At 32.8% G+C, this 249,052-nt stretch overlaps 1 protein-coding gene across 3 annotated transcripts; it reads right to left on the reverse strand.

Moving 5' to 3' along the window:
• Positions 1-5,665: 5,665 nt before the first annotated feature.
• Positions 5,666-239,644, reverse strand: LOC145249603 (DCC-interacting protein 13-alpha-like). Of its 3 annotated transcripts, none has more exons than XM_080111313.1 (21): positions 239,109-239,644; positions 195,179-195,277; positions 180,666-180,725; positions 174,078-174,149; positions 160,223-160,310; positions 158,724-158,765; positions 156,998-157,110; positions 148,919-149,262; positions 146,997-147,081; positions 143,010-143,119; positions 141,354-141,396; positions 140,104-140,190; positions 41,634-41,713; positions 33,934-34,095; positions 32,821-32,945; positions 21,491-21,599; positions 18,457-18,543; positions 16,919-17,006; positions 13,481-13,531; positions 10,922-10,957; positions 5,666-6,115 (listed from the first exon to the last, which is right to left on the reverse strand). In XM_080111313.1, the coding sequence occupies exons 1-21, from the start codon at positions 239,160-239,162 to the stop codon at positions 5,891-5,893; spliced, it is 2,160 nt and encodes a 719-aa protein (XP_079967439.1). In that variant the 5' UTR covers positions 239,163-239,644; the 3' UTR covers positions 5,666-5,890. The 3 variants fall into 3 exon arrangements, with proteins under 3 accessions (XP_079967439.1, XP_079967438.1, XP_079967437.1); XM_080111312.1 differs by having other exon boundaries at positions 5,666-6,118; XM_080111311.1 differs by lacking the exons at positions 5,666-6,115; positions 10,922-10,957; positions 13,481-13,531; ... (4 more) ...; positions 33,934-34,095; positions 41,634-41,713 and adding exons at positions 62,755-65,598; positions 69,780-69,825.
• Positions 239,645-249,052: the final 9,408 nt, after the last annotated feature.

A 249,052-nucleotide genomic window follows, 5' to 3' on the forward strand; every position in this document is an offset into this window, starting at 1 on the left:
GTGTGTGTGTGTGTATATATATATATATGTGTGTTTTTTTTATTTTATTACCATTTTATCTGTTTAGTTACACATGTTTCTGCTACTGAATCATATTAACGATCTAGTAACTACGTCAGACTTGAACAGAAGTGATTATTATCTGGTAATAACCACTTCTGTCCAAGTCTGACGAAGTTACTAGATCGTTAATACGATTCAATAACCGAAACATGTGTAACTAAGCAGATAAAACGGTAATAAAATAAAAAATATATATTTGCTCTGCAATAGTATTGAGCACCTTCTGTAAGTTTTCACTATTTACCAGTTCTGGTATATATATATATATATATATATATATATATATATAGTCTTTGAAGTTTTTAACCTTTAAATCTATACCAAAAAAATATTTTTTATCATTCGTTAGAAAACCATCTAGTCAGTAAGTCATTTAATCACCTGCAATCACTGCATCAACTCGCTCTCGAATTTACTATAATACAAATAATTTATTTTTCAAGGGATCATCAGTTGTTTACCATGAAACACTGTTTCGGGGATATATATATATATACACACACACTGAAATGTACTGAATTTAATTCCAAATTTTCATTTATATATATATATATATATATATATATATATATATGCATATATATACGTATATGTTATATTCATAGGAGTTAATCCCGTGCATCCTTACTGTTTTTATATAATAGTGTTCAATAACAAGTAGACCTATAGATTTATTTAGTATTATTTTTATTTATACAAACAATTTGGCCACACATTTGCAATTATGTTTCAACTAAAGCTAAAAATCAGCTTAGCTTCTTCAAGCTAAGTTCTTATTATGAAGGCAAAGACGTGAGGTTCTTTTCATTTTGATGACACTTGATATAATTTCTCAAATAATTCTGATGTTATGCCATCGCAAAGTTGTCAGATGAAAATAGACATTAAAAAAATATTATTGTCGCTAAAATCTTAAAATGTATTGTCTGCATATTATGCTAATTTTAAAGTTGATTTGTACAAAAATAAAGATGCAACATAAAATCAGATCTTGCAAAAAAAAAAAAAAAAAAATTGATCTGTTCAAACAAAAACAGCAGTTCGACATTTTACCAGCAGTAATTAGGTTTGGGGTTTTTTTTTTGATTTTCACATTTTCTTTGAAAAAAAAAAAAAAAAAAAAAATCTGAACAATCTCCAAAAATGAAAATTTTCATAAATCAGTAAAATTTTCCAGAATCGAACAAATAACAGGTTGGTGCAAAAAGTTCTGTTATTACTTAAAAATATCACCATGATTAATTTATAACTCTTTCAGATTATTAAAACATTGTTCATATTTTTGTGAAATAGTCTCACTCATGTTGATCTGAAAATAACCTTCTGCAAGGTCAACAAAACGGGAGTCATCTTCCATCATGATAATGCTGCTCCTTACATAGTACTACCGACCAAAAATCTCCTCGGAGAATTTGGTTCAGAAATCTTGCCTCATTTTGCATATTCTCTTGACCTAGCTGCCTTGATTCATCGCTTAGTTCGAGGATTACAAAACGATTTAAATGGCCTTAGGTTAACATTCACTGGAAAAGATTTAACGAATTAAATTCATACTTCACATCAAAACAGACTTTTACAAATGATGCATTTATAAATTCGTTGACAGATGGAATAAAGTTATCGAGAACAAAGGTCGTTATTGTTACGAATAAAGATTTTCAAAAACACAGTTTTTCATTTGGAAGATGAAATTTGAAATAAGCAAAATCTTTTGCACCAACCTGATATTTTTTTCAAAAAATACAATTGATTTCTGTTTTATAATATATTAACTATTTTCTCTTTTTTAAAATTATTTAATGCTGAAAATTAAAACCCATTATCTACTATTCCTCAAATACAAGTTGCTATTTGACTCATAGCTGGAGACTGATGTCCATAGTTTCCGTATCATGTAACAATTTGTTGTGGTATTATTCCTATCAAGACACATAAATCAATAAGATCAATAATATGATCATGAATATATAATACTCTTCCAATGAGTATATCATATAATTGTAAGTACTTTGTAATTTGTACAACAAATCGTGTAGTAGAAACTACACTGGCAAGCAACATTGTATTACTGTAATAAACCCTTATGTGGTTTTTGTCCAGAATTCTCTCTACATAACAAAACAAAAATCTATGTTGTACGTACCTGTGACAAAACAAAAATCTATGGTGTACGTACCTGTGACAAAACAAAAATATCATATTCCAAAAATGATGTAAAATTATCAAGTAGTTTTATTTTTAAACTAAAAATTAAAATTTTATAAATATTCAGTGTGTCTCGACTGCCATTTTGAGAAAAATTTCAAAAAACAAAGGGACATAACTCAACAATAATAGTTACTAAATTTATGCTGTAATGCCTAAGAATTCCCATTAACCGCTTAAGAATGTGTTTCTTTGTAAAAATAAACCTACTCGGTCAATTTACATAATTTTCGGAATATGATATTTCCCTTTAGCTATAGTTATGTACAAACATACAGGTTTTCCTTTAGTTTTGGCTTTTAATATAGCGAAAACTCTGAAAAAAAAAATGTTATTCTCCTGTTCAATATGTTTATTATGCTTTTTCTAAGATATAACATAACGTAAGTGGATACAGTAGATCCAATTAGATTTGGAAAATCAACTTAAACAATTTATAGTCTGCTCCAGCATTGATTATCATCCCCACCCCCAAGAAAAACACAATATGATAGATATTTCAGCCATATTAATTTTGTAAATAGTGTTTTTTTTTATTTTTCTGCCTAAAATAATTTTTAAGAAACTGTGTCCATAAATTGACTACCACTGTTTGTGGAATTAAAATATATGAAATATATATACATTTTTTTCTTGAAGATCTTCTTTCGACCATGATTCAGTAATGCGTATCAGAATATTATCGACATAAAACTATCAAACATGAGAATGAAATAATGAAACCATTACAAATGTTACATATTAGGAATTCTACTTTAGTAGCGATTAAGTTACTTAGTGTGAATTTTGACAAGGGTCACATGTAGTGCATGTCAGGATGACCTTACTCTGCAAACAGAATTGATCCCAGAGATGGGTGATATAGATTTGAGACAGTGGGCAGAGATCAAACACCATAGACAAAACAGGAGTCGAATGGTGACGAATGATGTCACATGTTTTGAGCAAGAAAACTAAGGTATTCAGACCAGTCTGTTTTGGAAAGCCATGCAAATGAGACATGGCCAATAATGTAGAATAATCTATGGCGAATATTACTTTGATATCTGTCCGTCTGTGTCACTCATTTCTTAAGTTAAATAGTTAAGTTTAAAAAGTAAATAATTATTAATATTAGTCTCTCTCTCACTCCTACATTCTCTCCAAATAAAACCTTGAAGAAAACTCACTGAACGGCTCCTTGTGTCTTTCCTGCATAAAAGATTTTATCTTAGTTAAACAAATGAGACAACCAATGGCCACTCATGAAACAGTGATGATGATGAAGGGAACAAAATGACTTTATTGTTATTATTGTTGTTGTTGCTGTTATTTTTTTGTCATTGCTATTGTTATTTTATTATTGCAGTTATTATTGTTGTTATTGTTTTTGTTATTATTATTATTGCAAGTTTGTTTGAAAACAATGGGCAAATTTTTGACTCCCATTTAAAAAGTTTCTCTATGTTCCTAAAACTTCCATAAACAAAGTTTCTTTCCAAGATCTACCCATCCATGGAACATAATACAATGGAGTTGCTTTCCAGCGGCTTACAAAATGGTTGTTTTCAAGTACAATGTGAACAAATTCTTATTAAGCTGTCTTCTTAAATAATAAACTTCTGCCCAGTTTCACTATCCATCCGACAAGCTAGTTAATCCCTATCCTTGAGTGGTCTTTGGCCCTTGATAAGTACTGACCCATTGGTGCATAAAACGTTGAATTAAGTTGTTTTGTTACATTTTCATGTACATCATCATCATCATCATCAGTTTAACGTTTGTTTTATGACATGAAAAGAAATTGATTTTCAAACTAATTTATCTTTTTTTTTTACTTGGAAGTCACCACTTATCAAGGCCTGAAGGCCACTCAAGGATATTTTTTACTGATCCTTCTTTTTATCAAGTCCATTCATTATCACTTTCTCCCTTCTTTTCCTTGGACTTCCCCGGTGAACTGACCCTTCTACCTCAACTGTTCTACATCTATTGACCCAATATACCTTATACTGTACAGATTTCTCTTCTAATAAATGAAGGTCTCTCTGATTCTCGATTTTAAACCTAGGTAGCAATGCATCTAACAAATCGATATTTGATTCTGATTAGCAATTTCTACCTTTTAATCTTTGCAGCACATTCTTTACACTAAAAAGTGTAGTTACTTTTTAAAAATACTTATGCTTGTTTGAAAGTTTGTTAGACTGTGAGAATTTTCTGTTTATGATCTAAAAAGTATTAGCCACTACTGTTTATGATCTAAAAAGTATTAGCCACTACTGTTTATGATCTAAAAAGTATTAGCCACTACTGTTTATGATCTAAAAAGTATTAGCCACTACTGTTTATGATCTAAAAAGTATTAGCCACTACTGTTTATGATCTAAAAAGTATTAGCCACTTAGAAGATTCTACCTATGTTAGATGTCTGATAAACAATGACAAAACTTAAAAAAAGTAGACTCCCAACTGCTTTTATTTAATAGACATTAACCCATTTATTTCTTCAAATTAAATTGATATTTCAACAGAAGGTACATTTCTCTTTCTAACAATTTTTTACCCAGTTTTAAATGCAGCAGGTGGTCGTTTATTAATATGAATCAAATTCAATAGAGTATTTATAATTTGTACATACATTTGTTTTTGTATTTTATGTTGCTGTGTGGAATTGAAATCAGCTTGTAGTTGAATAATATATACATCTAATATATAAAGAAATGTTAGTTTGATTCTCGACTTTAAACCTAAATAGCAATGCATCTGACAAATCGATATTTGATTCTGACTAGCGATTTCTCCCTTTTTTTATCCTTGCAGCATCTTCTTGGAACTAAAAATGTTATTCGCTATAGATCCTTTACCAAAATACTTATTACAGGTGTGAAGATTGTTAGAATGGAGGCAAATTACTCACTAGGATGCAGTGGATGTATTAAACACAAAATTCTCATAGTTTGAAAGCTGTGAGTTCAACTCCTATTAATGTGCAAAAGAGGCATACAAAAAGTGATTATTTACATTTGTCTCCATTGTAATGGTGTTCCTAGCTAGAATAAGACAAAAAAGTTCAATAAATTCGTTTATTAATAAATGTTTGTTTGTGAAATTATTTTCAATGCATGCTACTAATATATTCTCATCATAGTTTCTTTATCTGTCGATAATATTCTGACAATATTCCTTTGATTTCATGTCAACCAACAAATCTTCTCAGCAGATAATTTTACTAGATAAATTTTCAAGTTAAATTCAAAGTTTATTAAAAAAATAAATTTCTATATTGAAATGCAACACATCAAGCGAAATGTGTGTCTCTTGACTCTTCTTTGACGAATCTAAAAAAACAATTTGTAAAAAAAAATTAATTCATTAAATTTTAACACTTAGAAAATAATTAGAAATTCTTTATAAGTTTTGTCTGTGAAAAACTTTTGTATAACTTGTTAATTTTATTTACTATGCACCAATAAAATCCCATTAAACATCTTCTTAAATTAAAAAAAAACATTAAACATGCCCTTAAATTTAAAGAGTCATACTGTATGTTGTCAAAAACACGCACGCACCCACATGCACACACTAAAACAAATTTGAAACAACACGACTTCATTGATTTTTACATTCAAATTGTTTTGCGTCATGCTTCAGAATCTCTCATTTTTGATGGTGGTGTTGATGCCACTGCTGATGCTGCTGCCACAGCACCATCAAAAACATCTGATTCAGACTCTGTGGATGACACGTGGACATCCGTGAGTATCAGATATTTGCCGTCAGGAGTGATGCTTGGAGGACTATCTGCTAGGTGGGAATCTTTTGCTGCATCCTTGTCCTCTAGTTTCGAAATGTTGTGCAACAACAACTGCTAAAAAAGCAAAAACAGAAAAAAAAATTTTATTTTTGCAAACGGAAAAAAAAAAATGCATCAATGCAGTTTGTGGAAGCTGCACGATTAATTAAAGAAAATTGTGTTTCTGTTCTACAAGTACTTTAATGGAATGTGTTCTGATGAACACTTGTGCCTCCTTGATGTACATACTCCCGACTAACTCAACAAGCAACAAAATCCCACCTCTTCAATGTTGAGGTCCCTAGATGCTCTAATAGTTTCTTCGCATGGACTGCTAAACTTTGGAATTCTCTCTGTTTTTTGAACAATGAGCAAACATATCACAGATCAACCTCCGACATAGTCCCTTGTAGATATGGTCCAAATTAGTAGCCTATCATGTCCAAGTGGCGATATGACTTGCTTAGGATGAAAAAGAGTTTTTAAAAAAAAAAGAAGAAAAAATAAAGAGTTTGACAATCATAAAATAGATAATAATGAGATGAGTGTGTGTGTTAATGTGCCTTCCTATCTGCATGATCACTACTGAACAGAATATAACAGGTGATAATGAAGGGCAGGAGAAATGATGGGAACAAGATGTATTAAACACAAAAATCTTATAATCTGAAGAATCGGAGTATACTTTTTTATATTTTCTTATCTTTTTGTTTTAACTGGGGATGGGGTATTCTACTGGATGTCATACATTCACCCACTATCTCATACATTTCAACCAAGATCTTTTAAGATTCTAACCATCCCTTTAAGTGCAATTATATCTCTCTTGCACTTGGTTCACTGAGTATATTTGCCAGGTAATTTTTGAAATTCTTTTTCATGAGTTCAGTTGCTTCTATAATAACTGAAATGATGGAGATCTTCTTGAGATTCCAGTTTCTTTTCATGCCGTACATAAGACCTTGGTATTTCGTTATCTTTACCTTCTCACCTCTGTTTAACATTATTGCGAACACTAACTTTTACAAAGGTTGCTTCTTTCTTTTCTTGTCCCATATCACTGTCAGGTTTTATGGCTTTGTTTTCTAGGTATGTAGCTGTAGGAATTGCATAGTCATATCCGACGGTGTATAACTTATTTCCAACTGTTTTTTCCGGTAAACATGTTACTGCTGCATTCGATATTCAACTTTTACAGATCGTCCAGTGGAGATAGTTACACACACCATTATTTCTCATCGTATAGTAGCTGTCCTCCAGCAGAATCTTATGACTGGATATCAGATGGCTCACACTCTCTACTTCTGTGTGGCAGAACCTGCACTTGTTGTCATTACTAAAACCACTCATCTTCTTTATAGACTTGGTCATCAAACCTGGATATTGTATACAAAGATAAAAAAAGTTCTGATGGTGTTAAAGAGAGGGCACTTTTGAAACAGTTAAGTCCCTATTTACTTGCTTCTCCAAAAGGGCAAAGTGGCTGGAACAGAGCATCCTAAAACCATCTTACTAACTAAAAGCAGGAGTATGTGCTGCATGTGGCAATGTCTTTGAGAGTAGAGTTAGACACAAGGTCAGTTATTAATGTGAGGAAAATCGAGGTCATCAAAAAGCAACAATCTGGATTGGAACAAAAATTTAAATTCTCCCAGTCTGGAAAGATTTCTCCACTGCTTTAGCACAGAAAAAAATGAAATGTAGTGAAAGAACAGATACTATATGTTGTTCCTAGTTTAAAGGAAGTTGTCAGTTGGTGAATGGCAATGGTGTCTTGCAGACATTCATGTAGAGCAGTGATGCCTAATATCTGACGTAGACTTCATAATAGAGACAATTTGATTGGGGGGGGGGCAATATTTTAGTATTTTCTTATTATGGTCCTGAATTCTTGAGATGAGTATTGATAATTCAATCAATTCATGTTATTTGGATTATTCAGACTACAGTTCTCATCTTAGGTGTTATTTTCCTAACATTTCATCAGATGTACTCTCCGACCTTCTTCAGATGTATCTTGTCGAATTCTGGAATCTTTCTGTCAAACTCTGAAATCTGCATAGATTTTGGAACAGAACCCTTTACTTAATCTACAAGTTTAGCATTTTGCTTTAGTTTTGTTAGCCATGACTTGGTAGAAGTGCTAAGCAATTCACAATTGTATTTTTTGAATCTCACCCACACTCAGGATTGAACCTATAACCTCCAGAAGAATGTAGCTTACAACTGAGTTTTACTAAGTACTTTATCCATTACACCATGAGTCCTTGCATCTGTGGCATGGTGAAGAAGGTTAGGTTACATCGACATTGTGAAAACAACAGTCAAGATAAGAACAGCAATCAAAATAAAGTTTCTCTCTTTATAATCTATGAACTGTTTTACTATCCTATTATTATCATTATTATTTTGTACTCACTAGGAGTTCTCACGCAGGTCATCATCAATGTTAATAACTGGTGGGGTTCCCTGGAGCCTGAGTAACAATGTCATTACAAATTTCTAGTATTTTCCTCCTCTTTTGAAAACCATTGCAAGTGACCTTACCTAATCACAAAAGCTACTTTTCATTGATGTTTTGCTGGCAATGACCATTGATTGTCTCTGAGACTTGGGTGGCAATAAGCACCACCAAGATCTAAGTATTCTCTACACTCTTTCAGTGGAGATCTATTTAGTGCTCAACTTCCTCAGTTTTCCCATCCTCCTTGACTCTTCATGACTATTTTATGTGGTATCTGCCGAAGCTGATGTTATTACTTAATTTTATTTATTTTTTTTGATGACGGCAGTTTATGAAATTTCCTACAGTTCTGATTTCTTTGTGTTCATGTGGTGTTGTTCTTTCTACATATTTTTTTTCTATTCCACGTCACTGATTAGCATTTGCAGTTTATGTGAGTTGGTCTGCACATTCGATGATGCATTGATGTCGATGGCCCCCAAAGTCATATGGTAGGCCACTTAAGATATGGAGGAGATCAGGTGATGATGATCTGATCCTGGCAGGTGGCACAAGTGAAATGGCAACTGACAGAAAAAGTTGGAAATCATTCTCGATAACTCTAACCTCAAGCATGAGACAAGAACGACAAAAAATAAAAAAATGAATAAATAATAATAATAATAATAATAAAAGATTTTCCTTAAGATTTCAGATGTTTTCATCATTGTTGTCCCTTGTATGGTCTCAGTCTTCCCTTTGATTCCAATTTCTCGCAGTCTTTTTTCAAGGTTTTTCTCAACTATTCATGGTTATTATTATCATCATTAGTACCCTCCACCAAAAATAAAAAATAATTGTAGTATAAGCATCGACTGGCACCACACCTAATAATCAAGAATGATCAAGGAGGATGGAAAGACCAAGGAGAGAAAGCATTAATCAGATCTTCCCTTGATGAGCGTGAAGAGGATCAGGCCCCAAATTCTAGTGAAGATCAATGGTTAATCTCAGCGAGAAATCAATGGAAAGAGGCTGTTGTGATAATACAAATTAATTTGCAAAGGTTATCAAAAAAGGTGGAAAATACTGGAAATCTGTAAGGACTTGTTACTCAGACTCCAAGGAACACCACTGGTTCTTGTCAGTGAGCAAACTCTGTGTGAGAACTCCTACTGAGTACAAATAATATTAATAATTATTATTATCTTAATACCATTATATGATTTTTATTTTTTACAAAATATTTTTACTTATTGCGGCAACAATTACCACATGTTCAACACTTTGTACCCCGGGTAATTGTCCTATGAATATGCCCCTACATATACATAGTATGTGGCATACAATGCTCTAAGTGCAACAGCTTTACATATATAGTACTGTGAGACCCTTGCACATGAAAATAAAAGAGCACTTAATATATATATATATATATATATATATATATATATATATATATATATACTGGTTGGTTGCATCCCAACGAATAAAAGAAATAATCAGTCCCATTCATAATTTTTGTTTACTTTTTTTTCTTTTGGCAATTTATGCATATTTCACAAATTTGTCTTTAGTTCATTTGGATGCTCTATATATATTTTTTTAAATACCAAAAAAGCAGATACAGTATTCCAAAACAAAATAAAAAGAAAGTGCTTTAAAAAGATGAGAGGAACAACAAGTCAAAAGCACAAGAAGTCACTTTAAAGATAATAATCAGAGAAAAATTCGCCCCTCTTCAAAAACACATGTGAAAACACATTGGATGCTTGTCAAGCTTAGAATTGACCATCAGATATATATATATATATATATATATATATATATATATATATATATATATATATATATATATATATATATATATATATATAGAGAGAGAGAGAGAGAGAGAGAGAGAGAGAGAGAGAGAGAAAGAGAGAGAGAGAGAGAGAAAGAGAGAGAGAGGGGGCAGAAAAGGGGAAAAGATCTACTGTCAAAGAATCCAAACCATGTAACTTTTGGTCAAAATGGAATAAGGATTCTAGGCATAAGGTTTACAAGCATTATATGTTGATTTTAATTTTTTAAGTTGACATAAAAGTGATGCAAAACTGTTTTGTTACATGAATTTGTTTTACCTGTTCTGGGACGGGTATTCTTTTTGTTCAGATTACGATACAAAACATCATGGCTGAAATATTGAGTTACCTCCCCCTATTTATGTAAATTTCACTCTCTCTTACTCATTACCCTCTTTTCATTGCCACTTTGTGTATCATTAACGCAACAAAGAAATACACACATAATTAAGGTTCAACAATATTCATATATTTTAACAAAAAAATATTTCTTTCATTAAAAATTTAAAAAGAGAATGACAATTATCACCTATTTAGGATGGCTCAAATATTTGTCAGAATAATTTTATTAGAAAAAAAAAGTCAACTTACATTTTCTCGCATTTTTTTCATTTCCATATTTCGCTTCTGTATATAAAAAAAGGAAAAACAAAATGTAATTATTTTATAAAATAAACTAAGTTTACAGCATTTCCGAGGAGACTTTTTTACTGAATGCCCAAAAGCTTTATACTTTAATAGCTTCTTTCCTCAAACTGCTAGCCGTTGGAATTTCCTCCTTGTTCTTTGTTTCCCTGACTATACAAACATGCAAAAATTTGAATGTTATGTGAACAAACATCTCACTGCACAACTCCTATTTAGGATGTCTCTGTGGAAATGGCCCAAATTTAGAGTAGCCCCTTATGTCTCAGTGGTAATGTGGTTTGTTCAGGATTTAATTTTTTTTTTTTAAATCTATTTTCTCTGACAGAGAGTTAATACTAATGAGATTGTTTGGTCACATGATGACCAATTAAACTGTGCAGTGTAGTAATTAATACCGGATCTTTTTAAGATTCCATCCTGAGGCTTTTAAGGTCAGGAGAACAGACAGAGATTTCAGACAGCCATGAATTGATATATATATATAACCCAAATGAGGGTGAAACTCAAGTCTTGGACTTCTGGCTTGTTGGCTGTCATGGCTCTTGTGAGCTGCGACGTTGTTTGGCTGTGGAAATAAATAAATATATATATATATATATATATATATATATATATATATATATATATATATATATATACACACACATACACTTTCGCCTGCCATCTATTGACTAGACACCCTAAACATGAATATCTTTACTTGAAGATATACAGTTCCCCAAACAAGAAAGAACTATCAGTGATCGACATGCACATTTTATTTAGTTCTTTTAAACAAAAGACCAAATTCACAGTGTTAAAATTAAGGACCCTACGTCAACGGCAATTAAGTTAGCTAGTTTGAATTTTGACAAGGGTCACACTGAGTACATGATAATAATCCAGATCTTCAAAATAGAATCATTCTCAGAGGTAAGTGACGTAAAGCTTAGGCAAGTGGTAGCAAGTCAAATGATGTAGATAAAGCATAAGTATTAGGAGGTGACGAATGACGTCATGTTTTTCGAGCAAGAGAAAGCAAAGGTTTTCTAATGAGTCTGTCTGTGAAAGCTAATTGTGAAACATCGAATAATGAGAGTCCGCGATAGGGTTGCATGAGGCAGTTGGCCAATAATCTAGAAAATTTTGTAATCTAAGCAAAATATTACGTCGATGTGTCACTCATTTCAGTTAGGTTTAAAAAGTAAATAATTAGCTAAGAGAACATTAGTCTCTCTCTCGCCACTAAGTCAATTCTCTCTAAAATAAAACCTTGAAGAAGACTCTGAGCAAATATCTTCTTGCATTACTTTCTGCATAAAAATGAAGCTTATTGTATAGCAACCACTAGATGAAACTGCAATGATGAAGCAAAGTGGTATCAGTCATGCATGTATAAACACTCCAAGATATGTATAAAGACATTGGTTTTATTATTGAAAATGTTACAACAGATCTAACTTCTGGCCATGTATGCCCAACTGTCTATGTAATATAAATTTAATAGATTTATATAAGTTTTTTGTTTATTGCTGTGATCCTGTAAAGGTCTGAAAGACAACTTGGTAATTAGTGCAAACACTGAACAGAAAAGCAAATATAACAAAGGAAGAGTATGGGTATACATCAGTCCATATGCCACGAGTACAAAACTCAAGAATTCCTGTGTGTTCATTCTGAGAGACATATTCTTCCGGTTTTTATAATACCTAGCCTGAGTGCCCGGCATTGCCTGGGTGTTTGGAGGTGTGTGTTGAGCAAAAAAAAAAAATGATAGTAGGCAGGCAGGCTCGAACCTGTACCACGAAAGGAGGAAAAGAACGTAAAAAAAAAAAAAAAAAAAAGTGACGTTTTTGCTGTTGCACCCATATCCAAACCGGAATACATACATACATACATTTAAACAGACAGGTTAGATTTATACTATAGATGGAAAAGTTCATTATTATCTGTAGGATGGACACACCACAAAATTTATAGAAAAAACCTGGTTTTTCCTTTTTTCTTTAAAATCTTTTTCTTATAAATTATTATAGGGGATGGTTTTGTAATTCACATTAAATTTCGCTCTTATAAAGTGATCTGATCTAAAGACCTCCAATTCAAAAAATGAAAGTGTTGCAATAATTTTGGTATAACAGTACTGGGTATGATCATAAAGACTTGGATGATTATATTTATAGCAAGGAGTGATAAAAATGAACCAATCAGAATGACTGTATAAAATCTCTTTGAATTTTTCAGTCAGAGATTTTCATCTTGACATGAGAGAAGTATTACTGTTGAACCTAACGGGATTAATACTACCATTCTTTATCTGGAATTCTTTACAATTCAAAGCTTTTCTTGCTGGATTGATACTCCTAATTTTTGCTTATGACATTTACATTTAATACTGGATAACTTTTATTTTCTCTATGATAAACTTATTTCTTTTACCATCCATTTTTGGATTATTTTTCTATTACAAGAATGGCTTTACACACAAGAGAAAGAAACAGCAACAAATATGCTTTTACTGACCATCAGATCTTGAAATGCTGTGTCTCTGGCCGTTCCTATAGTTTGACAAATCTGAAAAAAAAAAAAAGAACAAAAAAGGTCAATTTTTTGTGAAACCACATTTTTTTTTTTTTTTATCATTTAATGTTATTGTGTGAAATATTAAAGGGAGAGGGTAACTGAGAGATACTATAAAAAAGTGAGGGTTGAGGACATGCACAGCATGGAGAGAAACAATATCAGAATGATACAATGGATGTATAAAGCTTAGATCTGATGACTTCAGAGGAAGATTAAATTTGGACAGTATAGGGAGATGTGTGACATAGAAGAGACTTTAATCATATGGACATGTTGAAAAATTGGATTAGCGTTTTTTGGTTAGTAGATGTAGAACAGTTGAGGTAGCAAATCCAGTTTATAGGAAGCCAAGGAAAACATTGGAGGTAGTAATAAGGATGGACTTGAATAAACAGGTATAAATAAAGATTTGGCCAGAGATAGGTTACTTTGGAAGTCAATTTCTAAAATCTGTCTAATACATGCCAGAATGTAAAATGGACATAAAACCAAAGATGATGATCAAAGAAATTTGAAGCCAAAGAAAAAGATCTGTTTTGATTGACATTAAGCAATATATGCAGTTTTATTTGACATCCATCTTTATCGCCATCTTTATTATTTTTAGAATTAGTTTCCTATATATAAAGTAACTAGCAGGCTCCCTAGCATTGCCCAGCCATTAGACATGCTTAAATATGATATTTTAATTCATGTATATAAATTCACTTGTCATTCCTTTTTTAAAAGCTGGAATCACCTGATTGTCAAAGGCAAGATTCAAGCAAGGCACAAGGTTCACAGAGGTTTATAATTATATAGAAGTAAACAGTGCATGTATGTATCACAGTCGACCATAATGACAAGATCTGTGTATGTATATCCTTTTAGCTGGACGTTATATCATTACCACACATGACAATGGGATAAGAAGTTGAGAAGGGATGAAAAATTTCTATTGTAGAAGAAATTTAAAAAAAAAGGAATGGAGAGGTATTACTCGCAAAAGTTTGATAGTCTGAAAGTTGTGAGTTCAATCCCTATACAATCCATGTATTAATAAGAAAAATCTCTTGTTTTTATTATAATCAAATATCAAATCTCTATCTCTACTTATATATAAAAGGCATTTTGTGTGTGCGTCTGTATGTCGGTGTGTGCAGGATTTCATTCACTATGGACTCTGAAAAGGCTGAGCTGATAATTTTGAAATTTCACACAAATGTACTTTATGTGTCTGAGTGTTCTTAGATAGGTTTTGTATCGGAATGCCTTAGATAAGTATAAAAATCCATGATTGAAAAAATCTGATTAAAGAAAGAACAGTCATATTTTGACCAAAGTAAACACCCTTATACAGCCTAACATCACAAGTGCATTTGAGAAGTTTTATCACCACACAAGCAGAAGGACTCATGGGAAGAAGGAATCAACAGTAGGTTCTTTGATAAGAGAGAGGTGCATTTGAAATGAATGTTTCTGTTAAGAGCACAACTAACCCATAATACTTGACGTTTGCATTTTAAATTTCTATTGAAGCCATTATATAAGCATAATTATATGAAATCAACAAAAGGTTCTCTACATTACAATAGAGACAACAATGTATTGTGGACTAAGTCACTGCAGAGAGGCATGTGGAGCTTCCCCCCTAGTGCATGCATGTTCAAGATGTATCGTTTATTTTCTTCCTTCGCTAAAAGAATAACATTTATATCCGATTAAATTAAATACCAGTATGGTTTTAGACTATATACAAAAGACGCTATCATCATCAAGGGACTATGTCTAAAATATTCATTAACAGTAAAAATGGCATCTTTATTTTATTCCATTCAAATAATTCAATAAAAATGATATTATGGTGTTCAGGATTAAGAATTTTTGCTATCCCAGGGCAATATCGGGGTGCAAGCTTGTAGTTGATACTATTTGATTTAAAACAAAATGATAACTTGCTTGTGTTATGTTGATTAATTGGACGGTTATTTTCATCTCGGGTGTTATTAGCACAACGTTTCGGTCGCTGCAACCTGTGGCCTTCTTCAGGTGTTGAAAACATGCTTTTTTGAACACCCGAAGAAGGTCGCAGGTTGCAGCGACCGAAACATTGTGCTAATAACACCCAGGATGAGAATAATAGTTTGCTTAATCAACATAACGCCAGCATTCACATCTCATCTAAAAAATTCAGTATTGTATTAAAATGATAACTTTACAATTTGTTTATTCTTGTTTTAGATTGTTTTTTTAGAAGGGGATTTGGTTCATCCCCTCTCATTAAATTAATTATAAGATTTTGTTAGGACTTTGGTACAAAATTTAACAGAAAGATTCCAGAGTTTGACAAGACACACCTGAAGGTTAAGGGTTATATCGACTGAAACATTGTAAGAATAACATTCAAGATGAGAACAGCAGTCGGAATAATTCAAATAATCCAAATGTTTATTCCTGTTTATGATTCGTCTTTTTCCTCCTCATTCTTTGATTTGCTTCTGATAGTAACATCTTTTCAATGAAAGAAGAAACCTGTTGCCATGTGATAATATTGATATCCCTTCAACTTTATGTGTTAGAAAGTAAAACAAATAAATAAAAACTATTAAAAAACAAAAGTTATCAGCAGAACAAAAATGTAGAAAATAAGGTTAACAAGACAACAACAGGGAGGAAGTTGTTCACCAAGAAACACAAAAGCAATTGAAAATATGATGGTTAATCAAAGTGTGGCAGACAAAAGACCGGACATAGAGGTCAATATATTTAAAGTTAGTTTACAGTCAGTTTTAGAGTGGGAGTGAGTTTTGTGATAGTTTTACAAGAGTTTATGGACAGTCTTGAGTTTGAGACAATGAACAGCAAGTTGTGGCTCAGAGCAGATCCAGATGAACTGACGCTAATCGATGACAAAGTGGCTTCAACAGACAATTAAATTGTGGACGTTAGCATGTAAAGAGTCGTTTTTCGTGATCACACATGCATCCAGTGGACGTTAGCATGTAAAGAGTCGTTTTTCGTGATCACACATGCATCCAGCGGACGTTAGCATGTCGAGGGTTGTTTTTTGTGATGGTATCACACATGTATCCAGAGTCCAACTGATATATACAGAATAAGTTGGAGTTTGTGTTTTCTGTATTTTCTCTTGCATTGTTTTTTTTTTTTTTATTTATGAACCATTGCATGCTTCCTCAGCAGCCGCCAATGCTAGAGATAATGACATGATCAGAAGAGAAAATGAAAGAGGAAGAAATAAAACATGGAACACAATGTTAGGGTTGGTAATTGCTGTCGAAAGAAAGAGCATCTTTCATTTTCATTTTGCACAAAATATGTGACATTTCATTTCTTTTCACGCATTCATTTAAATCACATGAACGATGAATGGAGACTTACTTCAGATGCAGGAGTATCGGATTCAAAGACGTGGCAAGTATATGAAGAGGAACCTTCTTCTCTGTTAACTGTTATGAATCCAAGAAGTCTGAAAATAAAATTCATACATATAAACAATGGCAAAAAAAGATGAAATTGAGACGAATTTTCCAATCTTGAGAGATCATGTTCCTACGCTGTGTGTGTGTGTGTGTGTGAATGTAGATATGTGTAGAAAGGGTATGTCCCTAACCTGTGTGTGTGAATGTATAGATGTGTATAGAAAAGGCATTACAACAAACAACAACTAAAAACAACTGCACTAGTGATAAGTAGTAAAAACATTGAAAATAATTTGAAAAAATATTTAATTATTTACAAAGATTGATATTTCATTAAGAAAAACAAAATTCAGAATAAGCATGCGAGAGGAAAGAGACAGGAAATCATTATTTGATAAAACAAGTCACTTAACCCCCTTACTCCATCATGAATCATTAGCCTTAACTGCAAGATTAACATTTCCAATTTTCAGAGAGAACCGTCATAAAAAGAAAAGACAAAATAAGGGGAACAGAGAAAAAACAAGAAAAGAGAAAAAAAAAAAGGATGAAGCAAGAGAGGAAGAAAGCGAGAAAAAAATTAAAACTCAGACAAATAGAGATGAAAAAGTAAGGAGGAAAGGCTATAATGATTTGGCAGAAATCCATTTTTATTATCTTAAAAAAAAAAAAATGTGTTCAAAACATGGAACACTCATATCCATAAGAGACAATTTAATTTTATTTTTGATTAAAAAAAAAAAAAAAAAAATGGAATTCCATAAAAAACCAAAGAATTCACATCTCTGAAACAATAAGAAACCAACTTGCAAAGTTAATTGTACAAACAGCTTGCTATGCAAGTGCTGTCAGATGATTGCTCCACATACCAGACACGAATAGATTCTTTGAATCATCAAGAAAGAATGCTTTGGGGTCTCTCCCTTGACGGCTGCTTTGCACACTGCCTCTTCCCCCGCTTCACTGAAAATGAGGCTTTACTTACTGAATTGACTGCTTGATGACATGTTAGCATTGATAACATGAACTGCTAAAACTTTTTGTAGTTCGTATCCAAAACAAGTAAATTGTACTGACACAATTTATATTCGGTGTTAACTATATATATTATTGTTCTAGCTATTTATCCCTTTAAGCCAGAACCAGCGACTCACCTTTTCAACCATTGCTTGAATTTCTTACATCATAGCATTCTTCTGGTACAAACTTAGACCGATTGTTGTGAACAATTTCCTCAACCCCTCGCTAATGAATCCATGACACTCAACCTCTACTAACAACACATCAGCCTCAGTGCAATTCTTGGTGACGATGCATTTTTCTGCTCTTCGCAACAAATTAGTTCATACACAATGTTTGCATTTACGATGGAAATATTACATAAGCACAGTGTTGCAGATCGAAAGTTTCATAATTCAAGAAGTCACCTGTAAACAACAAAAAATAAAGGAAAAAAAATGACCAATTAATTCGATTTGGTCAACAACCATCACTTACCGGTCATTCTCTTTATGGCCACACCAATAAGACAGATTGTTGAGAGGAAAAGTTGTGCGAATATTGTTAGTGGCTGAATCAACCAACCTAGAAAATATAAAAGAGTAAAAATAGCAGTTAGAGTTAAATGTTAGTTAAATAGTATTGGACTCAATAAAATACAATATAATAATATCTACAGTTTTTTTTTTCAATAAATGAGATTTTTTTTATTAAAAAAAAAAGTTTACATGATAAAAATATTACATACTAGCAGGACCTGTAGAAATTCCATGGAATGAGAAATATATTTAATCAACAAATATGTTTTGATAAAGTTGATGTTTTTTTGGATGGCACAAAAGATTTTTTATTTTTGACAGATAAGCTAATAACACGCAGCAAATATGAGTTTATTAAAATTTCTATGAAAATAGTGCCCATTGTATTTTAAATATAGAACTGACCCAAATGAGATAAATTAATAAGTATTAATAAATACTCATAAAGTAATATTGTGCTACATAGTTCAATACAAATAATAACATCACATTGTAAGAACAATCTTTAATTTACTACTTCAGTTCAGCATTTCTTGGCAGATAATGCTTTTTAGTCCAGTTTCTTTCGAATGTTCCCTATTTTTTGCATAACGTTTCACTGACTTCGTTCTTCCAATGATATTCAAAAATGAGGCCACTGTGGCACAATGACGTATCCCCTTTTGAGGGAGCCCCTTTTAAGGGAGCTAAGGGCTTCTATATTAATGAACCTTGTGTCTAACTTGGCCGCACTTATGTGGAGGCAAACACACCTACACACACACATTTCAGTGCGGACACATTTTTCTTAAAGGTTAAAACAGTCGGCACTCGAAGATTGGCATACGTTTATGAATTCAGTGCATAATAAAAGTTAAAACTATGTTGACATTATAATTTAAAAAACAAATCATTGCGTGAAACGCATCATTCTCTCTCGCTCTCTCTTTCTCTATTTCTCTCATTCATTCCATTTCTCTCTCTTTCAGTGAAGAAAGAGAGAATTGAAATATGATTATGTTGTAAAAACAGTTGAGGCTTGCACGCTATATGCGATGGGTCGACTAAATATGCTCCTGATTGTTAAATCTTAAATAAATTATATATATTTTTATAAAAAATGCATTTGTTCGTTATTTTTGTACAAGTGTTCGATTTCAGCATACCACTAATGCTGTCGACAAAAAGCTGTCTGTAACAACACAATCGACACACAAGAAACGATGATGGGAACATACCAGACAGTTATAGCTGACGACATATCGACCCATTTTCATTGAGGTTTCCAACATGTGTCTATCGTTAGATATCGTTGAATATCGTTTATTCCCCGGGGAGCTGGTTGCCTTCCCAAGACGTTCCTCAACCAAGTAACCCTCCCGGGGAGCTGATAGTACCATACCACATCAAAGGGAGATCACTTTCATATTCTTGTCCAGGGCTGCCAGATTGACCTTTTTAAAGCCAAATTTTGTGAATTTGGTCTTTTTTGAAGCAGCTTGGCCATCAAAAATTGTATTTGGCCTTTTTCAAAGTGTAACATAACTAAGGAAGGAACAAGCAGAATCTACATATCTATAAAAGTGAAATTGTGTCTGTGTGTCTACATTTCTCTACCAAACTACGCTGTCAATTTTCAGTCTACAGACTCGAGATTTGACATAAGGGGTATTGAGATTTGTGAAAATCTTTTAATCGGTTTTTGGCCAGAAATTTGGCTGTCAAGGGGTCAAAGATCAACAATGTGACCTTTGAAAACTCTACCAAACTCTTCTGCCAATTTGGAGTCTAAACATTTGAGATTTTAGATGTAGGTTACTTGGACATGGATCAAACTTTTTAATTTTATTTAAGCCCAAAACAATAAATGTTAAGAAGTCAAAATTGGGGTCAAAGTTAAAAAAATTTGACCTCTGCAGTCTCTACCAAATTACTCAACCAATTTTTAGACGAAACAATTGAAATTTTACATAAAATGTATTCAGACATAGAGCAAGCTTTTTAATCGGTTTTTGGCTGAAAATTTGGCTGCCAAGGGGTCAAAGTGCGGTCTCTAGCAAACTATTCAGCCAACTTTGGGTCTAACACATTTAAAATTTTACATAAAGGAGATTCAGACATGCTGCAAACTTTTTTTTTGGTGGTGGTGGTGGGGGGGGCGAAAATTTGGCTGCCAAGAGGTCAAAGTTAAAAGAGTTGACCTTTGCAGACTCTACCAAACTCCTCCACCAATTTTGGGTCTAAACACTTGAAATTTTAGATGTAAGTTACCTAGACATGAATCAAACTTTTTAATATATATATATATATATATATATATATATATATATATATGCACATAAAGTTATGAACAGTACATAGGGCCCGAGTAAAGCCGGGCTGAACTGCCAGTATTATATAAATGTACGGAAAATATAAGTTGTATGTATATATATATATATATATACACATGGATCAATTAAATTAGATGCTGCAAAACAAGCAAATATGAAAATAACACTGGTTGTTTTAGCTTCCAGTTATTCACATATGCACATTGAAATAGACATATAATACTCAAAACGTTTTTTATTAAAACTCTTCTACTTTGTTTTTCAGTATTTATTTTTTTTAAAAGTATTTATTTAAAAAAAGTATTTATTTTTAAAAAAGTATTTATTTTTAAACAATGGGGCATCTTAACAAAATAAATAAAAACATTGCAGAGATTTTTTTTCTATATATATATATATATATATAAATGTATAAACAAACAAAACAGCACATATTTTGCCATTTTTTTTTTTTTTAATGAAAACTATTCTTTTGTGTATTGTTTATTTAGCAATATTTCATTTCACTTTACGCAGGTGACATTTTTGTTTGCTTTCATCACCAGATTTATATCCAGTTTATGCTATTCACACTGTGATTAGCAGAGTAATTAATACAACTGATATCCAACACTTTTGTTTATCCACTCAAATCAATCAAAAAAGAAACACAACCTGATGTAGATGGATTCTGATATTCACCTGACTGACAAATTAGACACAATCATTTCTGATTGGGTCATCTTCAAAACATTATGAATCGCTCGAGCTGCCATGATGTGGCGCATCGTTTTCGTCACCAGAGCTTCCCCTAAAAGAAAAAAGAAAAGAAAAAAATAGAAAATAACAAATCTTGAAATCAAAGAACCTAAAATATTAAAGAATAATAGTAAGAGAATCAAGGACAATGTAATAGTTAATTATAAATTATATCAACTCCCCATATTTCCTCCTATAAGACAGAACAAGCTAGGTAACATACAAGTATCCGTGCATGAGGTCGCCAAGCTAATCAAGAACCTTGATTCCAGTAAAGCAACTGGCCCTGATGGCATCCCAATTATAGTGTTAAAAAAGCTTCAACCAGAACTTGCTGCCATACTTACGAAATTATTTAAGCGCTGCCTTAAGGAGAAGTGCTTTCCGACTCCCTGGAAGACCTCATCAGTTTTCCCTGTATTTAAGAATTCAGGTGATAAGTCATCTCCCTCTCAGTAAAGACCAATAAGTCTACTGTGTGTTATGAGTAAGTTGCTGGAATCCATATTAAATAGAGAAATAGTCAACCACCTCAGCAGGAACAACCTTCTTAGTGACACACAATATGGTTTCCGCTCTGCAAGATCTACCGCAGATGTGCTGACGGTTATATCTCACAGGATTAGTGAATCTCTTGACAAAGGCTTCCTTTCTAGAGCAATTGCTCTTGACATATCAAAGGCCTTCGACAAGGTATGGCATAAGGGTCTACTTCACAAGATTTCCAGCCACGGTATAACTGGAAATGTTTTCTCAATCATTAAATCATTTCTCTCCGATAGGCTCATAAGAGTAGTGGTGTTATATAGGGCTTTAATTGAGAGAGTCTTAGGAAGAGATAAAGTAAGAGTCTTATTATAGAGAGGGATGTTGTAAGACTCAGAGAGAGATGTTCTAAGAGAGTTTAGAGAGAGATAGATGTTTGTTGTAAGAGACTGTTCGTTTTATGAAGATTCATATTTATATTAAAACGTTCATTCCTTGTTGTGTAGAATGGAAGAGAAGAAAGCTCTTGGAGTGAAGGGATAGTGTTCAGACAGTTCGAACATGATGATGTTGAGACGTGTATGTAAAGACATATAACACAAATATATAATACAATTGGACTTTACCTTTCTGTAAGAATCACAATACAAGACGAGCTTTACAAAAAACACTTGATGGTTTATTTCGTCACGACCGGCCGTTCCATCACCAAGAATTCAAAGTCTCACATTTTTCCTTGAAGTGACGTCTCGCTTCCTAGACCTGACTCCCTCCGAGTTTCTTCACTGACTGACTAACTTTAAAGTTTTTTCTCTATTCCTAGAACTTTCTATTTTCCGTGACGTCATGACGTGTTCTGGACATACGTGTCCAAAACTTTTCCTATTTCTCAGTAACCTATTTATCCAGTATGTTAAAAACATTATCTTATAAGCTGCATTCTTTCAATTTAAAATTTCATAACAAACTTGATAGTTAACATTCTTTCCTTGAAATATTTATCTATATTCTAAACAAATGTTTGTTTTACATTTTTAAATTCTCACACGTAATCTATTTCTACACCTCAGCAGGAACAACCTTCTTAGTGATGAGGTTCGAATTCCGCCTATGCCATTTCATTTTCATTTTAAAGTAAATTCTCCATTTTTATACTTACATGAAAAGGGGACAGCCCTTATCATGTAGCAGTGGTAGTTGGACAAAAATCGGAGGCCTGCAATATAAATGCTGGAGTCCCTCAGGGGTTAATCCTGGGCCCAACTCTTTTCCTGATCTACATCAATGACCTCCCTAAACACATACTTAAATCATTCGTTGACATCTATGCTGATGACACGACCATCTACGGCAACACATCAAAGGCTGTAAATGACAAAGTTCTCTCTGATTCTCTCTCCTCTAATCTTGAGCGCGTGGTGCAGTGGGGGAAGATGTGGCTGGTTACCTTTAATGCATCCAAAACCAAACTCCTATCCTTACATCATCAACGCTCTGATCCCCATCTGGCATCAATTGTGATGAATGGCTCTCGTCTGGGTGAGGCCCCGTGTTTTGACAAGCTTCTGGGTTTGACCTTTACTCCTGATCTGAAATGGAACACGTACATCAAGTCTGTTGCCAAGGTCGCTGGAAAGATGGTGGGATCCTTCTACCGCTCCAAAAGATATCTCACTACTGATGCAATTCTCTATCTATATAAAAGCCAAGTACATCCAAGGATGGAATACTGGTGTCCATATCTGGGCAGGAGCTGCTAAAAACAGTCTATCCTGCCTTGACAGAGTACAAAATAGACTTTGTGGCTTAGTGGGGGATGCCCTTTTCTCTACTCTGCAACCTCTCTCCCACAGAAGAGACGTTGCGAGCCTATCCTTGTTTTATCGTTATTTCCATGGCAGGTGCTCGTCTGAACTCCAATCTCTGGTCCCCCCTCGCCAATCTTTCACAAAAAACACCCGTTTAGCTGAATCCACTGTGAAAACCTAATTTCCCCCACTGTGCCTAAATCAAAACGTGGATTCCATGAACAAAGCTTCTTTCTTAGAACTGCACGCCTGTGGAACTCTATTCCGTCTGCCTGCTTCCCACCGGACTACAACTTGTATGTCTTCAAGTCCAACGTTAACAAATTCCTAATGAACTGCCCCCTTAAGTTAACACTTCATCAAATCTCCACACTAACGCAATGTACTTGCAATAACCCTTATCCCTGAGTGGCTTCCGAGCCTTGATAAGTGGTGATCACTGTGTAAAAAAAAAAAAATAGTTAATTATAACTTATCTCCCTTGTAATAGTTAATTATAAATGATCTCCCTTGTAATAGTCGATTATAAATTATCTCCCTTGTAATAGTCATTTATCAGCTAACCCCCCCCCCACCCCTACCTTTTAATAGTTATAAATTATCTCTATTTTAATAATCAATTATAAAGTATCTCTTTCTATTAAAAATCTTCACTGATGTTAAATACAAATGAGGCTCACTTTCATCATGGATGACGTAGTTCAGACATGTAAACACACATGTGAACACCTCATGCGTTCTCCTAATTCTTGACTGTTTCAATACAGGGTGTTTAGAAAATCGATGGCATAACTCTGAGATTATGTTCTATATGTGTAAATAAATCTCTTTGTGTCAAGGATTGCTTTTGTGGAAATTAGTAAACTCCTCTTTAAAAATGACCACAACAATGAGCACCGATAAATCTCAGCTCCAGTATTCATTCTCAGCTTGCAAAAATGTAACTGCGCGTCTTTCTTAAAATAGTTGTTCTCCTCATGTGCAAAATCTAGATACAAACATAATTAAGTTTTTTTTTCCACTGAAAATAAACATGTGAAACAATCCACATGAAGAAGGAAGAAGAAGGAATGAAAAAGATTATAAAAACAAAAAACGTGACCGAGTAGGACAAGGATAGACGTGTTACACACTTGGGCTGAGAGCAACAGGGAAAGACGTGTTCTAAACATGGTCGGACAAAGAAAGAATACCATGTGCTCAACACAGCAGAATCTTATTAAGCATGTTTACGCACGAGAAGAACAAGGTGTTATTCTGGAAGTACCTGTAAATAAATGTCTGTTGTTTCTTCTGAAAAAAAAAAAACAAGTCAAATTTTTCCTTGTCTTTGTTTCCTTGCGACTGTATGCATACAATGTGTGGGTCCCGACTGTTGACATGGAACGACTACGTTAAATAGCTACAAACACAAGTTCTTTTTTACCACTGAAAATCAGTTTAATGCTGGTAACCTTCATCACTGTTGTTATAATAGGTAACATTTAATCAACCATTTTATATTTTAAACAACAATTTCATTATTGTGACTACCAGCATTATAAGTATAATCATCACTAGCACCATCATTAGCATCATAAATAACCTAATTATTCTTATAATCATCTGTACCACTGTCATCGTCATCATCATCATTACTGCTTCAGCACTTCAGCCATCACTTGCAACCTCCTTCTCATGCCCTCAACATCTCTTTCATTTTCCAAGATGAGTCAAAAAGTGTTGTAAATTTTCTCTCTAGAAAATGAAATTCTAAAATAGTTTTTCTAATTATATCAATGTTATCCTCTATGGAAATTAACTCCTCTTCAAAAGCACCACCACAATTAGCACTGACAAATCTCAGCTGTCAAAAATTCAACTGACTGTCTTCCTCAATTCATCTTTCTTAAAGTAGTTGTTTTCATGTGCAAATGAATGCCATCTATAAAAAATCTAACTTGTAGAAACACAAGTTCTTTTTTAGACTGAAAATCTAATGACCAATGTGTTAAACAGTCCACACGTTTTGGTCAGTCTCCATTTCCTTTTTCATTTTCACAGTGGATAACATTTAATCCTCATTTATATTTTATTCCACAGATGTGTTATATTTTCTAGTAAGAGACAGAGTCAACAAATTGCAATAATTTGTAGGTACTCAAAAGCAAAGAGGTCCTGGATATGACCTTAAACTATATCCGATGGTGAGGCCCCAGCTTGCAGGATTTAAGGAGTGTGGAGCCACCCTTTAATTGCCATTGCTCCCAGGTCCACTCTGACCCGGAGTGGTAGTACCTGTTAGGGCCCCAACTATGGGTTAAATAGAATACGACTTAAAAAACAAATACACTATATTAAAAACTCGTTCTTCAAAATCACCAGATTTGGCATTAAATAACCTGAAAAGGGTTGATATGCCGTAAAACAAAACAACCAACCAACCAATCAAAAGCAAAAAAAAACAGGCACTTCTACACTATTAGGACAAAATTTCTGAAATCGTAAAACTGAATTTCACATGTAAACAATGGCATCTACGTATTCCTCTTATTTTTAAGATGATTATTTCAGAAAATTATGAAGATCGATAAGGTAGAAAATTATTTATTAAAGAAAATAAAAAATACAATTTGATAAAAACGATCGGAAAATACAGGAGAGTTCAAAAGGGAGGTAATTTTCTGTTTCGATTTAAACACGATAGCCGCAATTTTTCACTTGCTAACATGATTAAAGTTGTTTTTTTTAAATAATTCAGTAATATTCAGGTAATTTTGACTGCATAATTTGGAAGCTATCATTGTAATTTATTAGAATTGACAAAAAAAAATCAGTAGAAACCATTTTTTTTATATGAAAACTCCATTTATCAACGACAAAATTTGGTCCTAATAGTGTAGAAGTGCCGAAAAACATTATTTTATCACATTGTAATAGCGGTACATTACTAATTTAATCTGTGGTCCATTTCTTCCTCTGCATGGTTTTTTGATTTGTACTGATCATATTTATTTACGAGTATTTTGTCTATTATTATTATTACATGAATTAATATGAGCCAACATTCACGAGATGAAGATCTTTCTTCTGAGTCTCATGGCATTTATATTTGTTTGGTGTCATCCTATTGATGGTTTTGTTGGTGTATGTGGCAACACCAGATCCAAGGTTACTTTACCTGTGATCCAGTCAGAGAAATAGGTTTGAATCTACCCTACATGCAGAAACGACAGTGTACTATCACATACATTCTATGTGTTAGATGTTTATAATAAAGAATGTTAATCAATATCTGTCGCAATAGATAATAAACCAAAAACATCAGCATTTATAAGAAGGTTTTTATTATTTATACATATCGAAAACCGTCCCAAAGTAATAGTAATAAAAATAATAATAAAACGGCTTGTTTTTCTTCACTGAAAGGCTGTAAATTGCCCACCAGCGAATCACTAACACCAAGCTATCTGATTAGTTTACTTTCGACTAATTCTTTCATATATATATATATATATATATATATATATATATATATATATATATATATAATATTTCTCTCTCTCATATATACTGCATCAATTGCTTTATTGCAGATTAGTAAAATATCAATATTTCACTAAATATACGTCACAACAAAATGAAAATTATATCATCAAACGACTGCTTTAAGGTTAGTTATTTCCCAAAATTTTATTCAAATCCATGTGATATTCACAAAGGTATGACATTTTATTCTTTATGGAATTTCCACTGTCCATCGCTTTAGGGCAAAAATACAATGTATTATCATGCGAACTTTACTTTTTATTATATTTTTTTTGTCAAAGAATAATGAGAAAAAGCACATCCTAGATGCTAAGCCTCAAATAAATGAATTATTTATCAACATATCCACCACTTTTAAATAACTTAAAACAACCTTTTGTCCCCCAGGGAAGTCAATTGTTTGATCTCAAAAAGGAGTTATGGTTCTAGCAATATCAACTATGTTCTCCACAAGGCATCCTTTGAAGTAAATTACTCTCCTCCCTTTTGTAAATTGCTCCTCCTTCTCTTTTTAATATTGACCAGAGATATTCAATGGGGTTAAGGTCTAGAGAACATGGTGGTCAGACCATGAGTGTTTCTCCAAAGAAGCCCATAGATTCAAGGAAGGCTGCAGTCGCCCTAACAGAATGGGATGGTGCATTGTCATGCATAAAAATCATCTGAAAGTGACGTGATAATGGTAGGTCATCTAGCCATGTTGACAAATGTTTATCCAAAAAGGGCGTGTATGCATTGCTGGTAAGTTTTACACCCTCTGGACCTCGGAATGGTCCAACCAACTTATCCCTAATGATTCCCGCCCAAAACATGATAATTCCACCTCCTCGTTGGTAATGAACTCTGTAAGGAGTTGGAGTTCCGTTCGAGTTTCAAATTTTGGCCCATCCATCCGGACCGTCAAGAGTAGCACGGGTCTCATCTGTAAATAGGACATGTTGGAAATCTATTTTCATTTAATTCTGTGCCCAAGACATTCGTTTTTTCCTATGTTGCTTACTCAATGGAATAGTTTTGATTTTCCTTGCCATCTCATTTAATGCATTACATTGAGCCTGTCTGGATCTTGGAGCAATTCCAGCTCTTGCAAAAATGGAAGCACTGGTGCTATTTGGGTTTCAGTTGACTTCCCTACAAATTTTCCGAATAATATTTTCCAGCTTCATAGCTAAATATTTGATGAACAATCCTTCTGCGAGTCCAGCAACAATCCTTTCCTTTTGTATGACGTATATTTATGGAAATACTGATATTTAACTAATCTCCAATAAAGCAATTGACGCAGTTTATATATAATATTTATCTCATATATATATAATATATATACGGGTGACCCCCCCAAAAAGACGGGACCCAACTCTAATTAGGCCTCATTTCTTAGTGTTTTGTCTGAATGAAATGAAACTTTGGTCATAACTAGTTTATTATATTCAAAACATCACATCAAAACACTAGGGTCTTTGGCCATTTTACTCCGTTGACTGTAAAATGCTCAGAAAAACAATTGAATGTCCTGTTTTTTGGGGGTCACCATATATATATATATATCATTCAAACACAATAGTGTTTGAATATATAGTTAAGTATAAGTTTTACTCATTTAGAACTGCTTTAAAGCTTCACCACTCACTCATTTTGTGACCAAATTTCAAACAATTTTTACATTTCATAGGTCACCTTCTCAGCTATATTTTGACATAAAAATGTTTAATTTTTGTTTATTAAAACAAAAGTTATCATTAAATTACTGGTATTCAAAAGTTCTCAGAATATGTGAGGAATGTAAGAGACTGTTTCTTCTAATTGGCTGTTGGTTACAATAGCAACTTTTCTCAACATTGACGTTTTATCTTCAGTTTTCAATTTTTTTTTTTTTGTAAAAACATGGTATTTTAATATATTAATATAAATGAGTTTTTTAATATAAATGTTTTTTTTTTTTTACACTTTCACCCCAAACAAGGCATGTTGCCACTTTGATGTAGGGGGCTACTATCAGGGACCTAAGTTGCAGGGGTACTATGTAGGGAGTTTAGCAGCAAGATGTCTGTTTACATTACACTTGAACTTCTGCATGTCAGTACAGTTGGGAAAGCAGGAAACTGGAAAAGAATTCCAAAGTCCTGCAGTTCTGGGGAAGAAGCTATTAGAGTAAAAGGCTTTCTTACATCTAGGAATCTCAACTGTGTAGGGTGGAACTTCACTGCTTGTCGAGTTTGTTGGGGGTATTTTTGTCGAGGAGGTACAAGGGCTTGTAGTTCGTCAGAGCATCCACCATAAAAATACTTGTAAAACAGGCAGAGGGATGCAACATTACATTGGTGGGACAGGGGCTGAAGTTTAGATGACAGTTCGGGACCTATTAGGTTGGCTACTCTCTTTTGAACCCTGTCCAGGAGCGAGAGACTAGTAGCAGATGCACCAGCCCAAATGTGACAGCAGTACTCCATACATGGGCGAATGGTGGCTTTGTAGAGGTACAAGATACTTTCAGGCATAAGTTATTTTCTAGCACGATAGAGAGAGCCCACCTTCTTTGCAGCAGCCTTAGCAATAATTTCATGTATCTATTCCAACTCATATTTCCTGTGAACATTACGCCAAGGAGCTTGAACAAAGTGCTCTCAGGTAAAGTATCGCTAGGCATAGCTATTGGTGGTTGGTAAGGTTTCATGTAATTATTAAAAGAAACGAGCTTAGTCTTGGCAGCGTTGAACGTTACCATCCATTTTTTACCCCATTCCACTACAGACTGAAGGTCTTCCTCTAGGGTTTCGGCCATTACCTTAGATATGTGCTCATTAGTTTTCCCCACATGCCTGCTATAGAGCATAGTGTCGTCGGCAAATATACCCATCTCACAGACAATTTTATCAGGTAAGTCATTTATGAATATCAGAAATAATAAAGGTCCAAGAATCGATCCTTGAGGCACACCCACATTTACGCATTCGTCCAGTAATACCATAGGATTTAATTTTCATCAGAAAACCATCGTGCCATACCCTGTCAAAAGCCTTAGATATATCAAGGCTAATGTCCTCCCCTGTCCTGCCTTATCCAGTGCTTGATATAAACGTTCAGAGATTACAGTTAAAATATCTGTTATCTTATTCTTTTATTGTAATAAATATTATTTTTGCATATACAAATGATTTCTAAATTAATATTACAAAAAAGCCAAGACATAAGAATTTTTATTGTGGTTATTAAAACAATAATATAGAGAGGTTTGTTTATTTCCTTCTCTGATTATAACACGAAAGACAGAGAAGGATTTTAAGTGTCAGTTATCTTGGTGTCTGTTTCTAGCCGGAAAAAAGGAAAGGGTAACCTTTTTAGAAAAGTTTTACCACGTCATCAACACATTCATAAATCATAGCGGGAATTTTGCTTGCATGCCATCTTTTGCTTATGACGTCGCCCATTAATTCTGTTTCTCTCTTTTTTCTCTCCCTTCTTTTTGTTTATTTATTTAATTACGTCTTATTTTACCATTTCACTACAATTGTTTGTAATAATGTCAACTTTTGGGGGAAAATATTAAATGAAAGAAAGAGGAAATAAGGAGAAAAAGGGAAGGAAATCCAGAGAAAGAGAGAAATCAAAGAGAGAGAGAGAGAGAGAGAGGTAAAAAGTGAAACAGAGAGAATGAAAAGGAGATAATATTGAAGATAGTTTGGGGGCGGGGATCTTATTGAAAACAGACGACTGCATAAATAATTTTTGATCATCATTTTCATTAAATTATTAGGAATCTTCAAGTAAAGAGTTATTCTGAATCAAAATCGACTATATATATATGTATATACTTGATCACAATATAGTCGTTCATTACTTCTGTGTATGTTTATAGGGAAAAAAAAAATTAGACTGAAACAGAATTTTTCATGCAAAAAAAATCAATTAAACAGATGAGCATCTTTTTGATCTTTCTTATTTCTATTCATAATGTTTTTTTTAATCAAATGCTAAATTAAATTCCAAGGAATTTATTAATTTTAATTTTTTAATTGTTTCTCCAGATTTGTTCAAGTATAATTTACTTTCTGCTCTGTTTATTTTTGAATTGATTATTTAAAATTTAAACTGATGAAGGTTATTTTAATTATTATTCAAATAAAAAATAATTGTGGACTTAAATTTTTATATTTCACTGGTTTAATTAAGAAAATAGATTTTTCAACGTTAGTTTTTTGTTTTTTCCACTTTTTTATTACTTTTTTTATTACTTTCTTTGCTTGCATATTTATTTATATCTTGGAATGGTATTTGCCGCTCCTACTGTTGATTTTACTTTAAAAATCATTATTTATTATTGGTTTAATTAAGAAAATAGATTTTTCAACATTAGTTTTTTTGTTTGTTCCAAATATTTGAAAATTCCATTTTTTTAAAAACTATTTTTACATATTTATTTATATCTTGGAATGATATTTGCTGCTTCTAATGTTGATTTTACCTTAAAAACCATTATTTATTAGGATTTATAGGAAAATTGATTAAACTGCATCATAGAAAACATAAAAGTTATTGCTTTGAAAAATATTTAACAAATATTTGAAAAATATATTCTCTCATGATATTTTTCAAAATAAATTCTTTCATAAAAAGTAATTCAGTATTCATTATGCCTACCAATCAAATGAATAAAAAAAGATGATTTTGAACAGAAAAAAGAAAATATTATTACAAAGCAAAGCTTGGAAAAATCATAGATTACATAGAAAAATGTGATCATGAAAAGTAATATGATTAAGATTAAACTTAGAAGAGTAAAAGGACTTGTTGTTAAAAAAGACAATATTTCAGCATTAAGAATAAAAAAAAAATTCAATTTAACATTATATAATCAATTCTTAATGCTGCAATATTTGAAGTTATAAATTTATTATATTTTTTACTAAAAAATCTTGTCTTTTTCTTTTCCAGTTATAACAAGTAGGCCTTTTACTTTTCTAAGTTTAATCTTAACCATATTACTTTTCATGCCCGCATTTTTCTATGTATATATAATATTTATCTTTCACACACACACATATATATAATATTTCTCTCTCATATGTATATATATATCGTTCATTCTCTCTCTCTATATATTAATATATGTTACTTTCTGTCTGTCTCAATATATATATTTCTCTCTTGCTCTCTTATATATATGTATGTGTGTGTGTGTGTCTCTTCTCTCTTTAAATCTTTTATGACAAGAAGTGGAGATACTCTAGTCAGTCTCTCTCTCTACTACTTTTGAACCTAGTAGCTGTGCTCAGCCAATTCAATAAAACACCCCCTTTTTGGAATCTAGGATTCTTTATGTTATTATGGAAATATATGGATGCAAACATTTCATCCATCAAAGCCTAATATTTATTGATTCTGCATTCCTCATTTCACTTATCTGACATCAATGGGGAAAGTGACAGCTGAGGGAGGAGAAGAAAATCTTACCTCTGTCTTGAGGAACTTCCATAGATCCGATAAAGCGGACAACAAATGATTTACTGAAGTGGGTTTCATTATCCACACGACTAGTGAGCACCTGTGACGGCAACTGGTCAAATGGATTGATCCGCCTATAAAACAAAATAAAAGTTTAAGCTTTCCAACTTAAAAATATTTTTATAACTCTTTGAAACAATTTTTCTATATATTAAGGAAATGTAGTTTTCTTGAAGCATTGTGTGTGAAAGAAAGTATTAGAAGGCTATCACAATGCAAGAAATAGAGTTGTTGGTGTTGAGAAGGGAAGAGAAAAAGTGATTTTCTATAAAATTATATCTATGACGCCCTTTTAAGAATACTTAAGGATGGGCACTGTCTGCAGAATCATAACTAAAAGGCAGTCAACTAGTGTTTATGCAATGTTCACGACTTTCGTTTGTTCAAACACTAGATTATCTAATATATTTAAGAGTTTTTGATTTCTTTTATTCTTGTGGCAATTGTTTGATGGCTTAGCAAATGAAGCTGGGTTCAAATCTCATGACTGGCAGGAATTGTCACTCCCCCCCCCTTCCACACACACACACACCGATGATTGCATAAATATGAAACACTAGTGTCTATAAGTATAAAGAATAGTTATTATTTAATTATAAATATATATGTATATATTTGTATATTTCGGAAGCAAGTCATTTTTAAGGCATGTCTAGTTGAATACGATGGAGTTCTCTCTCTGATCTTTCTGCTGATTCTCTCTATTTATCAAGCCCTCTTGGTCCCTGGTGGCAAATTGCATACCCAAGTGATTCTCGAACACTTTGTTTTGGTATCCAGTAAAGAATATTTCTGACAATTTCATCCTTAGCCCTCCAGCAGTAATCAGTAAATCTGGTTCTTCTTTCTCCGAGGAAGGTGCCTGGAGAGTTCCTTCTTTATGTGATGCTGCTTCCAGATGTCCTTCTCGATTGTTAATCCTAATTTTTCAAATCTTTCTCTGCAACTATAGTCATTCTCGTTCCTTTCCATAATTTTTCTCATCCTGAATCACTTTTGTTTATTGTAAGACAACTCCAACAAGAAGTAAAAAAAAATAGAATACAAAAATAAAAACCCTACTTTAATTGTCCGTCTCCACCAAGGATAGGAACGTTTTCTTCACTTGGAGACATCAGATCAAATTGGATGGGAACATCCGGTAGAAAACTATCCGTGGTCATCACATTTGTAGGTGTATCGGAAGTCAATATTTTGTGGGTTGACAAAGAGGAAGTATCACGACTGAAATTAAAAGAGAGAGAGAGAGAGAGAGATAACATTTTGGAAAGCTTTATTCCACAATTTCAGATTAAATTACATAAAGATGTGATCACATGACATGACTATAATGTGGTTTATTATAACAATTCAAGTGAGTGATGTATTTAGCTATATCATATTTTTGAGAGATAGTGGTATGTGTGATATATAATAAAACATGCCTGGGTGTTTGGAGGTGTGTGTTAAACAACAACAAAAAAAATTCTTTTTAAATAAGAAGTGGTAGTAAGCAGGCAGGCTCGAACCTGTACCGCAAAGAAGGGAAAGAATGTAAAAAAAAAAAAAAAAAAAAAAAGACGACAGTGAATTAAATAAGTTGGTAATTAACTTTTGCCCGGTGAAAATAAAAAAAGAAAAGATAGAGAGTTGGGATCGAACTTGAAAACCTTGGGTAATTAGTCTTCCTCACTAACCATTGGGCCAAAGTGGATAGTGAATTCAATTTGGTAATTAAGTTAAGAATCATAGGAGTCATCATGCATGTGCAGAAATGAACATTGTTTTAAAACTAGCCAGAGGCCAGTTAAGCTTCCCACTTTCTGTCATTTTATTTATTTGTTTCCCCACAATAGCAAATTAGACACAAGATTGTTTTTAATGTTGGGGAAAACCAGCTCCCCTTCCCCCAAGAAAAAGGGGGGCACTCTGACAGTATCCAAATAAATAGTAATAGTCTCAGAATGAAGGGTTTCCCCTACATTGACCAAGGACCAATTACAGATCAGATATGCGCAACATACTTTTCTTCACACACACACGCATACACACATCTACGTACACACACATGCACGTACACACATACACGCTCGCACGCACACAAACATACACACATTGGTGATGTCACTTCCTTTTAAGTGAAATCCAGATATGCACAGTCAGAACACTGACTCTCGTATAAACTTCCTCTTTCTTCCCTTTTGCCTTGGTTCGTCAACTAGACAAGTTCGCGTCCACAGCTTGTGGCCTGAAGACACTTTCACATGGCCAACTTCTACCATGCACGCGCTGCTTTACTGAAGTCAATTCCCTCTCTCCTTTTTCTACATGCTGGACTGCCATTTCTCTTTCTCCTACTTTATTCCTCTTTTTCCATGCACGTAGTCGTCAACGACTGGACTGAACACGTGTTTCACCTAAACCATTTATTTTCAACAGAAAATAAACAACATGTTTGTTTATTCAGCAGTTGAGTCTTTTTTTTTCCTTCCTTCCATTCATTTCATTAACATATTTTATTTTGTAGCGGTTAGTGCGTAAATAATATTACACTAGTCTGCAACAGATACTACCTGGGCGAAGGCATTGGCACTTGCGTTCGAATAGTTTCGCTTTATTTATATGAAAAAGACAAATAAACACTCGAAATGAGGGAATTTTTTAAAACTTGATCAAAAAAAGATAGAGACAATATCCATTTGCGAATCTAAGATATTACGATCTCGGTAGTATAGGAAAACTTTACCTAGAATCTAACTGACAAAAAAGCTTTTCGTGGACATACACAAACGCTCGCACCCATTTTGCTTTTTTTCTCTCCGTCAACAGTTTCAAAACAAATCTTCCATACTCATTACTTTCTAAAGCAAATTTCACAAAACTGTGTACATCACCTCTCCATATAAAATAAATACATTTATACAGAACACAATGACTCTAAAATACATATTCCAACAAAGGTAGCAAACAGTTTCACTCTCTATCCATTAATTCCCCTTGCTCTCTTCACTTCACTGTCAGACTTCTTTAAAATGTATAATTATTTTTTACATGATTGCTTATTATTTCATTTCTATCCTTATACATAGTACACTAAATTTTGATGATAAATGATAAGTGCTGCCTCAGATTCAATTAAATTCTACTTACATATATAAAATCGAGTCAGTTTTTTTCTCTCTAAGTTTAATTGGCATAGGTTTAATAACCAAAGCAAAATAAAAAAAAAAAATCTGTTTTGCCTCTGAATTGATCATTGTTTTAAAAAAATATTTTCACTCAATTTTTGCAAATTTTAATATTTAGCAAATAAATAATTCAAAATGTATTGTTTTGTCCAAAGATGATACAATAATGTTTTTTTTTTGGGGGGGGGGGGGATTTACACGGGTTCACAATTTTTGATCAACTATGACAGCCACGATGAAGTGGATATTTTCTATTTTATCAAAGAATAATACGATGAAATTTTAAGGATAATGGTTTGGTCAATAATCTATAATATTGCTCCTCTGAATCTTTGGGACTTGTAATGCATCTTTGGCCTGTGTCATACATGGTGATATATGATATATTGATATTCGAAACCCACAAAGTGTCAATTACTATAAAATATTGATGTTTCAAACTTTTATTGTTTCTTTGTACAGCCGTTGATGAAAGAAGCAGAAGATTAAACATGCGTAAATTATTTTTTGGGATGTCTTTTTGCTTATTTCATGTCTGTGAGATGATCATGAGGAAGACTGGCTCAGAGTGGAGGGAGCCAAGTTGAATTTTAATCCAGCTCTGTTGACAGCAGGAGGAGTGGAAATTACCTTGAAACTCACACATTGTGAACCTCCCTCAAAGATGGCTATGTCCTGCAGAAACAAGATAGATAGCGTGGAAAGGCTAAGTAGGAAACTTTTCTAGATAGTTCCTGTGGAGAAGTATACAGATAATGAGGAGAAAGTGACCCTAAGTGAGTCCATGGTTCAAGGGCTACAAACTGGCCAACACAATGAATAAGACTGTAACAATAAAGAAAGGGGAAGAGTTAGCCTATGCCAGATCGATAATGCAGTTTAATCAGATCTGGATAAAAATAATAACTAAAAAGACAAAAAGGTCCTGGGTGTGGCCAGCTGCAAGATGAGGGCATTATGGTCCCTAGCAAATATAGAGATGAGACAAAACACTTATTAATGGCCAGCCAAGATGTAATAGCATTGACAAATAAGGAGTTAGGGCAGATTAAAATAGTGGAGATAAGAATAGATACAGGTGACCATCCACTCATTAAACCAAGGGCTTACAGAACTCCAATCAACAAGAGGAAACTAGCGGAGGAGGCAGTAAATATGATGTTAGAGGTAAGTGTGATGCAGAGATTGGGATCTCGCTGGAGTTTTGCAATAGTCATTGTTGGGGAAAAAAAGAGAGAGGGCATAAATTTTGTGTGGATTTCTGGCCATTGGCGGTACCCGTTCCACTAATTAACAATATTTTAGCTCTATTGGGGAAGGTCACCTGTTTGTCAACACTAGACTTCAGGTCTGGGTATTGGTAGGTGACCTTAGAAAATAAAAAGACAACTTTTGCATGTTATGCAAGCCTGTTTAATTTTAGGATAATGCCTTTTGGGTTAGCAAATGTCTGTCGAGTGTATTTACTCAAATGATGTCTGTCATAATAGGGGGCATGAAGGATTTCACTATGGTCTACCTGGACGATATATTGGTGTTCTCAAAGAACCTTGAAGAGCACTTCACCCACCTGCAAAAGGTGTTTGATAGACTGTGAGAGGAGGAGCTAAAGCTCAAGCTGGCGAAGTGCCAGTCTTGAGAGGAAGGATCAAGTATTTAGAATTTCCATAGACAAGAACAAAATTAGGCCAGATATGGGCATGGTCAAAGTCATCTGGGCCATACCAGAGCCTAAGACAGTGAGAAAGGTCCAAAGTTTTATAGAGGCGATTGGATATTTCAAGTCTTTCATGTCTGTTTTCAACCAACTATCCAAACCATTGATAATCCTGACAAAGAAATATGCCAGATTAAAGTGAACGGGAGACTGTCAGTAAGCTTTTGATGCTCTTAAGTACCAGCTGACGGCAGTAGCAGTACCATTACTGACATACCTTGATTCAAGCAAACCGATAGTGTTGTATAAAAATGTTGGCAACAAATGCATTAGAGCTGTGCTGACACAACCCTGTCCTGACAAAGACGGACCTGTACCAGGCATACCCAAAGAACTACCTAATATTATAGACTCTCCAAGATGCAGCAAAGGTGACTGGTGATAGAGAATGAGGCATATATAAAAATGTATGCAGTACAAAAGATGGATTATTACACAAGCATTAGGATCTTAAGTCAAAGACTTGTGAATGATTAGAGTTATGTAATCTTTTAACAAATAATCAATTTGTTTTATACAAAAGGATTAGTCATTGATTTGTTATTTTTTTCTTCTTTTGGCTTGAAATGACCTTTGCTCCTCAATGATACAGACTTTGGTGATCAGTGCTGGACGAATTGCAGCCTTGATTTTTTACAATGTGGAGAGAACCATAGTTCGTTGGATCAGTGATTTTGCCAGAGTAATCACTGGAACCCAAAATGGATGAATTTGGTGACGTAACTTACGGGACATTGTTGGGGGAGTAAGAGGTACACAACAGTTTGATTGTAAATTAGAGATATGAGCAGCCAATGGCAAAACAAGTTAAAATTGAGATGAATTTCTCAACTTAGGAGAGTCACAGCCCTTCTTTGTGCATGTAGAAAGGGCAGTACAAAAAAGGACAACAATTTGAATTTCAACTAAGAAAGTTCAAATTATAAGAAAGTCTTTGTAGCTTAGTGGGGGTTGCCATTTTCTCTTCCTTGCAACCTCTATCACCCAGAAGAGACGTTGCAAGCCTGTCTCTGCTTTATCGCTATTTTCATGGCAAGTGCTCATCTGAGCTCCAGTCTATGGTCGCCCCTGTCCAGACATTCATGAAAAACACTTGACTAGCTGAAACCACTATCAATAATTTAACACACTCTATCTGTGCCTAAACTTTAACATAGATTCCATGAAAAAAGCTTCTTTCTTAGAACTGCACACCTGTGGAAGTCTGTTCCACTTTCCTGCTTTTCAACTGACTACAATATGGTTGCCTTCAAGTCCAACGTGAACAAATTTTTGATGAGCCATTCTCTTAAATAATCGAATTTACCACTACTAACGATGACTATGACATGTTCCCCTTGACCACTGTCCACTCGTTAACCCTTATCCCTGGGTGACCTCTGGGTTTTGATAAGTGATGACTCGTTTGTTTAAAAAAAAAAAAAAAAAGATGTTCAGTTTGCATATGGGAAGTCATTCTTTGATGAAATAAAAGTCATCTAACTCCCTTACCCCTTTCATGCAATTTTAGTCTTCATGACAAAATTACCATTTTAAATTTTCAGAAAGTACTGCCATAAGAGAGTAAATGGAGGCAAGACAAGATGAAGAAAGGGTGAGTAAAAACAGGAAAAAGTAAAGATAATACAAGAGAGAAAGGAGGAAAGAAAAAGAGGAATAAATTCTAGTCAAATAGCGACAACACAATAAAAAGCTAAGGCTCTAGTGATTTGGCAGAAATCAGTTTTTTTTTTACAGGGTGGAACGATACAATTGTTGCCCTAGAAAAGATGACATAATCCCATTTCTGTTTGATGAAAACCGGTTTCTTTGTTGCAGATCATTTACGAGTTGGCCAATTGTGTACAAATCTCAAAGGTGATAAGACCCTTTTATCATGTCTACAAGTGACACAATGTTCAATGAGTGAGATTGGTGATGCGCCATTGTACAACTCATGCTCTCTACCAATCCAAGTTATGACAACAGGACGATTGCCGGTACCCTCAAAATGCATCACTGGATTCCCACGAATAACAGGGACATGTTCAGAGTGATGAAAACAAAGGTTATGGTCTTCGGTGTAGTTTCAAGTGAGAGACACATCATACCATCTCACATGTTTGAAGTCAGCTTGAAAGTCAACACCAAAGTTGAAGAGTGTGGTGATCCCTTGGTGCAATCAGGTGGCTGCTGGCAGATCCTGGGTGTGGTAGCAGGACTCGGCGCCGGCCAACAAGTTCAAAGAGACCTAGGCTTGGCTTCAGAAGAAGTGCTACGACTTTGTACCCTTCTTTTACTAGCCTCCCCGCCTCCTCTCCTGATATGAACCCGCTAAACTACTTCGTTTGGTCATACATCAAGAATATCACCAACATGACCTCCCACAACACCAAAGCCAGCTTGATCACCGTCATCTACTAAGTATTTGCCAAACTCCTGCTGGCGCTTGTAGAAAAGGCATGCTTCCAGTTCCGGATCCGTATCGAGGCAGTAATTTTGGCTAAAGGCGACTACATTGAATAGATGTCAGCTCTACTACATAATCAAGTTACCTGAACTGATTTTATCAATAAAAGTTTTAAAATAAAGCTGTAGTGGTGTTTTCTTTAGGGCGACAATTTTTTCGTTCCACCCTGTATTGAAGAAAATAGATTTCGACCAAAAACAGCAAACTCACACCCATAGAAGTCCAGCAATTTAAGTGGAAATCTGCTTTTACTAGATTTAAAAATAGCATATTTTGATTAAAAAAAGAAAGTGGAAATCTGCTTTTATTAGAATTAAAAAAAAGCAAGATACTTTCCAGTTTACAACCCAATCTCTTGCAAATTTGCAGAAGCAGCTTCTGGTTGGTTACATAAGCAGCCGGATGATGCTAAAGCAAAGACTGTCAAATGATTCATTCAAAATGCAACATTCATCCTACCTTGTCCCATGTTAAGACTAGCTTTATAAATAGAAAGCCATTCTTAACATTGGAAAAGAGGGTGATTTTACATTGATAATAACATGTTTAAAAGTCATTTTCAGCTTTAAAATTTTTATCTTGATTTAATGAATTTCACGTTTTCACTGAAACTTGTCATCTGAAAGCTGATTGGCTAATTGCTTTGGTCTCTTCCAGCTACTTACATAATCTGTCAGAAGATGCTGACATGAAGTTGCTGGAGATTGGGTCATAAACTGTATAAGTACTAAAAACGTGAAATTCTTCTAAAAAGCAGGGAACTCACATTCCTGTGTCAATAAAGTATAGATAATGTGGTACTTATGCAAAATAAGGACCATGTTATTGTCGGAATTTTCTGAGCAGTTTATGTAAAATGCCAGAAGGTGGCAAATGAAAGTTTTGTGGTGTTTTCTTTCATGCAAACGGTGTCCCGTGTTTTCTATGAAAAATATATTATTTCTATTATTACAAAGATAATTCAATGAAAAATTTATTAACAAAATGAAAACAATATTCTTTTTGTTGTTGCAAAGAAAATACAATGAATAATTATTGGACAATTTTTATAAAACATTAAGAAAATTAAAATTAAAATCAAGAAAAAAAAACACTCATTGTAAGGTAAGTTTCATGAATAAATATTTATTTTTTGAATAACAAACAACTGATACAAACAAAAAAATTTGACTTTTTATGTGATTTTATTTTCCTTTTTTTATGATTGTTTTTTCAAATCATGATAAACATTTACTCTTTTATTATAATAAACCAATGATAGTAAATGGATGTTTCTTAATTAATGCTAGCTGCAGTGATTTCACTAACTCAGCGTTTTGGCACCTTTCGGCGTTTTATGTAAACTGCCCAGAAAATTCTGACAATAGCATGGTCATTATTCTGCATAAGTACTGATAATGCATTAATGAAATATAAGAAATGTTTTTACCCAGTTTCGTCAACGGAAGCTGAATGCGTAAACACTTGTGCTCGTGTATCTTTGATGCTGCTGACACTGGATGCTCTTTCCTAGAAAGACACAAAAACAAACAACATCATAAGAAGACAGAGGCATAAAACAAACTATAATTTAATTCTAATAAAGTAAACATTTTTTAAAGCTCGAATTTTCGTATCTTGTTTCTACATTTTTTAGATAAGGACTAATAATTTGAATTAATTGAATTGTTCGGACTACTGTTCTCATCTTAAGTGTTATTTGCACAATGTTTTGGACGATGCACAGACATAAAACAAACTGTAAGATAGCAGAAGCTTGGTCACATCTTTAAAAACCATATTTCATAAGGTTAATTTGAAAATATTAGAAAACTAAATGTTATAAAATATTTTATTAAATCCATAAAATCAAGTCTTTTGTTTTCTAAGACTTTCGGTGTACGACACCTTTTTTATTCTCTACATTTTGCTGGTGAGTGCCACCTTGAGGAGTTAGCACCTCTTGATGAGAGAAAAGTACAACATCTAATGTTATTGATGATCGTCTGAAATTAATGGTTGAGATGCAAATTTTGAATAGAAGGGGCTTGAGGATCAAGAGCTTGGGGATCAATTAGGTTTCAAGAACCCCAGAAAAAAAAATCTTTTTATTTGGATAATTTATTGTCATAGAGAGGGACAGAATTAGACTGGATATAGACATGGTCAAAGTCATTCGGACCATGCCAGAGCCTAAAATGATGAGGCAGGTCCAAGATTTTATAGAGGCGATTGGTTACTACAGGCATTTCGTGCCCTCCTTAAGCCAATTATCCAGGCCATTGATTGATCCAGCTCTGTAGGAGGAGTAGAAATTTCCTTGTAAGGAATCTCTAACTCTCTGGGAATTGTAATGCATCTTTGACCCGTGTCATACATGGTGATATATGATATATTGATATCCGAAACACACAAAGTGTAAATTGCTATGAAATATTGATGTTTCAAACTTTTACTGTTTCTTTGTACAGCCGTTGATGAAAGAAGCAGGAGCTTAAACATGTGTGAATTATTTTTTGGGATGTCTTTTTACTTATTTTCAAATAACATTAACACCAATCGATCTTGTGACAGAAAAAACCTACAACTCGAGTTTATCATCTGCATCTTTACAGATGCCACATACAGCAAAAGTCAACGGTTGTAGACCCAAAGTTGTCTCTTTGATTTTGCTTATATTCTGAGGTCCTTGAAACTTAATTGATTCAGAGCTTAGTTGCATAATTGGTTATATAATTTTTTTATTACATGAATAAAATTATTCTCAGAAAAAAAAAAGTGATTTTATTCATTTAATAAAAAATTGTATAACTATATATATATAATTATATTGGCTTTTTAAAAATTTTCAAATTAAACTGTAATTCTAATAAGGTACACACATTTTAAGCTTGTGTTTTCATTTCTTGTTAAAAAAAAGTGAATTAAGAAAGTGATTAATTTTAAACAATCTCCATCTCATTTCATGACAACATGGTTGGATTTCATATATGCCTGCTGCATCCTCCACTGTATAATAAAGACCAATGTGTATTTATTTGCATAAAAATGAAGATAAATTCTACCCAACTATCAGATATATGTACACAACATGATGGTGTATGTTGTAAAACAGGCAAATTAAATCAACCAATGAATCGCTTTGGCATTCAATACTGACCTCCGACTCCAAAGGGTTTGAAATAGACAAATCTAATAATCAGTTTAGTGTTTAGAATAAGTGTTTCAGTATTCAATAATTCAGAAATGGTTGATATGCCATAAAATGACAATTAACTTTCAGCTTACATGTGTAGAAATTCATCTTCAGTAAAGTAGTTACAAAAAATTGTTTACAATAAGAATTGTGTTTTTAAAAATTGTCTCAACATTAAATAACACCAACAAAACTTATCTCCTCTGAAACATTAATATCCAACAAGAGAATACACACATTATTCCATAAAACTGACTAATTAAACTAACTGCTATCATTAAATCCGAACAGTTAATTATATCCTAAATTTACTCGGTATAGAAATTTTTTTTTTTTTATATATAAAACATTACCTAGCTGGCTTGTTATCGTTTCCCCATGTTTGCAACTTTAAATAGTAATTTAAATTAAAACTTTTAATTCATTAACTTTGTTGCAAACAAAAACAAAATCTTTCTCATTAATATAGATAAAAACATTCACATTTTGGTAATTTCGATAAAAATTTATTTATTTTTTAAATGTGACCGTAAAGAAAGGCAAAGAAAGAAATCATTTTTGCCTTTTTACTTACAATTTAGAAATAGACCATAACTTGTTGAAAAATCAAGTTGTGTCTCTCTTTAAAACGGAACATTTGACAACAAATGCTAAATATTTGTCCAGAAAATAAAACAATATTGCAAAATAATATTTTTTTTACAAAAATAATTATGATTACTTTTTGTGGTAAAATGAAAAAAAAACAAAAAACAAAAAAAAAAACAAACAATGATATTAATTTCATATGTATCACAAAAATTTTCAATTCTTCATCGAATCATCTTCAGGTGACTAAAACAAATGAGCAAAAAAGCTAAGGAAAAAAGAATTTTAAAAACCAGCAAAAACATACATGTGAAATTAGACACAAAAAAAACAAAGTCATAAATTTCTAGAAAAGACAATAATTTTTTTTTATTTAGTAAAATGTTCTCTGGCAAAAGTCTGATTTTCAAATAATAGTTTGTATGCACGTTTTAACTAAAGTTGAAAACATATCTGATGAGGATTTCTTGAAATATTATACACAGAAATTTCATCTTACCAGGCTGTCACAAACTAAAAACACAATGCAAGCATAAAATATTAAAAATAAAAAAAAATAGTGTATTAAGAAAAGTGAATCTGCATAGCTTATTCCACCATTATATCTTAACTAGCCTGGGTGCCCGGCGTTGCCCGGGGGTGTTTGTAGGTGTGTGTTGAGCAAAAAAAATAAAGTTGTAGTAGGCAGGCAGGCTTGAACTCATGACGCGAAAGAGGAAAAGAAAGTGGCGGTGTAAGGGTGTTGGTTGAGCAAAAAAAAAAAAAAAAAAAAAAAATGGTAGTAGGCAAGCTTGAACCCATACCACGAAGGAGGAAAAGAAAGTGAAAAGAAAAACCTTACATGTTAGCTGTTGCGTCCATCGCCAAACCAGAAGTAACATAAATTTAAATTAAAGCTAGATAATCGAAAAGAAGCAATGACTTTCGAAAATATCGGCGAAAAAAGCAACCCCCTCCCTGCAGAAAAGTGCCTAGATGAGGGCGAAGCAATTTTTCAATATTTGGTGTCCGAAGGGTCATACTTCAAAATGAAACCAATCTTGTGAAAATCCGTCGCCTCTGTCGAAAGTTTTGCGAGACATACAAATATACATACATATATTTAAACAGATTTTTGCCCTTTATATTATAGACTAGCGGGGGTACCCGGCGTTGCCCGGGTGTTTGGAGGTGTGTGTGGTGTTAAATAAAAAAGAAACCGGGGGGGGTAGGATCGAACCTGAAACCCTGAGGCGAAGTTTGAAAATAAAATCGGCCAGCCAGAATGAGTTACTGAAAGATGTTTGAATTTATTTAAGTAAGAACCAAACTTACAGGTGCGCGCACGAAAGTCGTCGAGCGTTACGACGACGACGATGTCAATGACTAGGTTTGTTTGTTATAAGCGAAGTAAAAAAAGAAAACAACGTTAAAACTTAAGCGGGGGGGTAATCAAAACATCAAAAAAAAAAACAATAAAAACTAACGTAAGGCAAATGAATGATGAAAACAGAAAAACGAACACGTGAAAAATGGCTTAAATAAGCCTGTTTCGATATTCAAATTTAAAAAATCAGTGGGTACCCGGGTGTTTTTCGGTGTGTGGTCGGGGGTGGATAAGCGAAGAAAAAAAAAAAAACAGAAAAATGAACGTTCCATGAAAAATGGCTTAAATAACACTAGTTCAATATTTAAATTTAAAACATCGAAAAAAAAAAAGAAAAAAGACATCTCACACCACGATTCGAACCCAAAACGTTTAGATAACGAACCAACACGCTAATCAACTGACCTAACGCGACGTACATGAAATTTAGTCAGTTTTTCAACTATTTGAAGTAAATCAGGTCATGACGTCATCTTGCGCATGCGTAGAGCCGGTCGTTGTCACAAGAGGACCGTTTTTGAGATCCTAAACTTTGGGATGTTCTGAACTTGCAGTTAAATACATGGTTGGATTAAATCTATTCAAGCATGCAATTAATGACCATTAAATAACATTACTTAACCCTAAAATAAAAGCAAGAAGTTAGTACATTGCAAAAAAAAACAAAAAAAAACAAAACATAAATTAGTAACATATAACCAATAACCTATTTTTTATTTAAACTTTTCTCGCATACTCTAGAATATGATCTCAGGTTGAGTACTCCAGCTTGGGAACCCTTCATTTAGATCATCGACAAATTATCATCCCAACATTTTGTGTCTATTTGATAGTATGGGGGAATACCAACACAGATTGGAAGCAATGGCTAATGTAGGTAGACAAACTTGGGTGTACAATAAAGATAAATGTTTCATTTCATTAAAACTAAATGTCTTTAAGAACTGCAACATTATTATCTCTCTCTTTCTATCTCCAATTGTAGATAGAAAGAGAGAGATAATAATGTTGCAGGCAAGATCGGGAACTGCTGCTAATCATACAGGACAAGGCAGCTGCTGCTAGTTGTACATATTATGATTATGATCGCAAGCAGGAGAGAGTTGATATTAGTTGTACCTATTTACAATGCCTCACCACGGGACAGAGTTAGACATCAGGGTCGTTTTTTAACGTGGAGAAAAGGTACAAAAATAAAAATTGTCTCAGTCATGAAGGACTGCTCCTCCACCGAAAGAGAACAAGAAATGGAAGTGTTGATATTAGTTGTAGTTATCATACATTGCCACTGAATTAATATAACTACTGCTGCTGTTAGATTATTGTCTCGTCAGCTGGTCAATTTGCCATGTCTTAAGGCCGTGAATTTTTATTTAACATAAAACCAAAAAATTACAATAATTTACACAATAAAATATAATATTACAAAACCTTTCCACCTTTGATTAGTCTGGAAACCCGAATTGTTATTTTAGGAGGAGGTTGGGAATGGGGCTCGGTGATCATGCAGCTTTGCTAATATTTTTTCTGAGACTTTGTTTTTTTAAGGCTGTGAGTTCAATCACAGTATAGTCAGTGTATTTTCATGTTTTGCGTCAGCTTCAATACAACCACAGCTAATAATTTAATAAAAAGCTATTTTAAGTTTCTAAAACAATGACTGCAAACAGGTTTAATATTCATATTTCAATGTTTTCAAATTTTAAATATGAAAAAAACAAAAAACAATATTGGATGGAAATATTTTATTTACTAAAAATAAAACAAAAAAATAAATAAGTTGTTATCACAATTTGATTTTATGTTTAAGAATTTTTTAGATGAAGATTGACAATTTGGATTATTCAGACTACTATTCTCATCTTGAGTGTTATTCATGCAATATTTTGGCCGATGAAACCTAACCTTCTCCATGCATATCTTTATGAACTTGAGAATCTTTTTGTCAAACTTGGATCTATACAGAATTTTGAATGGAATCATTTATTTGATTTACGGGATTAGCATACTTTCATTATGTCAACCATGACCGGTTTTCTCAAGAATTACTTAAAACTTTCTAAAGTCTTAAGTATTTCACAATTGTATTTGTATTGCCCACACTGAAGACTGAACCTTCAACCTCCAGAAGAGTGTCACTTACAACTGAATTTTACCTAGTACCTTTATCCACTGACCCATGTGAAATGTTATGCAAAAAACACTCAAGTCCAAATATCCCACAATTTGATAATTCATGTTGAAGTCTTATGATTTAAATCATTTGTAATTAGCTTCTGTCATATTGCATTAAATACTTCACTAAAGTCTTTGCTATTTAGATCACACTAGCCCGGGTGTTTGGAAGTGCGTCTTGAGCAAAAAAAAAAAAAAAAAAAGTGGTAGTAGGCAGGCAGGCTTGAACCCATATCGCGAAGGAGGAAAAGAATGTGAAAAAAAAAAAAATGTGACGTCTTTGCCTTGCATCCATCGCCAAACCGGATGTGGCAAAAGTTTAAATTAAGGTTAGTCAATCGAAAAGAGAGGGATGACTTTCAAAAATATTGGCGAAAAAAGTGCCCAGTTGAGGGTGAAAGAATTAATGTTTTACACCAATTTTTCGATATTTGTCATCCGAAGTGTCGAGCTTCAAAACAATACTGATCTCGTAAAAATCCGTCGCCTTTGTCGAAAGTTTTAGACATACATACATACATTTAAACAAACAGATGAGATTTATATTATAGACTAGGGGGGGGGTACCCGGCGCTGCCCGGGTGTTTTGAGGTGTGTGTGGTTTTGGGTAAATCAAAATTCCGGGGGGGGGGGGGAGTAAAATAAAAATAAAAAAGTTTTGGTAGGTGAGTATGAGGCGTTGCCCGAGTGTTTGTAGGTGTGTGTGGTTGTTAATGAAAACCTAAGAATAATCAAAGTAAAAAAAGAAAACAGAAAGCAAGGGGTACCTGGGTGGTGGGGCGGGAGGTAATCAAAACATCGAAAAAAAAAAACACAAAAAAAAACTAATGTAAGGCAAACGAACGATGTTAAATGTAAAAATCGAAAAAAAAAAAAAAGAAAACAGAAAAACGAACATTAAAACTAAAAACAAAAAAAAAAAAACATGTGAAAAATGGCTTAAATAAGCCTGTTTCAATATTAAAATTTAAAAAATCGGTGGGTACCCAGGTGTTTTTGGGTGTGTGTGGTTGGTCAGGGGTGTTAATGAAAACCTAAGAATAAGCTAAGTAAAAAAAAAAACAGAAAAATTAACGTTATGTGAAAAATGGCTTAAATAACACTGGTTCTATATTTCAATTTAAAAAATCAAAAAAAAAAAAAAAAAGAAGACATCCCTCACCATGATTCGAACCTAAAATGTTTAGATAATGAACCAACACTCTAACCAACTGAGCTAAGACGACGTACATGAAATTTAGTCAGTTCTTCAACTATTTAAACTAAATCAGACGCATGCGTAGAACCGATCTCGTCATGAGAGGACGGTTTTTGTTGACCCCCATCCTGTAGAAAATTGTCGATTTCAGGGTGAAAAAATTAACGGATCGGGCGAAGGATGGAGCTTCAATATGATACCGAGTTTGTCAATTTTTGTTCTGTCTGTCGAAAGTTTTTAGCGGACACACAAACACACATACATACATACAAACACACATTTTCACTTTTATATATATAGACTAGCAGGGGGTACCCGGCGTTGCTCGGGTGTTTGGAGGTAAATCAAAACTCCGGGGGGGGGGGGGTAAAATAAAAAAAGTTTTGGTAGATGAGTATGAGGATTGAACCCGAACCCTTGAGGCAAAGTGTGAAAAAAAAACGTGTGACGTTAACCACTGGGCCACCGCGACATACAAACAGAAACATGTTTGAATTTATTTAATTACTTAGATTTGGCAGGTACACGTTTTAATGACTTAATGAGGTCAACTTTGACTGCGGGGTTTTTCATTTACTGCGAGAACGCTTTTTTTAGGTGCATGTTTTAATGAGGTCAACTTTGACTGCAGGGTTTTTATTTTTATTTTCCCAAGATGTGTGTGTGTGGGGGGGGGGTCCAGCTTCCCTTGTCCCATTTGAATAGAAATTGTTTGATATAAGGAAAATATTTTCACATTGATCAAAGCTGATTGCTTTCGGACATTTCCGCCGATAGACGGAAAATACCGCCAGAATTAGTGTCGCTTTTATTATAGGAAAAAGACTAATCCACATGCGGCGAGCGACAAATGTTGAATATTTATCTTCCTGAAGTCGAGCAAATTAAATAGACAGGCGAGCTCCGTTGTTAACTCAGAGATATTATAATTTTTATGTGATATAAAAAGTTTTAAGAAGTTGCGAGGTGACCGACCACTTCTCTGAAAAAAGCCTTTCTTGGACATACACAAAAAGCGTACACGCATACACACATGCATACACACATTTTCGCTTTTATATATATAGATTAAGATTATTAAAATTATGACTGATGAATTGATTCCAGTAGTGATAAGTATAGCAGATAAAATTAACCAATCAAAACCACCGATTAAAGGATTTTCAATTTGTAGACTTTTGGGTATATTTTCTACCAGTCTTTATGCACTATTTTATTTTATCACTGAGTGATTGACCTACTATCCAATCAAAGGTCTCAGCACAGAAGTTGTCAGCAGATGCAGTGTCATGGTGAAATATAGAGTGGTCCGTATGCTAGTTGATTGGAAGAATGTAAGTACGAATGAAGTAGGTTTTTCATAAGGTGCTTGTTTGGGATTATTAGCATAGATATGGAAAGCAACATATTTAGCAAGTATTATGGTTGAGAGATCGAGTTACTTTTATATGGACCACCCTTATAAGAAAAAGATATGCAACTGTTGCAGAAAGAAAAGTTAACATCAGCCATATGCTCACACTATAACACATTAGATAATAACTAGTGATGGGACGATTCTGATACAATAACTGATTCTGTTCTAAATTCCCTATTCTGATACAATCACCAATTTCACTTCTTTTAAAAACTGTAAAATATTTAGATGATTTTTTTTTGTACTGTAAAAACACATTTAATATGTACTTTCACAGACATAAAAATACAGTGTCTAAAAAAACGAGATCACTCAATAAGTTCCAGACCCAACTGATAAAACAACAACTTTTGGGAAAAATTTAACTTTCTTCATTAATATAGTCACAGTTATTATTACATATTAAGGGCCCTATGTCAATAGCGATTAATTCAGCTAGTGTGAATTTTGACAAGGGTCACATTAACTGCATGATGATAACCCAAATCTGTAGAATAGAATCCTTCTCAAGGTTGTATAAAAGATGAGTGACATAAAGTTGAAGCAGGGGGTAACAGGTTAAACAGTGGACAAAACAGTTTAACAATGACAAATGATATCATGTTTTCAAACTGAGAAAAACAAATACTTTCAAATCAGCCTCTCAAGGGAAGCAGTGCCAATGAGTGACTGCCAATCATGTAGAAAAATCGATAATCTAAATGAAATGATACCTCAGGGTCTCTATCCGGGTGCATCACTCATGTCAGCAAGTTAGAAAGTTAAGTAAATAATTAGCTAAGGGAACATTGGTCTCTTTCTCCCGTCAATTCTCTCCAAATAAAACCATTTATGAAAACTCTCAGCAAGCGTCTCCTTGTGTCCTCTTCCTTCATGAAAAGAAGCTATATCTATAGCAACCACTAGACAAAATAGTGATGAAGAAGAGAAGTTGAACAAACAAGTATAAACACCCTCATGTATGCATAAAGATGTTTTATTTTATTATTTGATTATTGAAAACATTACATCTATACATAGACAGGATATACACACGTACAGGATGTTGCAATAAAATCCGACACTTGACAAAAAGAAAAAGACCAAATAGTTTATTTAGCAACAGTTAGAGGTACAAACTACATCATATTTCAATATAACTGCTGCCAGCAAAGACGACTATCTCAAGGCATATGCAAAGTGAATCATACACTTTGGCAAAAATATCTTTCTTTATAACAGCGAATGCCTCCACGATGGCAGCTTTCATAGAGTCTAGGCCTCAGTCATATCTCAAAAGAAATAGCTAAGGGGTTGCAGTTAGATGGGAAGGGTGGCCACAAATCCGGCGACCAGTGGTAAAGAATTGTTGAGTAGCCACACCTGGGTCATCTTGGCCTTGTGTGCAAGAATGGAGTTCTGCTGCAAGATCTAAGAGCAGCTTGTCCATTCAGAGCTTCACTAGTACTTACTGGAATTTTTACTTTTTCGCAAGTGTCAGATCTTGCTACAAACACTATATAGATATACGATGATTGCTACTTCTTGACAGAAGTTTGCCATCTCTTCCTTAAGTGTTATTGTGTCCGTATGCTTGTAGATGACCATTTAATCCAGTTTTAGTCCTACATGAAAGTTTACAAATATGGCATAAAAACGGTTTCCTTCTTGTAAAGGTGATCACATGATAATATTGTGAATCCTCAAATGCCATGTCAGGTCACTTTTAGATTTGCAGATTAGACCACATATATGACAACTTAGCATTACCAGGTGTGCTGCAGAAGCCTCCTCATAAGACTGTCTTTCCTGTCTTTGATTGTGATTTCAGATGATTAACAAAAACAGCTTTTGACAAAAAGTATCCGTCACATACAGTGCATTTCAATTCCTGTTGTAATTTCTTTGACACTATATTATCGTCCTGCTTTCTTAAAACACAGTTTAAGACAGCAAGATCTACACGCTGCTCTTAAAAAATCTTACAACTTTCTCTGATGGTTTTTCTCCACAGTGATCAATCTTTCACTTGGGCTTCCCAGTTATGTACATCCATCTCCAGTATTTTCAACTTGTTTTTCAGAAAATCCTTAAACCTTTTCCTTGGTTTATGTTGTGGTCTTTTACCTCCATCTATCTCACCATAAAACAGTTTTTTAGGAAGTCTTTTGTCCTCCATCCTAATTAAATGTCCAGTCCAGCGCATCTGATTTTGAATGATTTTCATTTCAATACTGTTACTATTTGATGCTCAAGAACCATAGTGTCATGCGTTAGATTCCTCCAGTTAATATTAAGTATTCTCCAAATACAACTTTGGTAAAAACTTTCCAATAACTTTCTATATGTTGACCCATATAGCAATGTAGTGATAGCGCATGCTTCGTAAACACTTAGTTTTGTTTTTAATGAGATTTCCTGATCAGATCATACATGTTTCTTTAATTTGCCAAAAGCAGAACTGGCTTTGGCTATGTGTATGCATATAGATACATACATACATACACACACACACATATATATTTGCACATTAAGGGTTCAAATTTTATGCTAGACAATTTTGGAGTGTTTGTTATTTTCTAGCTGATATTGGTCATCATTAGGGCGATGACGAAAGAATATTCTTTTCATTATTTTGACTCTTGAGTATACATCAGTTAATATCTTATGTTTTTTGATAGAGTGATGCGATTCTCGATTGATTAACTGTGTCAGATATATAATCGAGAGTCAAAACAATGATAAGAATATTCTCTTGTCATAGCCCTAATCATCATAAATGTATATATATATATATATATATATATATATATTTATATTATTTTATTGCAATTTAAAGTCAATAGAAAAATACATTTTTCATTTGAACTGCAAACAAACAAGCTATATTAGGAAGTTCAGCGTTAGCAAATGCTTCATCCTCATATTTGGTTTACATGCCGACTGACTTCTAAACTACCCTATCTCTGACCAGGACTTTATCCCTCTTTCTATCAAGTTCAGTTTTATAGTGCCCTCCCATGTTTTCCTTGGCATTTTTCTGTGAACTGAACCTGTTATCTCAACTATGCCACATCTTCTAAACCAATCTATTCTTTCAACGTGGTTATACTAGAGAAATCTCCATCACATGTCTCCCTATACTGTCGAGATTTAATTTTCCCCTGAGATCATCAGAAATAAGCCTGTCTTTAAAATTCACAGTATAGTTAAGAAAAAAAGGGTTCAAAACAAAACAAATAACTTTTACAAACATTAAAAAAAAAGAAAACTTTTCTGCGTACATACATAAGTTTCACATGTGAAAATGGGTTATAAGATTTGTTATTGTCACTTTTAATTTGTCACTAGAGTCATATTTCAAGATGGTGGCCATTTTTTTTTTTTTTTTTTTTTAGGAAGCTGCATGCTAATTTGTAAGCTAAACATTATCCCCCACTGTAAATTTTAAAATAATTCTCGATTTGCCATCAGGTTAGAATCTCATTTTTTTGGTTGGGTAATTTACATGAAGGTAAAGTTTAGAAATGTAACAATTTGACATATAAGTCTCACCACCATATATATATTAATGTAAACGTTGTTCATACACTAATTCAGATAGGAATAGTAGTAGTCAAATCCAAGAAACTTTCAATAGGCATGAAATGATTGTTAAAAGTAACAATTCTTGGAATTACTGCGACTGTTCCTATAACCTGCCAGAGCTGAAGGAGCACTGTACGGTGGATGAATGATAAGACCAGCAAACTCCACTTGGTGCAGTTGTGGACGAGTGCCTGGGTAACATTAAAGCTTTTCCCTGTCTAATTAAGGATGATGTCGGGCCACTTTTTCTGTCTGCCCTGTCCTCTTTTCTTCTAGGCTACTCCTTGCAAGTTCTTCTGAGCATGTTACGTGCCTATACTATCTGAGTTTTCTCTTTGTCACCAAGGTAAGTAGGTCTTCTTAGTGATGCACTTCTTGAGTGACCTTTCTGCAGACTTCATTGTTAGTGACATGGTCCTGTACAAGATGCTAAGGAGTCTTCTCATTTCTATTGCTTGGATCCTCCTTTCTAGGTTTGTGTTCAGTATTGCATGTGTAAAGCATGATTGAGATGACTAGCGTGTTTGGTAGCTTCACTTTGGTTCTGAGAGGAATGTTTGTTTCTCGCCATATGGTCTTCAGTCTTGCCACTGCTGCTGCTGTTTGTGCCAGTCTTGCCAGGATTTCGGTTTTCTTGGAATTATGCATTCTTTATTTAATGTCAAAACTACAGAATTCATAAGTAATATACACATTACACATCAAACCATCTTGGATCATTCAACATAAATTTGTTCATTAATAGTTATTTAGACAATCCGATCAATATTCTGGAATGTAGCACCCATGTGATAGTGATTATGTAACCCCACTCCCTCCACAAAAAAATGATGTAGATAAGATGAAAAGTTTAAGTTTGAATAAATCGTTTAGAATAAGGTTGAGGAATGATTCTGATGAATGCTAAAATGCAAATAGCTCTAAATGCTTACATTCTTTTCTCTGAATTTCATGGGAATTTGCCTTTCCCCTCTCACTCCCTAAAGCAAGGGAGTTTTAGCAGCAACATATGAACTCAAAATATCTTCCAACCAATGGAAATCGTTTTAAACTCAAGAAAGTAACACATACATGTAAAAATAGTAAGCCAGTGCAAACTTAAGGATTCCTAGAAGAATAGGCCCACAAAATCAGGTTTCACCAGTTGCACCTTGAAAAAAACTCCAGAACGTCTGCTTAACACCCCCATGTATCCAGCCTTTATCAACTCGCTCACATCTACACATGCACTAACAAGAACAAGATAAACCAATGCTCACTAATATACCATGCCAAACACTCACTTATGTATATTGCCTACACACACACACATATACACACACACACACATTATTCACTCCATGAACATATTGACTTGTGACTATTATTCACTCAACTTTATTTACTCAAACACGCAATTGTACTATGAAATATTCATTATTGAAAGTAACTTTTATATTCTTGTCTCTTGTGAGAATATTTTTTGCTATAAAATTTCGTTTTCCTCAATTTTTGCATTGACAAAATTCTGTTTACGTTTTAGGTAGCACTTGCTAACTGGTGACCCTTCTATTCTTTTAAGGTTTCATTTATTTTAATATATATATACAAGTCTCATATACATATATATCCTTTATTTTATTCCTTCACAATGGCACAACTTTTATACCCTAATTTATATTAAATGTTGATGCGGTTCTTGGGCTGTGGGAGTAGATATTAATATGAGAGGAAAGTGCCTGTAACCTTTTCTGTAAATGACCATGTTGAGAGAAACAGCTTACTGGAAAAATAATGTAAGCAATTTTGAAAGGGAATAAAACAAATACATATTTTCTAGTCACTGACAGAACAGATTAGAATATTGGTTTGAAAAAACTATAATAATCTTCAATGAAATTGGGGAAAGACTCACATTATTACATAGACTAGCAGGGCTACCCAGCGTTGCCCAAAGCCACTAAAAAAACGAAATAGATGTTAAATAGTTTAACATTTGTACCTCCAAAGCACTACTAAAACCAATATACCTCTCCCTTTAGAAGAGAAATTTTTGGTTTTTATGTAATCTCACTTTTGGGTTATTACCTGTTCTATGCAAGATATTGAGCATTATAGGTTTTGGCTCCCAAGCAGCACCAACAAAAGGACAGAAATTCTTTATCCCAGATGATACTGTGTTAGATTAAAGAGGCTGCAAGAGAACTACTAAAACTAAGTTCATTCCTCATAGAAGAGAACACTAATGGTTAATTTTTAATTTGAAAAAATGTTTACTATACAATAACATTAAAAATTATTTACTTTTTGATAAAAAAAAAGTAGCTTTACCATGGTTATGCTTGCCTTTATATAATAGACTAGCGGGGGATACCCGGTGTTGCCCAGGTGTGTGTGTGTGTGTTAAAAAAAAAGTTTTAGTAGGAAGGTAGGATTGAACCCTGAAGCCTTGACGCGGAGGTGGAAACAAAAGCCAACCACTTAACCATCTCAGCCACGAGTGAGAGAAATTGGTTAGCATGTTAAGTTAAGGGTTATAAAGTTATAAAGTGAGTCAAATAGGTTTGATTGACAGGTAGCCGCTTAATGAGGTCATCGCAGGAGCATTACGATGACGTGGCAGTATTTTATTTAATGCGGGACAGCTTTTTGGGGTTTGTTTACTTTGTTTCAATGCGGGGCAGTTTTCGCTTCCCCAAGATGATGGTGGGGGGAAACCAGCTCCCCATTTAAAGGGGATTGTCCAAATTGAATAGCAATTGTCTGATATAAGGAGACACTCCACATTGATCAAAAGCTGATTGCTTTCTTGACGTTCGGACGCGAAAGCCGAGAACAGGCAACGTTTCAATTTAGTTTCACTTTATTTATATTAAAATAGTCAAACAAACAAACAACACGGCGAAATAGTGCGATTTTTATAAAAGTCGATGTAAATAAATCTAGACGCGATGCGCGTTCGCATATCTTCAATATTATGATTCAGACAGTATATAAAAAGTTTTAAGACATAGTAAGCCCCTCGAGAATCGCAGCGAAAAAAGCCTTTGCGAGACATACCTAAAATGGTCACACACATTTTGCCTTTTATATATATAAAAGAAGATTATTGCAGCATAGTCAATCCACTGCAGAAAAATTTGTTTCTGGTTACTTTTAAAGTCCTAAAAATAAACAATATATATAAACTAGCAAGCTGCCCAACGTTGGCCGGTCACAAAATACACATAAATATTATATTTTAATTAATGCAGAATTCTTATTTCTTATAAACAGAAATATCGTAGGTATTAAACATAATGCTAAATTTCTTTAAAAAAAAATGAAGTAGAAAAAAAAATGGAAAGAAACTGAGGCATGTGCATGTATTATTTTTTCTGAACAGTTCATTTCTTGTAAATAAAAAAATTACTTGAGCTGAGATCAAAACCAAAACAAAGACAGTAAGTCAAGTACAATAACCATTAGGCCAGCTTGACACGATCCTTAAAGTGTTTTCAAACCTGCTTATTCTTACCATAAATAATTCATCATGTGAACTATTCATGCGCATTCGTGAAACAGATAAAAATCTGATGATCCCCACATACCAATTTTACCCCTTAGCAGCCCTTTTTTCCTGATGAAAACCAATTAAAAAGTTTTCCATATGCCTGAATACCCTATATACCAAAGTTCAAATCTGTAGATCAAAAGTTTGTTGAGTATATAGGTTGAGAAGTGTCCTCACACACACACACATTCTCACTTTCATTTCGATTTCGACATGTGAGCTCAAACTTAAGTTGATCAGAAATCCACACAGATGGTGTGTATAGAAGCGGTAAAGCCTTTGTGCAGAATCAAGCACACTTTTTAGTACAACTGCTAATCCTTGTCGGTGCAATTGCTATCGCAGGACAAGTAGACCCTAGGTTTTACATCAGTTTTCCTGATATATATATGTGTGTGTGTGTGTGTGAAGGGGATGCCATTAGCCGGAATTAAAACTAAAATGTCAAGATCTGAAAGAAATGTACACATTTGTCGATGAAACACACTAATGAAAATACAATAAAATTTCACATTCTCCCTCCCTACCACAAACTATTTACCATTTCTACATGAAGGAATTAATCACTTTTTACTAAATTCAGATACACATCCAATAACGAAAATATAAACTTTATGAGTCTTTGATTAGTAGTTTTGGAGATATAAACACACACGGACAGATATTTGTCCTTTATTAATACAGTTAGACATTTTAGACTATTAAAAATGGGCAAAAGTTATAAACTATTGACTTAGAATGAGTGCTTTATGTTAAACTTCTAAATTAGATGTGGTATTGTGATGACTAATTAGTATTAATCCCTAACTGTGCATCAAAACAATACAATAATACTTAGTTCATTGCTTTTTATCATAAACATCCATACAAAATTTCAGCTCGATAGTTTCTGAGAAAAAGTGAAACAGACAGACAGACATGCTAAGAGAAATATAATTGGTTGGTTGTCTTTGTTTTACGGCATATCAACCCTTTTCAGGTTATTTAATGCCGAATCCAGTTATTTTGATGAAAATCTTTTTAATAGATTTTTTTTTTTCAAGTCGGTTTCTATTTAACACATAGTTGGGACCCTAACAAGTACTACCACTCCGAGTCAGAGTGTCCCTGGGAGCAATAGCAATTAAAGGGTGGCTCCACACTCCCCAAAGCCCGCAAGCTGGGGCCTCACTATCGGATATAGTTTAAAGTCATATCCGGGACCGAGAAACATAATATGGATTACTTATTATATAAAAGTATTAAAAGAAATCATATTTCTCTATCAAACAGTATAATTACAAAGAATGCTTATTTTTTCGACTCAATGATAAAAAAGGAAAAGAAATGGTAGAAACAAAAATTCATCTTAATGATTTAACATGAGCTTTATAAATATCTTTGCAAATTTTAACTCGATCATTTCAAGAACGCATTGGGGAAGTATTTCGGGAGTTGCGTCCAGCATTGCTGAATGTATGTATCCTTCAAATTTGGTTATATTACAATCTAAAGCAAAAACAGGTTTACCTTATACTTTGAAACTTAAACTACAATGCACTTGCGAATACAACAGCTATATCTGCTTCTGAGGTTTGAATGTTAAAGGTGGAGCATAAATGCAGGTTCTGTATTTGAGAATGACATAGAACTTTATAAAATATAATGATACTATATATATATATATATATATATATATATATATATATATATATATAGTGTTATAGTGAAACTATGATTTTGCTAATACTAGCATAAATTGAAACTACAATCATATATGCATAAAAATTAACGCATTCGTTGAAACTCTGCAGATTAAGGAAATCTTAATGTTTCTTTCTGAGTTTCCCATTGAATAATAAATTCCTGTAAATTATAATTTACAGTCTTTAATTTTGTTCTCATATATATATATATATATATATATATATATATATATATATATATACTAGCAAGCTGCCCAGCATTTCCCGGTCGTAAAATATGCTTTAAATATGATATTTTGATTAATGCATATTTCGTATTTATTATTATATTGGATCCAATATAAAGTAATGATTTAAAACGTTTTTTTTTTTTTTTTAATTACTCCTGCGCTACCCCGGAAAATTGAAAACAAAATGATTTGCTTTTTCCTTTGACGTTAATGATTGTACTATGAAGACGTGTTTATTGCAAAGCTAAAAATTAAAACATGAACCAATAGCTATTACATCATGCACACATATTCGTAATGCAGTCATTTGACATTTATCTGGCAAATTTAATCTTTTTAATTTACATATTTTTGCACCAATTTTCCCCGGCTAAAACCCAAATATAAAGTTTAGAAGAATTTATTGCATTATGAAAACTACACTCCTCCTATATAACAGAAATCACTTGTAGCTCCAATAATCTATTGTGCTGATGAGAAGCATTAGGTTTTGAAATGTCATCGCATAAAGAATCCCCACTTACCCAGCACCCCTAAATAAACGTGCACCCTGTTGAATAAATGAATAAATCTATATATATTAATATATAGTTTTTATACCTTCATTTCTTTTCTTGTTTACTTATATATAGGTTTTGTGAAAATGTATGCTTTTGTGAATATTAAAAGCAATTACCTGACTTAAAAATGTCTTACTCTGTTTTATAAATATATATATTATTTATTTGTTTACATCCAAAGCAAATATGGGTGATCTTTCTAAGAGAAAACTACTTTCTTGATCACTTAGGTAAGAAACACTAATACCGAATCATACCTAATAATTATTAGTTCAAAATCAACTAAGGCATTTTATATAAATGTTTTTTGTAACCTGTCATCCAAAATAGATCCTACAAAATTTAATTTGATACGGTAGTAGTAATTGTGATAGCTTTTTTATAGTATAAGATAGCGGCCAACTGGAATGGTTTGGATTCTTTCTGAAGTTTACCTATTACATCGTTATGCATTTTTTCTCTTTGAGAACTTTGGTTTTTTTTCTGATGAGTCCACAGAAGAAATATGCAACATAAAAATATGAGTTGCTTCCACTGAATGAAACAGATCTGTAAAATGTACCAAAGTTTTTATATTAGAAAAAAAATGATTCGTAAAGTTTTAAAAGAACCTTGAACTTTAGAATCTAGCAAAATTGTTTATATATATATATATATATATATATATATATATATATATATATATATATATATATATATATACTAGCAGGGGGACCGAGATTAAATTAAGATTAAAGAATGTTTCATATTACCAATACTTTTGATATTGAAATCGGTGAAATGGTCCATTTTAAGTATCATGGTACAGCTATGATGTAAACAGAAACATTAATTTCAAATGCACCCCTATTATATCAAAGAACCTACTGCTGATTTTATATGCCAAACCCTTCTACTTGTGCAGTGATAAAACTTCTCAAATGCACTTATGATATTAGGCTGTATCAGAGTGTTAGCTTTGTTCAAAATCAGGCTGTTCTTTTTTTAATTGGATGTTTTTTTTATTATCGATTTTTTTATAGAGTGAGGGACATTCCAATACCAAACCTACTTAAGAACACTGCCACACACAAAGTAAATTTGTATGAAATTATTTTTTTAAATTCAGCCCAGCCTTTTCAGAGTCCATAAGGAACGAACTCACACAAAGTGCCTTTTATATATATATGTATTGAAATATGTTCAAGAAGCCAATACAATGCAGATATTTTTTAAAACAAACATTTAGTGAATATGTCACCTTCATCAGGATTAGAATCAGTTTGTGTTTTTTCTTTTTCTTTCTTCATGACATGGTGTCACTAGAAAAGTAAAATCTGCCTCTTTTTTTGCAAATGTCCAAATCAATGAAGTTTTTTTTTCTGCGATATAAGTGTTGTTGAAATTTTAATTAAAATATGTAAGTTTAGAAAGTCACTACAACACAGTTTGTTTTGTTAGCAAACAAACATTTATTTGTTTTAAAAAAAAAAATCTGTGCTGTATTGGCTTTCAAAAACTTATGCATTTCAATTTAAATTAAAACAACGCTTATATCATGGGGAAGAAAAAACAATCTTCAATGATATTAAGAATGGGGTTAGAATGTAAAGTAGAAGGATCTAATGAAGTTATGCAAATATACTAAAAGTATAGTTTTTCAATCTTTATCTCAGAAATTCACAAAATAAAATTAAACAAGAAGTAAATAAATAATTAAACAGCTTAATACATATTGAATTAACAAACAAATATAAATATAGAAATAGTGTATTTAGAGCCACTGTATTATGACTAAGAAACCTGGTCTGAATATTTTATGATTAGAAAATTCCATAAGAAGTATATATGTGGTAAAAAATGTTATTATAAATGGTTTTGATTAGTGACTGTGATTATTTTTCAGTGCAAAAGATATAATTCAGTAAATTTCTCATCAGATTAACTCCCTTGAACGATCTAGATAAATAAGATGAGTTAACATTCATCTTCTTCAAAATGAATTAAATTGTGGCTAACCAACTTATGTTTAAACAATATGGTTTTATTTGAAATATATATATATATATATATATATATATATATATATATATATATGTATACTTTGTAACTATTTGTAAATACCCAACAATTTAAGTATATATGAAAAATAAATAAGATGATAGCATCGAAAATATAATTAAGATGGCCACCCAATAAAATACAAGTTACAGTTTTTAAAAATGTAAGGAGTTAGTTTTGTATCCACAACCTAAGTTAACATACTTTAGACAATAATTATTAGTTGAAATAGAATAAAATTATTATATAAATTTTTGTAGATTAAAACCATTTGGAAACATTCATCTCATACATAAACTAAGATCTGAATAGCTTTACTCTTAAAACTAAGATGACTACATAAATAAATACTATCAATTCTTCTATAGAATTTTTTTTCAGACAGAGTATGATCATGTCTATTTTATTTTAAGTAAAATTTCTAATTTTTCTGATGAGTATATGCAAGAAAAAAATTCGATATTGATACATAAATAATGATTGTTTTGCGTAATGAAACAAGTATGTAAATTTTGATATGCTAAAACAACTTAATGGTAACATCGAAAAAAACCTTGGAACTTGGAATATAGCTATGTGGTTATTCATTTATATATATATATATATATATATATATATATATATTATTGCAGTGCAGCTGGTATTATCTATTACTTGCAAAAAATTTACTTCTGTTTTAAGCTATACTATTTCTTAAAATGTTATCAAATCAAAGGGACATAACTCTGTATAAATAAATACAGTTACATTTCTTTTTCTCTTTGAAAAAAAAAATTATGATGGCCATTTGAAAATAATTCTAATCTGAATAAATTATTTCCTAGAAGGAATTGTATCCCATTTTATTCTTAATGATTTGCTACAATGACCCCAAAAAAATACCCTGATGAACCAAAATCAAATATCGATTTTGTGGAAACAAAGAAACAATAAGGCTTCACTTTATATATTAGACATTGTTTTTGCTGAGTTACAAAGACATGAAACCTGAGATCGATTTTGATTCCATAATTTTTCTTCTATTTTTTTTTTTTTTTGATTTTCTATATTTTCTATTTTACAAAACCTTTGTAATTGAAGGCTCATTCCCATGAGATGTTTTTTAACCTTTGACACGTGGGCCAACATGGCTGATCTTCACATAACTTATGATAGTCCTTCGTCACAATCTGATTGAAATCAAATCATCAGTCTATTAGTATATTGTAGACAAACACATATCCAAAACAAAATTCATTTCATTTGTAGAGATGATTCCCAAGAAATTGATATAACCTATCACATACTTTTCACCCATAATTGTAACATTTGCAATAACAAACAATTAACATTCTTTATACATATGTTGAGTGTTTATATGTGCTCGACTTTCTGCTTCTTTTCATAAAGAAGATAGATGTTTACTAACAGTTTTTCCATATGGTTTTATTTGCAGAGAATTTACTTGGGAGAGAGAGATTAATGTTATCTTAGCTAGTTTGTTTTTTTACTTCTTAAACTTAACTTTCTAACTTAATAAAATGAGTGACACAAAGACATTAAAGTAACATTCATCTTAGATTACAAATTTCCTACATTATTGGCTGTGTCTCATTCGCACAGCTTCCCAGAGAGACCGATTTAAAAATTCAGTTTTCTCTTCACTCGAAAACGTGATGTCACTGTTCATTGTCTGTTTTGTCTACAGTGTTTGACCTCTGCTCCCTGCCTCAACTTTATATCACCCATCAACCCTGGCAACAATTCTTTTTTACAAATCTAGGTTATCGTGCACTTAGTGTGTCAAAATCTATACTAGCTAATTTAATCACTATTGACATAGGATTCCTAGTATGTAACGTAATATTTTTAAGTCGACTTTTCTGAATAAAAAAAATATGCATCTCATGATCAGAAAAATACAGTATTTGTTGTTGCCTAACATTTTTAGGAAATTATACAAAACTAAAATATTTGATATTTCAATAAAATACACAGATTATAAATTATAAATACTTCTTTACAATAATATAATCAACTTCATTTACAAACATTAAACAAACATTAATTAATTGGAATTCTTTTGAGATGAGTAATTTGTGTTATTTATCCATTTGTGGACTATTATCATCTTTTAGTAGATGAGGATGATAGCGTGCAATAAATAAACGGATATATAATTAAACATTTCAATACTCCTTAAAATGTGTCTATTTTTAGACAATATTTCCCAAGAAAAACCTGTGGAATTTTAAAAAACAGTTCAATAAAAATTATTGGTTTTCTGTCCCCACTCCATTTCACAAAGCCAGTGAAAGCTTTCAGCACTTTCTCTCCGGTCAAGTTGTCCACTAATAATGGAGTCTGACTTTAAGATAAGGGCACATTTTGAAAGCATCCGTCCTAGCCGCAACATCTGCTCACTGACCATCCCTGAAACTTGACCATTTTTTTTCTTATTGCAAACCCCCCGTACACAACTGACCACAAATGAGAACCGATGAGGGTTGATACAGTCTGCAAGATTGCCCACTAACGGATCTTTATTCTGAATGTCTACCACAAGCTGTGACAACTCCCGCATGGATTCACACACCATTTCGGGACAATTTGGAACATGGCTGACTTGTTGGTAGAGCTTAGCCCCAAACTTTAAAATGAGATCGTCATTTTTGACAACCTGCGAGAGGTGGTCATCTGGAAGAGCAGGGGTCACTTCACTGGCCATTTGCCTCTGAACTCTATAAGAGATCGGTAGTAAAAGTGACGACTGTGAAAGAAGAGCTTTCAGATTGATTTGGTTGTCTCTGTGCTGCGGCCGAAACTTGCAAGTTCTATCATGCCGCAGAAGGTCCTTCCGTTGAAAAAATGCCAAGCAGTGCTGACAGGGTACAAAGTTAGACACAGGGACTGGGTCAGGTGGGCTCCGCCATGCAATGATTACCCCAGCCTCTTTTTTAAGGACATCCATATTGTGCATGAAGTCCCCAATGAATCTGAGCTTGTCAAGTAAGTAGAAACGTTGTTTCGAGCGCAGGTTGCACTGGAGAATGTTGATGACTTCTTCCTCATTCTTATGACAATGTAGGATGTGCTTAGCAAGATTTGTGCTCCCCCGACGACAGTACATGCAAAAATGCTGCTTATCCCAAACTCTTTTTTCGTCGGAATTGTTTGAACATTTTACAGTCAATTTGTTTTTGTCGTAATAAGCAATTTTGTTCTGCATCTTGGTTTTAAGTTTTTCCAAAAACTGCAACCTCGACTGTGTAGTTTTGAGAGAGGAATTAGGAAAAGTCAAGTTTTCGTCCGTCTGTACAATTTCATAATATAAATCTGATCCTGGGAGAATTGCCTCAAGACCTGTCCCAATTGGCTGACCCTGCGAGTCAAGGTAGTCATGTTCTGTGGGCATTTCTGGTTCCCAGATCAAAGGCTCATCTTCAGTCAAATTTTCAGATCCTTCATTCACGCCTTTGTTTCCAGGGCTCAAGAAATTATGAGAGTTTCCATAAAGTCCTTGTCTTCTCATTTGTTCCCGATTTGGAAAATTAAAAACTTTCTTCTCTTCATCTCCAAAAGTGATGTCTAATGGTACATTACTCCGATTTGACTCTTCACTTGTGGGACATACATTAGTGAAAAAACTTGAGAAATTTGGATATTGATTGTGGTCGGAGGATATTCTGCCATATGTGGAAGGTCTGCCATCTTGACGAGAATATATGGTGGCAGAATCATGATTTTGAAGGGGTACTTCTGGTGGCAGTTCTTCTATTGATTCACTGTCAGAGATAATTTCAACTTTAGGCAATTTCAGTTGCATTTCGTTCCACGTTTGTTGGTTCTCATCTGGAACGGAAGAGCTCCGATGTTCTTCATCTGGAAAATGACACAAAAAAGAAAGAAAGCCATTAAAATTTTTAAACTGAGAAAACGAGACAAAAATAATTTTTTCTATAAATGTCAACTTCAATATCAAATCAAAATTATCAGTCAGGAAAATTTTTCTTCTATTTTGCCGTCTAGAAGAGTAAAAAAATGTGTCTTTTTTTTTTCATATTATTTGGAAACTTCAGACTATTGTTCTCCGTTTTGTCATTTTGGTCAATGTAACCTTCAACCTTTTTCAGTTCAGGTGTATCTTGTCGAACTTGAAAATCTTTCTCTTAAACTCGAGAATTTGTATGAAATTTCGAATAAAACTCTTTATTTAATCTATGAGGGTAGCATTTTCTTGTTCTGTTAGCCATGACCTCCAATAGAGTGTAATTTAGAAATCAATTTTACCAAGTACTTTATCAACTAAGCCATGGGTTCTTGTGGATACATCTGAAAAAGGTTAACTCGACCAAAACATGAAAATAACACACAAGGTGAGAACAGAAGTCCGAATATTCCAAGTAATATGAATAATTAATCCTTATCTCAAAAATTCAGAAATCTTGATTTTTTTAAACTTTGCTCTCACCTTCTTTCTCATCCTCTACCTTAAATTTTAACGTGTCATAAAATAATTCAACTATTTATAAAAGATAAAATGGTTGAGTTGTTTATGACATTGTGATACCTCAAGATATAATACTTTTGCACCATTAAACTGATGGAACGATAATTTTGGCTTGAATTAACATTTAAAGTATTATGGTTCCTTTGTGCCCTTTAACCAAGAAATCATATTACTTTTACAATAACCCTTCCCATAACGCAGCCCATCTTCAGGAATGTTGTATTGAAAGTTTTATTTATTTACATTTAATATCTTTTAGAGATATTTTAAAATTAATAATTGGAAACATTCAAGGGATATATGTATTAAAAAAATCGTTTTTTCAATAAAATAGATCAAACGTCTGCTGAAACATTGAAATTTAAATCTCCTAAATACTTTCAGGTTCGTTTTTTTTTTTCTTAAATTTATAAGTAGAAATTACAAACTAAAATGCAAATACATGATGAACGATCTTATAAAAATTATTAATTTCAAATAGGATTTGTAACATTTATTTATCAGATTTTAATTAATAATCAATTGATTTTTACAAATCAAACTTATTAGTACTTAAACACACATCCACTATATATGCTCTGATATATATCAATTTTTAACCACTTTTTTTTCACAGGGAACAAAAACTCATTAGGTTTGCCAAAAAATCTCTTCATTGATTATAGGAACAAACAATTGTTTTAACCGAAACTGATATATATTAAGTTCACCATAAAGTTGTATGCTTTTATTTTTTTTAGTACACACATGCACACATCTTTCAGGGAAAAACTTTGTATATTGTCTTCAAAAACACCTTTATTTACCAGCAATTTCATCAGTGTATAAAAATTTCCTAGTAAGATTTTATACACTGATGAAGCCTCCTTATGAATATTGACAATATTTTGTATACCATGAAAATATATCTTCTTGAAATGAGCAGAAACAATTGTTTGTAAATAAATGGTTTTTTTTAAGGAAATATGATAAACAAAGATTTACATGATTTCAAGAGGCCTAGTAATACATTATTGAGCTACAACATAAACCTTTTAACTTAAACAACTTTATATGACATATAATTCAAGAAATACTATGTCTCTGTATAATGGTAACAAGGTACACATTCGTAAAACTCAGCATCTTCTCATAAAAGAATTTATGAGCACAACAAAGCCATAAAAGTAAGCAATGCATTGGTTTCACACAGGTTAACTTTAAACCACAAATCTAACACACAAAAACCTTTGATAATCAAACTTGCACACGAAACTAATCTAAAACGACTCATTGAAGCTTGCTGTATATCCCATTTAAAAACCATATATAAAAAAAAATTTTTTTTTTAAATAGCACCGTCCATAACTATAAATAACATAAGCCAACAAAATATAAATTTTGATTTTGGATAAAAATTCAGTATCCCAATTTCACACTCCATTGAATTCCATTGCAAAAATGCCAAGCAGTGCTGACAGGGTACAAAGTTAGACACAGGGACTGGGTCAGGTGGGCTCCGCCATGCAATGATTACCCCAGCCTCTTTTTTAAGGACATCCATATTGTGCATGTAGTTCCCAATGAATCTGAGCTTGTCAAGTAAGTAGAAACGCTGTTTCGAGCGCAGATTGCACTGGAGAATGTTGATGACTTCTTCCTCATTCTTATGACAATGTAGGATGTGCTTAGCAAGATTTGTTTTAGCCCAAACGTTTACTTTCTAAAAACTCCCTTCCATACACGCACCCATTAGTTTCCACTCTCTTCAAATATGCCTTTTCCTAGCTGTTGTGTTTTTCTTATCTCCTCTTTTCTTGTCCCTCCACCTACTATAACATTCCTCCTTAGTTATTTATTTCACCCATTCAACTATACACAACCCTTGCTCTACACATTCCCTATTGAATCTTCCATCAATCATCTTTCATACATCATCATACTTCAACCATTTTCTATATTTAATCTAACTATTCAAATTTTATTCTCAATAAATTTTCATAACTCAAACAAAATATCAAGTCAAGAGAGTTTCTATAAATTTTTCCCCATTCTATTTAGTTGGTTTTTGCTTTTATTACCTTATTCTTATCTACATGCACACACATAATAAATATATATATATATATCAAATAAAATTTTCTATTTAAATATAAATATTAACAAAGCTTTTTTAATAGCTGAATAATGCAATACTAAATCTATAAATAGTCTTAATTTTTCACCACTTTATTCGTCACTGGGAATAGAAACTCATTATGTTCATCAAAATGTTTGTTTCTTGACTATATATATATGCACACAATTATTTCAACCCATACTGTTATATATATGATTCCCTATATATGTGGCTTTATTTTTACTTTAACACAGGCACTCATCAGAGCTAAAAAATATACACAAAAGACACAAACAATAAAATGTCACCTCTACCTGAGGATAATTTTCGTGCAAACAGTCCATACATTTATAATCAAGACTTTTTATATACAAGTCATTCCTGCTTCATATGCCATGCACAAACTATATAATCCAGTTTCATCGGTACAAATATCTCCTAAGTTTTCACAATTATCTTAAATAAATACACTAACCTTAAATATTCATATTTGCAGTCCTTATTTGCTTATATAGTTAATAAACGAAATATTTTGATTTTTTTTTTTTTTTTTTACATAGGAGTCACCACTTGTCAAGGCCCGGAGGTCACTCAAGGTTAAGGGGTTATTGAGTGTACAGTAGTCAATGGTATAATATTGTAGTAATCGTTAGTAATGGAAATTTGGTAAATTGGATAGCTTAAGGGGACGGGTCATCAAGAATTTGTTTATGTTGGACTTGAAGACTATCAAATTGTAGTCAGCTGGAAAACAGGCAAACGGAAGAGAATTCCACAGGCGTGCAGTTCTAAGAAAAAAGCTTTGTTCATGAAATTTATGTTCAGATTCAGGGACAGATAAAGAGTGGGGGAAATTATTGACAGTAGTTTCTGCTAGACAAGTGTTTTTTGTGAAGGTTTGGTGAGGAAGGGATCATAGATTGGAGTTCAGCACGTTTTGGTCAGCCAGTTGCAAGTAACTAGAGATTGCTTCAGACAATATTATTTGTACGAAAGTAGAGTCCATAATGAAAATCATTATTTGTGTTTCTTTTTCTTGTCATTTTCTTGCATATCGTTATTTTATTTCCACTCTTTCTTTTTTACTTATTTAAATGCCATTGGCTTATTTTACTTCTAAATATCAGGTGACTAACCTCCTGATTCAAATGTGCTGGAAATTATTTTCCAATTTTCACTAAAGACTCTACCTTTGTATAAGTAATATTGCCTGAAGTTATAACAGTAAGGGAGGTAATTCAGTACATAAGCAGAAGCAGCAGCTTACATATAAAGTGAATATTGTTTATGTTCACTTGATGTAGCAGTAAATGACTATTAGGATACTCTTGATGAACAATATGTGGATAGTTAACCATACATGGAAATATTGCATATGTTTTGAAAGCTTAATTTGTTTGAAAAAATATAACATTTCTCTCAGAAAGAATACTTTTGTTGCTTTTCGGTACATACCTGTTGGTTCTATCCATTCCACCTTTAAGTGAACAGGGTGATTTTCCTTAAAAAAAAAAGAAACAAACAATTCTTATAAAGTTCCACTTCATTTATTGCACCAATAAAATAATTACATCTTCTTTATAAAACAGAAGTAACAATTCCTCTAGAAGGCCTTTTGGAAAACTAATCCCCAATCGATAATTTTATAGCACTTTCCTTTTTAGATCTATAGTCTAAGGGATCTTTATCCTGCCCCCCCCCCAAAAAAAAATGAACAAAGATTAGACCATTCCTGTAATGATCAAGTCCCTGTTGATTTTGCAGTGTGAATTTAGTTCTGTGCAGTTCTAGGAGGTCCATCCTCCCAGTCTTTGCTTTCTCTCTTTGAGAAGGGGTTAGTTTATTGCGAATCGCTTGAAGCGTTCTCACTGGGGAATGCCAACGGGGCTGCCACAGCATTTTTTGTAGGTCAGAGTGCTGACTTCTCAATCCCACTTTCTGACTCTGGTGTCAGAGTTCTTGCACTGGAGAGAACTAAACAACCTATAGTCTAAATAATCTTTTAATAAAACAATGTGTTTGCATATATATATATATATATATATATATATATATACTAGCATAGATACCCGGTGTTGCCTGGGTGGAGAAAGGTGGTATACTAAGGATATTGAGCAATCCCCAAAAAAAACAAAACTTTTGTTTCAATCAAAATAGCAGCTAGTGCCCATGCGAGCGCAAAAAAAAAAAAAATGTAGCTACAGTAGGCAGGCTCGAACTTGTACCGCAATGACTTATGACGTCACAATAGGTCAAAATAATGTTTTTTAAATGTACATTGAGATTGCTAGGTGTATGACTTAACACAAAAAGTGACCCTTCCTTGCAAAAACAGCCCAGTTGACCAGCATAGAATTAATTTTTTTAGCCAATTTTTAGATATTTCTCATCCGGGAGATTGATCTTTCTAATGATACCAATTTTGTCACAGTCCAATGCATCTAAAAAGTTTTTGGCAGATATACTAACACACATTTTCCCTTTTATATGTTAGAGAAGATATATATATATATATATATACATATATATATATATATATTTATTTATTCCAGGTAAAAATATCTAAAAGTTAAAACCATTAAATTTCAACAAAGTTGTTGACAGTGCTCAATGAAAAGAGAAAGCTATTTTATTCAATTTAGATAAACTAAATTACCCAATTTACTGTTTCAGTCTTAAAAGACATCGTCAGGTGACAATAAACCTCTGGTCTTATTTGCGGTTAATCATTTAATGAAAATGGAAACCCGAAGTAGAAAAAATAAAAAGAAGAAAAAAAAGAAAAGGAAAAACATTCCCCTTTATATTACCATAGGATAAATTATTCATTATAATTAAATGGTTTATACATGTTTTTAACCCTAAGTTTTCAATTTAATCCAGCTATCTCACTATATAAGCTTTAAGACAAAGATACATAAATCATAAAACCAACTGATATTAATTATCAACCTTAAAACTAAAAAAAAAAAAAAAAAGAAATTTTAATTCTTGTTAGAAACCATTATATAAAACATAACTCTAATAAACTGTATAATAACAATTTTTATGAATTAGATATATAAAAAAGTTGTAGTTTTACTTTGTTATTATTTTTGGTTGGAGTTTGACTATTTTTACTTACACTGAAGACTAGTATAAAATATTCAAAGAGTAAATTAACCTATTATATAAAACATAAAATATTAGGCTTTTCAGGTTTGTTTTACTGTACACATAGATTCGAAAAAGTTGTCACAAAACAAATATAGAACAAATAAATGTTATCAAAGGCAAGACAAGTTATTTTTCTAGCCAACTGGATATGTTTTTAGTGTTTATATTTAATGTAACATGGTTATTCAGCTCGAAAAACAGTGTGTTTACCGATGTATTGGAAAATTCAAAATGGCGGCCGACTCTTTCTTGGAGACGGTAAGTTTGGGAAAAGGAGTTATAAATAAAAAAAACAGTCAAAATACTGTTAAAAACCCGTCAAATATATGTCAGCCTATGCCACGGTAACATATATTGAGGGAGTTTCTAACAGTATTTTGTTTGGTTTTTCTTTATAACTCATTTTCCCAAACTTACCGCCTCAAAGACAACTTTTTCGAATCTATGTGTACAGTAAAAAAAAACAGCTTTTCATAATAAATTTTAACAGGATTTTAAAATTAAATATTTATTTTAACTTCAAACGAAGTTTTTATCAACAAATTTAATCACAAATATCTTGAACGATTTTAACAAATAACATTCAAGTGAAGTAGGATATAGATGACAGACAGAATGAGTCTCACTCCCTTTCCCTCTTTCATACTTGGCCTTCACTTAATTGATTCTTTATTTCCATAATTTACATAACATGCGTGGGTATTCTGACACAATTTAAGTAACGAAAGACATCTTTATTATAACTGATTAAACCAGCGTCCCCCTCCTTTAAAAAAAAAAAATCATGTTGTCTAGATGCTTAATTTTAAGAAAAGGTCTCCAAACCTTTTTCATTTTTTTTCTACTTTTTTCTATTGGGTTTTTATTTTTATTAAATGACTGGCCTCGAGTAAGATCAGTGGTTTATTGTCGCCTTATGATGTCTTAAGACTGATGTCGTAACGACTTTGTTAATTTAAATTGAATAATATATATGTGTGTGTGTGTGTGTGTGTGTGTGTGTGTGTGTGTGTGTGTGTGTGTGTGTGTGTGTGTGTGTGTGTTATTTTTACAATGTTTAGGCCGATGTAACCACCAATCTTCTTTAGATGTATCTTGTCGAATTCAAAAATCTTTCTGTTGAACTTGAGAATCTGTGCAGAATTCTGAACAGAATCCTTCATTTAATCCATGGGTGTAGCAGCATACTCTCATTCCATCAGTAATGACTGAGTAGAAGTCTCAAGTAATTTACAATTGTATTTCTAGTGTCGCCTGCAAGAACCCATAGCATAGTGGATAAAGTACTTGGTAAAATTCAGTTGTTAAGTTACACTTTTTTGGAGGTTGAAGGTTTAATATGCAGTGTGAGCAACATTTAGAAATACAATTATGAATTACTTAAAACTTCCACCACGGTTACCGAGAGAGAAGAAGGCCAGTGAACATGGCAGTGTGACGTCATTGCCAAATCGACATGTAGGTAAAGGATGCCTAAAGTTTCCTGTTTTCAACCACATGGTCACGCTAATAGGCATAAAAAAATATGGCTGTGGTAATTTTATGAAGGTAGTCCAAACGTGTATGTATTTTCTTCTTCTAAAGAGAAAAAACAATTCTCCATTTGGATAATTATATAATTGCAATTCTTATAATTGCACATTGGGATAATTTTAATCTAACAAAATATAGTAAGTGAACTTGTTTTTGAATTTTTCTTATACATATCGAAGAAAGTCGAATATTTCATTTTATTTATTTTTTAAACTGCAAAATGAACAATTTTTATATAAGAATATTTTTCAGTCTGTTTTAAATAAAACTTTTCATTGAGTATTTCCAAATATTTTAAAGATAGAAACATTTTTCACAAGAGTTTTTTTGTTTTTGTTTTTAACTAAAACGATCTGTTAATTCAATACCAGGTATTTCTTTGTTCATATTTTTATTTCTTTTTCATATTTTATTTATTTTTTGCATTTTTATTTCTTTGAAATATATTTAAAACTTAAAGTTTTTGTTTATTTTATAACATTTTAACTGTAAATAATTTGCAAGACTGAAATGGGGAATGAAATAGGAAATTCTCTATTCTCTCCTGAGGCATACGAACAACAGAAATTTATCTTAAAAATTCATTAACTAATCAGTTTTAATTATAGTTTTGATATGAACTAAAAATAAGGAGTACATTAAATTTTAGTTAACATGTTTTCTTGTATTTGATATTACAAATGTTTAGTATTTGTGCCGTGTACGCACTGTGCTGGAATATTATTTAGAAAGCCATTCTTAACGGGGGGGGAGGGGCTTTCTAACTATTCTGCACTTTCACCTAACAATTTTAAAAAAAGAAGGTTTGTTTTACTATACACAGATTTGAAAAAGTTGTCACAAAACAAATATATAACAAATAAATGTTATCAAAGGCAAGATAAGTTACTTTTCTACCTAACTGGATAAGTTTTAGGGCTTTTATTTAATATAAAATGTTTATTCGGTTCGAAAATCTTACATTGTTTATCGATATATTTGAATCAAGCTCGCTGTTGAATACGTTAAGTTTGTGAAAATGAGTTCAAACTAAAAAACTATACAAAATACTGTTGGAAACCCACTCAATATATGTTACCATGACATAGGCTGACATATATTGAGTGTGTTTCTAACATTAAGTAACTTATCTTGCCTTTGATAACATTTGTTATATATTTGTTTTGTGACAACTTTTTCGAATCTATATGTATAGTAAAACAAACCATAAAAATTTAATCTAACTTGGAAATACTATTTAAAATACACTGCATACACTGCACAAGTGCCATTATTATTATCATCATCATCATCATCATAACAGTAATAATAATAAAAAAAAACTGGTGTAGATGACATTGACTGGTGCCACACCAACTAGTTGTGAAGGGTCAGAGAGGATGGAAAGACAAAGGTCGTAGAGTACTAACCAGATCTCCACTGGAAGTGTGCAGTTCAAATCTGGTACCTTGGGGAGGCATTTTGTCACCCAAACCCCAGGAAACACCAATGGTCAATGCTAACGAGAAATCAATGACAATGGCTGTTACATCATCTGTACGAGTGGTCAAGAGGTGGAGAACACTGGAAATCTGGCAAAACTTGTTGTCACTCGGTCTCCAGGGGACACCACAGGTTACTGCCAGTGAGCGATCACTGATGATGGCCTGTGAGACAGCTCCTAGTGAGTGAAATAATAATAATAATGTCCATTCCCAAATTCACCACTCCCTGATTTAATATCACAGATGTTTACTATATTTTCTTAGTTTTTAACCAATGTTCACATTATATGATTGTCTTTTTGTAGTTATGTGAACTTTATTTTCGTATTCATGTATTCTACACTGATATGAAAATGAAGACTATAGCGGAGTATAGGATTCTTAACCATGTAACTGATGAAAATATGCTACACATTTTGATGAAAAACATGAGGAAAAAACGAACATCGAAGAACAAAAAACCAAAACTTTAAATATAATTTCTGTATTTAAAATAATAGTTATTTAAAATATTTCAACATATAATCTTGTGGGGAAAATCCAGCTTCCCAATAAGGGGCACTCTGGATAGGGACAAAAATAAAAATTGTCTTAGTCATGAAAGATTTCTCCTCCACTGACAAAGGACAGAAAAGGTGAATTGCAGCATCAGAACAGATACTACACTGTCATCTTGTCCCAAAGGCCAAGAATTGTTTGTGTTTAATAAGTTTCTTTAATTGTTTGTTCCCTAAATTCATAATTCAGTTTTATCAGTATTAGATTGTATATTGCTTTAAAATTACATAATTTTACATCTATATATCTATAAAAGTGAACGTGTCTGTCTGTGTGTCTATATACATTTCCCTACGCAATGACTGTCAATTTTAAGTCTACAGACTCGAAATTTGATATACAGGGTACTGAGATTTGGGAAAATCTTTGTAATCAGTCAGAAATTTGGCTGTTAAGGGGTCAAAGTTCAACGATTTGACTTTTGAGAACTCTACTAAACTCCTCCAACAATTTTGGGTATAAACAATTGAAATTTTAGATATAGGTTCCTTGGACATGGATCTAACTTAATAACTTGATTTGAGCCCAAAACAATAAATGTTAAGGGGTCATAATAGGGGTCAAAGTTAAAAAAAATTTGACCTCTGCAGTCTCTACTAAATTACTCAGATAATTTCTGGTCTAAACATTTGAAATTTTACATATAAATTATTCAGAGAGAGGGCAAGCTTTTTAACCGGTTTGGGTCAAAAATTTCAGCTATCAATATATAAATGTATGTATGCATGTTTGCATGTCTGTCTAAAACTTTCGACAGAGGCGACAGATTTTCACAAGATCAGTCTCGTTTTGAAGCTCGACCCTTCAGACGAAAAATACCGAAAAATTGGCTAAAAACATTAATTTCTTCACCCTCAACTGGGCACTTTTCTACAGGGAGTGTTCACTTTTTTTGCCGATATTTTCAAAAGTCATCTTCTCTTTTTGATTGTCATGCCTTAATTAAAACCTACTTCACTCCCGGTTTGATGGTGGTCGTAACAGCAAAGATGGCAGGGTTTTTTACCCCGTTCTTTTCCTCCTTCACGGTACGGGTTCGAGCCTGCCTTCCCACTACCACTTTTTTTTTTTTTTGGTCGACATACACTTCCAAACACCCGAGCAACACCGCGCTGAAATGCTAGTAAATATAATATATATATATATATATATATATATATATATATATATTATATTCAGTTTCATTATTAATCAATTGGGTTTCTTTCTTTTTTAACACATTTTAATGCTCTTTTTAAAAATGCCCTCATATAGTATTGATAGTGGCAGTTTGACAAATCTTACCTACATTGCCTACAGGCATTTTTCAGTTAACAGGCCTTCTATATCTCGGTGATCATGCTTCTACCAAGTCATGGCTGACAGAACAAGAGCATGCTACCCCCATGGATTAAGTAAAGGGTTCCATTCGAAATTCTGTGCTGATTCCTCAAGTTTGACAGAAAGATTCTTTAAGAAAGTTGGAGGTTATAGTGATCAAAACGTTGCGAAAATGATGCTCAAAATGAGAACAGTAGTCCAAATAATGAATCCTCTTCTCAAAAATTCAGAAATATATATACACACATGCACATATATATATATTTAAGCAAAAATTAAGATGGATGATTTTTGATTGATTAGACTTTATTTTTTCAATTTTTCAACTTAATCCATTTAATATTTTGGTCAAATTGATATATAGAAGTTTCATATTTTTTGTTCCAGTTTTCTCTATTTTCTTTTCTTTTTTTTTTTTTTTGAGTACTTTCACTCTGATTCATTAAAGTATCATCATTGTTTACATATAAAAGGTTTCAAGAATTTTAATCTGTGTGTGTATTTTCACAATTTCCAGCTGATGTATGATGTAATCTATAACATTCTTTAAGTGTATCTTGTCGAACTGAAAAATCTGCACAGAATTTGGAATGGAGAATACAACTGCAAATTATTTAAGGCTTCTACCCAGTCATAGCTGACAGAACAAGGGCATGCTACCTCTGTGTATAAAATGAAGGGCGCCATTCAAAATTCTGTGCAGATTCGAGTTTGACAGATTCTCAAATTCAACAAAATATATCTGAATTTGCGGGTTAGATTATCCAAAATGATAGAAATTATCATTTCGAAAAATTCAGAAGCATGATAGGAAAATGTCTGATGTGAAAAAAATCTTTTTTTTTTTTTGCATACCCAAAAAACAACAGATCATTCCATGAGTTCCAAGGTATAAAAATGGCATCACTAATAAAAATCCATATATTTATAAGTACTAACCTCCAAATGGCTGGTATAAAAATTTAAACTCAATTAGATTAGTTTTTAAATTACAGTTATTCAAGTGAAGCTCACGCTCAATCAAAAACAACAATTCAGAACAATATTTGCAATTGTTTAAATGCAATAAACAGAAGTTTTTGCATCAACATGCAATAATAAATGAAATATGAATCCACTACTTCATTTCACTAAAAATCATTAATAATCAGCTAAGTGAACAGCAACAGGTGAAAGCTGTCCAAAGCGACTAAAGATACAAACATCAGCAGACAAAGTTTTGGCCTCTGTATTGGTATTTTGTTCATCGATTACTTTCAGAAAGGAAGAATCACCAATAGCAAACATTAGATTGGTGCGTTTGAAAGAATAAATAACCAACAGATGGTCACAAATGACAAAGAAAGAAGTGTTCTTTCATTAAAACTGTGTCACAAATCAATCGCAATGATGGCAAAACTTCATGAATTGCACTTTGCTTCCATACCCACCCTATTCTCCACATCTGGTCTCCAGCGACTACTGACTGTTGGCAAACCTTAAAATAATGCTACAAGGAAAAAATACATAATATTGGAAACCGAGGTGTAATTTTGAGACCAAAGCTAAATCATTCTACAGAAAATTGTTGGAGAAGCGTTGAAGCCAATGTATCATTATCCTAGGATGCTGATGAATAAAGTTCAATTTTGCTCAACGGTTGCGGTTTTATTAGTTAGGCGTAGTTTGGTGGTTTTGTTTTATGGCACATCAACCCTATTCAGGTTATTCAATGCTGAATCCAGTAATTTTAGAAAAAAATGGTTTTATGCTTCAAGTTCTTTATCTTTTCAAATATTTATTTGTGGTGATTGATTTTGTTGTTTTAAGGCATATCAACTCTTTTCGGGTTATTTAATGCCAAATTCAGTAATTTTGAAAAAAATGGTTTTAGGTTTCAAGCCATTGTTATCTTCAAATATTTATTTATGATGTTTAGTTTAGTTGTTTTGTTTTCCAGCATAACCCTTTTTCAGATTCAATCATTTTAGCAAAAGCGTTTACACTCCAAGTTCTTTATATCTTTGAATATTTATGCATGATGCTCTCTTTATTTACAGAAAAATTGTTTTTGATTTTAGTTTTGAAGAACATGATTGAGAAGAAAAAACAATAACATCACTGTTTGGTGAATTTAAGTCAAGAAACTGATATCTTCAGATAGTCTGATCTGGGAGCAACAGTTAGCTAGGTCTTGAACTGATTGAGTGATTTTTATATATAAAAATGCTGTATGAAATGAATAAAGTCTTTCTAGAAATATTTCTACTTTTTAGTACATGTTTAAGAGGCCAACAAGGAGAAAAAAAGTTGTGTTTATACTATTAATAGTATAAACTACTATAGCCGAAAGATAATCAACAGAAAAAAAGAAAAGAAAACAGAAAGGAAAGAGTTCAAAGGCACTTTCATTGTTTTTATTTTTTATTCATCAATTTTTTACCCTATTTCTTGAAAACGGCCATATTATAGTCAGCTAGTCAGTTTCACAGATAGACAATTCTATGAAAGAAACTTTGATCATGGAATTTACATCTAATTTTAAATACGGATGTATTGTCTTAAATTTTTAATCCATCAGTGAGGCTGTTTACATGGAACTGTGGCGATTAGTATGGCATGTATAAAGTTCAGTGATTTATTGTGTGGCTCAAGTGTTAACTATTCTGCACTTTCAACGAGCAATTTCTGGGATTAAATTTGACACACTGCTGCCAAAGCTCACTATTCCAAAATCCTACACACTGCTGTCAACTCTTGCTACCATAAAATCCAAATTAACCCAGTCTCTGAAAAACTAGGCTTTTTATTCAAATCGAAAGCATCTCATTTGTATATGAGGTGACAAGATTGCAAGCATTTAAATAGAAGCAGCAGCCATTTTTTCTTCTTTATTCTTTTTGTCTGCCATCAGACAATACAGGCTGCACAAAATCAGGTTTGTACTAATTTTTGAGGCATTTAATCACATACCGCACTTTGAGCAAGATTAAAAGGCTAACTTTTTAACTACAATAGAAGAAAAACAGCTTTTATATATTCTTAGTCATGTCTATGCAAACATCTTTCAGATTAACTAAATTGCATATTGCTTTACAAACAAACTGTCATTAATTATTTATAGCTTTTTTTTGTTTGTTTTCTTATTCATTAAGAAGGCTAGCCAGCATTGCCCAGGGCAAAAGTATAAAATATTTTAATTAAAACTTCTATCTCGCTACCTCTTTCTGTATGTCTATCTTTCTTTCCTTAGCCCATTCCTCTCTAACTGGAAACACCCACACTTACACGCATACAACTCTACTTTACATAATAAATTCTTTGAGTAATGAATTGACATTTTATTTCTAAATGATTACATAGTAACACAAAAAAAAAAAAAAAACTTCTCTGATGAAACCTAGACTAGTGGACACCCCACCCACCCCCACTCAAGAATGAATTTTATTTTTTTTTTCTAAATTTTTAGATATTCATTCAGGGCAATATTCGTTAAGAATACATCAACTTTGTGAGTGTTTGTTTTGTAGGTTTTGACTTTTTGTTGGGCATAAAGACATACAAACAACTGTGCTTTATATAATAGATTATTGCTTTTATTTTACTATTACCCACAGTTCTATTTACATGTATATTTTCTATATTGTGTATAAATGTTTAGCATTTTGGGTTAAATGAGTTTTTTCAGTCCTTACAGTTAATTTACTTTTGAGGGTTTCAGTTTTTGTTAGCTTGAATTTCCAAGGCAACACTTGTTAGTAATACACACACACACACACAAGATATAACAATATATATATATATATATATATATATATATATATATATATATATACACACACACTAGACTGCCCGTTGGTCCTTGAAGAGTAAGAGAAAAAATATTCAAAATAATAAATGATTTTGAAATTATATTGTCTTGAGTGATGAGTGAATAAAATAAAACTCAGGAGGCCTCCAGAGTGCAACTACAAACACTAAATAAAAAGAGTCCCCCCAGAGTACTACTAAAATCAAGTTTCTTAGCCCTCCTAGAAGAGAAAATATTTTTAAAGTGAAGATTAAAAAAGGTAAAACTCAAGACACTGCAGAAGCACTACTAAAGCCAAGAAATATGGTTATAAATATGATGATTATTATTATTATAATAAAGCCTATTGATTATCATCCAATATCTAGATATAAGTAGAGCATTCGTGTGTGTGTGTGGGGGGCATGTCTGTGTGTACAACTCTCCTACAGCCCACACCACAGGACTGATCATGACCAAACCTGGTATGATGATGGACCCCCCCCCCACCTAGGGATGGTACACACCATTTTTCAAGGTTAAGGTCAAAGGTCAAGGTCATAGCCTATGTACATATACTCTCCTACAGTCCACACCATTTTTTAAGGTCAAAGGGTTTTTTTTGTTTTTTTTTTACATAGGCATCACCACTTCTCAACGCCAAGAGGCCACTCGAGGATAAAGGTTAAAGAGTGTACAGTAGAAATTGGACAATATAGTAATCGTTAGTAATGGAGATTCGGTAAAATTGTTAACTTATATGGAACGGCTCATCAAAAACTTGTTTATGTTAGACTTGAACACAACCATATTGTAGTCAGCTGGAGAGCAGAAAAACAGAAGACAATTCCATAGGCGTGCAGTTCTAAGAAAGAAGCTTTGTTCATGGAATCTACGCTTAGGTTTAAGTACAGATAAAGAGTCAGGGGAAACTAGTGATAGTGTTTTCTGCTAGATGGGTGTTTCTTGTGAAAGTTTGGCGAGGTGGGGGGACCATAGAATAAAGCTCAGTCGAGCACCTGCCATGAAAATAACGATAACGCAGAGACAAACTCGCAACATCTCTTCTGTGAGATAGAGGTTGCAGTGAAGAGAAAAGGACATCTCCTACCAGGCCACAAAGTTTATTTTGAACCCTATCAAGGCAGGATAAGTCCTTTCTAGCAGCTCCTGCCCAGATGTGGCAACAGTACTCCATCCTTGGACGTACCTGGCTCTTATATAGATAGAGAATTGCATCAGTAGTGAGATATCTACTGGATCGATAGAAGGATCCCACCATTTTTCCAGCGGCCTTGGCAACATATTTAATGTATGTGTTCCATTTAAGATCAGGAGTAAAGGTCAAGCCCAGAAGCTTGTCAAAACATGAGACCTCCAAGACGAGAGCCATTCATTTCAATTGATGCCAGATGGGGATCAGAGCATTGATGATGTAAAGATAAAAGCTTGGTTTTAGATGCATTAAAAGTAACAAGCCACCTCTTTCCCCATTGTACCACTTGCTCAAGATCAGAGGAGAGAGAATCAGAGAGAACTTGGTCGTTTACAGTCTTAGATGTGCTACCATAGTGTCATCAGCATAAATGTCTACGAATGATGTAAGGATGTGATTTGGAAGATCATTAATATAGATCAGGAAGAGAGTTGGGCCCAGGATGGACCCCTGAGGAACTCCAGCATTAATACTAAGAGCATCTGATTTCTGCCCACTACTCAACCACTACTCTTACGAACCTATCAAAGAGAAATGACTTAATAATTGAGAAGACATTTCCAGCTATACCGTAGCTGGAGATCTTGTGAAGTAAACCTTTCTGCCATACTCTATCAAAGGCCTTTAATATGTCAAGAGCAATTGCCCTAGAAAGGTAGCCTCCGTCGAGATTAAGTTCATAGTTATTGCACTATCCCTAGGTGGTGGAGTTTATGAAGAGCTGCACCAAATATGACCTTAACCTTAGAAAATGGTGTGCATCATCTCTATGTCGGAACCCTTCATCATGTCAGGATTGGTCAAGATCAGTCCAGTGGTATGGGCCGTAGGAGAGCACATATATATATATAGGCTATGATCTTGACCTTTGGCCTTAACCTTGAAAAATAGTGTGCTCCATCCCTAGCGAGGGGGTGGGATCATTATGCCAGGTTTAGTCATGATCGGTCCAGTGGTGTGGGTTTTAGTAGAGTTGTGCACACAGACACACACAGAAACTACTGCTTTATATATATATATATATATATATATATATATATATATATATATATATATATATATATATGTATGTATGTATGTATGTGTGTGTGGGGGGGTATTTGTGTTTAAATCAATCTTTTTAACTGGACAGGGTTAAACTACATTTATTTGTAAGAAACCCCCATTAAAATAAGTCAAAACACTAAAAACTGATCTATCTAACTAAAAAAGTTAGTTATTCTTGCCTTTGGTTCCCAGTCTTTTTAACTCAACAGGATTAAACTACTTATGGGCATTAATATAGACAACAAACATTTTGCTGAACTTGTGTAGGTCTTGAATAGCAGCAGTGGCTTTTAATATGCGATTTAACACAGAGCGGCCATTAAATAGGTAAGCTGTCAAATTTTTGGAAACCAGAAGTCGAAAACCAGATGGATTGATGAACAAGCAAGCAAGCTGACCTGAGCTTTAACAATCTGTCAAGTCCATAAAGGATAGAGTGATTTCTGTAGGAAATCTTAAGTAGGTGAACTAAATGCATAACAGAGCAATAAAAGTTTAAAATAAAAAAAAAATTAGTTAGCTATAATACATTTCTTTTAACCATAGGCAATAGGGCATCATTAGATGAGCAAGCTGGTTGAAGGCTGTAGCTTGATTTTAGCCAGCTTGCTCATCTAATGATGTCATATTGCCTATAAGGTTGAAAGAAATGTATTATGGGATATGGTTAACTAAATTTTTTTTCTGTTTTTCTTCGTTTAGAGAAAGAAAGATTTGTAGGTACAGGATTTCAATAGACATTTTATATTAGACAAACTGGCCATTATTATTGAAGTTATTTTTTTATAAGAATTAACTGGGATTTCTGTTTTCCTCTTACTCATTGCAATGTTTAAAAGCAATAAAAAAAAAGAAAAAGAAAGCAAATAGATAAAACACAAATAACTACCAAGCCTCTTTTCAAGGTAGCCATCAACAATGAGATGAATATCATATCTGTAACACATTACTTGAATCAAAACTATCTTATGGGTTTCGATGAATTTTGAAATAATGTTGAATATTAAGAAGAAGCGATCTATCCAAAAATGGGACATTTTAAAGAAATAAGCTTCAGATTTATAAAAAATTTTATATATTTTGATAAATATCATCGAAACAATAAAACCAAACTTCACCAACAGCTGAACTACAAAGAGAAATGAAATAAAAAGAAAACAAAAATTAGCAACATATCTCTTGTTATACAGGGTGTTTAGAAAATCGATAACACAACTTTGGGATTATGTTCTATATGTGTATATAGATCCGTAAATGCTTGGTTACAGACCATTGAAACAAATATTGATCAATATTCTTTATTATAAACATCTAACACATAGAACATATGTGATAGTACACTGTTATTTCTACATATGGGATAGATTAAACACTATCATTGTGACAGGATCACAAGTAAAATAAGCCTGGATCTGGTGTTGCCATGTACACAAACAACACCATGAAAAATCACATCAAACAACTATAAAAATTGTGGATGTCATAATAAAGATCTGAACATCATGATTGGAAAAACCTCCTTCGATAGCAAACATGGGAACCCAATCGACATCATGTGAATGTTGGCCTTTCTTGTTTCAGTTAATTGAATACAACAAACCAAATACAGGTAAATAAATATGATCAGTACAAATGAAATATCGTGGACCACAAAGAAAATTATAATACACATTCATCGTATAATTCTCACATCATTTCTCTACATGTAATCCATGTCCTCAACTCTCACTTGCGAGGTTTCATTTTCATACATCATCACAATGTACAAATGTTTGATAGACTTTTCCTTTGGTCGACAGTGGAAACGCTCTGCTGGTTAGTAATGACAGAAATTATCTGAATTTACTCTTCGACTCACGATAGCACCTCCTCCACCATTTGCTCCAATGGTATTACTAAAGGTAACACAATTTCTGAATAACTTCAATAGCTTCATCATCTAAATATACTTTCTCCATATGCGAGTTCTCATCTATCAAAAATGTTCAAAACTACATTTATGTTGTTTATAAACTGAACAAAAGGACTGTACTATGTTCTTTCAATATATCCACGTCTTTTTTTTTTTTTTAACTCATTAAATTTTTTTTTATATAATAACCTCAGTTGTCTGAATTTATGATGCTAATAAAACAAATATATTAAACAAATCCAAATATGTTTTGCTATCATAAGAAATACAAGCATGACTCCCCACCTCCAGGGGGGGGGGGACCCCAATCCTTTCTGGAATCCAACCATACTTAATAAAAATAATATTCAGTCTTCAAGTTTCAATCACGAATGTTCAACAGTCTATGTTTTGTCTCCATTCAATTATAAGCACACCTGGATACAACAACAACAAAATTGTCAATAAGTCTGGAACACTCTTTTTTTTGCACTGCTCTGATTTGAGTTGCATTGGCTTTTTTCAATTCAAAAATAGTTTAGTGATCTTTTTCATAGATATTATCTGCTTTTTAAATAACTCCATGGATAAAAATTGGGGCAAGGATTAAGGTTACAGGAGTATGAAGTCCATTCAGTATCACACTCTACTTAAGAGATGATTACTATATCACTGAATAGTGTTAATGACTGTTGGGCATTCATGTCTGAAACTTGGTGGACAAGTCACGCATAGACAGAAGTTTATTTGTACCAAATGTAGTTGGATTGCAGAAAGGACAGTGAATTCTTATCAACAATTCCATAATAAACCTCAATCCATGCTTGACTTGTCCACCAGGTTTTTGTAATGAATGTCCAACAGTGTTTGTTTTGTCACACTTCAATAATAAGCACATTTAGATATGCAGAATTTTCAATAACTCTGACACTCTCCTCTTTTAATACTGCACTCATTTTGACTGATGTCTATCTTTAATTTTAGAATGGTCATGGAACTGTTTTGATAGACATTGGCTTTGAGATAACCTCACCAATAAAATCTGAAAACAAAGATTGTAGGACATTCATACCTGAAATTTGATGGATAAGTCAAGCATAGACTGAAGTTTCTTTGTACCAAATATGGTTGAATTGCAGAAATGATTGTGAACTTTATTAATGATTACTACCATGAGTTTTGGAGGTCACTTTACATATAAATATTGAAAGAAATTATCAAATCGATGTTGGTCATAAAATATACGTAAATGTTACATAGCTCTTCAATATATTAATACATTTGTGCGATCAATTTTTGCGTCTGTGTACATGTGTGTTTCTTACATCAACATAACTCTAATAATTAGACATCGTATTTTCGTTATTTTTTTTTTATTATTCACTATTAATCAATTAGTTATTGAAATAAAAAAAAAAAATGCAATAGCATAAAGTGCCAAAAATAATTTTTTTTTTTAAATCCTATTTACAAGAAATTATAACAGAATTAAATCCACTGGAATGCTTTTTTTGTTTCTTTATAAACAAATCATATATTTTAATGTTTTTTTTTGTTAATAATTGAAAAAAAAAAAAAAAAAGAAAAAAAAAGAAGACTGCATTTTTTTGTGAACCTTCGAAATTTTAAAGGGATTTGTAAGCATTTAAACTGTTGAATAAGAAGTCATTTCTGGCTGTAAAATTTTGAGCAAATCATGTGTTAAAAGATTGAAGCTTTGGAAGCTATTTTACATTCAATAATTTTGTAGAGATTAAAACCACATTACTTCAATAAAATTAGTTATAGGTTTATAACAATTTGATTCAATTAATAAATTAACAACCAAATGATACCATAATAATTAAATTTACCTTTCAAAATCCTATTTAAAAAAGAAAATAAATTAGTAAAACAAATAATCCAACAGAGTAAGAAAGAAAAGTGAAACAGAACTGAAAGTAAAAGGACTCCTGAGCAACACCAGATATAAATAGATACATGGTAAGATTATGCATTAGGTCACCATGCTGTTACAATTATAACAGAAAATGAGTATTAATTATAATTTTGTGTTGCTGTAATTTTTATGCAAACACAATATGACACCAGTAATGCTATCATGTAGTCATGTTTTAAAGTGGAATTTTAAAATATTTGTTACCGAAATGAATGGAGATTCTATGAGTTGATGTTTATCGGAATACACACACCAAATATTGGCCCATTTAGAAACTAATGATGCTTTTTTAATGAATAAGTAACTGTAAATAAACATAATAATAATTTATGTTGTGTTTTTGTTTTTACACACACGCAAATGTGTTTCTTCAATTATATTTCACCTTTATACCAATCCTTTAATTTATGAAGCTCAATGTAATTACAGAGCATATAATAAATAAATGACAAAAGTCTATAGTCCAAATTTCAAGATGTTGACCATCTTACCCTTAATTACTTTGAGAATTGTGCGTGTCAACATATTTAAAGGAATAAATAAGATGGTCAACATCTTGAAATGTGGAATATAGACTTCTGTCATTTATTTGTTGTGTATATATATATATATATATATATATATATATATATATATATAGGGTACAGGCAGCTCTAGAAGAGGTAGCACCTTTGTAGCTCAGCTGCTGCACTATCTAGGGTAGACGAGTGTCAGAAGAATGGTATTTACTGGCTATAAGCCCAAAGCTAGATTGGCGTACAGCTAGGCACCAGAAGCCATTTCTAACGATGGAAGGGGTTATTCAATCTCGACAGCTATCACCCTCCTTAAGCTGAGTATCCCTCAGCAAGTAAGGTGCTGTCCCGTCACTAGCCACCTGCTTCATGGGGTGCATGGGGCATATGATCTCTTCCGAAAAGTGGACAGATATCGATGCGCCAAACAAACAAAACTCAAAAAGAAACCAGCACTCAAGCACAGGCGTTGGAATGCCCGCACAATGCTGACCAGCTTAACAAATGATCTCCTCTTTATCTGACATGCAGAAAACCGTTGTCATCAATAAAGAATTATTACGCCTACAGATAAACATTGCTGCCCTGTAGGAAACCCGTACTGCAGAGTCAGTGAATCTCAGAGAGCCAGACTACACCTTCTTTTGGCAAGAAAAAAAAAGATGAAATAAGAGAGCATGGTGTTGGCTTCACAATCAAAAAGTCTTTCCTCGACAAGGACCAGTTAAGTCAAACCACCACTGCCCACATAATGTCACTATATGTCAACACCACAGATGAACCTACTACTCTAATATGTCTATACTCTATGTCAGCAACCGATGACACCAAGGATGCATTCTACAGTGAACTTGACACTTACATTCAAAATTTCAAGAATCATGAAATCCTGATAGTTATGAGTGATTTCAATGTTCGAGTTGGGAATGACAACAAAGCTTGGCCCACCTGCCTAGGACACTTCAGAGTAGGAAGATACAATGAAAATGGACAAAGATTACTAGAACTCGGCTCAATACACGAACACTTTCTTCTCTACAATACCCCATCCTAGATGTTAATGTCCCATCCTAATTACCCTGCCCAAGGACAGACTGATATTGTATTGGAGGAGGGCCGGCAGGAGGCAGAAGGGAGACGGACATTTCATTACTTCTCTTCGAGACAAGTCGCACGCATCGGTACTCTGAATAAACATCCTCCATTTACCACATCATCATCTGGACATTATTTATTTCACTTTTGGCATCTAGTAGCAGAGCAAAACGAAAGGAGTCCCAGAATATTTGAACCACTAAAATTAAACCCGGAATTTTACGATTCATGGAAAAGAGAAATTCAACTATGGCAGCTAGCAACAAATATTCTGCTTTCTCGTCAGGCGCCGGCCGTATTTTCATCTCTCACGGGACAAGCTCAGGCAGCTGTATTAAAAATGGACATCTCATTACTAAATGCTGAGGAAGGAATAGAAAATCTTGTTGAAAAACTGGATACACTTTTTATGGAAGACAAAAATCAATCTACATTTATTTGTTACGAGAATTTCGAAAATTACCATCGTGAACCCGACACACAAATGACTATTTGATTAAATTCGACCGATACGTGGTGAAACTCAGAGAATTTCAAATAATTTTACCTGAACCAGTTCTGGCTTATCGCACCCTTAAATCTGCCAATCTCAGCCCCAAAAATGAGAGATTAATTAGAGCAACAGTAAATAACCTCACCCTAAACGATATGGCGATACAATTAAAAAAAATCACTTGTGAAAATGTAACCCCTACCAAACCCTCTTACCAGCGATCCATGTGTGTCAAAAAGGAAATAAACAATGTTGCTTACAGGTGTCTACCGGTGGCCTCACTTACAGTCAGGTGGACACACATAAACAGAACGACGAAATCCTATACACACAACGTTATCACAAGCCTTCTCCCTTACCCGCTGATTTTGCCGACGATAGCAGTAGTAATAAGAAAAAGTGGTCCCACGGTAATTTTAGCCGACATTCAAATCGAAAAATCTCAAATAATTGTTACATTTGTGTTTGCAAATTTCACTTTGCCAACAAGTGTCCTTATTCCAAAAGTAATTACCACACACAAGAAAGCATGAGTGTAAAAACGATCGCCATGATGTAAATGAGAACTGTGAAGAAATCGCCAATATAGTGTTTCTTAACCAAGAGAAAGTTGACAATACGCTTCTTGGTCAGACAATAAACTCTGCCATCTTGGATTCAGAAGCCACCGTATGCGGAAAGAAATGGCTAGAGTGTTTTCTTGAAAATAAAATCACTCAAAAGTGTAACTCTAACATGTATCATTGCTAACATGAACGTTAAAATAACAAGTGATGTTGTTGATGCTGATATTCCTGTTATTAAGCAAAACCGCAATGAAAAGGATGCAAACGACCCTAAACTTTAATGATGACACAGCAGAAATGTTTGGCAAAAGAATAAAATTAATGTGCACCACTTCTGGCCACTACCACATCCCTATATCCAGACCTCTACCAGACCAGGGTAAGTTACGATATATTTTATTTCTAAACAATATAAATAAAAAAGGCAAAGAAGAAAAATTAAAAATTGCCACCAAATTACATCGACAATTCAGCCACCCCAGTGCACAAAAACTATGTGATCTTGTCAGAAGTGCTGGTTTAAAAAGATGCTGAATTTATGGACATTTTAAGGAAACTCCCTCTTACTTGTCAGACCTGAATCAGGTATAAAAAACCTGCACCTCGACCTGTTGCAGGATTTCCCTTGGGAACTTATTTCAACCAGACTGTAGCCATGGATATAAAGGAAATTAATGGACATAAAGTACTACACCTGGTTGACCATGCAACAAGATATAGTGTTGCTGTCCGGCTTACAGGTAAGGAAAGTTCTGATATCCTTACTGCTATCTTCAAACACTGGATTGCATATTTTGGTGTTCTAGGAGACTTTCTTACTGATAATGGCAAAGAATTTGACAATCAATTCTTCCAAGACATAGCTCAAAACTTGAATATTGTAGTCTGTACCACTGCCGCACAATCTCCTTGGAGTAATGGATTAAATGAAAAGCACAATGGTGTTCTGGGAGAAATGGTCAAGAAGACACTAGAAGACGTCCAGTGTAATTTTGAAGTTGCACTATCATGAGCTGTCAATGCCAAGAATGCACTTCACAATTCATATGGTTATATGTCCTAATCAGCTGGTTTTTGGTAAAACTCCTAACCTGCCTTCCCTTTTGAATGATCAACTTCCTGCACTAGAAGGTGTGAGTACTAGCCAAATTGTTGCCGACAACCTCAATGCAATGCATGCTGCAAGAAAAGGTTTCATAGAGTGTGAAGCCTCTGAGAAATTGATACAAGCCCTTCATCATCAGGTGAGGATCACCATAACTGATCAATACAAAAATGGTGATCTTGTCCTTTTTTTTTTTTTTTTTTTTTTTTTTTACAAAGACATCACCACATTATCAAGGCCCAGAGGCCACTCAAGGATAAGGGTTAAAGAGTGTACAGTAGAAGTTGGTCAATATAGTAATCATTAGTAATGAAAATTTGGTAAATTTAATAACTTATATGGAACGGCTCATCAAGAACTTATTTACTTTAGACTTGAACAAAACCATATTGTAGTCAGCCGGAAAGCAGGAAAACGGAAGACAATTCCACAGGCGTGCAGTTCTAAGAAAGAAGCTTTGTTCATGGAATCTACGTTTAGGTTTAGGCACAGATAAAGAGTGGGGGAAATTATTGATAGTGTTTACAGCTAGACGAGTGTTTCTTGTGAAAGTTTGGCGAGGGGGGACCATAGATTGAAGCTCAGTTGAACACTTTCCATGAAAATAACGATACATCAGAGACAAACTCGCAACATCTCTTCTGTGAGATAGAGGTTGCAAGGAGGAGAAAAGGACATCTCCTACGAGGCTACGAAGTCTATTTTGAACTCTATCAAGGCAGGACAAGTCCTTTCTAGCAGCTCCTGCCCAGATGTGGCAACAGTATTCCATCCTTGGACGTACCTGGCTCTTATATAGATAGAGAATAGCATCAGCAGTGAGATATCTACTGGATCGATAGAAAGATCCCACCATTTTTCCAGCGGCCTTGGCAACAGATTTGATATACGTGTTCCATTTAAGATCAGGAGTAATGGTCAAGCCCAGAAGCTTGTCAAAACTTGAGGCCTCCTGAAGACGAGAGCCATTCATTTCAATTGATGACAAATGTGGATTAGAATGTTGATGATGTAAGGAGAGAAGCTTGGTTTTAGATGCATTAAAAGTAACCAGCCACTCCTTTCCCCATTGTACTACGTGCTCAAGATCAGAGGAGAGAGAATTGGAGAGAACATGCTCGTTTACTGTCTTAGATGTGGTACCATAAATGGTAGTGTCGTCAGCATAAATGTCTACAAATGATGTAAGGATATGATTTGGAAGATCATTAATGTAGATCAGGAAAAGAGTTGGGCCCAGGATGGATCCCTGAGGGACACCGGCATTAATACTGTGAGCTTCTGATTTTTGCCCCTCAACTACTACTCTTATAAACCTATCAGAAAGAAATGATTTAATAATTGAGAAGACTTTTCCAGCTATACCATAGCTAGCGATCTTATGAAGTAAACCTTTATGCCATACCCTATCAAAGGCTTTAGATATGTCAAGAGCAATTGCCCTAGAAAGATTGCCACCGTCGAGAGATTTGCTAATCCTATGCGATATAACTGTAAGGACATCTGCTGTAGATCTAGCAGAACGGAAACCATATTGAGTGTCACTAAGAAGGTTATTTTTGTTGAGATGGTTGATTACTTCTGTATTTAACACAGATTCCAGCAACTTACTCATGACGCACAGGAGACTTATTGCCCTGTACTGAGAGGGGGATGAGCGATCACCTGAATTCTTAAATACAGGGCATACTGATGAGATTTTCCAGGGAGATGGGAAACTATTCTCCTTAAGACAACGTTTAAACAGTTTTGTAAGTATGGGCGCTAGTTCAGGTTGAAGTTTTTTGAGTACTATAATTGGAATACCATCAGGGCCAGTTGCTTTACTGGAATCAAGGTTTTTGATTAGCTTGGCAACATCACGTACAGATATACGTATATCACATAGCGTGTTTTCTGATACAAGAGGAAATATTGGGGGTTGGCGGTCTTGGTCGCAAAGGGTAGAATTAGCTGCAAAGTTCTTGACAAAGAGTTTGGCTTTGTCTGATGCTGACGAGATTACCTCAGGTCCATTGATAATAGTTGGGATGGAGCACACGCTTCTGTTCAGGATTCTGTTTGCTATTTGCCAAAACTGGTGGGAACCAAGCCGCTGCTCAGCTACTTTGGACTTAACAGATTGAGCATACAACTCTCTTGCGTTCCTTATTACTTTCTTACAATGGTTGCTGGCAGTCCTGAAAACGGCTTTAGTTTCCATACATCTATTACGTTTGAAGCAGTGGAAAAAGTGATTTCTGTGCGCAATGGCAGCAGCACATTCTGGAGAGAACCATGGCTGGCTGTTAGGTTTTTGCTGAAACTTTTTAGAGGGTATGAAATGGTCAATACCTACAATTAACCATTCAGTTAGGTCTAATACTATAGAGGACACATCCTTTTTAAACATGGAATGCAGAGGTAGATCAGATATAAATGTACGGAAGCTATCCCAGTCAGCCTTAGTGTATCGATATACTGTACGATGAAGAGGTACGTCTGGGGACTTATTACATTTCATTTTTATCTTAATTGATACAACAGAGTGGTCGGAAGATCCAAGAGGCGACAGAACAGAAACTGAACATAGTTCAGGGCAAGTTGTGAGAAAAAGGTCTAGTAGGCTCGCATACTGGCCGTCATTATCGGGCACACGGGTAGGTTCCTGAACAATCTGAGTGAGGTCATAGGCAATGGAGAAATCATGACAGAACCTCCCCTCATCATCGGTCTTGTTTGAGTGGGTCAACCATTCGACGTTGTGAACATTGAAGTCTCCACATACGTGAATGTTAGCTGAAGGATAAGTAGAAAGGACTTGGTCAATTTTCTCAGATATGCTTTGAAAGATAGTAACTCCGCTGTTGTGGGGGCGATAGAGAGTAAATATAAATGCAGTAGTGTGAGCTAAAGCAACCCGGAAGCACATATAGGGTAAGTTAGGATCTTCCCTGGAGATGTCCCTCCCACATGGAAAGCTATCTTTAATATAGGCACATATTCCATGCCCATGGCGATCTTGGGGGTCAGATTTAGAAGTTAAGTTAGAGTATCCTGTAATTGCAAACTCATCTAGGGAAATAGCCTGTCCAATGCCAGTTTCACTTAAAAATAAAAGGTCTGGTTTAGTCTCCTGTAATTGGGTTTCAACCTCTGGAAGGTTAGAACGTAGACCCCTGATGTTGGAGAAGGAGACATGGTAGTAGGGGTCTACGTTGGAAGTTGGAGAACCGGGTTTAATCGTGTATTTTTTCTTGAAACTTGTCATGATGAAATTTTGGAATTTGTGGACTAGGTCGACAGATTTACTTAGAGCAGGACAGAGAGGGGAAACTAAGAGAGAAAAAGAAACGAAGAATTTTTTTTTTTTTTTGTACCACATGATAAGGTAAAGCCGTAACAATTACCCACTAGTATGGCATCGAGAGGCCCCACCAGAAGCTACTGCATGGTCCAGATTCCATTCACCAAATGACCTTTTTAAAAGAAATGAATCTGATAGATGGCTTGGTCCTGGTGCTGTCATAGGCTGGGAACATAAACAAGTACTGGTAAAACATGGAGCCACATATGTTAGAGTGCATCCCTCTCGCTTAATTTTATATCCTGACACACATCATAACACCTCTGAGCACCATGATACCAGTGGACAAATAAAACCTTAGAACCAAAATAATGACACAACAAGTGGATATATGCCAGTAGATGACGGGAGTGAAACTGCTGATAATCCTGAACAGAATGGATCTAATATATGTGATACCAAGTCTGTGCCACTGCATGACAGGAGTGAAACTGCTAATAATTCTGACCAGAATGGAGCCAATGTATGTGACACACTACCCAAAATGATCACCAAATCTGTGCAACTGCCTAAACCAGGCCAAACTATAATATGCAAATTCATCAATGATGAAGACCAAGAATGGAAGAAACTGAATGTGATCAGTAGAACATGTAAAGCCACTGTCAAAAATAAATATTTAATGAACATTGTTATGAAGGAAGGTGATTCATTCTGGCTGGATTTTGAGGGGAAACCAATAATGACGATCAAACCCTCACTGAACAAGCCCCGGAAATAAATCTAATTACCGACCCCTCTAATGACGAATATGACAAAGCCAGGAAGAGAGAACTCCAAAGTTGGGCTGAACATAAAGTCTACACACAAGTGCTAGATCAGGGCCAACCAAAGATAAGCACAAGATGGGTCTACACTAACAAAGAATCCAATGGCAAACAAACCTTTAAGACCAGACTTGTTTCCAAAGGCTTTCAAGATAAAGATGCCTGCAATGTTAGAAATGATTCCCCAACATGTTCCAAAGAAAGTTTAAGGACAATCTTAGGAATTATGTCAGCAAGTGGTTGGATATGCAACTGCCTTTTTACAGAGCAAACAGTTAGATCAACCCATTTACCTTCTTCCACCAAAAGAAGCCAATGTACCTCCTAGTTGCATTTGGAAATTATCCAAATGCGTATATGGTCTAATTGATGCATCTCGATCCTGGTACCTAACACTTAGAGAAGAACTGGTAAAGCTAGAGGCCACACCATCGAAATATGACCAGGCTATTTTCACTTGGCATTTTAAAAATAAGCTACAAGGCATAATTGCCACTCATGTTGATGATTTCTGCTTTGCTGTGGCAGACACTTTTGAGAACAAAGTCATTAATGAGCTTCGTAAACTTTTCAAAGTAAAATCTGAAGAAGTTGCTCAATTTCAATATATTGGATTAGAAATTAAAAAATTCAATAATAACATCAATATTGGACAAGATGAATATACAAAGAAACTCAGACACATTCCGCTGCAGAATGGAAGAAGGTCGGAAGATAAGCTAACATCAACTGAGATCACCGAGGCCAGGCAACTAATAGGTCAGCTCAACTGGCTAGCCACCCAAACGAGACCTGACCTCAGTTTTGATGTTAGTGCCTTAAGTTCCATTTTAAAACAAGAAAATGTGGAATGTATTAAACAAATCAAACCATAAGAGGAGAAATCTCAAATTCATATTCCAAATCTGGAAACCCTAAATTGCTGCAAATCACAGCATACAGCGATGCATCCTTTGCTAACCAAACTGACGGTGGATCACAAGGTGGCTACATAATTATTTTTGGTAACAACAACCAATATATGCCAATACGCTGGCAATCTAAACGCATCAAAAGAATAGTCAAGAGCACTCTTGGTGCTGAGACTTTGGCTATGGTTGATCTCACTGAAGCCTGCCTTTATTACAGAAAATTGATATTAGATCTGTTACAACTGGAAGACAACTCTACAAACATCAAGATAAAATGCAAAACAGACAATTCCTGTTTGTATGATGTGGTGCATTCTACCACACAAATATTTGATAAAAGACTACGAATTGAAATGGCAATTCTTAGAGAAATGGTTGACAGGAGAAATTGCAGAGATATCTTGGATATCCACTGATAAACAGATTGCTGATGGTTTAACCAAAAAGGGAGTCCCCTTCTTTAAAATTCTTAGATTCACATCTGAACCAAAGGAATCATCAGTCTAATTTTAGAATGTGGAGTCATACAATTTTGTTCAACCATTTCCTCTTTTTTTCTTTTCTCTGCAGATAACTTTCTGATGCTGTCTCCTGAAAAGTCCATCCTTAGTACCAGAAAGGAAAGTAGGGAAGTGTTAATGTCCCATCCTAATTATTCTGCCCAAGGGCAGACTGATGATCTCCCCTTGTATTGGAGGAGGGCCGCCAGGGGAAGGAAGGGAGACAGACATTTCATTACTTCTCTTCGATACAAGTCACACACGTCGGAACTCTGAATAATCATCTTCCATTTACCACATCATCATCTGGACATTATTTATTTCACTTTAACACTAGAGTATCATGGAGATGCCCAAGATCAAAACATTGGCACCAACCCAATCTGATGCTCACGAAGATGAAGTTCCTACCTAACTTCACAATCACTACAACTTATCACAATGGTGACTGTGACACCAATCACTCATTTGTATGCTGCAAAGTCAAACTACAAACAAAGAAATTCTTCTGCAAGCTGGAAAACCAAAGATCGACGTAACCAAGACCAAACACCAAGACAGGGTCAGACAGTTTGAAGCCAACTTCACAGCTGATTATATCCACTCAGATGGCTTGGTTACAGAAAAGTGGGGAAATCTGAAGAAGGCTACATACTCTGCTGCAATCTCAGCTTATGGGAGAAGAAAGGGTGCACAAAGCAATGACTGGTATGATACAAACTCTAAGAAACTAGATCCTCTCATTGAGTCCAAGAGGAAGGCTCTTCAGGAATATAATAACTTCAAACATCTCGCAACAAAATAAAGTCAACAGTACAGTGCTTTCCAAGATGTAGATCCACTGAAACCCGCATGATTATTGAAGAGTGCTCAATGGAGAGCAGAGCAGGTATATAGTATGTTTATTATACAAACATTATTGGTTACATATGTGCATATATGTATCAGTGGAATCTCAATTTAGAGAGACCCACCTCATCAGACCGAAAAAAGAAACATTGAAACAAAATTTAAGATTCATTATTTTGTATATAAAAGATATATCCGGATGTGATTTAAACTTAAAGAAAGGGGTGGGGGTATACTTTATGAATGCGAACAGTCGAGGTTAGGAAGAACATGTGGCAAAGAAAGGGAATAGGGAGTGGTAGTGGGAGAGAAGGGAGATATGATCAAGCCTGGTCAAGCTGTCACAGCGGGGAAGGTTCCGGTTATATTCTACTTTTCAGACTGTCTACTTTGATCTGAAATAATATCATATTCTCAACCTTTTCAAAATCAAATATGGACGCTTTGTCATGCGTGCTTTGTATTCAATCTTTTTGGTGGTGGTGGTGGTGGGGGGGGCTATAAACTAAAATAAGTTCTTCTTTATTCTTATGTTTAAGCAAACTTTAAATATTTCCATTTATCAACATTTTTTCTTTACCGAATCCTTTCTTATTTTAAAGAAGAAGAAGAAAAACTTTCCAACTGTTTTTTAAGGAATACATTTATCTCTAATGAGTTGTTTGGTGAGTTTTCACTATTCAATGAAACACATGCAAGACCTACTTCATAAAAAAATTGAATAAAATATTATGAGTGTGAATTAAATACTTCTTCTGGTCTTGCAATGATAACTTATATATGAAACCTATAATGTAATTACTTCATATATCTACACAAATTATACTCCAGTTGTTTGTTGTTGTTCATTCTATGCAGTATTCTTCATATCTATATTATTTTGTATTATTTTTTAATTCTAATTTTTTACTTTTATTTATTATTATCATTTTTTTGTATAAATGGTAAAGTGTAAGTGTGTGTATATGCATGTTCAAAAAAAATAGTATGTATTTTCCGGATGAAGACTTATCCGGGTAAAAAAAAAAAAAAAAAAAAAAAAAAAAAAAAAAAAACTAACTGGTCTCTAAACAGTTATAATTTCTAAACCGTAGAAATACTTTAATTTCATATGCCCCAGATAAAAAACCGATATGTATTTATTTATACAGATGTTGTATGTGCATGTATTTAAAACTATGTGTATGTTTAAAGGTTGATGAGGTTGGATGCATTCGGCCCAAATAGTTTAACATGTCTTCTATATCCACATTAGCTTAGAAAGTGTATATATATATATATATATATATATATATATATATATATATATATATACACACACACACGAGGTGCTGTCAATAAATTTCCAGACTTTTTGTATAGGCATTTAAAATTGTCGTAGATTTTGGAAAATTCGGTATGTTATTGTTATACATCTTATGAGATGACAGACCAGTTTTTATGATTTCAGGTTCAAATGAACAGCTACAGCAGAAATTGGAATACATCCTGCTAAAGCCTGATTGTCACAGCTGGTGAATTTCAAAAATGTAATCTAGACGTGGGGACACTTTAGAAAAATGATATGCAATAAAATTGTTTTGAACTTGGAAAAAATGCCACAGAAATGTATAGAATGTTTCAGGCTGCTTTTGGGCCATCTTACATGAATCGAACATCAGTTTTTGAGTGCCATAAGAGATTCAAGGTAGGCAGGGAATCTGTGAGGAATGATGAGAGGTGTGGGAGGAGTAAAGAAATCAGAACACCAAAGTTGATTGAATAAATAAAGAATTTCATGAATAAGGACAGTCGTGTGTCTATAGAGACAATAAGTGCACAGTTTGATGTGAGTGTACACACAATTATTTGCAAAGAACTGAAGATGCAGAAGATTCGCGCAAAGTTTGTCCCAAGTGTGCTCAGAGAGGATCAGACTATTTGACTAAGATGAGCATCAAGACAGTTCCTCACCCTCCCTATAGTCTAGACCTTGCTCCCTGTGACTTTTTGTTATTCCCTAAGCTGAAGAAAAACCTTAGAGGCTGTCGTTATGAGACAATTGAGGAGATGAAAGAGGCTGTGATGAGGGTCATTGACATGCTCACACAAGAGGACTTCCTTGAGGCCTTAGAGAAGTTTTTGGGACAGTAGAACAAGAGTAATGCAGCCAGAGGAGATTAATTCAAAGGGGACTAGAGTTTCATGTGTGTATTATCAATAAAAGTGCCCATACGAAAAAAAGTCTGGAAACTTATTGAAGGCACCTCGTATATATATATATATGTGTGTGTGTGTGTGTGTGATGACCTATAAATCGAATGTAACATTTTCTTTTGTTAACCTTGATTTGGAAACTTTTTTCTATTTTTTAGGTCATATGCTAAATATAAAATGAAATAAATAAGTTAATAATAATTAATAATTAAATGTTAAAAGTTGGATTCTAAAATAAATCAATCTCACGTTAGTTTTAAAAAATAGATTTGCCCCATTCCACAAAATAAAAGCTTACAGAAAAACTGACCTGGTTCGATCAGGTCAGGCTTCTTATGCCTGTGATTGAAACAGATCTTACAAATATGTAGTCAAACAATGTTTAAATAAACTCATCCCTTACTGTTCGCCTGGCGAGATTTTAGTTTTTAATAACTCATTGTGTTTGTACATGTCTCTATATATAATTCAATAATATAAATATTTTATATTAAATCCTATCTTGATAAAAGGATGCTCGATATAATAGATATAATGTTAATAAAAGACAAATTAAAGTGATGAAAATTTACATCAGTTCATCAAATGCTCAAAGAACATAAAAATATTTTTCTTTAGAAAATTAAATTTTCTTCAGAGGAAATAATCTAATACATTTAAAGAATCATTAGTTTGCACAAATTTGAAAAACTGTACATAGAATAATTTCTACCACTTAAATAAAAGAGCTTTCTTCAGAAAAGTTTCAAAGTTTAGTAGAAAAACAATGTCTGAAGAAATGATTAAAAAATAATAGGAGTTGATCAATAAGGTACATGAATCCAAATGGCAAACTCCATGAGCAATGAATTAGTTGATTAAATAAATCAATCATTTGATTTTTGAAAAGAATTTTTGGAAGAAGGAGAAAAATATTTTTTACATTCTTTGCTTGAAGATTTGATGAACTAATAAATGTAATGTAAATAATAAATAAAGTAATAAAATGAAAAAAAAAAGAGGTGATCCGCAAAATGATTTAATCGACCATCATTGATAGAAACTTTTCTAGAGATAGTAAATTGGGTTAACTCTTTAATACAATTGTTATTCTCCATTTCCAAAATTATAGATACATCTATAATAGAATATAACAGAACTAAAATACGAAGTGAATGGCACACACATGACCTATTTATACCCACAATGTAACTGAAATTAACTGTAATTGTAGAAATAAGAATGATTGCCCATTAAGCAGAAAATATTTAATTGCAAATATAGTATAAAAATGAAGCATATATATATGTATGTACATATATATGTATGTATATATATGTATGTATATATATGCATATGTATATGTATATATATGTATGTATATGTATATATATGTATGTATATGTATATATATGTATGTATATATGAATGTATATATATATATGTATGTATATATATATGTATATATATGTATGTATATATATGTATGTATATGTATATATATATATGTATATTTGAATGTATATATATGTAGTATGTATATAACTGTATGTATATATGTATGTATATATATGTGTATATAAATGTATGTATATATGTTCGTATATATATATGTATGTACATTTATATATATATACATGTGTGCATAATTACTGCAAATAATACTAAGACTTGTATCAGATCCACTAGCACTATGTTTAAGGAGAGATATAGAAACTATTTGTGCTCTTTCAAAATTGAATCCAATGCTGAATCTGATAAACCTCCTACTTCTTTAGCTAAATATGTTAGGGAATTAATTAAAAATAACATTCATTATGAATTAAAATGGTCAATATTAAGTAAAGCTAATAAATATATATCTTACAAAAAAATGTAATTTATGCATTTTGGAATTCTTCCATATAATCTAATGAGAATTTGATGAATAAAAAGTAAGAAATTATACAAAATTGTCCCCTAGAACGAGGTACATATTTCAAACCCATATAAATAGTTGGGGACAATTTAAGCTAAAATTCTCATATACACCGTGAATTGTAAATTAGGAAATTAATCTAATTAGGGTAAAATAAGGTTTTATGCTAACCATAAATTGTAATTAAAAATAAATAATAATAATAATGATAATGGGCGAATTGTAATTATCAATAATATTTTCTTGGACTAATTAAATAGGGCTTATTAAATTTCTGCGTCTATACAATTTTGAGTATATTATTCCCCTTTGACACTCAATATAATTATGTTAGGCACATACTATACTGCAGTGAATAATTAAAAAATATCAATGAAACACCTGCAATATGTACTACATAAGCACATAAATAAAATATTATGAGTGTGAAATCAATGCATCTTCTGGTTTTAGAATAATAACTATATATTGAGCATCTCAGTGTACTTAAAGGAATAAACAGTAAGATGGTCTGGAAATTAGGAATATAGACTTTTGACATTTATTTTTATATGCTCTGTAGTTACATCAAGCTTAATAAATTAAAGGACTAGTATAATTAAAAGGTGAAATATAATTGAATAAACATATTTCCCCATATATATATATATATATATATATATATATATATATATATATATATATATATATATATAAAATGAAAGGATGACCGATTGTTTTAGGTTTGAGAACTAAAGTCAATATAAATGGTCGTTTCTTTTACATTAAAAAAAAAAATTCAGTCGGTATAGCACTTTGTGTTCCAAAAGGTGACCTGAATCTATCTGTTTCATGCCCAGGTAACTGCTAATTATGACAGTGATTAACTAGTGATGTCTCTTGGTGCATCGATAAAAAAATGTTGTGGTCACCTGATGTACAATAATAAATGATCATTAAAATAAATCTAATCATGATGCATTTATTTAAATTGCTTTGAAAGAAGCACATTTTATTGATTTGTTTGATAAATGTAATTTTCTCATCATTTTTGATTTGTTTTATTTTACTTCAGTTGAAGTTCTCAGAAATCAAGGGGCCCACAGCCTGAGGATAACACTTGAACTCTATATGAGGTACATAGATATTTGAATGTTTCATTTAAGTTCTTTATCTCTCAAACACCGAGTTAGTAAAGAAATTGAGAACATAATTTTCCTCTCCCCAATTAACCATTTTCATATCTTGTAGTATATCTTTATTTTGGTCTCTTGGTCTTACTGAATTCCAGGACAAGAATTTATCTAGTCTGGTGGAGTATTCAGCTTCGTGCTGCTACTTGAGGTAACATCATTTGGAGAAGGTGCACCAGTGTAAGTTAGCCATAGTGAGGAGATCTTATTTGGGCAATGAATACTATGTGATTTTGAATATTTGGTCAGGGTTTACTTCCAGGGAAAAGTATCCTCATGCCAGGTTGTTCTGGCAAACCCCTGTACAGAGAGATCTTAGACACTTGAGGATAGTGTCTAGTAGGCATTCAAGTTCTCTCTTTGACATAATGGTTATTCTAGTGATAGTGATAATAACTCCATAACTTCTATATATTTATATTCTACTAAAACTCTGATGATCTTGTTTGCTTGTTTGCACATTGAGTGTATTAAATAGTAGGAGGAAGAGTAGATGAGATAAGTGGTAAGAGGAGAGAGAATAGAAATAATGGGCGAACAAGTAAACGCACATACATCTGCTCAGTCACCATATCAACAAGAGTTTTGATTGAATGATAGAAATATTATTCAAGAGCAGAATTTCCATTTTTAAAACAGTGTATTTATCAGTTGTCATAACTGATATCACCAACGCTTACTCATGAAGTCTCAATAATTGAATTATTGATCTCAATTGATCTCAAATTGAAAATTTATTCTATCTCTTGATATATATTTCTGAACTTTTGAAATGAGAATTGATAACTTGTATTATTTGGACTACTGTTCTCAACTTGAGTGTTATTTGCACTATATTTTGGTCAATGTAACCTCTAGTCTTCTTCAGGTGTAATCTGTCTAACTTGGGAATCTTTTGGTTGAACTTTGGAATTGGCACGGAATTTCAAGCGGAATTGATTTATTGAAGCCATGCTGTCGTTCCATCAGGTATAACTGAGTAGAAGTCCTAAGTAATTTGCAATTGTATTTTGAATGTCATTTGCATTAAGGATTGCACCTCCAATCTCTACTTTTACCAAGTACTTTATCTACTATGCCATGTGTCCTTGTGGAAGGACTTGTGACATAGTGGATAAAGTAATTGGTAAAATTAAGTTACACCCCTACAGTAATGGAGAATATATATTTTATACACATATACACATGTGCAAGAAACGCACTTGGTATGAATGCTGTTCCCTGTATATTCCAGTCACAAATCCTAAAACATTTTGTACATGAAATAAAATTATGTAAGCATCATATTCCTGTTTATGGATATCAAACACAAATGCACACCTCTTGATAATGTATTTTTGTTGAACAAAATTAAGTATACTCCAAATACTCTGAGTAATGCTTAAGAATTTGACCCATAACCTAATTATTTCATATAATGTAGTTTCAATTTATGCCAGTACCAGCAAATTCATAGCTTTGCTATAATAACCATTTGATAATATCTTTCCTCTGACGAAAAGAATGCATTCTTTGAGATTCTGCAGATTAAGGATAGTTTAATATTTCTTTTGAATATCTTGTTGAACAATAAATTCTTGTAAAGTATAATTTAGTCTTTAATTGTATTCTATATATATATATATATATATATATATATATATATATATATATATATATATATATATATATATATATAATGTAAAGTCATGTGTATAACTTTTATCATGAATCTGTTATCTCCTATGATATAAATATTGCAGTCTAAATAGCCAAACATTTATGGCAATTATCGATTTCTGTTCTTAAAAAGTAAAGTTAAAATTCCAATTGATTTTATTGAGTACATGCTATATTTGGCCCACTAGTTCATTTAGTATGATGCAATTTCCAATACACAGTTTTTTTTTTCATTGGCTAATAATCTCTATTCATTAATCAATAGAACTAGTGCTTATTATAAATATGAAAATTTCCAATGACATTTTCATTATTTTCATTAATACTTTGTTTTAAGATGCATATTTTAATTAACAAGTTAGGGTACTGGTGCATAAAACAGACCCTAAGTTTCAAACATAGCAGGAGTATTGTATCCATTTTGAGCTTCCATACCTCAATTGACAGACCTGCCGCCATGTTTAAAACTTAGTGTCTGGTTTTATGCACAATTACCCAAGTTTGTTGCTTATGTTTTTTGTTGATGTTAAAATAAATTTTAAAAAATGATTTAAAACTTTTTATTTAAACGAAGCTCCTGCTTTTTTTTAAAATACTACTTAGTTTTTAATTTCATAGTAGAGAAAGTAATGTAATTACTACAGAAGCTGTCAAGTAATCTTGAATTTAATTATAGAGAACACCAAAATTTTAAAGAATGAATGAAGAAATCACTGTAAAACAAAATATTAATTAAAAATTATGGAAATACTTTAGTGCTTACATATCAAGCAGAATCTATCAGGTTGACAAGAAAGTTCTTGTGATTTTTAACTTTTAAATTCAGATGAACATATCTCGGTTCAAACAAAAATGTATTGGTTGAAATAAGCACCATCAGAATCAACACACTTTTGCTGACACATTTATGCCAGTAAATCTTACGTTCTGATGGCGATGAAGTAATCTTGCGTTCTGATGGCGATGAAGTCGCTGAAGGCGTTTTTGTTATCACTTAGGTTTTTGAAACATTACTCATGCAGAAAGTTGTCGAGATGCTTTAAAAAGTGGTAGTCGGTTGGTGAGAAGTCTGGAGAGTATGGCGGATGAGGCAGAGTTTTGTATCTCAATTCGTTCAACTTCTGCAAGGTTGGTTTAGCAACGTGCAGTTGGGCATTGTCGTAGAGAATTGGGCTTTTTCTGTTGACTAATGCTGAGTGTTGTTGTTGCAGTTTCTGATGCATTTCATCTATTTGTTGACAGTACTTCTCCACCGTAATAGTTTCGCCTGCATTCAAAAAACTAATGGATGAGACTGGTTACAGACCACCAAACAGTCAGCATGACTTTCTTTTGATGTAATCCAGGTTTTTGGAATGTCGTGGAGCTTCGTCGGCATCTAACCACCGAGCCGAGCATTGTCGGTTGTTGTAAAGAATCTACTTTTCATTGCAAGTCACAACCTGGTCAAGAAACAGGTCGTTCTTGTTGCATAAAAGAAGGGAAGATGACACTTCATAATGGTGTTTCTTTTAGTTGTCGTTCAATTCCTGAGGCACCCATTTATCAAGTATTTTTGTTTTTTCAATCTCTCTCAAGTGGTTAGAAATCATTGTATACGTTACATCTAATCTAGAAGCAAGTTATCAAACAGTTGTGCATGGATTGGCTTCCACTAAGGCTCTTAATTGATCGTTGTCAACATCCGCTTGCCGACCACTACGCTCATTATCTTCAAGACTTGTCACCACCACAAAATTTCTTTAGCCACCATTGAGCTATGCATTCAGTAGTGGTTCCTGAGCTAAACACTTCATTAATATCATAAGCTGTTTCAGCAGCTTTTTGGCCTAGCTTGAATTTGTGAATTTGCTTTTTTTGCCATCTTGTATCAACGTTCTGAAAAGAAGGCAATTGTTTTAAAATGATTGTAATTTAAACGATTAGATAGAATGAAAAAAAAAACACCCTTTAAAATGATATATAAAGTAAAGGTATTATAATGGAAACTTATTTGAAAATACATCATTTGAAATCAAAATTTAAAATTCTGCAAGAACTTTCTTCTCAACTTAATAGATGTTTTTAATTTTCATATTTGTAACAAACAGATAATTAGCCAATAATAAAAAAAACTGCATATATTGGGAAATGACATAAAATGCTGGATATAGCATGAAATCACTGAAATTGATTGGAATTTCAATTCTGATGTTTAAAAGCAAAGGTTGATAATTGCCGTACATGATTGATTGATTTTTCAGGAGAGAATATATCGATTACAAGAGGGTTCAAGTTCGTATACATCTTCAGGTGGGGAGTTACAGAAAAGGAAGGATGTTTTATATCATCAGAACACCAAAAAACTGAAAATCTTAGACCAATTTAGCAAAACTCAATTTTCACTAATTATCTTCAAAAACTGTTTTCATTAATAATTAATTTTCTACCGCATCATTTTTTGCAATTTTGGGATATGTTCATTACTGTGATATGACAATTGGTTTTACTGGAAATTCAATATTTCAATTCTCTAATTTCACTATTATAACAAAGAAGAACCATTTATTTAATCTTATTTTTCATCAATTTTTCCAATTTCCCCTCTCTCTATATATTTATACATATACACAGAGAGAGAAGCTCTTAGCATAAGCTAAAAATATGTATACAATATGATAGTAAAGATTCAGAGATATAGCAAAATGAAAGTTTCAATCAAAATCATTGAACTAAAAAATAATGAAATTTTATAAAACATAAAAATTGTATTTCACTGAAAATTTAAATACTATTTGTTAAAAAATCTCTCAAAATATAAAAAATGAGACTGAGGCTATACAAATGCCTTTAAATCTTTATAAAATAACACAAAGGTAAAAAAAAAAATACCGTTTATAACTTTTACTATAATTCAGATATGAAAATCAGACATGCACAACATTTTCTTTCCTAGCATTTAAAAAAAAATTTATTGAATTTTATTTAATTTTTAAATTTCAGAATACTACTGAGAAAACACCAATTTTCAGATTATAAAGAAAATTGTTCCATTTTTATAAAAGGGGTTATTTTTCTATGCAAGCCTTCACCACCTTAAAATTTATTTGTTCAATTTTTAGTAGAAAGTTCAGTTTTCTGTGAAAGTATCATAAAATAGCCCTTTCCCTCTATTTTTATTATAAAATAGCAACATCATTTGAAAAAATAATTTTAAAAAAATTTTCAGCACTTGTGTATTTTGATTATTTTGGACATTTTTTTTTTCCATTTCCAAAATAACCAAAATGCAAAACTGCCAAAATTTCTTTTAATTCTTTAGAATATACCAAATTCATAAAACACCAAATTTTCAGATTACAACATAAATTTATATGTTTAAATTTATAGTATGGTTTTCTATATGAGTTTATTATAAAATAATCCTTCACTTCTTTGAAATTTACTTGTTCACTTTTTAGTAGGCGTTTCAGTTTTCTATACAAGGCTCCACCTCCAATTTTTTGACAGCTGTTCGCCAGAAAATACCATCCACAAACTCCTTTTCAAAATTTTGAGGAGTTAAACTTAAACAGCAAACTGTCCTTCCACTACGCATCTGAGTTTTGTTACATGAATAACTCAATAAACGACAATACTATTTACAGACTGTGTGTGGCAGTAGGGAGATAATCGTATTTAGTATTGTCTATAATATGACCTCAAGTCTAGTTATTTATTATCTATATTACTGAAAATCACTTTTTCATATCTAATCTAAGTTTCAATATACTACGATTTAAATTCATATCAGATGTTGAATATCTGTGTCGGAGTTACCAGAAATAACACCTAGAAAAAAAGATTAACACCCTGTTATTGATATAGAGACATATGTGAATACTTACTTAGACCCAGAAACCTCTGCATCCTGTAACATATAAGGCAGTCTAAGTGATCGATTATTTTCTCTGGCCTCGATGGAGGGGAAACTAAAACTTGCGGTTATGGTTTCAAATGATCTGAAATAACAGCAAAGGGAGATTTGATTCCAAATATTTCTCATGTTATATCTCCCCTCTTTTAGAAATAGGTATGATCAAATAATCTTTATACACTGTGCAATTTACTTTATGTATGAAAACCAAAGAGGGAAATATAACATATAAGAAATATTTGGAATCAAGTCTCCCCTTGCTGTTATTTCAGATCATTTGAAACCATAGCAGCAAGTTTTAGTCTCCCCTCCATCCAGACGTTTTAAGGAAATAGATATTTTGTAATTCATATTCAAAACAAGGAAAACAAATGCCTATGATTGAAGCATTTTATTGTTGTAAAAAAGTGCCAAAAATAGACTCTGGATGATCCCCTTAATGTGCGATCTTAAGGGCAAATGTCACATAGTCCACTACACCATTTAGGTCATTACCTTTCCAACGAGCCTTCATTTGTTAAATTCTGATCAATAGTCCCTGGGATTCGGAACTTATAAAATTGCCAAAAAAGGGTGGTGTATATATATATATATATATATATATATATATATATATATATATATATATATATATATACATACATACATACTGTGTCAGCCAAATTGAATATTGAAAACCTCTTTTCTTTGGTTCTATGAAACAAAACTACATGAAAATTTGCAGGCTTTTTGAAGATTATAACACTATTCTATGGTTAAAATTTTATGACATTAGGTAAAAATGAACCTATATTTTCAAACCAATAAAATATGCCCAAATTTGCCTACATTTGTATATATAGAGTCCTGCAAGCTAGTTTCAGTTTCGCTGTTTCGGTTGTTGCCCAGTTTTGCTGTTTTGGTTGCCAGGCCACTAATATATAATCACTAATATCATAAAAATCAGATCAGAACTAAGAAAGGAGTGTGTCAGAGTTATTGAAAATTTTACACATCAAAACAAAGACTGTTTTGATATTTGTTTAATGTTGAAGGGAGGTAGGATCATCCTATAATTGGTAATGTAATTTTCTATTGTAAATAGAATTTGTCAGGTACAATGGGTTATAAGGTATGATTGACAGGGTCTTTAGTGTTAAGTGAATAGAAAAACAATTCTTGTGCCATCATCGTGATTGAGTTAAATTTTGTACAATTTTTTATACGGTATGATCCCGCTTCCTGAAATGCCATGGAATCATTAATCTATATAAATCTCACTTGTCCGTTTAAATGTATGTATGTTTGTATGTCCACCTAAGACTTTCACCAGAGATGACAGATTTTCATGAGATCTGTATCATTTTGAAGCACGACCCTTCGGATGACAAATATCGAAAAATTGGCTAAAAACATTAATTCCTTCACCCTCAACTGGGCACTTTTCTACAGGGAGGGGTCGCTTTTTTCACCGATATTTTCGAAAGTCATCCCCCTCTTTTCAATTGACTAGCTCTAATTTAAACATCTGTCACTTCTAGTTTGGCGATGGGCGAAACAGCAAAGACATCACCGTTTTTTTTTTTTTCATGTTCTTTTCCTCCTTCACGGTATGGGTTCAAGCCTGCCTGCCTACTACCACTTTTTTTTCTGCTCAAAACACCTTCAAACACCCAGGCGACGCCAGGCACCCAGGCTAGTCATTAATAAAATTCACATCAATTAAACCATATTTAATACAAATAAACTTCAGTCTAATCCTAACTTATCCACCAAGTTTCAGTAATGAATGGCCAACATTCTTCTGTCTTATCACTGTGCAATGATAACCACACCTGGATAAAACATGCAAAATAGTTAATAATTCTGGTACACTTCTCTCTTTGCAATGCCCAGATTTAGATTGATATGGTTTGCTTCAGTACTAGTCTGGGGATTGTTTTGATTGACATCTTTGAAATAACCTTACAAATAAAATATAGGGAGGGGAGGGAAGATATAACCCAGTAAATTAAATTCATTCAGGATCACATCATCTACTGATGAGGCAACCTCCAAAGTGTTCCATGCATATTATTTAATAGAGATAAAAACAAAGACTGTTTGACATCCATAACTGAAAATTTATATTATTTGGATTCTTCAGATGAGTGTTTTCATCTTGAGAAATCTTTCTGTTGAACTAAAAAAAATCAGCACAAAATTTCGAACAAAACCTTTATTTAATTCAAATCCTCAAGTAAAATTCAGTTTTAAGTTGCACTTTTCTAGAGGTCAAGGTCAAATCCTTAGTGTGGGCAACACTCAAAAATACAATTGCCAATTTCTTAGGACTTCTATGCGGCCATGGCTGATGGAATGGGAGCATGCTACCCCCACCAATTGAATAAAGAGTTCTGTTTGGAATTCTGTGCAGATTCCTTGAGTTTGACAGAAAGGTTGACAAGACACATCTGAAAAAGGCTAGAGGTTACATTGACTCAAACGTTGGGAAAATAACACTCAAGATGTGAACAATAGTCTGAATAATCCAACTAATGTGAATTCATGACTGAAACTTGATAACAAGTAAGCCATAGACTGAAGTTCATTTGTGTCAAATATGGTTGGATTACAGAAAAGACTGTGAAGTAATGATTTTATAAGTGGCATTTTTTAGAGGGAGCATCTAGTATTAGTGTAATGTATAAGAATGTCTTAAAATCCTAAAAATAAATAAAATTTAATGGCAAAGAAGTTTCTTAAAAATTTTTTTTTTTTTTTTTTTTTTAAATCAAAATTTTCTTTAAACTTAAAAATTCATTAATGCAAATTTTCTAGAACCTTAAAGAATACCAAACTTACAAAAGTTATTTTGATATTAGAACTATCACCAAATTAAGAATTTACAAAATTACATTTAAATAGGATTTTTTTTATCAATGAGATATTTATCTTGATAATTGCTAATTTATTTATAATTTACAAAACAAACACTTACCGATGAGTTTCCACTGGGATGACGAAGGAGGAGACAGGAGGCATTTCTTTCAGATAAATCGTCTTGGAGGAGAATCCAGACAAAATCAGTCATTACTGCCAGTCGTTACTAACAAAGTTCTTTTAAAGATGGAAACATTGTTGGTATTCCATTTAACATCCTTGAATTTCCATCCTGGATTTCTTTGTCATTTTTTTAAATTTTTGCTCCAGTTTTATCTGTGATTGTTTCGGTTGGATTCGGAATCACTGTTCCTTGTTTTTAATGTCAAGTTATCTTTTGAAGAAAAACAAAACTTTTATCCACAACTGTGATGCTTTCCAGAAGTTACGTATACATAAACAGGGTTGAAAAGTAGCGTTTCAATTTCCTGCATCTTCCACGTTATAGAAATAGCTGGATCTTCTATACAATAATCCCGCCATAACAAAAGAACTAGTGGTGGGACAATTAATCAGAATCAGAAATCGTAAGAATCATGTATTTTGGGGGGAATTGGAATCAAAATCGCATTGTTAAAAAATACCTTAGATTTACGATTCTTTCATTACGATTCTCTTATATTTTTAAGTTGAACTGTTTGTTTGAAGTGAGATTAATGCTCTCAAAAATTTATGATAAAAACATCATAGAACTTTTCATAACATATTTAATATGATGTACAAGAATTTTATTAACTACTTTAAAGGTAATCTTTATTTATCTTAATGCGTTTTCTTATTCCGTCAAATACATAGGCGTTGTCTGTCGGTTTGAAAACTTTGAGGCGCATGATTAGTTATCTGTTTGCAACGTTGCGACACTTTAGGGGCCGCGAGGTAACATTGTTTTCATTTGTGAGCAAAGTTTATTTATGTATAAAACAGCCTAACTATGTCAAGTCCATGAAAAAAGTGATGAATACTTAATCCTTAGAGAAAAAAGATTTTACAGTGCGCTCATTGCAAGCAAATCATGTTAAAAATCAGTGGTTTTTCCAACTGGTGACTAAAAAAAAAAAGGAGGTGGGGCGCTTATCTTTTGGCAAGTTTTTTTTTTTACTGACACTCTTCCATTAGTAAATGAATGAAAAATCTCATTAGTAAATGAAAAATGTCTTGTCAACCTTTATATTTAAAAAAAAAAATAAAACAAGCAAAGTCAACAGGAAATATTTCTAAAACTAAAGTGAAACTGATCACGTGGTATCAGTTCGCAAAACTTTGACAGTTGGTCAGCTTTTTCGAAGTATCCAAAAACAAAAACGTTAGAACTACATATTATGCTGACTGACGGTTCCGCTTAAGGTCTTTCGAAAACTACAAAAGAAAACAATCATTTTGCTATCAGTTAAATAAATGCGGTTTAATTTTTTTCCTTTTTAGAAATTTACATTTCATTAAAATATTCTGCGAATGAAGCAATTAAACATTTCTTTTGGAACTTCTTTGCACAAAAAAAATGTGAAAAGTTTATTAAAAAAGGAAAAAAGTTTAGCCTTTTTTTAACCCTAACTTTGCAAACTAACTAGTCACTCAGAGCCGTTCAACTAAAGGACTGTAGGGTCTTGGTCGGCATTCACCAATGCCTAGTATCAAAGTCTTGATGTGAGCATAGGTAAATGTTTCCTAACCCCTAACAAAAAATAAAAATAAAAAAGGTTTTCAAAAACAGCATTAAGACGGAGTCGATTTCGAAAGTTCAATAAATGACTTTTATTTAACAATAGAAATAAACAATTACCAAAAATTTACTTTTTGATATAGAAATAAAGATGTAAATTAAGACATTAAATAAGAATAAACATTAAAGGACTATAATTATATAATAAAAATAAATATAGAAATGAACCAATTTATTTAGATTTTAAAAAATTATTGTTAAAAATATTTTTTAAAAAATCAAATAAATAGGAATAATCTGAGACGATTGAATATAAAAGGCTAAAATTTAATCAAAGATTTAGTTAATTTTTGAATTTCATTTAGAAATAAGAATATTCTAGACAGTGGAATAAAAATCTGTTAGCGATTGAAGCTGAAAAAAAATGTTAAATTTTAGAGAGTTATCGAAGATAAAGAGGAAATAAAACAAAAAAATGAAGGTACTTCTACACTTTATCGCCGACACTGGAGACGCCATTTTATTTTGCTGTTAAAATTCAAGGGATAAATCAGTATTTTAAACTATGGCTGAAGCATGAAATAATAAAAAAATTAAACTGGAGAACAATTGCTTTCAGAAAGAATAAATTAACCTAAAATTAAATGAAAAACTTTCCCGTTTTCATTAATTAAATCGAAACATTTCCAATTAAACAATTATGGATACATGTTCTCTTTCACTTTCTTTACTTTTTTCATAGTTCTTTCCGGAAGTTTATCTACTCTAATTTTTTTTTGTTATTTATTTCTTACTTCAGCCATAGTTTAAAATACTGATTTTTCCCTCTTATTCTAGTCGACAGGTGCTTGAAATAAAATGGCATCTCCAGCTTCGGCAATAAAGTGTAGAAGCATCAAAATGAATATCAGAAGATAAACAAAACGTTATTTCCATTGAAATTTGATGTTATTGTATTTTTGGTGAATTAATCATGACTTAATTTATATATTAAAAAATATTTAAAAAAAAAAAGTAACTCCTGAAATTGATTGTTATTAATTCCATGGTGCATGTTTAATTCATGGTTAAAATATTTGTTTTGACTTATCTTCAATGAAAGAAATTTTATGAAAAAAATCAAATTGTTTTCGAAATTCCCTTAATTGTATTTCCACTTTTTCGCTGTACCAAATTTTTTCGCTACACAAAAACTTTTGATTATATAATGGTATATTTCAAAACAACAATTTCACAGTAATTGGAATCGGAATCGTTAATCAACATTTTCCTGGAATTGGAAAAAATTTAGGAATCGTCCCAACACTAAAAAGAACAACCTCATTATTTCTTTTAAATAGTCCCATTTTGTGTGGTTATGCAAATGATCATAAATTCTTCAGATTGTTGTGCATTTTCACAAACAGAACTGAGAGAAAGAAGAGAACTAAATACCAAGGTCTTATGTATGACATGAAAAGAAATGGGAATCTTAGGAAGATTTCAATGATTGCAGTAATCATAGGACCTACTAAGCTTATGATAAAAAAAACATTAAAAACTACTAAGCGAAAATACCCAGTGAACCAAGTGCAAACAATTGCACTTAAAGGGACAGTTAAAATCATATAAAGATCGAAGATAGACAGAAAACAAACATAACCATAGACACTTCAAAAATTCGAGTCTTCTGGGTTTCAAACATTCTAAATGAATAATTTACTTACTCAAGATAATTTCACATCACTGTAAACTTGTGAATAGATGTTTGTTAACCTTGTTTTCTCTCTTGCATTCACAACACTGTGTTGGGAAGTTTAGCACTTGCACATATTCTCATAAAGTCATGCACACATATTCTCATAAAGTCATGCACACATATTCTCATAAAGTCATGCACACATATTCTCATAAAGTCACGCACACATATTCTTATAAAGTCACGCACACATATTCTCATAAAGTCATGCACACATATTCACACATAGTTAAGTCATACACCATCAACTATGACCATGAAATCCCTACAACTACATAGTTAGAAAATGCAGTTGTTAATCCTTGGGCTCTGTTAGCTATGAACAAAGTGTAGTAGCTGTTTTAATATTAAACTTCATCTGTTGTACACTTCTATTATTTAATGAAAGTTGGGTGCTAATGTACTGGATCATTATCAAATTAGGTTTTACCAAGTAAATTTTACACATAGAGTGAATGTGGTATTTTGGTGACTGACCATACCATACCATCTAACTTTATACAGAAAATTTGATTTATTGTGAACATTTTTTGGCAATATTTTAAGGATGAATAAAATATTCTTTAGTGATTTTGAAATGTTAATCTGTTTTATCCACTATTAAAAGTACAAAAATAATCTCATTGATATTGATGGCATTATTAAAAACAAGACTAAAAGTTTTTTTACATACGTCTTTCAGGTTGAGAAAATGATTTTTTTTCTATTAAGAATCACCACTTATCAAGGCCCAAATGCCACTCGCGGATAAGGGTTAATGAGTGTCTGGTGGACACTGAGACAACACTGATGATTGGTAATGATGGTGGAAGTTTGGCCGAATCCAATTATTCAAGAGGATGGCTTAACAAAAATTTGTTCACATTATAGTATAATCAGCTGGGAAAACAGTCCCACAGTATTTTGTTCCAGATATGAGTAGTTCTATGGAAAGAAACTTTGCTCATGGAAGTTTCATTTCGTTTCAAGCACAGAGAAAGATAAATAAAAATTATTGATAATGGTTGTAACTTGCCGAGTTTTTGTTGTGAATGTTTTACTTAAATAAGAAAACTTGTTTGTAATCAGGATTTTATGCATATGGCGACTGGAATACTGATGTTAAAAATAAAACTATTTAGAAAATAATAATTGTGTTTTCTTCATGACGGGGTTATTGTAAAGAAACAGAAAATAGTATTAGATTGAAAAAAACAAAAAGGAAAATTGCATATTTTGCCATTGCCATTTCCTTGGTAAATCTGGACTGTGGTCAAAATTCTTCAATTTCTTAAACTGAAGAGTCGAAATCATTTTTTGTTGATGGTTAAATTTTTTAGTAATTCCATTCAGCCCTTAATACAAATGCAAAAGAAGCTAGATATGTTTGATTGGTTAGTTTTATGACATATCAACCTCTTATGTTACTAATTCCGATGTTGTCTGCGTCTTTTTACTTTCAATTTTGTTTCACTTTTTTTAATTTAAACAATGCAGTTTTTACTTTCCTTTTTTACCAAATTGTTTTTTTTTTTGTTTTTTTTTTTTCAAATTAACTTTGAATTTTCAGTATCGTTTTGTCATTAAATTATTTATTGAACCAAATTATTATAAAAGCATAACCAACTTTGGTAAGTTAACATTTTAATCTATGTTTATAAATTTATTGGATGTAAAAAGCTTCCAAAACTTTAAGTTTTTTAATACATGCGGATTTATTAAGAATTTAAAACTCACTTTAATTTGACAGTTAAAATTTTTTTCAAATTTCAAAGAGTCATAAAGTAATTCATTTTTTTTTTTTTTTTACTAACAAAATACTAACCTAGCTGGCTAATAACCATAAATTAATTAAAAAAAATAAAAAAAACAAAATGAAATAATTTACAAAAAACAAAATGAAGAAAAAAATTTAAAAAAAACAAACAAAAACAGCAGCTTGGGTGGAGGTATCTACCTGAAACATTTGAACTTTCTGGAATGTAGCAATTTCTTTTGTTTTGGCTATTTTTTTTTTTTTGTATCGTCTGTTACTAAAATGTTACCTCATTTCTTTTTACCTCAAAAACAGATAAGAACAAGATTGTTTTATTTTGGTAAATTAAAGCCCTCTACTCCTTCACCAATGAAATTTTATTTTTTGATATTATTTTATCATTTTAGAATGTAGAGTGGAGGGATCAGTTTTGATAAATAAACTTAATGTAAAATGATCCTCTATTTCCAGATCATTCTAGCATTTTAAGGCAATTAACATTTTCCACACTAAATCTAATTTCGAGTGGCTCAATATTTTGAAACATAATTTATTGAGTAGAAAGAATGTTTTGAGAAAAATATTATTGGGTACAATGAAATGTGCTAGCTATATCATTACAAATGAAAAACAAATGAGAAATTGACTTAAGAGGCGACAATACAAAACTGAAAATACATAAAATGAAATTGTTCAAAATCAAGAAAGTTTAATAGTATCATAATGAGCAAAATATGGTTTTATACATTTTTGAATGGCAAATTTGATAAAATTATGTAACAAAAATGCTACGAAACTTCCATAAGATTAATTTTTATATTATTATTAATTTTACTTTATTGTTTCTATAAATGACATTAAGTTTAATTAAAAAAAAACAACATAAAGAAAAGACAATTTTCTTAATGGAAAGACATTGAAAATATTAAAATTGCTGTTTAATAATGTTTCATCATTGGACTGATTAAATTGGGAAACAATAATTAATAAAATGCCCTTTTTCGAAAACAATGCAAATTTGGAAATACATTGGTTTATTGTATATTAAAAAAATATCTTTATTTAAACAATAAATCATAAGAAAAATCATATAAAAAATTTTTTTTAAATGTTTTTTTACAGTTGTTTGTTATTCAAAAAATACATTTATTCATGAAACTCTCCTTACAATAATTATTTTTCCTGATCTGAATTTTAATTTTCTTACAGTTCCATAAAAATTGTCCAATAATTATTTGTCATATATTCTTCATAATAATAAAAAGAATATTGTTTTCATTTTTCAAATCATTTTTCATTGCATTTGTGAAAGAAAAATAAATAAATAAAAAAATAAAAAAAAAATAAATAAAACACGAAACTTTCGTTTAGTACATTCTGGCATTTTATGTCAACTACTCGGAAATTTCAGACGATAGCAAGCACAGTCTGCATAAGTACTCAAATAAAATCCAATGGCTTTAATAACCTCTTTTTTTATTGCAGAAATTATCAAATCTGTTTCAAACAATGTAGACTTTTTTTTTTTTTAATTATTACTTAATATTTATTTGTTGTTGCTATTTTACTGTTCTTATTTTTATGTTCTTATGTGTTTATGTTGTTATTTTTTATGTTGAATGGTTTTTATTATGTTGAATTTTTTAAAGATTTTTTTAGGTCGAATGCTTTTTTATGTTGAATGTGATTTTTTTGTGTTGAATGGCTTTTTAGGTTGAATGTGTTTGATGTTGCTTTATTCAGAAGATCCAGATATGAATCTTAACAGTCATTCATAACTGCTTGCATAATAGATACTGTAATCTTGTCATTTAATTGCATGTTTTAAACTTAATAAATGTGCATTATTCACAAAACAAAAAACGTTTCTTTACATTTAGATTGATCCATGTGGCCTCATTAAATTCTGAGTTTGATATGCCTGACTAAGTATTTATTTTCAGTGAAATACGAGCAAATATTGAAGAAAAAAAAAAGAAATAATTAAAAAATAAATAGTGATTTAAACAATAATGATTGCATTATTTTTCTTTAAATAAGTTTTTGTAAAAAAAGGTGATTAAAGAAATAATCAGTCTCATAAAAGTGTATTTAAAAAAAATTTTTTTTCATCTATTTTATTTGAAAGTCAACATATAGCCATAATAATATATACAATAAAAAAGATATAAAGATATAGCCAAAAAAAAAAAATATAAGAATGTATATCTATAAAAGTGAAAGTGTCTGTCTGTGTACATAATATCTCTGTCAATTTTCAGTCTACAGACTCGAAATTTGATATACAGGGTACTGAGATTTGGGAAAATCTTTGTAATCAGTTTTCGGACAAAAATTTGGCTGTTAAGGGGTCAAAGTTCAACGATTTGACCTTTGAGAACTCTACCAAACTCCTCCGTCAATTTTAGGTATAAACACTTGAAATTTTAGATATAGGTTCCTCGGACATGGATCTAACTTAATAACTTGATTTGAGCCCAAACAATAAATGGTTGGGGGGGTCATAATAGGGGTCAAAGCTAAAAAAAATTTGACCTCTGCAGTCTCTACCAAATTACTCAGACAATTTCTGGTCTAAACATTTGAAATTTTACATAAAGGGTATTCAGAGATAGGGCAAGCTTTTTAATCGGTTTGGGTTGAAAATTTGAGCTACCAATATATAAATGTATGTTTGTATGTCTGCCTAAAACTTTTGAGAGAGGTTACGGATTTTCACAAGATCAGTATCGTTTTTAAGCTTGACCTTTCAGACGACAAATATCGAAAAATTGGCTAAAAACATTAATTTCTTCACTCTCAACTGGGCACTTTTGTACAGAGAGGGATCACTTTTTTCGCCAATATTCTCGAAAGTCATCCCCTCTTTTCGATTGTCTAGCATTAATTTAAACCTACATTTTGGTGGTGGTCGTAACAGCAAAGAAGTCACGTTTTTTCCCATTCTTTTCCTCCTTCACGGTACGGGTTCGAGCCTGCCTTCCTACTACTACTATTTATTTTTTTTGCTCAACATACATCTCCAAACACCCAGGCAATGCCGGACTGAAATGCTAGTAATAAAATATATATATATATATATATACATATACATATACACACACACACACACACAAAGTGACCTTGTCTTTCTGAGGAATAGTCTCTACCAAAGTCCTATGTCAATTTTTGGTCTACAGACTTGAAAGAATATATAGAGGATTTGGAACTGTGGAACAAATTCGATTTAGTTTTTAGCTGGTAGAAATAACTGCTAAGGAATCAAAATTGAAAAAAGATTGGCATTTATTAGGGGTAAGTCGACTTAAATTGCTCTTCTATGCATGCGCAAATATGCATTTATACATTGTTTTTTTTTAAGTTTTTATATGCGCACAAGCATAGTACAGATGGTAACGAATAAGGCTGGAGAGCTATAGTTTTTTTGTTTTTTTAATTCTAGCTGATGGCACCTAAGTCATTTTTTTTTAAAAACTTTGAAATAACTGTTATATATTGGGTACAATATAATCATCAATAGACAATTGGCTCTATAATAATACTGAATACGGAATCTGCATAAATTAAAATATCACATTTAAGTATAACTTACGACTAGGTAACACTGGGCAGGATGCTAGTGTATGTGTATATATATCTAAGGATAAAGCCATAAAAATATCAAAATATTTCTGTAAAAATAAAGGCTATATAATGATTGTCAATAACATTCTTTTGTAAACAAGTACGAAAAATATAAAAAGAATGGGATCATCCACTTATTTTTTTGTTTTTTCAGATTTTCTTTCAAATATTTGAACATTTTCCCAAGATACTAACAAATTAGCCAGCAAACATCTATGATTATTTTATAAGCATAGTTTAATTTTAACTTTGTTTTGTTTTCTATTTTAAACTATAACATTTGATTTTTCTACTAAATTGTTTTGCTTTGGGTTTTTTTAACAGGATTTTGAAAGTTAAATTTAATTATTGTAGTATCGTTTGGTCATCAAAATTATTAATTGAGCCAAATTGTTAAAAATATATAACTAATCTAGTTAAAGTAATGTTGTTTCAATCTCTACAAAATTATTGGATAAAAATAGCTTCCAAAATTTCCAATACATGAAGATTTTATAAAAGTTACTGCCAGAAATGACTTTCTATTTGACAGTTTAAATGCTTCCAATTCCTTTTAAATGTGAAAGGATCACAAAAAGTAATTTGTTCGTTTTTTTTTTGAAGAAACACAAATTGGATTGTAGTGGATTTAATTTTGTAATGATTTTTTGAATTAGAATTTTAACATTTAAGTTTTATTTTACAATATATAAACAAAGACTGTAAGAATTGGATGCTATGATTTGGCGGATTTTGTGGTGTGCACGTTGATGACAGTTAGTTTTGACTCTGCTATCGAGTCAGTTCAACATTGCAACTGCCTACAGTGATTTAAACATGTTAAATGAAGCTCTGGTTGGATAAACACACGTCTCAATCTAAAATATTTGGAATTAATCAAAGATGACCTCTAGTAATGGCATATCAAAACTAGTGTAACTGATAGAATTTCATAGAGAAAGTTACTTCATTTTGCCATGACTAAGGATTCATATTCTCATTACAATTAAACGACAGTCTGTCAGAAGAAAAAAAGATGTAAGCATGACACAGAAAATAACACACACGCTATCATATTAATATATAGATATCGATCATATTTTTTCCATGGTTGACTGATATAAAAAAAAAGGTTAAAATGATTTTTTTAAGTTGAAATTTAAAAAATTGAAATTAATGCAGGAAAAACTGTTTCATCAGGACATGGTTTTGTGTTGGCACTTGTCTGCAGTGAATACTTATGTGAATTTGATTTCATTTTTAGTGAATCGAAATTATATTATTATTAAAAGATGCATTTTTTGCCATAGTAGTTGTAAAATTATACATGTTTATTTTGCATTTTATTTCATGATTTGATATATTGTGGAAGTGCACTGAGAAAAAGTAAATAAACATTGTTATTTTCTCTAGAAATATATGTTAAAATAGAAATGTCTGAAGCCAATTTCAAATATTAAACAAAGGATTAAAACTATCTTTTTAAAGTTGAAAGCAGTTTTATGGGTAAAAAGGCTTTTATAAACTTTGAGTTTATTTGGTTCAATTCATGCTTATGTCTTCTCTCTCTCTCTCTCTCTATATATATATATATATATATATATATATATATATATATATATTTTGTACACTTTCTTCTTCTTTGGACACTAATGTAACAATTGGTTGACTTTGTCGATTAGCCAATTAAGACACTTGAAATATGAATAATACTGGTCAACCATTAATAATATGAAGTGCCTTCAATAAGTTTCCAGACTTTTTTGTACAGGCATTTAAAATTGTCATAGATTCTTGAAAATTCAGTTATTGCTATACATCTTATGAAATAACTGACTGATTTTTATGATTTCAGGTTCAAATGAATAGCTGCAGCAGGAATTGGAATACACTCTACTAAAGCCTGATTGTCGCAACTGGTGAATTTCAAAAATGCAATCTGGGTATAAGGACACTTTAGAAAAATGATATGCAATAAAATTCTGTTTTAAACTTGGAAAAAAAAATGCCACAGAAACGTATGGAATGCTTCAGACTGCTTTTGGACCATATTGCATGAATCAAGCATCAGTTTTTGAGTGGCATAAAAGATTCAAGGAAGGCAGGAAGTCTGTGAGGGATGATGAGAGGTGTGGGAAGAGTAAGGAAGTCAGAACACCAGAGTTGATTGTCAAAATAAAGAATTTCATGGATAAGGACCGTCGTGTGTCTATAGAGACAATAAGTGCACAGTTTGATGTCAGTGTGGGAACTGTACACACAATTATTTGCGAGGAACTAAAGATGTGGAAGATTTGCACAAAGTTTGTTCCAACAAGTCCATCTTTGTCACAAACAAAAAAAAAAGTGATCAAGATGGTCATCAAGACAGTTTCTCACCCTCCCTATAGTCCAGATCTTGATCCCTGTGACTTTCGGTTATTCCCTAAGCCTAAGGAAAAACCTTAGAGGCTGTCGTTATGAGACAATTAAGGAGATGAAAAGGCTGTGATGAGGGTTGTTGACACATTCATATAAGAGGACTTTCATGGCATCTTCCAGAAGTTGTTGGAACTGTACAACAAGTGGATTGCAGCCGGAGGAGATTACTTCGAAGGGGACTAGAGTTTCATGTGTGTGCTATCAATAAATATGCCCATATGAAAAAAGTCTGGAAACTTATTTAAGGCGCCTCGTTCTATTACTATGTTATTGGTTCTTTATGAGGGGCAGTGAAAGTACATTTAAGATGGAATAGCTCCTGCTACCTTTCCTTTAATATCACTAATGAAAACAAAATTTTGCTATGATTAAATATTAAAATCGGTTGGAAAAAGAGTTATATTTTTATGTTGTACTTTATTTCTTAACTTGATATACTGTAAAAATGCAGTGCATGTAAAAACTGTAGTTACTAAAAATCGTCCATTTGTTCATGAGTGAAGAAGTTCTAGTAGGAGCATACATGTTTTCTCTTAATTCCTGATTTCAACCGAGTCTAAATATATTACCATGATGAATATGCATTCTAATATATTCCTGGATTTCATTATCCATTTTCTGCAGAACACCTGCCACCATTTTTAAATTATGTGGCTTTTCCTGACACTTTCGCAGTCTTATGTCAGGAAATATTTTTTTTGTATGATTTGGATTACTTGGACAATTCTTCTCATCTTTAGTGTTATCTGCACAATGTTTTGGTTTAGATATAAAAGTCGCCATGTTTGGTAAAAAGAAGAGGGGGGAGTAATCCTACACTCTAAGGTTTCATATTTTTGTATCTGGTTGAAAGTGAACTTACAGAAAAAATATAAAGTCAATAAAATTATCAAACAAAAAGCTCATGCGGGGGGTGGGGTGGGGGGATTTCTAAATTATCTAAGATTAGAATTTTAATTAAATCCATTTGTAACATAGCGCGGATGATTACATGCAAATGTATGCAAAATGACATTAGCAGTACAAAAAAGAAAAAAAAAAGAAAGAAAAAAAAAACTATAAAAAGGAGAAAGAGACATAAAGCATGGAACGAAATCACGTGGGTGACGTCACAGCTGTAACAGTGAGGAAATAAATATTGTTGCTACAAAGAAAAAGCAGGTTAAGGTTCTTTTCTATTCTTTGTCTACTTTGCCACTCAAGTGACAACATGTTGGTTCCCAAACAATGTTACACATGAACCAATAGTAAGTTCTTAGAAACCTAAAAATGTTAATAAAAAACAAAAGGATGCTGGTGAAACATAATGTTAAATCACATGTCTTGCGTTGTCTGTTTTTTCTTTTTAATTTTTAACAAAATGTAGCTTTTTTTTTTTTTTTTATTTAATTTTTTTTTTCAGGGGAAGTAATGATGTAATGAATATGCATACATCTGGGTCTTTCCTCCATGCAAGAATAAGCCATAAGTACTGACTGGTGGAGCCACCTGGGGAGAGATGTGGAAAAGTGTGCAAAATTCATGCTAGGAACACTGGCTGCAATTACAACACTCGTTCAGTACAGTGACTTACCAAATTATTACTCAAACTATAGCAAGACCCACTCTAATACTTCAAACAATATATATATATATATATATATATATATATATATATATATATATATATATATATACGTTTTATTTTTATTACCGTATTTTTCTGTTAAGTTACATTATTGTTTCGCCTACACAACCATTTTTTTGCCGTCATGTAGCATCCTCAGACTTTTACAGAAATGTTCACTTATGGTGGAATGAAAGAGTAAATGATGTTAGGCTAACCCTCTCCAAGCACTTAACAACAAATAAAAATCAAATAGATAAACCCGAATCATAGCTCTCCCCCCCCCCCGCCTTCCAACCTAAGCGAACACCCAACAGGACAAGACATACTTATCAAGAAATCATCTCACCAACGAGACGCCAACAACCTAAACATTAGGACTCGAATTTTAAAGTAACCCCCCTCCTCCTACACCTACATATCTCCCTCCCCCCTCCATGTATCCCTATGCCCTCAGCCACACCAGAGATGAACTTCCAGACCCCCCCCACAACCACCTAATGTCCTTAAACTCCAAAACTAAAACATTACCGACATACCAAGCACCCCCCTCCCACCTTGTTTCCTTCTTCTTTTTCCGCTTTCCTTGCACCCCTCCCCTGACATCATTCACTCTTTCATTCCACCATGAACGAACATTTCTGTAAAAGTCTGAGGAAGCTACATGACGGCAAAAAAACAGTCGTGTAGCCGAAACAATAATGTAACTTAACAGAAAAATATGGTAATAAAAAATAAAACGCATATTTGCTCTACAACAGTATTGAGCACTTTCAGGTTTTTATTAATTACCATTTCTACTATATATATATATATATATATATATATATATATATATATATATATATATATATATCCTTTTCGCTTGACATATCACCCTGTTTCTGATCTTCAATAATCTCCAAAATCATGTTCCAAGACACAACCATCCATGACAAAAAGTCAAAGAGCATTAATAAACAAAATCTTTCTGGTTTTCTCTCTTCATGTTGTGCAATGCATTAAAAGGTGGCTGGTTATTTTCAATACCTCTAAAATCAAGTTTCTCTCTTTCCACCACCAATGCTCAGATACTCATTTTGCTTCAATTTTTTTTTTTTTTTTTTTTTTTTTTTTTTTTACAAAGGCATCACCACATTATCAAGGCCCAGAGGCCACTCAAGGATAAGGGTTAAAGAGTGTACAGTAGAAGTTGGTCAATATAGTAATCATTAGTAATGAAAATTTGGTAAATTTAATAACTTATATGGAACGGCTCATCAAGAACTTATTTACTTTAGACTTGAACAAAACCATATTGTAGTTAGCCGGAAAGCAGGAAAACGGAAGACAATTCCACAGGCGTGCAGTTCTAAGAAAGAAGCTTTGTTCATGGAATCTACGTTTAGGTTTAGGCACAGATAAAGAGTGGGGGAAATTATTGATAGTGTTTACAGCTAGACGAGTGTTTCTTGTGAAAGTTTGGCGAGGGGGGACCATAGATTGAAGCTCAGTTGAACACTTTCCATGAAAATAACGATACATCAGAGACAAACTCGCAACATCTCTTCTGTGAGATAGAGGTTGCAAGGAGGAGAAAAGGACATCTCCTACGAGGCTACGAAGTCTATTTTGAACTCTATCAAGGCAGGACAAGTTCTTTCTAGCAGCTCCTGCCCAGATGTGGCAACAGTATTCCATCCTTGGACGTACCTGGCTCTTATATAGATAGAGAATAGCATCAGCAGTGAGATATCTACTGGATCGATAGAAAGATCCCACCATTTTTCCAGCGGCCTTGGCAACAGATTTGATATACGTGTTCCATTTAAGATCAGGAGTAATGGTCAAGCCCAGAAGCTTGTCAAAACTTGAGGCCTCCTGAAGACGAGAGCCATTCATTTCAATTGATGACAAATGTGGATTAGAATGTTGATGATGTAAAGAGAGAAGCTTGGTTTTAGATGCATTAAAAGTAACCAGCCACTCCTTACCCCATTGTACTACGTGCTCAAGATCAGAGGAGAGAGAATTGGAGAGAACTTGCTCGTTTACTGTCTTAGATGTGGTACCATAAATGGTAGTGTCGTCAGCATAAATGTCTACAAATGATGTAAGGATATGATTTGGAAGATCATTAATGTAGATCAGGAAAAGAGTTGGGCCCAGGATGGATCCCTGAGGGACACCGGCATTAATATTGTGAGCTTCTGATTTTTGCCCCTCAACTACTACTCTTATGAATCTATCAGAAAGAAATGATTTAATAATTGAGAAGACATTTCCAGCTATACCATAGCTAGCGATCTTATGAAGCAAACCTTTATGCCATACCCTATCAAAGGCTTTAGATATGTCAAGAGCAATTGCCCTAGAAAGATTGCCACCGTCGAGAGATTTGCTAATCCTATGCGATATAACTGTAAGGACATCTGCTGTAGATCTAGCAGAACGGAAACCATATTGAGTGTCACTAAGAAGGTTATTTTTGTTGAGATGTTTGATTACTTCTGTATTTAATACAGATTCTAGCAACTTACTCATGACGCACAGGAGACTTATTGGCCTGTACTGAGAGGGGGATGAGCGATCACCTGAATTCTTAAATACAGGGCATACTGATGAGATTTTCCAGGGAGATGGGAAACTATTCTCCTTAAGACAACGTTTAAACAGTTTTGTAAGTATGGGCGCTAGTTCAGGTTGAAGTTTTTTGAGTACTATAATTGGAATACCATTAAAATGAATGTCTCTTAAGCCTCTACTTTGATAAACTTCTAGGACTGACCTTCACGCCAGATATCAAATGGAAGATTTACAGTAAATCTGTTGCTAAGATCACTGTAAAAATGGTTGGATCATTTAAGAAAGTACCCCAGTCCCAATATAATCCTGAACCTGTATAAGAATCCAAAGAATCCTAAAATTGCCACCCACATCTGAGGAGATGTCTTAACAGAACACAAAACTGACTTTGAAATCTAGTGGGGGATGCCATCTCTTTCTTACAGCTTCTTTTCTCATAGAAGAGATGTTGCTAATCTTTCTTTATTTTATCAGTATTTTCATTGTACTAAGCTCCAATCTATGCCTCTACCCCGTAAAACATTCACAACAAAAACTCGTCTAGGTACAACCAATATAAATAATCTCTTTTTTTCTTCTATGTACCTAAAACTAAACAGAACTTCCGCAAGAAAAGTTTCTTTCCAAGAATTAGCAGAACACATTCAGCTTCCCAGCTGATAACAACATGGTCATTTTTCAAATGCAATGTTAACAACTTCTTGCTGAGTAATCTTCTTAAATTATCAGATTCAACTACTGTTACAAATGTTGTCTAACCGTTTATTTGACAAACTCATTAACCTTTATTCTTGAGTGATCTTCAGAACTTGATAAGCAGCGAGTCATTACTATATTTAAACGTTTTTTGTTTTTTTGTTTTTTGTTTTTTTTAAATCGATGCTATATGTTGCTGGACTGACAAGATTACTGTTTGATGACTGCTAAGTTTAGACATATGCAAATACTTCTATCAACGTCTCCAACCCCTTCGCTATCATCACTGATTGTCTGCATGTGGTTAACTAATATATATTAATGTGTGGAAGTATAAAAGTAAATTAGTTAACAAGTTTAACCTAATCTTGACCCCAATTGTCCAAACACAATTTGTTCGATTTGTTGACCGTTGATGTTAAGGTTAATTGACAAAGTAACTGTATATACAAACGATATGTATGGTTTTCGTATAAAATAAACTAGCAACAGTTGGTATGCTGTAAAACTTAACAACCAAGCAACTGCATCACCGTTGGGTTGCATAGCAACAGTTTGTCTCAAGAGTATGATGCAAAGAAATCTTTCTTCCTTGGCCAAATGTCATGACACAACTACTATCCTGCTGCCCCAGGTGTGTCTCATCTCCAAGGCGACTCTGGTCATTCACTATTCAATCAGAACAAGTAATTGGATGAAGCTATTTCCCACTCAATCCAGTGATTAAGAAATTTCTTTTTCTTTTTTTTTATCTGTCCATTGAATTCTGTTTTCTTTCTTTCTTTCTTTCACCCCCCCCCCTTTGATGACAATGTCGAATATGACAAATTAAAGGAAAACAAGTCAGTCTTGACAGCTGCTCTGCCGGTGACATATCTATTTTCAGACGAAATACAATGTCCGTAGTTTGTTGTATGATTTTTTGTCTCTGCTGCATTATTTTAAATTAAACACCCTATCCAAAAATGAGATTCTATTTTTTTTTTTTTTTTAGTCAATTACATGTAAAGACCTGAAAACTTTGCAGAGAGAAGAATATGAGAAAAAGATTTATCTTAGAATTTAGAGTGAGAAATCAGTTTTGCATATAAATTTAACATAAAATGATTCTCCATTTCTAAGCCATTCTAGCATTTTGGGGCAACTAACCAATCTTTTCTTTCTTCTATGGGAGATAAATTCTGTGCTTTGAGATGGAATGAGAGAGGTTTAGTTTCTAAGCCATTCTAGCATTTTGGGGCAACTAACCAATCTTTTCTTTCTTCTATGGGAGATAAATTCTGTGCTTTGAGATGGAATGAGAGAGGTTTAGTTTTTTTTTTTACACAACTATATATGGTTTCACAACCTTGCCACTCGACTTATGGTTAATGGTAAAAATGTTAACTGCTCTAATAAATTAGAATGTCCTCTTAATGGGGGATCATTTTACATTAAATTTATTTATGAAACCAAACTCCTCACCCTAAAATAATTGTTTTCATTTTTTTCGTCTTTCCACCAAGTTTTTCAATGGCATAGCCACCTAAAAAAAAGTCACATTTTGTTCTAAGGGGAAGGGAATTCATTAAAATGTGTTCAAATAGAAATTTATCTGTTTTTCTTTTGCTATCAATAATCAAATAATTTTGTTTTTACCAAGTCCAGAAAGTAAATATTGCATTTGTTAAAAATGCATCAGTCTAAAAATGGGTCTATATTATATTTCTCTTAGTCTGTCTTTTTTTTTTTTTTTTTACAAGGTGGTCACCACTTATCAAGGCCCGGAAGCCACTTAGGGATAAGGGTTATTGTAAGTATAGTACGTTAGTGTGGATATTTAAAGTGTCTACTTAAGGGGGCAGTTCATCATGAATTTGCTTACGTTGGACTTGAAGACATCCAAATTGTAGTCAGGAGGGAAGCAGGCAGATGGAACAGTGTTCCACAGGCGTGCAGTTCTAAGAAAGAAGCTTTGTTCATGGAATCTATGTTTTGATTTGGGCATAGATAAAGAGTGGGGAAAGTTTTTGACAGTGGATTCAGCTAGACGGGTGTTTTTTGTAAAAGATTGGCGAGGGGGGATGAGAGATTGGAGTTCAGGACGAGCACCTGCCATGGAAATAACGATAAAACAAGGATAGGCTTGCAACGTCTCTTCTGTGGGAGAGAGGTTGCAGGGAAGAGAAAAGGGCATCCCCCACTAAGCCACAAAGTCTATTTTGTACTCTGTCAAGGCAGGATAGGCTGTTTTTAGCAGCTCCTGCCCAGATATGGCAGCAGTATTCCATCCTTGAACGTACTTGGCTTTTATAGAGATAGAGAATTGCATCAGTAGTGAGATATCTTCTGGAGTGGTAGAAGGATCCCACCATCTTTCCAGCGACCTTGGCAACAGACTTGATGTACGTTTTATATCAGGAGTGAAGGTCAAGCCCAGAAGCTTGTCAAAACATGGTGCTTCTCCTAGACGAGAGTCATCCATTTCAATTGATGCCAGATGGGGATCAGAGTGTTGATGATGTAAAGATAGGAGTTTGGTTTTAGATGCATTAAAAGGTAACCAGCCACGTCTTCCCCCACTGAACCACTCATTCGAGATCAGAGGAGAGAGAATCAGAGAGAGCTTTGTCATTTACAGCCTTTGATGTGTTGCTGTAGATGGTCGTGTCATCAGCATAGATGTCAACGAATGATTTAAGTATGTGTTTAGAGAGATCATTGATGTAGATCAGGAAGAGAGTTGGGCCCAGGATGGACCCTTGAGGGACTCCAGCATTAATACTGCAGGCCTCTGATTTTTGTCTATCAACCACTACTTTTATGAGCCTATCAGAGAGAAATGATTTAATGATAGAGAGAATATTTCCAGTTATACCGTAGCTAGAAATCTTGTGAAGTAGGCCTTTATGCCATACCTTGTCGAAGGCCTTTGATATGTCAAGAGCAATTGCCCTGGAAAGGAAGCCTTTGTCAAGAGATTCACTAATCCTATGAGATATAACCGTTAGTACATCTGCAGTAGATCTTGTAGAACGGAAACCATATTGCGTGTCAATAAGAAGGTTATTTCTGCTGAGGTGGTTGACTATTTCTCTATTTAATATGGATTCCAGCAACTTACTCATGACACACAGGAAACTTATTGGTCTGTACCGAGAGGGAGATGACTTATCACCTGAGTTCTTAAATACAGGGCATACTGATGAGGTTTTCCAAGGTGTTGGAAAGCACTTCTCCTTAAGGCAATGTTTAAACAGTTTTGTAAGTATGGGAGCAAGTTCTGGTTGAAGCTTTTTTAACACTATAATTGGGATGCTGTCAAGGCCTGTAGCTTTACTGGAATCAAGGTTCTTGATTAGCTTGGCGACCTCATGCACAGATATTTGTATGTTACCTAGTGTGTTCTGTGTTATAGGAGGAAATATGGGAAGTTGATGGCCTTCGTCCCATAGGGTAGAATTAGCCGCAAAGTTCTTGGCAAATAGTTTGGCCTTGTCTGAAGCTGAGGAGAAGATCAGTTGGGATTAACTTGCTGAACTTAAGGTAAGGATTACTAGACTGGAAATTAATAGAAACAGATATGACGTCATAGTGTGAGAGAGAAGAGTTCCTTGAAAGCATGCAAAGTGTGAACCCAAGAATTTTAGATGCGTGACAAAATATGATTAAATAGATATTATTGATCTCACTTTGTATCTCGCACCAGACTGTTCAGTGAATCGGAATGAAGATCAAATTGAATAAAACTCTTCTGTTTTTGATCAGTCTAGGGTCAATTTATTTTTACTTTTGGAAAGTATAAATAAGAAACTTTGATCTCGGGTGGCAAGGATCACAGAGGAGCACATACAAGAACAAGCAGTTCACAAGGTATGGATAATAACTGAACTTTCATGCATAGTTTTGTTTTTTTTTTTTTTGTAACAATAAAATTGTTGCAGTAAATTCCTTAGAAGCAGACAATGTGAGAAATTAAGATTTGCCGCTAAAATATAATTAAACAATAATTATCAATCTCTGTGTGTCTCCCTTCATTCTACTGGTCAGTGATTTTGGAATGAAGATCAAATTGAATAACCTTGTCTTACGAAAGATGTATGTTAACTAGTTGCAGCTTAAAGTTGTATAACATCTTGATAAAACCAGTTTTAATATACAACTTCAAAAACTGGAATCTAGGAAAGAAAAAAAAAACAGGGGCTAAATATTTTCCACAGATGATCGTTGTGAATTCTGACAGGGAAAAAGTACCTTCATGGCATCTCATAGACTGACTGATTGACTATTCAATTGTAGACAAGTTTCCATAGTTTGCATGGATCTTTCTTTTGGTGGCTGCAGAATAGCCATAGTTTGTTTGAAGTAAAAAATAGTATGGCTGGATGCTCTTTTTAACCCCCCCCCCTCACAAAGGATGAATATTTTGCCAAGACGCCATCCATGTAACCACAGTTCTCCGCTAACAGGAACATTGTACTTGTCCGTTGTCAAGTATATGATCATCCACACAACCACATTGTTCTCTGATCTTTCAATGGACGTCATAGAAACTACTGTTACCATTTGAAATGACAGGATTGTAGATCTAAAAAATAAACTTTAATAAACAATGTGCTGACGATGCTCATACATATTAACAAGAACATAAGCTAGTCAGTTTTCCTCTCTTTATATACTGATTGATATATATATATATATTTTTTTTTTTTAATTTTTCAGTTTGAGAGTTTTTTTTTTAAATTTCATTTTTCAAATTCACCAACTGAGATGTTATTTTATATGAATATTAGTGCAAACACTAACAAAGAATAATTTTGTTTTTGTCATTTGTTCGTTAAACTATAAACTTTAATTCCAAAAGTAAATTTCTTTCAATTTGTCCTTTTGTGGTATTATGTTAGCATGCCAGGGCAATGCCAAAGACCTTGCAAGGCACAGCAATACAACTGTTATTGTAAATAAATATTCAATAGAAAAATTATTATCTGTTGGAATGTTTAGTTAAGAAATTTAACTTGCGCAAATATTATAATAAATATAATCAATTTAGGAATTTTAAAGTAGATTGGAATTTAGTTAGGTAAGTAAATAAGAATTTAGCTTACATGAAAGGCACATAATTTGGTCTGCTTTGCTGATGAATATACACACAGTCAGTTAATCAGTGAGTTTGAACTAACAAGTTCAAACTCACTGTTGGGGGAGAATGGACGGGGGGGGGGGTGTCCACATTAGCATTCCAGTGAACACACTAGAAAAATATAGAAATACAGCATGCCAAGTCTGAGAAAAAGGATCATCTATAAAAATGTATAAAGGCCATATAAAAATATAACTTGTTGTTATGAGTTTCCTTTGGAGGAAAGTGTCTTCAATTACAGGAGTTCATGACAAAAACAACCACTAGGGAAAAAAATATACAAGAAGGTATGTCTATCCTGTCTAGTGTGGCAAGCGGACAAGGATGTTTATTGATCTCATTGTTAGGGAAACGCCAGGCAGAATGATTTAATTGTCTATCTGTCTATCTAGTGGATTAAACAACAGAGATTGAATCATGGGAAACAATAAGTTGAGTGAGCATGCAAGTGCAGAAAGGATCAAAGGGTCATGTTGTGACATGTATCAAACTGGGTGGCCGGTGAATTACACTGGAACTATATGAGCAGGGACCGGTTGTGACGTGTCAGGTATTCCGGTGTGAGCAAGTTTAGTTAAGAGTTAGATTTGAGATACCAAACAAGCTAAATGGGTTAAGAAGGTCTCTCCAGAGAGAGGTGACCATCTCAAATAGAGAATCCCCAAGCTAAAGATCATAGATCATTCCATTTCTGGTTACAGGATGCCTTGGAGTGAATAAAATATATATATATAAAAAGACACATCAATTTGGGTGCCTGTCTTGAAGTATCTCTGTTACAGCAGGTTCCAGCCCCCTCCCCCCTCAAGGACAGTTGGCGAATTCCTTAGAAGTGTCCAGCTGCAGATAAATATGTCGTCATTTGTATGTGTATTACATGCTTTATACACACACACACACACACACACACACGCTAGACAAGTCACAGACCATTCAGATAGATATTTAGGACAAGGACAATAGTCCGTTATAGTAAGAACAACATACATAGATACATAGATATGGCCCGCTAAATAAGCAGTTAGATAACAGACCATTAACAAAATACACATCATTGCTAAACAACCGTATCTAAAATGTATTGTCCTGTTTGTGAACTGTGTGAAAGGTATTAATTACCGGTACTTTCCAACAACACATTGCATAGTTTTCAAAATCAAAAGTTCATCTCATCTACCATGTAATTTACAAAACCGTGCTTTCCCTAAGTATGAACATTAGTTACTTAGATAAACACTTTATATGCAAACATATTTAACAAGTGTATTTTAGATTATTTATACAACACATACATTTATTAAACACTAGAAAGACACAAATTTATATGTACAAGAAAAGAGGAACATTATAACAACTAGACGATACACAAGCCCACACGCATACAAGACACATATATACAGATCCCGAAGTCAGAGAGAGTTGTCAGCTTAGTTGAAGTGAGTGTCACTAATAATTGAGGTCTGAACAGAGCTGAAAGGGAGAAACAGACTGAATACCAATGTCTCATGTATATGAAAAGAAACTGGAATCTTAGGGAGATATCAATCATACCAGTTATTATAGGTGCCACGGGGCTTACGAAGAAAAACTTGAAGTCCTATCTAACTAATATTCCTGGTGAACCAAGTGCAAAAGAGATCCAGACAATTGCACTTAAGGGAATAACGAGGATACTAAAAAGAGCTTTCGGTTGGTTTTAATAAAAAGCAGGGAAATGTTGGCAGCTGGTTTGGCTGCCGCCATACCCAGCGTTACAATCTTCAAAGGAAAAAAGCTAAACAACAATTTTACTGTAAAGGCTTTAAAATCACATTCTGATGTTGAATAAAAGATTAATAAACAATAATTTGTGATTTCTCCGTGGTTGCATGAAAATATAGATAAGATGAAAAAAGAATGTCTGTGAAGTAAGTGAAATCAGTTTCAACACACAACTGCAGAAGTTGGAGCCTAATAAAGAAGAACTGGGGCTAAAATAGTTTCCACAGATATGATAGACACAAATTCTAATAGGGAAGAGTACCGTCATAGCATTTCTAACAAGAACATAAGCCAGTCAGTTATATACTAATGGATACGCTTTTTTTTTTACTTTTTTTTTTTTAACTTTCCAGTTCAAGACGTTTTCTTTTTCAATATTGTTTTTTCAACTTCACTGATGGAGATGTTATTCTATATTAATATTAGTGCAAACACTGGTAAATCATAATTTTGTTTTTATCATTTTTGACATTCATTAGACTATAAACTTGAATTTCAAAGAGTGATTTCTCTCAATTTGTCATTTTAAAGGATTTAAAATCACTTTAATGTTGAATCAAAAACTAAAAAACAAAACTTTATGGTTTTTCTGTAGTTGTACAAAAAACTGACCAAAGAGGATTACCTGGTACAATTGGTGGAGTCAGCTTCTTTCAAAGGAAAAATTTTCTAAGGAATAAATTTTACAAATGGTCCTGAGCTGCATGTATATCCTGGTCAGGGGAGATGGTGACATTTTTTTTTTCTTTCTTGCAGGGGAGTGTAATTATGCTCCCATGTACAGCACCTGGTATTTTCAAATGGTCACCTACCTGGTACTAATCAGGTTCAACATTGCTTAACTTTTGTGATCTAATGAGAATCAGTGTGTCAATATGATTATATCATATGGGATGACACTCACGGTCAATTGTGACCGCCAGAAACCTACAACGAGGATTAACACAGACTGTTTTAGTTTATTTGTCTTAGGAGACAGAATATCTGAGAAGCTAAGATTAAAGCTGTATAACATGTTCATGAAACAAGTTTTAATGTATAATAGCAAAACTTGGAGCCTAACAAAGAAAGAATGTAATTCGTATTATTTGGATTCATCGGACTACTGTTCTCATCTTGAGTGTGATTTTCACAACGTTTTAGTCGATGTAACCTTCGACCTTCTTCAGGCGTATCTTGTCAAACTTGGGAATGTTTCTGTCGAATTTGGGAATTTGAGTTTTGAATTTTTATTTACTTCATGGGCGTAGCGTGCTCTTGTTCTGTCAGTTATGACTGGATAGAGGTCCTAAGTAATTCACAATTGTATTTTTTGGTCGCCCATGCCGAGGATTGAACCTTCAACTTTCAGGAGAATATCACTTTTTACAATTGATTTTTCCAAGTAATCTAACCCATGGTGCAATCAAAAATTCAGAAACGTCAAAGAACGTAATGTTGTAGGGTTTCGCAAAAAAAAAAAAAAAAGATATTTGACGCAGCATGTTTTTCAGTTTTAACAAAAGGCATTTATTATCGATGCTTTCCAACAACAAATTGCATTTTGTTTTAAAAATATTTTAGTTCATCTCTTCTGCAATATACTTTACAAAAATCTGCCTTCTTGACACAGGCTTAAAAGTCTCCCACCACCACCATGGGGTAACATGTCCATTTGACACCGGCACACACATTTTTTTCTGTTCTTGCCATGCGGTGCTTTTGAAAAAAAATTTTTTTTCCCTTCTATGATGTCACATCACACACTGGCTTTGGTCATTTGCATATGTGTCATGTGGCTGCTACAGCTAAATATGCTAGCAGCTCTGTTATAAGAAGAACAGGAGTAAAATTATTTCCACAGGTGACAGTTACAAATCTTGACAGGAAAGAAATACCCTCACAGCAAATATCAAGAATCGTATTTGTTTTGTTCATTTTGAAATCAAAATGGAAACTACTGGAACAGGTTTCATGGATGGATCCAGAATGTCCATTGGTTATAAAATTTGATAAGACTGACTTCAAAAAGTTCAGAGGTCATACGAGAACCACCATAGTCATAATGCTGAGGCATTCAAAGAACAAGGCAGAAAGATTAGCAAATTTGTGAAAGGCAGAGTTGACTGTCAAAATATTATTAGTATACTAGTGAACATGAGAGAACATTTTAATTCATGACCTCAAATATTCAAATTTTCATCATGATGATGAGGAGGAGGATAGGATGATGAGGAGGAGGATAGGATGATGATGAGGAGGGGGAAGAGAAGTTATAGATATTAGGTTGTTTGAAAAATATTGTCCAATTTATCAACTCACTTTTTAAAATTTGATTCAGGTTACTATTTCTACACCTATGTATGAAATTTTACACAATTATCGATGTGCATTTTTGAATTTACAATAATTTCTTTTAGAATACTATCTCAAATCATATAAACCCTCGTTTTTATGGAAATTGCTCCAGACAAAGCATGAAATCAATTGATATACGGAGCTCACAAGAATGAAAGATGATTATTGCAAAGGCAGGAGATGCCCATTGACCTAGCTTTTGAAAAGACTAAGGCTATAAGTAGGAGAAAAACAGTCAGCAGGAAGAGACTTCCACAACCTTGCAGTTCTTGAAAAGAAGTTACTGGTATAAGAAGCTATATTACAATGAGGTAATAAAACAGTGAATTGATGGAAACCACTAGACAAACAAGTCAAATGAACTGGGACAAAAGAAGCAGGGAATCGATCAGATAATTCAAACATGTCATAAACGTACTTATAGAAAAAACTGAAACTTGTACAACCACATCTCTAAAAAAGAGGATGCAGAAAGAAGGGTGGAAACCAATCAAATTACAGATACATTTCTGAACTTTATCAAATGACTGATAATATGGAACAGCTTTAAATAACTTACAATAAAACTTAGAAAGGAGGATAACTCATTTTAAATTGAAGAATATAATAGGAGTTGTCTATCTTAAGTTTAACAATGTACAAACAAATAAAAATTAAAAACGACTTCACTGTATCCTAGGCAACACCAGATAGGTACATCTATATAAATCTCTATATCAAATATTGGTGGGTATGTTTATTAGTATAAGTATTAAATAAAATATATCGGTTTAGATAAATCTGGCATTATGTTAGAAAACAGGAAATGTTTCCCCACAAGGAAAAAAGGGTTGTTATAAGCTAGAAATTTGAAGAAAGAAACTCAATCATATTTAGTCAAATATGGTTTCAGACTTTTCAATGGGCACAGCTTTCAATATTGAATGATGAGCAGACACTATCTTCAAGCATCTAAGGTCCCTCTATACAGGGGTTTATCAGGACAACCTGGTATGAGGATACTGTTTGCTACAAGTAAACCCTGACTAAATATTTAAAATCACATAGTATTCATGGCCCAAATAAGATCCTCTAGGTATGGCTAACCAACACTGCCTTTTACGAGAAATGGTGCACCTTCTTCAAGTGGTGGTACCTCAAGTAAAAGCATGAAGTTAGATATGCCATCAGACAAGGGGAATTCTTGTCCTGGAATCCAGTAAGATTAAAAGATTACAAGAAATGTATATTGTAACATATTTAAATTGTCAATTGGGGAGAGGAAAATTATATTTCAACTTCTTTACTGACTACATGTATGAGAGATAATGGAGAATTTTACTGGAATATTCAAATATCTATGGATCTCGTACAGAGATCAGGTCCTGGATATGACCTTAAACTATATCTGATGATATGGCCCCAGCTTGTGGGCTTTGGGGAGTGTGGAGCCACCCTTTAATTGCCATTGCTCTCAGGTCCACTCTGACCTGGAGTGGTAGTACCTGTTAGGGTCCCAACTATGAGTTAAATAGAAACTGACTTGAAAAAAATACATATATATATTCTATTAAAAAATTTTCTTCAAAATAACTGGATTCAGCATTAACCTGAAAAGGGTTGACATGCCGTAAAACAAAAACAACCAACCATAAAGAGATCAAGTGTTAGCCCACAAAAGGGGGTGCCTTGATTTCTGAAAACTTTGACTGAAGTAAAATGAAACAAAAGACAAACAGATAAAATATATTGAAAATGGTCTAACAGAACATTAGCTGATTAAATAATGAGCTTAAAATAAGTCTCGTTTTCTCTCTCTCCCTGTTTCTTTTGGATTTTGTAGCTTACTTGACAATTATGGCTGAATAAATCATCTTCTAAGATCATGTTGTTGAATTAATTGTGTAATAATGAAAGTAAAAGATACTGGCTATCTTTTATTACAGCAAACAACATAACTTCTTTTTTTAATTAAATGATAACACGGTCATTTTTGCTGACCACTCCACACGTGTAAAAAAAAAACAACATAAATAAACAATGTCAAAGAGAAAATCCTTAATTCTTTTCTTGACTTAGAAATATTTAATACACAGAGGTTTATATTACTATTACCAATATACATTATTTTAAAAGATAATACAATGAAAAACAATTTATTTTGGTCTACCTACGTTTTAGTAACCTATGTGTGTCAAAAACAATTTAATGTAAGATATTAGCATAAACTTTCAAATTCTTCTTGATAATTACAGTAAATATCGATTCAGAACAAAGTGGCCATTTTCTTTAGCATACAAAAGTGACAGAACATGTAAGCAACTTTGCTTTTTGTAGAAATTTCCAAATCCCACATCTGGATGTAGCACTGCATAAGAATTGTCTCCGTTGATTTGATCATGTCGAGCACAATGGTAAGTGGATAAACAAAGCTTGCATCATGGAAGTTTATGGCTTCTCTGACGTTGGCTGCCATACAAAACCTGAGCTGTAACTATCAAGGAGAATTTGAAAGTTTTACAACTTCATGAGGGAGGGATTACCATGAATCAAACTAAATTGTGAAGAGACGTCCAAGTAGTTGCCAACAGACAGACTCATGCAAATCATGAAAACCTGTCTAAAATAGGATAGTCAGTCATCAGTTATTTTGTTGACATTACAGAACTTACTTCATGCATCTGAAGAAAATGGCTACACTGTTGAGAACACACATTTACAACTTATAATTTGCTTATATCTTCATATCAAATGATATTTTTTAATGGATACAAGTAAAAAATGAATAAATAAAGCCAAATAAATTGTTTTTGACTAATTTCTCTACTGTATTTCCTTTATTTCCATAATATTAGATAGTATATATTAGATAGTATATATTAGATAGTATATATTAGATAGTATATATTAGATAGTATATATTAGATAGTATATATTAGGATATATTAGATAGTATATATTAGGATATATTAGGATTATATATTAGGATCTGTGGAAATTCTACAGCTTGAGAAATATATTTAATCAACAGTTATTTTTCTGGATAGTACAAAAAATTAGTTTTTTGGGGGCAGAAAAACAATAAGTTTATTAACATCTACACATCATCTCAAAACATGCACAGCGGTCCTGGGCAAGGTCACATGAGATAGCTAAACAATCACAATTTCACTGTCATGATTGCTATTATATAAAAATTAGGCTAAAATATTGTGTTTAAATTTGTTCAAATTAAATCTGTTTTATAATCATAATTGTTTTGAGGTTTGTCTGAAAAGTAATGCGTGTGATATGTGAGAGGAAAAAGGTTGGATTTGATTTAGTTGTTTTGTTTTACGGCATATCAACCCTTTTTAGTTATTTAATGTTGAATTCAGTAATTTGGGAAACAAGTTTTTATACTTTAAGTTGTTTATACGTTCAAATATTTATTCATGGTGTTTAGTTTGGTTGTTTTGTAGAGAAAAATTATTGCTTTTGTTTTTAGCTTTGGAGAACATGATTGAGTTTTGCAAAGGGAAAAGGAAAAAAACAATAGCATCAATGTTTGATGTATTTAAGTCAGGAAGCTGATATCTTCAGACAGCCTAATGTGGTAGCACCAGAGAGAGGAAAGCAAGATTAGCAGGTTATCCTATAATTTAACATGATATCTTAAAAGTATATGACTATAATATTTATTTTCTACAACAATTACAATTTTGTTTCACATTATTGTGTTTATATTTCATCTTTTTCAGGTTGTTTAGCTACGAACGACAAACATAAGAACACCATACAAGCATTCTATTTAACTGCCTTTACTCCACTTGACCTTTTCTTTTATCCTAAACTCAAGCGGATCAACAGAACACGTTTTTGAATACTTAGAGGCCTAAGACAGAACAGAAGATCATCTCAAAAGAATATTTACACAAACATTGTTATAACATGTGCCGGAATTAAAAAAAATATTACCAACATGTGTGCAGCTATTAATGAATTAGATATCAAAATATCATCCTCCACTCTCTAATAAAGAACAATGTATATTTATATATATCCATCCTGTCATGAAAAAGTCTGCCTGACAAATAAGAGAAAAGGAAAATGCAAATCTATTTCGATGAGACATTTTTTTCTTCTTTTTTTTTTTTTAATTTTCTAGTTTGAGGAGTTTTCTTTCTGTCTAATTTTTCTATGTGAATGGCGATTTCCCCTTTTTAATTTCATTTTAACTTTCGCCAACCCCTTTTATGCCATTACTTTTTTAATGTGTAGCCCCTACCCACATCCCTCAGCAGTAATCGAAGGAAGGAAGAAATTTAAAAAAGCAAAATCAATGGTTGGTGTTTTTCTTTTTCTTTTTTTCACAGAAATAGCTTGCACTTTTTATTTTCAACTTGCAATAATTCTGTTTTATCCTATGAAAACTTAAAAAAGCATAAAAAACACATATTTTTTTAGCAACCAGAAGTCAGATATCAGAAATAAATCAGAAATAAATCAGAAAGTAATCCTCCACTCTAAATAAAAAGTCAATCTTAGGTGCTTTTTTTTCTTTGGATAATCAGAAATAATTTATGCATGGGAAATTTAATTGTTATTCTATGATTTTATATGAATACCTGGAAAAACATAATTTTTTATTTTATGGAGGATATACACAATATAAACCAAAGTGGTTAGAATGAGCACATAGATGAGTTCTGTAAGGAATGAAAAATAACGTACAGACAAAAATTGAAATATAAACTAAATAAATCGATATATAAGAAAAAAAAAAGCATCACTTACCTTGCCTTTCTTTGTGGTTGTTTCTACAGGTTTCCCTTTCATGGTGCTTTTGCCATCCCGTACAATGTTGCTTACAGTAGAAATCCACTGAAAATACAAAAAAAGGTTTTAATTCATAAGCTGCAAAAATATATAAAACTTTACTGCGACTAATTTTCCAGGTAAGAAAAAACATGATTTTTATGATGAGGTTAAAAGTTTGAAGCACGTAGTTATATGACAGTTCCCCGTTTCTTTACACAGTTCTTTGATGTAGCAGATGTGGCAGCAGTACTCCATCCTTGGACGTACTTGGCTTTTATACAGATAGAGAATTGCATTAGTAGTGAGATATCTTCTGGAACGGTAGAAGGATCCTACCATTTTCCCAGCATCCCTGGCAACAGATTTGATGTACGTGTTCCATTTCAGATCAAGCTTATTTTTTTATTTCAGTTTTTGCAGCAGGATTTCACATCCTTAAAAGAGATTCATCACTAGTAGTCTTTAGGATCTCTATTCAGTTGATAAACTTCCAGTCTCATATCTACAAGAGTAACATCAGTGAATAGATTTAGGTTGCTATGGGTGAATGGCTTCAGGCTGCTTAATCCTGAGTTCATCAGTTTATTATTATTTGTTGATCTCTTCCAAATAGGACACTTGTACTTTACAGCAACATACCATAAAAAAAATATGAGGTTTGATTTTTCGGTATTTTTACATGTTTATAAAGTTTTCCATATATTTTTAGTAATTTTCAAAAAGTCTGGGATGCTATGCGTTCAGATTTTTTTTCCCCATTCATAATAAAGCCACTTCTGCTAGAGACCTAAGATCTATTGCTAGGCATAATGAGGAATGCGAAAAAATTAAAAAAATGGATAAGTTTGTATCCTTATCTCCATAGAGATATCTTAGGTCTGATCACAGTAATTTTATTAAACTGAGTGCAGCTACCGAAATCAGAAGTGATAATAAAAGAAACAGTCTAGATTTACCAAAAAAAAACCACTTCCTCATAATTTCATCAGGTAGATAGATTTTGTCAAACTTCTTCTCTAAGTTTTATCCAAATTTAAAAAACATGCAGGGTAAGGTTTTTCTTTTATGTTGTCACTGTTTAAAAGTGACTAATATATTTATTTCAAATATTTTAAGTCGGAATGCAAAACATAAAACTAATAATGAAAGTGACGTTCCTGAATTTTTTAATTTAATAATGAAAGTGATCGTTTCAGTAGAATGAAAGAAATAGCTGATCTTCTTACCTCATCTCTATCACGTTCATTTTCAGCTTGTAGATAAACGGACCTGGAAAAACATAGAAAAAATTAATAAAGCAAAGCCCACAAAAGTAGAACAGTTGAGGTTCAGTTCACGGAAAACACGGAAAGAATTAATAAAGATAGACTTGAGAGAAAGAGGGATAAATGGCCAGGGATAGATTACTTTAGAAGTCAATTTCTAAACGTGTGCCAGCATGTAAAACAGTGATTAAAATGGTGATGGTGGTGTTGCTGAACCTGAGAGTTTAGAAATTATAGAAATATTTTTGTCTGTCTATTAATCACTTATGGACTACAAAACTATTTGATAGAATTACACAAAATCTTCTATGAAGCATCCTTGAGATACTGGATATGTTATAAGAAAAAGGTTAGTGGTCATTGTGGTAAAAAAATTACTACTACTACTACTACTAGTTATTAAAAACAATAAACACTGTGTTTGGATGATATTGTTTTGCAATTGTTAACAGCTAATTTTATGCATAATTTTTTACTTCTGTTGTCTTCTTTTCATGAATAACTGATTATATTTCAATTATTTGTGGTAGAATAATCATGGACAATTTTTAATCTCCATATTTGTGGAAGGACACAGAGTTCTCCTTGAAAAAATCCATGATGAGAGGACAAATAAAACGATTTCAAACTTCTTCAACATCAGCAAGTGAATTGTAGAAAAAGTCAGAAAGGAATTACAGGTTTCAGGATTTGACTACCAAGCAACAACAGAAAGACATGATTAATGATCTGACACCATCAGAACAGTGCCGTCAACAATGATGGTGCCTTCATGCCACTCTACTTCTTTCCGGAAGGCCTTAAGCAAAAAACCTATGAATATATCTGTGTTATGAGCAGGGTCGTGAAACCCTAAATCAGCCAGACAGGTTGTTCATGTAGAAACTGTAGGGAAAACCACAACTTCTTGGCTAGCATGTGTGCGTGCTTCAAAGGGTTGGTCATGTATTAAAAAATGGGGGGGAAAAAAGACTAAAATGGTTACACCCAGTTGGTTTTGTTTGACAGTCACGTGAGCGATGCACACCGTCGCCGTTTATATGCAAATCAAACTGGTAAATAAAAACAAATGTGAAGCAAACAAAGGATGAGTTGGACGAATGTATGCTACGTACGTTGTTGTGTGCAAGTCAACTTGAAAGTGTCAAGTTTTGAAGTTGGAAGTTTTGACAACAGAGTGTGAAGTTGGAAGTTTTGTCGAATTTACCCAAGGAATTGTTCGCTTAACATAACTTGAACCCCTGACATACCAGCTAGAATACCAAGGCCTGGCTTTCAGAAAATTCTGTTGAATACACTTCACTGACATCTGGTCGCCCAGCTTGCCTGAGTGCAACCTCTTAAGGAGACACAGTAGACCAAAACATCAACAGATCCAGCAGCAACAAAATCTTTAACATGGTCATCTTCAAATCTAGTATCAATAAATATTTGTCATAAACCGTTCTCGTAAGTAATCAAATCTTGTACATTTCATTCATCATTTTTAATCCTCTCATAATATTCATCATTCAAGTGATGTTCTATCCACTTCATTATGCCTTAACCTCAAGTGGCTTTTAGTCTTGATAAGTGATGACCCATTAGAGAAAAATAGAAGAAATGGAAGAGACTTACTTCTTCGAATGTGGAACATGAATGACAAAACCAAATCTTCTATCATCAACGTCGGATATTTCAGCAATTAATCCGTCATCGTTCAAATCCAACACAAGACTTCCTGCCACCTAAAAAAGTAAATTAAACAACTTTCCCACATTTTCTTGATATGACACAAAAAAAAAATCATCTTTTTTTAAAAAAAAAATAATTGTCTTAGTCTGGTTAATAATTCTAAATAATTATCAACCTACCCGGTGCTGCCCAGGCATTTTTTTCATTTTGATTTTTCCAAATTTTGAGATGAGGATTGATAACTTGTATTATTTTGACTACTATTCTCATCTTACCTGCTAATTTAACAATTTTTTTAGCTGATGTGACATCTAACCTTATTCAGGTGCATCTTTTCCAAACTCAATAATGTATACGGAATTTTGAACTGAACCTTTTATAGATTTCTGAGGTGAAAAGATGCATTTGAAGATATTTAGCGATTAAATTGACCGAAACATTGAGAAATTAACAACCAAGCTGCAAATAGTAGCTCGAATAATCCAAAATTTAATTTTTATATTGTCTTTTTTTAAGCTATACTTTTTTTTTTTTTAGTTGTTTTAACCAAATGATTATTTTTATAAATAGGATTTTGAAAGTTAAATTTAATTAATATTAAAATTATTTACAATGATGTTTTAATCTCTTTATTAAACTGTTTGATGTAAATATTTTCCAAAAGTTTCAATCTTTTAATACACAAGGATTTTTAAAGTAAAAAATAACTATGACAATTTAAAGACTTCCAAATTCCTTTCAGATTTCAAAGTGTGACAAAATGGAGTTTTCTTCTTTAATCTATTAGTAAAAGATTAAATTAACTAACTTCTTTACAAAGAAACCAAAATGAATTATTTTATTTTATAATCAACATATTTTTTTCGATAAGATCTTTTTAAATTTGTATTATTTTATGCTATTGATTTCAATAAATCATTGATTAATAATAGATAAAAAGTAATTCAATGTGTAATTATTGTTGATGTGAGAAACACACAGACAGAATTGTTTAATCAATAAAATTTCAAGGACTTCACAAAATAACAAAACAAAAGGGATGAGCTTGATACGAAAAACCAACAACAGGTTTGCTTATCCATTTGTTTGCAAACACCACGTGCGTTGAAAGTTAACCAGTGTCAACTCAGTATCACTTTTGTTTTGCTTACTTTGTGGGGTCCTTGAAACCTAATTAATCCAAATTGTGTTATAATTTTATTAATATAGAGATTATGACCAGTTTAGCATCTCCTAATTGATTCAATGATGTTTTTTTCAATTTAAAAAGAAAAATCTTGTGGAGGGTGAATACTGATCAGCTGTACAGCTAAGAAAGTAGATGCAAGCAAAATACAACAATTGGCAAAGAAGGACAAACACAGATATACAGTTGTAAAAGAAACATTTCTTCATAAATACAAGAGGAAAATGTAAAACCTGATGAAGGTCAATCGATGAAGATTCTAGAAGCAGGAAGGTTGAAGGATAGGAAATATTGTATAAGGACAGCAGCAGAGATTGGATAGTCAGGAAGCTGGAAACTAGATAATTGAAGATGCGGAAACTAGATTCTAGAAAGTATGAAATGACATCACGGAGATTGAGAAGGACATTCCTAAGGTCTGATGAGGTGTCTCAAGGTTTGGTCCTTGAGTTGCAAGAATGGAAGTGAGGAAGTTAGATCTTGAACAGCATGGAAATGACATCATGAGGAGATTGATGTGGGCATCCCTGAGGTGCGATGAGATGTCTCAGGTAGGTCCGGTCTTCAATAATGTAACCAAGAGCTGGATCGACAGAAACAGAAGTTGCTGGAAAGGCTAGATTTTGGAGGTGGGCATCGATGGTCACTGGAACAGAGAGTCAGATGTTGACAGGCACTGCAGCAGGGTGCCAGAGGCTACAGGCAGGAACCACTAGAAGGAGCTAGAGCAGGAATAGCTGGTGCATAAAGGAGCAAGTGTTGCTAAAAGTTGCTGGAACATGAGGTGCTGGAGTTAAAACAGCTGAAAGGTACCGGAACAGCAAGATTAAGCTGGAACCGGAAAAGAAGCTGCAGAAATGAGCTGGAGTCAGATCTTAAAGCTGCAGGAGTCGAAGCAGGAACTAAAGAGAGAATCTAGAGTCAGGTAGATGAAACAGGTAGTAAGTTATGAAATGTTAAATCACATTTTAGTAATTTGAGAGCTGCCATGAAAAGGGGCATTTAATTGCTGCTGATATCTTCTGCTCTCTAGGCATGACGATTGGCCATGCAGTCAGCGATAGAGGTCTCCCGACCCCACGAATGAACTGCTTTTCTGAGCAAAGTTTGTTAGAAGGATGCTTACTACAGCAACATGCCTGGGTCACAATCAATCAATTATAATTTATTAACAACCAACTTTGTTGCAGTCAAAAGTGTCTGGGATGTCGATTAACTGCATTTACATAGTTTTTTGGTCAACATTTAGATGCTGGTATTTGACTAGGTATAAGGCAAAAGATGTAAGAAGTTGAAATGCGTATGTTTGAAAGGTTAAGGTTTTTAGAGCGTAGCTTAATGCCAATGTTTGTTAACAATGGCGTGCAGCATTTTGTAAACAAAAAGGAATGGTCAAACTAATACCATGACAATCTTACAAAATATAATCAATAACTATAATGATGGGATGGGTGTGTCTTTTTCTGTTCATCTATCTGATCACTACTGAACATGATGTAACAGGTGACAATGAAGGCCAAATGGAATTCGAAGTTGTGGGAGGAGGTTGGTTGGTTGTTTTTGTTTTACGGCATATTAACCCTTTTCGGGTTATTTAATGCCAAATACAAAGATTCGGAAGAAAAAATTTTTAATAGAATGTATTTGTTGTTTTCAAATCGGTTTCTATTTAACCCATAGTTGGGACCCTAACAGATACTACCACTCCGGGTTAGAGTGGACCTGGGAGCAATGGTAATTAAAGGGTGGCTCCACACTCCCCAAAGTCCACAAGCTGGGGCCTCACCACTGGATATAGTTTAAGGTCATATCCAGGACCTGTGGGAGGAGGAAGAGAATAAGAGGAAGGTATTTTAAAAGTCTCATAATCTGAAGGATGCGAGTTCAATCTCTGTACATGGGAGTACAGTTTCTTTTACTCTTCAATCACCAACATTGATATTTTTTTTTCTTTGCCTTTATAAAATTCAATCATGTTATGCAAAACTAAAAACAATTTCCCTCTACAAAATAACCAAACACCATGAATAAATATTTGAATATATAAAGAACTTGAAGTATAAAGCTTTTACTAAAATGGTCAAATTCAGCATCAAACGACTCAAAAAGGGTTGATTTGCCACAAAACAAAACAACCACCCTCCTCTTTTCCTTGTATCTCTGAAAGCCTCTTTTGTCTGTCCTTATTCTCAAATTTCTTTTTTACAAATTTATAATTTTATTCTCATACGTCCTTATTATTGCTTGCCCAATCTTTGACATGACTTTGTCAAAGCTTCTTTCCTAGAACTGCCTGTGGAATTCTGTTCCACTGGTCTGCTTTCCAGCTGACTACAATATTATTGTATTCAAGTCCAATGTAAACAAGTTTTTGTTGAACTGTCTTCTTGAATAATCAAATTATACCAAATTTCCACTGCTAATGATTACTACACTATTGTCCCAATGACTACGCTACACATTAATCCTTATCCTCAAGTTATCTCTAGGTCTTGATAACTGGTGACCTCTTTATAAAAAAATGTTCACCAAAATGAATTCACTCCCTTCTTTTCTTTTGTGTTTTATGTTTTCTCTCTATCTTCCCATAATCGCACTCACCTGATTTACTTTCCATTTTTCATAACCTCTGCTCTATATAAAAAGACATAGATTTCTCTACTTATCCCAATACTCTGTTCATTTATTGCGATTTTATGTCGCAGTACACTTTATTTTCAAAAAGTGAAAACATATACACTTACCTCTTCTTTGGTTTGGCACATAAGATTTCCTCCTTGAGTAAAGAAATAACCTCTTTCCCATTTTGTTGCTATCAAAGACTGCTTGCTAGAAAAAAATATTTAAAAGAATACAAATATGATGATTCGAAGCAAAAGAAAAACAATAAACAAGTAATATAAATATGAATATATATATATATATATATATATATAATTTTGACAAAGTTTTTATTAATAAAGAAACAAAATATTAATCTACTGATGTATTTGCTTAAATTCTGTTTTATATTTTGTGGTTTCCTAACTTATTTTACATTTATTTTTCTATACATTTATTGAATATTAGTAGGTATATTGACTCAGATTTATTAGTTTAAAAATACATAGATGTAAAAATCATAAACAGGATGTATCATAGATAGGGGTCAACTAAGAGAAAGCACATGATTTTCAGGAAATGTGCTCTGTCATGGGAATGGAGTAAAAGTTTAACAGAATTTACATCAGATGAGTGACAGAGACAAGACTATGAGTCTGCTTGCAGACCAGTGCATTTATATCTTCTATGATAAGTAACACGTTGCTATGGAAAAAAAGAAGCCTTAGTACATTTTACATCTTTAGTGTAAGTATTCCAATAGTCATATAATCTTAGAAACCCAATTAATAACAAACAAGTAGTTTACTTATTTATTTTTCCTTATTACATAGCATTACAGATGTCATACATGTGTCTGTATAAACTAAAACCACATTAAACCAGTCACTATTTAGATGTAAAAAAAAAGTATTTTGCAGTATTTTTTTTTTTAAATACAATTCTCATCTTAGTTGTTATATTCATGACGCTTCAGCTAATGTAAATCCCTGTCTTCAGTTGCATTTTTTTTCAAACTTTAAAACCTTTTAATCGAACTCGGTAACCTGCATGAGATTTTAAAGTTAATCCATGGGGGTAGATTGTTTTCATTCCAGGAAGCATAAAATAAAAGTGTGAATGTTTTTGGTTATGCTTAGTTATTATCATGTGTAATAAGGATTGAACCATCAATCTCTCGAAAACTCCCACTTACAACCAACTTTTTTTTTAACCATTAGACCATATATTGATGTAGACAATTCTATCATGAATTTTAAGAACCTTAATCTTCTTTTCACACATAAAAATTTCAATTGTTGTTTTATCACTTGAAAAGATTGCCTACAAGTGTATTGCAGATGCTGTAATATCAAACATGGTATCATTAGTTTGGAGAATAAATGGTCAATACTAGGTGCAACCTAGTTTGTGTTATGGGTTTTGGTCAGTATTGGGCAGACAATATATTGTAAAGGAGGAACAGTAGTTTCAAAAGAATGGGATAAGAGAGAGTCAAATTTATTGACAATTTTGTATGGCATAACAGAACATTTATTTATTGAATGTTGATAAAACAAAGACATTTGGACATTCATAACTGAAACAGTTAAGTTGTACATAGATTTAAATTTATTTGTACCAAATATGGTCAGATTGCAAAAAGTATTGTGAATTTTATCAAACATTCCACGGATGTCATTTTTTGGGAGCTCATTCTGTACTAGCTTTGTTTTAAGGATTTTTACAATAATATCGGTGATTTTCGGTTTTGTTCATGAGAAAGCAGGTGAAGTCTCATTTCTATTTCCAGCATAATGTCGGTGAAAAGTTTTAATAAATGGAGATGGAATAACTATTAGAGCATTCATTTGATATAGAGACATTTTACGACAATATCATATATATCTGATATTCATTAAACAATTTACTTTAATTTATAACTTTAAAATTGAAAATCATAGAAATTTTAAAAAAATAAGAATATAAATGGTAATATAGGGTTCAGGGACAGGAGTACAGGTATATAGAGGTCCTCATTCATTTCCAGGTAATGTTTAAAAACAACAAAAAAAATTGTACTAACCTTCGCATAAAGAGATATCCCGCTTTAGAAAACAAGGCCGTATTTGGCGGAATATATGGCATTTCAATTAAAGGCTCTGGATGATACAAATGGCTGCTTTGGTTTTCTAACGTATCAATCAGTTCAGCCGTCTTCTGTGTCTCCTGGTTAAGTTCTTGCTGCACACCTTGGACACTGGCAGATATGTTACCCAGGAAATCTTCTATCTCTCTTTTGCAGACCAATTCTGATCCCATTTGAAAAAAGGCTCTCTGTGCATGCATGTAACCAAGGATTGGTTCAAGCAGGAAACATTTCCGTTTGTACTGTAAGCTGTTCAGAGAAGCATAATAATGCAGGCCTGTCTGCAAAAAAGCAGAGAAAAAATGGATGCATTTATCCTTCATTTTGAAAATTTTTACTTGACAATCACAATCACAAGAGATAGGAATGGATAGAGAAACTTCTTCAGCCATTACTAACCAGCAGTGCATTACCATTGTTGAACGACTCAAATATGTGTATGCTTCTGTATGATGATGAACAAAAGTGAAAACAAAGATTAAAAGCATGCATTGCATGGAATGAAATGATATGAGAATGATACTGTGGGTGCGTGATGTGAGGTTTTAAGTTTAAGCTTCTTTCTTAGAACTGCACGCCTGTGGAACTCTGTTCCATCTGCCTGCTTCCCACCTGATTACAACTTGGATGTCTTCAAGTCCAATGTTAACAAATTCCTAATGAACTGCCCCCTTAAGTAAATACTTCATCAAATCTCCACACTAACGTAATGTACTTGCAATAACCCTTATCCCTGAGTGGCTTCCGGGCCTTGATAAGTGGTGATCACTGTGTAAAAAAAAAAAAAAAAAAAAAAAAAAATCTAGACAGTATAAGGAGAGGTGTGCAGAAACAACACATGCACATGTATAAGCACCCGGTAATCAGAAACGTAAGGTATGATTGAAATATTAATGATTAAATGAGTTTTTGAAATAATTAATGTGCCCATCCATATATTCATGCTTATACTATGGAAAGCTTTGCCACACGCTTGAGAACAAAATTTTTACCAGAGTTGATTGTTTTGTTGTTATCACATGTCTGGTTTAGCAGTTTATATTGAAATATTTGCAAAAGGCATCTTAAAGGTTAGATAACTATATGGCTTATCAAACCCTATATATTTTTAAGCTTCTTTGTTCACTGAGTAGTGCACCTTCCCGTTGTCCAGAATGGTCGGTAATGTATGAAGGTTGTAGCCATGGAAGAATGCAAAAAAAAATCTGTTTAGGTATTTTAAGTAGTTTTGTGTTGTGGGTTTTGTTATATATAACTAAATTTCATTAAAAATTCAGTTAGTATTATGCATCTAAAATTGAAAGCTTGCTTGAAAGGTGTCAACATTATGTGAATAAGTAATATCAGTTTGGTCGTCCACACTGAGAATTGAACCTTGAATCTGCAATCTTCAGAAGAATATCACTTTTATAATTGATTTTTCCAAGTACTCTAACCACTGTGCCACAGGTCCTTGTGTCATAGCTTGTCAAAAACTTTACATTTTTAAGGTTCTTTGCTCAGTAAGCAAAAAACCTTAAAAAACATCAAAACAAGATGGCGACTGAATTTGACTTGATGTCATGCGAGTTCATTTAATCGCATAATGTTGACACTTTTCAAGCATGCTTTTCTTAATTTGTAGATGCATAATACTAACTGCAATGTTGTATTTGTTTTGTATTACTAAATGAGGAATTATTTGCATTAAAAATCCAGTTAGTATAATGCATCTAAAATTGAGAAAAGCACACTTGAAAGTGTGAACATTATGTGAATAAGCAAAACTGCACGACATCAGGTCAAATTTGGTTGCCATCTTGTTTTGATTTTGCTTCTTCACATAATGTTGACACTTTTCAAACATGCTTTTTTTTTTAATTTTAGATGCATAATACTAAATGGATTTTTAATGTAAATGATTCCTCATTTAGTAATCTATAAAAAAACAAAACAATATAAAACTAGTTTTAATGTTTAAACAGATTTTTCTTGTGTTTTTCCATGACCACAACCTTTACACATTACCGAATGGTCTTCCATAAAGCTGCAAATTCCCTCTGCCAAAGCATCCATTTGGTGATGATTGCCAGAAGAACTACAACTTCCCATGAAGAATAGAGGGAATTCTGTTCAAAGTTTACTTCTATAGATTAGCCATGTTCTGTCTATGCTAGTGTTAGGATAATTAATCAAAATCAGAATTGGGAATAAAAACAATCAGAAGTTTTGGGGATATTGGAATTGGTATCAGAAAAATTTGTGCTTATTTTCCAATAACAACAATGATTCTTTTAATTGTTTACTTTTTGTTTTGTTGAAAAGTTAATTTTCAGTCACTGGTACTAATTAAAAATGATAAATATTTATTGAATTCAAAATAATAATTAAAATCTATATATAACACATAAGTACATTTTTACATTTGCAAAAGTATATGCTTGCATTACATATTTAGTTTTTACGATAATCTGAAAAATAAAAATAAACAACTCTACAGTTAAATATTTTAAGATTTTAAAAAAATCAGAATCAGTAAATCTATTGGAATAAGGAATTTAAAACAGAATTAGTAATCCTATCGGAATTGGGAAAAATATTGGTATTGCCCCATCACTAGTCTATGCTCATGTATATTAAGTTAAATTCCTATGATTCCATAGTCTGTGACATTATCCAATAAGCAAATTATGTTAACTACACAATTTTTAGAGCTGAAAAGAATGAAAACCTGCATGTAAAATTTTATACTGGCCTTCCTTGAACAGAGGAATTTACACCGATTAACACTATAAACTGCTAGCCGAGTGCCCAGCAGATATACACGCTTTCCTATCTTTGTACATTATTGTTAATACACTTGTTCCTTAACCGAACCTCGATTTGATTGTTCTTATTTTCACTGTTGTTCCACGACACAACAGATTGGCGACAAGAAATCGAAACGACCATCACTGCAGAGAATCACCAAAAGTGATTGAAATAAAGATTCATAAAATCTTTATGGCAGAACACCTTCGTCATTTTAACAGATATTTGGATACGCAAGGATTAACAGTGAATTAATTACTAAAATAGTAATTTGGCGATGGGAAAAAACTTGCTACCAAAATCTACAGTGAAAAATGCTAATATTGTCAATTATTTAATAACCGAACACACTTACCAAGTGTTTTAGAAAGGGGAAAAGGGTTCATTTTTTCTTCACCAGAAGCCATTTTTCCTAAGGTAAGAATTTTCTTCTGCAAAGTTAAATGTCCAAAACCAACTAGCAAATACTGTGTAAGCTTATCGTTATTTCGATAACATCTGGGATTTGAAAAAAAAAAAAACACACTTGACTTTATCAAGAGAAAAAGAGACAGACCGTGAAAAATTATTTGTGTACATCATTTGTGCTTAGCAAACACGTAAAGAATCAAGTCATTTTTTGAAAAAGGCAAAGAGGGTAAAAAAAAAATAAATAAATAAATAAAAGTTTCCCATACGAATTCATCGGATATTTAAGGCGACGGATTTTATTTTTTCTACGTAAAAACGCGTGCAAATAAGAAAAATGTTAAACGAATGTTATTTCGCTGGATTGTTTCTAGTAAGACTAGAAATATAGCATTCAACAAATTAAGTTACAAAAGGACTGCTAAACTAAAGAATTTGGAAAGAAAACTTAGTTGATTTTTTTTACTAAGGAATATTTATTTAATACAAGCGTAAATTGTAAACTAAATTCGTATAATGGATGCAAAATTCAAAGATTCACTGTTGGAATCGTGTTGCAAAAGCAGCAAAATCAACAACAAGTAGAAAGAGAAGAGAGATTTAAACAAGCATTTGAAGAAAAAATGCTTCAACAACAGAAACGCTTCCAGGAAATATTGATGAAAACACAGGAGGAACAAAGAAAAATTCTGGAGGTGACACAGTTACCTAAAATGGACGATAATCATAACGCATTTTCTCAAACAGCTATGTGGGCCGCTATTGAAAATTTCAATTATAATCCAGAAGACGATGTCACTTTCGTCCAGTACTATAGACAATATGAGGATATTTTTATATCGGATTGTAGTAACTGGTCAGACACAAAAAAAATTAGGCTTTTGCTAAGGAAATTGGGAACAGCCGAGCATACAAAGTTTGTGAATTTTATTCTCCCAAAAAAGACCAGTGAGTTGAGCTTCCAAGAAACAGTTACGCTACTTACAGAACTGTTTTCTGCAAAAACGTCTCTTTTCCATAGATGATATAAATGTATGAATGTTACTAGAAGAGAAGAAGACGACTGCACTACTTATGCAAGTATAGTGAACAAGCATTGCGATGATTTTAAACTGGAGAAATTATCATCAGATAATTTTAAATGTTTAATATTTGTGCAAGGGCTGGTCTTAAATAAAGATGCTGAAATCAGGCATTGTGTTTTAAATAAACTCGAAAACGAACTGAATTTAAAAATACAAAACTTAGTGGAAGACTGAATGGTTTATTGTGTTGAAACAAGACAGTCATGACATAGAGGAAAACGGAGTGTCGCATATTAAAAAGATCGATCAAAAGAAAAATCCGACTTCAAAAAATAACCAGAGAAAGAAACAGGGAAAGATCCACCTGGACCATGTTGGAGGTGTGGAGATAAACATTGGTACAATGAGTGTCCCTACAAATTCAAACAATGTGACATATGCTACCAGAAAGGACATAAGGCATCACATTGTAGGAAAAAATCTGGTAGAAAGAAGACATCCATTAAATTTACAAAAATTGAACCTGAAGAACGAAATATCCGGAAATATGTACAGGTTAAAATGTTTAAAAAGAAAGTAAGGCTACAGCTTTATAGTGGGTCTGACATTTCCATTATTAATGTACAGACATGGAAAAGGCTTGGGAGACCCACTATGACTAAATCACATAAAACAGCGAGAAGCACAGTGGTGAAAAAATTACCTTCGAAGGAGAATTATTGACAAATATTCTTTTCCAGAACAGGACCGAAAAAGCAAGAATTTTTGTCATGTGAAAATCAAACAACCTCTTTGGAACTGATCTGTTCGAAAAGTTCTGACTATAGGATCTGCCTTTAAGCTCATTTTGCCAAAAGGTTGAGGATTCGAATGTGGAGGCAGAAAAACTTAAGAGGGAGTTAAAAGAGAATTTTCCAGGCGTATTTTCAGGTTGTTTGAGAAGGTGTACAAAAGCGGTAGCAAAATTTGACGTAAAAGTAAATGAACAGCCAGTGTTCAGAAAGATAAGAAATATTTCATACGCCGCTATAGAACAGATAAACGGTGAATTAGAAAGACTCAAAAACATGGGTGTCATCGGAAAAATTGATCACAGTGAGTGGGCTGCACCAATGGTTTACATCAAAAAGAAGAGTAAGGAGATTCGGGTTTGCGCCGACTTTGCGACAGGCTTAAACAGGGCATTACAAGATCACCATTATCCTCTTCTGAGCCCTGAAGAGATATTTGCGAAACTGAGTGGAGGGAAATATTTTTCTAAAATCGACCTCAGTGACGCGTACTTACAAGTTTCAGTCGATGAGGAGTGGTCAAAGCTGCTATGTATTAATACCAATAAGAGATTGTACAAGTTTAACAGACTTCCTTTTGTGGTCAAAGTCGCCCCTGCGATTTTTTAGAAAATTATAGACATTATGTTAAATGGGTTGGATTTCGCAGTAGGGTACCAAGACGATGTGTTAATGAAAAGCGCTAGCAAAGAACAACACAAAGCTCATGTAATCCAAGTATTCAAAAGGATCCAGGATTATGGATTTAAAGTAAAACAGGAAAAATATATATTTTTCATGGAGAAAATAAAATACTTGGGGCAAATCATCGATAAACATGGAAGAAGGCCGGATCCAGATAGATCGAGTGCAATAAAGAATATGCCTGCTCCAGAAAATATTGCGTCTTTACAAAGTTTCTTAGGTTTGGCAAATTACTACAATGTATTTGTGCCAAATATGCATAAACTAAGGTCACCTTTAAATGAATTGTTAAGGAAAGACCAAAAATGGGTCTGGACGCAAGAGTGCGAAGAAGCATTTCAGGAAATTAAAGAGACTTTAACATCTGACTTGTTTCTGGCACACTATAATCCCAAGCGTGAAATTATAGTTGCAAGTAATGCCAGCTCCTATGGCATAGGAGCATGCATTTTACACAAAATGAATGATGGAAAAGTGAAACCCATAGCACATTCATCCCGATCACTTTTGCCAGCCGAAAAGAACTACTCACAAATTGAAAAAGAGGCGCTAAGCATTATATTCACGGTAAAGAGATTTCATACAGCGAATAGACTCCAAAGATGGGGTACCATACTTCTGAATTACAATTTTCAAATAGAATATGTACCATCTAAAAAATTTAGTCATGCAGACAGGTTATCGAGGTTAATACCTAAGCAGACAGAACCATTGGAGGATATAGTAATAGCAGCCATTCAAGTGGAAGTTGAAGTAAAAAATATGTTATGTGACACAATAAGAGAACTTCCAGTAACGCTTGTTGAGATTAAGAGTAAGGCTGAGGTGGACAAATTTATTATACGCATGAAAGAAAAGATCAACAATAACGAACTGGATGAAGAAATTTATTCAATTTGCGATAATGTCCCGTTATATAGCGACAGAGTCATAATTCCTGCGACATTACAGAAAAGAATACTCAAGGAATTCCATGTAGGACATCCAGGTATATCAAGAATGAAAAGCCTTATGCGCTCTTTTGTTTATTGGCCAAACATGGATAAGGATATAGAGGGAAAAATCAGGGAGTGCAAAGGATGCGCATTAGCTATGAAAGCTCCTCCGACTCAATTCGGATCGTGGGCAGAATCAGACCAATCTTGGTCTAGGATTTATTTAGATTTTGCAGGACCGCTAGATGGGTTCTACTATCTCATTGTTGTAGACAGCCTATCTAAATGGCCGGAAGTATTAAAATGTAAGAATCTCACATCCGAGGTAACTATCAACTTCCTGTATGAAGTATTCGCCAGGTTTGGAGTAGTAGACTGCATTGTTACAGACAATGGAACGCAATTTATGCCTACTGAATTTAAACATTTTTGTGAGGATCATCTAATCGAGCATATAACCATACCACCAGAGAAGTAATGGACAAGCAGAGAAATTCATTGATACATTCAAGAGAATTCTGAAAAAAGCTAGTGGGTTGCCGACAGATAAGTCAATCCAACAGTTTTTACAAGTCTACAGAGTCACTTTGAATGCAAACATCGAAATGTCGAAGACACCTGCTGAGGTTATGTTCCGACGCAAGGTTAGATCTATTTTCCACAAGTTGTTACCAAACCAGGATAGGCCAAACCTAAAAAAAAACGATAACAAAAAAATGGTATGAAGTTGGCAAAAGAGTCTTCTACAAGATTCACAAAAATAATAAGACTTTCTGGGAGTCTGGCATTGTTGAGAAACAAATAGGCAACATGGTCTACATGATTAAGGGACCAGACTTCGTGCACAAACATCACACTAACCAAATTCGGAAAAGATACTCGAACAGAGAGGTGACCAGATCACCCGAGGAGGACATCATGAAGACAGTGTTTGATACTTTTCAGGTGCCTATACCAAAAACAGCTCCAGAGAACAGAAGATCAAACAGAAAACGGAAATCAACAGAATTGATTAGGGTGAACCCAAAACAAAAACGTTATTGATCCCAGACGAGATATTTTCAAAGGGGGGTGTTATACCGGCCTTCCTTGAACAGAGGAATTTACACCGATTAGCACTATAAATAGCGCTAGTAATTCGAACATCGGTTAGAGAGATGCGACTCCACTTCAACTGCTAGCTGAGTGCCCAGAAGATATACACCCTTTCCTATCTCTGTACATTATTGTTAATACACTTGTTCCTTAACCGAACCTCGACTTGATTGTTCTTATTTTCACTGTTGTTCCACGACACAACATAAAATAAGAATTTTAATGAAAAAAAAAACAAAAAAGCTTATGAATAAAAAAATTCATAAACAATATGATGTAATTGTTTACCTGGTGGAATTTTTTTCTGGATGTGTAAAGTTCTTCATTAACATCACGACGTAAACGATCGTTGTCTTTTTTCTTGGACAATTTCATATATTTTCCCATTGCTTGTTCATGTTCTACAAAATTGAATAAAATTTTTTAAAAATGACAATTTAAAGATATTGTTTTGAAACACTAACCATTTTGTATCTATAATCAAAGAATTTTTGTTGAATTTGTTGGTTTAAGAATTAGGTGACAACAATATTAAATATTAATTTGAGTATGTTCACTAGTAGATATATTAGCTAGTACACATTAGAAAAGTTTACACAAATGAAAGCCAAAGTTACTAAGCCTTATGTCTAGAACACTTATTCCAATTTTGATCAAATTGTATTACATGATTCTAGAAAATGTCTAAAATTTAATGCTTAAGTTGAAGGGGTTTCAAGAAAAAATTTAAATTAGAGGAATTTTACTAAATTGGTGTCTATTGACTATGGATAAAATTTAAAGCAAATCTAATATATTTGAATTTTTACAAAGAGATGTTGTACCCTCTAAAAACCATATTCTAAAGAAAATGAAATTTGGAAAAGATTTATTAATTGAGGTCTAATACTTATTCACATGAAAAAAAAAATGGAAGTATCTGATTTTCACAAAAACAACCCCTACCGATTTTTGTGCACTTTACATAATATTAAATTATACCAAATATAAACCTACACTGCTCGCACTTATGCCTAGCAGTTGTATTTAAAAAAATTCATAATGATTAATTAGTTTAGGAATGAATTCTATACATAAACATTTAAAACAAATGAAAATTAACTAGAGTAAATACTTGTATTTTTATACAAAGACAAATTAAAAAAAAACAAAGGGACAGATGAAGTGCTTTTGGTGGGCAATCACTTGGAGATGGTGTCTCGATAAAAATACTGCTCCTCTGTCATCTCACTGGATGTGTGAAAAAAATTAAATAAAAAATTAGTTTCAATGATAGAAATGTCTTCCAAACTAAATTTTGTCAAACATCAGGTTGCACAGTTTGAGTGTTGGAACTTTGTGTGAAAGATCAGAAGAGATTGTTGAATTTTCTTAAGAAGTAATAAAAATGGAGTTGAGAGAAAAGGAGATAAAGATCTGGTCAGAGATAGGTTAGTTTGGAAATTAATTTCTGAAAAACGTTCAACACATGTCAGCATGCAAAACTGACATTAAACCTGTTGTTGTTGACCATCATTCATTCATTTCGCATGATGCAGATGATTCTAGTGTTAGTATTTGCTCACTTGATATCTTTCTAACAAAAATTCTTTTTAGAAAAACATTGGATACTTTTGGGAGGAATTACGTGAAGGTTGCCAATATTTCTAAGAGGAAATGTTTCTGTAAGATGAAGCGCATTGGAACATAGTGCACCCAAATTAATAATCTGTATCGTTAACCACTAAATCATCATCACCTTCCTGTTGGTGTTGGTGGCCAAAGTTGATGTTCCAGCTCAACTGCTATTTGGGTTCAACTTTAAAATTCCAACAAGATAACTTTCTATGTTAGATCATTACGAAATAAATATTCTAGTGTACACTATAGAAATCACAATAGATTTTTCTAAATAAGCATACTTTTGTTTTTAAAAATCGACAATAGTTTTAACGTTTGTTATTCTATAACAAATACATTTGCATAAAAAGCATTATGTAATGAATTCTCATGAAAATGAAACAAAATTACTTACCATCTGTAGCGATCTGGAACAATTCAAACATAGTGCTAATCTCTGCAAAATAAATAAATTTATAGAATAAAAAATGTATATTAAAAATAGAGGAAATAAATCTTTGGTTATTATTTTGGCAAAATATTTGAGATGAAGATTGATAATTTTGTATTTCTTGAATAATTAGAACTCATTCTCATCTTGGTTGTTATTTTTACAACATTTTGGCTAGGGTAAAATTTAACCTTCTTTAGGTGCATATTTTCTAACTAAGGAATCTACACAAAATCTCAAACCAAATCCTTCATTTAATTCATGTGGGTAGAATGTTCTCACTCTATCAGCCATAACAAGGCAGAAGTGTTAATTATATAGTATTACTAGTAAATATTTTTGCTAGTCTGGGAAGATATCATAGTAGATAGACATATACTACACTGACCATCAAAGGAAAAGATAATAACCAAGAGAAAGAAGGATTTAATGCCTAGGAGGATGATATGATAACAGAACCGATAGTACAACCCCCCCCCCACAAAGGAATAGGATAATCATCGAAGAATGCTATTATGAGTAATGAACAGATACTATACTGCTCCCCAATCCCTAAAAGAAAAAAAAAAAAAAGTAACGCCTAAAAGAATCGCTCCATAAAAGACAAAAATAATGCCTGCGAGTATAGTATCATCCCAACTTCACTGAAAAGGAGGTAATCCCTGGGAGAATAGTCTCATGACAACAAAACAGAGATTACATTCACCCCTCTAGCAAAGGAGGATGTAATACCTGGGATCATTATTCCCCATCTTCTTAAAAAAGGACATGTTATGACAACAAAACTACACTACCTGCCTTCATTAAAAGATAATATAATAATAGATGAAATCATTTTTCTTGTTTCATTCATTTAAACATGTCAAGTCTTAAAAACATAAGTGCTACATTCCTTGGCCTAAAATTGAAGTAGAACGGCGTCTTGTGAAAATGTGGTATCGTCGTGATCGAGATGATTCTAGTTAAAAGTGGAATAACCATTTTTATCATTTTTTGACTGGGGATTACCAAAGACAATCATTTGCATATATTTGTGTTTTTGCATGTAATTCAAAGTGTAGTATCTCAGCAACATCAGACGTTTTATTATTAATGAAAATATTGCGTACGTATAAGAAATTATGACAATCTAAAATTACTACAACATATTACAGAATATAAATTTTTGGTTTGGATATTTATTTCAGCAAGACACATAAGTACATAAAAGTGTTTTAGTTGAAATATGATTTTCACTTGTGACTAATAGTAAAGAATCAGCATTATTTTTAACAAAGGATTATAAGAAACAGCTTTCCCAATAAATAAGACAGAAAATGGGGGAGAGTAATGTTGGAAATACAAGATAAACATTTCAGATAATAAAGAATTAAAATTAATTTGTTGCATTACTTATCAAACGAGGAGTCCATCCCATTTCTAGTTATACAAGAATGTTAAGATGTTAATTTTTTTTTATTTACCTTCAATGTCATTTTGGAGAAACTTGGAGAGAGGAAACATCATTGTCTCCGAGAATTGGGCAGCTAAGACTTGCTGAACTGAACTCACCTGTAAAAGATTTCAGTTTTGTTTCCTTTAAATAAAACGAGATGTAGCAGAGTAGTTGGCTGAATGGACACAGTAAGAAAAAAACAAAAAAAACAAACATGAACAACAGATTCTTGCCATAACTCATCCCCAAACTTATTCACACTTAGTTCATTGCATTATTTTCAATCTTCTCATAAGGTTCTTCATCTTTAAATTGACAATCAATCTCTCCTACTCATCTTTTACCTGTAACATTTTATTCAAATGCTAATTGGTTACTATTTTCACGTTTCGGCCAGTGTAATCTATGACTCTTTAGGTGCATCTTTTTGTAACTTAGGAAGATTTATGTTGAACTCCGACATCTATGTGGAATTTTGAACTGAAACCTTTAATTCATGGGGATAAATTGTTTTTGTTCTGTCAGTCCTGATCAGGTACATGTGTTAATTATTGTTATTCTTAGTTATTATCAGTACAAATAGAAGTTATATATATATATATATATATATATATATATATATATATATATATATATATATATATATATGCATACAAGCATGTATGAACACAAGAGAGTTATTCTTTTTCCCGATTTTTCTGGATATCTTTTCAATTCGCCAAGCAGCCTTTTTTATTTCAGCTGGTATAATGGCAAGTTGTTGTTCAGCCATATTCTTCTCCAGCACTTTCTATCAGTGCATCCGATTGATAACAATGATAATGAAATGAAAATGATAACAACAATAATCACTCCTGATGACGATATCAGGAGTGATTATTGTTGTTATCATTTTCTTTTTCATTGAGGCTTGCTGTATTTATATATTTTTTATTGGTTATAAATACTAACCATATTTAAGAACTAACAAGAAACTAAATAAATAAATAAAGTATAAAATAAGAAAATCGAAATTAAAAATAATTGGCTCCTAACCATCCTGCAATAACCTTTATAACCAATAAAAAAAAAAAAAATGAATACACCAGGCCTCAATGAAAAAAAAAGAAAACAATAACAACAACAAATGAGCTGAAATAACAGCAAGGGGAAACTTGATTCCAAATATTTCTCATATGTTATATCTCCCCTCTTTGGTTTTCATACATTAAGTAAATTTCACAGTGTATAAGGATTTGATACTGGAGCTATTAATAATCATACTCTATTTCTAAAAGAAAGGAGATATAACATGAAAACTATTTGGAATCAAGTCTCCACTTGCTGTTATTTCAGATCATTTGAAATCATAGCAACAAGTTTTAGTCTCTCCTCCATCAAGGCCAGATGTTTGGGGGATATATCATGTTTTGTAGTTCATATGCAAAACTAGGAAAGCAAATCACTGAATAATTGAAACATTGGTAAACGTGCAGTATCTTTCCATCCTCCAAAAAATCATTTAAAATTTCTACTTTCAAATTAAAATTTGAGGAAACGAGTACTTTTCAAGATATGAAGAAATTAAGATTTCAAAAAGTGGGGAATCACCTTTCTATATTAATTTGAAGTAAAATGAACACCTACTTTATAGACACCGTTTTTTGGGAGGTGGGAATATAATACCAGGCTTAGTATACAGCAGCTCTTTTAGTCTCACAAAAAATAAGAGAAAGAAAACAAATCTCTTATATTAAGTAAATTTATAGCCAAAGGTTTAAGAGTAATATCGAATTGGTTGTATTTAAAAAATTTTCTCATTTTTAGATTGGGAAATAAGTTCGCTTTTGGAATGGATTAAAGCGATACTTTGAGGCGTAAGTAATTATATTTATAGCTTCAGATATGCAAAGGTGGCAAGATTTGGAACTTGGTGTGTAAAACATTGACTTTTTAAGAATAGCCCAATTTAAAAGAGTATTTTTAGATTTAAATTTTTTAATTAAAGTGATTAGGAAAGTTCTCTGGCTATTATTAGTGATTTCATTATTAAAAGGAAGAGTTGTGGTTAGATATTCTAACTAACTTTTATTAATGTTGAAGTGGTGCCAATATAAGTACATATTTTACCTGGTGTTTGCATAGTGTTAATGGTCTGTAAATTTCTGTTAGGATTTGGGGTGGGTTTATGGTTTATATGTATATAAGAGGAAAAGATAATAGAAAAATATATACTGATACATATAGATTTATTGATCAATTTGAAACAAGAGAATACAATACAGTGTGTAGAGGTTATGAGAGCTCTTTATACCAGGTATTTTGAAGCCTAATGTTTCTCATCAGAAGAGGAGGGGGTGTTAGGTATCAAATTATGGATGAGATGTCTAGCAATAGGTATAGCTGTAAAGAGCCGCACATTGTTTCTAGCAGTTGTATTTTGATGAATTTCAAACAAGTAAAATATTTGTTTATTTTCCTAATGTTACGTTGTGATTTGGCTTTCAAGATGCATATTTTATTTTATTCAAATTAAAACGTTTCTATATGAATTCTCATTCTTTGACGCTATTCTCGCGTTACCCACGCACAGTCCAAACATTTTAAAATACAACTGCTAGAAACAATGTGCAGCTCTTTACAGATTCTTTCTCCAAATTTACAACATGGCAAGGAAGAAGAAAAGAAAAAAAAAGAAGCAACACACTGAAGATGGAGGATACCTCTGAAATATATTTGTGATAAATTTCAAACAAGTAAAATATTTGTTTATTTTCCTAATATTACGTTGTGATTTGGCTTTCAAGCGCAATTGATGCGTAATTTATTTTATTCAAATCAAAACAACGTTTCTATATGAACTCTCATTCTTTGACATTTATATATATATATATATATGTATATATATATATAATATATATGTATTTATTCAAAAAAATAAAATCCAGGCATTTTAGTACTGATCAGTTGGTTTTTGTTTTGTCCATTTATTTGTAAAATAATGTGTGAAATATGTCATCATCATTATCTACAGCAGAAGTGTAAGTCTTATAAACAAACTTTTATTTAAAAAAAAAAAAATGTCCAGACGTTTCAAATACTAATCAGTTGGATTTTGTTTTCATCTGATTCCTACGTCCATTCATTTGTATAATTGCATAAACACTTTAACGAGTGACTGTCTCTTCTACAAATTGTTTGTATTGGATTGTTTTTCTTTTTTTATTCATGTCAAACTCATTTAATCGTACCCATCACCATCATCGTCGTCCTGATAATTGAGGATTTATGACTTTTGGAATACTCCTTCATGTGTATTTTACATGTATGTGTATGTGTGTATATGCATATGTATGTGCCTCTGTGTGTATGTTTGCATGTACATGCGTATGTATGTTTGCGTGCATCTGTATGTATTTGTCTATAAAAATAGTCCTGTGGCGATGGAAAAGTTGTGACATGTGTAGGCCTGAAATGCTGGACACATGTAATAATTAATCTGCCATCATCATATGTATGTATGTATGTATGTATATGTATGTTTGCTACACATATACACATACACGTGTATATTTGTGTGTGTGTATATGTGTATTGGGGTGGAGAGGGCTCCCGTAAGCCGTGGTGAACGCAACCTTTCTAGGAGAAGCAAATCTCTGATTTAAAAAACCATAAAGCGGGAGACCAGTACCCGCATTAAGCTGGTCTGCAGTTTGATTTGCTGCTGGCTATCTTGCTCTTGCTTGTTGCTGGATCTCAACATTTTGAACCGAGAGAGAGACTTAGCTGTCGTACAAAGCTAAGACTCTGTAACATCATCTTTGTATAGATACTCCCTCAGGCATTTGGGCTCATGGATTTTAAATGTCTGAGGGAGTGGCACTCGTCTGACAAAACGTTGCACTCATCATATGTATGTTTATATATGTACATGTGTGTTTGTATGCAATATATGTATATATATGTTTGTGTGTATATATATATGTGTGTGTGTGTGTATAAATGCATATATACGTATGTAGGTAAATGTATGTATATGTATATGTGCATATATGTGTATGTATATGTATATGTGTGTTTGTATTTGTATATGTGTATATGTATGCATGTATGTATGTGTATTATGTATTGTGTATGTATGTATATATGTGTATGTTTATAGATATGTATGTATCTGTATATATGTATGTGTGCGTGTAGGTATATATATGTATGTATACCAATGACTGTCTTCAGTGTCATGTCTGCCTGAGCGTGTGAATTGTCTGGCAGGACTAAAAAAAGTAATTTTCAGTCTCATGGACTTTCAGTGTCTTAGGGAGTGGCACTCGTGTGACAAGGCATTGCAATCATCATGTATGTATGTATGTATGTATATATATATGTAAAAATTATAGTTGGATGGTTATATAATTATAGTTCCACTAGACATTGAATATACTAAAACTTCTGTTTTATCATTAGGTGTTCGATCTTTGAACACTGTAGTATAATTAAACACTCACATCACAATTTCCTTGAATGTGATCTCAATTACACCTCAACCTAAAGAATAAATACCTTTGATAAGAAACTTTGTTAAAATGTATGCACTTATGAAGCTGATGATGTTTGTGTAAGCGGGTTTATTATGTGTACTTATATTTATTGCTTTATATTTGTTTTATATGTTTATACAGGTTTTTGTTTGTACTCTTATATATATTAAAATACTGTGCATATATGTAGTCTGTAATCTATATATATAAAAGGCAAAATGTGTGTGACCATTTCGTGTATGTCTCGCAAAGGTTTTTCTTGCACATGCTCCCGGGGGGAGGGGTTACGATTGCTTACAACTGTTTATATAGGTCCTAGATAATAATATCTAGGATTTGAGAACGCATGTAGTGTATAGATTTATTTACATCGACTTTTACAAAATTATTGCTATTTTGGCTTCTCGCATGTTGATTAGGCTTTTTTGTATAAAAAGCAAAACTAATTCAAAGTTAACCAACTTCTTGGCATCCCGCCGGGAAACGTCCAGAAGCAATCAGCTTTGATCAATGTTGTATATCAGACAGTTGCTATTCAATCTGGACAATTTGGAGCTGGTTTCCCCCTCCCCAACATCTGCTGGGGGAAAAACAGTCAAATTTGGGTAAACAAACGCTGCGTGACTTCTATTTGACCTTCTTAATTAGGTCAAATCGAAGCAGGAGAATTAACTTAAATTCAAACATGTCTCCGTTGTATGTCGCGGTGCCCCAATTGTTAACGCCGCACGTTTTTTTTTTCACACTTTAACTTCCAACTTTGCCTCAAGGGTTCGGGTTCGATCCTCATACTCACCTACCAAAATTTTTTTTTTATTATTTTAACCCCACCCCCTCACCCGGAGTTTGGATTTACTTAAAACGAGTGTGCAGCAAAGTCTCGTGCAAAGCACGGGTATCTTTGCTAGTATATATATATATATATATATATATATATATATATATATATATATGTTGCAATATTTTGGGATTAATGGGGTATGATCCAACACAGTCGGACGATTCTATTTATAAACGATGCTGCTAAGAACTGACGAATCAAATTAATTCACGTTCTGCTACCAACTATAAATATTAAACCTTTTCTGGAGCAATTTCACATGTTATTTTCCGTCTAGACATGGTAAGAATATTTTGTTCTGTGAAACTGTCTACTACAAACAAGTCACCTCCCAGGACTTGTGTGTAACAGCAAACCATCTGAAACTGTTCTGAAACTCAAAATGGCTTACACTTCGAGAGGTTATACGCCCAGCGTGCGTTTTTATTTCGATGGATCCGAATCAAAATTCGAATTGTGGCAAGTTAAATTTCTAGGATATCTACGAATCCAAAAGCTACACAAAGTACTACAAACACAACCTGAAAACAGAAACGACCCCGAATTCATTGAAAAGAATGCAACTGTCTTTGCGGAATTAATACAGTGTTTAGATGACCGAAGTCTATCACTGGTAATGAGAGAAGCCCTGGACGACGGCTGCAAAGCATTAAACATATTGACAGAGCATTATTTATCGAAAGGAAAACCCAAAATTATTTCTTTATACACTGAACTGACCTAATCACAAGAGTTTCCAATGTAGATATAGGACTCAAAATGGCGACTACATTAAAAATGTGGAGAGCTCTGTTAGCGAACATACATTTTTATTTTCGTGTACATTTGATGCTTCAACAAACAATAATAATTTTCTTGTCGATTGTGGGGCCACGGCACATGTGATTACAACAGAATCTGATTTTATCAATTTTGATCCCAACTTTAAGCCACAAAATCATTTTGTAGAACTAGCTGACGGGAGTCGAGTCAATGATATCGTTTTGAAAAGAGGCAATGCGAAAATCTCGCTAAAGAACAATAAAGGTGAACTGTGTTTCTGTATTCTAGAAAACGCTCTTCTAATCCCAAAATTTAAACAAAATATATTTTCTGTACAAGCTGCCACAAAACAAGGTGCAAATATAAACTTTAGCCCCAATAAATCAAAACTGGTATACCCGAATGGAACTGTATTCGACATTAAAGAAAATGGAAGACTATATTATTTAAATAGCGTAGTCCCATCAAAAACCGCCTGCCATGATCTACAGACATGGCATAAAATTCTTGGACACTGCAATATTCCTGATATCAAAAAGTTGCCGACTGTAGTTGATGGAATGCAAATACAAACATCAAAAACCTTCAACTGCGACGTCTGTACGCAAGGGAAACTGACAAACTATCAAAACAAGATACCAGACAAAAAGGCCAAAAAAATCCTATAAATGGTGCATTGTGACTTGAATGGTCCCGTAGAACCGATGGCCAGAGAACATTATAGATATGTGTTGAATTTCATAGATGTTTAGGTTTAATAATGGTTTACTTTTTAAAGAATAAATCTGATACCCTGCTAGCAACTAAGAAATATCTAGCCGACATGGCCCCCTACGGTAAAATCAAGTGTATTCGCTCTGACAACGGTACGGAATTCACCAATAAAGACTTCGAACTTTTACTAATTAACCATCATATCAGGCATGAAACATCAGCTCCTAGATCGCCACACCAAAACGGGACTGCTGAACGTGCGTGGCGGACACTTTTTGAAATGGCAAGATGCCTACTCATTGAATCAAAACTCCCTAAAAACCTCTGGACGTATGCACTTATGGCGGCAGCCTATATACGCAACAGGTGCTTTAACAAAACACTATCTAAAACTCCATATGAATCTTTCTGCGGTAAAAAAAACAAATTTAAGCAGAATGCATGTATTTGGTTCAACTTGCTTCGCATATATAGAGAAAAAGAGTAAATTGAATATTAAAGACGACAGAGGTATATTTCTTGGATACGATAAAAACAGTCCAGCCAATTTAATATTTTTTCCCGAAAAAAATAAAATAAAAAGAATTCGGTGTGTAAAATTCAGAGACACGTTTAATTTTACAGATGAAAACCCGTCATATGAAGAAGATGAAATTATATTACCTCAAATAATTAGAACAAACGAAAACAATAAAAATGACGAAGACGAGAGTGTCCATGATGATGATGATGATGATGATGACAATAAAGTAGAAAGATATCCCAAAAGAAATAGAAGGCGACCCGATTTTTTTGTGGTCGACAATATAAAAGATTATCAAATCGATTATTGCTATTCAATGGAAAATGCGCCAAAAAGCTTCAATGAAGCAATTAATTCAGAAATTGTGATGAATGGAAAATTGCCATGAAAAAAGAAATAGATGCCTTAACCGAAAATGATACCTATACGGTAGTGCCTCTCCCAAGAGATAAACATCTTATTTCTACCAGATGGGTCTTTACAAAAAAGAGTGCAGCATCAGACGTAGAACAGTACAAAGCAAGATTTGTTGCTAAGGGGTACTCTTAGATTTACGGTAAAGAATACTTTTCTACGTTTTCACCGACCACAAACCTAACGACAATCAGAATTTTACTGCAAGTCGCATCACAATATGACCTAAATATCCATCAAATGGACGTAAAAAATGCTTATTTGAATGCCCCAATAGACTGTGAAATTTATATTACCCCTCCAGAGGGATTTATAATGAAAAATAAAAATAGCGTGTGGCGACTTAACAAGTCATTATATGGTCTAAAGCAGAGTGCTCAGTGCTGGAACACAGTATTTCATGATTATATTATTAAACAACAATTTAGACAATGCGCTGTAGACCCCTGTTTATATACCCAACACAAAGACAATAAACTACTGATTTTGGTTTTGTGGGTCAATGATATTTTAATTGCATCAAATTGCGACATAATGTTAACTGATGTTAAGAACAAATTAAGTAAAAGATTCAAAATGACCGATCTTGGCAAAATATCTTGGTTTCTGGGGATAGAATTTACTCAAAGCAAAGGACTTGTTACGATGACTCAATCGAGATACATCGACAAAATACTATTAAAATTTGGAATGGGAGAGTGCAAGAAACGCTCTACAACGGTCGAAAATGATATTAATAAAAATATACACACAGAATCTGAAATAATAAATGACACACAATATCGCGAAATTATAGGTAGTCTTATATATTTAATGCCTGCAACCAGGCCCGACATATGCTATACAGTAACAAAACTGTCACAAAATTATCACAACCGACAATGAAGGATTTAAACAGAGCTAAACAAGTCCTACGTTATTTAAAAGGATAAAGCTACAACGTTTTTTCTCAAAACTTGTTGGGGAATTCGACTGAATAATTTTTTTTTCTTTCACTGCCCTGTAAAACTCTTTGTAATTTTCCTTTTTGACATTTGAACACAATTAAAAATGGCATCTTTTTAAATGCTAAAATTCTAAGATCCAAATGATTTATAATTTTTGTTATGTCTAAGTGAATATAAAAATATATATTTATTTTTGAGCAGAACAAACACAAGGGACTTCCCCATTATAAAAAATAGGGAGGATGTTGCAATATTTTGGGATTAATGGGGTATGATCCCACACAGTCGGATGATTCTATTTATAAACGATGCTGCTAAGAACTGACAAATCAAATTAATTCACGTTCTGCTACCAACCAATCAGAAACCAGAATTGCTTCATAAATATTAAACCTTTTCTAGAGCAATTTCACATGTTCTTTTCCGTCTAGACACGGTAAGAATATTTTGTTCTGTGGAACTGTCTACTACAAACAAGTCACCTCCCAGGACTTGTGTGTAACAACGAACCATCTGAAACTGTTCTGAAACTCAAAATGGCTTACACTTCTAGAATATATATATATATAGGAAATTTATTGCAGTGAGACCAGAATGAATTCTTATATACTGCTCTGGCTACACATTGAGCACTCTCGTCCGGTTTTTTCACCACTGAAGATTATATATATATATATATATATATATATATATATATATATATATATATATATATATATATATATATATACACATACGTACACCACCTTTTTTGGCAATTTTTAAATTCCAAATCTCAGCAACTATTGATCAGAATTTAACAAATGAAAGATCGTTGGAAAGGTAATGACCTGAATTGTGTAGTGGGCTATGTGACATTTGCCATTAAGGAGATCATCCATCATCCAAAGCCTATTTTTGGCACTTTTTTACAGTCATAAAATGTTTCAATCATAGTCATTTGTTTTTGTAGTTTTGCATATGAAGTACAAAATATCTGATATTTCCGTAAAACCTCTGGCTTTGATGGCGGGGAGACTAAAACTTGCTGCTATGGTTTCAAATGAGCTGAAATAACAGCAAGGGGAGACTTGATTCCAAATATTTTTCATATGATATATCTCCCCTCTTTGGTTTTCATACATTAAGTAAATTTATGAGTGTATAAGCATTATATGATATTGGGGTTATTCTTAATCATACCCTATTTCCAAAAGAGGGGAGATATAACATATGAAAAATATTTGGAATCAAGTCTCCCCTTGCTATTATTTCAGAGCATTTGAAACCATAGCAGCAAGTTATAGTCTCCCCTCCAGCAAGGCTAGAGGTTTTGAGGAAATATATATATATATATATATATATATATATATATATATATATATATATATATATATATATATATTGAATGTATATATATGTTTTTTTTTCATATATATAAAAAAATTATCCTAAAGCTTTTATTTTTACCTTTTTTTATATATAGTGCTTTTTATTTCTTTTTCCCCTCAAGCCCCCCCCCCCTGAAATTTTGTTTTCACTCTGGTTGTGTATATATGTTTATGACTATGTATGTGTGTATGTTGTGTTTTTCCTATGCATGTATGTATTTGTTGATTACGTGTTTGCTGACTCGTTTTTAATAATTATCTTCATTTTATTCTACCTTGTCTTCTGTCTGCTTACTTGACCCAGTTTGTCTTGCATTTCATTTGCATGTCTGGGTCTGTATGATGTTTGATCATTCTTGATTTTTGACGCATCTTGCCCTCCACCTTTTTTTTTTTTTTTTACTCCTTGATATTTCTTTTTTTCTTTTTCTATCCTCTTTTATTATCCATTTCTTTACTTTTATTATTTCAACTTTTCTTCCCTCTTTTTGACATTTTAATTCTCTGCCTTTTTCACTTTTTAATTAATCTTTGTATCTGAAGATCATTTTTTTTTTCTTCTTTTTTTTAATTCTCCTTATTTCAATATCTGGTGCTTAATATCTTTGCATGATTATACATTTTCGGTCATTGAGTTTTTGAACATAAAAAAAACTCCATTTTCAATTGATTATGAGTTCGAATATATATTTTTGATTGACCCTACTTTTCCTTTGGAGGAATATCTATAAGATTTTTTTTTTAATTTGTTATACCTGATTCTCTCAGCTTTTCGCTCTATTCTTTCTGAGAGATTATTTCTTATGCTTCAATGTTTATCTCGATATATAAAATCCACTCTAACTTAAAGGAGACTTTACCAGCTCTTGGAACTATTCTGTGGATTCTCCTATTTCAGAATTTTTGTCAGACTTTTACTCTCAACTCCCTGTAACTTTCAGAACTTTACCAGCATTTAAACTCACCTTAATCTTTTGAATTTTTAAACAGTCGCCATTTTTACTTTTACTGTGGATTTCTTAAAGTTTAGATTTTCCTTCCTTCATTTTTGACTATCCACATAATTTTTTCTTTATTGTATGCATTTCTGTAACCATTATTTGCTTTTCTACATTTATTCCTACTTTCTTTACCTCTTCCTTTCTTCTCCTTTCCTTCTTTCTTTTATTGTCTGTTATCTATTAATGATCCCCATTATTTCTTAGTGATTCCTATTTTCTTTTTATCATTCCTTACTTATAAACTACCCTTCCATTTTTACTTTTTTTTCTTTTCATATTTATATTTTTTATATTTATAATTATTTTATTTTCGTCCAAATTTTTTCCTGCTAAAATTTAATTCCAAATTAATTTTCCTAATAAATTTAACTAAATGTTTTTATGCTTGTATTTAATATATCTTAATATATATTTTCTTCATTTTTCAATCTAAATGCTATTAAGCCAGCTTTTATCTATATTGTATATCTTGTATAATAGTGGCTCTTCTCTCCTGATGAGAAGTATTTAGCTTCGAAATGCCATGGTATACAGAGGGTTTTTTTTCTTATTCTTTCTTTATTGACTTGATGATATAATACAGTTATATGTAACTTATTCCTCACCTGTTATTTATATATATATATATATATATATATATATATATATATATATATATATATATGTCGATTTTTGTTAATTTCAATGATAATTAAAGTCAGTATAAATTATCTTCCCCTAGGAGTTAATCGCTCCATATTTTTAGCTGTAAATAAATACATATCTATATATATACCTATATATACACACACAAAAATATATATTATTTATTTTACTTATAAAACAGTTCTCAATGGTCATGTGTTTCACTATATCTATGACTCATCAGTGCAGCTGACTATACCAGGTTTCAACATCAAAATATATATATATATATATATATATATATATATATATATATATATATATATATGAGGATGACAGTGGTTAATGAAACAAATTGACAACCAGGATGTGCTAAGTTCGATTCCAGTTTGTTCAATAGAAACACTTTCTTCAGACCCTCATCTAACCTCCTGGATAGAAGGTAAATAATAATAATAATAATAATATATTATGGTTTCATTTAATCATTTAATATAATTTATAATAATAATAATAAATTAATATAAAATATAATTTTATGCATAAATTTTAAGTATTTACTTCAACAGTGCTCAATACATACATAGCAGAGCTGGGTAGTAAGTTATGAAAATATATATGGCAATTAAGCTACACAAAATATCCCACATTTTATCCTCGTGAGAATTCGTCAGGCTTATGCGAAGAATTTTGGTTATCGCGCATTTTTATATAAACACATGGTATTGAATTTGCTAGTTAGCCAATCAGTTTCTTAGTTGTAACCGTGCTCATCCTAATCAGCCAATGGTCAGGCACTTACAGGACAAAAGTACACTTGACCTCAGGTTCACCCTTTCTCTGTGTGTTTTATGGAGAAAGGGTTAGTTATATCCTTTTGTGTATAGAAAACTGACCTACTTTCAACTTAGGTGCAGTTAGATACGTTATTTTGTGTTATAATTTGGATATTATGTTAGTTTTATTCACCAAATTATTTATTATATGAATATATATGTTTATTTTATTTATTTATTTATTAATATTATTATTTTTTTTTTCTGTTATTAATTTTAAATTATTTATGTATTGCCATCCGAGAGTAAAGTTTATCCTGTGCACACAGTTGTTCGCTATTTCTTTCCTACAGTTTAATAGTGTTGGGGTTCTTTAAAGTTTAGGATAGCGAATTTTTCATTCAGGCATGATCTATATGGACTGTCTAAATCCCTATGTGTACTTGTATGTCTTACTATTTTTCATTCGACTATCGGCGAACGTCCACTTTTCTTTGAGTTCCCAGTATTAGTTTGCTAGTTCTCTTTTCATCTGGTGTTTTTTATCATTGAACATGCTTTTATGGTCATAATATCTGGTTTGGAAATCTAAGAAGGTTATACCTATGTAATATTTCCTGTTATTCGGGTTTTCTTTGGCAAATATGCGGAATCAGATTTTGCTTACAAAGTATTTAATGAAACTGCAAGTGATCTATAGAGTGTACTCACTAAAAGTTTAAAAAAAACAGTGAATCAGAGGAAATGGAAAAAATTTTTAAATGATTTCATGTGAATGGATGTTTGTTGAAGAGTGGAAGATCCAAGGGTGGTAAAATCCAAAAGTGTTCGTAAAATTAGAGTATCCAGATGTAAAGAATCAAAAAGCATCCCATTATTGGGAGATATTTCGAGGTCATCCATGAAATAATTCACAGTGGGTATGAGAAAAAAAAATTAGTTCAATATATTATTATAAAAAGAAAAATAAATTGTACGGATATGGAGAAATGGATGGTTTTCACTATGCTGCTGCCAAGGCTAATTTGAAATTCAAAATGAAGTCAGTAACATTGAACAAAGACAGCTATTTTTAGAACAGAAAAGGCAATGTCACAATGACCCAGATAAAATGGCGTTGTAATGGTGCAAGAATTAAGGCAGAAAAAAAATATATACACACACACGTACATACATATACACACTCAGTTTGAAACATGAACAAATGTATTATTATATAGATTACGAAAGATATTTCATCAAAATAAAAACATTTAAAAAAAACAATGGGCTGTTTAGATTTACTAATTAATTTAGAAATAAAAAATGAATATTTTTTATCAAATAGAAATATTAATGAGAAAAACACAAGAATTAGAATTTTTTTTTTTTTCAATAAAAGATAAATTACTTACATCATCCAGGTAAGTAGCAAATTGTTTAAGTGTTGACGTTAAAATGCTATCCTCAGGTTCTAATGGGAATTTCTGAAAAACAATCAATTTAATCAAAAATAAGACAAATGAAAGGAAAATCAAGTTAGAAATTCATGATTGAAATTCTTTCTAAAGGTTAATGTCTCCTAAAATGAAATTCTGTGGTTCTTTATAATAGTCTCGCTTTGAAAGAAAATGCATTAGAATTTTTTTTTTTTCTTTTTTTAAATATAATGTTTCAAAACATTTAAGACAATGATTGATAATTTTTTCATTATTTAGATTATTTGGTTGTTTTATTCACAAATTTTCGATTAGTGTAACCTTTGATCTTCCGCAGAATCTTATTCAACTTGGGAATCTATGTCTAACTCAATAATCTGTATGGAATATTGAAACATTAAGTTTAACTAGACATTTCTCAAGTTCAAAATGATTCACCTGAAGTAGTTTGGTGGTTACATCAATATTGAGTTATTAAGAATTACTAAGATGATAATCCTAATAATCTAAATACTTTTCTTTTTAAATTATTCAATTATTAGGTTATTCAAATACTCATAAAATTATGGGATCCAAGTGCATATTGATAATAATGCATATTGATAATGTTCAAAATAACAGTCAAAAGGGGTCACTAGATTACGATTTTGTCAAAGCTCTATGGACAAATTTATCTTTAGTTGACCTTTGACAACTAAATATTGTCATTTACTAGCCAAACCCACGTGATTGTTGGAATATGACATCTTGGTTCCGTGACGAGTATGCACATCAAAGATAAGTCTAATTCTAAATGCCGACTTTTATGTTTCGACTTGTAGGTATAAAAATTTGAATTTCTTTGGATGTTTTTTTAAACAGCCTTCATTAAAAAAAAAAAGTATGTGGTTTGACTTTTCTAGTTGAAAAAAAATTAAAGGATGAAAAGACATTTTTCACTAAGTAATGAGCATTGGAAGATTGTCAGTGAAAGAAACACAATTGCCAAAAGATAAGAATTTTATTATTTATAGTTATCATTTGGAAAAATCACTCAGAGCATAAAGCCTTGTTTGTTTGGGATTTTTTTTAAGGGATTCACTACATATGATAGCCTGAAAGCCACTAGAGGATAAGAGTTAATAAATGTCAAAAGGTCAGTGAGACAACACTGTAATGATGGGTACTGGTGGGAATTGAGCAGATTTTGATTATTTAAGACGACAACTCAACAAGAACTTGTTTACATTGAACTTGAAAATGACAATATTATAGTCAGCTGGAAAGCAACCCTGTGGTATAGTTTAGTTTTAGGCACAGGTAGAAAGTAAGGGGAAATTGTTGACAGTGGTTGTAGTTAGACGAGTATTTGTTGTGAATGTTTTGCAGGGTCGGGAGACCACAAATTGACGCTCAGTGGAGCTAGTCCTGAAAATTATGATAGAGCAAAGATAGACTTGCAACTTCTCTTCTGTGAGAAAGATTTTCTAAGGAGGAGAAAAGGATATCTCCTACTAGATTTTGAATCCAGCATCAAGATTGTGAAAACAGAAAGCCAATGAAGTGGTTTAACATCATCTTTACTTGACACAGGTATTTTAATAAACTTTTTCAACATATTTCCCTGGTGGTTTGTTATATGGATCAGTTTTGGTCCAGGTTTAAGTTCATTGCAATTACTTCTATGCAGGTGCCCTATACCAAGTCTATGAGACACCACAATATTAATACATAAATGAATCCACCCACCATTATGGCTGTTCATATGTCTGAACTTATCTTCCAATAAATATATAAAGTTCTCTTGTGAAATTCTCACCATCAGACCTAGATAGCATTTCATCTACCAAATTGATATTTGATTCTGCTCAGCGATTTAAGGAATTTTTCCTTTCAAGTTATTCCCATAATTACAAAGAAATTCCAATCTATTTCATCGATTATGTACTATATCTAGCATTACAAGTTGATTTTTTCTTTTTAGATAATTGTTATTCTATCAACTTGCATGAAAGAGTTATGTAAAAGATGCTTAAAACCGTTTTAATTATGCAAATACCATCAGTAGTTCAAAAGTTATAAGAATTTTAGTTGCTAAAAATTAGGCTTTTCCGTAAACATTTTTCTTTAGAAAAAGTGGGCTAAATTACGGACTTCAACATTTCAAGAGATTCTGTAATTTTACCACCATTTATTTATTTTTCAAGCTATTCTCATGAATCTTGGCACTCTTATGTAAAATTATGTGCTCTTTCTGATTATGCAGTCAAATCTGATGTATCTCTTTACCATAAGCCATGAATTAAGATGAACAAATTTCAATTTTTTTTAAACTGGCGCATGGTATCATACAGTGGGTGTCTATTCATGAACAAAACTAAGTATTATAGTGGTATTTAAATATAGCTTTATTGAGAGCAGGTATTTTCCTGCCTCTTCACCAAAGGAGAGCTTTATCTTGAGTGTAGCCATTGGATTCCTAAAGAGCATTCATGACCGAAATTTACTACTCCACTTAAAGAAAAAAAAAATGAGTAAATATGAATTAATCTCAGAAATAAATCAAAGAAAATTTTTCATATAGATTTTGGATTTCAGTAAAAGATGGAAATTCCCATAGTCGACCAGAACTTATGTATTTTGGGACCAATCTAATTTTCCATTTTGTAAATCCTCTCTGGCCCAAAATATACCCCTCTTTTTTGAGATGCAACCATAAATCATACTCTACGTGAAGCCTTGATATAGCTTTCACAGTACCAGGATACCAGGAATCCTGATAAGCAACAACTATATATTCACCAGTTGATGGTAATTTTCATCATTTCTATTCTGTTGTTTTACTGAAAATTCAATTATGTAAACAAAGAAATAAAACGGTAATTTTTTACCTTGTTTCCACCTTAACATTTAAAATGATTACTTTTATAGGTTTTAGGGTATGCTGAAAACGAATATCGCATTTAAATTTTCTACAAATAAGTAGTCTTCCAGATATCAAGCAATGTCATTTCTTATGTTATCGCTGGTGACCATCTTGGTACGTGCAAACGTAACCCTGAGAAACTAAGCGCAAACGCACGTACCAAGATGGCCACCAGCAATAACATAAGAAATGACATTGCTTAATATCCAGAAAGTTAGTTATTTGCGGAAAATTTAAATGCGATATTAGTTTTCATCATACCCGAAAACCTTCAGAGGTAGTCATTTTAAAGAAAAATGTTAAGGTGGAAACAAGGTAAAAATTTACAAAATGCATCACAATTAAATTCTTTATCGAACTGCCATATTATTATTATTTAGATATCCTCAATTAAAAAAAATGGTTTGTTTTACAGATTAAAAAAAAAATGGTCTTGACAATAAGTTTAAAAAAAATTCAAGTTTCACAATATATTTTATTTAATTGTTAGGTGAAAGTACAGAATAGTTAACAAACCACTCTTCCTTCCTTCCCCATGTTAAGAATGGGTTACTAAATAATGTTATTATTTCAGTACGGTAGCATAAATGCACAAGTACCTTTTATTTATTATATAGTTGTTTTTTTTGTTTTTTTTACCACTAAAACACAATTCTATCTTAAGTACAAGTAAGAAGTTATAAATACAATAACAGAAATGCATGTACTCAATACATTTTGTTGTTTTTTAACGCTTTTAGTGCATGTGTACTAAAAGCGTTAAAAACAACAAAATAGTATTGTTTGGAAATCAAATTTGAAAAACTTGAAAATAATTTTTTTAAATTGACAAACTCAGAATAAAACATGAAACTGATTTTTCGTCTTTCGTTTTGAAAGCAGAAAAAACAGTTTTATTTCTAAGAGAGTACAAACAAAACTCGCTGAGCGTTGGTCAGTGTATTCGCGCATAGCGAGCTGTTTTTTCCTGTTAAGCGGATTTGAATTTCTATAAAAGATAACATTTTAAAGAAATTTCCACACAATAATTATCAAATATTTACATATTATACATTAAAATAATTCTGAAACTATTATCTATATGAAAATGGATGATATATACCGATTTATCATATCAATTTTGAAATATTCTTCGTCAACTTTGCTCGGTTGCAACTTTGCTTCCTGTGGTCGTAAAAATATAAATCAAAGTCCAGTAGAGTTTTTTTTTTTAATTATATTTCATATATTATACCTCATTGTATTTGAGAGAAAGAGACAGAGACAGAGTATAAGAGAGAGTAAAAGCGGGAGACGACAACAGCTGACAAAATTCCCCCAAATCCATCTCATGATGACCCCACATTATATTTGTCTATGTTTCTGGCTTCCTATGTGACCAACTGTTTTGTGAAACCCATTTGTAACCACAATCTAGGTAAACTCGTGTGATAACTTTATATTTTCAAATTTTCCATGTCTCACATTTGGCATGCCATCGTAAACACGTTGCCAAAAGTCGTCATGAAATTTCCATTTCAGGTGTGTTTCAAAGTCATTAATAACGTAACATTTTTTACATCTGGTTAAATGCAAATCAGTCACAACCAACCTGTGAAATATTTTAAAGAGAAAAGTACTTTTGCTCGAAAATTACATTAAAAGATACTTTACATTCAACATCCTGATTTATTTGACTACCAAGAATCTGATAGCACATAGAAAATTCCTCTCATCATAAAAACCCCATAAAAGCAAGATTTTTGCATGATAGACGTCTTGAGGTACAGGCTTTAGATTTAGTAGTCACAGGTATCAAAAGTTCAAATGTGATGTGCATGATAATGTGTGTGCCATGGAAGCTAAAATAATTACATAACAGCATAGCATACTGGTGGAATTTTTGAAATTTTTTTCTTTTTAACATAGGCGTCACCACTTATCAAGGCCCGGAGGCCACTCGAGAATAAGGGTTAATGGGTATACATTAGTCATTGCGATTATAGCATAGTAAACATAAGTAGTGGGAATTTTGTAAATTGGATTAGTTAGGGGAACGGTTCATCAAGAACTTGTTTACGTTGGACTTGAAGACAATCATATTGTAGTCAGCTGGAAAGCAGGCAAACGGAAGAGAATTCCACAGGCGTGCAGTTCTAAGAAAGAAGCTTTGTTCATGGAATCTACGTTTAGGTTTAGGCACAGATAAAGAGTGTGGGAAATTGTTAATTAAGCTACGAAGTTTATTTTGAACTCTGTCAAGACAGGATAAGCTGTTTAGCAGCTCCTGCCCAGATGTGGCAACAGTACTCCATCGTTAGCTGAACCTGGCTTTTATATAGATAGAGAATTCCATCAGGAGTGAGATATCTACTGAAGTGGTAGAAGGATCCCACCATTTTTCCAGCGACCTTGGATTTGATATATGTGTTCCATTTCAGATTGGGATTAAAGGTCAAGCCCAGAAGCTTGTCAAAACATGAAGCCTCCCCAAGACGAGAGCCATTCATTTCAATTGATGACAGCTGGGCGTCAGAGCGTTGATGATGTAAAGATAGAAGCTTGTTTCTTTGGCACTTCTGAATGACAGTGCCATGAGGCGAATGTGTGTATTTTAGTTTTAAGAACGAACGATAGAGGGCATGTCTCAATCAAACAGGGGTCAATAAATTGTATCACTCATTGAAAAACAAAACAAAAAAAAAACAACATTATTAAAAATTTCTATAAATGTTTATAAATAAATAAATAAATAAATAAATAAAAACTTCTATAATAAAATTATATTTTGCTCTATTGACAAACCAAGAATTATATTTTGATATATGTTTATACAATCTTACTGTGTAAAAAAAAATTATCTTTGTAAAAAAAAAAAAAAAGATGTTCTTAAACCTTTATAAATGTTTCATGTTGTTTAAATTATATTTTGCTACATTTTGCTAAAATTATATTTTGATATATTTTTATACAATTTTATTGTGAAAAAATAAAAAATAAAAAATAAAAAAAATAATAATAAAATAAATAAAAATAAAAAAAATTATATGTTGCTACATTTGATACAATTGTACAGGAAAAAAAACACAATTCTAAAAACAATCTATAAATGTTTCATGTTTTTAACATTTATTTTATTTTCACTTATAAATCACTCATTTAAAAAAATATTAAAACATTAAAATTATATTTTTTATACAAAAAATGTTTCGCTTTTCTTATATTTTTGTGTTATTTATTTTGTTATATATTTTTACATTCTCAGAGACATTTGTTTATATTCACAGAATGGTTGGTAGAGGGCATTTCTCATTCAAAGAACAGGGTTCAATAACTCGTCTTAGTTGCCTCATGGCACTGTCATACAGAAGTACCGATAATTTTCTCTCTCTCTCTCTCTCACCCTAAAGCATGTATCCTGATATAATAAAATTCTTTAGTACTAACTACATATATTATAGGTACAAATGCCCTTGTGTTTCATCACTTCCAAGAACCCAACAATCCAGCTTGAGACATCCTTATGATAAATCTCCAGCAGACAAAATTATAACCAGCAGAGCAGAATGGCTAGCAGATTTCTTTGGATCATTTTATCATCATCTCTGAAGAAATTGAAACTCATATACAACAAAAAGATGTTGACTTTGAAAACAATGTATTAATGTAAAAAGACTTACCTGGAGCTCATAGGATCGCAGCTGCTGAGCAAGAGATTGTGTGGCGGCGCACAATTCATTCTATCACAAAACAAAACAAAAAAACTTGAAAAATATAGGAAAGAGATTTTTAAAATAACTCACAAACAAAAAAGAAAATCATCACATAGAATATAATAGTAATTAATATATATAATATATATGTGTGTGTGTGTGTGTGTATTAGTGTTTGTGTGTGTATTAGTGTTGGATGATTAATTGGAATCAAAATCGGGGATTGGAAACATCAAAAGCTTTTAGGGTATTAGAATCGGATTCGGTATTGGAAAAATGTGTGCCTAGTTTACGATGCTAAAAACGATTCCTTTAATTAAATTTTTGTATTTCATTTTGTTTCAAAAATAAACCTTCCACTGCTAGTAGTAATAATAAAATGATAAACATTTATTGATTTATACTTCCATTAAAACTAAATTCTTTAAATCACCACCTTTTTGTTTTTATGTTTGAGAAAATATAAATATAAAATGAAAATATAAATATAAAATGTGTTTTTAGGATAATTGGGGCAAAATAACCATTTTACAGTTAAAAATTTAGAGATTTATAAAGAATCAGAATCAGTAATTGTATCAGAATCAGAAAAAATATTGGAATAGTCCCATCACTAAGATATATATATATATATATATATATATATATATATATACACACACACACACACACACACACACACGGTTGGTCCATCTGTTTCCAGAGACAATGGAGTTCTATACATTAAAGTAATCTGTTGTTAATTTATTTATTGCGGACTATCATCCTCATCTTTATTAGTTGTTGTTTCACAATGTTTCGGCCAACTATTCCTCTTGTCTTCGTCAGGTGGTAGAGATGTTGTACCTATACCTTCGGGGCCCATGGCACAGTGGATCGAGACTTTGAATCTCTACGGTTCCAGGTGAGAATTGTCTGAAGATAGCAGTTTCAATCTTAGCCAAAGCCGGTCAGAGGCTTACTTGGCCAAATCGTGGTGAGATGACAACAACTATGGATGGCAGTAATTGCTGAGAATGCAGTTAGGAGATTCGGAGTTCCTATCCTGTTGCGGTTACCACCTGACAAAGGCCAGAGGAATAGTTGCTTGAAATGTCGTGAAACAACAACTAATAAAAATGAGGATAATAGTCCACATTAAATAAATAAAGTCCGCAATAAATAAATTAATAGATAATACTCATCTCAATAATGAATTCTAATGAAAAAAAATATATAATCTGTTGGTGAATTGCAGTCTCTGTTGTGACTGCGAAAGCCTATCCTAGATTGGCAGACTCTGTTGCAGTTGCCTCAGATGTAGATAGTACCTGGTTGCAAGATTTCTGTTGCAACCCTCTGCTGTCTTTGCTTTCTCTTCTACTTCCACTGCTGGTCTCACCTCTCCTTACTCCCCTTAGAGCATGCCATGATAGCTCTTCTCCATTCATAAGCTCACAGTTTATATATATACTAGCATGGGTGCCCGGCGTTGCCCGGGTGTTTGGAGGTGTGTGTTGAGCAAAAAAAAAAAAAAAAATGGTAGTAGGAAGGCAGGCTCGAACCCGTACCGTGAAGGAGGAAAAGAAAGTGAAAAAAATGTGATGTCTTTGCTGTTACAACCACCGCCAAACCAGAAGTGACATAGGTTTAAATTAAGGCAAGACAATTGAAAAGAGGGGACGACTTTTGAAAATATTGGCGAAAAAAGCGACCCCTCCCTGTAGAAAAGTGCCCAGTTGAGGGTGAAGAAATTAATATTTTTAGCCAATTTTTCGATATTTGTCGTCTGAAAGGTCGAGCTTCAAAACGAGACTGATCTTGTGAAAATCTGTCGCCTCTGTTGAAAGTTTTAGGCAGACATGCAAACATACATACATACATTTATATATTGGTAGCTCAAATTTTTGACCCAAACCGATTAAAAAGCTTGCCCTATCTCTGAATACCCTTTATGTAAAATTTCAAATGTTTAGACTAGAAATTGTCTGAGTAATTTGGTAGACACTGCAGAGGTCAAATTTTTTTTTAACTTTGACCCCTATTATGATCCCTTAACATTTATTGTTTTGGGCTCAAATCAAGTTATTAAATTAGATCCATGTCCAAGGAACCTATATATCAAATTTCAATTGTTTATACCCAAAATTGGCGAAGGAGTTTGATAGAGTTCTCAAAGGTCAAATCGTTGAACTTTGACCACTTAATAGCCAAATTTCTGGCCGAAAACGGATTACAAAGATTTTCCCAAATCTCAATACCCTTTATATCAAATTTCGAGTCTGTAGACTGAAAATTGACAGAGTTATTGTGTAGGGAAATGTACACAGACAGACAGACACACACACCGACAGACAGACACTTTCACTTTTATATATAGATATTGTGATGATACACCCCGGTTGAAAAATCCCAAAAGGGAATTTATCCCCAAAACGTATCGTAAAATAAAAAAAATGATGTACGTGCTGGCTGTAAAATTATCACAATCCAGTAGAACTAACCCAGGTTCTGGATAGTACTTCCATGGTGGAATTTCCTTATAAGATCCACGGTTGACGAAATACAAGGTAATGAATAACGAAACAACATGGCTGTTTATATATTATACGCATATCATTTATTGTGCGTTAAAAATTTAATAATCAAGACAACATATTAAGAGGAAATAATAATAAGAAGAAAACATGCAGACAGTGTCCAAGGGGGGGGGGGCGGCAACATTTGTTATATAGAAGTCTTATTAAAAGAGAGTCTTATTAAAGTGCAGTCTTAGGGAGTCTTAGAGAGAGAGAGAGAGAGAGAGAGAGAGAGAGAGATGTTGTTGTAAGAGAGATTGTTCGTGTTATAAAGAATGTTGTTGTTTCTGTTATGAAGAGATTGTTCGTTTTATGACGATTCATATATATTAAAATGTTTATACTTAGAAGTGTAGATATGAGATGTAGAGTTCACATTGTCGATATGAGATGTCGAGACGTGTATGTAAAGACATTTTGAAACATTATATACAAGATATATAATAACAATTTTCACTTTACCTTTTGGTAGAATTACAACACAAAGACGACGTTTATAAAAACACATGATGGGTTTATTTCTTCTCACGACTGGCCGTGGTTTTCTGAGTCAAGAATTCAAAGCTTCACATATTAAGTTACAAAAGTGACCGTCTCGCTTCTAGACGTTCGAATCCCAACTGGACTGTCGTCTGCCGTCCTCAGACTCTCTCTGACTCTCTCAGTTTCTCTTCCTTAACTCTAAAGTTTTCTAACTATATCGAGAACTTCCCATTTTCCATGACGTCATACACATGTTAAAACATGTGTCTTCTTTCACGTGTTCTGGACATGCGTGTCCAAAACTTTTTCCTTTGTTTACAAAAGGAATTTTAACCTATATTCTCAATAACCTATATTTCCAATATGTTAAAAACATGTATATTAAATTATCTTGTAGTTGCATTCTTTCAATTGAATTTTCATAACAAAACTGACAGTGCACATTCTTTTCTTGAAACTATTTTATCTCTAAGCTAAACAATGGTTTGTTTTACATTCCATTTTCTAATTCTCTCTCATAATCTATTTCTAAACCTAATTTATGAGGTTCGAATTTCGTCTATTCTATTTCATTTTAACTAAATCTCTCTATTTTTTACATGAAAAGGGGACAGCCCTTATCATGTAACACATTAAAGAAAACTGTTCAGTCCAGCAAGTCAACGTTGTGAAATATAGGGGGGGGGGGAATATTGAATAGTACTAAACTGTGAGAACGTGCATCCAACCGATGATTGGCTATCCTACAAAATTCAATGTTCTGATGTTATGTGAGGCAGTCCCATTTCGCTGACGCGTGAGTTGATATCCTTCGAAGTTCGCTTGTCTTCTCTCATATTCCTTTCTTGCTTGTTTCTCAACCACCGACGTTCGGCTGTATCTTTCCCATATCTCGAACCAAGGTAATTTCGTAGTTCTGATGAATTCCCTTTTCGGCTCCAGGGATAAGGCTTAGTTGAGAGAGTCGCCATTTCACCGCATGAGCTACGTTGCTGCTGTTCAACGCGTCCTTTCCACTTGTGGATATGTCCCATCCCGATCTCTAAGTCAAAAGTGTTTTCATAGTTTTTCTGTGTTCTCTTTTTGGCTCCAGGAATGAGGATTAAGTCGAGTGAACTTCCAATGTATCAAGCGAATCATGTTGGCTGCTGTCTGTCGTATTTTTATTATCGACATTCGTTCGACGATGTGATCAGCGCCATTCTTTTTTTAAACTCTTTTTTTCCGTGCATGCCACTCCTGCCAAAACTTGCGTTTTCTTTTCCTCCTCCTTTTTTTTCCGCACGCTGGTTCGTTTTTGGGGTGGAGGTGGGGGTGTCTGGATGATTTCTCGTCGTAACTTGGCACGTGTTTTTGACGAATCACTCGATGGGAAGGGGAGATGGCGATGGGGTGTCTAACTCGCTTCCTTTTATGGATAGATGCATGGATATTTGGTTGTCGCATGTCTCGATAGCAATGGGTGGTGTGGGGGTATCTGGCCGATAGATATTCAAAATGAATTTAAAAAGAGAGAGACGGGAAATGGTCACTTCTGCATTATGCCCTGCTTTCCCGTGACAATATATATATATATATATATATATATATATATATATATATATATAGCAGGGAGACCTGATGTTGCCTGGGATTGAATGATGATCAACGAATGTTTCACTCACATATTTTTATTGTCAGCAAAATCGTTGAAATCGACCATTTTTAAATCAAATCGATTGATTGCCTGCTCTAGTTGGGGAACCATCGTGACACAGCGAGGAAGCTTCATATGCCTCTCCATAGTGACGTAGTCCAAAAATACATTGTAGCCTACATTGAACTGTAGAGAACCTACTGTTGATTTTATAAAATTATTTTTTATATATAATGGCTAGCATTAAAGTTTAAAATGCAAAAGTCAAGTATTATGATTTAATTGTGCTCTAAACAAAAACATTCACTTTGAATACATCCCTGTCATATCAAAGAACCAACTGTTGATTTTATATGCCAGGTCTTTCAGCTTGTCTGGTAAGAAACCTTCTCTAATGCACTTTTGGTGTTAGGCTATACAAGGTGTTAACGTTGGTCAATATCGCCCGTTTCTTCTTTCATCAGATTTTTTCTAATTATCAATCATCGATACTTATTGAAGACATTCTGATACTGTCGGATACGTAAAGTACATTTGTGTTAAATTTCATAAAAATCGGCCCAATTGTTGCAGAGTCTATAGGGAACGAACTCGCAGACACACACCTTTATATTATAGTAGAGAGTAGAGATAACCTAAGTTTACTTAAAAAAAAAAAATAAAAACTATTTTTATTCTTGCAACTGTTTCTTACCTTCTTATTCTTCCAAAACCCATTTTTTCTTGATAATTGCTAAACTAAAGATATGTTTTCAAATGCTTCCTTAGTGAATTTTATCTTCAACATATAAAACTGAGAAATAATGTGACACCATGTGGCCTCACTAACAAGCCGCCGACCCCAAATGTTGTGTGCTGTGAATTTTTCGTTCATCTTCTGATCTTCTTTTGGTCGTATCATCATTTTCTCACAGTCAGAAGGGAGATGGTATAAAAAGAACAAATAGGAAGTCAAGTGCAGCAATGATAACTTCAAACAGATAAAACGACATTGAGGAGATTCAAGACTGGGGACACGTACGATGGCGAGATCTTCACAAAGAAAGATAGCAAGACCATGGCAATATGTGGAAGAGTTTTTTTCCAGTGGAAACCTGTGCTCTCCCTCCTCGGTCCTTTTGGATCCTTTACGACTCTTTGTTGTTGTGACATCCAATGTAGGCGCCACCATTTTTTGGGGTGGGGCGGGGAACATAATTAACTTAACAGTTTGTGGTTTTGGTTTTCTTAGATTCCTGTGGTCATATTCTGTTTTTGTTTTAATCCTATTGCAGCATCTAAGTTACTGGTTAGTGTTTGCAGTTTATTTTGTTGGTTTCCGCATTTTAGGGTTTTCCTTAAGATTTCAGTAGTTTTCATTATTGCTATCCATTGTATTTTCTTAGCCTTCTCATGATTCCAATTTGTCCCATTCTTTTTTCAAAGTTTTTCTGGATTGTTCCTAGTGCTCCTATGATTATTGGTGTCATCCTGACTTTCTTCATGTTCCATACCCCTTTCAGCATTCTGGCCAGTTCCATGCATTTGTTTCACTTCGTTGTTTCCTTTATGTTCACTTTGTGGTCTGCTAAGATAATCTGGCAGGAATTTTTCTTCTTGTTAACTATTTTTATTTTCATGTCTCATGCAGAGGTTAGACGTTTCATTTCTGTTTGTTGCGATTTCGCTTGTGCTACCTGTCATAATCAGGTCATCATCAGCTGATCCCTTCCATGTTTTAAGCGGCTTACCACATGGATAGAGTGTTCTGGATGACTGACATGCGTGATGTGGCCTTATAATTGAGACACCACTGTGCAACAGACTTTCTCTGATTGGCAATTTTCTCATCCAATGCATGGCAATCAGGATTATATCATTTTGACGTTTCATCATTTGCATCATACAGAGCAGACATATGTGTACTATCGAATATGAGGAGATCCATTGGTTTTGTAAAATTGGTGATAACGATGGTTGCTTTAAAACTCCCCTACATGGCAAATGTTACTGGATACTTGTGTCAGTTCACACACTGGAATCAATTGTGTTGCCCAAGTAGGTGAATTTATTGATTCTTTCGACACCTGCAAGAATTTCTTTTTCCATGGGAATCAGATATCAACAATTAAGGTAAGATATATTTCAATTTTCTCTTGCTGAGAATAAAATGCTTTCAATTTCATTTTCATTGCTTGTATCATTTTTTTGTCATCATTATACTTGGTCATCATCATCAGTTTAACATGATGCTGAGAAATTGATTTGTAAAGTAACCTATTTTTGGTATAGTCTTTATTCATCACCCTTTCTCTCAAGTCTACATCACTGTCTCCCATGTTTTTCTTTTCTTTCTAATCATTATATTTGGTTAAGCACTTGTTTAACATGATGGGATGCATTTTATGGTTTTAAGTAATTAATTTGTAAAATAATCTAGTTTTTATCAGGTGTTTATACCGATTTTTGGGACATGTGGTCAGAACAGACAGCCTAACAAAAGACCTGCTCTGCCCAAAAAGGACATGAAAGACCAAGAACAAGAATGTCAGACAACATAAAGGACAGTGCAGATATTAGCATGACTGATTGTTCAGAATGGTGCAGAACTGGAGTCAATGGTAACAATTCATAAGGAGCTCCATGGCTGGTCAGTAATGACTAGGGTTATGACAACAGCATATTCTTTTCATTGTTTTGACTTTCGAGTATATATCCGACAAAGTTAGACACACTTAATCAAGCGAGAATCACATCACTATATAAAAGAATATAAGATATCAATGGATACATACTTGAGTCAAAACAAAAAGAATATGCTGTTGTCCTAGTCCTAGTAATGACCATTCTGCCAAAGAGAGAAAGAGAGAGTTTATCACTCTTTTTTCTCAAGTCCATCGTTTATAAATAGAATCGCCCGACTGTGTGGGATCATACCCCATTACAACTCCAAAATATTATAACACCCCCCTATTTTTTTATAATCGGGAATCCCTTGTGTTCATTCTGCTCAAAAATAAATACATATTTTTATAATCAATTATACATAACAAATATTAGAAATCATTTGGATCTTAAAATTTTAGCATGTAAAAAGACGCCATTTTTAATTGTGTTCAAATGTCAAAACAGATATATATGTGTACAGAGAAGGGAAATAAAAGAAATGGGACGTATTTTTACTTTAAAAAGTAGGTGGGTATGTGAAAAAGAAGCCATTTTTTTAATTTGATTAGGCAGGTTTGTAAAAAAAGAGGGGAAAAAAACATACATATATACATATAAATAAACATACATAAAAATAAACATACATGTAATATGTACCCGTTTAGAGAGTTTTTTTTTTTTGTTTTGTTGTTTTTTTTGAGGGGGGTTGTTGTTTTTTTGTTATTATAATAGTGCAAAAAAATATAGGACATTTTTGAAAAATAAGAAAACTAATGTGAAAAAAAAATAAATAAATAAATAAAAGTCGATTATAATTTATGCACACCTTAAAATAAGCATGTAAAAAGTATTTGTCGAAAAGGAAAATTACAAAGAAGAGGTTTTAAAAAAGTGACTTTTTTTTCTTTTTTTTTTATTTTAGTAAAAGTATTAGTTACGCATTAGTAGATTAAAGTGTTAATACAAACAAAATGGATACAGTTTAACGTCTTGTCCAGGACTATTTAAAAAAAAAAAATTTTTTTATATATAGAAATTTATATACATACAGGGCCGTGAAAAAAAAAAATTATTCAGTCGAATCCCCCAACAAGTTTTGAGAAAAAACGCTTTAACTTTATTCTTGTTACGGGTTTTGTGAGTACATCACCAATATTTTGTTCTAATGATACGTAATTCAAAATAATGGATTCCTTTTTCACCTCGTTTTTTATGAAATGGTATTTTATATCTATATGCTTAGATCTTTCGTTGATTATCGTGTTCTGTGCAAAGACTATACTGGCTTGATTATCACAATTAATTACTACGGTGATTTTAGTTAATTCTGGCTCTAAAATAGTCTTTAGGATATTTTTAAGGTAAAGTGCTTCCTGGGTCGTGTGTGTGATCGCGATAAATTCTGTTTCACACGTAGAGAGAGATACAATCTGTTGCTTTTTAGATTTCCATGAAATAATAGGCCCATTTTCTGATAGTCTAAAACAATATCCAGATATCTTCATCGCTTCCCCAATCTGAATCCGAAAAACCTTCTAATTTTAGGGGATTTTTTTAATTTCTAAATACTAACTTCTCTTCTTTAGTTCCTTTTAAATAACGCAGGACTTGTTTAGTTCTGTTTAAATCCTTCATTGTCGGCCGTGATAATTTTTGTGACAGTTTTGTTACTGTATAGCATATGTCGGGTCTGGTCGCAGTCATTAAATATACAAGACTACCTATAATTTCGCGGTATAGTTTATCATTTATTATTTCAGATTCTGTGTGTATATTTTTTATTAATATCATTTTCGACTGGTATAGAGCGTTTCTTGCACTCTCCCATTCCAAATTTTAATAGTATTTTGTCGATGTATCTCGATTAATTCATCGTAACAAGTCCTTTGCTTTGAGTAAATGCTATCCCCAAAAACCAGGATATTTTGCCAAGATCGGTCATTTTGAATCTTTTACTTAATTTGTTCTTAACATCAGTTAACATTATGTCACAATTTGATGCGATTAAAATATCATCGACCCACAAAACCAAAATCAGTAGTTTATTGTCTTTGTGTTGGGTATATAAACAGGGGTCTACAGTGCATTGCTAAATTGTTGTTTAATAATATAATCATGAAATACTGTATTCCAACATTGAGCACTCTGCTTTAGACAATATAATGACTTGTTAAGTGGCTGCACGCTATTTTTATTTTTCATTATAAATCCCTCTGGAGGGGTAATATAAATTTCACAGTCTATTGGGGCATTCAAATAAGCATTTTTTATGTCCATTTGATGGATGTTTAGGTCATATTGTGATGCGATTTGCAATAAAATTCTGATTGTCGTTAGGTTTGTGGTCGGTGAAAATGTAGAAAAATATTCTATACTGTAAATCTGAGAGTAGCCTTTAGCAACAAATCTAGATTTGTACTGGTCTACACCTGATGCGGTAGTCTTTTTTGTAAAGACCCATCTTGTAGAAATAATATGTTTATCTTTTGGGAGAGGCACTACCGCATAGGTATCATTTTCGGTTAAGGCATCTATTTCTTTTTTCATGGCAATTTTCCATTCATCACAAATTCTGAATTAATTGCTTCGTTAAAGCTTTTTGACGCATTTTCCATTGAATAGCAATAGTCGATTTGATAATCTTTTATATTGTCGACCACAAAAAAATCGGGTCGCCTTCTATTTCTTTTGGGATATCTTTCGGCTATCATCATCATCATCATCATGGATACTCTTGTCTCCATCATTTTTATTGTCTTTGTTTGTTTTAATAATTTGAGGAAATATAATTTCATCTTCTTATGACGGGTTTTTGTCTTTAAAATTAAATGTGTCTGTGAATTTTACACATCGGATTCTTTTTATTTTATTTTTCTCTGGAAAAAATACTAAATTGGCTGGACTGTTTTTATTGTATCCAAGAAATATACCTCTGTCGGCTTTAATATTCAATTTACTCTTTTTATCTATATATGCGAAGCAAGTTGAACCAAATATATGCATTCTGCTTAAATTTAGTTTTTTACTACAGAAAGATTCATATGAAGTTTTAGATAGCGTTTTGTTAAAACATCTGTTGCATATATAGGCTGCCGCCATAAGTGCGTACATCCAGAGGTTTTTGGGGAGTTTTGATTAAATAAGTAGGCATCTTGCCATTTCAAAAAGTGTCCGCCATGCTCTTTCAGCGGTCCCGTTTTGGTGTGGCGATCTAGGAGCTGATTTTCCATGCTTGATATGATGGTTAATTAGTAAAAGTTCAAAGTCTTTATTGGTGAATTCCATACCGCTGTCAGAGCGAATACACTTGACTTCACTGTAGGGAGCCATGTCGGCTAAATATTTTTTAGTTGCTAGTAGGGTATCAGATTTGTTCTTTAAAAAGTAAGCCATTATTAAACCTGAATGATCATCTACGAAATTCAACACATATCTATAATGTTCTCTGGCCATCGGTTCTACGGGACCATTCAAGTCACAATGCACCACTGACAGGATTTTTTTGGCCTTCTTGTCTGGTATCTTGCTTTGATAGTTTGTCAGTTTCCCTTGCGTACAGACGTCGCAATTGAAGTTTTTGGATGTTTGCATTTTCATTCCATCAACTACAGTCGGCAACTTTTTGATATCAGAAATATTGCAATGTCCAAGAATTTTATGCCATGTCTGTAGATCATGGCAGGTGGTTTTCGATGGGACTACGCGATTTAAATAATATATTCTTCCATTTTCTTTAATGTCGAATACAGTTCCATTCGGGTATACCAGTTTTGATTTACTGGGGCTAAACTTTATATTTGCACTTTGTTTAGTGGCAGCTTGTACAGAAAATATATTTTGTTTAAATTTTGGGATTAGAAGAGCGTTTTTTAGAATAAAGAAACATAGTTCACCTTTATTGTTCCTTAGCAAGATTTTAGCACCGCCTCTTTTCAAAACGATATCATTTACTCGACTCCCGTCAGCTAGTTCTACAAAATGATTTTGTGGCTTAAAGTTGGGATCAAAATTGATAAAATCAGTTTCCTTTGTAATCACGTGCCGTGGCCCCACAATCGACAAGAAAATTATTATTGTTTGTTGAAGCATTAAACTTACACGAAAATAAAAATGTATGTTCGCTAACAGAGCTCTCCACATTTTTAATGGAGTCACCATTTTGAGTCCTGTATCTACATTGGAAACTCTTGTGATTAGGTCGTCCACAATTATAACAAATAATTTTTGTACTTTTCTTAGGAGAAAAATTGTGTTTGGCAAAGTTTCGTTTTTTATTCCTGGCATGGTTATAATTTAATTTTAGTGTTTTTATGTGTGTATTTTTAAATTTCATGATATTTGTAGATTCGTTTTTTTCTGTGATCATTTTTTCAGTTTCCTCGTAACTTCTGGGTGCTACCTTGAATTGGCTAAAAGTCATGGGTTTTTCTTTCTGGGTTATCACGGTGGTAAATGGCTTGAAATCACTCCGTAATCTCTTAAGGATCATGGAAATTAACAGACTGTCACTTATAACTTCACCAGACATTTTTAAAGAATTTGCAGTCGTTTCAGCTCTTATAATCAGTAATAGTTTCGGCTTCCATTCGTTTTAAAGAGGTCAGTTCAGTATATAAAGAAATAATTTGGGGTTTTCCTTTCAATAAATAATGCTCTCTCAATATGTTCAATGCTTTGCAGCCATCGTCCAGGGCTTCTCTCATTACTAGTGATAGACTTCGGTCATCTAAACACTGTATTAATTCCGCAAAGACAGTTGCATTCTTTTCAATGAAGTTGGGGTCGTTTCTGTTTTCAGGTTGTGTTTGAAGTACTTTGTGTAGCTTTTGGATTCGTAGATATCCTAGAAATTTAACTTGCCCCAATTCGAATTTTGATTCGAATCCATCGAAATAAAGATGCACGCTGGACGCATAACCTCTAGAAGTGTAAGCCATGTTTAGTTTCGGAACAGTTTCCAATGGTTCGTTGTTCCACACAAGTCCTGATAGGTGACTGGTTTACAGTAGACAATTCCACAGAGCAAAAGATTCTTACCGTGTCGAGACGGAAAAAAGCATGCGAAATTGCTACAGAACAGGTTTAATATTTATGGAGCAATTCTGGTTTCTGATTGGTCGGTAGCAGAACGTGAATTAATTTGATTCGTCAGTTCCTAGCAGCATCGTTTATAAATAAAATCGCCCGACTGTGTGGGATCATACCCCATTGCAACTCCAAAATATTGTAACAGTGACTCTTATACAAGTAAAAGATTGTGTAAGGAGTGGGATACTTTCTGGAGAGGTAGAATGATCCAAACATTTTTCCAACAACCTGACCAACAGATTTGATTTAAGTCTTCTATTTCAGGTCTTGAGTGAAAATCTGTCCTAGAAGTTTACAAAAGGAGAGGGGGGGGAGGCTTCTTCAACCAGGAAACTGTTTCAACTTGTTTGTTCCTCAGAATAAATGTTATTTGCATTTTATCTTAATATCATTGAAATTATTTTTCTATTGGCTCATAAGTATCAATCCAGACTTGAACGTTAAACAAAAAGCCTGCATAAGATTACATTCAACACTGTACAAATTTATTAGTTGACAGTGCTTAGACTTTTAGTCTTTTGTGATTTATGTCAACACTTGAAAAAAATTTCACATAGAAGAAAGTTTCATTCAATTCCAATTTGACACTGGCATCTATTATTATACTAAAGCTGAGTAAATCAATGTTCGTTTCTTGAGGGCTTTTATTCTATACAAATTGTACACTCTCTAGAAAATAAAATTATGCTTCACTAGTGTTTGCACCAATCTTCATATTAAAAAAAAAACAAAGTAAATGAGAAAAAGGTTGTTTTAGAATGTACTTAATCCAATAGACACTTCTTTGGAATAATTTACATTATATGGAGCAATCATTCTAATATACTAATTGTAATTAATAATTATGAAATAATGTTTCAATCGATAAGGTTAAGATAAAGTAATAAGAAAGAAAACATTGCTAGCTGGAAAGTTTGAAAAGGAAAAAAATGAACAAATCAATTAGTATAGAAAGGGGAATAGAAAAAAAAAGAAACAAAATGTCTCATTATGGAAATAGAGTGAAGGATTTATTTCCAAATTCCCTATTCGCTTGAGATGGTTTCATCTGACAGTTATTTTGTTTTCTTTTTTACTTGCTAACTTTTACATGATAGAAAGAAGTTGCCTACAATTTTTTTTGTACTATTACCTATATATATATATATATATATATATATATATATATATATATATATATACTACCTTTCTGATTTACCCTTATATTTTGGACCTACTTTTAATTATTATTTACTGTAATATCCTATTCCTTCATTCTCATTTCATATCCAAATATCTTTAAGCCAGTTTTTTTCTATATTTGCATAATTCTGGCCTTTCTCTTCTTTTGATGAGAAGCATCTAGTTTCAAAATACCATGGCCTTATGAGGTTTTTCTTAATTTTCCCAGTTAACTTTTCCTTATTGTTCTGATTATATAATAAAGTTATATATAACTATTATTCCCCATATTTCATTTAATGTATATATATATATTTTTTTTTTTTTTGAAAATTTGAGGGAGTATACAAAATATAATTATGGCTAAATATAGACCAATTAACATGATGATTAAAAAAACAAAAAAAATGAAAATAAATGCTAACTACCCAGATTTCGTTCCTTACTTAACAGAGCTAAATCGAGGAAAATTACGATTAAAAAATAAAAATTGTCATGAATATAGTGGGAGGGGGGGAATAAGCAGGGGGAAAAAACATTACATATAAATCAAATCATATCATCAGTTTCACACACACACACACACACACACACACACACACATTTGTCAGCCTAAAACATGCCGCATGATGATACATATCTACCCATACAGCTCTGCTATAATTCAATAAAGAGCTATGAGGCTTTTATGTTTTTTTTTATTTTTGTTTATTTTTCCATACAAGATTTAAATATGCTGTAGTAAAAAATCTGTTAATAATAATTATAATGATGTCTATAAAAATTAATTTTATTTAATGTCTTATTATTGTTTCTATTGATGTTGTTTTCTGAACATTTTATATTGTCATTTGAACTTTTTGCAATCATGTCTTCCTTCTTAATAAATATAATGATAGTTTACAAACCTGTGCAGATAATATTCTTTGGCAGCAATTGTGTAGACCAGCAGTATATTTCTTGAGTGAAGAGGCATCCTTTTCGAATAGGTTTAATAATCCTCTAGTCTGAAATAAAATAAAAACACAAACATCACAAGAGATCTTTTTTTCAAATTAGCTAAAACAATGAGCACTAATATATGAGAAAAAACAAATTTCTATAGTGTTGATTGGAAATACAGGTAAAATAGACAGAGCAGTCATCTTTGTTTCTAAATAAAATTTGTCTTCTCTGCAGTTTTTTCATTTTGTTATTATATTCGGTTGTCAGTGTTAATGCATAAGCAGTAAAGAGGGTCTCTCACTTTATTATATTTGTTTAAATGTCCTTCCGCTTTTTCTTGGAAACTACTGGGCAGATATGATTGAATTTTTATATGGACCTTTGTTATGCTAAGGTGCAATGAACTAAGTATTATGGTATCCGTTTGATGCACAGTTAGGGATTAATAAGGATTTAGTATTCAATGCTAAAATGAGCACAAATCTAACCATATTCAACCATCAATTTGGCATAAAACAGTTGTTCTACATAAACGAGTTATAACTTTTCTCGTTTTCAATGGCTAAAAAATCTGTTTCTGAATTTTTTAGATGAGGATTGGTTATTTATATTATTTGGATTCTTCAGTCTATTCTTCTCATCTTAAGTGTCATTTTCACAATGTGTAGCTTGTCGAACTCAGATGTTTCTGTCAAACTCTGAAATTTGGACGCACTTTCGAACAGAACTCTTTATGAGGGTAGCATGCTCTCATTCTGTCAGCCCTGACTAGATAGGGATCCTAAGTAATTGGCAATTGTATTTTTCGGTCGCCCACACTGAGAATTAAACCTTCAGCCTTCAAGAGAAGGTCAATTTTACAGCTTATTTTTTCAAGTTATCTAACCACCGAATCCTTGCAAGTTCGACAAGATACACCTGAAGAAGGTTGGAAGTTCCTATTTACAATGACTGCCAACTGGGCAGAGTTAGACACCAGGGTCGTTTTTTTAACGAGGAGAAAAGGAACAAAAATAAAAATTGTCTCAGTCGTGAAGGATCTCTCCTTCACTGACAGAACAAGAAATCGAAATGCAGCATTTGAAGAACAGTTATTACACTTTGATTTTGTCCCGAAGGCCAAGAAGGTTGGAAGTTACATCGGCCGAAATGTTATGAAAATGGCATTCAAGATGAGAAGAGTAGGCCGAAGAATTCAAATAATATTAAAAAGTCTAGTTTTATTATATTATGCGTGGAGTACTTTTTGCCACATCTGAGCTGTTGAATCGATCACTAGCTTCTCCTTCTTGGAGTGATTGAAAAAAAGAATTTAACTACAAACACATTCTTTTATATTCATTTCTTATTCATTCACCTTAATGATAATTAATGAAATATCGTTGTTTTGGCATTACACCTAAATAACTTAGGTTTAAAAATTAACCATAAGTTGGGAAAAATAGAGTCACAATTTTAATCTTTCTTAGAATCAAAAAGGTATTAAAACTGATTCTAAATATTCTTTCCAAGACATATTGTCACTGAAGCATAAGGAACTACTGTGATAGAAGTCAGACTTATAGGGGACAACCTGGGTAGGGAATTGTGCAGCAACATGTTTGTTCACATTACATTTAAATTTCTGCATATTGGCATGGTCAGGAAAACTAGAAGCAGAGAGCAAATTCCAAAAGCAAGTGATCCTAGAAAAAAAAATTAACTAAGTAGAAAATCTTTCACCATCTAAGGAGCTCTACAGGGAAGAGGTGAGATTTTGCTGCTAACTGGGTAGGTGAGAAGTAGTTTTGTTGAGGATGTACAAATGCAGCAAGTCCATCAGAATGCATTCGATGGGAGTACTTGTAAAACAGGCATAGGGATGCAAGACTCAAGCAATGCAACAGGCAGCACAGGAACCATTAGGTTAAACACCCTTTGTTGCATCTTGTCAATGCACCAGCCTGGATGTTGCAACAATAATCCATGCACAGGTGAATACATCGTCCTATTCCAGTAACTTCTTTTCAAGAACTGCAGGTTTGTGGAACTCTCTTCCTGATGATTGCTTCCTCATACTTATAGCCTTAGTCTTTTCAAGACCAATGTTTATTAACCATATCCTGTCTTGGTGTTAAATATCTTTCATTCTCTTTACTTTCTTACATCAAGTGGCTTTACACCTTGTCTGGGGCAACTTCCAAAAAATAAAAAAAAAATCAGTTGATTAATAGATCTACATTTAAGTCTGCTTCGATAATAACCTTTCAGATCTTGAGGAAAAATATTTACAAAATGGTCACCACATTAAGAAATGCCATTAATTAGTTTGCAAGTTTCTATGAATAAAATTATTGAATTTAAATTTCCAAAGCGTTCAATCTTAAATTAGATTTGCTAAGAATTTTAAAGCCAGCTTAAATGATTTTTCAACCTGACTGTTTAAAAGTCTGCTTTGACAATAGAAATATTTACAAAATGGCCACCACACCATTAATTAGTTTGTAAGTTTCAATTAAAATCATCCCTCATTCAACTCTAATAAAATAATCAATCTTTCCATGCAACACTATCCCATTGATCACTGTACACAAAATAACATTTATCCCCGAGTGGCTTCTGGGCCTTGATAAGTGGTGACCTCCATGTAAAAAAAAAAAAATCTTAATTTTTCCAATCTCTCATTCTTTTTATTATTCTGTTATTCTTTCTTGTATTATTAGATGATGAAAGGTGTTTGAGTTACAGTCAGAGGTGACCTCAAAGTGGAAGTCAATGAAACTATGTGACTTCTGACTGGGTGGTCTTTGTTCGTTTTGGCTAACAACAGAGGCAAGTGGATGCAAAATGTCATCATTCTTGAGAATCCTAAACAATGGATGGGACGGCTGCATACAATGTAGCTAGGTACAATGAGACAAGCATTTTATTGGTTTATCTGTCTCTCTTTCTCTCTTTCATGAAGTTTTCTGTTCCTGTTTTTCGAATAAACCTTTATAAACTAAACAAGTGTCCGCTTGGTTTATATCAACAGACAAATGGATGACCTGGCTCATGTTGGTAGTGATGATGGCAGCGATGCAGAGTGAGTACAATGGTGGGGATGAGAGGATCACAAACCTGGGTTCACAACAAGGACACGAGTGTATAACAGTTCAAAAACTAATCAGTAAGTTGAAATATAACAACATGTCTTCCAATCGAAATATTGGAGTACTTAAGCATAATTTGAAATAAAAAAAATAAAATAAGCCATTTTTTTCGCAGCTGTAGATTTATAAAGAATAAAAGTTTAAGCATGTCTTATCAGTGAAATCTCCGCAGGTCATGCTTGCTAGTATTGAATGTATGAATAGTTGGACACATGAAACTGGCAATTTCTATATAAGAATGTTTGAAGAGGATATGCAAGAAGTATCTTACTACAAAAGACGAACCTGGTTTTCCTACTTATATGGAACTAGCAGGATTCTAACAGAATAGAGGTATTAAAAGAAAGTGTATAAAATCTTTCAGTTAAAAAGAGTCTTTCTTTTTCTACCACTCACCCCAACTACCTCCTCTATGCCTTCTCTGACAACTGATCCAATATAATAGAAATGAAAAAGAAAAAAGTAATTAATCCTATTTTTTCCAATTTCTCCTTTTTATTAGTCCTGTTACTCTTCTTTGTATTATTGTAATGAAGGTTCTTCTTTTAAATAAATATCACTCCAGACAAAACATGAAGCCACTTGATGTAAGAGCCTAAAAATAGTACAGTAAGGTTAAAAACTAATCAATAATGACTGCTAGATGGACAGATTCCAACCCAGAAAATAGTAATTCTTCCCCTGTCGTCAGAAAAATTGCTCATGGAATGTGAGGACTAAAAGGCAAAATAAGGGAAGTGAGAATTGTGAGAATGCAGAAAATAGACCCAAGGTCCACTTTCTGCTCTGTTTAGATCAAAGAGTTTTTAACAATACCCAAAAGATCAGAGATGACCTAAAAGTGCAAGTTAATAAAACTATAACTTCTGGCCAGATGGCCAGCTGGATGATTGTTTGAACTAGTTTCAGTGTTATTTTTTAAACAACTACTAGTAAGAATGAAAAAGGTACCCCCACTTATCATCTGTACTAATTTTGTTCTTTGTGACCGTAAGGTATTGAATATTAATTTGTTTTACTTTATCATAAACAGGTTGGGGATCATATAGAATCCAATGATGTAAGGTTTATAAGTGTATCTTGTAAGTGTAACAGAGTAAATAGATTTCTAGGAAATTGATTCTGGTAGTGTGCTGGTTCTGAACACTGCTGAGGGCATCTTCTAAATTGCGCCTGAAAGGAGGCAAAGAATATCAAGAAAACCACCGCTGTCAGATATCTTCGGTGCGGCTCCCACAAAATGCAAAATTTAGGTTTCCATCGTAAGAAATGTTTTTATGTTTCTAAAAGGTAGAATAAAACAAGATGATCTTTAACTCGGATCGAACAGTGGAAATGGTTCCAAATTGCCTCATCCCCATCATAAAAAGGGTTCATCTTTGCCAGGCATACAATTTGAAAATTAAAGATAGTGAATGAAACAAATCTATAAGAAACAACTAGTGATTACATTACAATGAGACAACTTGCCAAATGGACAGTTTATTTTACTTTCCTGACTTCCTGTTCCAGAGAAAAATGGTGAACCGTTAAAACTTGTCACTTGTACATTTTAGGTGAACACATAACAAAATCAGAAAATGTTTTGCTTTTGCAAATTTTTAGTACAAATATTATATTAGTAATTTTTTTGTGTTTGCAAATAAAATATGTTAAAAAATATTTGTATACATTTTTTTAAATAACTAGAAAGACCCGACCTTGGCTGCGACTGAATGATGATCAACAAATGTTTCACACTCCCATATGTTTATTGTAAGCAAAATTGATGAAATCGACCATTTTTCAATCAAATCGATTGGTTGCCTGCTCTAGTTGAGGACCCATTGCAGTGCACCAGGAGGAAGTTTCACATGCTTCTCATAGTGAGTTAGTCCACAATACATTGTAGTTTACATTGCACTGTAAGAACTGTTGAGTTTATGAAATTATTTTTATATATAATGGCTTGCATTAGAGTTTAAATGAAAAAGTAAAGTATCATGGTGCAATTGTGCTTTAAACAGAAACATTCATTTCGAACGTGCCTTTAACTTCCTAACTTCAGGCATATCACTACCGGAAGTGGTGACAAGGCAAATCAGTTCCTTCACTTTTATTGTTCTCCAGTATTTCTATTGCAAAACGATTTATTGAAATAAAATAGAATTATACAAATAAAAATAATACAATTAGTCGTTATTTGCACTTTTAATAAAAAATTTTTTTTAAATAAGTTTGCATTTTATTTTAAATTTTTTAAAAAATATATCTTTATGAAATTATAAAAATGCAAGTTTTTATTTGAATGTTGAAAATAAGTTTTTTTATTATTTGTATTTATATATGTATGCTTATGAAAGTATTAAAAATAAAATTATTGAAATCATAATAACAAAATTTCAAACATTAAAAAAATGTATTGAATACATAATATTCCCAAATTAGTTGGCTTTGATTCTCTGCTACCACAGGAATACTTGCAGATGATTATTGAAAAAGACTGTTATTTTTATCTTTTTATAATTTTGTTAATTTTTATTGTATAATTTTCAATAATGTCTTTTTCTTCTATTTTATTTCAATAAATCGCTTCACAATAGAAATACTAAAGAACAATAAAAGTGAAGGAACTGATTTTCTTTATCACCACTTCCGGTAGTGTTACGCCGGAAGTTAGGAAGTATGTCAGCTGACTATAATCGGAAATTATGTTCAACGATAACTTTTGTGATTTCTACTCCCGTTTCACATCTGCAGGGGCAATGCTAGAGAGTACACACAGGTTGTTTAGGTTAGTAGACTTCAGGCAACCAGTGATCAAGCAACAGGTATTGTTCAATGCCCAATCTAGTTTATTAATAGGGGTTGATTTCTTATAAACAAGACAAACATACTCTGCAGAGGAATAGCACACAGTCAACGCATAAAATTTTTAAACAAAATATATAGTTAATTTCAGTATGACATTTCATTTGAAATAAAATCAATTTCCTAAATGCACTAAATTTGTTTATGGCCTACAAAAAAGTTTTACATCGAAGATCCAGAGAAATCAATGCTTGCAATGCAAAAAAAAAAAAAATAAATAAATAAATAAATAAAAAATAGCATCAATAATTTCTGCAAATTGAAGTTTTTATGTTGAAATAAATAAATAAAATATGACATCTGCTGGCATGTGCGTCTGTACAGCCCAAACTTTCTCAGCTGAGAATGTACAGAATTCAAATTGGCTTTGCGTCTAATTATATGCTAGTGGGTTTCTTGAAGTAACATTACCTCATACGCAAATGAGATGCTGCCGGCTTAAATAAAAAGTCTGTTCTTCAGAGATGGGGGTACATTTGGAGTCATGAACTTTGACAGCAGTGTGACGATTTTAACTACTAAAATTGTTAGATGAAAGTACAGAATAATTAATTTTATTTTACAACAATAGTTCGTAAGTATTTTAACTGGTTAACAGCCTTTATTTAATGCCAGTATTCTTACTTTTAAATTAGTTCATGTCAGAAACAAAGGTATATGTATATTTCCTGTAGTTATAATGCAGTCACAATGACAGTGCAAACTTCAAATAGAGCTCCTGCTTATACAATACCATAAAAAATACTGACAAAATTATCAACAACGCTTTTTCTCAGTTGTTTAAAATTACATTTGCTATCTGCTTTTAATATGTCTTCTTTTTTTTTTTTTTTAAGTTAGTTGTGGTCTCCACATATGCAAATTTGTTGCTCACATACATAAAATGGTTCCAATTATAAAAATTTGCAATTATTAACACAAGTTATTTTCTCTTGAAAATAACGGTTTTTTATAAACATATATTTTTTAAAGTTAAATTTAGTAAATATGGTATATATTGATAAGTAATCGATAAATGAATAAAAAATGTAATAAAAATCTGATTGGTTGTTTTGAGTTGATCTGGTTGTAATATATGTATATGAAAGTAATGTATATTAATTTTTGTAGTAGGCAGTTTTAATGCATAAAAGCTACTATATTCAAATGTAATAAATATGTAAACCTCCTGTAATCATAATAGTCTCACAATGATTACGTAAATTTGTAAAGCAACTCTTATTTATCTAACGCCATAACAAGATTGACAAAATTTCCACTATGAACACCTTCTCTCAGATGTCAAACACACAACTCCCCTGTCTAATTTTAAACCATGATTTTAAAATAAATTGTTTCATGTATGCAAATTTTTTGCCGACGTATGCAAAGTAGCTCAAACTATAAAAATCTGCAATTATTAACAAAAATTAATTCCTTTCTAAAATTATGACAATACAGTTTTGATACACAGAAAAAAAAAAAACATTAAAGAAAAGAATTGATAGCTAAAAATGAAAACCAGATTTTATTTTTTAGGTTGCCGGGTAAAAGTAAGACATCTTTAATCAATTGAGTTGACGTGGAGATAATAGGTTGTATAAACAGATTGAGGATTTTTTCTTTAGGAAATCTCTATTGAGAAAAATAATTGATGAGAAATTAGCTAAGAAGAACAAGTGTTTGCAGAATAAATTAATTAACTGTGGGAATCTTTTAAATCGATAATCAAATAGAATAGAGGGAACACCTGACTTATTTTGAAAAAAAACAAACATTTAGTCCTCTTAAGCTAAGAAAAAGCAATAGCAAAATATATTTATGATTTAACTTTGTGACATTTCTGTTTGTTTATGTACAAAATAAAAAAAAAAATATTTTATCACAGAAGACAGCAGATGGGTTACATTAAAGATAGAAAAGGCCAGAAGCGTTGGGAATCTTGAGACCATCCGAAATAAAGAAGTAGCTGAAAGGTAGAAATTAAAGCAGGTCAGCATAAATAAGTCTTTGACCATTAAATAGGTGTTGGGACTAAAACACCTAAAATTGGAAATGTGAAATTGCAAAAATATAATTAAGAACAATTGGGGAGGAGAGGAGGTGGTTCATGGAGAATTAAATGTACTATAACATCCTCAATCTTCAACCAAATGATGAAGACATTTTGAATATTAGCAGATACTTTTTAGTCTGTCACATTTTGAGACTCATGAACGCAGAAATTATTCCAAACTCTCCAAGATATTTAATAGTAAAAAGATTTTCAATTTAAAGTGTCAGCCGCAATGCCATTTGTCAAAAACAGTTGGAACACATTTTTACTTGTACTACTATTTATTTGCCTCCCCACGAGGGCAAAGTTACATATGAAATCAGTTTTTTAATGTGGGGAGAAGCAGCTTCCCAAAAAAAGAGGTACTCTAGATTGAGAGAAAAATAAGTTTGGTAGAAAGAAATCCAACCATTATTTAATAATAAGAGCATCATAATATTTATTGTGTTGCAGAAGATCGATTCAACGTGATACTATCGATTTCAAACCAGGTGTGGTCCAGAAAACAAAAAAACAGTGTAATGTAAACAATTACTGGCTCTCATCAGCCATGCTTGAAAGTTGGAGAAGTCATGTGTCTATCAAGGAAAAATTGACCATTGTTACTTTTTTACTTCTTTATTTTTTCTTTTTTATGTAATTAATTATCTAAAAAAGAAAAAATAAGGAATTAAAAAAAATGACAATGCTCAATTTTCAGTGTGTGTGTGTGTGTGTGTGTGCATACACAATCAGTAAATATTTCTATATTCCCTTGTTTATAACTTTGTTAATACTTGAGCATTTCTTCTATTTCATGTGTCATTTGAAATCAAAAACTCATATATTTTTTTATAAACAAAAATAAATTTTATTTCATTTCCATGTGTATTTCAGATGTTTACATGATTAAAAAAAACAATTTTGAAGTGGTTCTGGAAAGCCGAAAGCATGACATTCGTTCAATGAGGATTTTAAAAGAAATTTCAGTTCAATCCACCCACCTTCTGATGGATCTATGTCAAAATAAAATTATATAGTTACTTATGCCAAACTATATAACTACTTCATTTACTCACATAAAATTAATATACGAAAGTATAAATTTATGCGTAAACTTTACGTATTTACTTCAAAAGTGCTGAATATATAGGTAGAGCTAGTTAGTAAGTTATAAAATATATATGGCGATTAAGCTACACTGAATATTCCACGTTTCATCCACTCTAGGACTCTTCAGGCTTATGCACATAAGCCTGAAGAGTCCTAGAGTGGCTGAAACGCGGAATATTCAGTGTAGCTTAATCGCCATATATATTTATAACTTACTAACTAGCTCTACCTATGTATTATATATATATGGCGATTAAGCTACACTGAATATTCCGCGTTTTATCCACTCTAGGACTCTTCAGGCTTATGCACATAAGCCTGAAGAGTCCTAGAGTGGCTGAAACGCGGAATATTCAGTATAGCTTAATCGCCATATATATTTTATAACTTACGATATATATATATATATATATATACATACTAGCAATGGGTGCCCGGCATTGCCAGGGTGTTTGGAGGTGTATGCTGAGCAAAAAAATAAACGGTAATTTTTTTTAACTTTGACCCTTATTATGACCCCTTAATATTTATTGTTTTGGGCTCAAATCAAGTTATTAAGTTAAATCCATGTCCAAGGAACCTATATTTAAATTTTCAATTGTTTATACCCAAAATTGGCGGAGGAGTTTGGTAGATGACCACTTAACAGCCAAATTTCTGGCCGAAAACGGATTATAAAGATTTTCCCAAATCTCAATACCCTGTATATTAAATTTTGAGTCTATAGACTAAAAATTGACAGTAGGGAAATGTACACAGACACACACACAGGCACGTTCACTTTTATAGATATATAGATATATCAGTGATGGGACAATTCCAATATTTTTCCCCAATTCCATTCTAAATTACTAATTCTGATTTCTTTTACATAGCTAAATATTTAGCTGCAGTTATTGTTTTATTTTTAAAAGTCAGATTAAAACCCCATGTAATATGTGCATATATTTTCATGAGTGTAAAAATACACTTATGGGGAGTGGATCTTTAGATTTTAGTTTTACTGGTAGTTTAAGATCAATAAATATCATTAGTACCAGCAATGAAAAATTTTGTTTAAAAAAAATATATATCAAACAAATCGTTTTTTGCATAAGACAATAAAGCACAATTTTTTTCTGATTTCAATGCCCTAAAAAGTTCTGATTTTTTCGATTCCTGATTAATCATCTCAATACTGATATGAAGAAAATTTACTGATGAGATATTAAAAAAAAAATTTTTTTTAATGTACATTATTTATTTCATCATTAAAAATTCAACAAAACAGAGCAGACTAAAGGTTATTCATGGTTCCATGGAGTTTTGGAAATTTAGACTTCTCATCAGAGGAACTAAATAGTGTAGTTATGGGAGAAAAATTCTGGAACATACACACCCATATATATATATATATATATATATATATATATATATATATATATATATATATAAACATACACCATTAGTTTTCATTCCAAATGCCAAAAGATGGGAAAAGTTCAAGCTCATAATTTTTGTTTGCTTTTATTATTTTGTTCTTCTAATTCTTTTTTAACATTTTTAATTTAGGCAGATACTTAAATGTTAATTGTATATATTAGTAATGGCCAATAAGACAGAAAAACCAAGTTGCTGTTTTTTTTTTCAACTAATTAAAATCTATTAAAATCCATTATTTCTGAACAACTTTTGGCTTTCAAATATGCTAATGGAAAACCAAAAGTTGTCACTAATAACTTTATCATCTGAGCTTAAATTTGGTTTACACATTTCAATAAGGTGCATACAGAATTGTGGATAAGTTTTAAATATAAAGGTGGTTATGTTTGTTAGTCGATATTTTAGCTAGTACATATCAGCTGAGGTGTATGTGGCTGTTATGTTGAGTTCAATAAATAATCGATTAATACTAAATTTTTTTAAATAATATTACATAAGTCACATAGAGACAAGAATCACACACATATACACAGACACATGAAAATTGGTCACACAATTTTATTAATACTGATTTTGTTTGATTGGTTGTTTTTGTTTTTTACAGCATATCAACCATTGCTGGCTTACTTAATGCTGAATCTAGTAATTTTGAAAAAATGTTTATGCTTCAAGTTGATATCTCCAAATATTTATTCATAGAGTTTGGTTTGGTTGTTTTGATTTATCATATATCAACCCTATTCAGGTTGACTTTATGTCGAATCCAGTAATTTTGGTAAAAGTTTTTATGCTCTGAGTTCTTTCTATTTATTTATGGAATTTGGTTTGGTTGTTTTATAGAAGAAATTTTTTGTTTTTTAACTTTTCAAAACATGGTTGAGTTTTGCAAAGTGAAAGGAAAAAACAATAAACAATAACACCAATGTTTGGTACATTTTTTGGTCAGAAAGCCAATATTTTCAGACAACCTGATATAGTAGTACCAGATATTAGTATTAATTGTTGGAGGAGTTTGGTAGAGTTCTCAACGGTCAAATCGTTGAAATTTGACCCCTTAACAGTGAAATTTCTGACTGAAACCCGATTAAATTAGGGAGAGACCTGACAATGTCTGGCATTGAATGAGGATCAACGAATGTTTCACCCTTACATATTTTATTGTTATCAAAATCGGTGAAATCGCCAATTTTTCAATCAAATCGATTAATTGCCTGCTCTAGTTGGGGACCCACCGCAGTGCATAGAGAGGAAGTTTCACATCTCTCCCCGCAGCCCACAATACTACTATCGATTTTATAAAATTTGGATATAATGACTTGAATTAAAGTTCAAAATGCAAAAGTCAAGTATCATAATTCAATTGTGCTCTAAACAGAAACATTCATTTCGAACATGCCCATATCAAAGAACCTACTGTTGATTTTCTATGCCGGGCCTTTCTGCTTGTGCGTTAATAAAACTTCTCAAATGCACTTGTGGTGTTACGCGGTATAAAACATTAACTGCATTCAAAATCGTCTGTTATTTCTTTCATCAGATTTTTTCGATTATTGATACCTATCAAAGACATTCTGATACAAAACCTATCTAAGAACACTGCCAAACACATAAAGTACATTTGTGTGAAATTTTTTAAAAATCAACCCAGCCGTTTAAGAGTCCATAGGGATTGAACTCGCACACATATACACACAAAGTTCTTTTTTTAAGATAGTAGAAGATATGAAATACTAAGTGAACTTTTGTGTATATCTGTTATTAACTCAGACTGGAACATTGAAACATGCCATATCTGTAATCTGCAGAAAAAAATAGATGAACAAGGTAATTTAGTTTGTGGGCGAATAATAATTATGTCATGAAAAAAAAGAGTTATCTGCCACCGATACAGGAATTACCCGGGGAGTTATCTGCCTCTTAGCACTATATATATAGAACGGATGGAGGCAGCCATTTGCTTTTTGAGTAGAACTCAACAATGAACTGTTGTGCAATGTCTTCTTTACTTTACAGCAATAAAAGAGAGAAATTAGAACTGAAAGCAATTAAGTTATTAGAATCAATATGAAGAAAAATGGCAAAAAAATGAACAAAAAGCAATGTACACTTGTATATGAATGAAGAAAAATGGTAAAAAAAAAAAAAAAATGTACAATTTTTCATATGGATGTTTCAATAGAAGAAAAATCGCTGCAATTTTTAAAAGACCTACTTATTGGAGATTTTGCAAATATCAATCAATAGAAATTACCGGAACAAAAGACATTTTAGAATCGGTTGCTATTTAGAAGACATTTGTGCCCATTTACTATATGATTCTTGCCTTTTAATTTTTACTTTGATTATCTATATATGCAAGATGTATCTCCGTCCGTCCATCTGCTGACCAGGACTGTAAAAAAAAAAAGCAACTTTTTTTTTTATTGTTCTTAACTTTTTTTATCTTTTCATTTTTACTGTGGATGGAGCATCAGATTGATGGCAGATATTTATCTGCTATTTTAAACGCTTCACAAACAAGAGATCTTTTTAAGATTCTAATTGTCGCCTTAAGTTTGTCTCACTCTTACAATTGGTTCATCGAGTATATTCACCAGTTTTTGAAATTCTGTTTCACGAATCTGGTTGCTTCTAAAATAACTAGAATTTTCTGGTTTCTTTTCATATCATATATATAATCTTAGTATTTCATAACTTCTCTCTCTCAGCTCTGTTCAAGCCAACATCATTAGGGACACTGACACTAGAGTTGCTACTTTCTCCCTCTTGTCTCTAGATCAGGAAGTGACGGTGGCTAAGTGGTTTATGATATAGACTGACAATCTGGATGTGCCAAGTTCGAATCAAGTTTGTTTCACAAAAACACTTTCACTTATGCACAAGATATGAATTCTTCCGAACTGTATAAATTAACTGAGAGTTATGACTCTCGTGGTGGTCAGTGTATTTTCGTAGTCCACCATCTTTGCGGTACTTACTACGACGGTTGCTCTTTGTATATGCTGTTTTTTGTTTCACTATATTCTACGTTTTCTAACTCATCTCCATATCTGTGTTTTCTTTAGTGACCCTTCCATGGGCATAACACTTAGGGATATTGGTAATCTTTACATGGTCCTTCCCATAAGGACCCGACATCTTTATAGAAAGAATTCTAACTAGAAAGATACCAAGATAACAAATCCTCATAATAATCTGATTCAAATGCAAATGTACGAATGATGCTCAGCAACAATAACATTGAGGTGACAGTGACTCAGTGGTTAATAACACAGACTAGCAACCTGGGTGTACCAAGTTCGAATCCAGTTTATTCCACAGAAACCCTTTCACTTAGGGACATTAGCAACCTTCACGTGGTCCCTTCTGTAAGTACTGAATATCCTTCTAGAAAGAATTCTTAATAGAAAGATATCATGGAAATGAATGCCAACAAAATCATCATCAATGATGCTCAACAACAATAATAACCTAAAAGGACTTTGTTCACCTGAAATAAAACATCATAGCAAATGATGATATTAAGTACAAAATTCCAAGAAAAATAAGAAATCCAGTTTAACAATGTTACTTCAATAGCTGTCATGGATTCCAAAAGGTCTGTAGATTGTTAGTGTTTAACTTTTTATCTTATTTTTTACAAAGGAGTCACTACTTATTAAGGTCAGGAGGCCACTCGAGGATAAGGGTTAATGGGTATACATAAGTAGTGGAAATTTTGTAAATTAGATTACTTAGGGGGGTTGGTTCATCAGGAGCTTGTTTACGTTGGACTTGAAGACAATCAAATTGTAGTCAGCCAGAAAGCAGGCAAACGGAACAGAGTTCCACAGGTGTGCAGTTCTAAGAAAGAAGCTTTGTTCATGGAATCTACGTCCCTCCTGTAAGTACCCGATATCCTTCTAAAAATAATTCTTATTAGAAACATATCGGGGAAATAAATGCCAACAATAATCATCATAAATGATGCTCAACAACAGCTATCACTGTCAAGTTTAACAGCTCCTCACGGTGAGTTTTTCTTGTTTTGAGGTTGCTGAGATAACTGACCACTTACCAAGTTCTAGACTAAGTTGCGTCCCTAATAAAGTTCTGTGGATCTTTTAAGCACAGCATGACCATAGAACAAATGACGAAGCAACCAATCAGAATGTATGCGTTCCTCATAGCATCAGACTACATTCGGTGCCATGAAACCATGAAACCAACAGTATGACTATTACCTCTATGGCATATTGGACCACATTTGGTTCAATGACCAATATATGACCCGAAGTGATCTCCACAGCACAACACGATCACAGGTTTCCTTTTCAGTAAGATAAAAGTTGAAAAACTGTAACCACAGTAAAAATAAATCTTTGATAAAGAATTTGCTATTTAAAAGAAAACTAACATTTTTGGTACCCCGACAAAAGGAGGGTGGACCTGTAAATTCACCCTTGTCCGTTCGTCTGTCCACACTTTTCTCAATAACTACACCTTGGAAATTTTGAAATTTTGCACAAACATTAAATATGATATGAGTAAAAAAGTAACAGAATAGATTTTCCAGGAAAACTCCGGTTGCCTCTCAAGGGGTGCCTTTCGGGTTAAAATGGCTAAAATTGACACATCTGTGCTTATTAAAATAATTGATGCCTTGGATTTTTATAAAACTTTCTGAAAAGTTGTAATTAACTGATTTCTTTATAATTTTGTTTGTTTATACTTCACAATAACTCTTGCTAAGGGGCTATTTTAGGGCTAATAAAAACACTCCATTTTTAGGACTATTTTACCATATTTGTCCAAAATTTTCCGTGTATGTCTATTTAGCAGTTTTGCATAGTGCTGAACTCAAATTTAAATATTTTAAGGCTTTGGGGAATTTTGAGGCTAAATGGGGGGGGAGGGGGGCAATGATGGACTTGGTCATTTCTTTTTTTGCATGATGCAGAACTCAAATTTACATATGTACGTAGTACAATGGGGTAAGGAGTGGCTGGTTACTTTTAATGCATCTAAAACCAAGCTTCTCTCTTTACATCATCAACATTCTGATCCACATCTGGCATCAATTGAAATGAATGGCTCTCGTCTTCAGGAGGCCTCAAGTTTTGACAAGCTTCTTGGCTTGACCATTACTCCTGATCTTAAATGGAACACGTACATCAAATCTGTTGCCAAGGCCGCTGGAAAAATGGTGGGATCTTTCTATCGATCCGGTAGATATCTCACTGATGATGCTATTCTCTATCTATATAAGAGCCAGGTACGTCCAAGGATGGAATACTGTTGCCACATCTGGGCAGGAGCTGCTAGAAAGGACTTGGCCTGCCTTGATAGAGTTCAAAATAGACTTCGTAGCCTCGTAGGAGATGTCCTTTTCTCTTCCTTGCAACCTCTATCTCACAGAAGAGATATTGTGAGTTTGTCTCTGATGTATCGTTATTTTCATGGAAGGTGTTCGACTGAGCTTCAATCTATGGTCCCCCTTCGCCAAACTTTCACAAGAAACACCCATCTAGCTGTAAACACTATCAATAATTCCCCCCACTCTTTATCTGTGCCTAAACCTAAACGTAGATTCCACGAACAAAGCTTCTTTCTTAGAACTGCACGCCTGTGGAATTGTCTTCCGTTTTCCTGCTTTCCGGCTGACTACAATATGGTTGTGTTCAAGTCTAACGTAAATAAGTTCTTGATGAGCCGTTCCATATAAGTTATCAAATTTACCAAATTTTCATTACTAATGATTACTATATTGTCCAATTTCTACTGTACACTCTTTAACCCTTATCCTTGAGTGGCCTCTTGGCCTTGATAATGTGGTGATGCCTATGTAAAAAAAAAAAAAAAAAAAAAAATGTTAAGGCTTAAAACTGCACAGTTTATTCACTTTCACTAGGATTTGACGTCCTCTGCTGAACTTTGTCATTTTTTTTTATGTGCACTCCTCATCCCCAAATCAGTAAAGTTGCAAAGTTCCAACCTTGTAAATTCAATAGATATTTGTGTACAGCAATATCAGCAACACTTAAAGTTATTTTTTAATGCACTTCTTGCCCTACTATCAAATCACATTTCCATCTGATTTTACATGGCCTAAATCTGAGGTTTTTTTTATTGATTTCCTACTAAAAGAAAAATCTAACTTGATCGCTAATTTGCTATGAATCATATTAAGATTCAATGTGTCAGCTGTTGAAAAAGAAAAACTTATATTAGCAGTCAGTTATGCATATTTTTTTTCAGGGAAGAATAAGATTTTACCTAATATTTAGGTGGTATTATCTAATAATTATTGATTTCTGTTAGATGAAACAGATTTTAAACTAGAGAAAACATCAAAAAGAAAGTAACTCTTTGCTTTGGCGATCTCACTTACCTCCAAGAGATTTGGAGATTAGAATTATGTCCCTTGCACATTCTAGAAATAGACAATCTTAGATTAACAAGTGTTAAGGACTTCTTTCCAAGTAAGACATTTTTGGACTAAGTAATTTTACTCTTCATTTGTAATGAGAAATAAATGCTAATACAGGAGTTTTATTCAATTCCTTTTTATATTCGTCCTAAATTTCACAAAGACCACAACTCCACATCATCATAATTTTCATTCACCACAAATTGACATGATACATGTGTAAGGATTTTTCACTTGTTTAAAGCAAAATGACAAATGACAAAATGACATGATACATGTGTAAGGATTTTTCACTTGTTTAAAGCAACATGACAAATGACAAAATGACATGATACATGTGTAAGGATTTTTCACTTGTTTAAAGCAACATGACAAATGACAAATTGACATGATACATGTGTAAGGATTTTTCACTTGTTTAAAGCAACATGACAAATGACAAAATGACATGATACATGTGTAAGGATTTTTCACTTGTTTAAAGCAAAATGACAAATGACAAAATGACATGATACATGTGTAAGGATTTTTCACTTGTTTAAAGCAAAATGACAAATGACAAATTGACATGATACATGTGTAAGGATTTTTCACTTGTTTAAAGCAAAATGACAAATGACAAAATGACATGATACATGTGTAAGGATTTTTCACTTGTTTAAAGCAACATGACAAATGACAAAATGACATGATACATGTGTAAGGATTTTTCACTTGTTTAAAGCAACATGACAAATGACAAATTGACATGATACATGTGTAAGGATTTTTCACTTGTTTAAAGCAAAATGACAAATGACAAAATGACATGATACATGTGTAATGATTTTTCACTTGTTTAAAGCAAAATGACAAATGACAAAATGACATGATACATGTGTAATGATTTTTCACTTGTTTAAAGCAAAATGACAAATGACAAAATGACATGATACATATGTAAGGATTTTTCACTTGTTTAAAGCAAAATGACAAATGACAAATTGACATGATACATGTGTAAGAATTTTTCACTTGTTTAAAGGCAGCATTTTTATTATTTTTATTTTCTATTTTTTTATTTTTGAAATCCTTTGAGATGAGGTTTCAGAATTGTGCACTCATTCTTTTTGCGGACTGTTATCCTCATCTTCATAGTTGTTGTTGCTTCATAATTCCAGCCAACTCATCTGTAGTGTAGTGGATACAGGTATTGAGTCTCTACGATTCCAGGTGAGCATTGTTTGAAGATAGCAGTTTCAATCCTAGCCAAGCAGGCCAGAGGATTAGTTGGCCAAAACATGGTGAGACAACAACAACTATGGAAGGCAGTAAGTACTGGGAATAAGTTACAAGACTCAGCATTCCTAGCCCTTCGTGGTTAATCACTTGAAGAAGGCCAAAGGATGAGTTGACCGGAACCTGATGGAACAACAACTTGAAGATGAGGATACACAGCCTGCATTTTTGGTTATAACAATGTGAACTTTGGCTTCTGCAATGATAGTAAAACAAGAGGGCAAATTTTCTAATTTCCAACAAACTTTGAACGGTTATAAATCAGTGACTAATTTGAACTACCAAAATAAATTCGGAACATTATTTATATATTTTGCAAATTTTGCAATGATCTACGTATCCATGTTAAAAATATTTAAATTTGATGAAAATATAATTTATATTTGGGATACTTAGTAGGATTTGAATTTGTGAGTTTTAGGGAGTATGGAGTAACTGCTTAGTGACAATTGCTGGTTCAGTCTGATCTTTAGGAATGACATTAAATTGCCTCATACACTTTTGGACAAGGTGTTTAGCTTTACACCCTTCCCCCCAACTATATTGAGTGTGACACAAAACTATATCCAGTGCTGAAGCCCCAATTTGAGAACTCTGGGGAGTGTGGAGTCACTCAGTTATTTTAGTTCCTACTACTCCCAGGTCCACTCTGCGCCAGAGTGGTAGTACCTGTCAGGATCCCATGGTTAAATATAAAAGATCACTTACAGAGCATTTATTTATAAAAATATACACCTGCAAAACAAAGTAATCAATAAATTAATCATATAGAAAATATATGCAGAATTTCCGTATTATATGACCCAAAAGAGTTAACATGCTTCAAAATGCAACTAACCAACCAGAATAATGGAGAATCAGGGCTGTGGATTCAGAGGCAGATCAAATCCATTGATTTTTGGTGTCAAAATCAGAATCGATCAACAGTTTGTATAACCAAATCTACAGTTCTTTTCTTTAAATAGATTTCTTCAGATATAGTTCATTACAAAACAAAAATGGTGAATTCAGAGGTTCTGCCTCTTTAGGTTAAAAAAAAAAAAATTAAAAAATAATGGTGCTTGTACATTATAATTGAATATCAAAAAAATGCATTTTAAGTAAAAAACACAAAAAATTTACGTACTGACGTGTCATGTTGAAATTAGTAAAAATTCAGAAAAATGATTAGAAGAAAAAAATTAAAATTTATTGAATCATGCACTTTTATCAGTTTCTTCTATTGTGGTCAAACCGACTTATATTCCTTGTTTTCAGTTTAACTTCAGCGATTTTCAATGAGAAAATGGTGAATCAAGAATATACAATAATAATGATGATTTTTGTAAAAAGTTCTATCAAATCTATTCCATCATTTTTCATAATTTCTGGAATTGTTACTCAATTCGACATGACACATCAGTATGTGCTTTTGCTTGGAAATGCATTTTTTAAATATCCAACTATAATGCACAAATACCAACAAAAAAATATAATTAATTGGTCTTTTAAAATTTCTGGTGTCATAATCGGGTGTTTGAACTATGGTGTCCTCAGCCCTGCATATAATGCAATGAATTAAATGACAGACAACGAAATGAACCGCAAGCACCACCCACATAATCTCTAATTAAACCACCTGTTGTGTAAATTTCACACTTATCCTAAGGAAAGCTATGAATCCATCTTTCTTCCCTCTTCTAGCTATAAAGCAAAACTAAACATATCTGTGCCCCATTGCGTCACTACTTTTTATTCTATTTTGATTTCAATCAAAAGTTTATAAATTGAAATATATTTTTTAAAAGACATTCTTATTGCATAACTAAAAATAATAAATATCCTTACTTCTTTATTTTTTTTTTTTAATATCTATATATTAATATGATAACGTGTGTGTTATTTTCTGTGCCACGCTTATACCCGGGTTGTTTAATTGTTATGTACTTCCTTCTCTTGTCATAAATAATTTTACCAAGAATTCGTCATAAGTTTTGGTTTTAATTATAGCTGATGGCACTTGGGACCCTAACAGGTACTACCACTCTGGTAGAGAGTGGACCTGGGAACAATGGCAATAAAAGGGTGGCTCCACACTCCCTAAAGCCTGCAAACGCATCGGATATAGTTTAAGGTCATATCCAGAACCCAGTGAATGGCAGATTGTGGTTTGGAGCAGATCAAGATGAGCTAACGGCAACCAACAAAGATGCTTCAACAGATGATTATAATGGCACATGTAGAGGGTTGTTTTCTAAGATGGTGTCGCACAAGCATTCAGAGCTCAACATATATCTACAGAATGTGTCACACGTTTGTGTTTCCTGTGATTTCTTTTGTTTCGAGTTGTTTTAGTTTTTATACTTCTGAACCACTGTGCACGTTCTTGGCAGCCACCAATGAGACAACACAGCCAGAAGAGAAGATGAAAGAAAAGAAGACCACACAAAACAGCGTTGGGGTTGGCACTTACTGCCAAACGGGGGAGAAAGTAGTTGCACATTGGCAGTTGTCTTAAAAACACTGAAACTAGGTCAAACAGTCAACTTTTTCTTTTTTATACTGAACCAGTTGCCAGAGAGAATGCGAGGAGGGCAGTCAGAGAGAGAGGTAGAAAGTGAAAGAAGTTTTCAAGGATGTTGCATATATTTTAAAACACTTTCATTTTCATGGTTCTGAGAAATGCCGGGTAGCCTTGCTAGCGAATCATAAAATAAAGTGTATACATGGAGATGAAGAGAAAGTAATTAATAATTGGTAACAAGTTCTCTTCATGATGACAATGTAAAAAATTGAATGTTTTGTGTATGCATTTTCATGTTAAACATGGCCGTCCTGAAAAACCGGATTGCTACAAAACAGGATCCTATCATCAAAAGTCAACAGGTTGAATAAGAAAAGAAGAAAATTAATAACTAATATAAACATCAAATTAAGTTCAATTCACCATTGAGTTGCAGAGCCATGATATCCGAGTCAGAAAATTCATTGAGTCGGTGTCAGACTTTGTAAAATTTTAACAAAGTTAGATCACATATGCATTAAGCAAACCTAATATAGAATTTAAATATGAAAACTATTTTCTATTACATAAAGGAGACTTGTGCGCGTATGTGTGTGCATGTGTTTATGTCTACTAAAAACTTTCATCAGCTGCATCAGACCGGGTTGAAACTGGTACCATCTGAAAGATCAATCCTGCGGATGCATAATATAAAAAAATTAGAAAAAAAGATTAATTCTGTGGTGGTTTCCTAGACCATTTTTTGGAAGAGGGGGTCACTTTCTGGGTCACGTTTTTCACAAGTCACGCGTGCATATCAAACTGAAATTATGTTTAAAAACATTATTTTGCAGCGTAATGACGTCATAAGCCATCATGGCTGTAACAAGAGTATTTGCCAGTAACTGTTTTCCCTTCTTTTTCTTTTTCGCATTTCAGATTCGAACCCAGCTGCCGGGTTTTTTTTTTTCTTTTCTTTTCGGTTGCACTGGCACTTGCTGCTATTTTGATTGAAAGAAAAGTTGTTTTGATTCATTTTTTTTTTGCTTTGTTTTAGAGAGCAGGTTCCAGCACATGGGCAACAAAATGTGCTTCTCTTCATATCCTTTCTGCCAAAATATCTGGTGGGGAGGTTGGTATCTACTTCTATTTGGGGGCAATTCTGTTCTTTTATTTTTTAAATTGCTGTGGGGGTATCCATGAAAGTGCCTAATATCATTAGCATAGCAGGTGTGTCCAAACTGAACTTTATGTCTACCCGGCAACACCTGGTATCCATGCTAGTTAATTATAAATAATAGATAATATGTACATAAACATATATAGCAATAAGTCAGTAGTAATAAATAATATATAAAAGAATCAGAATCTGTAATTATATCGGAATTGAGAAAAAATTTGTAATTGTCTCATTTATATATATATATATATATATATATCCTGGCTTGAGGTAGTTCCTTGTCTAGCTGCACTGATGACCTGTGAAACAGCGGAACAGTACTATATGTGGATGACATATATATATATATATATATATATATATATATATATAATATAAAGCTGAACGTCTGTGTGTGTGTCTGGTCACGAATAGGCTCCTATGTGGTTGACTATTATACAAAACTGATCACATATAATGATAGAAGATGTATCGAGACACAGGAATGGGTATGTTTGATCTGGCATAATGATGATTCATTAAAATTGTGGGGTTTGCGTACACACCTGGTCCACAAAGTATGGAAATAAAAAATTAAAAAAAAACGTTTACAAGTGTTTTTGATATAGATGTACATAATAATACTTTGATAAGTATGTTTTAACTTAAATAGGGATGGTATAATAAAATTGTGGGGTCTGCGTTCGCGCCTGGCCTCCATAGAATGGAAATAGGTACAAACTTTAATAAAGACTTTTCATATCTATCTGCGTAAGTATACATTGATAATTATGTTTCAGTTTGAATAAATATGGTATAATAAAATTATGGAGTGTTCGTTCGCGCCTGACCTCCATAGAATGGAAATATGTCACAAAGTTTAACAAGGTTTTTAATATAGATCCACAGAATATTGTGATAAGTGTTTCAGTATGAACAGGTATGGTATAATAAATCATGAGGTTTATCTATTTTATTTTTACTTTCATCATATTTTGCTTTGGTTTTGATACCCCTAAATTCGAAGCTATCTCTTTACAACCCTTCCTTTTCATAACCTATCATAGTTTTATAAATCAGAGTCCATTTTCTGTAGGCTGTTTTTGAACCCAGTCAACGACGGATACTTTTGCTAGTATATATACATATATATATATATATATATATATATATATATATATATATAAGAACAAGTAGTTAATAAAACATGTTAAAAACACTTTGAAAAAGAGTTAAAAACACATTTAATTTTAAAAAAAGGAAGCACAAAATAAGTGGATAGTCCTTAATCCGCAGAGTTTCGAAGAAATATTTTCCTTCTCATCAGCGGGTAGGATTTTGCAAAAGTATTTAATGAAACTACAAGTAAATCAGATCTTACTTGGTAACAAATAGTGAAGCAGAGGGAATAGAGTGATATATATATATATATATATATATATATATATACTAGCATGGGTACCCGGCATTGCCTAGGTTGACATAAAGTTTCATTTGAAACACACCTGTTATACTAATCATTTTCATCATGGGTAACGTGGATACCCCCCCCCCACAACAATTTCAAAAATAAAAGAATGGATAAAAACATGTAGATGTAACCGCCTCAAAAAAGAAGTATCTGATACCCTCTTCACCAGATATTTTGGCAGAAAGGATCACTGTTCTAAGAAAACTCACGATTTTGTGAACCTATAAAAATAACGTTTATAAACATTAATGCATGCATTTATTTTTTTATTTTGGTAAATGTGTAGTTTAGTGGCGTAAATTATTTGCCAGACAAAAATATATAAAAACTATTTATTTTTATATAAAACACATTGTTAGACTCAAAGGCTGAAATAAAACCAGAAAAAAATTTCATTTTTATTATTTTTTTATCATTTATATTTATTGTTCGAGGCCGCTATATTGCTTTTAAAATTTGGCCTTTCTAAGGTTTGGCAGATTGGCCTTTTTAAAGCTCTTTCATGAACTATGTTTTTGGCTGCCATATTTTTTTTTTTTTTTTTTTGTAATGAAAGAGCGTAAAAAGGCCAAATTTGGCCTTAAAAAAAGGCCAAATTTGGCCTTAAAAAAAGCCAATCTGACAAACCTAAAAAATGCTACATTTTAAACGTGTAAGGCGTGCACATTTAGTCTAATAAAAAATAATTTAAAAAAAACATAAAAATGAATTTTTTTGTTTGTTTTATTTCGGCCTTTTGGTCTAATAATGTTTTATATAAAAATAAATAGTTTTTATAAATTTTTGGCTGCCAAATAATTTACGCCGCTAAACTACACATTTATCTTTATTTTTTGTAAGAGGACTTTTTTTACTGGCTTTTTTTTTTGTAAATAAAGGAAATTTTAGATTTGCTTTTTTTAGGGGGGGGGAGCTTTTCGATTTGCTCTTTATTTGTCGTTTTATGATATTTTGGGCTTTGTTTTGTTTAATAAATTGTTAGGTGAAAGTAGAGAATGATCTCATAAAAAATAATTAAATTTATCGTTATTTTATGTTTCCAATGTAATTCCCCCCCCCACCAGAAAGAACAAATTATATTTGTCAGATTTTGTTGTCCCCTTCAATCGCCAAACTTGAAAAAATGCTAGAGGTGACATGTCTCATTGAATGTTTGGTGGCCAAAAAGTGGGTGCTTATTTTAAGTTAAATTTATATAGAAAAGTGATCCCCCACTCTAACATGTTATTTTATTTATTTATTTTTTTTTTTCATTTCTTCTCATAATATTTATAAAGGCTGTTTAAATGTATTAGGCTAAAAAAAAGTAGATCTCCATTATTTTAGGGGTTAAACGCCGCTGGGTCACGTCGTATAAAGTTACCTTTTTAATTAGAAAATTAAGTTTGTAATCGATGAAATTAACGTGAAAAAAGAAAAAAAAAGTGTAAATTGTGAAATTTAAAGGGGGGCAGCATATCTTCATTTTTTTTAGGTATTAAACGACGCTGAATTATGTGGTAAAAATTTACCGGTTTCTGCATTGCCATAAGGAATAAAACAAAACAAACAAATAAAATCTTTTAATTTTTTTTTGTGTTTTTTTTTTTTTTTTTTTTTGAATATTTAAAAAATACAATAACATTTTTTCTATCTACACAGAATTATTTTTCCAACTAGAAACTTAATGAAATCACCAAATGATATTTGGTAAACGTTTTTGTTTTTTTTATGGATAGCATCTAGGGACAAATAACTCTAAAAAAAGTTTTAAAAAAGGTTGCTGTTGGAAATATTAATTCCAAAATAAATTAAATATATTATCAATATAATTGTTGTTTAAAATTTATTAAATAACAATTTTAAATAGAATACTTCAAATAATTCTCTCGCTAAAAACATTAACTAAGATACCGCTATTTCGTAAAATCAATTTTTCTTAATGTCATATGCAAATAAGGTGATCTCTTAATTGTATATTTTTCCAAGTATTGTAGTATATATAGAAATAAATGAAAGATTAAAGCAAGACACGTTTTGTATATATTAATCAAATTGTGAACAAACAAACAAACAGAAAGGAATATGAATATACATATATATATATATATATATATATATATATATATATATATATATAGTTTTACTTACATGAACAAACAATAGTACCAATGTTCTTAAAGAGATTATCAGTTGTTTACCATGACACACTGTGTCATGGTAAACAACTGATAATCCCTTTAAGAACATCGGTACTATTAATGTAAGTAAAACTATTCAGCGATAAAGGAGATTCATTGAACTTACTAACAAAATAATGTTCCAAGAAGAAAATTTTTTTTAAATCATTTTAAAGGTTTTAAAGTAACTTTTAAAATTTCTATTAGTGAGGAGACGATTACAAAATTTTTTCCAATTTCGATACAATTACCGATTCTGATTCTTATAATTTGTAAATATTTAATTAGAGATTTGTTGCTTTTTTTACATTTTAAAATTACTGTAAAATTCAGTGTAATGTCTGCATATATTTCTGCAAACATAAAAAGAAAATAAAAACCCGTACCACCCTATAGAAAAAAAAACTCACAAGATTTGTCTCTCATAGAAAAATAAAATTAACTGACCTAAAACATTAGAGTGACTTAGAAAATGGTGGATTACTTTACATTAAATTTATATGTGAAACTAATCCCCAACTCTAAAATAATTGAGTTTGTTTTTGTTTTTTTTGCTTTCTGCAAAGTTTTTCAGGTGTTCACATGTAATTGCTCGTAGTTCTACCACTAAACCAAAGTCAAAGCGGCAAGCCTCCTCCTTCTACAAAGTTCGTCTTAAAACCGCACATAATTGTCTATAAAAAAGAAAACTTACAGGATTATTTCTCATAGAAAAAAAATGGTTAACTGCTCTAAAACGTTATCATGACCCTAAAATCTAAGATTATTTTACATTAAATTTTATAATAAATTTATATTTTTGTGTTTGTTTTTTTATTTATTTCTGCCAAGATTTTTTAATGTGTTCATATGTAATTGTATAAAAAAGGAATAACCACATATTTTGGAGAGGCAGGTGTGGGCGATTTAGTCGGTGTTAATCTACAATAATACAAAAGAAGTTTTGCAATATATTCATTTTTAAACAGTCCTAGTATTAGGTTTCAGTTTCTTGGACATAAAATGCATTTCAATTCAACTGAGTTCTATAACGTTTTTAATGCACACATAACATTTTTATGATATTGCAGCATATTTATGTACATTTATTGCAGATTACTTGGAAACCATTAATTTCTGGAGATTTTCAGTGCAGTATTTAGATCCCTTGCACAAAAGTACATTCATATGGTAAATTGAATTGCTTAATCTTGTGTTTTAACAAATATATTTAATGAAAAGTAGTGCAAAAAAATGTGACAAAACGAGGGAAAAATATCCAAATGTGCGAGACATAAAAATACTCATAAATTATTTTTGGTCAGAGTTTAAAAATTTTAAAAGATTCTTTCTTAGATCATCAAGCTCTTTCTATGTATGCCATTATTGAGATATTTTAAGCAATTTCTATTTTTACATGTGTATTACTAAACATAACTTTACAGTTTGAACTTAAGGTTAGTGGTAAAAAATTTAGTTAACTGCCCTAAAAGTTAGAATAGCTTGAAATAAGGAATATTTTTATGTAAAATTCATATGTGAAACTAACTCCCACTCTAAATTCTAAAAATAATTTTTTTTTTCAGTGTGTTCACACATAATCACCGGAAAAAAATGTATAATCTCATTTTATAGGAAAGGGGGTTTATTTTTAAATGCCGGTATACTTTTTTAATTTGACAAAATTCTAAATGTATTCTAACCAAGATTTTGATGAATTCATAGCGAGATTTTCATCTATATTTTTAACTGGGGTCAACATGGTCATCAGTAACCGAGGGGGAGCAGTCAAACGACACCAAAGAAATCAAATAAATTTTGCCCAGCTATTTAGAGCTTTGAATATTAAACTGCAAACTTTCTGAGAGACATTATTATTAAATAGGTGCGAAAATAAATGTGATTAAGGAATAGGCAAGTGAACTCTAGAATATTTACTTTGCATACCATAGTTCATAAAAAAAAAAAAAACATGAATAAATACATTAGACTCAAGAATCAATGCTACATCTGGGAATAGAATTCCTCACCGGTAGTCTTTGGCCTTTAGTTTTATATTATAAATAAATAATTTTCTAATAAACAAGTACTTAAAATAAAATATGTATAAAATATGTTTGTAAGCCAAATTATAATACATAATTATATTTTAATTAATACAGAAACTGAGCGAGTATTATGTTTTTTCTAAACTGTTCACTTCTTATAAGTAAAAAAGAGAAAAAATACCTGAGCTGAGATCGAAACCAAAACCTAAAGATAGTGAATCAAGTACAATAACCAGTAGACCAGCATGACATCATCTTTAAAAAGTGTTTTCAAACCTACTTATTCTTAACATAAGTAATCTGTGATGTGAACTATCCACGCATGTGCATTCGTGAAACAGTTAGCAAATAGATAAACATCTGATAATTCCCACGTAACAATTTTTCAACTTTTTACCCCTTAGCAGCCCTTTTTTTCCGAATGAAAACAGATTAAAGAGTTTTCCACATGTCTGAATATGTTATATATCAAATTTCAAGTCTGCAGATCAAAAATTTGTTGCGTATATAGGTTGAGAAGTGTCCTCTCACACACATTTACTTTTATAGTTAGTTCAGCCCAGCTTTGCTCTGGCCCTATCTACTGTTCATATCTTTGTGCACACACACATTATATATACATATATATTAAAAAGTTTGACTCATGTCCAGATAACCTACATCTAAAATTTCAAGTGTTTAGACCCAAAATTGGCGGAGGAGTTTGGTAGATTCTGCAAAGTCTTTCAAATTTGACCTCTTGGAAGCCAAATTTCCACCCAAAAACTGATTAAAAAGCTTGCTGCATGTCTGAATACCCTTTATGTAAAATTTCAAATGTTTAGACCCAAAATTTGCTGAATCGTTTGCTAGAGACCTCAGAGGTTAAATCTTTTGAACTTTGACCCTTTGGAAGCCAAATTTTCGGCCAAAAACTGATTAAAAAGCTTGCCCCATGTCTGAATACACTTGTGACTAATATTAAATAACATTGGAGCTCAGACAAGCACTTGCCATGAAAGTAACGATAAAGCAGAGACAGGCTTGCAACGTGTCTTCGGGTTTGTATTACTGTGCACATAGATTCAAACAAGTTGTCAAAAAACAAATATATAACAAATAAATGTTATCAAAGGTAAGATAAGTTACTTTTCTACCAAACTGGATATATTTTTCGTGTTTTTATTCGTAAACCATACAGTGTTTACCGATGTATTGGAAAATTCAAGATGTCTTCTGACTCTCTCTTTAACACGGTAAGTTTGGGAAAAGGTGTTATAAATAAAAAACTGGATAAAATACTGTTAAAAACTCGCTCAATATATGTTACCGTGACATAGGTTGACATATATTCGGTGTTTTTTTAATAGTATTTTGTCTAGTTCTTTATTTATAACACCTTTTCCCAAACTTACCGTGTTAAAGAGGGAATGAGGCGCCATCTTGAATTTTCCAATACATCGGTAAACACTGTATGTTTTTTGAGCTGAATAAATATGTTACATTGAATAAAAACACGAACAATATATCCAGTTAGGTAGAAAAGTAACTTATCTTGCCTTTGATAACATTTATTTGTTATATATTTGTTTTTTGACAACTTTTTCAAATTTATGTGTATAGTAATACAAACCCGTGTCTTCTGTGAAAAAGAGGTTGCAGGGAAGAGAAAAGGGCATCCCCAACTAGGCTACAAAGTCTATTTTGAACTCTGTCAAGGCAGGATAATTCCTGTGGCAACAGTACTCCATCCTTGGACGTACCTGGCCCTTATTATAGGTAGAGAATTGCATCAGCAGTGAGATATCTACTGAATCAATACTTCGTTTACTCAGCTAGTTATTATACAGATTTAATGCAAAAAAGATTGCCAAGTTCGTGGCCATATAATGTACAACAGAACGATAACCACTCCTTTTTATATTGTTCAATGATGAGGTCAAGAACTGGATGATTAATCAATAACGTTTTCTAGTTAGGAGCTGGGTGATCATTTTACTTTCAATTTATATGGTAAACTGACCTCCACTTCTCCATATTTTATAATGTAAAATAATTAATTTCATTTGACATATAATCACACATAAAAAAAAAAAGTTACAAACACATAAAAACTGTGTTTTTAAAGGTATATGTACGAGATATCTAGCTTGGGATATGACATGTTCAGGGAATGTATAGTTTTAGCCAGGTATAACAAATTAATTCATATATATTGTTGATTACTGCATTATTGCCAGGTCTTTAAAAACCGTCTTTCATTTTTTTTTAAATTCATCCGCGTTACTGAAATATCATAAAATGTATACTCATACTTTTGATGAGATATTTACAAAGATCACACAAGTTAATCCTAAAAGTAAATTCTAGGGTTTGTATTACTGTACACATAGATTCGAAAAAGTTGTCAAAAAACAAATATAGAACAAATAAATGTTATCAAAGGCGAGATAAGTTACTTTTCTACCTAACTGGATATATTTTTTGTGTTTTTATTCAGTGTAACATGTTTATTCAGCTCGAAAAAATGCAGTGTTTACCGATGTATTGGAAAATTCAAAATGGCAGCTGACTCTCTCTCGGAGAGGGTACGTTTGGGAAAAGGTATTATAAATAATAAACTAGACAAAATACTGTTAGAAAACAACTGAATACATGTCAACTTATGTCACGGTAACATATATTGAGCGAATTTCTAACAGTATTTTGTCTAGTTTATTATTTATAATACCTTTTCCCAAATGTACCCTCTCCGAGAGAGAGTCGGCTGCCATTTTGAATTTTCCAATACATCGGTAAACACTGCATGTTTTTCGAGCTGAATAAACATGTTACACTGAATAAAAACACAAAAAATATATCCAGTTAGGTAGAAAAGTAACTTATCTCGCCTTTGATAACATTTATTTGTTCTATATTTGTTTTTTGACAACTTTTTCGAATCTATGTGTACGGTAATACAAACCCAAATTCTAAGTAACAAATTATTTATTTATCTTCTTTTTTTTTTAAATCTGTAACCCATCTTTTCTCCTAAAAGTATTTTATTGAGAGGGGAATGTATCGCCATTCTTTCCCCCATTTTTCATTTTTTGATTTTTCTTTAAAGGAGAGTAGAAAACACATTGTGGAGATATTTTCAGCAGCCCTGAAACTCTCGCTTCTTTTATTTTGTCCCCCAATCTTTATTTACAATGTGATGTTTCTGACAAAGGGAGAAGAAAAAGCTGTAAGCCGGCAGTCATTTTTCTGAGTCCTTACCTTCACTTCCTATTTCTATCCTTATGACCATTTCACTAATAAAAGTGCTGGAGGTAAACGTTTTACCTGGGCTGATGTTATCTGCCTGATAGTCAAGAACTCAAACTTTGGATTAACCACCAAGCAGGTGTAAAGTATGGGGAATGCTGTATTGCCATTTGGTGAATCAATTCTGGACCATGCAGTAGCTTCTGGTGGGGGCCTCTTGATGCCATATTAGTAGTGGGTAACGTTACAGCTTTTTCTCTACATGGTCTGCAAAATTCATTTTTTGTTTCTTTTTTTTTTTTTCATCTCTGCTCTGTAATAACAACTCTGCCCACCTCTTCCACATATCTCCATGATCAAAAGCAAAATTCTCAAGAAATAAAACAAGATTAAACCCAGAACTCCAACTCCCAACATAGACACTTACTACCAGGTCTCCTTCTCTAACCTCAGAGGGCTGCGTTCCAACATTCCAGAGGCTGAAATCCAATTACAGGAGACCAAACCTGACCTATTGTTCCTGTACGAAACTGACATTCGTTCAACTGTTTCCCTTGATGAGTTCGTGATTAAAGGATACTCAAACTTGACATTAAAATCCAACTCCCAAAATCGTCATGAACATGGAATATGTGTCTACATTAGAGATGGCTTTCCATTTGCTGTGGACATCTTCAGAGAAGATCCTAAATTGCCTTATATGTGCTTCAGAGTAGCACTGGCTCACAGCACTGCATTCATATTTACTCTTTATCACCCCTATAACAGTGGAGCTATTATACTTGAGAGTATCTATGAGAAAATTGACCACATTCTGTCTGCTCATCCCTCGGCTAGCATTCACATCTGTGGAGACTTCAATGTTCAGAATGTTCAATCGCTGGCCCACTCAAATAAGACGGTTGACAAGGGGAGATACTGTTATGATTTTTCAATCAGATTGTCCACGAATTCACCCATATGCCTGACACTGATGGACAATATGCAAGTCTCCTTGATCTTTTTCTTACAACTTGCTGAGAACTGTGCTCATCCTCCATTCTGTGTCCATTGGGATCTTCCAATCACTCAGCTGTCTTGGTCAAGATAAAAATAAAATGTAATAAGTCCTTAGATGTACCTGTCCATCGTACTGTATATTGACACTCTATGGCTGATTCTGAATATTTATATCAGATATACCTCTGCATTTCATGTTTAAAAAGAATGCGTCCTCTATAGTATCTGATCTGACGGAATGGGTAATTGTCGGTATAGACCACTTCATACCTTCCAAGAAATTCTAGCAAAAGCGCAATAGTCATACTTGGTTCACTCCAGAATGTGCTGCTGCCATTGTGCACAGAAACCTCTATTTCCATTGCTTTCAACAAAATAGATGCTATGAAACTAAAGCCACCTTTAGGACTACTAGCAACCACTGTAAAAAAGTAATAAAGAATGTGAGAGAGTTATATGCTCAGTACATTAAGTTTAAAGTAGCTGAGCAATGGCTTGGTTCTCACCAGTTTTGACGAATAACAAACAGAGTCCTGAACAAAGGTGTGTCCTCTATCCCAACCATCATCAATGGTAATTTCATCAGCATCTGACAGACCAATACTCTTTGCCAAAATTTTCCAGCAAATTCTACTCTTTTTGACTATAGCAGTCTACACTCTGTGTTTCCTCCTGTGACTGAAAACACACTCTGCAACATACAAATATCTGTGTGTAATGTTGGCAAGCTTATCGAAGACCTTGATTCCAATAAAACAACTGGTCCTGATGGCATTCCAACCATAGTGCTCAAAAAGCTTAAACCGGAACTAGCTTCCATACTTACAAAACTATTTAAACGTTGCCTTAAGGAGAAATGCTTCCCAACACCCTGGAAAACTTCACCAGTTTGTCCCATACTTAAAAATTCTGGAGATCAATCATCTGCCTCTCAATACAGATAAATTAATCTCCTGTATGTCATGAGTAGGGATAGGACAACAGCATATTCTTTTTGTTGTTTTGACTCGAGTGTCTATCTGTTGATATCTTATATGCTTTTCTTTAGAGGGATGTGGTTCTTGGTTGATTGACTGTGTCTAATTGTGTCGGATATATACTCAAGAATCAAAACAATGATAAGAATATGCTCTTGCCATAGTCCTAGTCATGAGTAAGTTGCTGGAATCTGTAATAAATAAGAGAAGTGGTCAACCACTTCAGCAAAAATAACCTATTCAGTGACATGCAATATGGTTTCCATTTTGCTAGATCCTAAATCTACAGTTGATATGCTAACTTTAATATCACACAAGATTAGTGAATCTCTCAACAGGGCTTCGTTTCTAGAGCAATAGCCCTTGACATATCAAAGGCATTTGATAGGGTTTGGAATAAAGGTCTACTTCACAAGATTTCCAGCTATGGAATAGCTGGAAATGTCCTCAATTATTAAATCCTTTCTCTCTCTTTCTCTCTCTGATAGGCTTATATTAGGTTGATGGGCAGAAATTAAAAGCTCATAGTATCAACGCTGGCATCCATCAGGGTTCCATCTTGGGCTTAATTCTCTTCTTGATCTTCATCAATGATGTATCAAATCACATTCTTTGATCATTTGGAGACATTTATGCAGATGACACCACAATCTATGGTAACACTTCAAAGGCTGGCAATAACCGAGACGTTTCTGATTCTCTCTCTTCTGATCTTGAGCATGTGAAGTAATGGGGAAATTTTAATGGTTAATTTTAATTTATCTAAAACCAAGCTTCTCTCTTTTCATTATAATCGCTCTGACTGATCTTCCCTCCTGATTTGAAATGGAACACATACATCAAATCTGTTGCCAAGATTGCTGGAAAATTGGTTGGATCATTATACAGCTCCAGTAGATATTTCACTGCTGATGCAATTTTCTACCTGTGTAAGAGCCAAATACACTGTTGATCAAAAATTTAAGACCACTTAAAAATCTTTAAAAAGAAACCTTTTTTAAGGATAGATTTTAAACTCTTCTGACTTAAGGTTACTAATACTACAATTTAAAAGGGTATGGAAACAAAAAGGTACATTCCAAAAATGTTATTTAAAAATTTGCATTTTTATTAAATTAGGCTTTTTACACATGATCAAAATTATAAGACCAAAGGTATAAATTGTTAGATTTATGGTAATTCTAATGTTTTTAGTTCAGTTAGAGATTAGCAATTACTGTGTAAAGGTGTTACCATGCCTAAAGCAAGAAAACTAACCGAAGTTGAGCCCTCTTGAATTCTAGGATTTCATAAGCAGGGTTTGTCACAGCGAGCAATAGCAGCTAAGGTAAATCGCAGTAAAACTGTCATTTGCAACTTTCTAAAGAACAGTGAGAATTATGGACAAGCAAAATCCTTTGGTAGCCCCCCCACCCCAAAAAAGAAATTTCTCCTGTATCAAGTTGGAGAATCAGACGGGTTGTTATGAATGACATGAACTTTATAAAAATAATGAATATATATATATATATATTTTTTTTTTGCTAATCTGAAAAAATAATTATTATTAACATATTCAAAACATTTCACACTTCAAAACACAAAGTATGACAAATTAAATACATTCAAAAATCGGATTTTCAACCTTAAAATCTGATATGTGCACATTTTTTTATCTACAATCTTCACCCTCCCCACAATATATTTTGTTCAGTTTCGGCTGATTATTTTAAGCATATTTGTAACCACAAATAAAGAAGGGGGGGGGGCAAAAAATATATAAATATTGATTATCCAAAAAAATATATAAATATCGATTATGAAAAAAAATATATATATAAATATCGATTATGAAAAAAAAATATACAAATATCGATTATGAAAAATCAACAAGTACTCTGTTATGAATTTCATTCTTCACTTAATCGATGAAAATTTTGTATTGATTGGATAATTACTTGATTTTTGGTAGATTTTTTAAGAGAAACTCCATTAAAAAATACTTAATTTAATCCCACATAATTTAGAACTGGCAGAGACAAAATTGATACAACGAATGAAAAGCAAGCTTACCCGTATGATAAAACTAGTCATCTTTCTTCTAGGTTGCAAAATCATTGTGTCATTTTACATCTCAGCTGAGCCTGGTAGGTGATGCTTCATAAAAAGTGTTAGTTAAATCTCTACTGAGTAGAGTTTGAAAGTTCTCGGTAAGGATTCATTTAATAATGATTCCAATAGAATAGGCGGTTGGTTCCGCCAAATAGTTAATTACGATACCAACATTATTAGCTAATTTAAAGGAAACGATATTATGTCAAGGAATTAAATCTAACTAGTTAGGTAGAATAGTCTCTCAGAGGAGAGAAGAAAGGGCTCCAATCGCCCTTAAATTAATGAGCCCATTCATGAAGGAAGGAGAGACAAAAAAAAACCCATCAGTCCTCCATGTAGTACTTACCAACACAACAAACGCCCATGTGTTTGTGCCTTGTATAGGTATGCGCGACAACAAAACTTGGGTTTTTATAAGCGGAAGTCTCGAGGTTGTCAGGAATCTACAGGCACATGCGCAAGAGAAGGGATTGAGATAGTGGTATAAAAGGCAGGTCGAGTAAGAAGATTGTTGTTGTTGTTGTCATTGGGCGTTACAGTGACGCATGCGTTAGCAGGTGATTAAGAGGCTGTTTTTTTTGTGTGTCAAGTCGCGCACCTCGGTGAAGATCATATAAATTGTGCACCTCGGTGAAGGTGAAGATCATACTCCAAGAAAAATATACGCAAACTGAAGATTTTTGGTTTGAACATCCTGCGCAAACGTAAGGTTCAAATTTAAATCAGAAAGGCTGTAATAAAACATACAAATTCTTCTCAATGAAACAGCACACCATAAATGATGATCCGTCATTTGCAACGGACCAAGTCTTCTCAACCAAACAGCACACCATAAATGATGATCTGTCATTTGCAACGGACCAAGTCTTCTCAACCAAACAGCACACCATAAATGATGATCCGTCATTTGCAACGAACCAAGTCTTCTCAACCAAACAGCACACCATAAATGATGATCCGTCATTTGCAACGGACCAAGTCTTCTCAACCAAACAGCACACCATAAATGATGATCCGTCATTTGCAACGGACCAAATCAGACAGAAGAAGGGACCACCTTCTTCTATAAATTCTGTAGAAGACGGCACAGAAGCGGCCTTTAAATCTAGGGGGAAAAATGTTTTAAAGAATGAACCTGTTCACAACTGTTCCTTAGTACATAGGCTGAGCAAACTTTACCATCGTTTCCACTGATGAGTGTAAGTACTTTGCCTTGACTCCAAAAGGGTCGAGTTGTTTTATTTGGAGATTTAATTAGAACGATTTCTCCGCCAACACCTTCAGAGGGTGATCGCCCATTATATTGGCATCAACCTATCTCAAGGACAACAAGTAATCGTTGTGCCATATCTTTTGGGATTTTTCAATATATCTATATCTCAATTCCAGAGATTGCAAAAGTTTAGCACAACTGGGAGGATCAGAAAACAAATCGCCTGATCCGTAATTATTCATCAACAAATGAGGATTATAACCAGTTTGTAGAAAATGATTAGGGGTTAAAATATCGAGGCCTTATATGGCTCTGAATTAGTTTTTCTACAATTGCGTAGAATTTTCTTCACTGATTGCTTCTCTTGGGGAATCCAAAATTCAGATAACCTCAACTTTGAAAGCGTTGAATTGATTCCTAGATAGCATTTAAGTGTGCCTCTTTGATTACTGATTCGGTCAAACAATGTTTCCCTAGAAGTATAGGGAATTTAATATCAAGGGAGTGGATGTCAGAATCCTGAATACGAACCTTTGTTCGCACCAGACCATCCTTATTGATAAACAAGCCAAGAGCAGATATCCTTGGAGGAAGAGCCTTAAGGGTTAGCTCAAGTATTCTAATTCATAGGGAAATCTTCCCTCTGCATATAAGAAAAGAGCAATAATTTAACTCTATGATTGGTATTAATCGCCTTGGTCAAAGAATAAGATCCAGTGATATTTATGGGTAAGCTGTTCTCGTCAGTACAGGGACTGTCAAAGAACATACACAATATGATTTTTTTGTTCATGTCATTAAGACAAGGCAAAGGAGACATGGTATATCGATTTAACCAATCGGGGCCATGTACCTAAAAATTAAATGATTGTTCAAACTTAAAGGTAGTAAGGCCTCGGCCTCTAGTTAACAAATCTGCAGGGTTTTTGGGCGAAGGAACATATTTGAACTCAGAGAGAATTTTGAATTCTACATTGAAATCATCTAACATTTTTTTATGTCCAGTACACGGTTTTCCACAAAATAATTGTCATCTTAACTTATTCTATAAAGTTAGTTGAGTGTATATGTGAGTATATTTATCATACAAGTGAATGTTAAACGTAAAAAATAATATACACGAAAAGTATTTATAAAATGATTGTTGAATAGGTGTGGGAGGCTGCTATATTGATCTGTAGAATAGATTTCCACATAATGGGTCAAGAAGTCGGTGTCGAAGATATCAAAGGAGTCGGCTTCTTAGGAATTCTAGGAGTCAAGAGTTGGACTTTTTCATCCGAACTAACTCGACAAAATTACAAATTTACAGATTACAATTTGAGCAATCTCAAGCAATATTAAGTTAAAACTAATTAAAGTCATAGTATACAGCTTAAAATATTATGTTAAATAAATTAAAGCACATTTTTTTTTTTCAAATCAATTTGTGGTAAAAATAAGGGAAGGACCAATGCCAAGAAGGGGGTGGAGATCTGAGGTCGGTTCTACCCTGAGGCGTCTTTGACTGCCATTTTACATTGTTATTGGGAGGAGTGGTGGAAAGCTGCTGGCCCTTGGATATATATCGAACATGCCTTCAAGAGAGTTCTGAGGGGTGCTGACGTCATCCGTGTTCTGCGGTGTTTCCTGTCTGCCCAGTAATTTTCTTATATTGCATCTATTTATGTTACGTGATAAGGTAGGTTTCTAGCAGTATCTTGGTGAGCACTTTATCTGTTACCAGTTGCTTGCCGACATACATGCACCTTTCCAAGTCTAGGCATGGTATGAGGTATGCTGTGGCAGGATGCGGGGGACGTTGGTTCCTTTCGGAGCTAATCCAACATCTCACCAGAGAGTCAATGTGTCATATTTCTTCAACAAGCTGTTAACTGACTCCCGAGTTGGGGTCGCGAAATAACGATCATTTTGCAACCTTTATACTGACCCCTTCTCATACCATCCAGCCCAACTATGGTCAGAATTAAATTGTTGACAAATTAAAACTAAAATTAATAAAATTGATTTTGCAAAATAAACAATGTGAGAAATTTAATCTCGCATAATTTAGAACTAACTGGCAGAGAAGAAATTGACACAACGAATGAAAGGCAAGCTTACCCGGTATGATAAAACCAGTCGTCTTTCTTCTAGGTCGCAAAATCACTGGGTCATTTTGCATCTCGACTGAGTCTGGTAGGTGATGCTTCATAAGAAATCTCTACTGAGTAGAGTTTGAAAGTTTTTGGTAAAGGATCTATTTAATTATAATTCCAATAGAATAGGTGGTTGGTTCTGCCGAATAGTTAATTACGATGTTAACATTATTAGCTGATTTAAAGGAGACGATATAATGTTAAGGAATCAAACCTAATTAGTTAGGTAGACTAGTCTCTCAGAGGAGAGAATTGTAGGGGACTAGGATATATAAATACCCCAATCCCGTTACAAGAGAATAATGAAACGAATGAGGAATTGAAGGAAACAAAGGCTCAACTAATGGAGAAGGTAAACGTAGTTTATTTGCTGTTGAAGGAATGATCGTTTTAGTTACAATATGTCCGCGCGTATGTGGCCAATGTTCGTTGCAGAACTGGTGTTGTAGCAAGAAAGGAAATGTGTTTTCATCTCAAGTTCGGGTCACTATTGTTTGTTCGCGCGTGGGAAGAGAAATAATTGTTGTAGGAAAATTGAGAATAGTAGTCCAGCGTGTGTATGCATTGATAAGGAATTAACTTTTGTGGGGGTAGTATAATTAAACAAAGCGTACTTATCTTTTCAGACGACGGGGGTGGTAAGTGGGCGGCCGGTCGTGCTACTTCGGTGATATGTGTCAGGCTTTTAACTTGAGAGCGGCGACTACACTTATCAACCTAGCAGCGCGGCGTTTTTGCCTCCTGTGTTTTTCTTCTTTGGTTAGTGTAAGATAGGCATTGTTAGAATTGAAGGCGTCTCGGCTCATAACGTGAGAGCGGAGTTGGCTTCAGTTCACTGGTGCCTTATTTCTTCTTTTTCTTCTTCTTCTTCTTCTTTTCTTTAGGTCTGGTAGAAGACTGTCCGTGCGTTCACTGACGCAGCTGGGCGAATCTCTTTTTCTTTTCTTTTTCTTCTTCATTTCTTTAGGTCGGGTGGAAGACAGTCCGTGCGTTCACTGACGCAGCTAGGCGAATCTCTCCTCCTTTTCTTTCTGGTCCCCTCCTTTTATAGTCGTAAACCGGCTCCCAGCGGCTGTGATAATTTAGGCCTTTATTTTCGGCGGGGAGCTCTGCCATTGGTTCATAATTCTTTTATGGTTTCTTATTTTTCTTTTTCCAAACGGAAGCGATGCGTGGAGCCATGTGCAAACGACGATTTTTTATTTTGTCTCTTATGCTGGAGACGTTAGCATCCGGTTGGCATGTTCCCACAGAATAAAGGGCTCCAATCGCCCTTAATTTAATGAGTCCGTGCATGAGGGAAGGAGAGATGAAAAAATCCGTCAATCAACTAAGAAAAATAAAGATACACAAACTGCTTTTCGGTTTGAACAACCTGTGCGTGTGGTTCAAATTTAAATCAACCAATCAAAAAGGCTGTAATAAAACATGACATCAAATTCTTAACCAATGAAAGTTTGCATTTCAAGTCATGCAATTTCTGACATTTAATAGTGAAATCGCTAACAATTGTAAATTTTGATTTTCTTAGTTCAAACGAAAAACTACTTGATCAAATTATGTAATTTTTGTAATATGACATTTTCGTTTTGTAACGAGTACGTACATCATATTGACTTTTTCTGTATTTTCTTTACTTTTAATCGCCGCCATAAGTGCCAACTTGAACAAGCACTATTAATAGTAAGGAATCAGCTTCGTATAATTATTTAAAGTATAAGTATACTTAATTTCAGAACCATTATAATCTTTTAGTTATTTAAAAAAAAATTTTTGTTATGGGAGATAAATTGTATTTTTATTTTGGACGGGATATTCGACGATTACGTGCGGTTTTACAACCTTGTCATTCGGACTTAAGATTTAATGGTTAAAAAAAAAATAGTTAATTGCTCTAAACATGTGGAATGGCTCAAAAATGAGGGGATCATTTTACAGTAGATTTATATACGAAATTGGACCCAACTTTATAGTTCACAAATATTTTTTTGGTAAAATTTTACATTAAGGACATTTTGTATGCGTAAACGCGCACATGGCAACCCGTGATAACATATACAATTACATGGTTTAATAATTGGAAAACTACTTGTTTTACGTCTAATTTTAATTTTTCGCCAATACGACACTGTGACAAGGCAGTTTGGTACGCGAGTGCACATTTAACAGCCTTCGTTTATGCTCGCGCGTAGCATAAATGAAGGCTAGGCTGTAAAATGGAAAATAGTCCCAGAGTTCAGGGGTTAATACCATGCAAAAGAAATCAAACAAACAAAAACTTTTTAGCCAATAAACACACAAAAAATGCCCCCTCTCTCAGGTGGACAGAAAGTGGGTACTCATTTTAAGTTTACTTTACATTGAAAAGTGATCACCCACTTTTCGAAAAAGTAATTTCTTCATATCATGAAAACTATTTTTTTGCGACGGAAGCAGTTTTTAGATTCGTTTTTAGCATACTGAAATCTACAAAAAAAATATGTTATATACGGACGTTAGACGGGCCTTAAAGTAAAATAATACCATTTTTTTCTTCTTTTGCTAAGTTTTACAGTCACACATAATCGCCTAAAAAAGTAGAAGCACATGGGGGTGGTCAACGGACAACGTTAATGTACCATAATACTGAAAATAAATTTTCATTTTTATTTGGCATGGAGAAATGGTGGAATTGACTAAGTAAAATTGCCACGTCGACTAAAGATGGGAATAGAACTTCGAATTAACTAAAAGTACCGTTTTAGGACCAAGATTTGATTTCATCACAGATTCGGGCCAATACTAAACGACAATGGGCGAAATATTCCAACAGTCTATGTTATAATCAAACTCCAAATTTGACCATTCTGCTTCTGATCATCCCTGCTTCTAAACCAAAAAAAAAAAAAATACTTCCAAAAATAAGACAAAAAAATAAAATAAAATGGTGGGCGCTTCTTTGGAATAAGAACGAAAATCGCAAAATTGAATTTTCATTAAAAACTAATGTTCCTATTTTACTTGCCTCCCCACGAGAACAAAGTGGAGACACAAGGTCGGTTTTTAATGTGGGGAAAATCCAGCTCCCTCAAAGGAGGCACTTTGGATAGGAACAAAAATAAAAATTAACTCAGTCATTAAGGATTTCTCCTCCACTGACCGAGGACAGAAAGAGTGAAGTAAGTGGAAGCATCAGAAGAGATACTACAACGATCTTGGCTCGAAGTTATCTACTTTAACTGTAATGTCACAATTAGTAACATACTACTGTGTTAAAACAAATGTGATTTCACGATTCATTCCTCCGCCAATAACTTGCAATCTTTTCAAAAAATATTTTCATTAACATTTTTCTACTTTAACATTTTTCGTAATTTTATTACTATTTTACTAATTTCGACATGATAATTTAAGTAGATACAATTAATTTTGATTTCGATTTACGTAATTTTTGGAATATCACATCTTAATTCCGTGACGAGTACGCACATCATAAATTTTTTTTTCCTAGATTTTAAGTTTAAGTATAAATAAACGACCCCCTTTTTAAAACTAAGAAAATTAAATTTTATAAATAAGCGATATAACGTTGTCTTGGTCAGCCATATTTTATAAATAAAGGTAGACAACTCAATTTGAACTACCGAGGCTACCTCTCCTCCCAAAATGAGATGTACATTTTTTAACAGATTACGTGTGAACAACACTATGAGAAACTTGCCGGCAATAACAACAAAAAGACACACTTACTGATCCGCGCTATTTTTAAATCGTATTTCCAAATTTAATTAAAGTTTTATGATATGTTTTTTTTTATTCAATTGTAAGGTTAAAGTACAGAATAGGTACAAAACACCCTCCCCTCCCCATGTTAAGAATGGCTTTTTAAATAATAATTTCAGCACGGATCAATAAGTGCATGCATTAATACCAAAAAGACAAACAAAAACAAAACAAGCAAAACTTTTCTTTTTAAATTTAATTTAGAACGATGGACAAGTTTCGCATAAATCTAACCTAGAATAATCCCCCAATTTTCAGACCATTCTAGCGTTTTAGGGAAGTTAACCAAATCTTTACTTTCACGTTTTTTTTTTGTTTTTTTTTTTGGGGGGGGGCTACATTTTTAGACGATTACGTGTGATTTTACAACCATGCCACTCGGACTTAGGGTTAGTGGCTCACTGGTTAACTGCGCTAAAAAGCTAAAATGGTCCAGAAGTGAGGTATCATTTCACCTTAAATTTATATGCGAAACTGAACCCATTTTAAATTCCAAAATAATTGCTTTTTTTATTATTATTTTGCTGTTTATTTATTTTCTGCCAAGTTTTTTAGTGTGTCCATGAGTAATAGCCCCCAAAAAGTAAAATCTTTTTTTCTTGGTGTAGGGGGATTTAACTGAGAGGGTGTTAATCTGCGAATTTATCGCTTTTAAAAATACACTTTTAAATATAAACAATAAGACAACACTTTCCTAAATAACAATTTCAGGCCATTTTCGTGTGTATTTCTTGCTTATGAGTGTGACTGGCACATTTTTTTTTACTATTGATCAAATAAATTAAAATAAGTTAAATCTTTAAAATCCTATTTTAAAAATAATTTAATCAAAAAATTAAGTCCACCAGGGTGCATTCATTTCCCACACAAAAATTAATAACTTCGTGACACTTGGAAATTTGAAAGACATTTGTCAACATTTCAATTGTCAAATGAAAGTCAATTGGACTAACTTTAAACATTTAACAAATCCTCATATCAGAAAAAAAAATAAATGGAAATTTTAAAGCTTTTTTTATTTTCATTTAAACTGAGATTATAACATCATCTAAGGTGCTTCTACAGAATTCGAACCGAACCAACCTTTGTGACGGCCACGCGTTTGCCGAACTAAACATTAGGTTAAAGCAGAAAAAATACAAAAGTTTCGCAACAGAGGTACAAAAAAGTAATCAAAAACAAATAAATGTTATCAAAGGCAAAATAAGTTATTATTCTACCAAGTTTTTAGTGCTTTAATTACTTTAACACGTTTATTCGGTTCGAAAAACAAGTAGCGTCGAGCGGCAGCGCTACGTGAGAACAAGAAAAAATGGGCGCAACTTGACTCTTGCATATTTGAAGTCTCAATAATGACTTAAAAATAAAAATAAAACAAAATACTGGTAGAAACCCACCTAATAATGGAAATTACATTATTTTTTAAAAACTGTATATTAAAAAAAATGTATATATCTTTTAAATTCACCTAAATCTAATATTTTTCAACAAATTTAAAATAGATGTTTTCACACTTAACTCCTGTTTCACTTTAATATTTATTTAACTAACGATTTTTGTTTTAGATAAATAATATAAAATAAATAATGAAAAGTTTCCTTTGGACAATTTATGTATATTTATTTGTCCAAGTCTTTATATTTTTATTATAAAATGTTTTTTTTTTTTTTTTATCACAAAAATTATCTAATCTATCAGAAATGTTAAACTGGTCTTCCTTCTCTGGATTCTATACTTTTGGGAGGTTCAATTAAATAAATAGCTTAACTCGAAATAAAACAAAAGTATATCTAAAAAGATTTAGAAGACTTTGAACTGCTAAATAGCTCTTTGTTTAGTTTATTATTAAACCGATAATAGTTTATTATCAGAATTAATAACCGACTAATAATAATAACCGACAAACTACTACATGTTTGCCTTTTCGAAAAACTCGGTTATTTCCTTTTTTTTAAGTATTTATTTACCTGCGGACCGTCTTCCAGTGAATCCTCCAAATGTAATTTCGCAATTCCGGGCATGATGAAAGAAAAAGGTAAATCAAGACGTTGATGACATGCAGCTAAATAAAAGAAATATGAATCAGTGTAAAGTACAACGTAAGAAATATTATCGACTGACTTTTACTTATTATTAAGTCGAAGAATGTGTGTGTGAATGTAAAGACATGATTGTAAACTAGTCGACCGACAATCAACAGATAATTTTACGGTAGCACAAACAAATCTGTCTCAAATCACCGTACAAGTAATTTGTTTTATTGAATGAAATATATTTTATTCATAACATTAAGTTTGGAAACTCAAAATACAATAAATTTTATAAATTCAAAATCAGTTTCTTCTGAATATATATTCTTTTGATTAAAAAAAAAGAAGTAGAACAGTTTATATTCTTGCGAGTTTGTGCTACCATAGATATTAGGGCGGGGTGGAGGTATTTTGTATTTAATACTTCAGCTGTTAAAAGCGTCCAAGGCGAAATTTAGACGTTCATCTTTCTTAAGTATGGTGATGTAGTAGTAACAAGATTTGTTGTGGTTATTATTTGCTGTAAAAGAAATACGCGCAAGGTGGTTAAAACAACAATAATGGAATTAGTGGAAAAGTATAAGTTAGTTGATGTTTACATGTGAGACTATTTGGCGAAAAAAAAAATAGGGATTTAACTGACGCAATTTTGTTTCGATTATTTGGGGTTTTGTATATATTTTATATATCCTATTATTACGGTGCTACCTTATTTTCTTTACCTTTACCTTGAAAAAAAATAAGACTAATAAAATATTTAAAACATTATATATATATATATATATATATATATATATATATTAAAACATTATATATATATATATATATATATATATATATATATATATATATATATATATATATATATATACCTTTACCTTGAAAAAAATAGGACAAATAAAATATTTAAAACATATATATATATATATATATATATATATATATATATATATATATATATATATATATATATATATATATATATATATATATGCAAACTTCTACTGCCCCCTCCCCTCTCAACAGAATGAGATACAATTATTATAGGCAATTATTTATTTTATTATTTTAAAATTTGGAGTGGCGATTAGTTTCGTATGTAAATTACACGTAAATAACGTAAAATGATTCCACGTTTCCGGGGGAGTGTAGCTTTTTTAGGGCAATTAACTAAAACAGATTTACCACTAATCCTAAGTCCGGGTGGCTGCCAATTAGGGTTGGGGTTATTTTCAAGTTGTGGTGCGTGTCTTTTTTTAGTTCCGTTTTCTGCTGAGTGTTCAGCTCATTGTGAATACCCTAGAAAAGTCCCCTTTTGATTAATGTTTACATAATGCTTTCCAGTTTTAAAATATGCAAACGAATTTTTAATAAAATATACTATGATAAAAATTGGTCTGTCAAAAACAGATTCATGGTATCAGAAGAAAACTCGCACACACAGACAACCCGTTAGCAACTTCCAGTCAATAATAACCATATGGCGAGTTGTCACCCTTGGTTGGAGGCATAGTTCTTATAACCGCTGCCACTCTTATAACTGCCGCAATTCTTATAACCGCCGCAACTTCCTTTTGTCATACACATTCCAAAAACGATTTCTTTGAAAACATTGCAAACAGATTTTTAAGTTTCGGCTATTCTAATCAATACCTTGGATTTCTTGCTGCTGCTGTTGCTGAATTCCTTCTCTAAGGTCAACAGGTTGTAATTTTATGAACCGATGAACTTAACAAATAAATCCAGTTTGGCATTCGAACATTTACAAACTGTACATTTCATTCATAAGTAAAAATGTTTGGTTGTCAAATTGTTACAAAACACTCCACTCCATCTTAAGAATAGTGACCGTCATTGAAATTCACTAAGTAATACATTGGACAAAATGTCATAATATCCAAAAAACTACTTGTCAATTGTTTCAGGGTGTCCCGTCATCTGTTAGGCACACCTGATTAATTTCATGGAAATCATGAAGTACCTCTTTTCCTAACTTGGACACTGTCCAATTTTTTGCCATTGAAACAAACATTTTGTTGTTTTATGTAGAGGTTTTGTTCTTTATTCTGTGCTATATTTTTTACTACTAATTAATTATAGAGTTGCAATCTCGCATTTCTAAAATACAATCATTAATAGATTAGTCAGTGATGTAATTCCAGTATCTGACCTTTGCTGTAGAAACAGACTTATTGAAAGAAATGAACAATATCTTAAGTACAATAAAACGGTTGGCATGGCACATGGCACCAATAAGCAAATGTGTTAGAATTGTCATCATCCATGATGCATAAATATACATACAATAATATAAAACATAGCCTTTGAGCCTCTGGAGGAACATAGGCCATCCACAACTTTATAGATGCTTTTGTAGTGCAGAGTTCTTTTTTCAAGGTGAGGGTGTTGGCCCCACGCCCAACCTTCCCAGAAGGTACATACAGTGCCTAGCTTTCCCAAATGGTCACCCATCTGGTAATGGCCAGGCTCAACATTGCTTAACTTCAGTGATCTGGTGAGAACCGGTGTGTCAGTGTGATTGTGCCATACATGCATAAATATACAATGTAGAAAACGCAAAAGACATAGACAATTAGTATTGGGCTTGCCCAAAATGTAGGAACACTAAAAATGTTTGGGCGGATTCATTTTTCACAACAGTCATTTAAGGTTGCAACAATTACTACAAATTATTTATTGGTGGTCATCAGAGGAATCCAAAGTTCATATATCAAAAGAAACGGGTGTCTCCATGCAAATGTTAGTGAACTGAGATAATTTCATTCACAACATTTGCACAATGTGCTTAATTGAAAGTCCATTAGTGGTTCGGGTTGTACAGTGGAGATTGACAAAAGTAAATACCACCAAGAAAGGTATCATAAAAGGCAATGGGTGATTGGTATGGTCAAGCAAGAAACAAATGTGACAATGGTGGTGCCAGTACAAACAACAGATGCTTGAACTCTATTCAGGGCTTTTTTTTTTTTTTAACATAGGCATCACCACTTATCAACGCGAAGAGGCCACTCGAGGATAAGGGTTAAAGAGTGTACAGTAGAAATTGGATAATATAGTAATCGTTAGTAATGGAAATTCAGTAAATTTGTTAACTTATATGGAATGGTTCATCAAAAACTTGTTTATGTTAGACTTGAAGACAACCATATTGTAGTCAGCTGGAAAGCAGGCAAACGGAAGACAATTTCACAGGCGTGCAGTTCTAAGAAAGAAGCTTTGTTCATGGAATCTATGTTTAGGTTTAGGCACAGATAACAAGTGGGGGAAATTAGTGATAGTGTTTTCTGCTAGACGGTTGTTTCTTGTGAAAGTCTGGTGAGGGGGGACCATAGATTGCAGCTCGGCCGAGCACTTGCCATGAAAATAACGATAAAGCAGAGACAAACTCGCAACATCTCTTCTGTGAGAAAGAGGTTGCAGGGAAGAGAAAGGACATCCCCCACTAAGCCACGAAGTCTATTTTGAACTCTATCAAGGCAGGATAAGTCCTTGGACGTACCTGGCTCTTTTATAGATAGAGAATTGCATCAGCAGTGAGATATCTACTGGATCGATAGAAGGATCCCACCATTTTTACAGCGGCCTTGGCAATGGATTTAATGTATGTGTTCCATTTAAGATCAGGAGTAAAGGTCAAGCCCAGAAGCTTGTCAAAACCTGAGACCTCCCCAAGATGAGAGCCATTCATTTCAATTGATGCCAGATGGGGATCAGAGCGTTGATGATGTACAGATGAAAGCTTGGTTTTAGATGCATTAAAAGTAACAAGCCACCTCCTTTCCCATTGTACCACTTGCTCAAGATCAGAGGAGAGAGAATCAGAGAAAACTTGGTCGTTTATGGTCTTAGATGTGCTACAATAAATAGTAGTGTCATCAGCATAAATGTTTACGAATGATGTAAGGATGTGATTTGGAAGATCATTGATATAGATCAGGAAGAGAGTTGGGCCCAGGATAGACCCCTGAGGGACTATTGTGAGTGAAACAGTCGCATTTGTGAATGATTTTTCAGAGTGGCGACTAGAAATAATAAAACGCCTAATTTTGACGATTATGTTTTTTTTTCACTGACAATCTTCCAAAGCTCACTACTGAGCGAAAAAATATCTTTTCAACTTTTTTTTAATAAAACGAACAAAGTTAAATTATTCAAGCAATAAAAGTTTAATAGAACAATATACTCTTCTTCTGTTTTTTTTACGAAGACTGTTTAAAAAAAGATATGAAGAAATTAGAATGTTTATACCTTCAAGTATCAACATAAAATTTGTTGTATTATTTTAAAAAGATATAGAAAAATATTTATGATGTACATACTCGTCACAGAACGAAGATGTCATATTCTAAAAATCACGTGGGTTTGGCTAGTAACTTTTCTATTTGGCTAGTAAACAAAAATATTTAGTTATCAAAGGTCAACTAAAGATAAATTTGTCCATAGAGCCCCGTCTACTGCTCGTAATTGAGCAGATTATTTGACAAGACACATGAATTGTGATGTATGATTAGTGTATCTATAATATCCTACCAAATCATGCTGTGGTAAACCATAGATATAACTTTACCGATCCAAATGGCCCTACTATTCATAGAAATGGGGTAGAGGTAGCTGAAATCTTTGTAAAATTAAATTCAGTCATGAGTCTATTGATTCAAATCTTGATAGTCATCTGCAAGAAATCCTTTGGCAGCAGTGAATCAAAGATCATTCTATCACTCCAGTAGGTATCTCACTGCCAATACAATCCTCTATCTTTGTTTTGTTTTTTGGTTTTTTTTACATAGGAGTCACTACTTATCAAGGCCCTGAGGCCATTCGAGGATAAGGGTTATTGAGTGTACAGTAATCAATGGGACAATATTGTAGTAATCGTTATTAATGGAAATTTGGTAGATTGGATCACGTAAGGGGGAGATTCATCAAGAATTTGTTTATGTTGGACTTGAAGACAACCAAGTTGTAGTCAGCTGGGAAACAGGCAAACGGAAGAAAGTTCCACAGACGTGCAGTTCTAAGAAAGAAGCTTTGTTTGTGGAATCTACGTTTTGATTTATGCACAGTTAAAGAGTGGGGAAAGTTATTGGCAATGGTTTCAGCTAGACGAGTGTTTATTGAGAAAGATTGGTGGGGGGGGAAGAGATCAGAGCTCAGACGAGCACTTGCCATGGAAATAATGATAAAACAAAGACAGGCTCGCAACATCCCTTCTGTGGGAAAGAGGTTGCAGGGAAGAGAAAAGGGCATCCCCCACTACGTTAGGAAATCTATTTTATACTCTGTCAAGGCAGGTTAAGTGCTTCTAGCAGCTCCTGCCCAGATGTGGCAACAATACTCCATCCCTGGACGTACTTGGCTTTTATATAGATAGAGAATTGCATCAGCAGTGAGATATCTCCTGGAGCGGTAGAAGGATCCCACCATTCTGAGCCAGGTATGCCCTAATAGAGTACTGTTATCACATCTGGGCAGAAGCCGTTCGGCACACCCTATCCAACCTTGATAGAGTTCAAAACCAGATTCGAAACCTAGTAGGTGATGCCCTTTTCTCTTCCCTGCAACCTCTTTCCCACAGAAGAGACATTACAAGCGTGTCTCTGCTCTATCATTATTTTCATGGCAAGTGCTCAACTGAACTCTAATCTATGATTCTCCCTTGCCAAAGTTCCACAGGAAACACTCAGCTAACTACAGCCACTATATACAATTTCCCCCCACTCTCTAACTGTACTTAAATCTAAACGCAGATTCCATGATCAAAGCTTCTTTTCCAGAACTGCCTGCTTGTTGAACACTATGCCACTGGCTGCTTCTAGTTGAATACAACATTGTAACCTTCAAATTCAATGTGAACAAGTTCTTGTTGAGCCATCTCCATAAATAATCAATTTACACCATTAACGATTACCACACTACCACCTTATATTAGTGGCCTGGCAAGGCCACAGGGGAGACAACTGAAGCAGTAAATCTGAAGCTGGCCTGCAAGACACTATATATACAAATGTAGGCAAATTTGAGCATAGCTTATTGGTCTGAAAATGCAGGTTCTTTTTGATCAATTGTCATAAAAATTCAACCATAGAAGAGTATTTAATCTTCAAAAAGCCTGCAAATTTTCAATGTAGTTTCGTTCCATAGAACCAAAAATATGAGCATTTCAATATTCAATTTGGCTAACAATATGCATATATATATATATATATATATATATATATATATATATATATATATATATATATATATATATATATTCTATATATGAATACTGTTATTTATATTAGTTTGAAGTTTACCATTGTGTATATCAAGTAAACACTATGTCCCTTTGTTTTCATTAATATATATATATATATATATATATATATATATATATATATATATATATATATATATATATACTAGCAAATGTACCCATCGTTGACTGGGTTCAAAAACAGCCTACAGAAAATGGACTCTGATTTATGAAATTATGATAGGTTATGAAAAGGAAGGGTTGTAAAGAGATAGCTTTGAATTTGGGGGTGTCAAAACCAAAGCAAAATATGATGAAAGTAAAAATAAAATAGATAAACCCCATAATTTATTATACCATACCTGTTCACACTGAAACACTTATCACAATATTCTGTGGATCTATATTAAAAAACCTTGTTAAACTTTGTGAAATATTTCCATTCTATGGAGGTCAGGCGTGAACGAACACCTCATAATTTTATTATTCCATATTTCTTCAAACTGAAACATAATTATCAAAGTATACTTACGCAGATAGATATGAAAAGTCTTTATTAAAGTTTGTGCCTATTTCCATTCTATGGAGGCCAGGTGCAAACGCAGACCTCACAATTTTATTATATCATCCCTATTTAAGTTAAAACATACTTATCAAAGTATTATTATGTACATCTATATCAAATACACTTGGCACAAACTTTAATAAAGACACAATAGACAAAATAGGCACAAACTTTAATAAAGACTTTTCATATCTATCTGTGTAAGTATACTTTGATAATTACTGTGTAATAATAATGATAATTATGATAATATTGATAATTATGTTTTCATTAAAAAAAAACAAAAAAAAACATGCTTTTTAAAAAAAAAAAAAGGTTTTAACTTCGGACTTCACAGGTAAATTCCTAAAAAACACTACTTTTTTTTGTTTTAAATTTGAATATATTATTTATTGACCTTTTCTCTTTTCTTTTTTTGTTTTTTTTAATGAAACCTTGGTCCTTGCTCCTTTAATTGGAAAAAAAATTAGGGCTTGAGTTACATTTTTCGAGGAGATATAAGTTTGGAAAGACGGGGTGGAATTATTCACTATTTTTCACGAAATTTCTGACACACCTACCAATCTACCCATATTAAGAACGGCTTTCGGAATAGACACCCCTAACCTTGCCAGAATACCCGAAAAGCTATAAAAGTTGACGTGTCGAATGTGAACGATGAGTTGGACGTAATATAAAAATGTACCGAATTTAAAAGGGAACGAAATTCAAATTTCCGTTCCATTTTTACAACCGTAAAGCAGAGCATTCTATGCAAATTTTACATAATTTACTGTATTAATGCTATTTTTTTTAAGCAAAAAAAAAAAAATATATTTAAGTTTGGCTATAAATTCCTAAACTCATTTCACCCTAAATAATTTAGGTGACTGAAAGAGGAATCTAATTGAATCTTTAATTTCCTGAATAGTATGCGAGAATTCATTTTTCTTCGAGTTATATCGAATTCATTAATACGGACTTTAGGGGCTTTTTTCGTAATGTTACTGTAAAAATTATTTTATTGTTACAAATTACGATGCTTTATTTATATAAAAAAAGCAAAAATAAATGCTTGCGCTTTTTATTTACTACTGAAAACCATAACTTTAGTGAAGGTATTTTTTGTTTAAACAAAATAAAACATTTTCACTAAGAGTTAAGTAAAAATAATTAGTTCATTATATTCTGCGATCATTATTTGAAAAATACTGCAATTTTCATTAAAATTCGTTTTCCTGATTTTTGGTGAATTTTTAAGTAAAGGGAGGAGTCAAAATGTTTATACACTTTGAGCGTCGGCATTCATTTTGTGTCTACCTACCATTTTTCGATGAATATTTCATAGGAAAGCGACCACGTGTGGTTAATTTAAATTAAATTTCAATCACATGGTTACATTATCAATAATCATGTGATTACACCCATTGAAAATTTACCGATATTGTAAACACATTCTGTTTACATTAAACCTGTAATGAGTTTTTTAGTGATGCAATGTTGGCAACTGAGATTTAAAAAACCCCGCGAGATCAGGAGAAAGAAATGTCCAGAAAATCGCTACATTTTTAACTTTCATCGTCTGAAATTTTCAAAAATCGCTAATTCCGCCCCCCCCCCAAACTCCATATTTTAACTTCCTACCATAAAAAAATTATAAATATAATATATTCAATATATAAAATGTTCCGTGTTTTCTCACTATATGTTTCTGGAATTATATTGAAGCGGTTAGCTCCCCATATTTTATCAACTAGTTTTGCCTGTTTTTTTCAGAGAGGGTATTTTTTTTTTTTTTGCGGAAACAAATCATAAACTCAAACTTTTTATAATAAAAGTTAAATTGAAATATACTGCAAATTAAACATCACAATAATGGTGCAAGATATTTTGAAATTAGAAAAATAAAAAACAAAAAAACTTTGTTTTAGCATATTAAAAGTATTTAGGTTGGTAGATAATTAAATTCTACTGTATTGGTATAAGTTTTTTTTTTTGCTGTTGTTTCTTGCTTTTTACAATTTTCGACTAAATACTTCTAAATAAAGCAGGGTTGCTTAGATCGTATTTTAAACTAAACTTTGGAGGTTGGAATGCCCCCCCCCACCTAAAATGTACTTGGAAAAATCGATTTTATAACGAGATTTAAGAATGGTTAGCCGAAAAAAGGTGAAAAACAAAACAAATAATCAATAAATAATTGTTACCAAAGACAAAAAATGCTACTTTTTTACTTACATGAATGAGTTTATTTTATGTTTTAAAGTATTTTCAAGCGCTTTTCTTTATTTTTTAATCTAAAATTGCGGGTGTGTGGGTGCCAAATATCTCCAGATTTTCTAGAATTCCCCACTAGATTGCAAACGAAATCTCCAGATCTAGCAGGAAAACCGCTAAATTGTAACACTGGTCACATGACAGGAAGCGGTAATAAATAATTATCCCTAAATAAAAAAAATGGCCTTTCGGTACAAAGAAAAACACCTATTTATCATAGAAAAATTAAGTATAATGTTATAATTAAAAAGAAATATATAAAAACACACATGGATATAGTAAACATATTATACCAAAACGTGGAAGCCATCTGTCCAGTGGTTTTTTAGACTATTAATTGCGAACGAACCAAGAGTTACATTTATATATATATATATATATGTGTATATATATATATATATATATATATATATATATATATATATATATATATATATATATATATATATATATATATATATATGTATCTTCGTTGTTGGATTCAAAACCCTATGGAAATCATTTTCTGCACTCATGATTCCAGAAGGATGAAACACTACTGTCTGTAGGTATTAAAAATAATTATATATATATATATATATATATATATATATATATATAGAGAGAGAGAGAGAGAGAGAGAGAGAGAGAGAGACAGAGAGAGAGAGAGAGAGAGAGAGAGAGGCATGCAAACATCTTAAAAATGAAGAGATTGTTATATATCAACCAAGATTTTATAAAATCTGTCAACCTTCGCATAGCTGATGTGTGTTGACATTTCAAGATGAAAATAGTATGTCATACATAGTGTGATAGTAGATTTGT

The sequence above is a fragment of the Euprymna scolopes genome, chromosome 28 (genome assembly GCF_053919585.1).
Source record: "Euprymna scolopes isolate OS-2025 chromosome 28, ASM5391958v1, whole genome shotgun sequence".
Lineage (NCBI taxonomy): Eukaryota > Metazoa > Mollusca > Cephalopoda > Sepiida > Sepiolidae > Euprymna > Euprymna scolopes.

Coding starts and splice junctions, on each gene's coding strand:
- LOC145249603 (XM_080111311.1), bottom strand. CDS start 239,162: ATGCCCGGAATTGCGAAATTACATTTGGAGGATTCACTGGAAGACGGT. Junction 195,278..239,108: donor CACTGGAAGACGGTCCGCAG/GTAAATAAATAC, acceptor ATTTTATTTCAG/ACTAGAGGATTATTAAACCT. Junction 65,599..69,779: donor GGAATGGATAGAACCAACAG/GTATGTACCGAA, acceptor GTCATTTTCCAG/ATGAAGAACATCGGAGCTCT.